Source organism: Sphaerodactylus townsendi, linkage group LG14 (assembly GCF_021028975.2).
Source record: "Sphaerodactylus townsendi isolate TG3544 linkage group LG14, MPM_Stown_v2.3, whole genome shotgun sequence".
Classification (NCBI taxonomy): domain Eukaryota; kingdom Metazoa; phylum Chordata; class Lepidosauria; order Squamata; family Sphaerodactylidae; genus Sphaerodactylus; species Sphaerodactylus townsendi.
In genome coordinates, this window is record NC_059438.1 from 9,161,110 (window position 1) to 9,390,402 (window position 229,293).

The 229,293-nt window shown below is 45.7% G+C and overlaps 1 protein-coding gene across 2 annotated transcripts; it reads left to right on the forward strand.

Moving 5' to 3' along the window:
* Positions 1–51,473: 51,473 nt before the first annotated feature.
* On the forward strand, positions 51,474–222,326 carry SMPD3 (sphingomyelin phosphodiesterase 3). 2 transcript variants are annotated; one of them, XM_048515448.1, is made up of 9 exons: positions 51,474–51,599; positions 111,474–111,561; positions 167,503–169,102; positions 187,009–187,084; positions 207,502–207,657; positions 209,943–210,032; positions 214,868–214,931; positions 220,200–220,362; positions 221,830–222,326. In XM_048515448.1, the coding sequence occupies exons 3-9, from the start codon at positions 167,762–167,764 to the stop codon at positions 221,929–221,931; spliced, it is 1,992 nt and encodes a 663-aa protein (XP_048371405.1). In that variant the 5' UTR covers positions 51,474–51,599; positions 111,474–111,561; positions 167,503–167,761; the 3' UTR covers positions 221,932–222,326. The 2 variants fall into 2 exon arrangements, with proteins under 2 accessions (XP_048371405.1, XP_048371406.1); XM_048515449.1 differs by having other exon boundaries at positions 111,474–111,536.
* Positions 222,327–229,293: the final 6,967 nt, after the last annotated feature.

Below are 229,293 nucleotides of genomic sequence, written 5' to 3' on the forward strand. Positions count from 1 at the left end.
CTGGACCATTGAAAGGTCTGAGCTGTATGGCATCAATTCATTATGGTCAAATCCATAACTGAAATTCATGTAGTATAAACTTTCTGATGATACGGCCATCTGATGATTCTTTGGAGACTTGGACTCTGCCTTTGAAATAAATAGAGAGAACGCAACAGAAAACACAGGAACCTGCAAACTAGTCCTAATGTTCTCCTTTGCCATCCAATTAAATCTGACATATGATTCACCGTCTCTCTAAATATACATTGAGCTAAAGGCTAATCATACTGGTATGGCTTGGGTTTCATGTTTCAGAGGCAGAGGCAGATCTCGACAAAGCTGGCCTGAGAAAGGGGATGGGTTCCAGGCAACCTTAATGGGAATCGCTTCAGTTTACAGTTAGGTTGGGTACATTGGAAAATAAGCCCAGTGAGTGAGGAATGAATGGAAATCAACAGATATCCAAAAGATAGCCCTTGATATCTTTTGTTACCATCTCAGTGGCACTAGTTGATTCTCTGTTTTGTCTCATTTTAAGGAGATACCACAAGAAAAGCTAACAGAATCCTGGGATCTCTAATATGGTTAAGACCTGAGACCTGTCAAAGATCCTTGCCCAGCCCCTTGAGAACTTTAATTTCCCAGTTTCCTCAGGGAAAGAGGCTACAGTCCATTTGTATCAGGAGGCCACTAACCAATTGTGCATCCTTCCAAAATGTAGAGTTGCCATGTTGACTGAAAGGCTCTGTGCACAGATATAAGAGCTCTTAAAAATCAGTGTTTTCTGTAGCAAGTACAGAGGCTGTTTGCAAATACCAAACCTACATGTTTTATCTTTCAGGTAATATGGTGACCAAGCAAGAAGAAGAAGAAGAGTTTGGGTTTATGTCCCACCTTTCTCTCCTGTAAGGAGACTCAAGGTGGCTTACAAGCTCCTTACCCTTCCTCTCCCCACAACAGACACCTTGTGAGGTAGGTGGGGCTGAGAGAGTTCCAAAAGCCCAATTTGCCCAAGGTCACTCAGCAGGAATGTAGGAGTGCGGAAACACATCTGGTTCACTAGATAAGCCTCTACCACTCAGGTGGAGGAGTGGGGAATCAAACCCAGTTCTCCAGATTAGAATCTACCTGCTCTTAACCACTGCATCACGCCGGCAAGTATACACACTCCCAACATGGATGACTGCAGACTTCTGATGCTTGTGATTATAATGCCTAAAAAGGGCTAATGATTATTTAATCAACTCTGTAGTATGGATTAGCTCAATTTTTGTGTTGTTACAGATACAGGACCTCCATCCAGAAGACGCTGCTGCAGTATTTCCTTACCGTTAAGTTAACGGGCCTGGATGTTGTAGGAAATATCTGGCTGTTCAGCCCTCTGGCATGCATTTGGTACAATAAGATGTCTACCACTTTCTTATTCTGTTCTCACTCCTGCCTGCCAGTCATTAAGTTGTTGACTTTGAGTAAATGTACCAGGTTGACACACTGAAACTGGCACTCGAAAGAAACGCTAATCTCCATTACACTTCCTAACGCCTTTAGCGACATCAACCTTTCAAGTTCTCAGGAAAAATGTCATCTTGCAATGTGCTAGAACCAATGGCTTTTTGAACATGTGTCTTCGAGAGATGGGGTGGGCTGCACAAATGAGATCTCCATTTCTGCTACTCTTGAAGACATGGTCTTTAGATCGTCTGTTCAAAGAACTTGGGAGCTGCAGGCATGAGTGTTCGTTGCTTTCTAGTTTAGCCAGCGCCAGGCTTCACATACACTCAAATTACTCCCACAGTTTCTTATCTTAAACTGTGAAAAAAATTTTTTTACTGGATTCTCATTTTCTGTCATGACAAATGTCTTCTTTCAGAGTTCCCAAGTGAAACTGATGTTCTAGGGATCTGAACTTTAGGTAGGCATCATGCTGCACTGGTTCCCAGCGGCTGTTGGTCTCTTTGTTCCGGTCAGGACTATAGCAGCACCAGTGTTGAAGGACATCTCTCAAGCAGTGCAGGGAAAATTATTTGTGGGGCAAGGGGAGGACTCCTTCTCTACCCTACAGCTGAGCTGAGGCCAAGGCAATCAGCTGTTGGACAACAAAAACCCTTTCTGACACCCTACAGTGGATTGCTGGCTGCTGTGTTGAAGCAGCCGCACCCAATGGATCTGAGGCCCTATCCGTCACATTTTCCCAAGACCCCAGAATCATAGGCTGATTCTACATAGACAACACTAATGGGTTAAATGAACCTGTTTTGCCGACTGCTGCCATTTGTACGGCGGGTGCACGGACCAGCCAGGATAGCTGGGATCCTGGTGGCAGGATCAGGCACGGTTTGTACAGGAAATGCTGTGTTTCCCTGCAAACTGTGCTGCAAGAATTCCCTCACCCAAGAATCACCCCACCGGAGAATCTCCTACCCACTTACCGGCACTGCATAGCGGCTGCCTATTAGAAAATCCACTCTAATGGCAGCTGCCTGGGGAATCCACCATAATGGTGGATGGAAGGGGGTGGGAGTAAAATGCTCCCTCTTGTCACAGGAAGAGTCTGCAACCCAGGTTGAAGAAAAAAAGTCGCTGATTTAGTGACTTTCATTTAACCCGGGTTTAGGCAAATATAATGAGTGAGAAGCATTTGGGGAGGGGCGAGTTCTGTGGGAACTTCTCCCCATAATGCTTTTAAAAAGGGCCTGGACCCATTATATTGGGCCTGGTGCAGAATCACCCAAAGACTTCCCCATATAATTGATTCTCTTACCCAGCAATTCCTGGCAGAGTCATGTTTCTTGTTAATCAATAGCAATGAAAGTGATTCGGGAACATTTGCAGAAAAATTGTTAATTAAAAATGTGGGCAAAAAAATAAATAAAAACAAGAGTCTGGAAGCGGGGGGGGGGGAGGGGGAGGAAAGACTGGCTAAATGTCAGTAAAGCCTAGCAGCAGAGCCACATTCAAAACTGGCGTTGAAAATAATGCTGTTTGCTGCATTTAATTCAAGATGGCATGAAATGGGAGATTTCAATACGAACCAGCCGTCTGGAATTATGAATTCGGGAAGGAAAGTCTTGGCGCCCGAGTGTCAGGGGTAGCCCAGGGAGTTGGCAGCTTCCGAATAATTAATACGTCTGTCCAGATAGACAAGGCATTGAGGCCACAAGAACATAAAGCGTAGCAACCTTCATCTTGACCAGAATCAATCAACAGGAGTCTGTGGATCTGCAGATCTTGCTCCTGACCATAGTCATCCGTCTGCCGGTCCAGCGGCCAGGTCCCACATCTCAATCTGCAGCTGCAAATCAAGTTGGTATAATTACCACCATTCAGCGCAAGGGAGTCATATTTATGCAAACCGATGTCTCTCCAGATAAGTAGCCATTGTGCTTGCCGTCATGGTAACGAGCGCAGGATGGCTTGATCAAAGAAGGGAGGTGGTGCAGCTGTTGGAGCGCATTAATGTACAGGTTAGATGTACGTTACAAAGCATCTAGGAGAGAGATTTGGAGCGGGTTTTGGGTGGCAGTCGCTTTCCTTTGAAGACACCCTTTCAAAACGGCTATTGGAGTTGGAAGAAAACCCCAAATCCTAGCTGTGCCTATTTAGAATGGAAAAAAAAAATCCCAGGGAAGCATAAACATGTCTTGCTTTTGTAAATCAGATTAGAAGCAATATAAAGGATTTCGCTGACATCTCGTTCTGTGGATGGCAAGGCCTGGCTCAAACATGCATGTGTTTCTCAATAGTTCATTCCTTGTGCCCCGACGAATGAGTCAAAGGAGCAGCAGTGGCATGGTGGTTAAGAGCAGGTGTACTCTATTGTGAAAAATCACCATACCTGCAAAATATTGGCTTTCTTGAGGAAAGTGGGTGATGGGTGATCTCTGAATCTCCCTGTGCCAAAACAAAAGGGAGAAAAAATCTTCACACGGAATATTTTTCAAAAGAATCTTCTTGAAAACCCACCATTCCATTCTGTTACTACTGTTTGGCTGAGAATGAAGACCCCCTTACAAAATGTTTGCAGCAAGAATGAAAAAGACTTATTTCCATCCTCTATAGTTTTACCATGGAGTTTTCAGGGATTCCTTGAGTGACATTACTTGAAGTGATGTCATGGCGCATGTGACCCCATGCCCTACCCTGTTCCCACCCCCTCCCCCAGTTGCCATGGTCTGGTTGCCATGGCCTACCAACCTTAGCTTGAACTAATTTGAGTGCTTTTGGAATTTACCATAGCTTTAAAATGCAACAAACTGTATTTTAAACAGATAATCTGTTTAAAACTAGTGAGAGTTATCCTGCATGTTTTTTCAGTGGAGTCTATTTACTGTAACTTTTATATCCTATCCTTTATTTATTTATTTATTTATTTATTTATTTATTTATTTATTTATTTATTTATTTATTTATTTCTTAAATTTATATACCGCCCGATCCCCGAAGGGCTCCGGGCGGTGGACAACGATATCCAAACATCAATAGGAGCAATCACAAAAATATAAATACACAGGCTCCATCATAGAATAACTTAAAATTCATAAAAACAGCGAACCCACAATACATAGTAACATGCTACCAGAATAAAAATAAAAGCACAACAAGAGGTGTCCGACCCCAATTTAAAACCTACCCCCATGGGGGGGGGGCGCTGAGGCCCTCAATATGAGGGGACCCTGATGGAACCGCCCCAGGCGCAGAGCAATGAAGGGGGGGCACCAATCAGCAGCTAGACACTCCAAAGGCCTGGTGAAACAACACAGTCTTACAGGCCCTGCGGAACTCACCCAAGTCCCGCAGGGCCCGGACAGATGGAGGAAGGGTGTTCCTTCTGCCAAGGAATTCACAGTAACATCCATTTCCCACTCCCTCTGCAAGGTAGTTTAAGCTGAAAGAGAGGGTTTGGCCCAACTTCTTCGTAGCATCATAATTCGAATCCAAGTCCTCTTCCCACCCCCTGACCATTCTAGCCTGACATTCCAACCACTATATGTAAGGCCTTCATGTGGAGCAAACTGATGACATGTGACACTATTATGTGTCAATGGGTTGATCTTAATAAAAGGTTTTACATGGAGGCTTTACATGGGTTTTGGATTTTTCTTTTACACCCAAACAGCTGTAAATTTCACTTTAATCACTGTACCACACTAACTTAAATCAATGGGACTTTAAAGTACTGAATGTTTGGGTGGATAATGCCTACATTATGGGTTAGATCCAATCAGCTTGTGTGCTGGCGAAAAGGTAAAGAAGGATCCTTTATCACCATCCAAAATGATTATGCTGAGAATGACAGAATCTGCATATGCAGAAACCATGTGAAACGGGGGCTATAGTATAAAGGGGGGAATTGAATGAAAAAGCTGGTCGGATCCAACTGTATATATAGCGGATTTGGATTTCTTTTTTAAAAACTGCAGAACATTTACTTCCCATATTCACTGTTTTTCCTTTCCCATTGAAATCATTTCTTATTTTAGCAGGTGAGGATGTATTCCAGTCTTAAATGGTAGGCAGTAGAAAGATCATGTTTATCGCTACAATAGGATGTCGTTGCATTGTGCTGGTGCAAACAGGATGAGAAACGTGCATGAAGGATGCATCTTCAGCTCACAGATGAATGTTCAATTTGCAGGCCTTTTGTTCACACAGAACAAGAAACCCAGGAAGAACTTCACACATTTGTCTGTTGAAAAGCTTTGCCTTTCTGCTCAGCGGTGTCCCTAAAAGGTACCTTTCTAAGCTATTGAAATGTTTGGAAAAGGAGCAAGACTAGATAAAATTCTGACATTCTAATTAGCCAAAAGAAAAAAGTCTTGTACTTCTGGATATTAAGCTCAACAGGTGGCCTGACTAAAAAAGAGGAAAGAAATAAAAAAGGAAGATTTTCTCCTCTCCCACTGTTGTAGGTAGTTATATCAATCAAAGGTCCCCCAGGTAGGAAACAGATCTTTCTTTCCCCTCAATCACTTTGCATATTCCTAAAATCTCTGCGTAGGCTAATGAAAAATGAAATGTGCCCATTACCTTCCAGGAGGTAATAAAGCCGGCTATTGAAAATGAGTGAAGTTTCCAATTTCGACAGCTTTTAATTTTATTCTTAGCACCAGTTTGGTTACTTTGTTTAATTATTAGGGAACTCTTCCTCTGTCTTGATGGATGGGAAATAAGTTTGATCCCCCTAACAGGAAATATTTAACTGTCGCATCCTTCCAAATGTAGTGTCCATGGTCGGTATGGTGGCCCTCCCTGGAAGCCACTACCTTCTTCCCCAAAGGAAAGACCTTTTCTTCACTTCATTGGATCAGGAATAACTATTTCCCTTTCCCCACTTACCTTAAGCCCCGCACTACTCTCCTCAAGTAGCGCGGGGTCCCCCGGCACTCCCCACTACAGGGGCAGCGACAACGCAGCCGCCCCGACACTGCCGTTCTCACGCCCCCTCAGCACGCAGCATCCCTGGCGCGCCTCGAAACGGCGCCTTTTGATGAGATGCCGCATGCTGAGAGTAGCACGCAGCAAAGGGCAGCAAAGGTAAGTGGGGAAACGCCCTATGAAGAGCACAGGAGTCTTCACCTTTGTTTCCATGGGGGGGATCCATTCAGAAATAGCTGCCTGCATCTTAGGAGGATGCTTTGCTTGGAACCTCCCAATATCCTGTAATTGGCCCCAGATCCCATGGCAGCCATTTTGTGGTGGTACCTTGTTAATGTTATCAAAATCCAAGAATGCCAACACACTCAACACTTCTGATCAAACCCACAGTTTGGATCCAACCCGCTTTAATCATTATACTTTGTTGATCATTGAATATTCATTACACAGGAAGAGATCTAATTTAGAACAAGAATGTACATCCCTGTGGTTTCAGTAATTTCATGTAGGATCATATTTGGTCAGCAGGGATTGGAGGAGATTTAAGAAATCTGTCATCCTGTCCTGCGTGCAAACAAAACGGGTGTGTTGTGTGAAATGCATGAATTAATTATCGAACAGAGATCCATGTAAATGTGTATGGGCTATGGACTGGGGAGTTATTTTAATTAAGATCCGGCATAAAATGTTGTACCTTAGCCAGACAATAGCAATTTTCTCTATGCTCCATGTAAGGGGCAACTCAGTATAAATGATTGTATTGATGGTCTATGACTCTGGCAAGATTAAATAAGATCTTTCTTACTGGCAAATTTAATTGCTGGAAATGTCAAGTAGACCATGGAGATTTCTTTCATAGGTGGTAGAACAGCATCCTAAACTACCTCGAGGGCCTCTTATGGCTAGAAAGGCAGGATGAAAATAATGAAACTTAAATAACACAGTGAATAAATATTCAAAGTTCTTGGAGCTGAGTGATGAAGATTATCTTTCATATGATAGGTATTAGCCTGAAGCTGTTTCTGGTAATTTTAACAATGCAATCCTAAACAGAGTTATCACCTTCCGGATCCACTGAAGTCAATGGGCTTAGAACAGTGTAACTCTATTTAGGAGTACACAGCAAGGGGAAGTCATCCAGTGATTACTGAACAATCTCTTAAATTGCTGCCAGGAATAAGCGCAATATATCTCTTTCTGTGCAATGGATTGATCCAAAACTAATAATCAGAATCCGAATGTACCACAGTTGGTACATAGTTGGTACCTTCGAAATACACTCAACGCTTTCATTTGGACAAGTAACGTTGTCCTCACCCAATGTCTCCCAAGCTCATGCTACCATGACATCAAATTTCTCCTCGGTCTTTCCATAAAGATGCCCAAACCTGTTATCAGCAAACTCCTTTTCATACAAAAGTTGTTTTTATCCTAGTTCGATGAGACTATTGAAATCTAAGATGGCTGGTGACTGGCACATCGTATCTGATCAGTCAACTATCAACGGTGGTTGAATCAGGATAACGGAGGTTGCTCCTGCTGCTTGTGAATATTCAGTGTGCAGCTTTTTGTTCAGGCAGAAAAATCATGCTTTCCCTGGAACTAGAAGCCTTCCCTTTCAGCCCTTCATGTTCTAAAAGTGCATTTCCTAAGCTGCTTAAATGTCTTCAGGTCCCCATCTCCAGTTTTCATCAAAATCTGCTTTCCAGATGGAGCTAAAAGTCACATGCAGTTCTATGATCCCTTTTTTTTTGGGGGGGGGGTACTTTAATGTAATCTAGCGCCCCAAGTGCGATTTGAAGGAGACATCTGGTGCCACAAGAAGGCTTGGGGGTGTTTTTCTGCCTCAAATTGCCCCCCACCCCACCAAACTCATTGCTTTTGTGGATATCTGCATATTTGCCCTTGTGGGAATAATTTATTTATTTACTTAGCATCCCAGATCCGGTGTGACCGGGCTATACTAAAGGGTCAGCTTTGCTTGTTAATATTCTTTCCCAGCAAGAGGAAATGTGTAATCAATTAAAAGTGGCAATTTTAAATTCAGACCTTGTGACTGAAAAAAAAATCAAATATTGCTGCTGTAAAGTATTGGGAGGGTACGCTTTTTTAAAAATGCCTTTTTAATGCCCCCATAATATTGCTCATAAAAATCCAAGACAGCATGCTGATTTATATATTTAGTTACTCCAGTTCTGATATTTAAGCTTTTTCAGACTATTTTGGCTGAGAGCTGGGTGGAGGAGACGTATCATGGTAGCAGCCCCCTCACTTTTCAAGTTTTTGCTTTTCAGGTAAATAAAGTTGCCACTTCCTTTATGTCCCCACCTCTCTTCCCAATGGAGACCCAAAGTGGCTACTCTGACACTGTAACCACTAAGCACACTATACCGTCCTCTAAACTGACTCTTTGCAAATGATCTAGGTAGTCGAAGCTTGATTGAAGACTTAATCAAATCTGAACATGACTATTGATTTTACAGTCCATTGTAATCATCTCTCTTCTCTGGACCATAATTCATTGCAGCTGCTGAAAATTGTCATGGTTTCATATTTCTATACTTGAATGCTATGGATTTTTCTTTGTGCCTAAGCTCTGGGCTCCCCTGATGATTAACGGCCCTATCGTTTTGGTACATACCGGGGTTTCCCAGCCTACAGCTTTTCTAAATTATTCCATCTTCAGGGTGGTAAGGAGGAAATGGGGTGCATTGGTGATGAAGGACTTCTGTCCAATTTGAGCGAAAACAGCTTCAATGAAGCTTTTAGAAAAATATCCACATATTTAATAACAAATTTTAAGGGTGCCTTGCCTGACACAAATCTCCAGGTAAATAAGCATATAAAAGAATGCTGTTCTTGGCATTAATTTTAAGCTTCTTAAAAGGATAATCAATTCACAAAGCATATGCTCAGGTTCCACTTGATCCTCACTAAACACTGTTAAAACTGTTTTTTTCCTGTTAAGGTCTGAATTTCTAGTGTTCCTTTTTCATGATTTCAAAACATATTATAGTTTTGTACCTGCCAGATTCATGATACTTAACAACATTTATTTTAGGCATTTGTATCTCATCTCTCAACCTGAAAACTGATGCCCAGAGTGCTCATTGACATGTTAAAACGTATTTGTGAAAATTGCAATTGTTTAGAAGAAAAGAGCTGGACAAAGCAAACTAATAAAATCACCACCAACAAAGAATAATTAAAACCAGTCTAACCTATTCCACAGGGTTGTTGTGAGGGTCAGATAGAAGAGGGCAGAGCTCTGCCAATTGTGATTGATAGTTTATACCATGAGAACTTTGATAAACAATTTTAGCCTGTTACTCCTGGTTGGTTCTAACTGTTTCGATAAGGTTTATTTTATTAATTTAGAAGCCACCTTGAAAGTTCAGTTTGGGCCTGCGAGCACCTATTGGTTTTATAATAATGAAAATGTGATAACAATCATAACGATGGTGATATTTTAAATATATACATAAATGTCAAAGGAAACACTGGGGGATCCATTCATAGATCTGTCTGGTAAGTCTGGCCCTGGGATAAGAATGTAACTTGGGGCTTCCTGATTCCCTCCTTGCCACTCTTCAGTGCTAGGCAAGATTGGTGCGTCCAAATAACCCCATTTTGAGGTTCTTGCACCTCCTGCTTGTTTTTTCTCAGCGTCTGGCTCAAAGGGTTTTGGCAGGGACAGAGACCCGCATACATAAAGGAACCATCTATCCCCATATACACCTGTCTGGCAGTTATCTTCATCTCAGCAAAGTGTGTTGATGATGCAGTCTTATACAGTGTTTCCCAGCTTAGTCACACCCCTTTCTGTGATCATTTGGGCACTGTGGAATAGTATACTGGGATTCATGTAGAAATCGCTTTCTCTTCTGATATTCAGGAAGCAGTTGTTCCCTGCCCCCCTGCCCACACACACATCCCATACCTGTACCATTTCAGTCCAGGAAAACTGTGCCAGAAGAAAGACTGAAGTCTCTTCTCCCTGCATGCTGCAGCCACAGTCCACATCAGGCATGTGTATTTTTTATTTATTTATTTTATTTGATTTGATTTTTATACCGCCCCATCCCCGAAGGGCTCTGGGCAGTGCACAACAATTAAAACACAATATAAATAAACAAACATTTAAAAGCAGCGATAAAATTCCCAATGCATTTACCGAGTATAAAACTCAGGTTTAAATTTAGAGTTAAAATCAGGATATAGGTGGCGTCCAGCGTTCCAATAATATAAAATCCCTCCCTCCCCACGGTAGAGGGAGGCGTGGCGAGTCTCATTAGATGTTTGGTGGCCCAGATGTTAAGGGCCAGGGGAGGGGCACTATTGGCGGCTGGTTCCTCCAAAGGCCGCCAATATGCAGGAATGTGCAACTTGCACATAACTAGGGATGCCGGATGGGACCCTCATCTAACCACTGTACTCCATAGGGAAGTATCTGTTATCTCAGACACTTGCAGGATGTGGCAGGCATCCTAATGTTTGTACAAAGTACATTGTTTATTTATGGCGAATTTACTATTTTAAGGCACATTTTAAAAAAGAAATATTGTGCCCTTGAGGTCCTTCTTTGAAGGAGAAAGGTGGAGTAAGAGCATTCTAAACGAACCGATGAGTCACTGCTTCATGGGTTTTGATTGGGATGATTTAGACCAGCAAAAGAATATTGTTTCGCCATGTCCACTTAGAGATGATGTGGAACCCTCGTACGCGGATGCGTCAGACCTGTAATAACTGCATCTACCGACTGGACAGCCATGAAACAAGTCATATTTTAGTTTGATGCCTTTTAGATATTTATATGCTGTCTTTCTTCCCAATGGAAGCTCAAAGCAGCTGGCAGCACAGTTTATGTCTGGGACTGTCAACTCCCAGGTTGTGGTTGCAGATCTCCCAGAATTAGATCTGGTTTCCTTGTGGATTTTCCACAAGGGGCCAAAAATCAATTTCACTGAACCGTTTTATTTTGTGGAAATGGTGCGTGGAACTAGGTCAAACCCATCCCGTGCTCAGTGAACTTGATGTGAATCAGGTTCTCCCCTGACTTCTATTTTCAAAAAAGAAAAGAAAGGAAAGGAAAGAAGAAATATGATGGATGCCCAGCATAGCTTAAAGTACAGGGATCAAACAACAATGTGATTCTGTCCAAAGAAGCTTAATGAACTATGTTGGCACTTATTACAGCTGCAAGAGTAATAGTTGCATCCCACTGGAAAACTGAAAGAGATCTTAACATAGAATTCTGGGAAGTTAGAGAATATGTTACAATGGCCCAATTAACAAATTTATTTATTTATTTATTTATTTATTTATTTATTTATTTATTTATTTATTGTTTAAACTTTTATACCGCCCCATCCCCTAGGGGCTCTGGGCGGTGTACAACATAAAACATAATAAAATAAATTACTAAAATCTTTAAAACAGCGGTAGCATAACACTGATAATAATAATAATGGGAATGGGAAGGCGTCTTGTAAATCTTGTAAATAGGAAGGCGTCTTGTAAATCTTGTAAATAGATGGTCAAAACGGGAGTTTGATAAGAAATAGGAACTGTATTTCTTATATGAGGCTGAATTGATTACGTAAGAACTATAACAATAGTGAGATTATTAATTTGTTATTGATTAAGATATGAAAACTGTTTATTAGATGCTTGTTGTTGTGTTGGAACTAAAGGATAGAAGGTAACAGATTTTAAAACCATGTGATGTTCTTTCTAAATGATATCAGTGTTGAAATTCTAAGGTCCAATGTGTTAGAGCTAATATGTATAAATAGTTTAAGGGTAACTATTTTCTTTTTCCTCTTTCTAAATTTTCTTACCTATTTTTAAACTATATTTGAGAAAATTAGTTAAAATATTATTAAACTGTGATTCTGGTTTAATCAATGGATTGTCTTCTAATGTGTGAAATATATCCTTAGAAATATATATATTCTTAAAAATTAATATGAATCAAGCTGTGGTGCCAAGGAAAGGTGACTAGTTCTTCTCCTGTGCTGTTTCTCTAATTGAAAAGGAGCCTTCTTTCCCAGATGCTTTTAGCATCATTATCAAAGAAACGGAGGAATAAGACTAATCTCTGCATCCGGGAGTCTTAAAAGAGACTATGATGATTGAAGATGAGATCAAGCTTGGGAGAGTCACGCACATCTCACCACAACCCCGGGTTCTTTCCCCTCCAATGACTCCAGGCCAGCTGAGTTCTCAAAGATTTATTGAAAAACAGAAATCAAAGAAATAAAACATAAATGCAGTTAACAGAGATTTCTCAGCTAAATACATTCTTATGGTTCTGTTGGGACCTCCAGCCAAGAGGCACTTTTCTTAGCTTAGCCCATGATAGAGTGACGCGGGTCTTTGTCCTTTACTATCCAAGAAAACTTCCCTTCCTGCTATGTGGTCCCCCAAAGTCTTTGAAGCTCCCTTTTGGCTAGCTTCCTGCCCTGGGTGAGTTTCCATGGCCCATGCAGTTTCTCCATCCGGTGATCAAAGACCCCTCCAATATGTAGGTGTGATGCTGCAAGATTCACAGGACAATTCCATCACAGAGACTTATTAGAAAAATGATGTACGTGGGGGAGAGTTAAACCCTTTTCATAGTGACAGCGTCCCAAGTCAAATTCTGCATCATGGATTTCGTCCAGTGGATCTGATTCACTAGAAGGGCCATTAGCTGGAAGTAGCCTTCCACAACACAGGATACTTAAGGGGAAGAGGCTCAACTCTGAATGGAAATATTGGTTGATTTGTAGGTCAAATTATACATGAGGAGAGACAACATAACATATAAGAAGAGCTTTTTAAGTGGAGGGCTTAGATTCTGCATTTTCCATGCTACCCTTGAAGTATTTTCAATTTCAAATAATTATTTTGTATAGATAATGCTCCCACAGTTAGGCCTTTCCTCCATGAGTTGTCTACAACGTATCTTGCCACCAAATGCAACATTTTTTTCAATTCCCTGTGTTTCCTCCCCCCCTTCATTTGGTTCCAGAAAGTTTTCCCTTCATTTTTCCTTCAATGTTTTCCTGAGTACCGTGATTTTTTTTCAATCCATTTCTGAGCCAGCTTCCTGTGAGCATGGAACCATGTTGAAATGCTGCAGCTGCACCAAAACCTGGCTCTTATCCACACCTCCATGTAGTTGCCCAACCTCCCTTTCAGCCATTTCCTCCTCCCTCTTGCCCTCTGTTTTGAAAGGATTTTTAATGTGTTTCTCTTTGTCATATCACATTAGCAATGTAATGTTAGAACACAGACACAGTTATGTAATGTAATGTTAGAACACAGACACAGTGCAGCTCAGTTATATCAGCTTTTGTCAGTTTCATCATAAGGCAAACACACATACCGTGTTTCCCCGAATATAAGACAGTGTCTTATATTAATTTTTGCTCCCAAAGATGCGCTATGTCTTATTTTCAGGAGATGTCTTATTTTTCTGTGTTCTGTTTGTCGGGCATTCTTCCAAACAAAAAACTTTGCTACGTCTTACTTTCGGGGGATGCCTTATATTTCGCACTTCAGCAAAACCTCTACTATGTCTTATTTTTCGGGGATGTCTTATATTAGGGGAAACAGGGTAGTGTCAGCAGTTAGGAATGGGTGAAATTGACAAGGAAAGTTGCTTTGCAGGATGAAATTGACAAGAGACTGCTGCAGTAAGGATCATGTGCTACTGCAGCTTTAATTTGACCTCAAAAGTGGTTCTTTGTGTGGGCGGGGATGGGCTACTTGTTTCTGTTTCTTTAAGAAATGGCACTTGCTCCAGGAGCTGTTTTGGCTTCTGATTTGGGTTGATAGTTCTCAATTGAATAAATGGAGGCTGAGACATTTTTGAGCTGTCACATCAACATGTAACTGTGCAGTAACACTAGAGCGCCTGCACAAAAGAAAGGGGGAGGGTTGTTCTGTGTCATGGATGACATCCCCCCATCAGGAATAATACATTTTCAGCAGCGGTGTGTGGAATAAATGTAACTGAAGAGACAAGGGGAACAATGGGGGGGGGGATGGAGGTGTGTGAAATGATTTCACAGAAAACATCTCCAAGACAAAAGGTATGACTACTGGGAAAATCTGTGCTAAGCGGTGCATGCAGAAAAGGCCTTAGAAAGACTGAAATGTTGCCTGGGATTGGGGTATTTTCTCAGAAAATATTGTTTAGCTGCTGTCTGGAAAATGACATTGTGTGTAGTTAGATGTCAAGGTATAAACGGTACCAAAATGAAAAAAAAACACACGCAAACATTTTAATTAAAACACCTGGTGTATAGAAAAAGAATTGCAGAAATCCCACGCACTGGGAAAGTAGCTAGACAAAGTAATCTTTGAGCATCAAGGTTTACATTTTTGTAAGTAACAACAAAGAAGGAGAAATTGGAGGATCACAACAGGGCATCCTGATTGGACTCTTCCAAATTTCAAAAGATGATATGTAGCATTTCTTCATACAGGTTGTGTGTTACTCTACTAAAATTGAGACAGCATCATGGAGCTACATCAAGGATTATGGAGGCACATCAGAATTTCCCCCATTTCATCTCAGATTGAAAATGCTCCCAAATAAAGCATGATATTGCTGAAATGCCAGGATTACCAAAATTTATCTCCCCAAACATTTGAATTGTTTTGGATTATTTCAGCACTGTTTTCTATGAGTGGTGGATCCAACTGAAAACAGACAGCAGACCAGTATGGGCAGCAGAACTGGCATGTGGTGGAGACCAGGTCTACCCTTGTTGTTTCCAGTCAGGAACATCTTCTCTCATTGGCCCCTTCCGCACATGCAGAATAATGCACTTTCAATCCACTTTCAGTGCACTTTGCAGCTGGATTTTACTGTGCGGAGTAGTTATCCTCCCTTTCCTGCAATAAGCTCAGGGTGGTACATAGGTGGCTCTCCTACCGCCTTTGTTTTGTCAGGGAAGGAGCATAGCTTAATGGTTAAGCATCCGCTTTGCACACAGATGGTCCCAGGCTCAGGGCACTTTCGCACATGCAGAATAATGCACTTTCAATCCACGTTCAATGCACTTTGCAGCTGGATTTTACTGTGCTAAATAGCAAAATCCACTTGCAAACAATTGTGAAATTGAATTGGAAGTGCATTATTCTCCATGTGCGAAAGTGCCCTAAATCCTAGCATCTCCAGCTGATCAAGTGAAAGACCTCCACCCAGGACCCTGGAGAGCCACTGCAAATCAGAGTAGACAATGCTGACCTTAATTCTGTTCAAAGCAGTAATATCTCTGAAGGGGAAGGTAAAAAATCTTACTGTGTAACTTACTGTGTAACTAACAATGGCTCATTCCGCACATGCAGAATAATGCACTTTCAAACTGCTTTCAGTGCTCTTTGAAGCTGTGCGGAATGGCAAAATCCACTTGCAAACAGTTGTGAAAGTGGTTTGAAAACGCATTATTTTGCGTGTGTGGAAGGGGCCTATGTATCTTTTATTCTCATTAAGAGGAACATTTCCTGGTGTATTGTTGAGACTATGTCAATGGAACCCTTGCTTGCATTTTCCCTACATTTTCAGAAAAATAAAGAGGTGCCACCATCAATAAAAAGGCAGCTGGCACTTCAGTGAGAACATGTTCAGCAGGCTGATTGCTACTGTGTCATTTAATATACTTGGCCAAAGATTTGAATCAAAGCTACTCTGCTAATACCAGTGTGTGTGCCCTTAGTTTGCCAAGTAAAGGCTTTGACATTTCAGAATTCAAAGGGCTTTTCTAAACTTCCAGTAGAAGTCCAATCACATCCAATAGAACAATTCTATGTAATCCAAGGATTAAAGGAAATATTTTCTCAGATCTCTTCCAGCTAGAAGAGTACAAGGGAAAATTTGGGAGGGGGGGAAGCATGTCTTTTTTTCCAGATAACCATCAGAAAAGAGCGAGCAAATGACTTTTTCTAGAGCACTTGCATAGTTAATCACCACCAAAGTTGACATCCAGACACCTCCCAAAGAGAGATAAGCAACAACAACATCAACAGACGATGATCTTGAATGTTTTCTTTCCAAGAGGTTGGACCCAACAAGCTGTCCTCCCAAGTTGTGATGATACCACTTCCAGCTACTCTCTCCATTTTTCTCCAGCTGCCCCTGTGAGGGGTTTTTTGGGTGTCTTTGGCTGAAGCAGGAAACCTGGCAATGTGAAACACACTGTATCCTTTTCTTCTTAAGCCAAACCCTAGACTACCATCTCCATTGACTCCTGCTCTTCCACCAGTCTAGTGTGCCTTCATGATCTTTACAGACTATATTGGGTGGGAGGGGCGTATTTATCAGACTGTACATATCTTTATCAGATCATTCCTCTGCAATGACGTTTCAGTCTGAAGCCTTTACAGTAAAGATGTGTAAAGTGAAAGCTAGCTCGTTATCCATCTGCATCGGAGTTCAGCACCTTCAAGTTTCAAGAGAAACCTTTGATCCCATTCAGGTAAAGAGATGTTAACATCCCCTGCATTTAAATTCCTGCATAGATGGGGCTGCATTTCTAATGATGCTTCCCCAACAAGGATCGCCATGGGGACCAGCAGCATGATAGAAAACGACCCGTCACCAAGACAACCTTATTAAATGGTCCCTGCTGGGAAAGCGAGGCAACTGATACCTGTTTCTTTTTTTAACGAGGGATGTGTGAGGGTTTTGCCTGCAATCTTTCCTGGGACTCAACATTGAAGTCCTGATTTGGCCATTGTCATACTGATCTTTGCTGGGAAGCACCTAACCCAATCATCCTGCAGCAGTCAAGGCTTGGCAGAATCCACGCAGGAAATCCAAGAAGACTGTTTGGAAGAGGCCCCTTCTGCACGTGAAGAATAATGCACTTTCAATCCACTTTGAATGCACTTTGCAGCTGGGTTTTACTGTGTGGAATAGCAAATAGTTGTGAAAATGGATTGAAAGTGCATTATTCTCCATGTGCGAAAGGGGCCAGAGGAGGACAAGTTGCCAATGTCAACTATTCTTAAAGCAGAAAAGGCTTCACTGCCAAATGTAACAGTAACCTCCTTCTGCTCTTCTGCTTCCAACTTGAAAACTAAATTGGATTACAAATTCAATTTATTATGAGGAGGAGGGTTTTTTATTTTGCTGGAGGTGGGAAGTCATCGCTAGATTGGTGATGACAACTGCTTGATAACATTTCCTGACTGTAAGAGCCTCTGGTGGCTGATGGCATAACTTGAAGGAAAACAAGAGCTTATCTGGAGGCAAATCGTTTATATATTTCCCCTCAAGTCTATCTGCCTTTTCTTCTCCTGGAGCTTCTTGAGAAGAATCACTATTATTCTTGTGTCAAGCGTTATGCGTTCGTTCCCCCTGGCTGTGCCTAAATAGGTTTGAGGCCTTTTCCATTGCTACAATCAACAATGCATAAGCACAGGTTGTGCCTTGCAAGATCCTGTTAATTTGTGTAGGTGCCATTTTGTGTGAATAGAGCAGTGGTGGGATTCACAATAATTTAACAACTGGTTCCAAATGGACTCAGTGGTGGGATTACAACCAGTTCTCAGAACTAGACAAAAAATTTAGCTACCGGTTGTACTGAACTTGTGTGAATAGGCTGAATTCCATCACTGGAATAGAGCAAGCAGCATATGTTCCAGCTTTGGTACGTGAAACTGGGTACCTTAAAAAATTCTGGGATTTTGGATCACATGTATTGAAGCAGGAAAATACGTGCATTGCCCTATTTGCACTAAATGGTGATGGCACATAGTAAAAGGATTGCACTACATGCACACTTTCCTGTTAGGCATGGTGGAGCATGATGATTAAGAAGGACTTTTATCCTTGGAGTTGTTATGACCATAAAGGGAATCTAGGAAGCAAGGAGGAAGAGATACTGATGATTGACAATCATGTCTTGTTTATTCTCTCCCCACCTGTACACACATTCCACACACACTGGCAAAGGAATAGACTGCAGTTGTCAAGCAGATAGCCTATCTTGTGCTAGAACTTGGAACCTGAGCAAAATGTTGGTTTACAAGCGAGCATTTCCAGCCCATTTGCTGACCAATTGCTTGATGCAATCTACCTTAATTTCAGCCACTTGAGATGGCTTCTTCTAGGGGATTCAGGCAGGAGGTACTTAGAGGTGCCTCAGAAAAGGATGAGGCCAATTATTGGTACTCAAGAAAGTGAGCCAGAAAGAAGCTTAGACATATGCTTTGAGGCACCAGAGAAGAAAAGCGGAGACAAATCAAAACATACCATCTGCTATCAGTGAAAGAAGATTCTAGGAAGCATCTTTTCCCATTGCAGCTGTCATTCAAATCCTATCTTCGATTGACTGGGACAATGGACTGCATCCTAGGCTGCAGAGTTCTAGCATCTCTAACTCTCAAGATCTCTAAAAAATAAATTTGGAGAAGGAAATGGGTCAGTCACTCCTGACCAAGATAGCTGTTCCCAAGTTCAATACAGAATTAATGGTTTAAATTTGGTTAAAGTAGCAGTCAATTTCAATTCAATTCAATACCTTTATTGGCATAAACAAGAGGTTAATAAAAGTATAAATAAATATATTAAAAGAAGAAAATAGATTAAGATAAATAAAAGCAAGGCAGTCAATAAAAGGGTAGTTAAACAATATAACTGAAGTGGGTCTGCTGAGCCAAACCCAAAAATTTTGCCACATCCACAGTCCTCTGTGGACACTGATCACACAGCAAAAAATAAATCTTCGCCTTATCAGAGAATAAGTGGCAATTTTGGATGTGAGGTTCGATGAAGAGCCTTCTAAGTGAGGCCCCTTCCGCACACGCAAAATAATGCATTTTTAAACTACTTTCACAACTGTTTGCAAGTGGATTTTGCTATTCCGCACAGCTTCAAAGAGCACTGAAAGCAGTTTGAAAGTGCATTATTCTGCATGTGTGGAATGAGCCTGAGATATACATTTCACAGACTAGTAAGCAGTTCTAATAGCCGCAGTGGCATAGTGGTTAAGAGCAGGTGTACTCTAACCTGGAGAACTGGGTTTGATTCCCCACTCTGCTGCCTGAGCTGTGGAGGCTTTTCTGGGGAATTCAAATTAGCCTGTACACTCCAGCACACGCCAGCTGGGTGACCTTGGGCTAGTCATAGCTCTACGGAGCTCTTTCAGCCCCACCTACCTCACAGGGTGTTTGTTATGGGGGGAAAGGAAAGGAGTTTGTAAGCCCCTTTGAGTGTCCTACAGGAGAGAAAGAGGGGATATAAATCCTCCTCCTCCTCCTCCTCCTCCTCCTTTCTTCTTTCTTCTTCTTCTGCTAATATCCCAGACTCACCTGATCTTGTTAGAGCTTGGAAGTTAAGCAGGTTGGTATTTTGGTGGGAGACCAACAAGGAAGACTGGGGCTGCTATGCTGAGGGAAAGGCAATGGCAAACCACTTCTGCTCGACTCTTGCCTTGAAAACCCCTTGAGGTGGAATTTCATGGGGTTGCCTGTCAGTTGCACTTGACCTTTTAATCTAGCTAATAGGGGGATCCTTCCTTTCCAAAGCATGCTTAACTGTCCATCTGCACACTTCAGAGTCCAATATACTGAGGAACAACATGAGGATTTAGCATCATGCCTCCTAGACACACACTTTTCTGTTCATGACCATGTTTTTGTGTCCTCAAATAAACACATGGAACTGCTACAGACTCAACTGTAAAAATCACATTACTTACATGGTTAGACAATAATGCCCTTTCAATCCACTTTCAATGTATTTTGCAGCTGGATTTCACTGTGTGGAATAGCAAAATCCACTTGCAAACAATTGTGAAAATGGATTGAAAGTGCATTATTCTTCATGCGTGGAAAGGACCTTAGTTCCACAACAGAGGCAACAGTGGCTCTGTGAGGTAGTTTGAGAATGTGAAAACAGTGGCCAGGGGCTGCGCGGGGGTGGGGTGGGGAGTCGCTATTAGAGGCAGGCACTTTTTGCTGTACTTGGAATTCAACTAAGAAGTAAATAGAATCCTCGATTAGCATTCCAGCTAAGAATCTGAATGCACGTTTGTGTCAGGACTCCATTTCCCAGAACCCCCCGGTTCCTGCCGAGCCTATGGCGGTGGGAAAAAAGGACCAATTGCAGCCACGAACCGCCCCTTTGAAATCTCCACATATACTTGGGACTGAAGGCACGAACCCTCAGTTCCAGCACCCTGTAGCTAGGGTGACACAATTCAATAAAGTTTGTTTCTTTTGTTTAAAGTCGACTTCGTCTGAGTGTGTTCAGCCTTACAATCTGCAGTTGTAAATCAGTGCATTTGAGATCTGAGTGGTTATGAACCACTGTGAAGCTGCCTTATCAGACAATTTGTCCCATTGAGGTCCGGTATGGTTCTCTCAGACCCGCATTGGGACACCAGGGTTTCTTTCATATCATCTTCTACCTGGTCCTTTTAAAATGGAGATGCCTGGGATTGAACCTGGGACCCTCTGTATGCCAAGCATAGGCTCTACCCATGACCACAGCCCCTTCCCATCATCTGTTCCAACTCTGGTTGAATTGTTTGACTTGATCATCTCATCTTACCTTTTGCAATATAACATTACAGAGCTCTATCTTGGAATATCGGACCCTCTGGCTTCCCAGTATGGCCTTCCTTGTGTTTGTACAGTTGTGGGAGGAAAGAAACTTAGAATATACCCTATTGTGAGTTGAAAAATACTGTTGCAGTGAACACAAAACCTCTCTCTCCCTCCTGATAACGGTGGCCTGAATTTCTCCAACAGATCCAGCTCACAGATGCGTGACATTCTCGCCGGTGACCTTTGCGATAGAAAGCCTTTTCTCCCCCCACCCCGGCCCCCCAATCCCATCAGTATGAAGCCTTTGCTAGCCTCGCTCTCTAAAAGCCAATAACCAACATTCCCTTTTTATTTTATTTTCTTTATTGCCTTTCCATTTCGATTCATGTGTTTTGAAGGAACAATCCATCCCATTACTGAGTCCCAAATACCTTACACCACACATACACCCCACTGGGAACACATTGTTCTCTTTACTGAGCGTTAAAATAATCCCTGGTTCCCCACTCGCAGACCTGGCAAAAAAACCTCAGGCTGCATTTGTTAACGATGTTGATACGGAGACAAGACTTGCTCCTCTTCCTGGGGGCTACCAGCCTTTTCAGAAGTTATAATTATGTCTTAGGTGAGGCGACCAACTGTCTAAAAAGAGAACTACTACCTGTGACCCTCCTGATAACATCCTGTGCCCATGCTGCATGAACAGGGGCAATGAAGAAGAAGAAGAGTTGGATTTATATCCCCCCTTTCCCTTCTATAAGGAGACTCAAAGGGCTTACAATCTTCTTTCCTTTCCCTGTTCCCCACAACAAACACCTGTGAGGTGAGTGGGGCTGAAAGAGCTCCAAAGAACTGTGAACCCAAGGTCACCCAGCTGGCATGTGCTGGAGTGCACTAGCTAATCTAGTTCACCAGATAAGCCTCCACAGCTCAAGTGGCAGAGCGGGGAATCCCACCCGGTTCTCCAGATTAGTGTGCACCTGCTCTTAACCACTACACCACACTGGCTCTCAATGCATGCATTTACCTTGGATGTACAGCATTAGTATGCGAGAACTGATTACAGGATTTTTCAGGGTTTGAATGCCCTCCATGGCAGCCTTCAAGCAGCAGTTGGACAATTATTTGTCAGGGATGTTTTTGGCTGATCTTGCATGGAGCAGGGGGTTAAACTAGATGGTCTTATGTCATCTTCCAACTCTATGATCCTTGAGGCTATATGCTTACGGTAAATAGGGGATTCCCCTTGATATGGCAATCACACCTCTCAGGAAAATTGTGAGTAGCCTGCCTAGTTTGCAGGCTCTGGGCATGGGTCAGTAGAACTTTCACAAGGGCTTTTAGCTACTGAAAGTCCCACCTGCCATTACCTGCATAATGCTAGCCCAGAGTAGGCAGCAAGCTGGACAGGAAAGAAGAGTCCCCATGAAATGACGTGAATAAAAATAAATAATGAGTTAAAAACCTTACTGAAATCCCGATATAGTTCTGCTGGAAGTCATGGGATTGATTGCGAACTTTCTGTCAGTGGGGGTGGGGGTGGGGGAAACAAAGTCAGTAAAAAAAATGCATGGCCTTCTTCAGTGGAAAACATTTGAAGTATTTCACACAGGGATTATAAAGCCTTAACGTGATTAGAACTTTTAAGAGTATCCACTGTATTAGAGTCTTGAATTTGGGAGATTAGCAGCGCAGTCCTAAACAGATTTACAGCCTTTTAAACTTATGGCAGTTAGTAAATTTGCAATGGTGTAACTCTGCTTAGGGCTGCACTGTTCAAGTTCCAGAGGGCCATTTGGCACAAGCCGTTTAACGGTCAAGCTGGAATTTCTCAAATGAAAAGCAGGGGGTCATTTTGGGCAGGATTGGCACACTGCATTAACTCCTGGGCACTAAAGGGTCAGGCATCTGTTCCTACTGGTTTGTAGTTTCTGTGCTTCACCTGTGGCATTTCTGCCTGTGGTCTGGAGTTGGGCAGTGCTCTGCAGGAATAGCCCTTTCAGAATCGTGATGGAAGATGTGGCCCCTGCGTGAGCTTCTGCTCTCCTCTGAACATTTCACATATCATATCCTGGATGGAACATCGCAAGCCAGCTTTCAGCTGCTGGGTTATGAAGAACTATATTTCCCCTGGGCAGGTTTTTAATTTATATCGGCCCTCCTGCAGAAGAGCCCTTTCAGTCAGCTGCACACCAAACATTGTGCAGCCAAGAAGGTGATCCTCAATGTCTTCTGTCTGATTGCGAGGTCTTGGCTCAGTTCAGCGGCACACAGCAACAATCCACAGGCTGGACTGCAGAGAATATCCCAGCCTGCACCACTGGAAGCTATCAATAAGGCAGTGATGTCCACACTGATGACCCCTGGGAGGGTGCCATGGAACAGCTACCTACTCAACCCAGAGCTAGTGCAACCCACAGCCGCAAGAGATGCTATCGTGCCACACTTTGGCTGGCGTCCACTAGCAGTTCAGTCAATGCATGCTTGCATGATGTTCCAACTGTATACGCAACAGCTGCCTCTTGATGCCCACTAGGAATATAGGACTTTGGGGAAGGGAATTACAGTGGAACCTCGGTTTTCATTGCCTTTGGTTTTCATTGGTTTCGGTTTTCATCTATTTGCCTCGGTTTTCATCGATTTGCAGTAAAGTGTAGGGGTTTGTGGAGAAAAATCACCTGGACAAAGCTGTTGCAGGCTGTGTCTGCAACTTGTTTAATGACAGTGTCTTGCCCCATTTCAGACAAATCTTAAAGAGGGGTCAGAAACAGACCTCTTTGGACAGCTTTCTGGTACGACATTGGTCCACTGGCTCTGAAGCTGGTCCTAGTGTTATTGTTTGTTACTGTTTTCAGCATTAAACACTATGTTTATTCACCAAAAAATGTGTTTTTGGTATGTTTTTTTGGAGTGCCTAGAACGGATTAATTGGATTTACATTGATTCCTATGGAAAAGTTTGCCTCGGTTTTCATCGGTTTCAGTTTTCATTGATTCTTTTTGGATGGATTACCAATGAAAACCGTGGTTCCACTGTACTCATCTCTGGTCTCCATTTCTTGCCCTCAAGGAATTGAGGAATGGGAGAAACATCCTCCACATGTTGATGCTTTAGGAATCCCCCCTAGCCTCTGTGATAAAGGTCTTAGATACAAAGGGAATTAGCTTGGACTGCCACCCAGAAGTCACATTTTACCTAAGCTTTGCCCTCCAGTCCAAGCAACGCCACCCAAATCTCCCAGCACTTGCAGAGCCAGAGTCTGGAACATATGGTTAGGGGTGCTGCATTCTTCTTCAGTGGGGGAGTGGGAGGTGAAATATTCACTATGACAAACCCCATGATGGTAGCAATACTAGGATTTGGCAGCACTGAGGGGAAGCACACACATAAAACAACAAACCTTTCCCTTTTATTAGGCAGCAGCAGCAGCTGTCCTGTAGCCTGACCTGATAGGCTCCCAAGACCCAGTCAGGTCTGCATACTGTATTGCTAAGAACTGTCTGAATTGAATCAGTCCATTAAGCCTATCTGCTGCTCTGAGTCTTAATTCATTTATCAAGCTTCTTAATATATTGAATGATGTAAGTCTGAACTCTGGAAACACACCGCACTTGTTCAGTTTTTCTATCTGAAGTGTGGTAAAAGGAAGGGGCAGTTGATGTAGTGGTTAAGAGCAAGTGGATTCTAATTTGGAGAACCGGGTTTGATTCCCCACATCTCCATCTGAGTGACGGAGGCTTATCTGGTGAACCAGATGAGTTTCCGCACTCTTACATACCTGCTGGGAAAGGCCTATGAAACTGTCAAGAATATTATACACCTTGGCCAGAGGTCCCCTAAATATTGAGGCCTTAGGCCAAGGTGTATAAGTGCCTGCCAAATCTATAGGTAAATCTAGCACTGTAAGAGTCCCATGCATAATGGACCAAAGTGTGCATCTTCTCTGACGGGGTACCTGTTCTTTGGATTCCCACTTTGGTCCCATTTTGAAGTCATGGTTTTGTTCCAGGTGTCCAGACTCCATTTCCCAGAACCCCCCGGTTCCCACTGAGCCTATGTCAAAAGGCTAAGATGTTTCATGGCTGTTTTCTGACTTGTTTCTGTATTGATAAGGTTTTAATATGTTTGTGTAGTCTGGTCCACATTTATTATGAGAAGCCCTCTTGAGCCTCCATTTGATGAGAGGAAAGGCCCATGGTGGACATGGAAAAGAGACTTCAAATGCACCCCTCCTCCACCCTCCATCCCCCACACACATTCGTTTCTGGACCTGAAATAGGTTTGGAGCTGCTATTTGATCTATTCGGAAAATTCATTGCACAACGGAGATGAGTTGTCTCTTCCAGTCCTTTAGTCACAGGGGACAATTTAGACCTTGTTTGCATCTGATCTAGGACATTTCTACCCTTCAGATTTAAATGGTTTTCACAGCCTTTCCCTCATCTTAGGTGAGAGCAGATGTCTCACCCCACACCAGACTCTAATTCTTCCAAGGAAGCTGTGAGCATTAAATTGGTTTAAACTGAAATCAATGTAAGTTTGTAGTGCAGATAGATCTGTGTAATAGATGAGAAGATACAAATGTAAAAAAAAGATCGATCCAGTCTGCACTATTGTTGTCAATAACATTCCACAAATATGTCTGTTTTTCAGGTTCTCAGTCTTGAATTGCTTCAGTTGCATAGGCAGGGTAAGATATCTAAGCCTCAGGCATTGGGGTTGGGAGAAGTGGCTATACTGTACTGGAACCCACAATTCCAGGGGGCCTGGCCCCGGCCGAAAGTCCATGATATGGTCTACTTAAGGCATTTTAGAAATGGAATACGACTTTTGCTTCTGTGTGATATATGACATTAGTAATGCAATTCTAGAGTGAGTCACACCATTCTAAAGTTGCACTAGATTTAGAAGGGTGTAACTCTGTTTGGGACTGTGCTGTTTCTGTAGGGGATAAAGGAAGGTAGTCCATATTCCAGTTCTGTTCCTGGCCCAGAGATGTGATGATTGAGCCATTGAGCTATTAAAAGGCTGAGGCAAGTACATAATTTGGGATCACAAATGCCATTCACAACAGAGCGTTCTGTTTACTTACTTCATAGCTTGCTTTTTCTCCCCAGTGGAGACCCAAATTGAGATAAAACATTCCATTTTATTGTAAATTGGCTTATCTGCCCTTGGGAACATGGATAAAGACAAGGCTCTCTCTTTCAATAGCCATTTATTCAAAACATTTATACCCTTCCTTGTATGCTGGTATTAACACTATCATAAGCCACTATAAAGAATTACATTTCTTTTTCAAAGAACAAGGCTGTAATGACCCTAAGCTCCTCCTCGACTATTGAAAGAAATGCAGCAGGAGAAAACTAAACTGGGAACTACACTCCCTGGTCTCCAGATGGTTCTCCTGTTATCACAGTTATCTCCTCTTTTGGTGGAGAGAGCCCTTCTTGCAAAGGTAGTAACCACTGTGACATCAGCAGCTTGTAGATTCATCTTCTCCTGACACCATTGTGATGTCAGCAGGCAGCAGAACAATCTTCTCTCTCTTTTTTGTGTGAAGTCAGCAGTAGATTACTCTTGTCTCACCACCACTGTGACATCAGCAGCCAGTGGACCAATCTTCTCCCTCTGCCATTGGTGACACCATTAGCCTGTAGACTAGTCATCTTCCTCTGCTGCTGTATCACGAGCACTCAGAAGACCAGCATTCTCCCTCTGACTTCTCTCCTATTGGCAACACATGCCTGAAAATTCTGGTCTCTTAAATGTTCCAGATTATAAAGATTCCCACCATTTGGTCGAGCACCTTGCTAATATACATACATGGAGGGATGGACAGAGGTTGCTCTGTCCATCCCTCCATGTATGTATATTAGACTATTCTGCCTGTGATGTTTATTATGGCAGATGAGGAAAGATGTCAGCATTTGAAAACTTCAGAATAGATTATTTGCACTGCCAGCAACAGCTGCCTTACTGTGGGTCATCACCCGGGATTAGTGAAGGAGTTACATTCTTAGTACGTTCACAGATTAATGTTTAAACAGCAACAAAAGCTCCTTAGTTACAATTAAAGGCAATAAGGTTATGCTGGGGCAATGGCAGCATTTTCCAGAGTTTTTAACAGCAGAGGTGGGGGACAGTCAAGAATTTATACTCGTTGCAGCCTAGGTGGGAAAAAATCCTCCTGGTAAAAGTGCCCGTGAATTTGAAGGCTGACTGTTTGAGCAAAGCGTGGCTGATATGGTCCATCTGCTACCGGTCTAAGGCACAGATGGACAAGGAGAATTTTTTTGCCTTTGGTTCTAAATAAATGTCGTGCCCTTGTCAATCACAGGGCCTTTTATTACTTGCACAGCTTTGGAAGCCGAAAACCTCGTGTGGCTGGCTGATCTATGTTTATCAGCTGCATCCGGTCACAATTCAAAGGGCTTCTTGCCTCTTAAAGCCTTAACTAGCCTAGCCTTAAAGAAACTGCTTCTCCCAAAATCAGGCTGCCTATCAGCTGATAGCTTCTGAGTCCTTATGCCCTGAGTTGTGCTTTCTGTCTGAAGGGAAGCGGGTGGTACCTACAGTAGCCAGTCTCCAGGCAATCTCCTGGGATTACAACTGATCTCCAGGTTACAGAGATCCATTATGTGTCACGTGTCTCCCTTCCTGCATTATACCCTACTGAAGTCTTTCCCCTCCCCAAATTCTGCCCTCATCAAGCTTCTCTCTCTCACACACCAAATCTCCAAGAATTTCTCAACCCAGCACTAGCAACCCTAGGTACCCAGACAGAGTCTTCTCTGTGATAGTACCTCAGCTCAGATATTCGCCCAGCTCCTCTTCTAACTTGGTTGTTTTTTCAGCCATTTTGTTAATTACAAAAATGTTTTGTCTAGACTGTCCCTTTCTACGGCCTGTTGGTATTGGGATAATCTCAGTGGTAGCCAAGTAAATTGTTTTTCAAAGAAGCTTTTTTGTTGTTGTTCTTCCTCCTATTTTATTTTGAATATTCCTATCCCTCCTTATCCTCTTAGACCCCCTAGGCAGCTAAGAAAGATACAATAAGTTGCAAAACACATGCAGAACAATATAACTGTCCAACAACAAGGTGACTGTCCAACAACAGGATGGAAAAAGCATCCAGAGCTGCCAGAACAGTGTGCCCCCCCCAACACCAAATGGATCAGGTAGCAATAGATGTGAAAAACCTTGGTTATATGCCACTAAAGGTTACATTGAATTGAATTGAAAAACCTTGGCAGCTGTCAGTCAGAGAAGGCAACAGTCATCTCGATCGATCAGTAGTCTGATTCGTGGAAGGGCGCTGGGTGACCTTAGACCAGTCTCAGCCTAATCTATCTCACTGGATTGTTGGAAGGGTAAAATGGAAGAGAAATAGGGATACCTCCAGGTATCCAGTCTTGTGGCTCATCTGTGTCTTGGGCACCAGTGGAAGGAAATGAGAGGAAAGGATTGGGTGCTGCTGTTGTGCTGGCATGCTGGTGTCTTTTCTGGTAAAATCCTGCCTGCCACTTGACTTCTGGAAAGCCTCCGGCATCCTGACAACCCTAAGAAGGAGAAACTGCTTTGGACTCTCATTGGGGAGAAAAGTGGGGTATAAATAAAATAAAATAAAAATATATTATAACATCTTTCACTGTTGTGAACACAGCTGCCTATTGTATACTCTGCCAGGATTGGAGACTATCTCTGGTTTTTTAAAGTCTGTTTCTTTGTTGTTGGGCATTGGTCGATTTGGGCTAATTTGAAAGGATCTGGGATTCTCTCCATCACATTTGTCTCTCCAGCCCTCTTCCAGTTTTGTTATGAGAGCCAAATTGCAGCGCAGTGATCAACGTTGATTCAACCGTCATGTTCTAAGCACTGAACTACACACTAGGAGTGTTCCTCTAGGCTGTGTAATCCTTTGAAGTATGGAGGGATCCTATGCAATTGTGGTGTTACATCTTGATTGGTAAAGACATGAAACAAAAGCACTTTCAAGGAAGATGATTTAACCACATGGAGTGAGATCTTTCCCCTGCTTCATCTCAAGCATCCATGGAGTTTCTCCATCTCTAGCACTAATCCCTGGTTTTTCAAGGGAGCTGCAGTTCGCACACTGGATGGGATCATTCAAAAATAATGTATCCTGCCTAGCATTTCTCTACTCCCTTCTGGTTCCAAAAGCTTCCTGTGTGAAGGCATTCATACTTGCAAGAGAAAGAGGAGCAAATCATTTCCATTCTGAATTAGCTCATGTTTGTACATTTGTGAAAAGAACACCGGGCATTCTTCCTACAACTGGAATCATATTTGGGTCATTGGTTAGGATTGGCAACTAAGAATGCTTAAAAAGGAATTGCTCCCCACCTCCACAAGAGTTCAGGAGTGTTGCAGATTTTGCAGTATACGTGTTTGTCCGTCGAACGTACCATATTTGAATTGTAATAATTAGCCTTTAACTGATCTCCAGATTTGTTCTGAGTGAATAGCTGTTGACCTGCACATCCATGAATACACTGCTAATCCAAACAGGTTGTCAGCCATTAAAGTTAAAGACTAATCAAACACCAAGCCAGGAGGGTTTTTTTTTACAAAATATATTTATGAGGGATTGATCTGATCTGTGACTAATTTAACTCTTTAACAACTACCTGCTAAGGAGAATGGTGGAGCAGCAAGGATGAGCAGACAGCAAAATTCCACCGTAGGACTATCTGTCAAAAAATAGAAAAAGAAAATAGCAGCTTCCCACTTGCCAAGGGAGAATAGAATGCAAACTGAACAGGTGGGTTTCACACATCCCTGCAGGAGTTCCAAATCAACTCGCAAACTGTTGGTGTTTTGAGCATCCCTGCAGGGTTTTCAAATTAGCTCACACATTGAATATTATATGTGCAAAAATGGAAAACTTCATCTATACCTACAGTGGAAGATCAGCTTGTGAAGCTGTTGAAACTGGAGGAGATGGCAAAACTTACTTCTTTAATTAGAGAAAGGAATCGATCAAAATTCATTTATAATTTTCATTGATAATAGAAAACCTTTGATGAACTTTTTGTGTAAAACGGGGGAAAAATGAACTAATGATTTGTAGTTTTGAACTTTAATAGAGAAAGGCATGAATTTTATTTTTAGGGGGTAACGCTAATCCATCCGGCAGGGGCCATAGCTGAAAAAGTTGTGGTCCTAGTTGAGGACAGCTGGTTGGTCTTTGGGCCAGCATAACCAGGGAGTGTCAGAAGAAGACCACAACGCTCTTTGAGAGTTGTAACAGAAGAGGTGGTCCTGCAAACACAAAGGTATCAGACTGTTTAGGGTTTTAAAGGTAAACACCATCTTGAACTTGATCTGGAAGTTGATCCAAAGCCAATGCAGCTCACGGAGCACAGGTTGAGTATGTGTCCTCCAGGGAGATCACTGTGATTCTGGATCACTTGTAATTTCCAGAGCAGTTTCAAGAGCAGCCCTGTGTAGAGCAAAATACAGTAGTCTAATCTTGAAGTGACCTTTGCATGGATCATTGTGGCTAGGTCAGAGCAAGGCAGATAGGGCTTAGATGAGAAGGCAGGATGAATGTGTGTTCACTGTAACCTCTGAACAGGGCAATTTTAAAATGTCTGGACTAATCTGATTGTGTGAGAATGTAAAGTTCCACAAATTGCAGCTGACTTATGGCAACTTAGTAAGGTTTTCAAGGCAAGACACTGAGGTGGTTTGCCACTGCCTTCCTTTGCATAGCAATCCTGACACTCTTCAGTGGTCTCCCCTCCAAATATGGACCAGGGCCAACCATGCTTAGCTTCTGAGATCTGACAGGATCATTTTAATGGGAATTTGGTTTGGGGGGAGGTTCAGATGTCCTTCCCACCAGTGGTTTTTAATTTTGTGTCTTTTAAACTGTCCTCCTCCTCTGTCCAAATGTGAACTGAAAATATGGTTTCCCACTCTGCTGAGATCTGGAATCAGAGCTGGCATTGTTTTGTTCCCATTTTACCACCTGTCATTTGCCCATCGAGCTCAATTGCGCTGCACCCACCAGAACTGCTTTGCTAGCAGTAACCTCTGGCAGCTTGCAAATTCGACATTGACAAAAATATCAGCTTCAGAAATGATTTCAGAGACTCAAGCAAAACTCTTAGACAACTCACCCGTTTTCAAAAGCATTGCCTCAGTGTGAATTTAATTTACAAGTAGCCTCGCTCTAGCTTTTTTTCAACTAGAAGCTCTACATTCTTGCTCTGGTGCTAGCAAAAAAAACACGGGACTGTTGAAATGCATTCACAAAGCATAACCTGAAAAAAGGGACCTAATTAAATGGGGGTCGTGGCAATAAGACAAATAAAATAGGAGGGGCTGGGTGACCTTAACAGTTGTCTCAGAACTCTCTCAGTTCTGCTACCTACCTGACAAGGGCTTCTTGTCCACATGCAGAGTAATTCACTTTCAATCCACTTTCAGTGCACTTTGAAGCTGGATTTTACTGTGCGGAATAGCAAAATCCACTTGCAAACAATTGTAAAAGTGGATTGAAAGTGCATTATTCTGAATGTGCAGGAGGGGCCAACGTGTCTGTTGTGGAAAGGGAAAGAGAAGGGGATTGTAAGCCGCTTTGAGAGTTCCTAAAGTTAGAGAAAAAGTGGGGTATAAGAACTCTTCTTTTCAAGCAGCCACGAATGTGACCCAGATCTGCCTAGAAGGACCAGAGTTGCTTTTTTCACAAATGCTTGAGAAGTCTCCCTATTTGCTCTCTACAGCAGTTTACCATTTCTGCAGTGAGACAAGACTGAAACAGAACAGGCCAAATGGAGGGGTGGGGGTGGGGGGAATGAAAGCCAATGATATTTTGTAAAAAGCTTTCGAGAAAAATATTTTGAATTAAACATGGCCTGCCAATTACTTTGCTTTGAGAGCAGCTTCAGGAAAACGAGAGTGCCTTTGCTTAATGAACTTTCTAAAAGAAATGTTGGGTCCTCCTGCAGCAGTTTTTGTGTTTGTCTCAAAGGGCTGCTTCGTTCCTTTGAAGATTATCTTTAGACACCACACACAGGCCAGGAAGAAACTGGGAAATAGCTCCAGAGAAAAGAGAGGGGACAGTGAGAGATAATGGGAATATTAAATTGGTCTGGTCTAGGCCTTGGATGCAATTTCCAAAGTTGGTTTCCAAAACAGATCTGGGATTCACACCCACCCAACACCCCAAACGCTGCCAAGTGTTGCCTCTTCCCACAACATCACAATGTACACTGTGACATTTGCTTATTTTTACTATGACAGAGATTTATTGGCTACTGCTTCATTACAAAATACTCGACGTGGAACATAGACTTACAAACAAAATATCTAGAACTAAGACATAAACCAGTATAAACAATGATAAGAGTGATAGAGTAAAAACAGTGCTAGAAACTATTTAAAATCAGTAGGAAAAACACTATGTATCCAACCATTCAAAGATTTGAGCACAGGGTCTCCTAATTCTGCTGGGAAGTTTAGTGGGGTGAGACATGTTACTAAAGGCCATGCGGATGCCACGATGTCACTTCTGTCACAAACCCAGAAGTGACCTTATCCTCAAACTCTACGGTTTTTAAATTTTATTTTATTATTTTACAAAATGTATACCCCTCCTTTCTGCCCTCATAAGGGTCACCAAGTCAGTGAACAAATTAAAACATACATAATAAAAATCACATGTTAAAAAACAACAAAATTCTCACAAAAACAATTTAACCCAGAACTAAAATACATAACAAAAGCATGAAAACAACAATTAAAGCACTGGCCAAGAAGGAGAAATCACAGATGCACCAACACCCAAAACAAGAAAGTATTTGCCCGCCAGCTGGAAGACGGCTCAGAGGAGGACTAGACAGGTCTCCCTAGAAAGTTCCAGTGTTTTGGTCACTGCCAAGAAGACCTCTCAAGTTGCCCCCTATCTAGTGGGGGAAATTGGGGCAACAGCACATGGAAGTAGCTTCTTGTTTCAAAACAGTAACTGACATCACAACAGTCTAGGAATTTCAAAAATCTCCATTGTTTTACTACAGAGATTTTTAAAATTTCTATAGCATCATGATGTTTCAAAATAGGAAGTGACTTCCAAAAAGTCTCAACCCCCCCCCCCCCAGTACTTTTGTGGATTGCCAGCCAAGGGCTGGCATTCCTACTGCTCAGCCAAGTGTGGAGCCCAGCCAAAGGCACCTTCCTTGGACAAAACAGGTTCAAAAGAAGGACGAAGCTCTCTTTCAACTGATGGAAGACTTCTCACTTGGCTGAGCAGAATGGTCGATTACTAGGAAGCCCATAGATTCTGGTCTTCAGGGGTACTTCAGCTATTTTTCAGGTGAAGACTTAAGACTCCCTTCCAATTAAGTCAGACGGGATGACTCTCTTTTGCTAAGATTTTCTTCAAAAGAGGAAAGGCTTAGTGCAACTGAGAATTACTTTTTCTGAGGGAGATACAGGTGCCAACACTGGGTTGGGAAACTGCAGAAAATTTGGGGACAATGCCTGGGGAGGAGAAGGCATTCAGTGGGTATGACATAATTGGTCGTTTCCCCACTTACCATGACCACCCTTTGCTGCGCGCGCGTCATTTCTGGCGTGCTCCCAGGCTTCCCCACGACCCCGCACTCTGCATGGGGTCATCAAAAGGTGCCGTTTGAGGAGCGCTAGAAATGATGCACGCTGAGGGGGTGCGAGAGTGGCAGCGTCGGGGCAGCTGCGTTGTCGCCACCCCTGTTGTGGGGAGTGCCGGGGGACCCTGCGCTACTTGGCGACAGTAGCGGGCAGCAGATGGTAAGTGGGAAAATGACCATAGACTCCACCTGCTGAAGCTTCATCTTTGTAGTCTGGAGACGAACTATAATCCTGGGCGGTCTTCAGGTCACACCAGGAGTTTGGCAACTCTGGGAGGTTCAGAAAATGAACAAAATTCTGTGCCGTTATTACGTGTGCAATCCTAAACAGACTCACACCCCTCCTAAGTCTGTTGACTTTAAAGGATTTAGAAGGGTGTAACTCTGTTTAGAATTACACTGTACCAGTTCACATCTGATCTCTGCAGTGACACTCACTTGGTAGCATTTTTCCATCTGTTTCCAGCCTGGGAATAATAACACTGGCCTGCCTTCAAGGGCTGTTGTAAGGAGTGCAAGGAGTAACTACTTTCAACCCTAAAAGCAGATTCAAGGCCTATTTTCTTGCTTCTGCCCAGAACAAATCAGTATTTGCTTCTCTTTCCTCTACTTAATTACATTGCAAGGCGGCAGAGAGGCCCCTGTTGACTTTTTTAAAAAAATATCGTGCCTAGTACATAATGGGACCTTTTAGAAATAACAGTGGATGACACTGATAAATCAGTATTAGCCAGCTGATTTTATTGTATTTGGTGCTGGAGTGAACACGTTTAACATGAAGCCAATTGCCAATTTGTATAAAGAAATCTCCCCTCCCCATTTTAAACGATGGTCCGAAACATCTTTCATCAATACCATTTTCTTTTGGCAGTTAAAAAAATAGATTTAATCAGACAGTGTCTTCATGGCTGGCGGGCTCCTTCGTTTGCAAAGGAGAAGGCGGGGCGGGGGTGGGAATCGAGCATCTCTTTGCAGTGTTTTAAGGCACAGCGGGAGTTATGCAAAGCTCCCTCCAGTTCAACACAAGCAATTACCTTCTAATCATGCTTTTATATTCGACATCATGGCTTTGGGTTGCACAAAATGATATTTTGGTTGAACACAACATTACTGCAAAATACAGTAAAATTAAAGCGTGCTTTTTGGATCTTGAAAAGATGGTTTCCTGCTGAACATGCTGTGAAGTAGAAACTCAGCTACAGCGTTCCTTTCCTTCTGGTTTATTCTCAGTTTCAGCCCAGTTAAGAATCTATTCTCAGGGGGGCTGTGTGGTTTCCGGGCTGTATGGCCGCGTTCTAGTAGCATTTTCTCCTGACGTTTCGCCTGCATCTGTGGCTGGCATCTTCAGAGGATGCCAGCCACAGATGCAGGCAAAACATCAGGAGAAAATGCTACTAGAACACGGCCATACAGCCCGGAAACCACACCACACTCCAGTGATTCCGGTCGTGAAAGCCTTCGACAATACAATCTATTCTCAGTCGCTTTCACAAGAGTTGCACAAGTTTCTTGTTTTAATTTTCAGTACCGCAGCAATGACATCCCACATTTATCTAGGTAATACTTAACATTTATCTGTTACTTTCAGTGTTCAAATTGCTTCACATAAGTTACCTCACAACAGCATTGCAAATTTGTCAGTGTTGTTCAATTATAGGTGTGGAAACTGAGGCTGAGCTGAGAGAAGATGTGGTCATTTAAAAGTACACTTTTTCATTCAAACCTTTGATAACAAAGTCGGAAGCTCAGTTTTGAATCATGAAAATGAGTAAGACGAGTTAAACTTGCCTTTCCCTGCATGACCCCGAGGCACACTGAGGCTGTGCAGTCGGCACTTTGAAACTATGCATATGATCTCTTTTGTTAGAACCCCGAGGGGCAGTGGTCATTCTGCACAGCTCCCTGAAAAGGTTTACGCAACGTTTGCAAAATATTTTCTATGCCTTCAATTTGTCCACACTGACCCCCTTGAAACGATTCCTAGCTACCGTTTTGTGATCATTCCGGGTTGTTTTTACAGATCTGTAGTTCCAATATTATGCAGCTTCAAAGCCTTACGCTGCAATTCTGTGGGGGTTATATATTCAAAGCTACATAGACAAGACACCCCCAACCCCGAAAGACATCCAGGAATTTAGATGACTTCAGAAGAGTTTGAATTTGGATTTATACCCTGTACTTTATCTCCTGTAAGGAGCCTCAAAGTGGCCTACAAACTCCTTTCCCTTCCTCCCCCCACAACAGACACCTTGTGGGCAGAGGTGGGATCCAGCAGGTTTTCACAGGTTCCCAAGAGTAGGTTACTAATTATTTGTGTGTGCCAAGAGGGGGTTACTGATTGGTGATTTTGCCACGTGATTTTTGCCTTAGTTACGCCCCTCCTCTCAGCTGTAGTGCGCAGAACTTGAAGCAGTCTAGCCTGCGCCTGCGTGCATTCGTTTCCCACCCAAGGACCGGCGCAGTGGCTGCGTCCTTGCCACAACCCCGCCCAAGAATGCCCCGCTCCCGGAATGCCCGGCCACACCCCCGTCGTGCCCCACCTAGCCCCATTGGCACTATGCCACAGTTTGAATCCCACCACCATGGGAACCTGTTACTAAAAGTTTTAGATCCCACCACTGCTTGTGGGGTGGGTGGGACTGAGAGAGTTCTGAGAGAACTGTGACTAGTCCAAGGTCAGCAGGCAGGCTTTGTGTGTAGGAGTGGAGAAACAAATCTAGTTCATCAGGTGGAGGAGTGGGGAATCAACCCCGGTTCTTGAGATTAGAGTCCACCTGCTCTTGACCACTTCACCAAGGTGGCTCTCCGAGAAGATGTGAAGAGTGAAGAGGAAGTGAAGGAGTTTGTAGGCCTCTTTGAGCCTCTTTATGGCTGAGAAAAGTGGGTTATAAATCCAAACTCTTCTTATTCAATGCATATGTAGCAAAATATATGATATAAACCTCACATTCATCCAGGTATTTGTCCCTGGTTTCAATTGTACAATGAACATGTGTTCACAGAGTGTACATGCACTCACTGTAACATGCATAAAGCTACAGACTGTGGTAGAACATGACTGTCAGACAGTGGGTAGTTCCCTATGATAGGTATCATATGGATTCACACATCTCAGTCGTAAGGAGTTGCACATTGTACAATGTGCACATTGTACATTGTACAATTGTACAATGTACAATGACAGCTGCTATAAAACAAATACTTTTGGGAGTGTTCACGGACTCACAGCTCTGCTGTTTCCAAAGAGAGGAGACAGTGAGAACCAGAGAGCGTTGTATTTTCCCACCTTCCCGTAAACACTCATCCAGTAATTTAGTGAGATTTTTTTTTCACTCGTCACGTGCATTTCCTCTGAGGGTCTTGAGGTGCTCATAAGGCGAATAATAATCTTGAGAAGATTTGCAGGCTTCATATCGAAACACAACTTTTGCCAGCCTAGAAGTCATATGATGTCCCATCAGATCAGTGGGATTATTCGCATGGGTAGCATTATCCTCTGTTCACACAGTACTGGTCACATAGGCCTCCAATGGTGTGCAATAACAATAAATACCACTGGGAAGGGTTGCCAACTCCTTGCAAAATTCCTGGAGATTTGGGTGGCAATACCCCTTAAGAATGGAGTGTACACAAAGGAGGAACCTCAGTAAGGATGAGCGTGAGCAGCAGTGGCGCAGTGATTAAGAGCAGGTGCACCCTAATCTGGAGGAACCGGGTTTGATTCCCCACTCTGCCACTTGAGCTGTGGAGGCTTATCTGGGGAATTCAGATGAGCCTGTGCGCTCCAACACACGTCAGCTGGGTGACCTAGGGCTAGTCACAGTTCTTCTGAGCTCTTTCAGCCCCACCCACCTCACAGGGTGTTTGCTGTGATGGAGAAAGGGAAAGGAGTTTGTAAGCCTCTTTGAGCAAAACCATAGCTGGGCCAGAGTGCGCCCGGTGCGCACTCTGGTTCCCCCCCTCACCGCAGCGTCCCCGCCCCACACTTACTTTAGCAAACCGAGCAGGCTGGAGAACAGTGTGGGAACTACATTTTCCTTTCTCCTTCCTGCTCGTAAGTGTGTGGGGGGGGAGCGTGAGGGGGACGGGGAATTTTCCACCCTTCATGTGACCCAAAGCCATGCGCCCGTTGCATGGAGCACCCCCCTGTCCTTTGGTGGCTTCGCCATTGCTTTTTAGTCTCCTACAGGAGAGAAAGGGGGGATAGAAATCCAACTCTTCTTCTTCTGAATCTGCCATTTGCTCCACAAGAAGTGTGATCTCTCTGGTTTGGAGATGAACTGTAATTCTCGGAGTATTCTGGCCCCACCTGGAAAAAATGTCAGCAAATGGGGAGGGGGGATGCCAGCAGCATCCCAACACACTTACTTCATTCCCTGCGCTCATGGAAGTGACATCAGTGAATGATTGTACAGTGGCTGGCATCATCAGGGGGCAGGGTGGGCCACAAGCCGAGATGCGCTCTGCAGTGAAATCATTGTTTGTTTTCCCCACACTGTGAACTTCACCCCACAGTAAAGCAGAGAATGACAACTTTATTACATTATAGTAATTGGTGCTAAGCTCTCACTGAAGCCAAGAGACGGTTTGCTCACTCCAATATTTGCGGCCAATGCCAGGATAAGCGTGCCAAAGGAGTGCGCACCATTGTTCCAGAAAAAAAAATCTTCAGGCTTTCTTTGTCCCCTGCTTTCCTCACAACTGGAATCTTGTGTTGGTACATGCAGAAGACAGTTCTGGTGAGGCAAAAGATCTTTGTACTAATTCACCCTATCCTTTTTTCCCCTTGAGTAACAAAATGATAGGGAGTGACTGTGGTTTTCGGGTTAAATCACAGAGTTTTGCCCAAATGCCAGAGCATCATTAGCATTCCCTGATAAAGTGCTGATGTCACTTCCAGGTGCACAGGAAGTTAAAACTCTTTTCTGAAGACATTATTACAGCACTGGTGAGCACCGCCAACTCTCAGAAGTCCCCCTTCCTGCCATCCCTAGATAGTAACCCTATCAGCAATCCACATGGTGGCTTCAAGGTGCAGATGAGCATGAAGCACTGGGAGAATTTCCTATGAAGGGCCAGTAAAACAAAAGCTTACAGACATTACTGAGATCCAGAGGTGTAGCAAGGAGGAAAAGCACCCAGTACACCAGTGCGTCCTCCGCCCCCGCCCCGCCCCACCATGCCCCCACAGGGGCGCGCGCCTGGTACACTGCCTCCCCCTGTTGGAGCTATGCCTCTGCTGAGATCATAGACTGGGGACTGGTTTCTACTGTTCCTCTCAACCAGGTTTGGAGGTTCCCTGAGGTTTAAGGAACCTTTGCCAGATGAAAAAGGTTCTGGAGATTCTTCAATTGAAGGAAAACTTCTTAGGTTGCAGAAGGGATTGAACATTGCCCAAGCAGCATTGTAGGAATACTGCATTGTAGGAAACAGGCACAGAACATATATTTTTTAGAGAATTTATCATCTATTTGAGAAACTAGCCCTGAACATTTGCTTTCAAAATAATTGAGGCAAAAGGTGAAATTTTATTAATTTCTTTCTTGTTTATTGTTTGCAGTCTGCTCTGGCATCCTTTACTTTCCCCTTGTGATCCCAAGCAATCTGGGATGAAGTAATAAGATGACATCAGAACACTAGGTAGCCAATTGGATTCAGCTACATAGCATCATCACAGAGGCCGTACAAAACTCTATAGCCATCAAGGGAGGCGTGGAGGGCAGGAAAGAATTTATGCATCTGTTGCTATGGCAACTAGCAGACATTCCATGCATTGCTGTGTTACGTTGAGGCCAGGGCAAGGAAACCACAGAGGGAATGGGAATGTAATATCGCCAGGTTGCCTTAGCAACATGGGAACAAGTTTCTTTCCATTCACCATGGCACAACTGGAGACTGTTTTCACTGTTATTCTCTTGTAGTGTTGCCAAATATGGCAGTCCCTTTCCACAGGTGGAAAACATGTTCTCGGCAACAGTCCCCTGTTTTGGCTCAAATTAAAAGAAAGTACCCTCTGCATGCTTTTCAGTCTGATTTGGATTTTATTTCAAGACGGCCCTGACTACAAGAAAAGAGTACGAACATAATCTCTCTATTAAAAGCAATGAGGGGGAAGAAAACACAATTACTGGGACTTTGGTCTTGGAAGATTTAAAAAGAAATCTAGGCTGTGGGGTTCCAAAGCTGGTTTTCGTTTAATCTAGCTTTAAAAGCAGACATTCCTGATTGTTGCTGTGAGAGTTCAAGAAATTGTAATAAAATATAAACATTTTGGTCACCTTACATAGGCAGCTCTTTAGGGTATACAGGAAACAGAATCTGTGCATCTCACGCATATGTACGCTGGGGTTAAAAGATGAATGTATGGTGTATAATTTTTAAATGTTTGTCCTAGCAAACATTAATTTATACTAGGGTTGCTGACATCCAGTGGGGCTGAAGATGCATGAATGGATAATTTGTTGTAACATTTATTCTTCCACACTATTAAATTTTTTGGCACTTTGTAATATCGAGGTTTGCTAAGCGGGGTGTAATATTTATTTCTGTTCAGATCCTCCACTGCCACTAGCACAATGGCCAAATTCCCACTGAAAATTTAATCTAGATACAACCAAGTTTCAAAAGAATCGGCTCCTTTTCATCCAGGTTCCAACAGCATATTTCTAGTGAAGACTTCTAGGCCTGCCCCTTGTGTGTGTGTGTGGGGGGGGGAGGGTGCCTGCTGTCAGGGGTGCAATTGTTAAGCTAGCAGCACCAAAATTTCAGAGTATCTTTAGGTGACCCTCCTGATGATGCCACTCAGGTTTGGTGAAGTTTGGTTCATGGGGGCCAAAGTTATGGAACCTCAAATGTGTATACCCCATTGGAAACAATGGGAGCACTCCCTTTGGGAGTCCGTAGCTTTGGACCCCCTAGACTAAACTTCACAAAACCTGGGTGGTATCAGTAGGAGGCTCTCCAGATGATGCCACCGAGGTTTGGTGAAGTTTGGTTCATGGGGGCCAAAGTTGTGGACCCTCAAATGTGTAGCCCCCATCTGCTATTAGCTCCCATTGGAGTGTTTTTTTCCAAAAAGGTGCATATACAAGCAGGTCCAGGAAAATCCCATGATAAGTGTGGGGAGGAGCACCAGAAATGGGACTGATCTGTGTTCCGCGGTTTGGCAGTCAGGAGATTGCGAGGAAACCAGGATATTTCGGGTGACTATACCAGGATTAATTGCCAGTGGGAAATCGCCCTCTGGGTGGCCTGGAGATATCCCAGAATGACAATGACTCACCAGAGAACGGTTCACCTTCAGAAAATGGCTGGGTTAGATGGCAAACTCTATGGCATTGTACCCTCTGAGGTCCTTCCCCTCCCCAAACCTCCTCCTTCCCAAGCTCCTCCCCCAAACTCTCCAGGAATTTCCCAGTCAAGATTTAGCAAGTGTATTTATATACACACTGAAATCAATCTGGATTTCCCTACATTAGTCTAACTTCTAACTTCTCTTTAATAGAATCTACCTTCTTAAGGCAAACATGGGTTTGGTTGTTCGTTCTTTCTTGAATTTATGCATTTGATGTGTGAACAGTTAGCCAGTATGGTGTAATGGTGTTGGGAGAAGGACTTGTGAAACCCAGCCTGTTACTCAGCCACTAGAGGGTTGCTTGGAAAGCAGACACAGCGGGTTCTTTTTGGTGGTGGCACTGAGATGCTGAAATTCCCTCCCATGTTATGTCCATGTGCCTCCATTCCTTTGTTGTACATTTGGGCTGGTTCAATAGTCAGTCAGTCACAAGCCTTTATTGGCATAAAATAAACATACAAAATCAGCATACAAAATTTGCCCATTATTGCTCACAATTATAGACACTGGTACTAAAATACTAAATACTAAAATATATACATGGTCCTTCTGTAACTATAGGACATTCCTTCAGCTAAGTTAACTCACTTAAACGTCATCGGATACTGACAGAAGCTAGAAAAATTACTGCTGGCTATATGTGGTCATAATACATAGACATTGGTTGGTATTCATCTAGACTTACGTCTATTATTGTTAGCAGAAATTTTGCTACATTCTCACACACTGTGGGATCCATGTTGTTCAAAAGCATAGGTATCTTAAGAGCATCAGTTAGATTGTTATACAGAAATGGGATAAGTGCAGATTGTGACATTCTGATTTTTTGCAAACCTTACACAATGAAAGAGGGTATGATCGAGTGTCTCCACCTGACCCATATTGCATGGACATAGCCTCCTCTGTTTATCAATTTGTTGATATCTGCCATAGAGCAGCATAGATGGCATTAGATTGAATCTGGCCAGTGTTAAAGCTCTTCTTAATTTATGGTTGGTGATCCACTGCAAATAATTGGCCATGTGTCCTTGTTCAATTGGAATACGCAGCGTCAGGAGGTAACACGTTTTCGTCGCAGCTGTTATCATATCCCGATACTCTTGTTCTAATAGCTTAGTTTTCAAGCAGCTATATGCTTCTGATAGGGAAAGAGGGACTAACGACTCTAATGAAAAGCCAAGAGTGTTGATTTTTTCCCTCAACTAGTTTCAGCCACCTAGAATTTGCATAGTCGGAAAGCATGAGGTGCTTAACAAACTGGAGTGATCCTGCAAATATGAGTGGATACGTGAGCCAGTATCTGACAGTTCTCAGCCAGGAGCCATCGTGGCATATGATATTTGCCCGAGTTCTAAACATAGGGCTGCATATGAAGCACAATTTGGTAAGCCCATAATTTTGTGGAAGAAGCGGGACTGGGCTGTGTTTATATTTTTGTTTATAAGCTCCGATCCAAATAGGTGCTCCATAGAGGATCTGAGAGAAGCATTTAGCATCGAACACATTCAAGGCGGATGGTATATAATGGTGGCCCACAGTGAACAAGACACGCTGAATTGCTGGGGCACTGTTGTTAGCTGCAGCGAGTGCTAATTTCCTATGTACTGCCCAATTAAGGTTGCTAGTAAAGAGTTATGCCCAAATATTTGAACTGGTTAACTTGTTCTATGGGTCTGTTATTGATGGTCCATGTATGACTAGGGTCTTCTAGCGAAGACCAATATTTTGGTTTTTTCATAGTTAATTACCAGTTCGTTCCTCTTACAATATTCAGCACAGCAATTTAAGAGCCGAGTGAGACCAACTTTAGTGTGCGAAAGAAGAACAGTTAATAGATCAGCATACAGTACTTAGCGAAGGCACGTGTTTAGTGCTTAGTTGGGAACATGCCCATTGGCCTTCTGGAGGGTTGGCACTAGATCACTAAGGAATATATTGAACAAAGTGGGGGCCAATGTACAGCCTTGTTTGACCCCTCTGGTTGTGATGATGATATTTTCTGTGAGCGGTCCTTTTGTTGCGGCTCTTATTCTGCAGCTAGTGCAAGTGTGTAGCTGTTTTATAAGAAACAGTAGTCTGGGGTCCATGTGTAACGCCGTCAATTTTCTCCACAGTAGGGCTCTAGATATGGAGTCAAATGCCCCTTTTAAATCCAGGAAGGCTGCAAACAGTTTCACGGTTATTATGAGTTATACTTTTGTTAGCTAAGTGTGCTAAAACTGTTACATGATCCAGTGTTGATTTATTTTTAGTGAATCCAATTTGCTCCGGTCCTATTACTTCTGCTTGCTTGACCCAATCTTCCACTCTCCTAAGGAGTAGTTTTGCATATAGTTTGCCAATTACAGATAATAGGCTTATAGAGGCTGATAGTTTGAAGGATTAGTAAAATCACCCTTTTTGTAGATTGGGGACAACTATAGACGCCAGCCACATCTTTGGGATGCGGCCCGTGTTATTTACATGGGTAAATAAGGAAGCCAGAGTTGTAGCCCACCACTCGGGTGAGGATTTAAGTATTTCTGGTATTATTGCATCAGGACCTGGGGCCTTACCGCTTTTCAAACCACTGATTAGTTTACTCACTTCTTGAGGATTAACCTCAGGCCAATCTGGTAGCTCCTCTGGTATTGAAGTGGAATCAGGGTATTCAGTTAGGCTAGCATTGAACAGATTAGAAAAATAACTGAACCATCGGTCTAGTGAAATATGGGGCAACTGGATACTGCACGTTTGGGCCCTTCTATTTATGATCTGCCAGAATTGCTTAATGTTATTTGTTAAAGTGGCTTGATATAGTTGTTCCCACTGCTGTTCGAATTTTTTTTCGTTTCCATTGTACCATAATTTGAAAATCCTTTTCAGTTGGGTTATATTGCTGAGTAGCTTTTCCTCACCTGTGCTGCGGTAACTTCTATATAGTGATCGTATTAAGTTGTTAAATTCAATACAGTAGCGATCAAACCATTCTCTATGACCGTTTACAGCCTTAGATTTGGTCGAGGAGGCGGCTTGAAGTTCCCCTGCTAAATTTGAAACTAGTTGTTCAAAGTGATGTATTCCACGTTCTGGTGTGTCAGCCTGTAATATATTCTCTTTTAATTTATTAAATGTAAAAGAGCTAAGTAGTGTTTCTGTAGCAGCTGCCACCTGAGGTGACCATGTTATTTTCTGATGCCTAAAGTTGGTGGGGTCCTCTGTATTAGTCTTTACCTCAAATGAAAAAGTTACATTGAGTGGAAGATGATCACTTAGCAATAAGTCCCCAACGCTAAAAGATGTGACACACTGGTGTAGATAGGGGATATTAAGATGTAATCGATCACGCTAGCACCGAGCGAGTTTACCAAGGTAAAGCTATCTGCATTCCTATAGCACTTGAGGCCGTTTAACCATAATTTGTTAAATTTGATGGCAAATTTGATTAACTGAATTCCTGCCGCATTCACGAGAGAGTCCTTTGAGGAGCGAAGAGCTGGGGTTAGAAGAAGCTGACACGAGATGCGTCCTCCTGATTCAAATGGGCCAAAGTGGTAGAAAGGTCCAGTACCCACTCTGGCGTTAAAATGCTTCTACCAGGATCACCTCCGTAGATGGTTGTTTATTTTCTAAATTTTCTACAAATGATGATATCCTACTCCATGTGTTGATTAAGGAGTCTCGTGTCAATCCAGCAGGTATATACAAGTTCACTATAATCATGTGAAGAGCTTCCCCCTCTACCAAAACAGCCTGTGCAAGAGGGGGACATGAGTCGAGAGGAGTTGCTTTGATGCTGTTGGCTACAAATAGTGAAAGTCCTCCAGAATAACGACCAAACTTGGATACTCTTGTAGCAGGAAGAGAGTATTGTTGGTAGCCATTTAAGGCAAGCTCTGAATTGGACCAAGTTTCTTGTAAGGCTATAAACGTAAATTTTTGTAGATAAGTGAGGAAATCACGATTATCGCATTTCTTGATCCATCCGGCTATATTCCACGAGATGAGGGAAATCACATCTCTTCTCTGACTTGGATTTGGAGATACTTCCCCCCATGCTGTGTTGGTCCCAGATTGGAGCTGGAGGATATGTTTCCTAGCCCTGCAGAAGAAGTTTCTGCAACAAGCCCATCTCCAACTGGTTTAGGAAAACAGGATGCTTTAATTCCAAGTTTTCAAAAGCCTCCAAATAAGAATAAAGAACTAACAACACATGACAATTTATACATTCGACAGGAACTTTTCTCTAATGAGTTGATTTTAATTTCAAAAACTCTTGACCTACTTTTAACAAATTTTACCACCCTGGGGGCTAAGTTAGACTTGATCTCCCATCAAATTTTAAAGACACAAGCTTCAGGAAATGGATCTGACGTGGTAGCTCCCTTTTATTCAGACACTGCCCATTGGCCTTCAAGGCCTACACCCACCCGGCAGCTAAAGCTAGTTAATATGAATTCGTTAATTTTGCAAAAAGAGCGAGTGGTGTTGTATATTGGACATTCCAAGCTAAACCAAAATAGGTGGTCAAATTATAGTGCAATTAGGTTCTCTTTGAGCCAGTTGTTAGAGTGTGCTCCATACAAGATTCAGTTGACTTCATATGAATACTTGCCCCCTGTGGATTACTATAAAAGAATTGCCCTAACTTTTAGCACATCTAAAATGCCTTCACTATTGTTGAAACATCGCCACTTTTTTTCCAGAAGGTATGATATTAAAATTATGCATCTCTTTAGGAATACTACTATCCACAGACTCATTGAGGACACCCATGCTACACCTGACAAGAGAAATGCAAATTCAAAGGAGTTCAACAAAGCGACTGCTGTTGGAAACCCTAACAAAACTGGACACTCTTCAGAAGCTTTTACCAAAGGAATCAAAGAACTAGCGGTTGAGTGGAAGCAACTTGAGATGTCCCTGAATGAAATCCACTCTTCCCACCAACATATCCTTGGGGGATGTATTATGCTCTGGAAATTCCCCTTCTTGCCCAACCTTACTTGCCTATAATCCTGCAATTCAAAGATACTGTTCTCCAGATAACTCTCCTAATGAAGCAAATTGTGTGCCCATAAGTAAAGGGGGGACTGCCAGTCAGGCTAAAGGCAACCCTTATTCAACCAGCCCTACTACAAAGGCCTTGAGGCTGCACCTCGCCAAGATCACAAACCACCCTATTACAATGCCAGAGCCTGTGTCAAAGCCACCCACAGCAGCTCACGGTGAAACACACTGTTCCCCAACAAATACTGATCTTACTCCAACACCTATCCAGGCGGCTACCTCTCTAGCACTTGAGAATGTATATCATCAAACCTCCCCCTTACATTGGGAGGTAGACCTCAGGTCCACAAATGTACTGGATAAAGATACTCTCCTAAAAACTCCAAAGAAATCTTGGTTCGAGGAACTGAAAGAGCTGAGGATGACCCCACTTCAATCAACAGAAGCCCACCCAAACATCAGCATCCCTCTGTCAAAGGAGGTTACTACGTCTCAGAAGACAGATCAGGTTATAGATAATAACAGATCATCTGGGATTTCCATTCAAGTACCGATTGAAATACATGCATTTAAGAGCTTCTTGGATAATACAACTCAGCCAAGCCCCACCAAAGAGATTATAATTGACTATTCTTCCACGGCTTCAGATACACATACCTCCATGCCAGACCCGATTAGGCTACAAGGTAATGGTTGTGTGGTCCAAAATGACCACGAAATTACAACCATAGACCAATCTCAGTGACGCCAACCCTTATCAAAATCTCTTGGCTGGTTCAATAGCAGTGACTCATCTGTGCTTTTTAGTCTCAGTTTTAATATGCTGACTTTTGATTCTTGTTTCTGATTGGCTCTGTTTTACAGATGTCTGTTCCTTTGTAGCTGTACATATTATTTATTTGTTTGTTTGTTTGTTTATAGCCCATCTTTTCTACAGGGACTCAAAGCAGCTTACACATAATGCAGTCAATGCAGTCAACGAAGTGGAACATTCAGCAAACAATGCATTAGGATTGTAGAAGTCTTTAACCAACCAGAAATAACTGATGCTCAACATAAGTATTAATGTGACACATCAAGCAGTGCAAAAATTACACAAATAGTATACTAGTTATAGTAAACTATACATAGCAGCATAGACAACAATCAGTCATCACTGATCCAAGTAAGTTTGAGAATTATTTTGTATAGTGCAACCAGAGGTGTGATCCAGCAAGTTCTCACAGGTTCCCGAGAGTAGGTTACTAATTATTTGTGTGTGCCGAGAGGGGGTTACTAATTGGTGATTTTGCCACGTGATTTTTGCCTTAGTTACGCCCCTCCTCTCAGCAGTAGCGCGCAGAACTTGAAGCAGTCTAGCAGGAGGTGCACCGGCGTGCGTGGCAGCCTGCGCCTGCGTGCATTCGTTTCCCGCCCAAGGACCGGCGCAGCGGCTGCATCCTTGCCACAACCCCGCCCAGGAAAGCCCTGCCCCCGGAATGCCTGGCCACGCCCCCACCGTGTCCCGCCCAGACCCATTGGCACTACGCCACAGTTTGAATCCCACCACCATGGGAACCTGTTACTAAAATTTTTGGATCCCACCACTGAGTGCAACCGTATTACTTGTACAGAAAAGTCTTCCCGACTAATTCAGCTTTGCATATTTTGCAGAAAGTCAGGAGAGTGGGAACCTTCCTGACCTCCTCCAGCAAACGATCTCATAAGGTGGGAGACCAGCATGGAAAGACTGTGTACAGGCAGTTGTTGACCTTGCCCATTTGCAGTTTGGCATCTGAAGAAGACCCTGCTAATAATAGTGAAGATGACATGGTGGAGAATAGGGGAGAGGAGGTCCTGCAGATAAAAGGAACCCAGGCTATGAAAGGCTCTGTACTTGGAAGAAATTAAGATGAAAAGGTTAAAATAGATATGTAAGAGACTATGTGCAATCTATGGTCTATAATTATTTTTCAGTAGGATCTCTGAGAAAGAAAGAAAAAGATCTCAGTTAGATTATTTACACATTATTTTGGATATGAATACCAGGGGCACAGGAGAGAAATCTGCTGCTACTTCAGAGAAGGAAAACAATTATAACAGATATTTTAAAAATAAAAAACACAGAGGCCCCTTCCGCACATGCAAAATAATGCGTTTTCAAACCACTTTCACAACTGTTTGCAAGTGGATTTTGCTATTCCGCACAGCTTCAAAGAGCACTGAAAGCAGTTTGAAAGTGCATTATTCTGCATGTGCGGAATGAGCCTAAAAGAAGGGCAAGAGAGCATGTTTCCCTTACCATGGTCTGCAATGAGGCAGGAAGAGGATCTGGTGGTCAACTAAACTTCTTAAATGCGATCACCTTTAGAACATTATTTTAAAAACCTGGATCTAAATTTTGTACCTACACCTAATTATAAGCCCTTTCAGACTCATATAGTTATTTCACCTTATTAGACAATTAAAACTTGGGGGGGGGGGGGCGGGGAGGTTGATCCCAAAATATATGCAATAAATTCTGTCCAAAGTCTACTTTCATTCCTATATCCAATGAACCATTTATACAAGTCTTTGAAATAGTTAATTTTGCATTATTCAGTTAAGCTTGAAAGTGCTCCTAAACATGCATGTCATAATTTGACTTAAGAGAAATGTACAGTTGGCAAGAATTTGATAAAGTGTTCATTCTACCCACAGGAAGGAAAACTATCAAGACAATAAATCAAGCAAAGCAGTTAGCTGAACATTTAACAGGACAGGAAGTTTTTTAAGACCCAAGGAGTGGTGTGGATAAAGAGCATCTCACAAACCCAAAAGAAAGCTCTCCTAAAGCTAAGAAAGAGAATAAGCTCAGACCTTTGAAAGATGAAGGGGGAGATAAACTGGACCAAGCAGCAGCTATTTAAATAGGCTAATCAAATGAAGATTTTATATATCAATGTTAATGGCCTAAATTCTCCTTCCAAAAGTATGAAGATATTCAATTGGCTCCAAAAGCAAGAAGCAGATTATATATACACAAGAAACCTGTATAAAATCAAGACATAAACATTTATTTAATAATAAAAAATTAGATAAAGTGATTGCGGCATCAACAAATACCAAAAAAGAATGTGATTATCTATATAAAAAAAATCAAAATATAAGTATCCTTGAAAAATTCAAAGGTCCTGATGAAAGATATATTTTATTGAAGGTTAACTTACCAGATTGTAAGATATATACATTGACAACCATAAATGCTCCAAATAATGCCACAGAGATTTTTTATTTTTTTTCCAATTTATTTTGGATTCTCAAGAACATGATGTAACGATACTTGGTGATATGAATGGTGTGATATACCCTAACAAAGATGAATCTAAAAAAGTTAAAATGTAGAAAAGATACACTTCAAAAATGTTCTTATGTACATAGAAATATTGATTTTAATGGATTCTGGGTGAATTAAAAACAAGGCACTTCAGATGAATCAGCCATAAAATACTATATTATGTATACACCTTTTGAAACATTTACAGTGGATAACAGATAATTTTTAAATCAAAATATTACCATTCAAAAACTATCTCAAGCCAGAAAGGTGTTGGAAAAAGAGCAGATGGTCTGACAGCAAAATACTACAAGTGTTTAGAAGCTAATTTTACCTCCATAAGAAGTGATGATCAAAATAAGTAAAGTAAAAGAATTGCTGCCAACATGGCACATTACTTGATTCACAAAGAAGGGAATGTCCCAGAATTTCCACAGTCATATGGACCTAAATCACTGCTGAATGTGGACTACAAATTGTTTATGACGATTACAGCAACCAGATTAAGAAGATGTATAAATAAGCTAATTCATGAAGACCACAGAGGATTTGTACCAAAAAGATACATGAAGGATAATTAATGCCATGAAATTCATTACAACAATAAATGAATGAATGAATGGAATAAGAAAAGAAAACAATTTTTATATTTTTATTAACAGAAAAAGCATTTGATAATGTTTCCTGAACTTCTATATTAAAAACACTGGAAAGCTTAAAATGTGGCTCAAGATTTTTTAACTGGATAGATACAAAGTTTATTACCAAGCAGTGTGCAAGGTTTTTTTTCTTTTTAAATAAATGGTGTCCTTACAAATGAATTACAAACTGGAAAAGGAATACATCATTATCTCCAATGCTGTTTGTTCTTGGATTAGAAGTTTTGGTAGCAAAGACCAGAAAAGGTCAAAGGTTTAAGTGTCAATGCAGAAGAATATATGATGAAAAGCTATGCAGATGATGTAATAATAACCATCACTAGGCCACCACCATCCATCAAATATTTGATTAGTTTTGAGTAATACATTCTTAGCATTGTGTTGTATATAATTACTCATGATATATATAGTTTTTAGGTGCTCTTGGCTGTTATAAAATCTTCACAAGTAGTTAAGACTGATGGAATTCTCTTCTTACATCTTAAGATATTTCTTCCAGTGGGGCTTTTTATATGTTTTGGTTTGGGGGAGATAAGCATTAGCTATCTGGTTCCATTCACCTGTGACATAACCTATTAAATTTGCTGTAATGTATTGCAGTATATAAAAATAATACATCTGGATTTCTGCACCTATTACTGCAAAGCATTTTGTCTTACTATTGTAAGCATTGTTTATAATATTTTGAGTATTTACTATTTGGTCATATTTTGTAATTCTTATAGACATCTTTTTGTTACTTGGTCAGCCTTCAGCATAATGAATAATTAGGGATTTTTTAATCACACCATACTGTGTTTCTGAATGGGAGTCATATGCATGCTTTGCCTAGATTCCGATAATAGTTTCTGAACTGATTTTGAGGGGAGACCAATGTACAATGTATTGTAGTAGTCTAGTCTTGATGTTATTGTGGAGTGGATCCAGATGGCCAGATCAATCGGAGCAAGGTTAGGGGCCAACCTTTGGGCTAGGGCTGAATCTGCAGAAAAAGAGTTATTGCAGCTGCATCAGCTTTCTTCTCCAGTAATAAAGTTGAATCCAGTTTAACTGAGTCAGAAGGGCATGTTCTTTGTCCTTACACCAAATTTGTTTAATGCAGAGAACCAATTAAACATGGGGAGCAATGACACACATATACAAAATCCAGCTGGAGCCTAAAGAAAGCTGGGAAGTTGGCATTGTGCAGTGGTGTAGTGGTTAGAGAGTTGGACTAGAATACCCAGGTTTGAATCCTCACTTTTATTATTTTGGATCCATCTTTCCGTAAGGCACTTGCCTTGACCCTTGAAGAAGAGAGAGACAGCAACAGAGACCAGCTCAGTTTCAGAACTACGACTCCCGGGACGCCCCGCGATAGAACGTTGGCCGAAGGTGTTCCTGGGAAATGTAGTCCTAGTCTCCTGGGAGCTCGCTTGGCCTCGGTTCTCCCTTGGCTGAGCTGAGCGTCACTTTTGCGGAGAGGAGGCGGTGGAGTAAGGAAGGCGTGGAGGGGGGGGCGGGAGTCGATGTAAGATTTTGGAGGGGTGGCAGCAGCAATAGCAGCATCCCTCGGCGGAGCCAATAGCAGCAGCCGGGGGCGGAGCCGGAGGACGGAGCCCGCGGCCAGCGCTGCAAGAGGAGCGGCGCATGGCCAGGCTGCGCGCGTCCCGACCGCGGCTCCAGTGCGGGGAGCTGTTCAGCACCCAGGTGCTGAGTCCCTCGCATGCTGCTGGAAGCATGGAGCTGGCAGGCAGCTTCCTCCACGGCCAGGCACGGTAAGTGGATGCAGAGCCAGAGGTTTAATTTTATTGGGGGGGGGGGAGAGGATTAATCCTCCCCCACCCTTTTTACGGCTGCTGGATACCTTCTTTGCTCCAGGAGAGAAAAGGGCGTGATGCCCGACTCCTTCTCTCCTGCTTTGCTCTCTTTCCTCTTCCCAGAGGTGGGCGTGAAGTTCCAGCCGGCCGGAGAGGAGTCATTCTTTGTAGTTTGGAGAAGGGGGAGGGCATTGTGCTGACCCCCCTCCCCCTTTCCCCTGCTTTCGGATCTGCTCGTTCATCTTTGATTTTGTTTGGCTCAAGGCTGCAGTTGTAGGGGAAACTCCTGCCAGGCAAGCTGCAGAATATGCTGCCAGGACTTCAGGGCTCCTGGTTGAACGGAGGCTTCTCTGGGGTGGGTGCTGCTGAACACGCCCCTCCTAAACTTGAGATGCGCTAAGACACTCTGGTCCTCCAACGTGCCCTCTGCTCGGAACCCGAGTACACCAGGGGTAGGAAGCGGGATGAGAATCTAGTAGTGCGGTTTAGGTGCAAGGAAGCTGTTGAGATTTTTAAAAATGGTTTCCTTGGATGGGGAAGCTCCTACTTCTCCACCTTTCTTCCTCCAGCTTATGGGGTGGGGTTGGCATGATATAATTTCTGTAGATAGGCAAGGATCTGGCAGCTAGCTGGGGCTGGGTAGCTCAGCAATTGCTAGAGCCAAGGGTGAAAAGGCAGGAGGGCTTTCCTGCTGTCCAAATGCCCAGCCTTCATCTCAGTGACTGGACTTGACCACTGCCCATTGTGCCGTCTGCTGTAGATGGAGGCAGATGGAGCATGGGGGCATGCATGCCTGTGCAATAAAACAGCCAGGAACACCTCCCTCCCCCCCCACCCTGTGGGCCTGTCTTTGTGGTCTGTGGTCTCTTTCCCGAAGCCATTGAATCAGATCAGCTTTCCTGCTTTGTCCCGCATCAGGTGTATCAGACAGAGGGAGGCGGGGCTGCTGTGTGTGCCGAGTGGCCAGGGAGGTGGGGGGCGCGCGGATTATTGTTGCTTTACGATTTCTCAGCTGGTGATGAGTGAAAAGAGGTCAGCTGCTCAGTAGAGGCAAGTCAGCGAAGCGCTTCTTTTGGGCGTGGATAATGCTAGTCTGAAGTTGAGCCAAGGCGCATGGCTGCCACATGAGAAAACAGCCATGCCAGCAGCACCTCCCAGGGCTCCTCGAGTGGTGGGGCTGGGGAGATGGCCACTGTAAGGAACGGCGGGATTAATACAGGAGCAAACCAATTAGCTCACAGCCATCTGGCTTTGTCTGGACAGTGGCGTGGAAACGGGCTGTGATAAATCCAGGGTCCAAGTCTGGCAGTGCGGGGCATATGGAGGATTTTGAATCTGACAGCTATGGAAGATCTAAAGAAAAAATTAAAACGCATGCCAGTCAAGATCATGCACAAGGGTGGATCAGCTCTTTGTGTGTGTGTGTGTGTGTGTTTTAAATAATGTCAGCCATTTTTTTGGTGCATGAATGGTTCCGTTTCTCGTGCACATTTCCCACTACACTGATATTGTAGGCATGTTTGAAGGGCTAGTGGCGCTTCAGGACAACGTGAAGCCGCAGAAGTGTGAGTGCCCTGTTTCTTTTGAGTGTCTGGCAGCAGCGGATAATAGGATTTCGGTCTCGGTCGGTCATTTTATAGCAGGCTGCTGATCCATTAATGTGCCGATTCAAAAGCCTCTTGGCTGAGAGGAGCTGGCAGATCAGGGAATAAGACAGGTTTGAACAGAAAGGAAAACAGGATGGGTCCGAGCAGGAGCCCCATCTTTGCCCATCCAAATGTTCTGGCAGGTCTAGAGATGAAGTTCCAGAGAAATTGCTGTGAATCTCCTAAAGCGTTTCCGCTAGCTTTGTTTCACATGCTGTTCATTTGGGAAGGGGGCGGATCCTCTTTTACGGCATGCTTTTTGGTGGAGATGCCAATGAGTTGCTATCAGGGCTTCACAGGGACTTTAAAAACAGCCCCTAAGCAAGTCCAAGCCAAGTGCTCTTGAACTCAGTGCTCAGGGGCCACTTGACTTGGACAGGGACCACAACACCCGTGGCCACTGCAGTATTCCCATGGCCTGGGTTGGTTGTATGATTCATTTGTTCCTTCCTGGTAGATGCACAGTGGAAACTTTCCCTATAAATTAAGGGCTCAATTCATCCTTGGGTGTCACTTTTTTTTGGCTAAAGTAGGATAGGTAGTACAGTGTGGAGTAGTGGTTAGAGTATTAGGCTAAGATCTGGAAGGCTAAGGTTCAAATCCCTGCTCTGCCTTGGAGGCTTTCTATGTGACCTTGGGCCAGCTGCACACTCTGAGCCTCACATACCTCCTAGCATTGTTTTGGGGATACACTGGCAGAGGGGAGAATGATGTAAGGGACTTTGGATCCCCATTGGGGAGAAAGGGGAAGGAAGGGAGGGAGGGATAGAGAGAGAAAGAAGGACGGGAGGGAGGGAGGGAGGGAGAGAGAGAGAAGGGAGGGGGAGAGAGAGAGAGAGAGAAGAAGGAAGGAAGGAAGGAAGGAAGGAAGGAAGGAAGGAAGGAAGGAAGGAAGGAAGGAAGGAAGGAAGGAAGGAAGGAAGGAAGGAAGGAAGGAAGGAAGGAAGGAAGGAAGGAAGGAAGGAAGGAAGGAAGGACGGACGGACGGACGGACGGACGGACGGACGGACTATTCCAGATAAAATAATTCAAAATCAGGGGTTACATTCTTGGCTGTGTGATATAGGTTGATGGATATTTGTTCTGGGCAGAGACCATGGCTCAGCTGCAGAGCATTTGCATGCAGAAGGACTGAGGATCAATCCCCAGCCTCTCTAGTTCAAAGAGCCAGGCAACAGATGATGTGGAGGACCTCTGTCTGAGACCCTGGAGAGCAGTTGCTAATCTAAGTAGTCAGTACTGACCTGGAAGGACCAATGGTCTGATTCAGTGTAAGGCAGCTTCGTGTGTGTTCATACGTGTGCTGTTTCATGCCTAGTCAAGCACCAGTTGCTTCATAGGAGCCAAGTGCAGAGGAGCATCTGCACATTGGCTGGTCTCTGCCCGTCTTTAGCAGGAGGAACAGCAGAGGGGTACCACTCAGGGGGACATATGGGGTCAAATGTCCCCAGACTGCGGCCATTTAGTCACGTAGGGGGGCAGAAAAGTGCCTCCACACCCCTCCTCTTTCCCCCTGGATTCATACACTGACTTCAACACCTGGTGCAAAAAAAATTGTTTGGTCAAGGTGGGGGAGGGCAGCCACGCATACCAGGGGAGGGGGGGCATGGTGGTGTGGTGGTGAAAAACTCAGATTTTGCACCGGGCTTCGTTTTCCCTAGATACGCCACTGAGGAACAGTTTGATCTCTCTCACCATGGCTGCTCTTTAAAGGCGGCTGTTAATCAATGGATGATCATTTTCTGCTGAGCTGCTCTCTGTTCCTCAGGGGGGTTCATTAAAAGGTGTAGGTTGGGAAGTCAGTGCCAGGTCGACCTTAAAGATGAGAAAAGGAGATCAGTGGGAGGGAGGAAAAGCCCAGTTGGTCAGCAGAAACAGGAAGCACACCTAAGCAGGTCTGCATCGAAGGGGGTCCCATTTTACCTGCTCCCAGGAAAGTGTTTTGATGAGTGTAGCCTCAGTTACCCCTTCCAGCGCCATTCTAAGTGGAGTTACTCTTCTCTGAGCCCACCTAGAAGGGTGCCACTCTACTCAGGGTGGCACTGTTTGTCACTGACTTGGCAAGCAAAATTGTACTAGGCTGCTTTACAGTTAGCAGAGTTGGTGCAGAGCTGAAACACAGGGGAAGAAGCCTCATGGGGACGCTTCGGTTCCTGGAACTCAGCGTTTCAGACAGCAGCTGAAGGAATCAGAGGTCTGACTGATTAAAATGTTAGATTGCTCACCCCCACAAGTGCGTGGATGCTCCCTGCGCATATGAAACCAATGGAGTTGTGGAAGGTGTTCTGTGAGAAGGTGTTTCCAGCTCATAGATTCTTGGTGCCTGGCATGGTCCAGCCCATCAACATTTGGGATTCCATACATCTGGTTTTAGGTGGTCACACGGCTCTCGGGTGGTGCGATTGGTAGCTTTTGCTTGTCTTGCCATTGAGTTGCAAGTGACCCATGGAACCCCCTTCATGGGGTTTTCAAGGCAAGAGATGTTCAGAGGCTGTTTATCATTGCCTTCCTGTGCATAGCAACCCTGGATTTCCTTGGTGGTCTCCCATCCAAGTAGTAACCAGGGCCGACCCTGCTTAGCTTCCAAGATCTGATGAGTTCCAGCTAGCCCAGGCTAGAAAGATTGGGGTGGCTGGCAGCTTTAGGCATGGATAAGATGTTTCTCCATGGGGTGTGTTCACAATACAAGGTAATGACCAATAAATAGCTTAAAACACTGCTAGAAACATTTAAAATTCAACATGCAGTATAACAATTTACATGACAGCAGTCTAAAACTCATGTTGGTGGTACCCGGTCTTAAGGCTGGGAGGGGCTGGCAGTGCCCAAAGATGTCACATGAAAGAGACATCCACCCCAAGGGAGGTGTGATGACCCAATTCCCACTGACTGGGAGGAAAAAAAAAAGCGGGGGTATAAATATTTTAAATAAATTAAATTTAAAAATTTTTCTTCTTCAAGAGAAACCAGATGAGTGGAAGCTTTCACATATTCATTCTTCTTCTGTATTTATTTATGTGTTGCGGTCTAATTCCGTTGTCCCTACAAGGAGCTCAGGGTCTCTCCTTCTTCCTTTTACCTTCACAAACAACCCCATAAAGCAGGTTAAGCTGAGGGAGAAGATCTGGCCTGTGGTCATGTGGTGAGTGGGGATTTGAGAGACAAAACAAGAGGATGAAGAAAAACTCATAACCTTGTCTGATGCCCAATATATTTAAAAAGCCACAAAGGCTAACCGGTTTGAAATGCCCATATATTAAATGTGGAATAGTATAGGCCAATCTCACCAGATCTTGGAAGCTAAGATGGAATGAAATTGGGAAGGGAAACCTCCAAGGACGGCTCTGCAGAGGAGGGCAGTGGCAAACCACCTCTGTGTCTCACTTGGCTTGAAAATCCCTTGTTGGGATCATCCTAAGTCAACTGCAAGTAGACATATTTATTTTGACGAGATTGTTTTGCATTTTTGTTTCAAAGCAGGTGGCTCTTGGTTACCTTTTTTCTTATCTTAGTGTTTTAGATAATTTTATTATGTTTCTCCTCAGCCTTTTTTCCCTTCTCTCTCTCTTTTTCCTCTGCTTTTTGGATTGGTTGCATGGTTTGGGTTCCCTTTTTAATGTTGTTTGAGTGGAGATTTGAACCCACGTCTCTGAGTGCTATGGTTCAGGACTGCTTTGCTTGCTTGAATCCAACATCTCCTCCACTTAAGAGGATCAGGTAGTAATAGATGTGAAATATATCTACCTGAGACCCAGAGGGACTGTTGCCAGTCAAATGTAGACAGGAGGGCCCTTGATAGACCAAGGATCTGAGTCAGTATAAGGCAGGGGTGTCCAACTGTGCCGCTTCAGATGTTCATGGACTACAATTCCCATCAGCCCCTGCTGGCATGGACAATTAGTCCATGCACATCTGAAGCACCACAGTTGGACACTCCTGGTATAAGATGACTTCATCTATTCAACTATGGGCCAGGGGACTGTTGAAGTATGGGACAAACATCAGTGACTCACTGAATGTCATTTGATTTGTCCATGATGGCAACTTCTCCTCCTGCTTCTTTCATCATGTCTGGATTGTTTTTGAGGTTGTTCGTTGCATTTCTTTCAGCATGAGTGAGGTTGTTTGCTGAGAGGTGACGATCCTTGAGCATATCAGTTTAGGTTTGTTATCCAAAGCATTCCACGTAGAGGTCTGGAGTGAGGGGATATCCAATGAAAGGAGTTCTTAAATGCTTATACCCTGGAAATCAGATTGTTCTTTCAGGTGCTACTGGACTTGAATTTTGTTCTTTTACTGCAGGATCAGCACAGCTTCCCACCTGAAGCACTAGCATAGATTCCTTACCTGATTATTCTAGACTGTACAAACCCAAATTTTCAAATGTAACAGGTAGAAACTGGCAAGTGTCTGCCAGTTTGAAAACAGAACCCTGACCTTGATTGGCTAATGGCCTTGTTCAGTATAAGGCAGCTTCTTCGAGTGTTCGTATTATTTTCCCTGACTCAAATTTAGTAGCTCAAATCTCATAATTTTGTTCTCCTAACTGAGAATCCACTCCTCTTAGCCAAAGGGATAGTGTTGACTTCAGATGATTAAGTGTGATCATCTGAAAATAAATCAGCACGACTTCCAATTCAAACACTTAAAAATAATCTTTTGAAGTCTTTTCAACGTTTGAAAGTAAGAAATGGGCAAGCCGATGACTGTGTCCTGGGTCAGGGGTCCCCAAACTTTTTGAGCCCAAGGACACCTTTGGAATGGTGAGTACCACCACAAAATGGCTGCTACAAAATGGCTGCTGCAGGAGGTAGAGCTAGTGCAAAATGGTTGCTGAAGCTGACCTTCAGTCACACTGTGACAATCGTCGTGCTATGATGGCAGCTGCTGACACAGCAGTTTTTACAAATCTGTACAGCTAATTGAATCTGCAATGGCAAAAGCCACACCTAGCAACACCCACTTTCTAAAAACATATGGCAGGCACGAGGAATGATGTCAGTGGGCACCATGACACACACGGACACACTGTTGGGAACTCTTGGTGTAGTATGCTAATACAACCCCAGCTTAGATGGGGGGTGGGAAAGAGAGACAGAGTCAGCTGTCTTTGTCTATCCAGGGTAGAGAACCATTTGCATGTTATCTGAAGCAATCTCTTTTGTCTACGCCAGAGGTGTCCAACTCTGGTGCTTCAGATGTTCATGGACCAAAATTCCCATCAGCCCCTGCTGGCAATTGGTAGTCCATGAACATCTGAAGCGCCAGAGTTGGACACCCCTGGTCTGCACTGAGAAGAGTAACCACAGGACAAGTTGTGAGTCAGTGAGATTGCATGCCACACCCAACTTCATAACCACTAGCTGACACTGAACATCACTTTGCTGATTCTAATTTGTGGCAACAAGCAGTCAAATAACAAGCCTGGTGGGAAGAGAAGTTACCTTTCCTCTTGTCGGGGACCATCACAGGTAGACTCCTTTTTGTCCTCTGACCTTTCAAGTGTGCAGGAGGAATTCAAGTGTGCAGGAAGGATGCTGAGCAGGACCTGGACCCCTGGCATTGTTCACTTCTGTAAATATTTTATTGTGCCACTTCCCGTGCCCCAGGGGCTTTCGAAACAGATTGATCTCAGGGAAACTTGCCCCAGAGGCCCTGGCATACTTAGGGTGGGGCAAGCCAGGGCATGGGCCTCAGATGTTCCTTGTTTAGGGGTGCCCAGGCGTCCCCTTTGCAAAGCAGGAAGCCAAGATCAGGAAGACCTTTCAGATTGAGGGAAGAGGTGCAATTTCAGTCCTTGACCTGGTCATCGTCTTCTGCAGCTACACCCCTGTTCAGAGGGAACCTCTGATCCTGGTTTCTGCTGCAGTTGATGACAACCTGCAAAACCACTTCTGAGAAGACAGTAATTCCTTTCTCCAGCTGTTCCTTTCCATGTCTTGGCTATACTCCTCTCCCCTGATGCTGCCCCCTGCCTGCCCCAGGAGATCCAGAGAGATGAGATCGGCTTTTTTGCTGCTCAAGGAATCTTCTGCAGTCCTTGCCTCACTGTACAAAGTGATTTTTTTTTTGTGAGAGACACCAGCTCAGCATGAATGGTCTGTGGTGGTGCTCCTGCTTTCTAAAAAAAGGCTTCTCATCATTTTTTAAAAATGAAAACTATCTACTTTTAAACCCATTTGTATAATGCGGTCAATAAAAATGGTGTGTCACAAATAGAAATGATGGGTCACCTCATGGATAGGGTTGCCAACTGCAGCATGGAAAATATCAGGAGATTTGGGGCTGGTGCCTGGGGACAATGGAGAGTGGGTAGGGCAGAGAGTTCAGTTGGGATCTGATGCCACACTAGGATTTCCATTTCAGCCAGGCTCTATGGGAATGGTGGCGAACCTATGGCACTCCAGTTGTTCATGGACTGGCAGGGGCTGCTGGGAATTGTAGTCCATGAACATCTGGAGTGCCATAGGTTCTCCACCACTGCTCTATGATATACCATAGAGTCCAAAGCTCCCATTTCCTCTGATGCTGGCAGAGGATGACGGGAACTGTAGTCCATAACATCTGGAGGGCCGCAAGTTTGACACCTATGCTCCAGAGAAACTGATCCTTGTGGTCTGAAGACCAGTTATAATTGCAGAAGAACTCCAGATCCCACCTTGAAGTTGGTAACCTTGCCCATAGAGCCTAACATCCATATTTCAACAAAGGTGCGAGGGAAGGCTAGTTAGTTATCAGGATCTGTTCAAGGTATTTTGTTGCCCCTGAGAAAGGGACGTGTCACCTCCAATTCCCTGCAATGCCTGCACTTTTCTGGGATTCAGCTAGGAGTGCCAGGTGTCAGAAAGGATTCCAGTGATCCCCTATGTCACTGATAGCTGGGAGTGAGATCAGCCCCTGTCACACTTTGGCACCCTGCTCATTATGACACCCCGGCAGACACCTGGGTGGTTTGGCTGGAGAACCGACCTTGTAGTGGATGAATGTGAATCAGTGCAGTAACACACGCTCGAGCTTCAAAAGTGGTATCATCTGTTAAAACTGTTGTTGGTGAGGTGGTGCTCGTCTTATTCAAATGAGCTTTGCATAGAAATGACAGAAATTTCACCTGCATTTCAAGGCTGTTTTTCATTAGGTTATTTTGCTCCATCTTCCTTACACCTGGATCATCAAGATCTAATAGCCAAGGTTTGACTCCTGGGCAGATCAAAGAATCTGCACCATACAGAGTTCTTTACACCTGGAGGAACGCTGGCTGTGCATAAGAACCTGATTTGTTGTTGTTTTTTTAAAAGCAAAACAAGGGTAAAAGCTTCTTTCTGTGCATATACCGAAGAAGGAAAAAAGTTCTGAAACATGGGAGACTTTGGGGAATGCTGAAGAGAACGTTCCAGTTTGGGTGAAAAGGCTTCCTGGATATGTGTAGACTAGATTTGAATTGGGATCGTGGCACGTGGGAAGAGGAGGCGCAGGCCTTCCCCTGGATCGTTTTTTGTCCTAAAATGGTGGAGGTGGTGGCAGTGGTCCTATTTTCCCCCACTGAGGAAACCTGTAGCTCATCAATACAAAAGCCCCCTCTCTGTGTACCCTATGGGCTCTATGGTCGAATCCCCACTACCGTCTTAGCCAGGTTTCAGAACACAAACTAACTGCAGGCTTTGAAGGTGCAAGTTTTGCATGTTCCTGCGAAACTCCTGGCTAAACGACGGCTCAGAGTGGGGATTCGGACTGGAACATCCCTCAAACCTGGGGTTGGTTGTCCGTGTTACCTTGGAAACCTGGCTAAGACAATAGTGGGGATTCGACCTGTCTGAATAGGCAACTTCAGAAAACTTAACGTAAAGCGAGGAACTCAGATTTTACAGATGAGGTTTCGTTAAAGGTTTCACACCACAGTCAGGCTTTCGAGGCAGCTGCGAGTCTAATAGTTCCTTTCTTTGTAATTCTCTCCTGGGCCGCTGTCTCAGTTTGGTTCAGGTTTTCCTTAGCTTGCTCTGTCAGGTTTGCAAGGGAAAGCATTTTCGGGTGAAATTTCCTTGCCATGCAGTTGTGTTGCTTTTAAATGCTCGGCCGTAAACACTGGAAGAAAGTACTTGTTCAAACAAAAGCTATTTCTAGCAGGCTGCTGAAGTCATGGAAATATTGTAGTCAAGTGTCCAAGCCGCACAGCTCGAGATAAGATTGGAGACAGTCAAGCGGACCAAATGAAGGGGGAAACGGCTGTGCCGAGCAGTGCCTCACGAGGGGTGTTTGTGAGCGGCGCATCTGGAATCTGGAGCTAAAAAACCCAGACACGACTCTGTAACGCTAGCAGAATTTTAGCCAAGCAAATGGGCAGAGGTTTTGCTTCATTGCTTCCCTGTGTTCAGAATGTGTTTATTAGATTTTTATTGTCAGAAGCACATGCATTATAGGCTGCCAATTCTTGTTCCTAGTCAATTGCAGAAGCACAGTATCAGACTAGAATCAAAGAGGCTTGGGTTCGAGTTCCTTCACAGCCTGCCCTGCCCTGCCCTCAACTTGGGAGGAAGTCTCTTTGGAGGAAGGGGAAGACTGCTCAAAATCTAACAAGTCCCCCTCCGGGGTCAGTGCTGTACCTGAGACTCCCAGCATCCCAGAGCCTTTAGGGCACAGGTGTCAAACTCGCGGCCCTCCAGATGTTCATGAACTACAATTCCCATCAGCCCTTTCCAGTATAGCCAATGCTCATGTTGGGAGGGATTGATGGGAATTGTAGTTCATGAACATCTGTAGGGCCACGAGTTTGACACCCCTGCTTTAGAGCATGCCCTTCTGCCTTCTCCATCCCTGAAGGCTCTTTGTTGTAAGGTGACTTTGTATCCACAGGGCAAAAAGCCTGCAGCCCTGCCCTTAGAGGGAATTTCCCTTGTGTCACCCAAGCACTTAAACGTGACCCTATCTGTGTTGCAGTTGAGTTTCTCTGAGCAACCTCTCATTCAGTTGGGATAATGTTGAAACAATTCGGTCACAATCCACCAGACTCAGAATTGTATTTTCAGTGGACCAAAGAGAGCCAACTTCATGGAAATAACCTACTGGGTTAGCCCCTTCCTATATGGTTGACTCTCTGAAATGGGACAAAATCAGTTGCCCCATGGCTTAGCGTAGCATGCAATGGGCTTCTGAGTGATCTGATGATTGTGGGGGGCTTTCATGTTTTTCATGGGCTGGTAACTCACTATCGAATGCTTCTTCTCCTTGAACCCCAGCAGAAGAGACCCAACACAAGTTCTCCCAATTGGCATTCCTCTGTTCTGAGTATCTGTTGTCAGAAGACATTCGTTCTTATGCGTTAGTCTCCCCTCTCCCCACACACGCTACAACAATTCGTATGCTGCTTGAGATATACATTTGTCAAAAACACATATTGTTGAGGTATCAGATGCCTCTGGAATTTTAAGAACACATTCAAGGAACAAACGAAATGACTCAAACACTACTCTGGTAAGAGCAGAGGAAAAGAAATGGGAAGTCTGACATGATAAGAAGAGATATGAAACCAACATGACATCTCTATCCATTGGCTTCTCTGCCTGGTTCATACATTCACTGTGGAAGAAATTGTCTCAGTAGACAATCCTGATGTTGATGGACCCATGGTCAGGTTTGGTCAAAAGCAGCTTCATATGTTCATATTCCTCCCACCAAAGTATGGGCTAAGGCAGGGGTCTGCAACCTGTGGCTCTCCAGATGGTTATGGACTACAGTTCCCATCAGCCCCCACCAGCATGGCCAATTGGCCATGCTGGCAGGGGCTGATGGGAATTGTAGTCCATGAACATCTGGAGAGCTGCAGGTTGCAGACCACTAAGCAAATGGAGTACTTCCTGGATGCTGTGCACTCAGTACCAATCCTTAACCATGGTTTACACCAGGGGTGTCAAACTCACAGCTCTCCAGACGTTCATGAACTACAATTCCCATCAGTCCCTCCCAACATGAGCATTGGCTATACTGGCAAGGGCTGATGGGAATTGTAGTTCATGAACATCTGGAGGGCTGCGAGTTTGACACCTGTGGCTTACATGGTCTTCCTCCCTTCCAGCTTTGGAGGGAGGAATCCTTACACCAATCTCATAAGGTAGGTTATGATCATTGTCCCATACTGCAGATTGGAAAGACTGAGGCTGAGTGGCTTGTGGACGTCAGTTCAGGGCAGAGTCAACTTACGCATTGGGAGCTTTCCAATTCATGCAGTGCTGTCCCGGCAACTCTCAGATGTGAGGAATGTAGGATCTGAAAGCCTGATTTGACAGGCAAAAAGTGTGACTGTCTCTCACTTCAGTTCTTCTGCACAGGAGGGGAATGGGCAACAGTTTGCAAAATCCCTCTGTTTGCATGACAATTAGTTCATCTGGCAGGCAGCCAGACAGACTTCATGCTGAATGTCATTTTATAGATTCCCCTCATCTGTCCATCAACTCTCTCTAATGGTGGTTAGCAGATTTCTCATCTTCAGTTTACACAGCAAATCACTTTTGCAAACTTTCCATTCCACATTGGTTTTTCGGGACCACAGCTTGGATGTGTGTGTGTGTGCGTGCAGTAGTGGGATTCAGCAGGTTCGCACCACTTTGGCAGAACCGGTTGTTAAAATGGTGCTCATAAACAACCAGTTGTTAAATTATTTGGATCCCGCCACCAGAACCGGTTGTTAAATTATTTCAATCCCACCACTCTGTGTGTGCGTGTGCGTGTGCGCGCGCGTGGAACAAATATATTATAAAGTATGAATTTGTTTTTCTGGGACAATGACACTGAACTGTGAAGGCTGTTAATGCATTCTCATTGATTTGTCTTTCAAGCAAGTTGATTAATGAATTTATCCAGTGGACTGGGCCCTGTAGAGCTGGCAGAAGCTTTCCCTCCAGTGGAAGGAGGGTATTCTTTGATGCAAGAACCTCAAACGATCTTAGCTAGCAGAATAGATCTCTGGGGGCTAACCTAGTGATTAAGCCCTGCATTTGGAGAATAAGCATATTAGAGGGAAGGAGTTAGACCAGAGAAATCCTGCAGCTGATCACAACATTTTAATGCGCAGTCGTCACCCGTTTACAGTCTGAAGTGGTACAATCCAAGGACAGCTCTTTATGGACTCTGTCAATATTGACTGTGCTTTGGAACATGTAGGAAAGATTGGTAGTCAGGTTTGTTTTGTGACAAAAACTCATTTATTCACCTGGCCAACAAGCCTGCTAGTTATTTATTTGGATGCTTATGTTTGGCAAAACTGCCAAAGAAGCTTATAATTTGACCAGAAGTTAAAATCACAGAATAAATGTGAAAAGCCATCAGAGCAACCAGCAGAGAAAACAAATAGAAAAATTGGCAGGATAGAGTTACCATGCATGGCCTATCTATCAACCAGTGAGAATCAGGGGAGGGACCAGAGACATAAGATATCCGCAACAGAATGATGTCACTTCTGGGAAGCCTCGGAAGTGATGTCACACCTCTCTAGCAGCTATTCCAGGTCCTACTTGGAGGGTAGCAATACTATGCATAGAACCTTTCTAGGAAAGGCACAAGGAATCTTTTTATGTATTCGTTTGTTTCTGTTTTGATTAAAAATGAATAGAAGAATGAAAAATGAATGAAAAAGAAGAAAATAAATTAAAAACCCATTTCCAAGCAACTATTGCAATTGCATTCTAAGATCTAGAATGCAATTGCAATTGTGTGTGTGTGTGTGTGTGTGTGTGTGTGTGTGTGTGTGTGTATGAGTATATATAATTTATTTCATCACAGGCTCATAATTTATTTCCAACATTTTTAGATAAAACAATCAGTTTAAAACAGCATTTAAACCCTTTTCAACCACTGATGGCAGCAGTTCATTAAAATACAATTTTAAATCCACTGAAGGAAAGAGGTTGGGAAAGGATGGAAGATGGAAAAGAGGGAGGCTGAGATGGAAAAACAACCCCTGTAGCTGCCTCAACCAAATGCCTGATGGAACAACTCTTGTCTTGCTGTCCCTGCAGAACTGCACCAGGTCCTGCAGGGCCTGGGTCTCACTGGACAGAGTGTTCCACCAGGTTGGGGCCTGCTTTCCTTCACTGAGCCAGATAGGTACACTGTAGCTACCTGTAGGTACGCTGTCCCCAGACCATTTAGGCTTTATAGGTAAGGACCAAAACCTTCAACCTGATCCAGTACTCCACTCTGAACCAATGCAGGTGGCAGAGCACGTTGAATATAAGTTCCCTGTAAAGAGGCTTATGGCTGCATCTACACCAGCTTCAGTTTTTGAAGCAGGTCCAAGGGTAGCCCTGAGAACAGTGAGCTACAGTAGTCCAGTCCAGAGGTGACTGTTGCGTGGATCTCTGTGGCTAGGTGGATCTGGGACACATAGGATGCCAATTGTAAGCAGTGAACTATAAACGATAACCGTTACGAACAATAAATGAGCACTGAATAGAGATTATCACAATAATCTTAACAGAAATCATACAATACCCTATGCAATACTTAATAAACCCAATCCTAATGTGAAACAATCAAGTAATTTCCAGAAATATGTCCCAAATATCCCCAAGTCTCTCTAATGCATGCATTCACCTTCGGAGTGTGTTTACTCGTCGGAAGGTCTGTTGTCCGTTGCATTGAGCTACAGAGCTTATTCTGTCAAGAAGTTGCACAGATTTTTGTGCAGAGAGGAAAAATGTCTTGACACTGGAAACTAAGTTCTGGTGCAGCTGGGCATGTGAGAATTAAGATGGAGCTTGGCTGTTTCTGAAAACCAGAATAAAAAAAGGAAATAGAAGAGGAAGATCAGTTGCATCTTGTCCCTTTTATCCGTCTTTCTCCTTGTTCTTCTTTATTCTTTAGGACAAGATCCAGTGTGTGTGCCGGGTGCTTTACAGGCACCTAAAATTATATGTTCTGTGATAGGAATGCCTTCCAATAAACTGTCCAATTTGCACCAGCTTGCATGTGCTTGCAGCATGGCTGGGATGGAACCACATGCACTTTTGTATCATAGGGAAATATTTTGCCATCAAGCTGCGACCGACTTATAGCAACCCCAAAGGATTTTCAAGGCAAGAGATGTTCAGAGGTGGTTTGCCATTTCCTGCCTCTGCTTAGCAAATAGCGACCCTTGGTGGTCTGCCATCCAACTACTAGCCAGGGCTGACCCTACTTAGCTTCCAGAATTGGATGAAATTGGGCTATCCAGACAGTTCCTCCCATTCTCCCCAGGCTTCACCCCAACATCTCTAGTAATTCCCAACCTGGAGTTGGCAACTCTAAGTGTTGTGCTTGCAGCCCATTTCAGTAGGCTGGAATGACAGTAGCGGCCTTGTATAATCTTGAGGGTGGGGGTTGGCTGTGAAATTCTTGAGTTAGAATTCTGTCCCTGGAAGAATGAAGTGATGAGTCTTCAGCCTCGGCTGGTAGACGAGTTAGGCTTGTTCAGAAATCCTTTCTTCAAAAATGAACTGGAATTCGACGTCATCAACATAATGTTCAGACTTCTACTTGCTCCCTAAGAGGTTTATTAACCTGACATCTAAATGCTAGCAATGTTGTACAAGACTTGTAACTATGCACCAAGCTTTAAATTCAGGTTAACTCTTCCAAAATGAAATTGCTGGAGTTATTATTAACTTGGTATCTGCCAGAAAAGTAATTTTGAAGTAGTTCGGTGCAACTGTATTTTGTCTGTGTGTGTGTGTGTGTGTGTGTGTGTGTGTGTGTGTGTGTGTGTGTGTGCGTGTGTGTGTGTGTGTGTGAAACAATAATTTCTAGCGTATTTCTCATTTGGAGTGTGACCAAGAGCAATTCCTCAGCCTTATCTTTTATCACGCCCCCTCCGCTTTCATTGATTTTTTCTTTGATCTTCTCCTAGAACAAATTTACTATATCTTGTCCTGAAGGTACCTCTAGGAACGCGCAGCCCTGTCTTGTCCTCTTTGCCGATTAAAAAAGTTAAATTGCCCATACGGTCCAAACTTTTCCACCACTGTCGAAGGCTTTCATGGCCGGATTCAGCGGGTTCTGGTGGGTTTCCTGGGCTGTATGGCTGTGGTCTGGTGGATCTTGTTCCTAACGTTTTGCCTGCATCTGTGGCTGGCATCTTCAGAGGTGTATCACAGAGGGAAGCCTCTGAAGATGCCGGCCACAGATACAGGCGAAACATTAGGAACAAGATCCGCCAGACCACGGCCACACAGTTTGGGAAACCCACCAGAACCAGTTTTCCACCACTGCTTATGTACTTGCCTTCTTCACTGTTCCAATGCTGTCCTGTTTCCTCTCCCTTCTCTGATGTTCACTTTAGTCAGCGTATGCCACTTCCTGTGTGTTGCTCTCTCTTCTGTTAGATTTTGACTGCATAGATTCAGCCTCTGATTTTGCCCATGTAGGTCCTTCTAGATATAGCACGGCGTCTAAGCCTTTTTGGATGTTATGATCACTTGCACTTTCAAAACATGCATTGCCCATAATCCCCCTAAGATTCTTGTTCACCTGAAAGGGGCAGCGTATGGATTTTGCACATATAGTTATCACTTCCACATTGCAGTGGTTAGCAGGCATGGTGCCGCCTCGAAATCTGGAAATCCAAATAAAAATCTTTTGGCCTTACCTTTGTGCTAGACAAGAAGTCTGAATTTTTGTCTTTTTCTTTTATTTTAACTTGTAAAAAGAAGTTGTGTATATGTATGGTATTAAAAGATAAAATATGCTGATATTATATAACATTATACATCTGTTTTATGCATTTCTGAGCATCTAAACTTTTTTGTGTTGTCTGCTGGCCTGCACATGTCATCTGTGGCTTCCGCAAACTGCCCCCCCCCCCCCATTAATTTCTTATGCCAGCCTGTGAGATATCAAAACTGTGACAGGAAAAGTTACAATGTGGAAGGGATAACTGTGCATACAATAAGCTACATAAACCTTGGTTTCTCAGAGTTGGAGCTGTTATGTTCCCCCTTTCCCAATAAAACCTTTCAGAGGCAAAGGAGCTTTTATTCTGTGTTTGCAAATAAAGGGTAACCTCACCCAGCACAATTTTGGGAGGGTTTCGAAGTAACAATAACATTCGCTTCCCTTTCCCTTTAACATTCCCTTTGCCCTGCTGCTTAATCCTTCTCTCTTCCCTCATAGGCTAAAGGTACTTGAGAGGTACAGACTTCCAATCTGCCTCATTGTAAACACTCCTTAATATGTTCTCCCTCCCAACCATGCACCTATGCTCATTATTGATGCCCCTTATTGATGTAGGGGCGGAGAAGTTAGTATTAATGGACTCACTGCGCAGCCGCTTTAACGGGCTGAGTTCAAAAGTTTAAGCTGACTAAGCATGTTAATAACTGAAGCCAGCCGAAGCAGGCGTGAAAGGGTTCCAACTATGACAGTCAAAGTCCTTCCCTTTGTGTACCGCCGACTCCTTATATGGATAAGACCAAATTCCATCCTAGAAAACACCCATTTAACCCTTACAGAGTTTACGTGTACTGAAGCTGAATGTTCATGTGTTGCTTCTTGTGTTGGGAGGATCTTTGGCCTCCTGGTACACATGTACCATAAGACAGTGGTAGGATTCAAATAATTTAACAGCCAGTTGTTTTACAAGCACCATTTTAACAACCGGCTCTGCTGAAGTGGTGCGAACCTACTGAATCCCACCACTGCCATAAGACCTGTAAAAGGAGACAGTCACAATTTCATCTGCTTCTCCTGGTTTCCAGTGACATCCAAAGCCATCCTCATTATGTTCCAAAATCTGTGTCACTTTCGTTCCAGTTTAATTTCCATGGATGCTCTTGCTGAGAGCACCATTTGGTAAGTATTCTGAGATTTTCCCTGTTGGAATTTCCATCTCAGAACCGCTGGTCTGTGTTGGAACTTGAAAATGTGCCCTAGCTGATATCAAAGTGAGGATTTAGCATGTGCAGCCCCATCTGGCTCTGATCCGAAGGGGGAATTATTTTATTATTATTATTATTATTATTAATTTAATTTGTATACCGCCCGATCCCCGAAGGGTGAGAATGTTAGCAAGCCTTCTTGCTGCAGAACAGGTCAGGGGAGCCTCCCTGAAGCTTCTCGCTAGGCAAGTAAGAGGCCTGTTTCTTGATGTCTTTGCCTTGGTTCAGTGGATCCTCCGCTCCACTCTTCCTATCACAGGAGCTATGTCTGGCATGAAGGTGTAGCTGGTGCTTCAACGGAAGACCTACAGCTTCCTGGTTATTTTTTTTTTAATGCTAGTGTCATGATGTCACTTCCAGCTAATACCTGAAATGACATCACAGCGTGATAATGAGGCAAATCTATAGGAGCTGGGGAAATCTTTATGATTTTACCTTCCTGCTTTTGTTTTGGAAGTCGGCTTGTGTGGGAACTTCCAGCAGGCCTGCATAAGGTGGACCTGCTGCTCCTAGTATTCCATCAGTGCCATTCTAAGCAGAGTTAAGCCCATTGATTTCATTGACCCATTGAAAGTATAACTCTCCTTAGGACAGCAGTGTTGATCTTGTCATGTATGTACATAAGGAAGTATGAGTGTGTTTGCACATGCCTAATTCTGTGACTGTTCGATTGCCTACAGGAGACTTTAAGTCTGTGGGTTGACTTGCTTTCTTAAGCTATTAATTTATCATTTGTTCCTTTCTGATATTTTCACTATTGGAGTATGGATTATCTGCTAGTTCTGATATCATGTAGAACAGTGTGCTTAGTGGCAGGAGACTGGTAAGGTCATGCGGAACCGTTACACTTAAACAAACACAGCTTTTATACTGGGCTGCATCACTGGAATCACCAAAAAAATGCAGCATTCTACCACTAGACCTGACCCCCTCACTAGAATGTTTGATTTTGTCACAAGCCTAAGTGTGAAGCAAGGAATTGCACTTCATCCCTGGGTACTGGAAACACCCAGTTCAGCCCTATTGGGTGACATAGTTTTACTCATTGTCTCTGCAATGACAGTTTATTTAGATATTCATGTCCTGCTTTTCTCCCCAACAAGGACCCAAAGCAGCTTCTGCAATTTTTCTCCTCTTATCCATTTTACCCTCCCAACCACCACTCTGTGAGGTAGGTTAGCCTGTGGGGGTGCTCAGCCCAAAGTACATCCAGCAAACCTCCCTGACAGGGAGGGGATTCGAATCCAGGTCTCCCAGATCTTAGTCTGTCACTCTAACCAATACGCTAACCATTGGCAGACGGCACCATCTATAAGATGCTAGCCCGGAACTTCAAAAAATACAATTAAAATAAAAGTACGCCTGCATTGCAGTTATCTCTGTTCACAAAATGGCTTTGTGAGCCTCAGTTGAATACCTGCTCCTCTCTGAGCACCTTCTGTTCAGGGATCATAAAGGTCTTTGAAAAACCGACACCTTGGTGTTTTGCACTCAACTTGTTTTGTGGAGTGAAAATGAGGTACGAAATGCAAATGGTTGTCTTGCAGCGGAACGCCTTTCTCTCTGGCCCCAGTCAGAGCTTTCAATGGAATGGCTCTCCTCTCTTCTTTCTTTGCCAACCTTTGCGCAGAATATGATTGCTGAGCCTTGAACAAAGGGCAGAGGCTGCCATTTAATGAGAAGAATTGAGTCCCAAAAGGTTTCCGACTGATGGAATATTCATTAGATGAGCTGCCGGATACGAGAGTCCCCTGATGGTTGCTGGCGCCCACTAAATTTGGCTGCATAGAGAAGAAGAATTCTTAGCGCAAACGGTGACAGGGGTCTCTTTCCCACTAAAAGCCGAGGTGCGGTAGGATACTTCTGCTGAGGCTTGAGAGCGTGATGGAGAGATTTAAATAAGGGCTTGGACACACGAATGAGAACACAGGAACATAACAAAAGTTAGTGCAGTTCTGCTTGTGCAAACCTTATGCAACCTCTAGGGGTTTTCTTCCTATATATATTATAGGAAGCAGGGGCTGACTTGGGGTGGGGTGGGAGTGGAGACAGGCCTGGAAAAGTGCCCCACCTATGGTTGCCAACTTCCAGGTGGTCCACCATTTTTATAAAATCAAAGGGAGGTGCAACCAAAGATGCACGTAAAAACCACTGTTCACCAATCCTGCTCAACAGTGTGCAACTAATGTATTTTTTTGCAAATTAGATTCAACAATTTTGACAACAAACTTGATTATGCTTCCTTTGTTCAACATGTATTTTTCATATCATCTACATCTTGAAATCTTAGGACAGAGTTTAACCAGTTCCTTCCTTGTCCACTATAGCCCTAAAAAGATATTAGTGAACTCTTAAGGCAATTGTTACCCGGGCCGGTGGAAGGATATAATACGGTGAAGAATCAGGGATGTGTAACTGGAAGCTGTGATCGCCTCGCTGCATTTACATCATTTAGCGAGGAAGTCATTATGTTGGATGCATTGTTGAAGGCTTTCACGGCAAAACGTTAGGAACAAGATCTACCAGACCATGGCTACACAGCCCGGAAAACCCACCACAACCATTTATGTTGAATTGTTATAAGAATGTATAACATAGATGATACAAAAACACATGTTTAACAAAGGAAGATGTTGATGCAAATATTTGGATGCATATGCATATATCAAATGATACTTTGTAGAAATTATAGTTGCTTATGTAAAGCATAATCAAGTTTGTTGTCAAAATGGTTGAATCCAATGCATAAAAATACAGTAGTTGCATACGGTTGAGCCGGATTGTTGCAAAGTGGTTTTTGTGTGAACCTCCAGGTGGTGGCTAGAGATCTCCTGCTAATTCAGCTGAGCTCCAGGTGACAGAGATCAAATCCTGGGGAAAAATGGCTGCTTTGGAAGGTGGGCTCTGTGGCATTTAACTGTATTGTGGCATTTGTGGCATCTGTGGCATTTAACTATATTGAAGTCCTTCCCTCCCCAAACCCTGCCTTCCTCAGGCTGTGCTCCCAAAATCTCCAGGTGTTTCCCAACCTGTAGCTGGCAACCATAGCAACACCCTGAGTCTGCCTTGGGAGGGAGGAAGAGCCTGCCTGGCCAAGAAAGGTGTCGGTGGGTGTTGTGGTGCCTATGGGCACAGAGGACGGCAACAGAGGAATGACAAGAAGAAGTTCTTTTAGAGCAAGGGTCTGTAACCTGCGGCTCTCCAGATGTTCATGGACTACAATTCCCATCAGCCCCTGCCAGCATGGCCAATTGGAATTGGTGTGATTGGGGTTTGGAATATGCCCCCACAGGAGGTGGTGATGGCCACTAACTTGGATAGCTTTAAAAAGGGCTTGGACAGATTTATGGAGGAGAAGTCGATCTATGGCTACCAATCTTGATCCTCCTTGATCTCAGATTGCAAATGCCTTAGCAGACCAGGTGCTCAAGAGCAGCAGCAGCAGAAGGCCATTGCTTTCACCTCCTGCACGGGAGCTCCCAAAGGCACCTGGTGGGCCACTGCGAGTAGCAGAGAGCTGGACTAGATGGGCTCTGGTCTGATCCAGCTGGTTTGTTCTTATGTTCTTATGTGCTTATGTAGTCCATGAACATCTGGAGAGCCACAGGTTGCAGACCCCTGTTTTAGAGAAATGGCCACAGTGTTTTGCAAAAGGTAAAATGCGCCTTGTCAAATGCATCGAAGGCCTGAGGTTCCTCTCTTTAACTTCCCCTTTCTGGGCTACATTCATTATTTAGTGAAACTCTTTGTAGAAGGATGGCACCCATCTGTCCAGCGATACTTCTATGCTGTGAACACATCAGCTGCCTTATTCTTCTGGTCTATCAAGGTCTATGTGTCTGCTCTGACTGGCAGCCGCTCTCAAGAAGCCCAGGTAGAGGACTTTCACATCACCTCCCGCCTGATCCTTTTTAACTGTAGAAGCTGGGGAGTGAATCAGACACCTTCTGCATGGGAAGCGAATGCTTTCCTACTGAGCCCCAGCCTGCTTCTCAGATGTAGAGGTGATTAAAGCACACAGTGATGCAAGTTCCTTCACTACTGGTCGACCTGGGATGGCTCCTTCCATTCATAGACCATCCCTTGGTGTCACGGTGCTCAAGTGACAAGCCAAGCCATGTGGTAACCAGCCCGACTTCAGTCGAACAGCAAATTGGTTGATTGCCGTTTTTACCATTTATGTTACCCAACATTGTGCTGAAATGAGATCTTGGCAGATAATTGCTGCAACGCCCCATTGTTCCGCTGCTTGGGAACAAAAGGTTTTTAAGCAAGAGTTGGTGCAAACAATATACTAATTTGCGCTGCACCTTCTGAATCAACAGCCTACTTGAGCAGGGCGGAAGAATGCTGTGTAATTACCCAAAGGGAAAAAAGAACAACCACAGGGAGAGAAAGTGCAGATATTTTTCTTTGCGGGAAGGTTGAACAATTGGTATAGAATGACTTATCCTGCCCGAGGATGTAAAGAAAGATTCAGAAGACTCTTGTGTGTAATCTGTCCAATGGTCCATTGAACATGGGAAGTATCTACAGGGGTGTACTGCCCAGGGGGACACATGGGGTCAAATGTCCCTGGGCTGCAGCCATTCAGTCATGTGGGGTGTGTGTGGAAAATCATCCCACACCCCTCCTTTTTCCCCCCACTTTGAGATGACCTGGGGCCAAAGTTGTTTTAAAGAGGGCGTTTACCTATACCGGGCTGGGCAGAAAATCCAGATTCTAAAATTCAGGCAACATTTTCCCTAGATACGCCTCTAGACATAACTAGACATAATAACAACTAGACATAAGAACAGTTTTTTCCCGAATGCCATCACTCTGTTAAACAAATAATTCCCTCGATAATGTTAAACTATTTATTATATACTTATTATATAATTACTGCACTACTTTTTTCATCATTCCTATTACCCATCTCCTCCCACTTGCGACTGTATGACTATAGCCCGTGCTGACATTTTATTTTATTTCCATTTTATTTTATTTTATGATCTTTACATTTTATGTTTCTATTACTACTGATTTCGTTTCCTGATTGTTTAATAGACCTAAGGGCGATAACCATCATTAAGCGCTGTACCTTATGATTTTGGATAAAATGTATTTTTCTTTTATGTACACTGAGAGCATATGCACCGGAGACAAATTCCTTGTGTGTCCAATCACACTTGGCCAATAAAGATTCTATTCTATTCTATTCTATTCTATTCTATTCTATTCTATTCTCTGGTACATGAGTAGGATTGCTAATCTCCAGGTGGTGACTGGAAAGCTGGTATTACAACTGATCTCTAGGTGGAAAAGATCCATTCCCCTGGAGAAACTAGCTGCTTTGGCAGTAGTCCCTATGGCAGTGATGGCGAACCTTTTTGAGACCGAGTGCCCAAACTGCAACCCAAAACCCACTTATTTATCGCAAAGTGCCAACACGGCAATTTAACTTGAATACTGAGGTTTTAGTATAGAAAAAACGGTTGGCTCAAAGGCACACACTCAGGAGTAAGCTCGGTGGTAGTCGGTGGCTTTGCTTTGAAGCAACTGTGCAACGCTTCAAACGGGTGAATCATGACCCTAGGAGGGTTTACTCAGAAGCAAATCCCATTGCCAGCAACTGAGTTTACTCTCAGGTAAAGGATCACACTTTCGTTCTTCCCATGAAAATCAGTAGGGTTTAACAGTGCTTAACAGGGTTACCTACGCTGCTTCCCCAAAACTAGGTCTTAGGTTTAATGCTAATAATCTCCTGAAATAATTACACTATTATCACATGACGAACTCTGTGCACACGTGCCCACAAAGAGGGCTTTGAGTGCCACCTCTGGCACCCGTGCCATAGGTTCGCCATCACTGCCCTATGGCATTATATCCTCTGGAGTGCCATCCTCTCCACAAACCCTAACTTTCCCAGCCCCCTCCCCCCTAAACTCCAGATGTTTCTCAACCCAGAACTGGCAACCCTTCCCTGCTTCACATTCTCCAAACTGGGAACATTCGATTGCCTGAGAGACCTTTCCAGTCTAGTCCGGTTTTCAGCACAGATCGTTTTGGCACAGCAAAGACAAGTTTCTGGGGAAAGTAAATGCTTCCTTTCAGTCTTTTGTAGCCTGGCAGGTTTCCTCCCTCCCTTGGCCTTCAGACAGGCTGCGTTTTTTAAAAAATGTTCCTATTCAGCTTTCATTTGAGGAGAGGGAGGCTAAAAGCTCCCTTGCTCTCCAGCGGCTCCTTGCTTTGTGTTGCGCTCTGTGTTTAAATTATTCAACATCATGTTACATTTAAAGCAATAAAAAAAAAGTCTGGTGGCACCTTAAAAGCTAGTAGATTTACCATGGCATAAATATTTGTGAAGCTGAGTCTATTTCGTCAGTTGCAGCTTTAGTTGGCAGAGGGCTACATGCACATTGGTAGAGGAGAGGGCGGGTTAGGTAAACTGTGAAGACAAAAGATGACAAATTTCAACTGGCCGTGGCATTTCAGCACAGAGCCCAGGGGTATCCATGACAGAAATGGAGCCACCTTTCTCCACAATGTTGGGCCCCTGGCGATCGCTGTATGCTTTTTTCACGAAAACTGACGACTTTGAATGTATGGGGAGGCGGCGGTGGCGAAGTGATGGATTAAAAAGAGAAGGCGCACTCTAATCTGGAAAACTGGGTTTGATTCCCCACTCTGCCACTTGAGCTGTGGAGGCTTATCTGGGGAACTAGATTAGCCTGTGCACTCCAACACACGCCAGGTGTGTGACCTTGGGCTAGTCACAGCTTTTCAGAGCTCTCTCAGCCCCACCCACATCACAGTGTGTTTGTTGTGGGGGATGGGGAAGGGAAAGAAGATTGTAAGCCCCTTTGAGTCTCCTTATAGGAGAGAAAGGGGGTATAAATCCAAACTCTTCTTCTTCTTAATTTCCACTGGTAAGGGAATTCATAATGCCAATTAAATCCAACCCACAGAATAAAACTGGTGGATCTGTTCTAATTCAGATTTTGCACCTGGTGGATCTGGTGGATCTGTTCTAATTCAGATTTATATTTAAACATTACATGGCAACACCAAACTACATGCGAAGTTGAATTTTATTAACTGGAACTCCAGATGGGTTAACTTGGCTTTAAAAATCTGCTGTATGCCCCCCTGATATGGGTGCATGCTTTCGAATGGGGAAAGGTACTCTTCTGTGCTCAAAACCATAGATTTTGGGGTTAACCCTATTTCGCCCCAAAATTCAATGGCATCACTTCCAGTTATGTAGGCAGGAGTGGTGTCACAGTGTCAGAAAACTACAGTTTTGTACCCCCGTTCTTCCCCCACCACCCCATTGAGTGCGAGAAGGGTATAGACTAGAGCCATGGTGGCGAACCTATGGCACTCCAGATATTCATGGACTACAATTCCCATCAGCCCCTGCCAGCATGGCCAATTGGGAGCTGCTGGGAATTGGAGTCCATGAACATCTGGAGTGCCATAGGTTCGCCACCACTGGACTAGAGAAACTGCGGCAGAGGCTTCTTTTCTGGCAGTAGGCAAATGGCCACCTTACTGCCTAATCCAAAATGGCCCATTGGGGTTGAGGAGGAAGGACAAGAACCTATATCGTGCCTCTCCCTGTTGGGGTTTAATATAAACTGTGGGGGGGGGGCACTATTTTTGAATGGAAAGATAGAATGTGGGGGGACAGCAACACCCTCACTTCTTCAGCACTATAGCCCTAATAGGGTTACCAACCTGAAGACATGGCCTCGAGTTCTACTGAAGAAGAGTTTAAATTTATATCCCACTTTTCTCAACCATAAGGAGCCACAAAACGGCTTACAAACACTTTCCCTTCCTCTCCCCACAACAGACACTTTGTGAGGTAGGTGGGGCTGAGGGAGCTCTGAAGAGCTGTGACTGGCCCAGGCTTCATGTGTAGGAGCAGAGAAACAAACCTGGTTCCCCAGATGAGAGTCCACCCTCTCCTAAACCTCTACACCGGGTTGGAATCACAACTGACCTCCAGACTACAAAGATCAGTTCCCCTGGAGAAATGGCAACTTCAGAGGGTGGACTGTATAGCATCACAACCCTGCTGAGCTTTCTGCTCTCTCCAAACTCCACCCTCTCCAGGCAACACCCCTAATTCTCCAGGAATTTTCCAAGATACAATTAGCAACCATAAATCCTAATGGATATGGCCCCTCCCAAAGGCGTATCTAGGGAAAATGGAGCCCAGGGCAAACCCTGAGTTTTCTGCCCCCCCCCCCGGCTCCATTTTCCCTAGATATGCCTCTGGCTCTGGCTCATAGTCCTGAACCACGCCACTCCCTGGCCAGACATCGGAAAGCTGCAGTGACGCAAGCCAGCCCAGCCCTCTTTCCTCTGGTCCCCAAGACCAGCTGACTGTCAGCAAATAATAGGGCCTTGAGAGAAGATGAGTGGGCCACGCTGGAGCACAAGCCTTTGAAATATGCAAGGCCCTCCTGGGTGCAGGGGGTGAGGCATCTCCACTGTGCAGGCTGCGCTCCGGAGCGTGCCTTTTGGCTGGCCGGCCATCCTGCCCACCGGGTGTCACTTACCTGCGGCGGCTGCTGATGGAGGCCTCCTTGCCACCCTCATCGGACCTCAACTGGCAGGTGCAGCCCTGAGCCTAAGCTAGTGTGGAGGGCAATTTTCCACCACGTGACCAAACGGGGGCTGCCTGGGGACATATGACCCTACATGTCCCCGTGGGTGGTAGCCCCTGGCCCCTCCCATTGCTTTTTAGGGTGAAATAACTGATCTGAAAATTCAGCATTGGAACTCTAACATCACACGTTGCTTTGTTGAAGGATTGGAGCACCTTCCTTATGAGGAGAGGCTGCAACGTTTGGGACTCTTTAGTCTGGAGAGGAGACGTCTGAGGGGGGATATGATTGAAGTCTATAAAATTATGCATGGGGTAGAAAATGTTGACAGAGAGAAATTTTTCTCTCTTTCTCACAATACTAGAACCAGGGGGCATTCATTGAAAATGCTGGGGGGAAGAATTAGGACTAATAAAAGGAAACACTTATTCACGCAACGTGTGATTGGTGTTTGGAATATGCTGCCACAGGAGGTGGTGATGGCCACTAACCTGGATAGCTTTAAAAGGGGCTTGGACAGATTTATGGAGGCGAAGTCAATCTATGGCTACCAATCTTGATCCTCCTTGATCTCAGATTGCAAATGCCTTAGCAGACCAGGTGCTCGGGAGCAGCAGCAGCAGCAGAAGGCCATTGCTTTCACCTCCTGCATGTGAGCTCCCAAAGGCACCTGGTGGGCCACTGCGAGTAGCAGAATGCTGGACTAGATGGACTCTGGTCTGATCCAGCAGGCTAGTTCTTATGTTCTTATGTTCTTATGTTCTTTGTTCTAAAGAATACTGTCCTCCTCCGACGACACCTTACCTATAAAATTTTTATTTATCTGCACAGAATGTTAGCAAATGTTTAGCAAGGCGTTTGCTTGGCTACGGTGGCTGATAAGTGGGCTTGAGTGGGAAGCCTGCAGCTGAGTTACCACCTGGCCAGTTTTAATTTGGCCTTCACATTTCTATTCCCCACCCAGCTGGGGTTTTTCTTTTGCTCAGCCCAGTGCTAAGCAACAGGCAGTTTTAAATTTGCATGCATTAAAGCGAGGAGCATCTGGGAGGATCCCTTCAGGAAAACCAAATTGTATTTAAAACACATACACACACTTGATTAGGCTACTGCCTTTTCATCCCCTTCACTCTAAGTGGGAGCACCGATTTATTACATGTCACAAGCGAAATACTTGGGAGGTGTGGCTTTTCGGTTGTGTGATGTTTACCGGAGTGCGTACATGGCTGATATAAAGGCTTGCTACCTATTTGAATGTGGAAGGGCTAATCGCCAGCCAGGATCTCAGAGCACATTTCTTCTTATTTTTTTTATTTATTTCATCTAGTTTCTATCCTGCTCTATCCCCGCAGGGCTCCAGGCGGGTTACAACATAAAACTTAAAAAACAATCCATTGAACTTTAAAATGCAACATTCCAATATAAATTGTTAAAACCAGTTAAATAACACAACTGAGGCCCCAACACTAATAGATTAAAAATAATGGCAATAAGTGAACCTTTCCCCCTTTCCCCCTTTCCTCTCCTCCCCCCTTCTGAGGGTGTGTGTGTTAATTTATATTGCAGTCAAATCCATCCAACCATTTTTCTACTGGTTAAAAAGGAAGGTGGGGTCTCATAGAAAGAGCATGTTGAGGATTACAGGATGAATATACAAAAGCCGTGTGAGCTGCAGGAAGACGGGGAATTGTGTGAGATTCAACGAGAAAGGTTCCTGGATCCAACCTGTTCTATTTTACTTTGTATCACTTCAAGGACAAAAAATGGAATAAAAATATTTAAATAAATTCAGATGAAGATGAGTCATGATTAGAGCAGAACTGATCATGTGGGTTGGTGGTAGATATCTGTTAATAGTCCTCCTTACAAACAGTTTTTTTCTCTGTTGTCCAGAGATCAATCGTAATTCTGGCAGATCTCCAGCCCTCCCCTGGATGCTGGCAAGCCTGCAGCACACAGAAGATTCCCATAATTAGGGGTTTGCAACCTGTGGCTCTCCAGATGTTCATGATTACAATTCCCATCAGCCCGGCCACTTGGGCATGTAGAGGAGTGCCTGAACCCAGTTCTCCAGATTAGAGTCCCGTGGGAGCCTGTAGCATAAATTGTAAAGGAGCCCCTGTTGCAGGTTCACTCTGCACTGGCTTAACTGAACATGCTGCAGTGGCCTGGGAGTTTGGGAGGTAGCACACAGGACACTATGCCTGTGCACTTGACACAGCAAGGAACCAACACACAACCGTACATGTGGAGAACCCACAACCTGTACCATTCACCATGCCCTGTCATGTAACCCACAGCACTGCCAGACTGTAAAAATATGACGAGATGCACATTTCACTGGACAGCTGCAAACTGTTAGTGCAGGGCCCTTGAATATGCAGAGACAGTAGCATTTGCTACTTTTGGTATTAGGTTACTCTGGCACTGACTACAAGGAACAGAGAACAGAAGGTAATTTCCCCTACATTAGAGGTTTAGGAAGTGTAGGGGGGGGGGGGGGAATCTCATGCGTCTGAGAAGCAATGCCCTAAAAATGGAATCAGGGTCATGAATTATTTTTATTGATACAACAACAAGCCCAAAATAGCCCCTGGGGGCTGCTTTGTAAGAACCATCAGAGGCTGATGACAATGATCTTTCAGTGGAGCGTGAGATTTTGTCTCTGTCCTCAAGGATGGAGCTATTTCATTAGCATTCCTGGCTGTATCCGAAGGAGTCTCAGTGCCTTCCTTGTAGACTAAGAGGCAGAACAAGGCCTTCGTGGCCTGCTTCCGGGGGCCGGTATAATTGCATCGTTTGTAATCTCCAGAAGCTACGAGGGCATCCCGCAAGTGACCTGTGTGGAGAGAGAGAGGGGGGGGGGGAGGCAGCGCCTGGAGTCTCTCCCGGTCCCAGGCACGATGTTTGCTAATTAAGAGAACCGCTGGCTGATACAGGATCCGTTGGAGGCACCAACCTCATCGTGCGTTCTTGAGATTGACGGAATTATTTAGTCAATTTACATCCTCCGCCTTTTGTTCAGGGAAAAAGAAAACCAAGGCAACTAACAAGAAACATTAGACATGGAATCAGGCAATTGCAAAAACCCAAATCAACCCTCCCCCCGCCACAAACCAAATAAAACAGCACTAAAATAGCTCCCTTTCGCCTGCACACGAGCCAGTGACTATTTTCAAAGACTAACTGGAATAGGGGGCCCAGAGGGTTTGTCAGACTGATGCAAATTGTATCTCCTCTGGAGATGGGGAAGGAGAGAGGCTCTTCCATAGTTTAGGGGAGGCAGATGACAGAGATCGGTGTCCCTGGAAAAAATGGCTGCTTTGGAGAGTGGACTCAATGGCATTATCACCTGTTGAGGTCCCTCTCGCCCATCATTCTCCTCAGACTTCACTCCCAAGAATCTCCCAAGAATTTTACAACCTGGAATGGGTAACCCTATTTCCTTCCAATGAGCTCAGGGTGACATGTAACCCCTTCCCCAATGGGGAGAAAAGTGGGTTAAAAATACTTAAATCTTTAGCTGCCCAACCTCCCAATGAGATATTGACAGATAACCACAATCATATTAAGCATCGTGAAGAGCAAAGATTGGAACCCGGCCTTTGGGGGAGATAGTCAAAGTCCAACGCTTCACCACTTAATATCAGCATTTTCCAAAATGGTAGTAACCACTGCATGTTTGCAAGTATTTGCTTTTAAATTATTTGGAGGAACTCTGCCCTGTCATTAATGGGGGGGGGGGCATGTTTTTAGAAGAGCCAAAGTTTTCCAGCTGATCAAATATTGCAGCTGTCACTCATACCCATCTAACTTCCTGGAGATGATCATTGTGAGGTTACATTCAAAATGCTGGTGGGCTCTGCCAAATCATGATGCGAATAGTTTAGTTTCAAAGAGCTCGCTAGTGTTCACATCTTCATTATCTTGAAAACAAAACACAAAAGCAGGGGCTACTTCCAAGCCCGACGGCAGTGAACATTCCTCTGGAAGCAGATGGTGCCCCATATGGAATGTGAGCAAACAGTGGCAGCCAACCGTGTTCCTTGCAAAAAAGGCAAGAAATGTTGGAACGAATGGCTTCTTAATCTCGAGCTTGTCAGAGTATTTTTTCCCCAAAGCAGAAAGTAAACAAAGGAAATGGTTGTAGCTCATTGAAGCTGGCGTATAAAGCTTTCGCTTTGTGGTATACTAGCCAAGCCAGATAATCCTGACAGATGCAATTTTCATGGAAAAAGCCAGTGACGCACGTCTTTCAAAGAGTCAGATGCCCAACTAATATGTCAGGCAGAGATAAGTCCATTTTTTGAAAAAAAAATGCAGTGAATGAGATGTTTTTTAAGGCAGGCGACGGTGATCAAGGGATCACAGGGAGGATTTGGGCAGGAATGCAAGACAGCTATGTTTTTGCTTGCGGGTCTGCCCAGTATATTGACCCAAGTAGGGTTGTCAGTTCTGGGCTGATAAATAGATAGATATTTTGGGGACGGAGCCTGAGGAGGACAGGATTTGTGAAGGGAAGGATCTCAGCAAGGTACGGTGTCATAGAGAACCCCTCTCCCCCGCCAAGCAGCCATTTCCCCCCCAGGGAAACTGATCTGGAGAACTTTGTCATCTGGAGATCAACTGTAATAGTGAGAGATCCCCAGGTACTCCCTGGAGGTTGGCAACCCTAAAACCAAGTGAGATCCTAATCTTGCAGCATCCCAAGGGGATACCCTCAGAACTAGAGGCCTGACTCCATTTCTTTACTTGTAATATTTCCATACCTCTTTTACTCCAGACTCTCACTACATAAGCATTTATTGTCATTGTGCACGCACAACGAAATTTACATTTTGCCGCTGAAAATTAATTTCTTAAAAAAAACAGCATTGCTTTAAAACACTAAAAAGTAAGCTGAAACATCTTCCATGCTAACGCTGCTTTCTATAGAACATTGAATCAGTGCAGAAAATGAAGCCAGCAATATTTGTTTATAAACATTTGATGTTGATTAATAAATAGGATATGCAGAATCTCAGAAAGAACAGAATGAGAAGTTGGATCACTCTGTTTTTCCATACCAATGAGATAAGGCCCTAAATGTGGTACCTGTTGTTTCTATAGATCTCAGGCTGTGATGTCTTCAACAACAACAACAAAACCTGTGTTTAGAATATGCTGGAACAACACAGCATCTTTTTAGTAAAGGACTAAATAAAGTTTCTTACCGTTGGCACTGTAACTTACAGGAGGCACCTCTTAAACATGCTCTGAGCATTCCCAGCTAGTTGGTCTTTTGGGGAAGAAGCAATTACTCATATCAGTTTTGTAGTAGAATAGCAGAATATCGTTGATCTTTGAGGATACTTATGTACTTTTCAACTATTTGCCTGGGTTTTCTGGAGACCAGCCGATGGTCAACAGAAATGAACACTCTGTTTCCTTGCTATTTGTAAAAGACTTATAACACTGGAGAGGTGAATACCCACCTCCAATAAACCAATGCGTTGAGGTACTTACAACCTTACCAACATTTGAATGTATGGCATATGGATGACAATTGACAATTCCTCCCCCCCCCCCCCCCCCCCCCGCTCTCCGTACTTTTCAAAGCACTCCCCTGGACGCTGCTGATGCTCTCCCCAGACTCTGCAGGGAGCCTGGGCGGCCACTGGGGGGGGGGGAACCCAGAGAAGGATTTGTTTCCAGGCACCATTTTCCCCCCGTACGCCTCTGACAATTGCATATATTTTTTGATATTTGGAAACCTTTTGTAGATGCTTATCTGTTGACCATTGTTGTTACGTTTCGTCACATTTTTTAATTTACGTTTGAAGTAAAGTGAATTTTAAAAAGAAAAAGAGAGAGCACTTCCCTGGCATTAAGCTCCAATAAATAAAACGGGATTTACTTCCAAGCAGACATATTTAGGATTGCTCAGGAATACATGTATCATTCAAATAATGACAGCAAATGTCAAAATGAGATTAAAATCAAATTAAGCAGGCTCTCAATTTATAAAAACCAATTAATGCCAGTGAAAACTAGACAGGGCGGAGTAGCTGAATCATGGCTACTTAGCAGGTTGCACCCCCCCCCCCCCATGCACAGCTATTATGATATCTGAAAAAGCAACCAGGCATCCTACATGTGCATGATCGTGGATCCTGTCCTTTGCAGCGTTCCCAGTAACACAGAGATCATAACACTTTGCAAGGCGCATGTATTATATTAGCAATCCAAAATGGTTAGGAGGATAAAAAGCAGGCATGAGTAGATTCCTACCCCTACAAGTTCCACTTGAATTGTCTTCTGTTATTGTGATTGTCCACGTGTTCTTTTAAACTTGCCAATCTTTAGTTGGGGCCTGGAGATCCCAACAGTCAAATCTCTAGGAATTCCCCAACCCAGAGTTGGCAACCTTAGCTCCCTCACTTCAGCACACTTGTCAGCTTAAGCGAATGTCGTGTTGTTTGTTTAGAAATGAGTTCATGATTCAATTACTATTTCAGTTTTCATTACAGTTACTCATTGTGATTTCTAGGAACACAGTGAGGGCACTAGAGGGCTCGTTTTGTGGGGGCGCTGTTTCATCATGCAGTACCCCTCGGGATTGAGGGCAATATTTATTAATTTAATTAACTGGAATTTCTAAGTGGGAGACTGTGGATACCAGGGGGAACCTGGGGGAAGGAATTCTCCGTTCCATGCCCACTGCCAGAAACTGCAACAGAGCAAAAATCACTATTCATTTCACAATCTTACATATCTTTGATATCCACAAACCATGGAGAAAATACTGGGGTGGCGTGTGTGTGTGTGAGTAGAGATTTGACTGATGCCCAAACCTGAAATAGGATTTCCCTGTTCCCTGCCAAGGTGGGAAATGCCCTGTCTTTTCCACAGAGTGACATTACTTCCAGGGACAACCTGGAAATGATGTCACTCCCCTTGCAGATTTGCTGGGAATTCTATGGTTTAATCATGAAGTTTCCAGAAATTCCTAGACAGCTGTCAGTTCCAGGTTTTCCATAGAAATGACATCACACTGTTGCCGATGGCACCACCCATGTATTTCCCTGACACTTGCCGATTGCTAAACTAAATCTGGCAACTCCATCAGTTCTGCACCTTAGGAAACCTTGGTTCGACCATTTTATTAATTAATGGAATAACTAACTTTGAAACCGTTCCTCTGTGTCCATTGAGATTTTATAATTAAAGCTCTTAGGAACCTCAGCAGAACAGTGGCACTTTATTTCTTTAATTGCAATAACACTGTAACCTTGATATACCCCTGCGGATACTTGGGAAGCAATTGGGAATAAGTAGACAATGTATATTCTACTGAAGGCTTTGTTGAATTAAGTTACTGGCCTAGGAAAATGTCTTTGCCCAGTCTCTGAAAGAAGGACAATGCAGAAGAGAGGCAAATCTCCGTGGCAAGTACACTCCGTAATATCACATGGGGCAATTACTGAAAAGTCCCTCCTCATGGTAAATTTATGGAACCCTGGTTTCAGTTCTATCATTAGCAAATCACAACTAGTAGGGTGACATTCTATGTGAATATGTGTTCCCAGAGGTTCTTTGAGTGCAGATATTAATTGGTAAGTATATCTTTCTATTAGTTATCCAGTATGGTGTATTAATCAGATTGTCTAACTGGAAGACTCAGGTTCAAATCCCCCTTCTACCATGGAGCTTTGCTGGTGACCTTAGGCCAGTCATACACTCTCAGTCTAACCTACCTTACAGGCTTGTTGTGGAAATGAAATAGGGTTGCCAGGACCCCCAGGTCCTGGGGCTCTTGCCAGTTACCCCCCAATGATGCTGGTGATGTGCTAACATCTCTTCTTAGGTGCACCAGTAATGATGTTTAACCATAGAGTTTTGCTCATGTGGCAGAGCATCCCAGTGGCGACACCCTGATGTCACTTCTGGGCCACAGGGAGTAATGTGAGCACATCGGGACTCTGCTGACTCCTCCCATTTCAGCACCATTTTTTCTTCCTTTGGCCAGCTGAGCAACAGCAGGGAGTCCCTACTGGGGGCAAGGGTAGTGGTGGGATCCAAAAATTTTAGTAACAGGTTCCCATGGTGGTGGGATTCAAACTATGGCGTAGCACCAATGTGGCTGGGTGGGGCACGATGGGGGCGTGGCCAGGCATTCTGGGGGTGGGGCATTCCTGGGCGGGGCTGTGGCAAGGACACAGCCACTGCGCCGGTCTTTGGGCGGGAAACGAATGCATGCATGCACAGGCTTCCACGCACGCCGGTACACCTCCTGCTAGACTGCTTCAAGTTCTGCGCGCTACTGCTGAGAGGAGGGGCGTAACTAAGGCAAAAATCACGTGGCAAAATCACCAATTAGTAACCCCCTCTCGGCACACACAAATAATTAGTAACCTACTCTCAGGAACCTGTGAGAACCTGCTGGATCCCACCTCTGGGGTCCTCTTCTTCCAGTGGGAGCCTAGCAACCCTGGGATAAAACAAAGAGAATTATGTGAGTCCCTTAGTGGCCGCACTGGGGAGAAAAACTGTGTATATAAAGTAAAGTAAATAAGCAGAATTGGTGGTGCATTGAAGAATTCCAGGCCCCACCTGAAGGTTGGCAACTCAGGAACAAACATGGAGCTGTGTTCTTTGCATGCATGCACACACATACCCTTGGCTCTTAACATCAAAATAAGCACCCTAACTGTGCCCAGAAATATGCAGGCAGCTAATGCAGTTATAGGAGCATCCGTGTAAAGTACTTCCATCGGCTCACTTCTGTCAGTAAGTAGTAGCAGTCTTTTAAACATGCTGCACAGGGGAAAGTCTTCAAGGACAGGTTCGTGTAACCTGCATCACAACAATCTTGCTCCCCCCCTTTTGTGTGTGTTTTTCACCCCGTCCTTCTTCCAAGGAGTCAAGGTGGTATACATCAAGTCCTCCCCTCCCCCACTACTGTTCTGTATTTGCAACAACTGCCCTGCAAGGTATGTTAAGCAAATGAGTGGCCCAAGTTGACCTAGTAGTTTTAAGGCTGAGCAGAATCTGAACTCTGGTCTCTCTGGTCAAGCCATTATGGCACACTGACTTTCACTCTGGGTGTCACCAAGGCAGGAATGATATCTTCTAGTAGCTTGGAGAGATGAAACTTAAAACAATATATTTTGATTACATTTCTTTTCTGGCGCTGATGTGCTCCATAGGGTTATAGGGAGAGAATGGGACATGGAGACCTATACTCTAGATTTATCTTATCCATGTGTCATGCGCATTGGTAGCAATGATAAGCTATGGAGACTGGCCTTGGACCAATAATCACCTCTCAGACCTAGCCTGCTTCACTGGGCTACTATGGTACTAAAATGGGATTAACCCCCCATGCTTACTCGGAGGAAGTATGGGATTAAAATACAAAACTAAAAAAGTAGAATCATATAATCCCTTGTACTTGTATATTAAATCTGTGTATCTAATGGTGGAACCCTAAAACACAATTATACCCTTTGAAGCTTGGACATAAGAGAGTGTATCTCTGTTTAGGACTGCAGGGCTACTGTCCCAATTTGGGAATAAAGGAGCAGATGGGGGCCAGGCCGAAAGGAGAAGATCAATGCCCCTCCCTGTGGGTAGGAGACAATTTCTGGCCCTGGTTTCTTTGCCATTTTTTTTATTTCATTCGCCTTTTAAACTTATTCTGTTTATTTTTGGATGACTCCATTTCCCAGCTCTTGCTTATCTTTCATCTGTGATTTCTGTATAATCACCTTTTGTATTCCTCTGGTTCTCTGTTACTGCCTATTAAACTGAGATTGTCTCCCCTCTCTTTCACACGATCCTACTTTGTCTCATATCGCTCCTTTATTTATGGGATTCGTTCCTGGCTAAAAACCGTGTCGCCTGTGATCAATAGATTTCTGCTAGCTTACAGCAAAGTTACCATGCTGTGAATTGGGGCAGCTGAGAGAAGTCAATGCCACAGTTCAGATCTCCCCATTGTAATAACAGGTAGATTTAGGCAATCTACTATTCTGTTTGTAATCTGTATCTAATAAAAATGCTGGCCTGCCTTGGTGTGTGTGTGTGTGTTGTATCATCTATTTATTTATTTAGGACACTCACATGCTGTTTCTCCAGAGACCTGCTCGAGACAGCTTATAAAGCTAAAAACAGTAACAGCCATATAAGCATTATCAATATTAAAATATTAAAAAGAAACCATTAAAAACAAGTCGGAAGCCCAAACACAGCATAAAACAACTTTCACCCACCTGGAATGACATTTGAAACATAGTCCCCAGGCTGATGCAGACCATAAAAACAGCTGGAAAAGATGGAGCCCTTCAGTTTAAAAGGGTCAAACTAATTGTTTTCACCTAGCATCTATAGGGGTGGAAGGTAAGTACCAGGCAAGCTTCAGGGGGGTACATACCAGTGGCTTGGTGCCACCACCCAAAAAGTCCTGTCTATAGAACCATGGGTATGGATCTGGTGGGTTTTCCGGGCTGTGTGGCCGTGGTCTGGTGGATCTTGTTCCTAACATTTCGCCTGCATCTGTGGCTGGCATCTTCAGAGGTATATCACAGAGGGAAGTTCGTTTCACCTGCATCTGTGGCTGGCCTCTTCAGAGGTGTATCACAGAGGGAAATCTGTTACACAGAGACTTCACTCTGTGATACACCTCTGAAGAGGCCAGCTACAGATGCAGGCAAAATGTTAGGAACAAGATCCACCAGACCATGGCCACAGAGCCCGGAAAACCCACCAGAACCAGTTGAATCCGGCTGTGAAAGCCTTTGACAATACATGGGTATGGAGTTGCTTTGGACAATGAAAGAGCTACATAAATATGAAGTAGTACAGGTTTGGTGGTGGAAGTCCTCCTGCTGCTTATACTAAATTGGCATCACCTATTCTCTAGGAGTATGAACTTGTAGCCTTTTAGATGCTTGGCTGTTTATGGTAGCGGTGGTTGCTTTTAGTGATGGGTGACTAGAGTTGCCAGCCTCCAGGTGGTCACGGGAGATCTCCTGCTACTACAACTGATCTCCAGGCAGAAAAGATCAGTTCATATGGAGAAAATGGGTGCTTTGGAAGGTGAGCTCTATGGCATCATACCCCACTGAAGTTCCTCCCCTCCCCAAACGACAACCTCTTCAGGCTCCACCCCCAAAACCTCCAATTATTTCCCAACTCAGAGCTGGCAGCCCCATGGATGACAGAGGCTTGAGTCAGAACTTAAAGCAGGGGAGACATTCCAATTGTGAAGCCTATGCGCCAGCGTTAACAGCAGGTACACTCTAATCTGGAGAACCAGGTTTGATTCCCCTTTCTGCCACTGGAGCTGTGGAGGCTTATCTGGTGAACCAGATTAGTGTGTGCACTCCAACACATGCTAGCTGGGTGCCTTGGGCTAGTCACAGTTCTTTGGAGCTCTCTTAGCCCCACCTACCTCACAAGGTGTTTGTTGTGGAAGAGTGGAAGGGAAAGGAGATTGTAAGCCCTTTTGACTCTCCTTACAGGGGAGAATGGGGGGATATAAATTCAAACTCTTCTTCTTCTTCTTCTTCTTCTTCTTCTTCTTCTTCTTCTTCATTGCTAACAAACTTGGAGAAATCTCAGAAAAAAGCCTTGCTCCTGTGATCCCTCCTCGGGAATCGCCAACCACTCCCTTCCACCCAGTGCCCCTACTCTTCGGCCACCGACCACAGCCCCACACCTCCTAGTCACTGTAAATCTACTGCTACTGTTGGACAGGAGTGTAGAAAGATATTCTCACTTGCCAGAACCTTGGGCCCTTTGCTGACGGCACTATCTCCAGGCAACATGGTTTTTTTAAAAAGTTTTTTTTTAAATCTATTCATTAATTCCTTCTGAGTTTCCCCCCAGCACCTAATTGCAGGAGAGAATTTTAAAGACTCAATCATCTCAGAGAAGAATATGACCTCCTCTCCCGGAGGCATTCAATGAAAACCAAACCACATCATTCCCTGGGCTTTACAATCTCAGCATGACAGCCCCTAAAGAATTTGCTACAATTGGTATTGTTTGCTGGGCTTCTGTCCTGTCAACGATGAATTATGGCATAGTTGCAGAGAAGGGTAAGAAAGGTTTAATAGGAACGGCTAAACTCCTCAAATGAACCCTTATCAACAGTGTTTTGACAGCTTCTAATGCAATGCTAAGTCCTTCCATTGTTGCTGAAGTCTCCATAGAGTTACCAACTCCAGCTTCAAAAATTCCTGGAGATTTGAATGGGGTGTGTGTCTGAGGAAGATGGAGGTTGGAAAGGGGAGGGTGAAGCAAAGATACAATGCCACAGAAGTCTGCCCTCCAAAGGTGCCATTTCCTCCAGGGGAACTGATCTCATAGTCTGGAGATCAGTTGTATGTCCCAGAGATCTCCTGGTTCTATCAGGGAAGGGATACCAGCTGCCAGTGTGCTGTAGTGGTTAAGATCAGGTGGATTCTAATCTGGAGAACTGGGTTTGATTCCCCACTCCTCCACCTGAGTGGCAGAGGCTTATCTGGTGAACCAGATGTGTTTCCGCACTCCTACATTCCTGCTGGGAGTCCTTGGGCTAGTCACAGTTCTTCGGGGCTCTCTCAGCCCCACCTACCTCACAAGGGGTCCGTTGTGGGGAGAGGAAGGGAAAGGAGTTTGTAAGCCACCTTGAGTGTCCTTACAGGAGAGAAAGGTGAGGTATAAATCCAAACTCTTCTTCTGCCATGTGAGAGCTGGAGATGCCCTGAAATTACTGCTCATCTCTAGACTACAGGTATCAGTTTCCCTAGAGAAAATGGATCCTTTGGAAGATAGACTCTGTGCCTTTCTACCCCACTGAGGTTTCAGTCCACACCAGACTGCACCTCCAAATCTCTAGAGTTTCAGAACCTGTCGGTCAGTCAATTTTTATTTCATTCATAGACCTGGATTTGGCAACCCTACCTCCCCTCACTCCAGTGGTCAAGAGGGCCCTGACAATCCTACATCAGGATGTTGGTGACCTGGTCTACACCATAAGAGGAATTCCAATGGATCAGAGAAACAATCCAGAAATGGACCTTTGTGTGCCTGTACTTGTAGCAGTCACACAATCTCAACCTAACTTACCTCATAGGACTGTTGTGAGGATAAAATGGAGGAGAGAAGAATGCAGTAAGCTGTGGTGGTTTCCCACTAGGGAGAAAGGCAGGGTATAGGACGGTGAAGTAAATAAATAAAAATTGTAGTTTAGCTTCTTGATACTCCTGTGCTATCACTTCAAAGGAGGAGCTGCATGGCGTAGTGGTTAAGTGCTTGCACTGCCACTCACACGGTCAGGAGTTTGAGCCCCCTGTGGGTCAGATATCCTGGCAGTTGGCTCATGGTCAACTCAGCCATCCATCCATTTCTTGGTTGGTAAATGAGTACCTATCTCATAGCTAGAGGATAAAGAATAGCCGGGGAAAGCAATGGCAAACTACCCCACAAAAATGGCTTGCCTATGAAATCACTGCTTGCAGTGGTACCCCAGGGTCGGACACTACTGAAGGGGAAACTTTACCTTTATCACTTCAAAGGAAAGGGGTGTTGCTCAGTGGTATAGCCCCAGCCTGGCATGTAGTGGTATAGCCCCAGCTTGGCATGCAGAAGGTCTTGGGTTCAATCCCTGACATATGCGGTTGAAAGGATCAGGCAGTACATGATGTGAACAACTCCACTTTTGATTCTGGAGATCTGCTGGAGAGCCCTCTGGGGGTTGGGTGGTCTATTAAGTCTAATAAATAAATAAATTAAAAATTAGGGTAAACAGTGTTGATTGATCAAAGGGCTGACTCAGTATAAATCAGCTTCATCAGGATATACATCTATCCCTTTCACATCATGACCTCCCCAATTTTGATATATTGCAAGTTGGCATAAAAAATTAAATGGATTTTTTGTGGGGGAGTTTTGTGGAAGCCGCAGCCAACATGCAAAGGCCAGCAGACGACACAGGAAAAGTTTAGAAACTCAGAAATGCATAACATATAGGCATAGTATTGCATAACATCAACATATTGCATCTTTCAGTATCATAAATATACACAATTTCTTTTTTAAAGCTAAAAAAAGAAAAAGAAGAACTTCAAACTTATTGTCTTGTATGAAGGGAGGGCCAAATAATTTTGCGCGGATTTCCAGGTAGTGTGGTGTGGAAGAGATACCTGTACTGCTAAACCGTACACTGTTGCTCTTTACCTGAACATACTGCCATTTTGTCTTGTTTTTGTCTTCCATTGCTGATGAATTCCTGTGAATTCTTGAGTATTGGAAAGCATTGCGGGGTGTGTGTGTGTGGAGTTCTGCCTTTGTAAGGGTGGCTAGTGATAAAATGCCAACAAAGTTGTCTTTCTGCCCACTATTTCACGTAGCTAATAGCTTTACTGTTAATCTAAAGAGAGCGGTACTTGATTCTTCTCCACAAAACATTTCCATTTTATTTTTTAATGAAGGAGGTGAGGGCAAATTGGAACTTCTTGTCTCTTTGAGCAATGTTTCCTCTTCAACACCTTCTTTCACTTAACAATATTATTTAAAAAGCTTTTTGCCTTGCCAGTGGAGGGACAAAGCCAGGGGAAAGGGAGGGAGGAGATTGTTTGAGGCTCGAAAATGAGAATCTAAATATAGCACACTAAATGGGAGTGTTGCTGATTCTCCGCCACCCTTTTTGTTTCTAGAAGCTGACTTTGCCGGTGATGATGCTCGTAGGCAATCGTTTTCTGGTTGTTAAGATTGGTAGTGGAAGGAGCTGATTTCCCCCCAAGAAAGCCATCATGGAATGGGGGGGGGGGAGGGTTTGATGGAAGGGCTTCTTTTTAAACAGTAACCCCCCAACCAGACAGTCTTGATCGAGCTGTTTTGCCTCAGTGGACAGCTGCCCCACATGAAACCAAAGCCACACCTCAGCATCCAGATGAAAATTCGTGAAACTATGTTATCCTGAGTCAAACCATTGGTCTGTCTCAGTTCATTCTGATCTCCGTAGCTTCCAGAAGGATGTACGCATCACCTCCTACCTGATGCTTTTCATTGCAGTTGCCAAGGATCGAACCTTAAGCCTTCTGCGTGCCAAGCAAATGCTCTACCGCTGAGCCACGCCCCCACCCTGATGGGTACCTCTAGGATTGCTTGAGGTTTGCATGGTGCTCTGAAATGTATTGGCCACCATCAATATGTTGATTGATTGTGATGCTGGGCATTACTTGTGGGGGTGGCAGACTCAGCAGAGAATGAAGATGAGGAAGAGTTGGTTTTTATACCCCGCTTTCCTCTATCTTCGTGGAGTCTCAAAGCAGCTTACAAACTCCTTTCCTTCCTCTTTACCCAACAGACACTTTGTGAGGTTGGTGGGGCTGAGAGAGTTCTGAGAACTGTGACAGAACCAAGCTCACCTAGCTGGGTTCATGTGGAGGGGCAGGGAATTGAGCCTTGTTCACCAGATTAGAGTCTGCCACCAGAGGCGTAGCTGGGCCAAACTGCCTGGTGCGCAGTCTATATTTTCTGCCCCCCATGACCCCCCCATGGTGCCCCCCCCCATGGTGCCCAAGGTCTCCTACGGAACTGTAGTTCCTCAGGCCGTTTTTAGCCTGTACTGTGAACAGGCCTTTTTTTCAGCCTGAAAAAGTTCTAGGAAAAGGAAAGGCACTAAGGTAAGTGTGGGAAGGGGGGGCCACAAGGGGGTGCAGCGGGGGGGGAGGGGGAGGGGGCTGGGAGCGATTTTCTGCTCCAGGCGTGTGCCCGGTGCACGGTGCCCCCTGTTCCCCTTGTAGCTCCGCCACTGTCTGCCACTCATGTGGAGGAGTGCAGAATCTAACTCAGTTCTCCAGATTAGAGTCTGCCCCTCATAACCACTATGCCAGGATCAATGACTCTGGGTTCCAACTTGGGTCTCAGAGAGAGGTGGGGAAGTGCCTATGTCTAGCCAGACTTGCTTTCCCTCTCTGGCCTGGTGATTTGTAACCTTTTCTGGGGTGCTTCAAGAACACCAGCAATAACTCTGGCCTTCCCTGCCAGCAGGCTGCTTTCACTTGGCGATGATTCTCCACGTACATCTCATTGCACAGGTGTTTGCAGGGGCAGTGGAGCATCCCCAGAGCAGTTTCCCCTGTTCTTTACTTGCCCTGGTCCCACCCATTCTTGATCTTCCACCACATAGGACTCGGGGCGGGGGCTTTAAAATATCAGTAATTGACATATCACTGTGGCATAACAGGGGTGGTTGACATATGGATGTAGCCCAATGTTGTAGTAATATGTCAATTACCATTTTTGTGAAGGAAATGCCTGAAAAGGGCCTCTGTGGCACAGAGGTGGGGAATAGTGTCTGTGGGGGGCTAAAACATGGGAAATGGGGCTGATATAGGTAGAGCCTTGAAAAATGCACACCTCCCCCTCCCACTGATGTGCAAGGGTGCTTTGAGTATGGTATTTCCCAATGGATCATATCAAACTAGGTTTGGGAAAGGTCACAGCAATGTGGGAGGCATGGAATGTGAACAATTAGGGGAGAACATCCTATATTCTAACCCCCCTCCACACACACACAGACTTTACCATGTTCCAGTTTGAATGCCCAACTAAAACACATGGAGATAAAGGACTTGGTAAATAGGTAGAAGGAACCAATGTATAGATTTCAGGGACTTCTTTTGAGTTGCGAGCGTATATATCCTAAGACGAGTGCTCATGGGAAGGATAAGTGTGTTTGCTTTGTTCCAGAGGAAACGTCAACTCGAATTAATGACACCAAATGTTGCCGTGAGGTAATCTAGCCTTTCTTTCACAGCTGTCAAAAGGCATTGTTCGTGTGCGAGCAACATCAGGAGACGCACATGTCTCCGGTATGTCACGGGGTCAACTTTGGACCGTGACATTACATGTGTGTTAACAGCTCCAGCGAAGCTGATGCAGTTTCCACAACTTTGTTTAATGCTTTGCGTTTGGGATCAGAAATAACTCTTAATGCAGGCCAAGCTTCTCCCCACCCCCTGCCAATTGCTGCATCTCTGGACACCCTGTATTTTCCGACAGTGAGTAGGCCAGTGTTTCTATTGTGCATCACACTTCCACTTCAGTTGTACATTTTTTTTAGTGCAGTGGTTTTGCTAAAAGGACACTGCATATCCAAGACAGTGGGGCTTAACAAGGAAATCCTATATAGTAACTCCAGTTTAAAGCCACTGATCTTGATACCTAGAATTGTGCTGAAAATTATTCTACAAACACATTACTTAAACATGGGCTCATAGACTGTAGATTCTCCAGATAGCCTGAATTCTATCAGTTCACCAGCATGGCCAATTGGCCATGCTGACAGAGGCTGATGGGAATTGTAGTTCCTGAACATCTGGAGAGCCGCAGGTTCCCTACCCCTGGTCTAGACTTACACATAAAATGAATGACTGCATAATGTTATTCTGGATAATCTCTCTGTTTACTGTTGGAGGAGGCTGGACCTTTAAAAATGGCTGTGGAAAGGCCTTCTATTAAGACTACGTACAAAAAGTGGAGAATTGTGCTGTGAAGTTGCAACTGATACCCTCTTTGGGGTGTTCCAGGCAAGAAGCAAGCAGGGGTGCTCTGTCATTTCCTTCCTAAGTGCAGCAACCCCAGTCTTGATTTCCCACCCAATTGTTGACCATGGCCAACTCTATTTAGTTTTCAAGTCCTGACAAGGTTGAGCTACACTGGGCTATTCAGGCTGTCACTGTAGGTTAAGATAAGGATTATTGACCATTCAATTCCTAATTGCTGCAAGTTTGTGTTTAAAAACTGCATGAAGGTAGCAGCGTTTGAGAGAAGAGAGTGGTTAGCCATTGAAGGGCCGAACCTCTAGGACTATGCAGTTATCATCAACTTTACAAGCACATCCATGGAACTTTTTGTTGCTGACAGATGTTTTTTCATTATGTCAATCATCAGGTGGCTGTTTTTGCCTTATCTTTTAAAATCAGGAAAAAACCTCTACTCACTAACCTTGATAGATACTTGGTTCTCCTCTAGTTTTAGATTCTTTTCTGAATGTAACCATTTGGGGCATTTTGTATTTTATGTTTACACTTTTGTTTTTGTTTTTATTCTTATAACCTATGTGGTTACAATAGTAAACTTAAAGAATAAAAGATAGATCTGGAAAACTGAAGAATGGGGCCAAATGAACTTCAAGGGAAGGTCACTTACAGGAGAAACATTCTACATGTTTTTGTGTGATACCTAGACCAGTGATTCACTAGTCCAACTTCCTGTCTCACACAATGGCCATCTAGATGCCCTTGAAGGACAGCCAAGAAGGTATAGGTGGTGTTGCTTATATATATAATAGTATAGTTGATAGGCATGAGATTATTAACAGCAAACGTTACCAACAACAGGGATAAGAGGCCATGAAATGCAGGAAGTAAAAGATGAGATGTAATTAGATAAAGTTGGAGTGTAATGAAGAAAACCAGAGAAGCCAGACTTCATGGCAGTAATTAGCAAAACTCGGAACATCACATCAGTGCAAATCTAGTTAACACCTGTGATGGATGTGGAATCCCAAGGTCTTGTTGAATCCTCAGAGACAGTATCAAACCTTGTGATGAATTCTAATCCTGCAATTTCACACCAGAATCTCCCTTTGAAGTTCTGTCAATGCAAAATGTTGATGTTTTAGATTAGTAGGAGGTTGCCCTTCGAGAGATGTCTTCCCATTGGTTTATATATATTGCCATTGTGAATGGCATATTTGTGTCCATTTATTCTTTTGGACAGGCAATCACCTGTTTTGTTTGATCTGTGTGGAGGACAGAAAGGCGCCGTTGACATGTGGTAGCATAGATCACATTGGAGAGATGAACAAGTGGAGCAGCCCGAGATGTTTTCAAGGATGTTATCAGCGCTTGAAATGTTACTGCTTGAGTGGATATGGGGACAAGGCTTAGGGCTGACAACCTGCTAGTGGAGCTTGGAGATATCTCAGAGTTACACCTGATCTTCAGATTACAAGTATCATTTCCCCTGAAGCCGGTGACAGATTCATGGGTTGGAATCTGATGAAGCTCTGATGAAGGTCCTCCCCATAGCAAACCCTGCCCTCCAACATCCACCCCCAGATTTCAAGGAATTTCACAGCCTCGGGTTGGCAACTCTAAAAGGTCTGCTTTCTGAATTTATTCCAGATTTCCTGTTACCATCATTGTTAGTAAGAAGTTTTTTTGGATTGGAGGTGCTGCCTGTTTAGTGAGGAAAGGCCTGCTACTTCAGGCCTTTGAGCAAAAAAAAATCATTATCCAGGATAAGCTGTAGACCTCTGGTGATGCTTTGTACTGATTTGACCTGAGAGCTGTAGTCTCCTACCAGCAGTGTCTGAAACAAAGGAGAATCTGGATAGTAACATCACAACTGGAAGAGCCAGATCATTTTCTTGCAGTGCAACTGTTCTTCCATACCATTTCTCATTGGGTAGCCAACCCTGACTTGAAAAATTCCTGGAGATTTTGCATCAGTGCCTAGGGGATGATGGCCCTCAGCAGGGATGATGGGATTCCTGCCTCCAAAACTGCTATTTCCTCCTGTGGGAACTGGTTATTGTAGTCTCAAGATTGGTTGTAATGGGAGAGCAATAGGCCCCGCCTGCAGTTTGGCAACCCAGGGAACCCAAGTATTACTGATTCATTGAATAATTAACAGAAGACTCCAGTAACATTAAAAACAATTACATAACATTGTCAGTATTCTTGTTCTCAAAGGCATGTTCTGCAACCATGGGATTTGGGCTGTTTCATGAAGCTCAAGATGGGGGTTTGCTACCCTTCCAGCTTTTCAAGCCGATTGCAAAATAGAATTATCCTGGACAGTTCTGAGGGCAGCTTGCTTGAGTCTGGGAAAAGGAGGAATATCCTGCTAGTGAGGCACACAATGTTTCTAGATTTGTTTTTGATGGTTGTATGTAATGAGATATATCTAACATTTAACGACATATGTCTGACATTTAAATGTTTACTGTTTTTATCCCATTGCCCTATACTGTTTTAGAATGTTGCTGGTTCCTGAGATTCTCAGGGGAAAAGCGGGTATATAAATCTTTAAACATAAATAAAATTAAAGCTGGGACCAATATCAAATAAATCTCAATTACTTTAAAAGCCAGATTTATGCGGAGCCCCATTTTTAGATACGTGACAGCAAAATCAATTTTTAGTCATACAAAACACAAAATGATAAGCACGCAAAAAGACCTCTGCTGGATTGGACCAAAGATCCATCTGGCCATCTTTCTGTTTCCCACAGTGGCCAGTTGGATGCTTTTGAGAAGTTTGCGAGGAAATCCTGAAAACAGCAGATATTCGTTACTTGTTTCCTACATCTTATCTTTGGAGGTACAGGGAGGTTCCTTCCAGCTGTTATGGCAATTAGTTGTTGACTGACCTGCCTCCATAAATTTTATAGTTTGTCTTTGAAACCATAGTTATAATTGTGAAGCAGTACATTTCCTTCAGTGGACATTCCTCTTCAACAATTCCATTCAGCAATCCTGAATTTCATCCACCTGAGAGCAGGTTTTTATCTGTCTGTATCCTCTGCATTATTCCTCAATTTCTAAATCTTTGCCATGTCCCTCTTACCAGTCATTTCCCCCAAAAATGCTTAACACTCACTGATCAAATATTAATTAATATTTAATTGAATACATAGACCCTCAAGAGGTCCAGCCAGGCTTTACAGGACTGAAAAGTTACTTATTCCGAATGCCATTTTCATTCTCTGTGCAGGAGCAATTCTTTAGGAAGGCGTTACTGCCCCTCTGAGGAAACTGTTTATGATAGCTAATTTGCATAAGATAATTTATTTTCAGCCTATGCAGATTTGAAATAGTTGTTGCCTAGCATGCAAGATGAGGTTTTTTTTAAAAAAAAAATCTAAAAACACCAGGACTGTCAAACTGGGTTAAAACTTCGGGTGCCGCAGATGTAAGATTCTAGGGGAAGGAAGGGAAGGAGGAGGAGGAGTTAAGGCAAAGATGTTTCTAAGGCCACTTTTCTGCTGAAAGATGGGATATAGTTTTATGAATGAGTTTGGCTTCTGATCAGCTTCCCCATGCTCACTGCCCAGGATCGGCTGCTCATGTTGAGTGAAAGAAGAACGAGAAATATGCGTGTCACCCTTATAAGAACAGCAGGGTGAAAATGTAATGGATAGACAGCGAACTACTCCTCACACATTAGGGAATTCACACAAGGTGTCCCCATTCCACATCAGACGTCAAGAGGGTTTTATCTCTGTTGCGCTTTTGCCGCAGCTCGGCTTCTTTGCCACGTTGGTTTTCTTTCTCCCTTGCACAAAATATTGTTTGCCAGATGTTGCTCTCCCAGGTGCTCCAATACAGCCATTTTCTCCAGGGAAACTGATCTCTGTTGCTGGAAATCAGTTGTAGTTACAGGAGATCCCCAAACCCCACCTGCAGGTACACCACTCCATTCTGGGAAGGCATTATTGGGCTTTTGGGGAAAACACATGTTCTCCCTGGTCAGCACTCCCCTTGGACTGTTTCTAGTTGGGAAGATGACTGGGGGGGGGGGACTAAAACCGCTCCCCAGGATCCTGGGGGGGGGGAACAGCACAGGGGGGAAGGTCTAAGTTCCCTTTGCCCAGATGCTGTGTTATCCACCTTCTCCAGACCTGCATGCCCATGGGGAGCATGGCACTTCCAGAATGCATCTGTGTCCCAGGTTGCAGACCTAGCCCAGAAAAAACGTAACATCTAGTTTAGCTGTAAAAGTGGAACAAAAAGGAGGAAGAGATACATTTTCTGCCCAACTGGTTCCTTCCTGCTGAAGTCAGAACAGAGAAGCAGCAGTTGAAGAGGAGGAAAAGGAGGTGGGAGGAGGAGAATTCTCCTCTGAAGTACCATCTGAGCCAGAGGAAATTTCGAGGAAGCTTTGTCACCTCGAATTGCGGGCAAGTGTTACCAGCAGCTGAAGATCAGACTGCAAGCACATGGAAAGCAAACCTCGGTTTTCCTACTTCAATGAAGTCCACAAATTGGCCAGGTCAGATTGAACCGTTAGAAGTTTGGCCCTTTGTCCTATCCTGGTCAACAGTGTTGCCTCCTTCTACCTTCTCTCCAAATTCCTGTTGCTCCATAAAGCCTCTGCATCCCATGGATCTGAACTTTTAATCTGCTACTGCCTGCCCAGCAAATATGCAATGTTATAATTTCTTCCAGGCCACAAGGTAAAAACTTAGTACCTAAAACACCACTTCAGGCCTGGTGGCAATTTTATTTATGTTCAGCTATGACAGGGGTCTGCAACCTGCGGCTCTCCAGATGTTCATGGACTACAAATCCCATCAGCCCCTGCCAGCATGGCCAATTGGCTGATGGGAATTGTAGTCCATGAACATCTGGAGAGCCGCAGGTTGCAGACCCCTGAGCTATGATGAACATGCCCTGACATGGATGGCCCAGGTGACCCAATCTCATCAGATCCTGGAAGCTCCATAGTTTGGATGGGAGACCACCATAGTACTTGGATGGGAGACCACCAAGGAAGTCCACGGTTGCAATGGCAAACCACCTCTGGATTTTTTTTGCCCTGAAAACCCTGCTGGGTTGAAATAAGTCAACGGTAGCATGATGACACTTTTCACTACCATGATACATGCATATGATACATAGATCTTGATCATCCATTCAAAGATACCATTGGATCTGATGGCCAAACTCACTTTCATTCCTGTTTACTGTGTGCCAATTTTTTTAAATACCTGGGGAAAGAATCTAGGATTTGGGATGTTATCTTCAAAGCAGGGTGAACAGTGTCAAGCCACTCCCCTTCACTGTCTGTCAAGAACCATCACAACACTGATGGAGTTATTCCTAACCTTGTCTGGCACATTCACACATGCAACTGGAGACTGGACTTACAAACATGCATGTCTGAAACAACCCATTGTTGATGGGTGTCAATTATTTTGTGTTACTTTTAGAATGTGTTTCCATTTCAGCCAAATGATATGGATGTGCCTAAATGTATTTTAACAAATGGACTTGGACTTGTGCATGAAGGTAAATAGCTCATTGAAATACACTACAAGAAGGAAAGTATGAATAAATTCGCCCATGCAGATCTTGCTATTTTTAATCTAAAGGTGGAAAAAAATGATATAATTTTCCAGCAAATGAACACTTGCCTAAGATATAAACAGCGCAAGATCTGATTTCTTTCCCTCTCTCGTTTTTAATCATTAGGAACCTGGCCAAGCAATACAGCAGAAGAAAACTTAATTTCTTCCTCTAATTTCATTTGTATAGAGAACACTACTGGGAACGTATAAGAACCATCTCTCTCTCTCTCTCTCTCTCTCTCTCTCTCTCTCTCTCTCTCTCTCTCTCTTTTTCATTCTGTACTAAGGATGTTCTCCCAGATTCTACCAAGAAAAATGTCCTAATTGATGGTGATCTCCAGTTAACATCTAACAGCGGTACATGTTAAATGCAAAACTGCTTAATAGGCTCTGTAGTTCTAAAATTAGTAGTACCCAGTCTATCGTTTGCAGGGAGCCACATTTGCAGTTATCAGAAACCAAAAGAGGCATGTGATCACTACATGCCCATTGCACCACACTATTCAACAGACACTTACAATAATATAAGATAAAACATTTAAATATTTAACTAGAAGAAGAAGAAGAAGAAGAGTTTGGATTTATATCTCCCCCTTCTCTTCTGTAAGGAGACTCAAGGTGGCTGACAAGCTCCTTTCCCTTCCTCTCCCCACAACAGACACCTTGTGAGGTAGGTGGGGCTGAGAGAGTTCTTGAGAGAACTGCGACTAGCCCAAGGTGACCCAGCTGGCATATGTCGTAGTGCACAAGCTAATCTAGTTCACCAGATAAGCCTCCACAGCTCAAGTGGCAGAGCAGGGAATCAAACCCAGTTCCCCAAATTAGAGTAGAGGAGTAGCAAGGAGGAAAAGCGCCTGGTGCACCGGTGCGTCCTCCACCCCCGTTCGGCCCCAGAACGCCCCTGCCAGGCCCCAGGAATGCCCCCAAATGCCCCCGAACGCCCCCATCAAACCCTCACAGGGGCACCTCTGTGCGTCCCAGTGCATCACGCAGCTCCCCCCGGTCCCTTGGAGCTACACCTCTGGATTAGAGTGCACCTGCTCTTAACCACTACACCACACTGGCTCTATAACTATAACCATGGATCCAGCCACCTGATTTTCTGGTCTCTTTATATCTATCCCTGGAGTGGAGTTGAAAGCTCATCAACCCTCCAGTCCCTCAGGCAGTGCATGTTTCATGGTGATAACCACCTGTGAGTAGCCAGCCTCATTGGGAAGGGCCTTGCTGTAGGATTGCCATTTACTGGTTTTCAGATGGTGAACCCTCATCTCCTGCCTTCCCTCAATGGAACAACAGGGGAAATGGCATTGAGCATTGCCAGGATGTCTCTTCCTGTTTTGGAACAGAAAATGATGTCATGACGGTGTATGAATTTTAAAAAAATATCCTAGAACGTCATGATGTCACTTCCTGTGCCAGAAATTTTGCCTCCTGTGCTCTCTGTCTTGCCCATTGAGGTTGGTTCTCAGAAAAGCTGCAGTGGGCTCCCCCAAACCGTTGAGCAAGCATTGCTGCCTTAAATAGTCTCTTGCAAGTATTTTTAGGGTGGTTTTTTTTTTCAGGAATCCAAAATCTTCTTGGGACTCTGGTGTGGGAAGAGTTGTTTTTTAATGTAGAGAGATCATATTTCCAGCATAGATTCTGGTGATCCTTCTTAGAAGAAGCCCCAAGTTTAGTAAAGACTGGGTAAGGAGGTCCAGTTTTACTGGCCCACAAATAGGGAGTCCCCCTATTTCCAGTGGAGGAAAAATGAGAGGCCATAAAATTGGACCCCCTTGCCCAATCTTTACCAAACTTGGCTCTTCTTCTAAGGAGAGTACCCAGCAGCTATGTTGAAAATTTGGTGCCTCTTCCGTAAAAAAAAAAAACACCCTCCCCAAGTGCCAGAAATGTTCTGCATAGGCTATAATGGAGCAAAAGGGAGGGGTGACTTTAAATGTGGAGTTTGGTACAGGAGGGGCCAAAATGGTCCGGTGCCTCACTGTTGGCCTTCATGCAAGGAGCTGCCCATCTCTGGTTCTCTGGTTCATTGTGTTGACTGATTGCAATTCTAATATGTGTAGAAATTCGCCTCCTAAAAAATGGCTCACCCCCCCCCCTTTTTCTACAGTGTTATTTTTGCATAAGTTAATGATTTATTTAGCTAGCCGAGGACATCTATTGTGGCTTACTGAGAGGTTCTCTTGCAGAACTTGTTCCTTTCAACGCTTCATTCGGGGTGGGTTTTTTTTTTAAAAAAAATGCATTATTCTTCTGTTCCATTATTTTGCTCTTCCAGGGGAACAAACCACTCTACTTAACAATTCTATTGATATAGAATGGAAGCTTTCCCTCCCCGTTTGCAAATGAATGGGGGGGGTACCAATTTGAAGACTGTTTCCAGCGTATAACTTGGTTAATAGCAGTCACAGAAAATGCCGCTCACCTAGGAAGGGCAATCTGTTCCTGAGGTGGAGCGCAGGAGAGAGGTTTTGAGTGAATTGCACTATTGACATTATTGTAGGCTAAAAGGAAGCAGAGCTTTATTTCAGGCCCGGTAAAGTGTCACAGCAATTTTTTGCGTGCTGATTTACGATTGTCTTTCAAAGTGCGTATGACTCAAGCGCTGAAGCACTGTACCGTAATTATGTCAGGGAGCTTTGATTTGCTGCCAAATTTCTGCCCTGAATATATGCTGCTTTGGCCTGAAGAGTACCAAGAAGAAGAAGAAAACCCACCAGGGAACATTAAAAAAAATCCTCTCCTGCATGTTTAAATGATTGCACAAAATCGGAACATCTTTGATGAGAAGTCTTGGCAGGCAGCTGATTACTAAAAATGTGGGTTCCAACATTTCAGAAGCCAAGAGGTGAATTTGCCTCCTCCTCCTCCTCCTGTTGACCTCGAAACCCTGACCTAAAACCAATACATAAGCCCAATGTTATTCGTATAGATTTTGAAGGGAGGGTTCAGAGGGGGTGAACCCCATGAATGTTAATGCGGTACAAAAGAGGAGAGCTAATTATTTTAGTCCTTTCCTTTAAATATTTAAACAGCCATACGCAAGCACTAAAAATAATGAATAAAATTCCAGTTATTTCTCAGTGACGAGAAAATGAGACATACAAAGAAAGGAAGAAAAATTGGGAGACGGGTCTTATTTAAGTACATTATTCAGCTGTTCCAAAGTAGGGAAGCCAGATCTCCTATTTCAGCTGGGCAGTGGGGGAAAACTCTCTCTGTGTGTGTGTGAGAGAGAGAGAGAGGGGAGGGGGAAATTACTAACACTGGCCCTTTCTGTACAAATCATCACTTTGCGCAACGCTCAAATCTCTATGATTAAATCATAGAGTTTTGAGCAAATGCTAGAGTGTCTCTAGTAACGTAATTACATCCCTTCTGGGTCGTTCTGGAAATGGCACCACCACATCACTGGGCGTCCCCCCCCCCGGGGGAGGTTGGCAAACCTAATTACCAAATAAAGCAAGTGTTTAGCTGGCATTTTGCAGAGACCGTCTCACATTTCCTAAAGCATGGAAATTCTGTAGCCAACATTCATGTCTGCTTTATTTAATAAATGCATTGACTGCCTTTTTGACCATAATCGGTTCACAACGATTTAAACTGGCAGGAAGATGAGAAACCAATGCACGAAGCTGCCTTATCCCGAGTCAGCCCCATTGATCTCTCAAGATCAGTTCTATCTTCTCTGGCAGCGGCCGTCTGAGGCGTGAAAAGAAGGGAAAATGGAAGCAGATAAGCAGCTCTAAACCGTGCTTTGCATGTTGTATGTTTGGCAGTGGAAACCAAGGTGCGGGGGCTTGGGGCTGTCCATGATGATTAGCCCAAGCCACTGTTCAGTGTGATGTCTGAATTAAGCCAGCTGTTCTGGATGTCAGAAAATGGGATTTCTGAGCAAGCGTAAGCCCTCCCTTTTTCTAAAAAGATTTCATGCTAGCCAGATGTGCGTGAAGAACACCTTGAAATAGCAAAGGGCTTCTGTTCAGTGTGTAACATGGGCAGGGCCCTCGTTTCTTCAGGCTGTGCACACACTGCTGTCTTTTGGTGTTTTCTCCATCTGCCTACTTGTCCATCTTGGTTGCTAAATTTAGGAGCTGGGAAACATGCTATAATGTAAATATTGGGTGACTACTGGCTTTTGGGGTGTATATTTTAGGATTTAAAAAAACAGCTGGGATACTGTAAAAATATATGAAGGGGGTAAATTCTTTCGCTGTGTCTGGCCTTCTGTGACTTGTTGACTAATGTTAACTGTGTATATAGTAGACCTCAGAGAAAAGTCCGAAAATGATGGAGTCTGATTCTTTGAGTCTGAATTCACACATGTAGCTCTGCCCACTTTCTAAAAACACTTGGTGGGTTCCAGGAAAACTGTTGGCAAGTAGCACTGTGCCTACCTTAGGGACCCCTAGTTCGACTCAACAGAACTTAGCTTCAGTATATTCAGTTCTATATGCCCAAGAAGCGCCGTTCTGTGTGTTTCTTGAGCAGATGCCCTCATAAACTTTGAGGCAAGTCACATTTGGACTTGAGCAGAATTTCCAAAGCCATTTGGAACAGGGAATGGACCTCTGCTGTTAAAATCCAACTAGGCATATACAATGCTCCGGGCATGTTTAAAGTAGTGTTTTGGATTTTGGCCTGCCTTCATACTAATCTGGAAGTAAATTTCTTTCTGTGTGGCCCAGGAAAAACACGATTGACTTGGGATGCCAGGCAGACACATCAACACTTTCCCTCTTGGGATACCAAATGGTGCAAATTTGATTTTGTAAGTTTATTATTTTAAGTGTTTTTTTAAAAAAAGTGGAAGGACTTGGCCATGTTTTGGCTGATGCACTGGCCAATTAACACTGTTGTTCACAGCCTGTTGCTCGATATTTTCTTTTAAAGGATTTAATGTTAGAAAAGGAAATTACAGAATCAGTTTGGACATACTAGCCCTTCCCACACATTGTTTCCTGGAGATGAAATGTATGCTAGACTTACCAGGTTGCCCACCATAGTGAGCAGCCCCCTGCCCCAATGCTCTGCCCCCACCATCAATAGAACAGTGGAAGAAAATCTGGGCTGTGGGGGGAAGGCAATGTTGCTTTTCCTAGTCTCTGCCTCCAAACGCTCCAGAATTCTGAATTCTCACAGCTAGCAAGTCTTGTGTATTTGTGTGGAATTGTAGCAGCGATGTCTGTCCTCAGCGTATGTGCGTTCTTTTGTAGGTGTGCAAAAATCTCATGATCTTAGAGCGTTTCACCTTTAAAAATAAGCAGAAATTTTGTAACATTTTGTTCCAACTTAAACTTTGATGAGAGAAAGCACTGAATGGGAGAGAATCAATGTTCTTAGTGGATAGTGTGTTGGACAGTACAGTTAAGGTGTTGGACTTGTTGTCTGAGTGATACAGATCCAGATGTCTGAGTGATACAGCTACGAAGCTCCGCAGTGATTTTGGGCCACTCATTTTCTCTTTGCATGCCTTACCTCACAAGGCTTTTGTAAAAAGAAGAGTTCGGATTTATACCCCACTTTTCTTCACTGTATGGAGTCTCAAAGCGGCTTAGAAACTCCTTTCCCTTCGGCCCCTTCTGCACACGCAAAATAATGCATTTTCAAACCACTTTCACAACTGTTTGCAAGTGGATTTTGCCATTCCGCACAGCTTCAAAGAGCACTGAAAGCAGTTTGAAAGTGCATTATTCTGCATGTGCAGAATGAGCCCTCCTCTCCCCATCTTGTGAGATAGGTGGGTCTGAGAGAGTTCAGAGAGAACTGTGACCAACCCAAGGTCAGCCAACGGGCTTCATTTATAGGAGTGAGGAATCAAACCCAGTTCTCCAGATTAGATTCCACAGTCCCCCGGCAGGAAAGACAGAATAGATTAGTAAAATAAGCTGGAGTTTTCTGCTCATGCAAGTTCAAGAGAATTTCTCCTGAAGGAAAAAAAATCACATCCTCTACCCTATCACCATTTGTTCTGTGACCCCAAGTATTCTTTGTGCCAAAGTCCCGCTAAGTTTCATGGGGCATACTTCTAGGTGAGAGTGCACAGCATTAGGGTTGCGATGGTTGTAACCTTGTTTGCGATAGAAGAATTATTTCTTGCGCTGTCTCCAGAACTCAGCCGGTGGAAATCTGGTATGTGTTTCACTTACAAGATGGGTCAGGAGTTCTGAAAGTTCAAGGGGGTGTATCTCGAGAAATCAATTCCCCTTCTGAATCTTCCAGTACTTTGTGTACCAATTTCTGTGCCTTTGAATTTGTGTCCGTGAGATACGTCAGAGTTTCTCTTGGAAGAACAAAGTGTGTTTGGATACTTTCTGGCTAATGTCTCACAAAAGAACCTGGACAGCCAGCCCCCCTACTTGGTCGCCTGCTGTTTCATAAAATCCTTTGATTACTGCTAGAGCTGAGCTGCCACTTTGGCCTTTCCTGCATGCACAGCTTAGCACAGATTTTCCCAGAGGTCAAATCTTGTGTCTTGGAAATATTTTCTGTGAAATTATTCTACCCACCTCCATTCCCTGTCGTTTTCCCCCTTGTCTTTTCAGTTGCATTTATAATCCTCCACTTTTTTTTTCTGTTGTGCAGTTGCTCTAGAATTACTGCACAATTCGAAGGAAGAAGCAATTCAAAAATGTCTCGGCTTCCACTGCTACCATTGTAAGCCACCATACAAAATGGAGGCAAGCAAGCAAACAAATCAAAACTTGAGCAGGTGCCATTACCTGAAAGAGCAGAAATGCTTAGCCCTGCCCCCAAACCCCTCCCCTGCCCACATTTTTGGTCAAATCAGAGTTGCCATCAGGCACAATCGTTTACTGCAGCAGTCCCATGTCAATTTCCTCCTGCAAAAGCAACTTCCCTTGTCAATTTCATTGGCTCCCAACTGTGCATGCAAAGTGTATCTTTGCCTTAACAATACTCTGTATCAAAAAAAGATGTTAGTAGATTGTATATTCCTCCGCAGCCGAACTCAACATTCCAGATCTTCTTTGTTGTAGAATGCTCCACCGGGGTCCTAGTGCCTACCTACGCCAGCTCCCCCGATCCGTTTGAAAGTTTGATGGCAACCATTCAATGAACTATAAATGCTCTTGTATCAAAACACCATGTTCAACAATGCACAAAATAACGGTTTTGACAAAGACAGGATGTAAAAATGAGTGATAATTCTTATATTTATTTGGGACTATATTCTAATGTGGAAGCATATAATTTTCTCAATCGCTGCACCTCAACTTACCGTAGGAACATCTTCATCTGAGACAGAGCACAGTTCTGTCTTTTTCTTGATGGTGCATATGGAAAAAGTTCTGAGTCCCAGCCATATTCTCCAGAGGAACTAACAAGCAGCAGAAGGCCATTGCTTTCACATCCTGCATGGGAGCTCCCAAAGGCACCTGGTGGGCCACTGCGAGTAGCAGAGTGCTGGACTAGATGGACTCTGGTCTGATCCAGCAGGCTAGTTCTTATGTTCTTATGTTCTTATCTATTGTCTGGAGATCAGTTGCAGTTCCAGGAGATCTCTAGGCCTAACCTGGAGATAGGTAGCCGTCCCTAAATTAAGATTTGTTTCATGTGCCTTCTTTCATTTTTACTTGCCAAGAAACTCCAGGCGTTGTCTTGCTTATATGCTAGAAGTAGGGTTGCCAGCTCTGCCTGGGAAATACCTGGAGATTTTGGGAGCGGAGCTGGAGGAGGGCAGGCTTTGGGGAAGGGAAGGATTTCAGTGGGGGATAATGTCGTCATAGATTCCACCTTCCAAAGCGGCCATTCTCTCCAGGTGAACTGATTTCTGTCACATGGAGATCAGTTGCTATAGTGTTACCTGGAGGTTGGCATCCCTGCTTCCCAGTCGTAGGTTGTTACTCATGCAAAGGGCTTTGACATTTATTCATCTGTTGCCTTTTGATCTTGCTTTGAAGCTATTTTAAAAGGTACAAAGCTGATTACAGAATAAATAATATCAAAAAGTTGCTGGGAGATGAAGTACTTAAGCCATTATGGCCTTATGCCATACTCAGTGTGCGGTATAGTGGCTGTTGTTTCAGACTAGTGTTTGGGGAGGTTTGATTCCCCACTCTGCCCTGGAAGCTTCCTGAGTGACTATGGGGCCAGTCACTTTCCCCCTTAGCCTTAATCTACTTCACAGGGTTGTGGTTGGAAGGCTAGAATAGAGGAGAAAGAGATCTTCACTGGCAGCAAAAAAGCAGAGTACAACATCTAAAAGGCAAGTTTCTCTCAATCGGTGTGAGGATATGTGGCTCAAAGTGCAATTTTCTGGACCTTTTTATGCACAATGTCAATAAAGGTTGATGATGATGAATATCTAAAAGGCTGTCTGCCGCCCCTTCTCCCTGTAACTTGGCTGATGGGCTTCTCAGCTGCTCTGCTGAGTCCAGGCATGACAGACAGGTGACTGACAGCTGTCCCTTTCCATTTCTTGCCTGTCTTCAATCCTTGAGGAAGAGAGCAGGTAGGAGCAAGTTGAGGAGGTTATAGTTTTTTCAGTTTTGATCCTTGCATTATACCAAGACCCTCTGCTGTTGATTGCTCCTGCCTGTCTATCCCATCTCAAGGTGTCAATTTGCAAATACGGATTTCATCTCTGAAGCCTGGAAAACGGGCTTCTACAATTAGGAACTGATGGATCATTTATAGATAAGCCAAGCCAAGCTAGAGTTGCTTGGTCCCCCTGGCCATCAACAGGAGATGGAGGGATGGGTAGGGCTGCCCGATCCAGGTTGGGGGTGGAGCCTGGGGAGAACAGGAGCCTCAGTGGGGTACAATGCCACAGAGCCCATCCTCCAAAGTCAGCGTGGTGTAGTGGTTAAGAGCAGGTGGATTCTAATCCAGAGAAACCGGGGTTGATTCCCCACTCCTCCACCTGAGTGGCAGAGGCTTATCTGGTCAACCAGATGTGTTTCTGCACTCCTACATGCCTGTTGGGTGACCTTGGGCCAGTCACAGTTCTTTGGAACTCTCTCAGCTCCACCTATCTTGCAAGGGGTCTGTTGTGGGTAGAGGAAGGGAAAGGAGCTTGTAAGCCACCTTGAGTCTTCCTACAGGACAGTAAAGTGGAGTATAAATCCAAACTCTTCATCATCATCATCCTTTTTCTCCAGGGGAACTGATCTTTGTAGTCCGGAGATTCTGTGGGATCCCTAGGTCCCATCTGGAGGCTGGCATCTCTAAGCAGAGCATTGTCACTAACATCAACATAGTTTTGCTGTTAAAATAAAATCAATAACCGTTCTTGCAGCTGGGCAAACAGGGGGATGTTTGTTTATAGTCAATCAATCCTGGATTTGATTTCCTCCAGGTTGGCAGGGCTGCTGAGACCTCTGTACTTCTGGAGATAGTCTTCGTGACTCGGTCTGGCCCATAAATGAAGGCAGGGGTCTGGATTGAAGAAGTGAGTTCCGACCAGATCTAAGGCAAGGAACTGTGAACTTCCATGGGGAAATGATTCACAGTTTGTGAAGCAATGGTTTATAACAGTCCTCATTTAGTTTTTAAAAATGCCTTGTTTATTTTAAAGACCAAAGTTGGAACAAATGGTGTGAAACTGGAAGGGGCAAGGGGCAATTACATAGCTAAAAACCTGTCCCCACTTCAGCACAAAAATGACTGTGCTATTGTAAAATGAAATGACTATTCTATTGTAAACACAGTCAGATTCTTCTAAAGTCATTTGACTTCAGTGGACACAGAAATGCAGGAGTGTACTGCCCACAGAGACAGGGGGTCAAATGACCCCAGGTGCAATGGCAGGGGGGGCAAAATTGCCCCCACCCCCCTCCTCCCCCGTGCTGACCCAGGGGAGGCCAGGAGGTGACCTGCAGGGAGTCAGGGTCCGGTTCGGATGGGTGTTGCGGCAACAGGCCAACCCAGGAGCTGTCCTGCCGCTGTGGTGCCCGTTCGAGCCACCCCCACTCTCACCCCAAGCCCCGCCCCTGAGCGTGGGGGGCGCCCAGAGGAAGCGTTGTCCCCAGGTGCCATTTTTCCCCCCAGTACACCTATGCAGAAAGGTGTAACTGCCTGGGATTGAACTCTCTGAGTGGGCTCCAGACATGTAAACTGAATCCTGCTTCCTTCAAGATGCTTCCAACTCCAAAGTGACTTGCAGAGTCAAATGAGGGAGCTTATTGGTCGATCAAAGAGGGTAGCCAGCTCTGGGTTTGGAAATATTTGATGGTTTGACCTGGGATTTGATGGTGGAACCTGGGAGAATTGAGTTTAGGGAGGCAAGGGACCTTGATAGGGTATGCAATCCACCTTCCAAATCAGCTGTTTTCTACAGAAGAAGTGAAATAAATCTTTTAAATGAATGAATGAATGAATGAATGAATGAATGAATGAATGAATGAATGAATGAATGAATGAATGAATGAATACAATCATCCTTGCATGGGGTCTCTTTAAAAATAGTGATACTTAACTATTGGTAAAAAAAAATTAAAATTAGGACATAATCCAGGATGATTTTAGTGAGAGAGGGAAGGGGGAAAGCTTGCTTGTTCATTTTGAAACACTTGCAAATAATACTAAAAAAAAGGTACATTTTAATTTCAGGAAAGGAGCCCTACAATAACAAGCTGGTGGTGGAGAAAGAGCTGCTGGAAGAGAGCTGAAAAGGTAGAAACTGAAGTATTTCTTCCAGGTGGGTGACTTCTGTTCCAATAGCTGCACTTTGGCATACCAGGATTTCAGGAGGCAGCCCTGGAGATGACCTACATCCACCTAGTTAAAAAGAGAGCCTGCAGCATTGTTTTCATTTTCCTGTCTGTGTTTCATTCCAAATCTTCGTTTCTTTGAAGATATTTTGTTTCTTTGTGTCTTTTCAGATGCATTATCAGATATTTGTGTTTCAATTTCCATTCTAGTAAAATGAAAATCAGCAGGTAGCTACGTTGGACCCTAGCAATATATATATACAAAAATTTTAGTAACAGGTTCCCATGGTGGTGGGATTCAAACTGTGGTGTAGCGCCAATGGGGCTGGGTGGGGCGCGATGGGGGCGTGGCCGGGCATTCTGGGGCGGGGCATTCCTGGGCGGGGCTGTGGCAAGGACGCAGCTGCTGCGCCGATCCTTGGGTGGGAAACGATTGCACACAGGCGCAGGCTGCCACGCACGCCAGTGCATCTCCTGCTAGACTGCCTCAAGATCTGCACGCTATTGCTGAGAGGAGGGGCGTAACTAAAGCAAAAATCACGAGGCAAAATCACCAATTAGTAACCCCCTCTCGGCACACACAAATAATTAGTAACCTACTCTCGGGAACCTGTGAGAACCTGCTGGATCCCACTTCTGGTCCTATGTTGCAGAGAAGTGGCCTTCTTTCTCTCCCTTTTAAAACTTTAATGGTTGTTATGTACTTGAATCAGCTATGGCTAGACATGACCCAAATTCTTCCTGGGTAGCAATTCTCTTCCAACATATAATGTTCCAATTGGAGCTCTGTACATCATGGTATGAACATTTATCTCTGTGTTCTTATTGTTGATTGTCTGTTAGTATGTTCTAGGTATTGAGTTTGGGGGGCATCTGCTAGATACCTGACTTATGGTGACCCCTGGTGGGGTTTTCAAGACATTCAGGCCCCTTCCGCACATGCAGAATAATGCATTTTCAATCCACTTTCAATGCACTTTGCAGCTGGGTGGAATAACAAAATCCACTTGCAAACAATTGTGAAAGTGGATTGAAAGTGCATTATGCTGCATGCGCAGAAGAGGCCTCAGAGGTGGTTTGCCATTGTCTGCCTCTGTGTTGTGACTAGGCTTGGTCAATACCCTAGGAATTTGCTAAAATTCGAATTCGGATTTATTCAGGCATAAAATTATCTGTATGCCCAAATAAGACAAATAACATATTTGGATGTACCCGAATATTCAAGTATACCTGAAAAATTCGGGTCAGTCTGATCTATTTTGTATTTCTTTTGCATTTTGGTCTGCAGGGGGTGCATTTTTAAAGCTAGTGGCACCAAAATTTCAGAGTATCATCTGGAGACTGTCCTGATGATACCAACTGAGTTTGGTGAAACTTGGTTCGGGGGTTCAAAGTTATGGATCCCCAAAGGGGTAGCCCCCTTCCCCCATTGTTTCAAATGGAAGCTTTTTTAGCTGAAGCCCCAGCCTTATGGAATTTCTTACTAAAAGAGATTTCCATAGGTGTCACTTACAAGATACGATGAGTGAAATTAGATATATTTTTTCCTCTATTTTCCCACTTAACTTGTAAAGTGAGGGATAAAGGGGCCTTATTTTTTTAACAGAAAACAATGTATGGGAGAAGGGAGCTAAGCCGTGTGACTCCCCCCCTCCCCCCGCCTCGCTTCCGTCAAGCTCTTTTATTTGTTCAGGCTGCTAAGCATATTTTATTTGATATTACAGAATTTTATCTCCCGGAGTTTGCCGGTTGTAATTTTGCATATGTGTTTTTCATTAGCCCATCTAAACCCACAGGGGAGAATTGTAGCATTTGATTTGTCTTGCAGCTCTGGCTGTGGAATAGCCTTCCATGCCACAAGATTGTTGTTTCAAAAATGAGAGCGTCAGCTCTCAGATTTCTACATCCAGCCTCATCTTTTTCCCCTGCAGAACAAGCAGGTTGTGATTTCCCGTGAGTCAGTGAAGGAAACCAGGCTCTGTGTGAAAAGACAAATCTCCCTGTAGCTCGGTGCATCTGACCTTTTCAGAAACTGATTTCCTCAATTTCCTGATCCCGGCACTTCCCAATAGAACAAACCTCCACAATGGCAAAAACTGGTTCATTAATAATTCAAATTGCCTGAATTAAGGCAGCCAGCCCATTCGTTGTGCCATTTCCCAATTAGTATAATCTTATTTCCTTTCTTTCCTGTACGGGTTTTTTTACATCCTATTTTGCCACTGTACAGGTCTTAAGCACATCACCTCCACCCCCAAGTCCCCTGGTCTCTTTTTCTATCTTTGAGAGGCAGACGGACGCCCCTGTTGGGTGGTTATGTTTTTGGACTCTGCTGCCTTGTGTACTGGGAAAGCACACTATGGGCTTTTATGCACATGTGGGCTCCTTTGCATTCAGCATACATTCCCTTTGGGTTTGATTCTCAGTTAGGCACACATTTTCCCCTCGTGGGCAGTCACCCCGCTCTCAGATCAGAGAATCCCTGTGGTTTCCAAAACCTGTTTATGGCTCATTCCGCACATGCAGAATAATGCACTTTCGAACTGCTTTCAGTGCTCTTGGAAGCTGTGCGGAATAGCAAAATCCACTTTCAAACAGTTGTAAAAGTGGTTTGAAAACGCATTATTTTGCATGTGCGGAAGGGGCCTAAGTGTGGCTTTCTCTCCTTTCGGAGGGAAAGCAAAGGAGATCAGCATGTGTTTAGCGCTCTTCGGGTTTTCCCACTCATCCCTGCCTTCCCCCACCCACACTTTAGCAGTTATTTTCACGCTGTGGCCCACCATTTCAGAATGATCAGGAGGGCTTAAAAATTATGCTGAAATGGACATGATGTAGTGAAGTGATGCTAGATCAATGGCAGCACATACACGCACAAAAAGGAGGAAAGAATGAAACTCCTTTGCTGGAGGAAAGTGGCTGAGCCAGCAGAACAGATGCACTAGATCTTTCCCTTCGTATAGTTCTGGTCAAGGTAGAGCTGATTATTTCTCTTCGGATCACTACTGTGTTTTCTTTGCTTGTATTGTGATGACAGAGACCTTTTTTTGGATTGTCATTTTATTTTTTTTATTCTAGAGTTGGCTTGTTCCTATCTTTCTTTATTGTATTGTGTGGATTTGGTTTATTACATTTGCAGTCTGCTTTCATTTTTCTTGGGCACGGCTATGTCACTTTTTTTCATTAAGATGTGCAGTCGTAAGTTTATTAAATAAATGAATAACCTTCACTCCTATTATCCAAATACCAATCTTGCAGATGATTCAGTTTTTGTTGCCTGGTCGGGATTCTAGAATTACCGCACTGGTGGCCAAATTCCTAGCGATGATATTGAAAAATCAAAATGTAGTAACTTAAGAAGAAGAAGAGCTACAATTTTATCTTCCGAACCACCCTGATGTGAACTACAATCGGTTAATTTTTATTACAGCCATAGATCAGCGTATCTGTGAGGTGCATTTGCTGAAAAATGGCTGGTTGAAGGTTACCCAGCGAGTTTTCTTTTTATTTATTGATTTACTTCACTTTTTCTCCCAAATGGGGGCCCAAGGTTTCTTATAATGTTACTCCCCCTCCACTTTCTCCTCACAACAACCTTTTGAGATATATTAGACTGAGGGAATGACTTGCCCAAGGTCATCCAGCAAGTGCACGTGTGGACCCAGAAGACACCTGAACAACACACTAAGCCAAAATGGCAGAGCTTGCAAGATAGGCCTTGCTGCCACAAGAGGTGGTGATGGCCACTAACCTGGATAGCTTTAAAAAGGGCTTGGACAGATTTATGGAGGAGAAGTCAATCTATGGCTACCAATCTTGATCCTCCTTGATCTCAGATTGCAAATGCCTTAGCAGACCAGGTGCTCAGGAGCAGCAGCAGCAGAAGGCCATTGCTTTCACATCCTGCATGTGAGCTCCCAAAGGCACCTGGTGGGCCATTGCGAGTAGCAGAATGCTGGACTAGATGGACTCTGGTCTGATCCAGCAGGCTAGTTCTTATGTTCTTATGTCTGTTGATAAAATACCCTAGAATCCTGGGCCCTTACAGACTAGAGTTGATGATTCTGGGCTACATCCTAAGAATATGTTCCTGGGAGTGAGACCCACTGGACAAAATGAATTTGTGTTTGAAGAAGACACGTTCAGTGTTGCTCCTAACTATATCTATGAGATATGCATTTATCCCACTTGATAGCTCAGGATGTGAGTGTCCCTTTCCCATTTTAGACTGAGAGAGAATTATTGGTCCACGATAACTATGATCTTTCTTCATCACTGAGTGGAGCTCAAACCTGAGTCTCCCAGCTCCCAGTCTGACCAGGACACCATAGAAGCACTGAACCAGCAGCCAATCTCGGGGATACTTGATAGCATCATGCGTTTTTTGCCCAATCACGTTAACAAATGCAACCATTTGTTTGACAGAGCTGATATCCCAAAGAGCCTGTGAACATGTTGTGCATATCAGCAAGGGTGCATATAGCATTGCCTTAAGACCACCAGGGGTTGTATAGCCAGAAAAAATGAATAACGCATGCTAAGACAACTAGATTCCATTGTTTTAGAGCAGTGGTTCTCAACCTGTCGGTTCGGACCCCTTTGGGGGTCGAACGACCCTTTCACAGGGATCGCCCAAGACTTTCTGCATCAGTGTTCTCCATCTATAAAATGGATAAATGTTAGGGTTGGGGGTCACCACAACATGAGGAACTGTATTAAAGGGTAGCTGCATTAGGAAGGTTGAGAACCACTGTTTTGGAGAACCAACTAAAGCCTGCATTGAATGGTTGATGAGAGCAAATTTTTAAATGGCAGCACGTGAGTTAGTGTTTGTTTCCTTAAATTATTTTTCTCCTTTGAGGCTCTTTGATACCTGGTGTGTTACTGTTATGGGGAACAAAATAAATGCTTTGATAAGGGTTTTTTCTTTGGTCAATGGATTTTAATTAGGTTAAACCCTGAGATTGTGGGGTTTCAGGCAACCACCTCTGAACATCTTTTGCCTTGAAAACCCTACAGGTTGTCATAAGTTGGCTGTAACTTGACAGTCAAAAATAAAATTAAAATGCTATTTTTCCTTACCTCGAAAACCCTATGATGAGGCATTGATTCATAGGGTCAGCTTGTGTTGGAAACTACTTAGTGGTCCTTAACACACACGCCAAGACGCGACGACAAAGACGCGATCTACCATCTATACTTACTTTTGCCTAATAATAATAACAATAACACAGAGCTACACTTTTAAAAAATATTAAAATGAACACCACCCCCAAATCCTCAAGGTAGGTTATTAACTTACCCTTTTCTTTTATGTTTACATTTTCAAAAGGTCAGGGCAGTGAATAGTGCTTTTCTTCACTCTCTGCCATACCTGCTATTAGGTTAACTGCGGCTTGGCTTTTTTTTCCTGCCAATATTGAGTTGCTTTCATTACTCAGACCTTAATTACATTGATCTCGTTTTCACATACTTGTCATTCAAAGTGCTTAGCAATTAGACAAGTGGTGACTAAGGCAGGTAATCATTGCTGTACAGCCATTAGGAAGGAAGGAAAGTAGAAACTGTCTCCGAGGATGAACATAGAATTTTACGGAAGAGGTACAGATAAGAACATAAACAGAGCCTTGCTGGGTCAGATCAGGGGGCTTGTAATTGGGTGGTCTTCAGGCCAGGGTTAAGGAACCTAGGTGTGATGCTAGACCCTGCCTTCTGGATCACAAGTCCCTATACAGGTGTCTTTTTGGGTCACCTTCTGGAAGCACTTGTTGCTAATGTGCGTATGTGCAGTTCCTCCTGACTCAGTTTGTATGTGTACTGAGAGGTATGGTAAGATGGTGTGGTCAGGTCACTCTGTGGTGAAGAGGATTCCTTTTGAATTCAGGCAGATCTGAGGACTCAGGCTCCTCCTCTTCCTGTTGTGCGACTGCTGTCATGTGACTTCACATTATGTGCTGAGGGGAATTCATGCTACAGCCTGAAGACTGAAGTTGAGTTGAAAGGTTGAAGACAGCTGGTCTCGTCCAATGTCCTGTTTTCAATCATGGCTAACCCAAAGCATTTGGGAAAGTCCATGAAAAACAGAGGCATATCTAGGGAAAATGTAGCCCAGTCCAAAATCTGAGTTTTCTTCCCGCCCTCCCCCACCACAACCAAACAACGTTTTCTTGCAACAAGCCACCTCAAAGTCACCATTACCGGGGTGAAGAATGAGGGGGTTGGGGGTGATTTTTCACCCCCCATGTGACTAAAAGGCCACAGCCTGGGGACATTTGATCCCATATTTTCCCCTAGGCCAGGGGTCTGCAACCTGCGGCTCTCCAGATGTTCATGGACTACAATTCCCATCAGCCCCTGCCAGCATGCACAATTGGCCATGCTGGCAGGGGCTGATGGGAAATGTAGTCCATGAACATCTGGAGAGCCGCAGGTTGCAGACCCCTGCCCTAGGCGGTATGCTCCTGATGAAAACTATTTTAAGTTAGTCAGTATTTTTATGCTCTGCTGGGTTTTTAATGCTGAGTTTTAATAAATATCTTACGATGCTCCGTGTTTTTATTGTGGCTTATTTTGCAAGACCCCTTTGGACAGGTTCCTGTGAGAGGTGGCATAGAAATTTGCTAAAAGAACAAATGCAAAAGACTTACTGCACTGTTTGCCTGTGGACAGCAGGAATCTAGTGACTCATCTCTTCCATGACCTCACTTTGTGACATTTGGCAAGCCGTTTGCTCTCAGTCTTAGTTCTCTTCCCCAGCAAGATGGAGACCACGGTATGACTGTGTCCTAATTCTACCATAGCAACACTTTCCGCAGCCTCTGAAACCAGAGTGGCAACTTGTGTAGTTTAGATTGCTCAGTCCAGTTGCCCAATAGTGCGTGCATGAACCATAAGCTGTGTGATTCTCATATTGAAAAAGAAGAAGAGGAAGAAGAGTTTGGATTTACATCCCCCTTTCTCTCCTGTAAGGAGACTCAAAGGGGCTGACAATCTCCTCTCCCTCCCCCCACAACAAACACCCTGGGAGATGGGTGGGGCTGAGAGAGCTCTGAAGAGCTGTGACTAGCCCAAGGTCACTCAGCTGGCATGTGTTGGAGTACACAAGCTAATCTGGTTCACCAGATAAGCCTCCACAGCTCAAGTGGCAGAGCGGGGAATCAAATCGGGTTCTCCAGATTAGACCGTACCTGCTCTTAACCACGCTGGCTCTCATATTACCCCATGGAGCAGTCATATTTGGGCTTAGGTAGCAGGATTTTCTGTTTTCTCATAAAGAGGAACACATCTGCCCAAGGGATATGGCCATTTTGCAGTGAATATATTTGACTGTCAAACTTACTGTGTTCAAAGGTGGTGTGAGCAGATATGAAGCAGTCGCTTGGTCTGTTTAACTCACGTTGAACAGCCTAAGGCATACAAGTCAAACTTACACCCCTCCAGATGATGCTGGCAGGGGATGATGGGAACTGTAGTCCATGACATCTGGAGGGCCGCAAGTTTGACACCTATGGCTAAGGTCTGCTGAACTGGTTTCCCCAAAACTGCGTGTGTGCAAAAAGCTGCCGATGCTCCCTTTATGGGGAGGAGCCGTGACTCAGAGGTAGAGAATCTACTTGACATTAAGAAGGTCCTAGGTTGAATCCCCTGCATTTCCAGCTGAAGGATCTAGCAGTAGGTGACGTTAAAGACTTCATCCAGAGACCTCGGAGAGCTCATGCCAATCTGAGTCGACAGTACTGCTCTTGACGGACGTTTGGCCTGATTTTGTATAAGGCAACTTCATGTGTTTGTGATTCAAAGCAATCAGGGGGGCCATCCACATCAAAAGTGTGCTGAGATGAACACAAAATGTTAGGATGTTATGATAACACTGCGTTCACTGATGACTAATCAATTATCTATTTAAATAACTGCCTGCTGAGCCCAGCAGTTGTGCGGAGAGGAGGTGAGGTAGAAAAACTCAACTTGGGGCCTTTCCCCACTTCCCTTAAGCCCCGCGCTACTCGAGGAGAGTAGCGCGGGGTCCCTTGGCACTCCCCACTGAGAGGGGCGGCGACAGCGCAGCCGCCCCGAAGCTGCTGCTGTCGCGCCCCTCAGCGCGCAGCATCCCAGGCGCTCTTCTCAACGGTGCCTTTTGATGGCCCCACGCAGAGTGCGGGGTCGTGGGGATGGCTGGGCGCGCGCCTGGGATGCTGCGCGCTGAGAGCAGCGCGCGGCATAGAGGGGAAGGACGAAAGTGGGGAAAGGCCCCAATTGGCTTCAAGGAAATGTGCATGCCCAAAAACCATTTGTGCTGCCCTGCATGGTTAGTACGGAACACAGCCTGTCAAAACGCTGAAAAACAGATCGATGGATTAGCAAACCGATCGTTGCAGAACCAGGTCTCTGTTCACAACTGGCAAGCAGGACACGGAATGAACCGGCCGGCGTTTGAGCACCCTTAGTCTGCATGGGCGGAAGGGAAAAGAGCATTCCAACGAGTATGTCCAGTTTGATCTCAGTTTTGTTTGAATTGCTGTCCAGCCTCCCGCTAATGGTGTTCCTGGCAGAACCGCTTTGTAAGCCTCCCCCACCTGCTTTCCAAATTCTCCTAATTCTCCCCAAGCCCTGGACTGCAAACAAACACTATGGATTTGAAGGTACCTGATTGTGGAGCACATGGGAGAGAATCGGATGATTTGCTTTAAAGGGGGGGGGGGAGAGGAAAGCTAGCCATTCACAGAGACAGCAGTTACCATGCCAACCCTGTTCCCTGGGGTACATCAAAGGAGAGACAAATGCCCTGAAATTAAAAACCAAGTGAGCTCAGGATGGGAAGGCTTTTCAGTAAGGGGGTGTGTACTCTACGCGACACCCCACGTTGATTTCTGTAACCCTGGGATTTGCATATTAGTGTTCAAAAGTAATCGTTTTCTTAGCATTTCCACCTTTACCGCCCCATAATCCTTCAGATTTTTTATACGATATGAGAGTGTGCAATGACTGTCAAGTAGCAGGGCAAATAATCCTCTTTCAGTGCCAAGATACTAAAGGACAGCTGTCTAAAATGGCCCAGCTCCCGCTGTCTGGACTGTATCGCTTCAGACAGCGTTTAGGGTTGCCTAGTCTAGTTTCGGATATTATTGGAGATCTCGAGGTGGTGCCTGGGAAGGCCAGAGTTTGGGGGAGGGGGGGGAACTTAGTGGCAATGTGATGCTGTAGAGTCGACCCTGCAAAGCTGCCATTTCCTCCTGGGCATCAGTTGTCATTCCAGCAGAATTTTGTCAAGCCATGGAGCCACGTGGGGTGTACCTCCCCAGAGGTATAAATCCAAGGGGAGGGGGGTGCATGATGCACCGGGTGCATGCCCCTGTGGGGATGTGGCGAGGGTGTTCCGGGGTGGGACAGGGGCGTTCTGGGATAAGGTGGGGGCGGAGGACGCACTGGTGTGCCGGGCGCTTTCCCCCCTTGCTACGCCTCTGCATCTCCCCAGGGTCCAAGGAGCCCTTCCTCCAGCCTTATACACATGTACGGGGCTTTTGGAAGCTGTTGCACTATCCAGTCCCTTTCCTGTGGCTAGCAGGTCCTGTTTTGAGCTGTAGCTGAACGAGAGCCTCCTCCCCAGCCATTCAGGTTCTCACCCTTTTTTATTATCTCTCAACAATCAGAAGCCCACCCCGATCCCACCCCCTGCCTACAATCCAGCAACAACCAGAAGTCCACCCCAGTCCCTCCCCCTGCCTACAGTCCAGCCCTTTCTCCTCCCTTCTGGCCACAAGGGGCTTTTCTCCCTTGTTTGCCCCCCCCGGGGGGGGGGCCTCTTCCATTACTGCGTGGCCTCCCCTCAGATGTTTAACTTGATTTACACTGAAGATCCGTCATGAAGTTAACATGTGTTAGATGTTAAAACGCTCCCTTTCTAGACTTTTCAGATCATTGAGTGTTTTACATTATATACATGTCAAATTTTAGCTTTCTACCTAATGTAGGAGTAACTTAACTCTTTTCCATGTACAAATCTCCCCCTTTCAGGGTTTTCTCATAATTGGGAAATCTGAGATTTATGTAGATTCCAAATTTCAGTTTTCTCGATTGTGAGGGGAAGTTCTAACAATGTTTGGGGTATCTGTTAAATCCCCTCCTCTGAGGGAGAGATTAACAAAATATCCAATTGTTAAAATTCCCCCTCCCCAATTATTAATGGCTTTTACACAACACATGTAGCAGATTTCAGCTGTACAGGTAATGTGGTGCGCTCCTCCCTCACTTTATTTTATATTAATGACATACAACATTTACAAATGTTCACTAACTGTAGAGGAATAGCCTTATACACATTTCAAAAAGCAAGGAAATGCCAGTTGTGATACAGAAGAGGAAAAGATCAGAAAAGTGCCTTTTTCTGACACTGAAGTCCACTTTCTGCGAAGTTCCATTCCTTTTTCATTTATTTTACTGACATCCAAATGGAAATGGTATTTGTCAAGTGAGCCGTTACAGATAACAGCCAACTTTATTAGATGCCCAGTGTCTTGGCCCACAGTGTTGTTTTCTGATATGGAGATTAATAAAAATGCCCGCTCAGCCAACCTAAAATTATATTTTATCAGTTTTGTGCTGAGTAGTCTTTCTTGCAGATATTTGCTATGGAAACAGCACATTTGATGCAGCCGGTTTATCTGAACTCCCTTGGAGATTGGAAGAGGGATTTGTGTTACACAAGGCAAACTTTTTGAGATTCCCTAATGCTTTTTTTTCTCTACATCGTAAAGCTGGATTTGCGAAGCTTCCACCAAGATTGAAAACTATATAAAGCCTATGCAGATGGAAAACTTAGTTGTTCTCTATTTTTGTCATTTAACTAAAGTCAAACAGGGTTCCCTTTCTAACGGCTCATGTACAATTTCTACTAAGCAGTGTATCTCAGTTTAGGCATCTGGGATGTATACCCACACACACGTACCCCCCCCACACACCTTCTGTATTTCTTTAGCCAGGGAAACCACTTACTCAGGTTTTTCCTACCTTTTTCCCTCCAGGGACTGTGGAGTGCCCCTAATAATGGCAGCATAAGGTAGAAAGCACTGCCCCCCAAGCCCTGTTCACACCCAGAAGGTGAAGGATGTCCGTTGACTTTTATTTCTCTTTTCCACAGGCACTTCCCTCACATAGGTACAAATAAAATAAATACTTCAGGCAGATATAAACTTAAACAGAATAACAGATTTATTTAACAGTCAGGAGCTGGGAAAGAGAAAACAACAACTTGGAGATGGATGTGGATGAGGTAAACTAGGCAGGAGACAAGAGGAATATGTACACACTAATGGCGAGAGAGCTTAGCACAGAGACTTATAGTTTTTGGTTTCTTCAGCATGGCATTTAAGATTAGTTAGTTCAGTTTAGCTTAGATGTTAGTTTCATAGGCAAATGCACTTTCAATCCACCTTCCGCACATGCAGAATAATGCACTTTCAATCCACTTTCAGTGCACTTTGCAGCTGTGCAGAATAGCAAAATCCACTTGCAAACAATTGGGTTGAAAGTGCATTATTCTGCATGTGCGGAAAGGGCCATAGATGTTTCTCAGTTTGTACAGTTCCTTTGCTTTGATGTTCTGGCTTATGACTATTCATATACAGGGTCCTAAAACAAGCTTGGTACTTTTCCAGTGTCCCCTTACACCACCCTCACAGTTAGATAAAGCCCTTAAAAATAAAACATAAACTCTTTACTGTGGTAAACTTAAAACAAACCCCTACACTCCAGACCCACTGGTACACTAGAACTCTCCTCTCTTTAGAAGCAGTTCTCATCCTAGTTTAGGTAGCGTTCAACTTGACTCTCCCATAAACATAACCCCACTGGTATACAGTGTCTGTGTATGATTGCTTTCACACAGCATTCAGGCTGATAACCAGTAGAATCAGTCACTCTCTTGGGCTGATCTACTTCTCTCAGAGTTTAGTCTTTCACACAGTTAAGGCAGGCAGCACTTCATGTCCGAAATGTTTCTGACAAAAAGCCTCTTCAGAATGTTGTGATAAGGAGTTTAACCTCCTCCCTCTCTGCACCATACAGTTACTTACCCTGTTCCTAGGCCTTTCTGTGCCTCATTCTGAAGGTAAACAATATTTTACTTTGACAAAACTGCTCTTTAAAATTGACCTTTCTTTGCAGTCAGTCGCAGCATCACCTGAAATCATAGTTGATTTTAACTATGATTAGTCTGGGAAGCATAAGAGAAAAGAACATGCTCAGACCCAGAGTTGCCAACCAGTGGCTGGCACATGGCAGGAGGTGGAGGGGTGGAGACATGAGAGGCACCATCAGCATGAGGATATGATTTCTCTTCTGGGGGAAACCTAGAAAGACATCATTCTAGGAACTGCTGGAAACTATTATGTGATAGAGTTTTCAGTGATTCCTAGAGCACTGTGATGTCACTTCTGGGTTTTCCTTGGAAGTGGTTCATGCTGTCACATTGACAGCGATTAATTTATTTTGGAGTGGTCAGCAGAATGGCGAGAGGAAGTGGGGTTGCTGGCAGGCGGTGTCCAGCCCGCAACCAGACTAGTGGCCCATCTAATCCAGCATTCTTTTCCCTGAACAGCTAACCAGTTTTTCTAGAGGACTGAAAAAAGGGGCACAGAGACCAAGGCCTTCCACTAATGCTACCTGTTGCACTGGTATTCAGTTCTCATCCTGGTTTGCTCCCTTTAGTCTTCACTGATGACTTCTGCTCCATGGATCGATTTCCTTCTTAAAGCCATCTATGCTTGTGGCTGTCGCTACAGTCAATTTCACAATTTAATGATTGAATGAGTAAAGGAGTGTTTCCTTTTCGCTGCCTTGAACCTGTTTCCCATAAATTTATTGGGTGCCCCTGAGTTTCAGCATTATGGGACAGGGGGAAAAAACTCTCATGGCCCATTTTGTCCACCCCAAGCATCATTTCATCAGCCTCTATGATGTCCCTCCTTAGTTGTCAGCATTCGTCTTGCAGACAGTCGTTGGACTCCACTTTGCATCAATGAGGATTTTGCCAGACTCTTTGCTTTAAAAATGTCTCAGGTCTGCTTTAGTTGGGATTCCAGTTCAGAACCGAGTCAGGTAATAGCAGACTCTGAACACCATCTGGTCCTTTCTCTGCAGATGGTTTCAGCATGGGGTCCCTGATTGATGTTAACCAAATATTGGGCAACTGTGACAGCTACCACCTGTAATCTTGATCTGCGCTCCTCTTGGTTTTTAAAATTTAGCCGGCTCCACTACATACCTCATTGCAGTCATTGAGTGATCAATGTGTGAACCTGTACAGACATTTCCAGACAAAAAAGGGCTATTGTGTTGGCGCTGATATCTTAAGGACGTCCAAGCTCGCAAATAATGGAGATGGCACATATCGGCATGAGGTGTCCGGGATTTTAGTTGACAGGGGTCACATGCAGTGGTTAAATCCTGAGCCTTTTAAAAAATTGTCTTTCCCCAACAAGTAATAAGCATGCTTACAGATCACACAAAGCTTTTAATCCTGATCTGAAGCAAACCACCCCAACAATAAAGCTTTAATCTGCCACCACTCTTTGTTAAGGGAGGCTGGTGGACAAAAGGAGATAGGAATTGAAGCCTTCTTTCTCTGGGCTGCATCTTGCTAAATAAAAAATGGGCTTGATATCCCTGGCGCTCAAGGAGAACTGTGTAACTGAATTAACACTGTCAAATTGCCTGAAAGCGGAAATTAACCACCTGATTGAAAGTGCAGCTTATAAATATCAAATCGGACTGCTTTCTAAATATAGGAAGCACATTAAAACATCTAGCTAATAAGCAGATGGCCTCTCCTCCTCCCATTTGCCATCCATGTCAGTTCTAGCCCTCTGCTGAGATCTGAGGAACGCAACTCAGCACTTGACCATCTTCCTGCTTCTCCAATGGATCATTTGTAGCAGAAGAATGAGAAAGCACGGCATCCTGTGTTTGCAGTTGGCACTGCCTCCCATGCGAGTTTGTGGCTTAATCTAACTGCAGCAAGATGCTTTCGGGTGTGCGAAGTCTTACTATTTATACTACGTAAATGTGCAACAAGGGCCCTTTCCCCACTTACCTTAAGCCCCGCGCTGCTCTCCTCAAGTAGCACAGGGTCCCCCGGCACTCCCCACTACAGGGGCGGCGACAACGCAGCCGCCCCGACGCTGCTGCTCTCGCGCCCCCTCAGCGCGCGGCATCCCTGGCGCTCCTCGAAATGGCGCCTTTTGATGACCCCGCGCAGAGTCATGGGGACGCCCAGGCACGCACCAGAGGTGCTGCGCGCAGCAAAGGGCAGCAAAGGTAAGTGGGGAAACGCCCAAGGTATCTTATTGCACATAAATACACTTTCCTTCTTTGTGTATGTGTTTCTGTTTTAAGCCATTGGGCATAGTGTAAATCACAGGTGTCAAACTCCCGGCCCTCCAGATGTTATGGACTACAGTTCCCAACTGTAGTCCATAACATCTGGAGGGCCGCGAGTTTGACACCTATGGTGTAAATAGTAGATTTTTTTATACAATGATCACATTGGCCAGATTATATTGTAAATTGTCTGCAAAGTCTTAAACATGTGCTTAGATGGAGTCTAAAGATTCCTGAAGAAGCTTGGATTGGTAGAAAGGTGAAGCTAAAGGGGTGGGGGGTGGGGGGAGAGCCTTGCTGAAATCCCAGAAGAGAGCTGGCACGACTCAGCTAGAAGCACCACAAACAGTTCAGAGACAAATCACAGGAACAGACGAGGCGGGAAGGCAGGGAAATAAGGTTCTCATCTTCATAGGCTGACCTTATTGACTATTCAGTGTGATTAATAAATGTAATCTTTAAACACATTTTTTAAAGCACATCTAGACATGTGGTAGCAAATTTCTTTTTTTACGCTTCCTGAGGTTGTCTCACTGTCAGAAAGCACTGCCAGCTGCTAGAAGTTATGCTATATTTATAAATCTGGCTACACACGTCACTACAGCCCAGGATCTCCCAAATATTTGTTTTATTTGAGACCTGCATATGTCACCTCCTAGCACCAAAGTGCTCTCAGGGTGGCATCTGTACAAAAGTTAATAAGTAATATCATAACTATACCACAGATCCATACTAAAACCAGCAAATCTAGACATTTCTAAAAACAGTTATTTAAAGGCCCTTCATGGCTCAATAAACAAGTCACAGAAACCAGATTAATTGCAGTGGGGAATAATGTGGACCAAACAGTGTAAACAGGGAGGGAAGGGAGAAGAGACTGTTACCACAAATAGCCAGTAACAATAAGTGATTTCAGCTCAGCAACTTAATGAGGCGCAGGGAGCAGGGGTTTCTTCAAAGCAGGAAGGATTTTATTGCAAGTGATTTCTTGGCACAGCTCAGCAAAAGGACCCCCACATGGCTGCGTATCAGCCCCTTTTATACCTTTCCCAGTAACCCAGAAAAGGGGTGTAGGGTAGTCCCACACCCATAGTGCAAAACCCAGGAAGGGGGCGGTCTCCTTCCATCTAATACAGAGAAAATATCCTAGAACACAAAAGGGAGAAAACAATCCCTTTGCACATGCTGATGAAATCAAATCCCAGAAGCAAAGCCTGCACCTCCTTGCCTGAGGTGGTTCCTTGGGAGTGTTAGACAAAGACAACTTTAAATGATCCAATGAATTCTTGGATCCTGAAAGTAAGGATGTGAACAGTCCAATGAGCTTCTGGATCCTGAGAGTAAAACTTCAAACAGTCCAATAGCAAAACAGGGTGACATCTTCCAGGGCTGAATGACCCTTGAGTGCTGGCAACAGATTCGATTAGCAAGTCCAAAGAGGGTCGTTGTTCTTGTCAAAGGGTCGGCTGGGCATTGGTCTAAGCAGCATTCCAGAGTCAACTTCCTTGTTACTTAATATCAGACCTTAACTGGCTATTGCTTCTATTCTCAGACACAAATTTCAAAAATAACATTTCTAACTTAAACATTAGGAAAACCTTAAAGGATAAACACACATACTTATACTTATAGGCAGGACTGTACATCTACCTACTGGCAGGGCTCGCTTAAAACTAATAGAACCTTAACCTAACAGAAGAACCTTATTAAACTAAAATCCTAAACTGCAGGCATAAACTTAACTAAGAGGAGCTTTTACTACATCCTAGAATGACACAAACACAATGGAAATCATATAGCATTGGCACAATCATGCATATACATTCTTTGTGAACCTTATGAAGGCTTCTGAACCACACAAGTCTCTGCGTCCGGGCATGGAGCCAGTGTAGCCAGGCAACCTGACTTCAGGAAAATATTTTGTTTATTTTCCCATCGGTAACAAGACCAATACAAACTGAATGACAAACCTAGGAGGAAATATATCTTGTTTCCACATGCAGTTTTAACTCAGGAGACTGTGTGCTTGGCTAACTGACATGCAGAAAGAACTTTATAATCTAGCCTTATGGCCTTCAGCCCTTCCAGACCAAGTATGTGACTGGAAGTTTCACGATATCAATCACGTGACAGGAAGAGGTGTCCTAACCGTGCTGAAAAGGAATCTTCCCCACCACTGAATGATTTCATCTCACTGACCTGCTGCTCCTCTAAGGCCCCTTCCACACATGCAGAATAATGCACTTCCAATCTGCTTTCGATGCACTTTGCAGCTGGATTTTACTGTGTGGAACAGCAAAATCCACTTTCAAACAATTGTGAAAGTGAATCGAAAGTGAATTATACTGCATGTGCAGAAGGGGCCTTAGAATTCTCTTGCTTTCTACCGTGGCTACCAAGTTTCAGGAGAAGCCTGGAGTTCTCTCAGAATTACAACTGATCTCCAAATAGAGTGAATTTGGCAACTTCAATGGGTGGAAATTGAAATCCCTTCCCGGACCCCAAATCTCCAGGAATTTTCCAACACAGAATTGTCAACCCTACTCAGTACACTAGCACACTAGCAGTGGCTGATCCTTCCAAAAAAGTTTTCAAAATAGCCGTGGTGGACCTCCAAGCGGAACACATCTCACCAGCTGCATACTACATGCTTCCAATTGCATGGCACCCTCCTGTTTTATTACGTCCCAAGCAACAGAAACAAGAAATGACTCGCAAGTTGTGTGGGTTTATGTTTGAGAATTAAGAGAGAGTTGTATTGTCAAAGGCTTTCACAGCTGGATTCAACTGGTTCTGGTGGGTTTTCCGGGCTGTGTGGCCGTGGTCTGGTGGATCTTGTTCCTAATGTTTGCATAACAAGTTCCACCCAAACACATACTGATTGGTTCCCCACCCTGGGACATGGACAATATATACCCCAAACATTCCCTTCAGTCTGGACACAGTGTGTAACATACTTCCCTCTGTGATACACCTCTGATGATGGCAGCCACAGATGCAGGTGAAGTGTTAGGAACAAGATCCACCAGACCACGGCCACACTGCCCGGAAAACCCACCAGAACCAATTTCCATGCTGCAAATAATGCTTATTGTTTTGCTTCTGTTGAGGCTGTCCCAAAGCCAGCTTGCTTTCCAGTCATGCGCTTCAGTGCATTATACTTGTCAAGATCCCCCCCCCCCCCCCCCGATCTCTCTGTTGGATGCTGAAAGCTTTTGATCAATATAGCAGAGAAATTCTTCTGGCTGACTCCCTGCCAAAAGTGGTTCACGGTGGGTACCGATGACTGCAATATTTAACAGTTGAATCTTATCTATAAATCACTTTGAAAAGGTGGTGAAGAGATATATAAATGTTTAACGATCACTGGTGAGCTGATGAGCTGGAATTCAACCTAGAGTCGCTCAGAAGGTTGGCTACTGCCAATGCTAAGTCGTCAGCCCCTATGGAAATGATGCACTTTCTTTTGTGTGAGCTGGCAGCTAGCAGTCTGAATGGCAGGCAGTAATAGGATGGTGCTGCATGGAGAGAATGAAATCTGATGCTAGATTCGTGAGAGATCCTTAAGCCAGCCTGCGGTAAGCTGGTTCGTCAGCTGGTGCAGGGGTCTCTGATCAGCATGGTGTAGAAGAAGAAGAAGAAGAAGAAGAAGAAGAAGAAGAAGAAGAAGAAGAAGAAGAAGAAGAAGAAGAAGAAGAAGAAGAAGAAGAAGAAGAAGAAGAAGAAGAAGAAGAAGAAGAAGAAGAAGAAGAAGAAGAAGAAGAAGAAGAAGAAGAAGAAGAAGAAGAAGAAGAAGAAGAAGAAGAAGAAGAAGAAGAAGAAGAAGAAGAAGAAGAAGAAGAAGAAGAAGAAGAAGAAGAAGAAGAAGAAGAAGAAGAAGGGGCTTACCATCTCCTTTCCCTTCCTCTCCCCACAGCAGAAACCTTGTGAGGTAGGTGGGGCTGAGAGAGTTCCAGTGACTAGCCCAAGGTCACCCAGCAGGAATGTAGGAGTGCAGAGACACATCTGGTTAACCAGAGAAGCCTCTGCCACTTAGGTGGAGGAGTGGGGAATCAAGCCCAGTTCTCCAATTAGAATCCACCTGGTCTTAACCACTAGATTTGAGGAGTGGTACCTAGGGAGGGTGAAATTTGGGAAAGGGAGGCACCTTAGCCTGGTATAATACCATACAGTCCACCCTGCAAAACAGCCATTTTCCCCAAGGGAACTGATCTTTGTCATCGAGAGGAAACATTACGTACCTCCAGCTCTTCCAAGTTTTCAGTAGTGTAGTGACAGCCCAACTGCTCTTCGGGATACCACTATGGATTGAGGCATTTAACAATAATATCAAAAGTGTGCAGTCATCCTTTTGGAGAAAAATTATGGGGATTCCTACATGCATAGGGTATGCCCTGTTGTGTGTGGAAACAGGCCAACATCTGTTGGAGACCAAAGCATGGATGCAAACTGTCAAATACTGGCTGCGTCTTCACTATTGATCCAATTCATCCAGCTTACCCCCCCCCCCTTTTTACTCCAAGATATCATTAAATTCCAATGGGCCAAGTTGATGGTTAGGAAGATAAAGCCCATTGGTACTTATACTTAATTGCTGTATATGTTGGAGGAAAATGAAGCCTATAGCATGGTCAAAAGATGATTGCTGGATTTAGAATTACAAAAGCTAGAACCCCTTGCACCAGGAGTATGCTCCCCTCAGTCGCTGGGCATTTTGCTATCTTAAGGATCAGTAACCCTTTACCTCAATAATGTAATTTTCTCACAACAGTGACATTCCTTTTCATTAGCCAGACTGAACATGTTGCCTTCTGCTCTCCTCCGGGGGAGATTTAAGGAAATCCCATTTAAAGACAGACTCTTCCCTTGTTCCTTGAAGGAGATAGGGCCTTTCCCCACTTCCCTTAAGGTCCCTCGGCACTCCCCACTGAGAGGGGCGGCGACAGCGCAGCCGCCCCGAAGCTGCTGCTGTCGCGCCCCTCAGTGCGCAGCATCCCAGGCACTCTTCTCAACGGCGCCTTTTGATGGCCGTGGGGACGGCCGGGCGCGCGCCTGGGATGCTGCGCGCTGAGAGCAGCGCGCGGCATAGAGGGGAAGGACGAAAGTGGGGAAAGGCCCATAGAAACTGTTCAGCGTGTGCTTTTGCACTGTTGTTTTTATGCAGATATGCAGAAAAACTTTAATTCATCCCTGATAAATTCATATGGCACCTCATCTGATGAGAGAATTGCAATCTATTTATTGCCTGATTATAACTACATTACTCATACAGTAGCTAAATTTCTTGCCTTAGCTATAAGATAAAGAGAACAGCAGTGTTAGTTAAGCTGATTTTAAAGTTTTGGATTTTACTCTTTTATGCCTGTGAAGGTGATGATGATGATGATGATGATGATAATGATCTAGAGAGATGCTCTAATTCCATGATACCTCCAGGCCCTGCCTAGAGGTTGGCAACCCAAGGAACTACTAGGAAATTTTTATGTGCCATTACTGTTGAAGCTCCAGGTGGGAGAAATCTTGTGCCAAAAGGAAAATATATTTCCAAGTAAAAATTTATTACTCAAAGTCACTTGAAGCACGCTGTTTTTTTTCTTATTTACACACTGATATTTTAAAATAGCATGGTTGCAAAAAAGCACAGCCAGCAATACCTTGGTCTTTTGTTGGTGCTGTTGTTTAGAAACCCTGTATAGCTAAGCTTTTGTCAACAGCTTGCTCATGTAAAGGTGTAAAAAAAACCTCTAGAAATTGCCTCAGCTTGAAGGTTCATTTTGCTGAGAATGGATTTCTGTATGTTGGTTCTGTATTCAGTGTTCCAGTAGCCCTGGAGAACCAAACAGGGAGGATCCTGTCTTGAATTTTGTACAAGACCCAGCACCACAAATCCCTTAACACCTGTGGCTCCAAATACCAACAGGGTTCATTTTTTTTACAAACTTCCAAACTCCTTGCCAATGCTGCCTAAGTATTATTAATCAGTGTAGGGCTTGGCACTCACACCCTTTGCAATAATAAAGACATTTATGAAGAAAAATAGAACAGCGTGTGTTGCTAATATTAAATAGGCTGAGGAATGTTGATCTTGAATTTATCCCTAGTAAGTATATGTTGCTTACTAGGGGCAGGAGCATTTGCAAGAACCCGCTCCCCACAAAAAAAAAAAATCCCCCATCATTAACAAGTCAAAATAGATTCCTCTTTTTAAAAACCAACAAGGCAAGAGGAGGTGAGATTGACCTTACAGAGTCTAGGTTAGGGAATCCGCGGGCTTTCCCGATACCAGGAACTACAATTCCCATCAGTTTCGTCAAGATGGCCACTGGCTATGCTGGTAGGGGCTGATGGGAACGAAGTTCCTGAACATCTGGAGAGCCGCAGGTTCCTACCCTGCATCTAGGCGCAGGGGTAGGGAACCTGCGGCTCTCAGATGTTCAGGAACTACAATTCCATCAGCCTCTGTCAGCATGGCCAATTGGCCATGCTGGTAGAGCTGATGGGAATTAGCAGTTCCTGGTATCTGGAAAACTTGCAAATTCTGATCGCGTTAGTGTTTACATGCCTGGGGCAGAGATTTGCCTGCCTTCAGTTCTGTCCCCGAGGAGGTAAAAGAAATAGCCCGCTCTGCGCAGCAAATATATAGTGGGTTGAAGTCGGGATAAAGCAACCCGTGTTCCTGTTTTCGCGTTTGAATGCATCCGTGCAGGCTGCAGTTGGAGCCCACAGAAACAATGCGGGTTTCTGTTGCGCCTTTGAACATAAGAACAAGCCTGCTGGATCAGACCAGAGTCCATCTAGTCCTGCACTCTGCTACTCGCAGTGGCCCTGCTACTTTGCACGGAGGCACGTCTATTTTTAAAAAATTTACTTCCCACTGATGCATAGTTATGCAGGCAAGCACAAATAAACCCCCACCGCCATGCTGACATCACACAATGCAACCATCTGCACCTGTGTGGCTTCAGAGATGTAAGCTGCAAAAAATTTTTTAAAGGAAAATGGAGGCGATTAACACGCCCCTTGCCCGGCCATTCGCTCTCAAGCAGCTGCAACCTGGGATTTTTGAAAAGTCTCACAAATAGCGCGATTCTCAAAAAACCTTAGATACGCCTCTGCCCTCACCCCAACTTTAAAAAGCATGGAGGCATTATTCTTTGGTTCAAGATTAAAAAACCTTTGGTTAAAGTTAAAGAAAAAATTCTCTCCAAGTTAAGTTAGAAACAGTTCAAAACGCACTCCAGAACCTGAAGCATCTGGCGTGGCAGGCTGCGCATGACATGTCACCGTAGGGTTTGTGTGCATGTAGGCCAGAAACAAGACGTGCCCTTTCCCCACTTGACGTCCCCTCCACAGCTTACTAGGAGGGCCAACATAGGAATACCCTGTGCCATTCGTGTCTCAGGAGAGGAAGTAACTCTTTTTTTTAAAGGCCAAGTCATTAGCTTAGTGAAAGAATCCATGCTTTGGCTGCTGAACGTCCTAAGTTCAGTCCCCGGCATGCCCACGTAATGGACCTCATGAGAGAGACTTAAGCTGCTACACTAGGTATTAATGAGGTTGTGCAAAAATTGGCTTGCATTTCAACAGCCAGTCATTATTCATTAAAGCAGTATTTATCCATAAAGTTTCCAAAGTAAATAACATACTTTTTACACTACTGTCAGAGTAAACATAAGTCGGAACACAAATGTGACTAGGCTGTGTGTTGCCTCTTTAAATTCTGTTTCTTTCTGCTTATTTTCTGTCACTGGCATGGCACATACTTTTGAGTGCACCTCTTTCCATTTTTCCTTAGGATTTAGTACTAAGACAACATCGTGTGTTCAGCATTAAGAAAGCTTGGGGAGGGAGGAGAACTTGGAAGGAGGAGAATACCAAACCTCCGAATTGTAACAAGTTATCCTGCAAAGACCTAAGCAGGGGTAGATACTAGTGAATCATGAGAGCTGGAATGTGTGCGTCCATTTGAATGCAGAGTTAGACCATGTTAGGCCAGCCATAGTTCTAGACCAGGGGCAGGGAACCTGCGGCTCTCCAGATGTTCAGGAACTACAATTCCCATCAGCCTCTGTCAGCATGGCCAATTGGCCATGCTGACTGGGGCTGATGGGAATTGTAGTTCCTGAACATCTGGAGAGCCGCAGGTTCCCTACCCCTGTTCTAGACCTAATGTCTGTGAGCTGGAGCAGAATCGAAAGTGCAAGAGGTACAAGAGGAAGAGTTGGAAGAGACCACAAGGGCCATCAAGTCCATTCCATGATCCAGGGAAGGTCAGCTTCTACTGATACCAGCCCTGAACAAGGAGTTGGACTTGATGGCCCTTATGGTCTCTTCCAACTCTATGATTCTATTCTATGATGCTAAGAGTCCATTTTATGATCCAGGGAAGGCCAACTTCTATTGATACCATCCCTGAAGAGTGATATTGAACCCTGGACAATGATGTTGACAATTTATCTGCCCCTCTAGCATCCTGAAGAGGGATCTGAGACCTGAAAACATGAAGATGACTTATTTTGAGAGACTACAAATTTGGCCAGGTCAGTCTTGTCTACTCTCCGTGGCTCTAGGTGGAATCTTATCCACCCTCTAGGATCCTAGGTGGAATTCTTTCACATTACCTCCTACAGGGTATGTTAAACTGGAAATGCTAGAGATTGAACCTGGGATCCTTCCGTATGTTAAGTTGATGCTCTTCCACTGAGTTCCATTCCCAAAGCATTTGTACACATTGTCTTCCACCCAGTTGGTCAATTTGGGGCAGCACTGTCCAATCCGATGTGCAGTGGCTGTGCGATGTCTTAGATGGAGTTCTTTCACATCCCACACTAGCTGATCCTTTTTATCTGGAAATGTGGTGGTTTGAACCTGGAACCTAGAACCACATGCAAATCAAATGCAGGGGGTTGCCAAGGCAAGTGAGAAACAGAGGTGGTTTGCCATGGTCCTCTTCAGAGTCTTCCTCAATCTCTTCCAAATAGTGACCCTGCTGCTTCTGAGATCTGACGAGTTCAGGCTATACTTGTACATCACCTGTTACCTGCTCCGTTTAGCTGATGTGTGTAAAACAGTTGTCCAGCCACTGAACTATGGTCCCTGTCTTGTGTGCTTACAATCTAATATCAGCACTTTAATTTTTCATTTCAAAGCAAAGGGCCCCAGTGCATGTTTTAAACCAACACCCTGGATTGTGGGGAGAAACAAATAATTTCTACAAGTAGTTATGCTTGGGCAGCCACAGTCTCAGACCTGTTGTGCTGGCACGCTGGACTGGAACATCTATTAAGCAGATGGCAGATGTATTTTGAAAACCATACAAGACCATTTTTTCCGGGCACATCCAGTTCCGCTCTCTCTTCCACAGGGGATAGTCAGCCATGCTTCCAGAGGATGTCTCAGCAAGAGGCAGTGATGCTCTCCACTGTAAACTTTGCCTTCAGTGACTCCACTTGAACCTAACAAGGCCAAACCAATGCTTCCTTTGTAACAGAAAAGAATGTATACAGGCTTCCTTTTCAGGTTGGATAAAGACAAATGTACCAGCAGCCACTGATGAAGTACAGGGTACACCTTTCCCTCTGCCTCAGAGATTTATTTATTTATACCCTGCATTCCTTCACCACAGGGGACTTGGGATGGCTTACAACATTTGAAATGTGATTAATATAAATACAATACAAATCAGTACAATAAGTATAAAACAATAAGTATATAAGTTTTTGCCCAAATATCAGAGCATCCCTACGTCACTGGCACTACGTCCTGATATTGTCTCTTCCAGTAAATGTTGGTGATGCAGGCCTAGGCCTAGGCCTAGTTTTCCTGCAGGTAACCCCCCTGCTGGTCAGTTGATGGGTGCCAGTAGATGGACTCTGGAGTGTGGGATCTCCTGCCCCTGGCAACCCTACAATGTACAGTAGTGGAAATGAGGAATGGGAGAAAGAAGAAGGACCATATGTACGATGGGATTAACAAGCATTTGAAAGCATTTTGACTGCTACTTGATTATGCTAAAACAAACTAGCATGGCTGAACCTCTGACATGATTGGCAGAAGCTCTCTTGGGCCTCAGACAGATGGAGATTGGTCCCTGAGTCTACTACCTGCAATCTGTTTACTGACGATGCTGATGGTTGAACTTGGGAACTATCTCCACATGAATCTTGTGCTCTGCCATTGAGCTATGGTCCTTCCCCAGTCTCCTTACCCAAGAATTCTTCCCCTTACTCCAGCGAGCAGCTTCTTATACTACAACAGTGATGGCGAACCTTTTCGAGGCCGAGTGCCCAAATTGCAACCCAAAACTCACTTATTTATCGCAAAGTGTCAACACGGCAATTTAACCTGAATACCTCAGGTTTTAGTTTAGAAAAAAAGGTTGGCTCCGAGGCATGCGTTTCTCGGGAGTAAGCTTGGTGGTAGTTGGTGACTTTGCTTTGATGCAACCATTCAACTCTTCCAATGGGTGAATCACGACCCTAGGAGGGTTTACTCAGAAGCAAGCCCTATTGCCAGCAACCAAGCTTACTCCCACCTCAGTTCTTCGCATGAAAATCAGTGGGGTTTAACAGCGCTTAACAGGGTTACCTACACTGCTTCCCCAAAATTAGGTCTTAGGTTTAATGCTAATAATCAAGCCCAGCAGCCCAAGCCAGCCTAGATGTGTGGGGGCACTATGTTTGCAAGTGCCCAAATGGAGGGCTCTGAGTGCCACCTCTGGCACCTGTGCCATAGGTTCGCCATCACTGTACTACAACAAGACATCCTTACAGCTGTCAGGCCCTGTTTTTATGCTCAACTGAAGTCCACAGTTTGGTTCTTTCAGCCTAGAGGGTGGAAAAGTCTTGATTCCACAACCTCGAATGACCCTGTGTGGGCCCTGAGGAGAGTCCTGCTGGCAGCTGAACAGCTTTTTTGGTCAAACTGCTCAGGCTTGCCAAGGTGCAAACAAGAGGCCTGTACAAGGCTGATCTTTGCCTCTCACATGGGCTGTTGACAGAAGTTGCTTCCTTGCTTATAACATGCTTCTGTTGCTTCCTTGCTTATAACATGGTTCAACAGCATCAGCTTGTGGGTGATAATTGTCCACGTGGTTTCCAAATCTGTCTGTGGTATATTCTGAGCGGTTTTGTTCAGAACAAGTTCTGAGCAAAAATTTATGATGGAAGACGTTAAGTCCAAGAAAAGTATGATTCTTATTTGTATAACCAGAACATCTGAATATTTTTAAGGTATGATTTCCAAACTTCCTAAACTGAGAGGCAGCTCATGCAATATGTCTCCTGCATTCTTCTGCATTCCCAAGGGAAGCCTGCCTCATCCTATCTTTGCCATTAGCGAAAGAGAGCCCCATTGAGCAGCACTTATGCAGGTTTTAGTGTTGGTTCATGGCTTTTATAGATTTTAATGACAATAGTTAAAATGGAAGCTGTTTTTATTGTAATCTGCTTAATTTGTAACCAGAATCTGCTGCCTGCATGGAAGGGTAGGATTTTTAAAAATTGCAATTGAGTAATAATAATTATTCGGCAAACTGTATATTCTTTCTCCAGTAAGTCCAGTTCAGCTTCAGTCTTCTGCCTTGGGACATATAGCCCATGTTTGCATTCAGTACTTACCCCATGTTCTATGCTTCGCAGTGGGATTTTCCTGCTGTTTTATTTGCACAGGGATTCTCCTCCTGCGAAGTGTTCCTAGCTGATCCAATCCACTCTTTTGCCCACCTGCCACTTCTTTGTCGTTTCCATGCAACCTCCATTTGGGGAGGTTGCCTGCCACCTTTTCCCCCACTGAGTCTTTGGTCTAGTGTTGCTTCACCAGACCTGGTCAATTTCATGTCAATTTCACTAAGTCTATCACTACAGCAATAGATCTTCAAACTTTTCTGCACAAAATACTTAGAATGTTTTCAGGATGATAATAAAATATTTCCTTTAAGGGGTTCTGCACAAGTTTTCCCCCTTTTGGTCCCAAATACTTTTCCAAGCAGCTTTTTCTCTATGGTTTCCAAAAATACTTTTATAACAATGTATTCAGAGGAAACGTTTCTATGTCATTTTGGTGTCATATTTGAGACATTTTATCTTTTCTGCTGTCTTTTTCCATGCCTCTGTGCTGTTGCCCAACCTTCCCTTCAGTGCCATTTTATCATTTCCCTGACTTTACTCCTTTTGCCCTCGCTTTTTTATTTTTGTCATTTTGTGTGTATGGGTTTGTTGTTGTTGTTTGGTTGAATCAGTGAAGCATTGATTTAAACGGAGTTACAGAGAATCAGAGAATCAAAGCAAAGAATCAATGAAGCATTGTTTCAATGAATAAGCAAAGATTTTTTTAAAAAACCCCTCACAGCAGCCATGAAATATTTGGAGGAGGTGAATGCAGAAAAACATTGTGGTAAAGATGGGACTGAAAACGTTCTGGAAATGTTCTAGGGGACTTGTAAAGAAAGAGCTTGAAGAGAAAGTTCAAGCACACATTTCCCACCACTTCTGCCAATTAGGGTAAGGTCTTTACCCTGTTTCCCTGGCCCCTTCCGCACACACAAAATAATGCGTTTCCAAACCACTTTCACAACTGTTTGCAAGTGGATTTTGCTATTCCGCGCAGCTTTAAAGAGAACTGAAAGCAGTTTGAAAGTGCATTATTCTGCATGTGCGGAATGAGCCCCTGAAAATAAGACCTACCCCGAAAATAAGACCTAGCGTGATTTTTCAGGATTTTTGGAGGATGCTTGAAATATAAGCCCTGCTCCGAAAATAAACCCTACAGATTCCCCGGCACAGCTGATCTGGTCACGCGGAGGGCGCAAAATCATGGGGAAAAAATAAGGCATCCCCTGAAAATAAGCCCTAAAGCATCTTTTGGAGCAAAAATTAATATAAGACCCTGTCTTATTTTCAGGGAAACACGGTAAATGTCTCAACAGTGGCTAGTGGGTTATTGCTGCTAATTGAACAGGTATCGATACAGTTTGAAAATATGTTTCCCATTTTGAACTGCAAACAATTCATAAATTTGCACAAATGGGTACACTAGACTGAACAGTCTGACATTTTGAACTGTGCAGGTTTGGTTTATGAGCTCCTTATTTGTGTGGATGTCACATCATTAGTTTTATTGCATGCTCTTCATCTATCTCTTCATTGGGTTTTGTACCTAAATGTTCCTTTTCAAACACTGGTTTTTTCTTCACTTTTGTTTACGGCAATCAGGGGTTTTGATATCAGCCATAAATCTGTTTCACAAAAGCCCCGTCCATCCAGCAGTCAGCCAAAAGAGTGCAGAATTACGTTCTCTCTTAGCCTTTTGTTCTGCCATAGTGCATGGATTTAAAGCCACTTACTACTGAGCATTTATATCAAATGGACAGAGTAACATGACCCGTTTTCCAGTTAAGAGAAACCCATAAATGTTTTAGTGATTGGCCGGGGCTATTTTCCCTACGAGAATTTATATGAAGTCAATAAAACAAGACAGTCATCTATTCAGAATAAATGAGCAAGTTGTTAGTCACCCATTTGTTAGATCAATACTTTTTGTATAATTATGCACCTTGCTTTGACAATTATGCATCTACAAAGTGTGAGTTTCAGGAACATTAAGGAGGGTGAAGGTGATCACACAGCATAAATACAAGGAACTGCTCTCTACTGAGTCAGAAGTCTAGTCTGTAAAGTCAATATTGTCTGGGCTGAAAGGCAACAGCACTCCAGGTTTCCAGGTAGAGGTATTCCGTATCATCATCTGCTGCTTCTTCCTTTTAGCTGGAGATGCAGAGCCTTGAATCTGGGAACTTCTGCATTCAAAGCAGATACTCCACTGCTGAGCCATAGGGTGATTTCCCACTGGCAATTAATCCTGGGATAGTCACCTGAAATATCCAGGTTTCTTTGCGATCTCCCCACTGCCGAACCGCAGAACACAGATCACTCCCCCCACCCTTATCACAGGATTTTCCTGGACCTGCTTGTATATGCACCTTTTTTTGAAAAAAACACACACACTCCAATGGGAGCTAACAGGAGATGGGGGCTCCACATTTGAGGGTCCATAACTTTGGTCCCCATGAACCAAACTTCACCAAACTTCACCAAACCTAGCTTAACAATTGCACCCTTGACAGCAGCCCCGCCCCCCCCAAGGGGCAGGCCTAGATGTCTTCACTAGAAATATGCTGCAGTGAGGATGTTGGAACCTGGATGAAAAGGTGCTGATTCTTTTGAAGCTTGGTTATATGTAGATTAAATTTTCAGTGGGAATTCGGCCATAGACTCTCTCCCCTGCCCTTGTCCAAAATGCATACATTCAAAATATATTAGCCTTTTCTTCCTTTTGCAACAATGGCAGCCTAATGGCAAACTAAAGGTAGTTCTTCACACATTAGGTACAGAAATTGAATCTTGCATCTTTCCAGCGCCCTTCCTTCCCCTGCAGCATCATCGCAAGCCAACTGGGTTCTCCTTTATTTTTAATGATCATGTGGTAGAGTCTCCTTCTTTGGAGGTTTTTAAACAGAGGCTAAATGGCCATCTGTCAGGAGTGCTTTGATTATGTGTTCCTGCATTGGTGAAGGTTGAACTTGATGGCCTCTTCCAACTCTATGATTCTATGCTTTCTCACAGCTGCTATGTGGCAGCAGGGAAACAGAGTTGAGTCTGGGTAACTAGGACCCAATTCTTTTAAAACAGCACATCTGCTTTGGCCCTGAGTATTTTTTTTATTTAAAAGATTTCTACCTTCTTCCTACCATGCTTGAAATGCATTGCAAAATCAATGAAATGAGATTATTATCAGGGACCTGCTACCTGTGGCTAGCCTTGATAGCAACCTTTTGTTGGGAAAGGTGGTCCCCTGAGAAAACACCAGATCAATACTCACCTATGGGGTGATGTCATATCAGGACATTTAGTAGGCAGAATATGTTTATGGGGTAGTTTGCCATAGCTTTCCTCAGTCATCTACACTTTACCCCCAGCAAGCTGGGTACTCATTTTACCAACCTTGGAAAGATGGAAGTCTCAGGGGTAGGGAACCCTTAACACTCAAAGAGCCATTTGGACCCGTTTTCCATGGGAAAAGAAAACACTTGGAGCCGCAAATAATTTTTGACATTTAAAATAAAGATAACACTGTATATATTGGGGTTTTTTACCTTTTACTCTGCTCACTTTGAGAAGCGCATGGATGCGTCCGCCCGGCTGCCTGTAGGGTGGGCAAGGATGGGGCCAGCGGCTCGGCCTCGCCGGCCGCTGGGAAAGCGCCCACACCGCTCCAACGGGGCAGGCGAGAGGGGAAGCCCACGGCCCAGCCGGCCGTGAGCAGTTGGTGCGCCCGCCCCGCTACCTGCAGGGCGGGCAAGGATGGGGCCAGCAGCTCAGCTCGTGGAGCCACAGTGCAAGGGCAGAAGAGCCGCATGCGGCTCTCGAGCCGCAGGTTCCCTAACCCTCATCTAAGTCAACCATGAGCCAGCTACCTGAAACCGACTGTCACTGGGATCAAACTCTGGTTGTGAGCACAGCTTGGACTGCAGTACTGCCTCACAGGGATCACCAGCTGCAAAATCCAATCCCACCAATTCCTAGACCAACTGGATTTTATACTGACTGTTAATCAAAGGAAAACAATACTTTAAATCAGAATTAAATTAGAATTAGCCTCTCTCATTTTCCATACTTGCTACCTTCAATCTTATCTAAATTGATGAACATATAAAATGGTTTTGGCTTGTTAGCTGTGATTGGTTTTGTAATTGGTTTGGCCTTTCGAAAAAATTCCTTGTCAGCCAATATCTAATTTTAACCAAGCTCAACACTGTACATCATGTACACTTTGCTGGTGAAGGGAATTGCTTACACAAAAAAGTGAAGTCATTCGGCCCACTCTTTAGGATAGCCAGCCTCAAGGTGACAACTGATATCCAGACTGTGGAGATCAGTTCCCCTGAAGGAAATGATGGCTTTGGAGGGCAAACTCTATGATGTACCATAGAGTCCAGGAGAAAGTAAGGTCCTGGAGTGATATCATAAGAACATAAGAACAAGCCAGCTGGATCAGGCCAAAGTCCATCTAGTCCAGCTCTCTGCTACTCGCAGTGGCCCACCAGATATCACATCCTTGCTGAAATGCCTCCCCTTCCACAATCTGGCCTCTCCAAATGCTAAAATGGAGAAATTCCACTTAACACATGCAAAGTACGCTTGCTAACTGCACCGTTAACACTTTTAACAATTGCAAATGGTTCTTTCTCCCACCCTGGGTATTTCACAGGTATAAACTCCACTTGCTTTACTGCCAACAGATCCTCTGACGATGCCAGTCACAGATGCAGGCGAAGCATCAGGAGAAAATACTACTAAAACACGGCCACACAACCTGGAAAACCCACAACATCCTAGTGATTCCAGCCGTGAAAGCCTTCAACAATACATTGAGAAAACAGCTCCCAAAAAGCAGTGGTGATGTTATACAAATAGATGTTCCCCATGCCCTGCCTCCTTTGCCTTGCTCACAAGTAGGATATTACTCTCCTTGGCTTGCAAGCAGGCTATTGCTCATGTGGAGGCTGCCAATACTCTATTCTCAGCTGAAACTAGGATCCAACTCTTCACCACATCAGCAACATGGCTGCCGCTCTCAGCTCCCCTTCCTGCTGTACCTTCCGACCACCTCTTTCCTAGTTTCCAGGGACTGGCAAGGGGAGGCTACCCTTAAAGCGTCTTAAATGTATGGTGCAGTAATATATAAACTAGCTGATACTAAGTTATTTGTGAAAGAGATAGCCTATGTTGCCAGGGCCATCACAGTTGGCCTATTTGTAGAGCTAGCATGGTGTAGTGGTTAAGAGCAGCTGGATTCTAATCTGGAGAACTGGGTTTGATTCCTCACTCCTCCACCTGAGTGGCAGAAGCTTATCTAGTGAACCAGATGTGTTTCCGCTCTCCTACATTCCTGCAGGGTGACCTCGGACTAGTCACAGTTCATTCAGAACTCTCTCAGCCCCACCTACCTCACAAGGTGTCTGTTGTGGGGAGATGAAGGGAAAGGAGCTTGTAAGCCACCTTGAGTCTCCTGACAGGAGAGAAAGGGGGGATATAAATCCAAAATTATTCTTCTATTCATGTGCCAGGAAACCAACTCTGAAAAGCAGATGGCTGGGCTGTCTCCTGAGCACCAACTGAGCCAAGTATTGTGACTGAAAGTGGGCTTTTCATTCTTATAGGAGCTTTGGAGAGCCCATGGTTCTTCATTTGTCTTCCTGCTTAAAAAATATGACTGTAAATTATACCTGGAAGGCTTAAACCACAGATGAGTAAATGAAGGAGCGGAAAAATACGATGGAAATATTTATTTCTGAAGCACATGCGGTTGTTTTTGGAAGCCAGTCAGTTGCCTTGAGGGGCTTGACTCAGCGAGTGAGACCGTACTTCTACCCCCTTCGAAATATTTGATTGTCGAAGAACACACGGAGCATACGCACATCAGCGGCTACTGTGCTATTGTTGCTTTAGAGTAGATCCCTGGCCTTTTTGAGTCTGCTGGCACCTTTGCAGTTCTAACCACAACCACAAAAAGGCTGCTGCAGGAGCCTGAACCAACCACAAAATGTCAGGGAGGAAGGCTATGCATAGCTCTAAATAACTCTTCACTGTTTCAGGCAGACGTTCTGTTTAACGTTGTGCTTTTTAAATGGAGCATTTTTTCCCCAGATATTTTCTTCCATGCACACACAGTAACACTTTCTAAAAACGGTGAGCATTAGGAGAGGTATTGATGGGTGCTTTGGTGCCTACCATACATACTGGTTTGACTGGGACAGTCCCAGTTTGAAAGAAGAAGAAGAAGGAGGAGGAGGAGGAGGAGGAGGAGGAGGAGGAGGAGGAGGAGGAGTTTGGATTTATATCCCCCCTTTCTCTCCTGTAAGGAGACTCAAAGGGGTTTAAAATCTCCTTTCCCTTCCTCCTCCCACAACAAACACCCTGTGAGGTAGGTGGGGCTCAGAACTGTGACTAGCCCAAGGTCACCCAGCTGGCGCATGTTGGAGTGCACAGGTTAATCTGTTTCTCCAGATAAGCCTCTACAGCTCAAGTGGCAGAGCGGGGAATCAAACCCGGTTCTCCAGATTAGAGTGCACCTGCTCTTAACCACTAAACCACACTGGTCTGTCATGGCATTCCATCCAGTTATTAATCTGTCCCAGCTGATCATGCCAGGCACCATGGCACCCGGCAGCTCTGCCCCACCAACGAGCGAGTAGGAGCGCACAGCAGTGGCAGAGGGTCTGCCTCCTATGGGATTCTTCTTTCCCGCACATGCATCTTTCCCCCAAGCCAGTGAAGATCAGTGGCTCTGTGGTCACTTGTGTGTGATTGGACTGCCCCAATCCTCATGTGGCCCAGGGGCTTCCAACAACTGGTCTCTTCTTGACACCTTTCTCAGGCCAACAAGGTTTCCCCTTTCTGTTGGCACCTCCCCCTCTTGTTTAACCCTCCCATGAAAATAATGGCTATGCTGAATATCTTTTTTTGTAAAGTGAGAGGGGGGATTAAAATGAACCTTTGTGGTCACAAGTACACAACGCATAACTTTAAAAGAAGTGGGGGAGAGAGAAACCCACACTTCTTAAAAAGAAAGTTTCTTTCCACCCTTTCTCTTCCCTCCACAGCTTTGGAGTAGAGGAGCAGCAGAGACAGGAGAGAAAGAAGGCAGCCAATCTAGAAGGGGGGAGAGAAAGAAACATGCACTTCTTTTTTTAAAAAAAAAAAGTTTCTTTCCACTCCTCTAGTTTCTCTTCCCTCCTCTCTCTGGATCAGAGGATCAGCCTCAGCAGGAGAGAACGATTAAAAATTAGAAAGGGGAAGGGGGAAGCCACTCAGTCCTAGTAGTATGAACAGTGCGCAAAAAAGGAGAAAGGTAATATTTTAGTAAATATCACTTTATTAGCAGTAATAACAGCAGTAGTATTAGTATTATGGGAAATAAATCTACCAATGCATCTGGGGTGAATGCCCCTTTCCCACAATTTTCATTTGGCACATAAACTTGAGTTCCTGTGGTAGTCACAGAGAATAATACCATGGCCAGTAGAGTTTACTGTACGTCTCTTCTAGGAACTGTAGCTCTGTGGGGCATTTCAGAGACCCTTAGAAGGTTCAAGGCCAAACTGCAGTCCCCAAGATTCTTTGGAGGAAACAAAGAGAAAGTGGAATAACACCAAATAAAAGTTTCTAGTGCGGCCATTTGCTGTTTTCCTTATCTGTTCATCTCTACGCCATTCTGTCTGCTCCTTTCTTCTACTGCTCTATCTGCCCAATTGTCCTCTCCCCTGCCATAGTTCCTGTCCTCCCCTTCCTGTCTGCTTCAAGCAAATTATTCCCCTCATCTCTCACACACAGCGAGGACTGTAGATGCCAGTGAGCTGATGGAGGAGAATTGTCCACAAAAGCACCAACAACATTTCCCTGTTTGGAGGGGAAACTCTCCTTTTTAATAAAGCTTTTTGTAATTTTTGCAGATCTGTTGGGAGGGCAAGTTTGCAGAAATATCTCCTGTCATTCCTCATGGCCCTGAACCATAGATTTAAGTATCCGCAGATGGGACCATGTTGAGAAACAGATATATTTCTAGCAACCCATGCGCAGACAAGACAATCCAGCTGTGGATGACTGCTAGAGCACAAGGATATCTAACATTCCACGATGTGTGAAAGAGAGAGAATCTATCTGCATTCACCCTCTCATGAACAATTTTATAAACCAGATGGTTGCTTGCAATCACACATGTTTGCCTATACAAAAAGGAGGCCTACAGCACATACGTGGGTGATTCCCTAGCAACCATGTCCCATGATTCGTCTCATTTCCTTATTTTATGAACAACTGTGCCATCCAAAGTAGAGCTATTTTAGCCTATCACAGAATATGCAATACAGGTTCTTTCATTGGTAAGACTGATGGGGAGGGAGGGACACTGTTTCCTCACCTAGTCTCAGCGGTCACCAGAAGGAATTCCGAGAAAGGATCTTATACCATTACAAAGCCTCACTTGCAATGGCACTAGGCCCAGCTGTGTGTCTGAGCAAGGAACTTCACATACTTTTACGTACACAGAACGTCTATGTCGATCTTGAGTAACTGCAATTCACACTTCCCAGTCTGAACAGATCAAATCGGGATTAGGAAGGGTGGCACGAATCTGCTGTGGAAGTTAGACTTGTAGTGAGATTCCCTCCAGACCAGCGCACATCTGAGGCCCTTGCTATCACAAAGTCAAATGTCCATTTTGCTCTGAATTAGCTCAGGGGGGCATCTATAGAAAATGGAACCCAAAGGCAAGAACTGATTTTGCAGGAGCCCCTCATCCTCAGGCATCCAGTCAAGCAGAAGGCTTTGTGCTAAAGAAGCTCCCCCCCCAAAAAAAAACCCTACAGAAGCTTGCCAGGCAACCTTGGGCCTGGTCTACCTCACAGAGGTGTTGTGACATTAAAGTGAAGGAGGAGAGATTGTTATTGCAACTTCACTTTGGAGAAGGCCAGCTTTGCATGCAAAAAAACCTCCTCCCCCCCGCCCCAGTCCCATGTAGTTTCCAAGGAGTTTCCGTTCTCCAAGCAGCGTCCATGATGGTGTTTGCATCTGGAAAAGCTCCCCAGCCTCCTCAAGAGAAGGAAATGCTTAAAATCTACCAGCAATCTTCTGTGTGCTTGCACTGTAAAGCCACTTCCAAAATTTCTGTTTGTTGTCTTGGGTTTTTTTTTATGTTTTTAACAATAGAGACAAAATAGCTCTATCTCCTGACTCCACCATGCACTCCAGGGTTCTACTGTTCATTTCACTCCCCTCCAACTTTCCTCCCTCCGCAATAAGGAGCTGCAAGGGAAATCCTTATGCAGAGACAGTGATAAATGGATGCAGAAATATTGTAGTGGTTCCCCCTCCACCAACAGTCCAGGAATCCAGGGCTTCGGGTAGAGAGGTACTGAACACAGTTACCAAGGAAACAGATGACATCTAAAATGGCACTGAATTGGGGGGAAACGAGCAATCCTTTTGTGTTTGTTGTGAGGGGGGAAGGAAAAGGAGTTTGTAAGCCCCTTTGAGTCTCCTATAGGAGAGAAAGGGGGATATAAATTCAACTCTTCTTCTTCTTCTTCTTCTTCTTCTTCTTCTTCTTCTTCTTCTTCTTCTTCTTCTTCTTCTTCTTCTTCTTCTTCTTCCTTTCACTCGACTTCTCCCCCCCTCCTCTTCCCCTTTCCCCTTTCCCCAAGAGTTAGTTTGGACTTTGGAAACAGCTGTTGTGCAAATGTAGGGCGCAATGTGGCACATTCGAGCCTGGAAAGATTCCCCAGGCCAGTTCCATCTGCTCCTCTGTCCACTACATAAAACCCAAATTTGCTGATGGCTTCAGAGTCTATGAACTACCTTTCCCTGCTATTACTTGCAAGAAGGCTGACTTTCTGGGGAGTTTTTTGGGGGAACTCACAATGTGTCTGCTTTCCCCCATGGGCCAAAATGCATCAGCCACCTATGCAAGTGCGTTGCTGGGCATTTTGCATGCTCAGTTGGGAGGGGTAGAAATTGTGGGCCTTTTCTGAGGGGGGGGGCAATTAAAAAGAAAAAGAAAAGGGTTCCCCCCCCCAAAGGCTGGCAGGCAGGACCAAACACAGCCCAGAGCAGAGTGTGTGCCTACCAAACTTGAAGCCTCACATGACTGGCTCCTGTCTTGACTGGGTGGCTGTCAGCTGAAACTCTTTATTTTTCTGTGCTATACGAACAAAAGACAACAAAACATTTTAACTGCTTTGTGTGGAAAAATCCAAAAATGGGCAGGCTTATTTGGCCACAAAATCGATATCTGCTTAAGAGGCCACAGGATTCCTTGCTGTTTAGGGTTGGTATTCATCTACTTCTGAAATACCTCTGGTGGTGATCAAGGAAGCAAAATATAACAGGTTAGGTGGTGTGAAAAAAGCATTATGGGGGAGAAGTTCCTACAGAACTTGTCCCCCAAACTCCTCTAACTTGTTTTATTTTGCTGAACCCAGGTTAAATGAAAATCACTAAATTAGTTATTTCCCTCCCTTAATCCCCCACCCAACAATCCCCCCACCTGATAATTCCCCACACAAATATATCGAATACAAATATACATGAATCCCCCTTGAAAATCACTAAATTAGTGATTTTTCCTCCTTAACCCAGTTTTACATGCTTCCTTCTTGTCTGTGCAAATTGTGGCAAGCAGGAAGCATTCTGCTTCCCCGACTTCTGTCCACTATTATGGTGGATTCTATAAGCAGGCACCATTAAAGTTGATTCTCTAAGTGGCCACCATTTTGTGCTGGTATATTTGGAGGGGGAATTGTCAGGTGGGAGGATTGTTGGTGGGGGATTCTCAGGTTGGGAGATTCTCGGTTGTGGGGATTCTCATATGTGTGTTTCACAGGGAAACTAAGGCTCATTCCGCACATGCAGAATAATGCACTTTCAAACTGCTTTCAGTGCTCTTTGAAGCTGTGCAGAATGGCAAAATCCACTTGCAAACAGTTTTGAAAGTGGTTTGAAAACGCATTATTTTGCATGTGCGGAAGGGGCCAAAGTGTTTCCTGTGGAAAAGATCCCACATCCTGTCGCCGGGCTCCCAGTGATCCCAGATGGCCCCTGCACCCACCGTGCGAACGGCGAGTCAGACAACACAAGTTTATTTCCTCATTTGTGTAGCCTGTGCAGAAGGGACTAAGGTGGCACTTTGCGTTCCAGAAGGGGCAGTATATTAATCTCCGTGTTGGACTTGCTTTAGTGCCTCAGAAGTAGTGATTATGAAAGGGCAGCAAGCATTTCTGCTGAAGGACCTTTAATTTACAATTCTAGGTGAAGGTCATCAGATTTCTAACCAGTTTCTTGGAAGCAATCACTGATGAAATGCATGTATACGTCTCCACCCCCTCACCACCCCCATTCCCAATCATTTTCATGCTTTCTGAGTGCCACTTTTGAGAATGTGGTAATTCACAATACAAGGCAGCGATTCAGCTACAAAATAACCTTGTAAATCATACATTGCTGATAAAATATCTCTCATCGTTCCAAACTCAGTTCCAGTTCTTGAGCTGTCAGAAGCATCCTCTTGTCCGTTTTCGTACGGTTACTTCTAGACTGATCTGATCAGTGGGTACGGAAAGGAATGCAGATTATGAGTGGCTTTAATCACACGCATTAATCTCACACCCAGCACAGCCTCGATGGCTCAGACAAATGCCCCCACGACTCACCATAGATTATTCAAACTTGCAAACCAGCAAGCAGACACGGTTGGATTCACAAGGCTGTTCTTCCTACCACCAGCAGCTCATAACCCTATAGCCCTATCCTTGGTGGTGGAAAGTGTTGTCAAGTTGAAGCCAACATAAAGCAACCCCATTGAGACCAGAGATGGTTTGCCATTGTCTTCATCTATGTAGTAACCCAGAACAGCCCTTATAGTCTGACCCTGCTTAGCTTCTGAGAGCTGATGAGATCAGGCTATCCTAAACCATCTATGTCAAGACCCACAACTTTTAGTGAGGCCTAAAGGTGGTGGAAGGGTTTTTGCTGTTCTGTTGATTTTAGTTCAACTATACAAGTCTCCTCCAATCCTACCTTCTGGAAGTAGTCAGCTAGGAATGACTGGACCAGCTGGAGTATGGGGCCCTCCAATACTCATCCCGAACAGCTGCTCCAGAGGAGTACGTGGTTGATGATACTGAAGGCTGCTGTTTGGTCAAAAGCAGGCAACAGGGACACTGTCCCCCACTGTCACATTCCTTGTGAGGGTCACCATTTGCCGGGGTGACCCACAGTGCTATCTTTTAAGCAGACTTACACCCTTCCAAATCCATTGATTTTGCTGCGCTTGGAAGGGGGTAATTTTATTAGGTTTGTGATGCCAGACCATTCCCAACCCAACTGCAAATCTCTGTTCCAAATGAATCTGACTACAATGAATCTAGATTTCTTGATATATAAAGAAATGAAATAATATATTCAGTCCGTACATTTGTATGTCTTCACTCCATTACAATGATGAAGACTGTAGTGGAAAAACACTACAAGGTCGCTCCATACAGATAGCCTCCATTGTCCGCTGAGTTTCTCCCTGTGTATTTGGGCTCAGTTGCAGAACATTGCTTTTACATGCTGAAGATCCCAGGTTCAGTCCTCACCATCTCCAGTTAAAAGCATCAAGAAGGCGAGTGTCCGGAGAGACACAGCCTGTCAGAGTGGACAACGCTTGCCTCAATAGACCAGAGATTAGTCTCAGTAGAAGGCAACTATGTTCACCACACAGAAGCTCTGATGGATGACTATGAAGCTATCTTTGATTTGCTGCATCTTCTGGGTACAGTTCTAGGAGCACAAAACCGAGGAAGCGTTATGAGGACTCCGTGCCTCTTGAGAATTCTTGGTAAAAAGAAAAAAGAAACACTCCCCCTCCCCCCCAGAAAGGTTTCTCTGAAAGAAATGAGACACCTGCCTCTTATTTGTTTTTTGGTTTTTTTTGCAGAAATGGTTTATTGGAAATTCAGGGCTGCCTCTCAAATCCCCATTCTTCATTCAAGCCCTTCCTTTTCTTTGTGATAAGAGCTGGTTCTCTCATTATATTGCATTTTGTGCTGTAGGTATTTGGGTGGCCGGCGGGGGAAATTGTTTCTGGTGCTCTGCAATAAATGGAGGAGTGTCTGTTGTGCGGCTGGCCTTGTTAAAACCTCAGACTTACCACCTCTAATGAAAGGCTGCTTGCCTGCATTTCCTTCTGTCTGTCCCTCATTTTATGAAGTCAGGCTGTGTTATGAGCCTCGGGGGGTGGAATGTAAGTACATGAATGGGTAAGAGGACAGAACACAATTGATTTTCCTTCCCCCACACCCCACAGAAACCCCATCAACTTCTCTGTGGGTTTCCACATCGCAAATTAGCCGCTGAGAGCAATTTGTTGAAGCAGGACTTTATTCTGAATTCCATCGAGTGAAATAATCAGGAGCAAAGAGTCCTGCAAGAGAAATATTACGATGGATGCTTTCTCCTTCCCCGTGTAAACATTTGCCTCTGGGTGTTTTAGTACATCCAGCTCATGCCAGATTGGGGTGGTGCAGAATTCTTCAGTGGGCTGTGTGATTTAATTGAAAAGGGTGTTTGAGTGCTGTTATATTGTTGGTTGCTAACCTTTTCTGGGCAAATGGTTCCCCGATTCCCTACTCTCCCCAACCATTGTGGCATAATCAGACTAGTATTTGTGACTGAATGGGCACGGATCCAGGCTCACCATTCTCCAACCCATATGCCACAGTTGCATTTATTTCCAGTCATCAGAATAGTCTGTTCAGTAAGCCTTTAACACATGACAAATATAAGACCTGGTTCACCCATGTAGAAGAATGAGATGGTAGAATCATTCTAAGCTAATCAAGTGGACTAGACTTCTTTTAAGCTGCAGGCAGTAGATCCCTGCTTTAAATGTCCCTTCAAATTTAAAATAAAACACTCTCCATGCCAGTAGAAATCTGGCCCCTGAGAAGGAATGGTTCTTCCCCCACTCTCTTCTTGCTGTGTTGACTTTTAACTTGCCAGGAGTTTTTGACATGGCAAAACATTCCAAACTATGATATTCCACCTGCAGTCTGAAATGATGCAGTCTACCCCCTCAAGTTCCTATCAACTCATTCTCCGGCATGTGTGAACTGTGACACTTTCTTTGGGATGGGGAGAAGTTTTTGTGGCAAATCATTGTGAGGTGTTGCCTAGCAACTGATATGTAGAAGACCTGGGCCTCCTCTGGGGTGAAGTGGGGAGAGAATGGGAGAACTGAAATAGTGAGACTCGAGGCAGCTAAAAGTTTCCCTCTAAGGCAACCTCTGTTAAAAGTCCACCTTTCAATCAAAGGCCGTTTCCGCACAGAGGCGGAAGCGGCTGGGTCGGCGCATTTTGCGCTGACCCAACGACGCTGGGACCGTCCACATGGACGGTCCCAGAAAGAGCTGGGACGACGGCGCCGCAGAGCACCGTTGCCCGGCCGACCCGTCATGTCCCCGGGCCTCCGGCACGTCGCCGAGGCCTGAGGACACGCTCCCCTGGCCCTGCGCGCCTGCTTCAGCATCGCAGGGCAGGGGGGCGTGCCCCCAGGCCTCGGCGATGCGTCGGAGGCCCGGGGACAAGGTAAGTGAAGGGAGGGAGTGGGGGGGAGGCACCTTGAAGCCGCTGCCGTTCGCACGGCAGCGGCTTCAAGCCGGCGTTCCCGGGAAAGTGCGCTTCCCAGCACACTCTGGAAACACCGGCTTGGTGTCGGTCGGGCGGCGCGAGGGCGAATGGTGGCCTGGGGACGGAGTTTTTGCCATCCCCAGGCCGCCATATTCCGCCCGTGCGGAAACGGCCAAAGTTATATCTGTTTGTGGAGAAGCTGTGGGTTGGATCCAGGTGAATTTTTCCATTGATGGAAGGTCTTTCCATCAGCAGAATTGAACTTTCCTGCCACCCATCCCACACACATCCCTGCCCCATTGAAGTGCAGCCCACTTATCTCTATTAAAGGCGACTCTTGGAAGATAAGGGACCCTTAAGAATGACAAGAGGGCAGGGGCGTACCGCCCAGGGGACATGTGGGGTCAAATGTCCCGGACTGCTGCCATTTAGTCATGGGGGGAGAATTGCCCCCACACCCCTCCTCCCCCCCCCCTGGTCCATGCACTGCCTTTGAGATGACCTGGTGCAAAAAAAGTTGTTTGGTCACAATGCAGGAGGGCGGCCACCCATATGGGGACGGGGTGGTGATGGTGGCAGAAAACTCAGATTTTGCACTGGGCTACATTTTCCCTAGATACAAGAGGAGTACGTCAATATCCTACTGAAGGAAAGAGGAATTAATGGAAATTATACTTTCTGTTCTGTCAATGGAAAATTTAGTCTATCCCTGTTCTATGGAGAATTTGTGAGTGGAAGACTTCCCTGCATTCTGACATGGTCCTTCTTTCCCAGCCTGTCACTAAAAGCACCACTGCTGGGAAATATTTTTGTTTTCTGTTTCCAATACTACCTCAGCAAACACCATAAAATTCTGGAGACAGGGCCCGGGCAGGACAGAGTTTTGGGAGGATGTGATGTCACTTTTAGGTGATACTCTAGGCTGCCTCCTCTAGTCTATATGGTCCTTACCACAGAGACTCAGAGAAAGCCCTAGAGCCATGGTGGCGAACCTTTGGCACTCCAGATGTTATGGACTACAATTCCCATCAGCCCATCAATTGGCCATGCTGGCAGTGGCTGATGGGAATTGTAGTCCATACCATCTGGAGTGCCAAAGGTTTGCCACCACTGCCCTAGAGTATCGATATGTGGAGCCATTGATTTCTCCTGCTTCTCCATTCCTTGGGGGTTAGGAAATTGGGGCTGGGAGTGGGTAACTAGGAAGCTTATGGATTTGTATAAGCTTATGGATATACATATACATATGTAGTTAAGTGGGTTATTTCAACTTCGTGTTAGAGATAGAGATGCAATAAATGTTGCCACAGTGTTTTCAGCAGTCAAGCTTACCAGGTTTACTTTTGATGATCAGATCAAGACCACCTGCCTGTTCGGTTTGCAACAATTGATTCAAATGCCTGCCGAACAGGTTTGCTTTGCCTTCTTCCCCAGTACTTTATTTTTGTTTATGAACGATTTACATCATTTGTGACTAAATAACTTCCTGACAGCTGGTGTAGTGGCACATTGAGAGAGGTAAGTGAACTCAGTTGGGCTGTTTGAGAATGAAGATCCGCTGTATCACAGTACTAGGAAGAACAGGGTGAAGCAACTTGCCGAACAGCCACGAACAGGTCAATGAGTACTCCCTCGAAAAATCAGCTCTGTTCGTAGCTGATGAATAGGACATGAACGAAACTGATGCTTGTTCAAGCGGTCCCTCCTTAAATGACCTTTCGATTGAAAAGTGGGAAATAAATTTAATAAAGAACAGAGCCTACTCTTTTGCTTGAACATGATGGATGTCCTTAGCTCATGATATAATAGAATATGTACAAAAGGGGAGCTTTCACAAGAAATGTTTACCATAAAAAAGAACAATATGGAAAAGTCAGGTCCCTCTGACCTCTAGTGGTAGAAAGGTTCCATCTGAAAATTCAAAATATTGTTGAGTATCACAGCACAACATATTGCATGCTTTTATTCAATGATAGCTGGGTTGAATTAGAGCTGTTCTCAATTTGGCTCCAGGGTAAAATCTCTTGGTGGTAGCAACCTTACAATTTCCTGCTTTTTCTACCTCACGGTCCCATGGGCCCATTGGGTGCACTCAGAATTCCAGCTCATTATCCCAGGTAGAAATCTCCTTGAGTACTGGAACCTATTGATAACAAAGCTCATTAGTCCTCCTCATTATACTGATTACCCTTTTCAACACTTCATTAAACATTTTCAAAGCTAAGCATCCGGGGACTGCAACATTCTGCTGATCAGGGTGGAATTATTTAAGGTGCTTCTAATGCTGCATTAACTTTTCCCTTAAAAAAAAAAATCCCACCCTGCTTGACTTGTATAACAATCAGTGTTCTATAAATGGCAAGGTATTCTGTGTTTCAAAGCTGTGGTGGTTGTTCAGTGTGTACTAATTCAATTGGCTTTTGAGAACATCTCCGCTATGGTCTCCAGGGGTGGCAGAGGCCCAACCAGTAAACTATCAATTCATCTTATGCACTGCATGAATGTACCTGTGATCCGCTGTAGTACTTAATGTAAGCATATGGAATCCTCAGTTCCGTATCCACTTAAGGTAGAATGGGGAGCAAGGATTTTCAATAAGTCACTGCCTGAATCTTTGGCCAGCATAACATGAACCAAGTCAAAAGTATGAGATGATGCCACTCTTCCACACATGCAGAATAATGCACTTTCAATCCACTTTCACAATGATTTGCAAGTGTATTTTGCTATTCCGCACAGTGAAATCCAGCTGCAAAGTGCATTGAAAGTGGATTGAAAGAGCATTATTCAGCATGTGCAGAAGGGGCCTAGGACTTTCAGTTTTGGGGCACTAACAACATGTAATATGAATGTACATATCTTGATACCTTGTTTCCCCAAAATAAGCCCTAGCATGATTTTTTCAGGATTTTGAGAGGATGCTTGAAATATAAGCCCTACTCCAAAAATAAGCCTTAGTTACAAATTCCCCGGCGCAGCTGATCTGGTCATTCTTTGAAAATCAGCCCTAATGCATCTTTTGGAGCAAAAATTAATATAAGACCCTATCTTATTTTCGGGGAAACAGGGTATGCACAGGTCCCCATTTAGCACAAATAGGGCAACGTGCGTGTCTTCCAACTTTAGTACACAAGAATGCCACTCCTAGGTGGAAAATATGTGCATCACACTATTTACACAAAATAGTGACCGAACTTATCAGGATGGTTGTGGGTGATGCATTTCCCATCGTGTCTGGTTTGTGCACCAATACTGAATGTTGGAAAAGGGATGATGTGAACAGATGAAACTACCTTGCACTGAGTTAGGCCATTAATCCATCTAGCCTAGCATTGTCTATTCTGCTTTGATAAGCAGCAGATCTCCAACAGTGTACTACTTGAGATTATTATGGTGGCAATTGCATCAAAATCCTTCCACATACAAAGCCTGCATTCCCCTTTTGGACTACGACCACTCCCCTAGGCCCCCAGTGGTGTCATCATGTCTCAGGAGCTTTAAGCCAAGCATGGGAAGAAGCTATTGAAACAGCCACTTCTAAATTGGCTTTGTTATTAGAACGTGTGTCTGCGACCTATGGATCTAGTGCCAAGTGCGGCTCAGTATGTAACAAACAGAGTTTCTTTAAACAGAAACGAAGTGCCATCAAGGGACAACTGACTTATGGCTACCTGTCAATGAGCTTTCATGACAAGAGATGAGTTGAAATGTTTGCCATTGCCTTCCAATGTGTACCTGTCTCAATCTTCCTTGCTGGTTGGCTTTTAAAGGACTAGCTGTGGTTGACCTTGCTTAGCTTCCAAGCTCTGATGAGATTAGTCTAAGGTTTATTGGAAGGGTTGGTGGGTAACCAGAACTTTCAGGATGTGAAAGTAATCACTGGCAAAGATTTGCATGGGTGTCTTAGAGATGTTTTATAGGGATAGAGATGAACAATTACCTGTAATCCCAGTGCAAACCATACACAGATTTCTGCCAGTGCACCAAAACAATTGCCAAGAGTGTACCTGCATGTTTTTATTAGTTATTTATTAGTTTATTAGTATTTATTAGTTATTGTGAGAGTAATAAAAGACTCTCAGCAATGACAGTTTGGGCTTCAGGAACTTAATGGATTATCAATCGATGAGTCAATGTTTTTAGTTATGTTAGGCTGTATATTTTCAGTTGTGCAAATGGACTTCCTTATCCTGACATTTTTCGTTGACCTCTTGCTCTGAATTTTAAAATTATTTGGCTCTTAATAATAAAAGGTTGCTGACTCCTGCATTAGAATCCCTGCCATTCATTTTATACATCAGTTCATTGTAAGGATAAAGGGCTGTCACATTTCTGTGCCTTGCTAAAAATCAACACATAGTTGCTGCTCAAAATCATTGCCTAAGATGGAAATATTTGACCTCTGGGCCACCCTTGACTTGAGCCATACAACAAGAAGACTGTACCCCAGAAACAAAGTCCAGTGGTCAACTTATTCCCTCTGTGATCAGTCCCCTTGTAGATCGTGGCAATAAGCTCTAATTGTGTAAGGCCTTGGGCCCCATTTTAGAACCGGCTTCCAATGTTTAGAACATGCAGGCTTTTTGTCCAGACCAAGAACCCTCTTGGTATTCGCAGATTTATGGGTCGCTTTATGTTGGGTCAATAGACAGCCTTTCTTCTTTGCCCTCACTCTGTCCCACTTTCTCTTTGTTGCTGCTGTTTTCAAAGGCAAGCAAGGCAAACACCCCTCTACCTTAAAAGAGCTTTGTTAAACAAGCTTTCTGCAAAGATGAGATTTATTTTGATATAAACTGAGTTATGACAGCTCCTAGGAAGCAGGACGCTTAAGCTGTACCGAAAGGTGTTTTGCAAACATAACCCTTTCCATTTCTCCTGTGTAAACACAGCTCAGTGTCACAGATTCATGGGCTATTGCTACTATTGCTCTGTACCCAAATAAGGATTTGGAGCCAAGACATCTTTGCTTTTGAAATTAATGAGGCCGGTTTAGTGGGTGGGCAAGGATTATTTCCCCAGGGCTGGCCAATAGCCAACCAGTTGGTGGTTATATAAACTTTGAGCTGTTGGTCAAGTGCTGTTGAACAGAACTTACGTGTTGGCAGAGAGCTTGCAGGTCTTTTCATGCCCGATGCCGTCGCGTAGCCAGTCTGAGTCTTGCCACTGAAAAGTCATGTCTCAAGGAGCCATGAGCAATTCTGAGATTTAAATGAGTGTAGGCATGGATTCTCACATGCCCAAACTCATCACTCTCCATCTGCAAGAGGAAATGATGCACAGGCAGAATTGTCCTGCTGTCTCGGCTTTCATGATGTTTATTTTACATATTCAGCTGCAGGAAAATGGAACATGTGTATGAACCAGATTCTACTGTGCATCTTTGCAAAATCCCAACTCAACCAGCCCTTGTTCATGATTTAATTTTCAAGTCCAAACAATGGGGGCAGGGCTGGGTCTTTATTAGCATTCAAGAAGAAGAAGAGTAGGAGAGTCTGGATTTATACCCCACATTTCTCTCCTGTAAGGAGGCTCAGAGGGGCTTACAAACTCCTTTCCCTTCCTCTCCCCTCCCCCTCAACAGACACCTTGTAAAGTAGGTGGGACTGAGAGAGTTCTGAGCTAACCGTGACAAGCCACGGTCACCCAGCAGGAATGTAGGAACGGAATCAGATCCAAGTTGTGAGTTCTCTTCATTTCTCACACTTGCAGTGCCCAGTTCAAAACAGGGACTGTGGCAGGTTCAGAGAAGGATTTTCTGCCTGCACCATTTTCTCAACCTGAAACAGTTGCAAGGTGAGTTATTTGATTCACTGGACAAACCCTGTGGGAGACTGCAAACATGGGAACTGAGGACAACCCCCAACATACTTGGCAGTTACATAGGATGGGGACCTCAGATACAACTTGTGCACTCCATAATGTGGAAATCAGCCTGAAGATGGAATTGTTTAGACAGGATTTGGGTGGAAACAGGGGTTACATTTGCTGCTGGGTCTTAACTTTGTGATGGATTATTGTATCCTCTATTATTTGCCTGGACTTCATTAGACTGTGAACCACCTAGAGTCTCATAATGACATATGTACATATTTTAATGAAATGAGATAAATGCAGTATTTTAAATTGTATACCTTAAAAACTAGCATGTGAATTAACTGTATATATAACAGGTATCTGGATAAATATGCTGATTTTAACTGTTGGGTTAACTCAGCCCTTTCGCTATGCACTTGAGGCAAACCTCCTGTCTTATCTAACCTTTGGATATATCTCCTAGAGACCAACTAAAAGATTATTCCAATGCTACTTATTTCCCCAGACATGCATCTGCCTGTGAGATGCCAGCCACAGAAACAAAAACTACCAGACCACGGCCACACAGCACAGAAACCCCACAACAGCCAGTTGATTCTAGCTGTGAAACCCTTAGAATATGGAGTTCCCTCAGAATCAGATTTCTCAGAAGGTCTTGACATTTATTTCCCAAGGCCTCCATGCTTCTTGCTTCTTGCTTGCCTGGTTGTTTTCTTTAAAAGGGGATGGTTGTCTTTCCATTGAGACAGTTGAACACACAAGAAAGATGGAATATAAACAAGTGACACCAAATAAACCTTTCATTTTGCCCCAGCAAAATATCACAAACACTCATGACCTGACATCCGTGATGAAGCGTAAGCCTTTACGAGCTCCCTGATATTATCACTGGCAAAGAAGGTCCAGATGTTACTGGCGGTGATCTTGGCATCACATTTAAGGCCTTGCCCTCCCTGTGATTTGCAGAAGAAAAGCAGATTTTGCAAAATAAGTGACTGCATGCTGCATAATTTATGTGAGCGGCCCAGTGCCAGAGCTGTCCACAACATGTTCCGTTCAAACAGACCCAGTGAGCTGGAGCAATTAGCATACCAGACATGCGTTCAAATCTCTACTCAGCTAGAAAGCTGTCTGAGTGACCTTGAGCCAGGCACGTTCTCTTAGATTCACCTACTTCCCATGAAAGTTGCGAATAAATAATGCAGAGAAGAATCCACAGTCATAAGAACATAAGAACAAGCCTGCTGGATCAGACCAGAGTCCATCTAGTCCAGCACTCTGCTACTCGCAGTAGCCCACCAGGTGCCTTTGGGAGTTCACCTGCAGAAGGTGAAAGCAATGGCCTTCTGCTGCTGCTGTTCCCGAGCACCTGGTCTGCTCAGGCCTTTGCAACCTCAGATCATCTTTGAAGCTCCTTGGGGGACCTTGGCCCAGTCACACACTCCAGCATTGGGGAAATCCCTAGAGCATCGTGTGATGCTGTGCTGTCCCTTTTTCCCTGGAAGGGACCTTGTGTGGTGTCGTTTTCCTCCCCAGTTTTGTTTCTTCTCCGTGGACTGAGTGGAGGGGCTGGAGCAGGCAGGAGGCTGCCAGGATGAACAACCAGGCAAGTCTAGTTTATGGACCCCATTACGTAAGCCACTCTGGGACTTCGGTGTAGAGCGGGGTATAAATGGAATAAATCAATTAATAAAATATGAAGTTCAGCAAGCAATTTGCCTGCTTTTTACAGTGGGGATGCTATGGTGCAAGTGTACCATTGTATCATGTGTACCATGATTCAAGGCCATTGCTTTCACCTCCTGCATGTGAGCACCCAAAGGCACCTGGTGGGCCACTGCGAGTAGCAGAGTGCTGGACTAGATGGACTCTGGTCTGATCCAGCGGGCTCTTTCGTATGTTCTTATGTTCTTCTTAACCATATCCAGCAGCACGATCACTGGTGAGTCAAGCCGAATGTTCCCGCCTCATTACTTTTTGGTTCAGTCCGTTGATTAACAGCTTTGCAGCTGCGCCCTAGCTGTTGTCTTTCCATTTGACATTCGGCCTTGAAAACCACTTTTTGCATCTTCACAGTAGGCAAAATCAATTCTCCTCCAGGGACATGGATAGTTGGGTTAAGACGAGGGGCAAGCACGACAACTCCCCTAAGCTGTGCAAACATGTGCTTGCAGAAATAACCTTGATAATAACATGACTTGAGTGACTTTTTATTTTTGAAGTTTTTTTTAAAGTCACTTTTAAAAAATGGAACAATGCGTTGACTCCTTATACAAACAAAAAGCAGTGAGAACAGGTCTCTTGGCGGGGCGGGGAAACCAGGACTATTTCACACGTGTGAAATAAACACTGGGTGGTACTGCCCTGATGGAATAGGAAAGAAGTATTCTGATGAACAGGTTTGAGTTGACCACAAATAGCTGAACAGCCTGCTGGAAAATTATCTCGCCACCAGCAAGGAGAACTGGCAGGTGTTTCAGCATCCCTCCTTTTCAGCAGGATGAAGGTGTTCGTTGCATCTTGGGAAAATCAAAGGAGGAGAAGAAGAGTTGGTTTTTAAACCTCACTTTTTCCTCTACCTGTAAGGAGTCTTAATTTTCTTTCCCTCCCCACAACAAATGTCTTGTGAGGCAAGTGGGGCTGAGAGAGTTCTGAGAGAACTGTGACTAGCCTAGGGTCAACATAGCACACATTCTCTTGAAAGAAACACTGTCCCCCTTGCAAAAGAAGGTTATCCCAAAAGATTTTGTATCAGGGTGAGGTGGTGCCCTCTCTACAGTGTCTGTTCTGCTGACCATGACTGAGTCAAAGAGGCCCAACACAAGCATTGCAAAGTGATAGCTGCTGGGTTGGCTCTGCACCAGCCACGTATGGAGTGGGTACTACCATACTGCAAGGTATGTGTTGCTCACCTCTGCTGCTGTCAATTGGTATATGTCTTGCATATGATCACTAGCCTATTTGAAGAGGGCAGAGTTTGGGGAGGGGAGGAATATCAACAGGGATACAATGCCGTATAGTTCACCCTTCAGAAAACTATTATTTTCTTCAGGGCAACTGGTCTCTTGCAATCTGGAGATCAGTTGTAATTTTAAGAGAGCTCCAGGTCCTACCTTGAGGTTTTCACCCTAGCCACCCTCATGGCAAATATTGTGAAGAAGCTTTCATGCAGATCTGACTGGTTTCCTTTCCTGATGTCCTCCTTCAGCTACAGCAGCAATTCTCAGCAGCTCTGGAGCCAGATTTGGCCCTTTGACACACCACCTGTGACTCTTCTCGGCATTTTTCCTAACCTACCCAATGTGGCACCTGCCCCATGTTTCAGGAAAGCAGGCAACACTTTGGCCTGTTGAGACTTCTGGTTGGCAGGTAGTTTCCATGTTGAAACAGCTGTTGCCAGAGGAACAGATGAACTATAAGCCTCCATGAGGTACAGGCCTCACCTTTTTTTGGGTTGATGATAATGGCAAAAGTGACTCTCTGTAAGCCACAAAGTGAGTACCACTAGCCTACAGGTTGGTCTGAATTCCCCTCCGCAGACATCTTCCAACGTCAGGGTTTGAGCTGCGACAGGAAAGTTACTGCGTTTGAAGTCGCCCTGAGAGACAGCCACTTGCTCGAGGCCATCTGATGCTTTAAGCAGCCAAAACAGGGATTAGTCTAAGAAGCTGAAATCTAATGGTCACACCAGCCCAGAAAAGCCATATGGGTCTTTCTGCTCACATCCCCACTGCTTGAGTAACAAATGCTTGCCTGCCTTTAAAATCTCCCTGGTGAATATATGGAGAGGTGCAGAGCACAGTGCTCAGAATTTGTTGAATGTTTTGCATGCCCCGATGTCTTCCTGGCTGTGTTTTGTTAAACAAAGAATGATGTAAGTACTTGAGGATTTTCTTGCAGAGAGGAACCTGACAGCAGCTGCTGTCCCTGGCCAAGTGTATTGAGTAACATACGAGTGCACGTTGACGATACATTTGTACAGCCTAGGCCAGTTAAGTTGACAGCTGGTTTATAGCAGATGCTTGCCTGTAGCTGCCTACGGACACCAGAGCGGTATATTTGGAGAAAATGAAAAACTGCTTGACTTTGGTCTTCTGGGCTGAAAATAAAGGCACCAAGAAGAATTTCCAAGGGTGAGGAAATGGTGTTTGGGCATGGACAACATCAAACGTTCAACCACACCAAACAGCCTTAAAAAAAATTCACAGCTATTTTAGTATGGGGTGGCTCCAGAAATCAAAGACTGTTGTGCCAGTGTAGTCGGGAGTGGCGATTTGACAAGAGTGACATTTGTCTGCTTCTTGACTACTTGAAAGCACTGCAGAGACAATGTGTTGCAGTCCAAACTATGACAGATGAGACCTGAAATCAATTATCCGATCAGCTTTAATGCTCAAATAGCTAAGTTTAATTGTGTGTATTTATTTCATTTATGGTGAGAATCGCCTGCATTCCCCGTCACAGCAAGCATGCCTTCCCTTCACCAGTAGTCTTTCCATTATGCATTCATTTTGACCTCTACAAAAGCATGGGGCAGGTGAAATGGCGACTAGGCTCAGGGAAAACAGTGGGGCACCCCCTTGTGTGTAAATGAGGAAACACAGGGAGACCCCACACAGCACTGTGAGCTGTAAATGCACAAAGGGGCATAATTAAAAATGCAACAGAGACGGCATAATACCTGAAATGTTCACAAATGTTACAACTAAAAATTAAAAGTGCTCCCTTACGGACTCTTAAACAATTGTGTCATTCTCTCTTAGTTCTTCCTACCTCTTGTCACAGGAAGTCGGAGGAAAAAGGGCTTCCCTGATGATTCTCTTAGAATTTCCTCACATGGATTAGGAGGAATTGCTACAGTTTCTCCTGGAAGTGACATCACATACTCCCCAAACTGTGCATTTCCCAGACACTGTCCCCAACATTTTCCGGCATTTGCCTAGGCGGTGTTCCTCCTATTAGGATCCTATTACTCTTGGGGGGACTGAGCGCAATGAGGTCATAATTTTGGATGTGTCTCAAAAGAATTGTTTTCTCGATGTGGGCTGGGGCAATGATTTATTAGACGTGCTGATTTCTACTTGAGTTAGCTCCCCCTACCGTGCTAAATTCTTTAAAAGGTACTTCTTTTGGGAGAATCAGTTAAAAATGGGATAATGCCATGTCACCCAATGTTGTACCAATCCACCCATGATAGAAACCGCCATCACAAGACCTTGTGGGGTCAAAGTGTCCTATGCTGCAAATTTTACTGAAATGATATTTAAGGATATTTTAAGGAAGAAATTACCCAGGGATTTGGTTACTGAGTTGTTTTGATGTGGCCACTTCTAAAGGGATAAAAATAAGGGGAAGAACCTGACTCTTAAATGCAAATTGACCCTCTTCCAAGCAAATGCTACTGTTCCCACCAAAAATGCATGCTATCTTTTTTTGTAGCAGAACATAATGAGTCCCTTAGCCACTTGGTGTTTCCACGCCCTGAATAACTGTATGTTATTTACCCCAGAGACAAGAGTAGATTAGAACTCTGTAGTCTACTGGGTAATTACACAATTAGGTAGGGATGGGGTTTTTTTTTAAGCATTTGAAGCACCCTGTGGATTGCCAAAAGGCCTTCAGGGTCCTTCCACGGACCTGGGGAGGACTTCCCTTAGTGTAATTTATTGTGTCATATTACACATTTTAAAAAAAATGAAAATTAAAGAGATTAAAGAGAGAAGATCAAAGAACTTTCCAGATCCACCAGCAGCATTTTGTAGGCAAGATTGGTGTATCGGCTACATTTCCCCCTTTGTAGAGTGCTATGCATCACCCATCCATTCTTCCTTTTTTTAGCTCCACAACAAGATTATGAGGTAGCATAGGCTAAGTCAGCGATTTGTGCTGTGGTGTCAGTTCTTTAATTCTTGTCAGAATGCTTCATTTAGTAATCCTTAAGTTTACTTCCTTTAAAACCTTCAAAATCCCCTCTCCCCCACAGTATTTGGGGTGGATTCAGTCATAAAAACTAGCCAATAGGTCGTGTAAACACTGGAAAATGCAATCTGCCAAGCCTATTAAAACGTCAACCTCCTTAAAAGACGCCTAAAACGCCAGCACCTCTTGCAGCCCTCATGAAATCAATGATGCAAACTGACAGACGTTCAGACATTGGGCTGGATCCAAGCAGTTTTTTTGCTTGGGAAAAAGGAAAGAGGAGCCTGCCGGGACCACCTAAAAATACTGTGCTGGTGATCGGGAGACTTTCATGTGCAGGAGCTGTGGGGGCCATGGGGGGCAGTAGAAAGGAGAACTGGGCAAGACTCAGTGAAACAGCTGGCTGGATCAGTCTTGGTGGCTGCAGTAAATACAGAGAACGAGTATAAAATAAATCACTCATATTTTTTTTTCAAGTAGAGCAAACACATCTCTATAATGTAAGTAGGTCAGCTGGTTTGACTCTTCCGTTGATTGACTGGTAGTGGTCAGCTTTCATCCACTAGATAACCTGGAATAGTTTCCAGTCTACAAGTCTGGCCATGAAGGCCCTGTCTATGCAGCTGATTCAGACCCAAGTGGCTCCGAGGGTCTCAAATGAGGGGTCCTAACAGGTGATAGGCGTCTTGTGCTCTCCACCAGCTTGTCAGAGGCATGAGATTTCTACCTCTGCTGCAACGTCCTTGCTACAAAAGACTGCGCTCTCAGTCTTCCTTGTTTCATGGTGGATAAGGGAGGGATTGCCCTTTTGGATGACCCAAGCTAGTGTGCTGCCATCACAGCTCAGAAGCTGAGCCGGGTTTGTCCTGGTTAGTATTTGGATGGGAGACCGCCAATGCAGTGCAAAGTTGCTATGCAAAGGTTGACAACAGCAAACCATCTGTTTTGAGTTCTTGTCTTTGTAAACTCTATGGGGTTGCCTTAAGTGGGCTGAGACACCTGATGACACTTTCTGCGCAAAGAATGAATTGAATTGTAGCTTCCAACTTTACATAAGTAGCTGGTAATGCTCAGAAAGGGTCATTTTTCTTCTGAACTTGTTAACAGAGCATAGGTGTTTGATTGTATGAAGGTAGCCTCGAAACATTCTCTGCCAATGCAACTGGATCAGTTTTCTAGGATGGCTCCCCTTCTGTTTGATTTTATTTTCTCATTCTCCTTTCGGGCATTCTAATGGTCAGCCGTTTTAGAATACGTCATACACCCTTTTGTGCACTCTGATCTGGAGGAACCGGGTTTGATTCCCAGCTCTGCCACTTGAGTTGTGGAGGCTTATCTGGGGAATTCAGATTAGCCTGTACACTCCCACACACGCCAGCTGGGTGACCTTGGGCTAGTCACAGCTTCTCAGAGCTCTCTCAGCCCCACCCACCTCACAGGGTGTTTGTTGTGAGGGGGGAAGGGCAAGGAGATTGTAAGCCCCTTTGAGTCTCCTGCAGGAGAGAAAGGGGGGATATAAATCCAAACTCTTCTTCTTCTTCTTGTTTTCAAAATCACTTCCCTTTTCTTGCAGGCCACAGTGTAGTTCTGCCTTGAATTAATATCCTTCAGTTCTTTTCTTTTTTTGTTTGTAGATTTCAATGTTATTTCCGGGCAGATTCATTTCAATGACAAGATCCCACGCGGAATATTGTCTAGAAATTACCTCCCAACGACTGGCAAGCTGTGTTTGCTAAGAGGTAGACAGAGCTGAGATCAACAAGAGTGGAGTCTCAAGTTGTGGAAGATGATAAAATCTCCTCAGAAGTGTCAATGCAGTCCTGTCATCCAGCTTTTAAATTTACAGTCAGGTGTGCTTTTTAAGAACTCCTGATCCAATTCGGCACTCAGCAAGGGCTCTGATGCATACATCAATCCCTGACTGCTTCTACACAGGGGCGGGAAAAGGCACCCGACACCTGCTTCCAAAGAAGTAGCAAGAAGCATGGAAATAGGTGGCAATAACGTCCACACTCCTTGTCTTCAAATCACTTGCTGCTGAGGTCACCTTGCACCGTGCCCTCCCCATTCTGTTTGTCATTCACCAATGGCCACCAATGGCCACCCAGGCCAGCAATCTGCCTTTCCCTTTCTTTTTGCCCTTTTCTGCAGTCTAAGCTAAACCTCTACTCAGCTGTGGTCGCACAGCACAAACAAGACATCCTGAGAACAGGAAAAAAAAGGTGTCTTGGGGAGGCACTCCGCACAACTTTCCCCCCAAAACATCCTCAAGATGCCTTATTTCAGCTCGAGCCCTTATATTTTGAGGACGTTCAACTACCGACTTCCCCCCCCCCCCCAAGTCGTCTGCAAGTCATCTCTTCTTGCTGATTGGAGGAGCTGAGGAGATGTGTTGTTCTTCCCGCCCAACTGTTAAAGCTCTCTTGTCAGTTTCCTTGCATCTGTTCGCATCTGATATTTTATGGTGCTGCAGAGATTCTCTGTCCCTTCAGCTATTTGCTGAAGGTGTCCCTGGGACATTTACTCTGCAGGCTCTGCTCCTGGGCAGCCTTGCAGCCCAAACCGTACATGGCTGTACTCAGTTCGTTCTGCCGATTCTGGCACTACATAGTTTCCTTTTGAAATTTTCAATGAGTTGTCTTCGAAGACATGCAGACACAATATGAAAATCAGCATGGATTCTGGAAACGTGTCTGCGTGTCTCATCAAAAATTTTTAAAATGGAAAACTATTTATTGCTGGAATCGGCAGGACACGTTGAGTACAACCATGTACATTTCAGGCTAAAAAGGCACCCAACGGTGGAAGCTGCAGAGCAAATGTCCTGGGGAAACCTTCAGCAAATAGCTGCAGGCATGGAGAATCACTGCAGCACCATAAAATGTCAGGCGCAAAAGCTTTAAACTCGGGTAGGAGGAAATGGCAGGCAAGGGGGGGAAATGTCTCTTTTTTCTCTGACACCATTTTTGTCTGTGCTGTCTGGACAAAAAATGTGGAGGAGGCTTTTTTAACGACTTCCCGGGGGCGTCTTATTTGTGCTGTGCATAATCTACCGGTGAAACAAACAATTGGTCCTTTAGGGGGTAAAGAAGGGGGATATGTGGAGCTGAGCTCAGCTATAAAAATATACTAAATAAACAATCTTTGGTTAGATCCAGTGGAAAAATTCAACAGAAGGGACTTCCACAAGCCAAGTGCCGCTTCCTCTCCTTCCCTGTTTGGATAAATATCCCATTGAAAGCCAGGGCAAATGTTTAGATGTGCATCTGTTGAAAGTACAGCTCTCTGAGATGTTCCGTGATGTTTTCATGGGTATGTGAAACTACAGGTTGGAAAAGTAGAACGCTCTGCAGAAATAAATAAATGGATGGTGTACAACTTTACCCACTTTATTTTTATTTTGGTAACAAGCCAATTCTCTGCCTGGGGCAGGCATTGCAAGAAATTGATTTTTGGTGGGGTGGGGAGAAGCTGATGATAGTCATACGTTCGGGAGGCGAAGAGCTGGACCAGACAGAAGTTGTTGTCTTAGAGCTCTTGGGCTTTGCTGTCTCCTCTCTTAAATCACTGACCAAGGGTGGCATCTTTTTGTCTTTGCAGGTGATCTCGCGTAGCGGTCTGGAACGGCTTGTTGCCATGAGTGATGAATCATTCTGAAGCAAGCAGATGCCAAGATCTGAAGGACCCGTCGCCTCCCTTCTTACCATAACGAAATGAAATGGTGCGCCTAAGGTGATAATTGCTGACCGCAGCCTGACCCGGAGGCCCCTCCCTTGTCTGCTAACAAATGCCCTGATGGATGGCTGACGGCAGTGACACCATGTAGAAAGTCCTGAAAGGGAGTCCTAACGAAGTTGCAATGGTTTTATACACTTCCCCATTTCCCAACGGCTTTCTATCAGCACTGCATTCTTTCTCCTGGGGCTTAATCTTCCCATGCTATTGGCTTGGAGACCGGCTTGTGGCCTCTTTCGTGCCTACCACCTACGAGAAGCGCCAGCGGGCAGATGACCCATGTTACTTCCATGCTCTCTGTGTCTTCATAACCACTCCCATCTACCTGGCACTGCTTGTGGTCTCCCTTCCGTTTGCTCTGATTGGTTTCCTGTTATGGTCCCCACTCCAGTCCGCCCGAAGGCCGTATGTTTATTCCAGGCTCCAGGACAAAGGCCAAATCAGTGGGAGTACACTGCTCACCGAGTGGAAGGCCGCCAGCAATGGGAAAAGCTTTTGCTTTGGCAGCGCCAACGTCTGCCTTCTTCCGGACTCTTTGGCAAGGTTCAACAATGTGTTCAACACGCAAGCGCGGGCTAAGGAAGTCGGGCGGAGGATCCGGAACGGGGCGAGCAGGCCTCAGATCAAAATCTACATCGATTCCCCCACAAACACGTCCATCAGCGCAGCCAGCTTCAGCAGCCTGGTGTCTCCCCAAAGCGGCGATAGCAATAACCGAGCGGTCAGCGCAGGCATCAAAAGGACAACATCCATGGAGTACAAAGGGGATAACTCGGGCTCAAACAGTGAAGACAGCAAAGATGCCAAAGCCAGAGGGGAAACCAACGAGGGAGAAGATAGCAACACGTGCATTGTAAAGATTGGTGGAGATGATAACGGACACATTTCAGACCCAGAAGCTGATGGCACAGGGGGGCAGATGAACAGCAAGGGGCCAGCAGACCGTTCACCAGAATCTGAAGCTGAGAGCCTAAAAGGACAGACCCCAAATCATAAGCAGAAAGAAGGGGATTCTGGGAGTCTGGATAGCTACACTGCCTCCCGGGAGTCCCTAGTGAAGGCACGGGCTGGAGACGGCCCAGTAGACCAAAGTACCGTCAACAGCAAGCTTCTTTACAAAGCCTCACTCATGAAGAAGACCTCTGTGCGAAAGAAGAAAAACATGGACGAGGCCTTTGACCATGAGATCTCCGCTTTCTTCCCTGCCAACTTGGACTTCCTGTGCGTGCAGGAAGTGTTTGACAAAAGGGCAGCGGAGAAGTTGAAAGAACAGCTCCATCATTATTTTGAATATGTTCTATATGATGTTGGGGTCTACAGTTGCCATGGCTGCTGTACCTTTAAGTTTGTGAACAGTGGCCTGCTTTTTGCCAGTCGCTATCCAGTCATGGATGCTGCCTATCACTGTTATCCCAATGGAAAAGGAACAGACTCCTTGGCTTCAAAGGGGGCCCTATTTCTCAAGGTAGGACTTACCCACGTGCTATTCTTCTTGAGGGGGTGGCCATGGCTCGTTGCATGCCAAAAATCCCAACTTCAATCCCCAGCATCTTCAGTTACTTAGCAGGTGATAAAAAATACCTCTACTTGAGACCAGCCAGGTGCAAAGGTACAAATATTGTCCGAATTCCCACTGAAAATTTAATCTAGATACAACCAAATTTCAAAAGAATCGGCACCTTTTCATCCAGGTTCCAACATCCTCACTTCAGCATGTTTCTAGTGAAGACGTCTAGGCCTGCCCTGGGGTGGGGGGCGGGGGGTACCTGCTGTCAGGGGTGTGATTGTTAAGCTAGCAGCACCAACATTTCAGAGTATCTTTAGGAGACCCTCCTGATGATGCCACCCAGGTTTGGTGAAGTTTGGCTCATGGGGGCCAGTTATGGACCCTCAAATGTGTAGCCCCCATCTATTAGCTCCCATTGGAAACAATGGGGGATGGGGCACCCACTTTTGGAGTCCATAGCTTTGGGCCCCCTGGACCAAACTTCACAAAACCTGGGTGGTGTCAGTAGGAGACTCTATTAGCTCCTATTGGAGTGTTTTTTTCCAAAAGGTGTATATACAAGCAGGTCCAGGAAAATCCCATGATAAGGGTGGGGGAGTGCCAGAAATGGGACTGATCTGTGTTCCATGGTTCGGCAGTGGGGAGATCGCGAGGAAACCTGGATATTTCGGGTTACTATCCCAGGATTAATCACCAGTGGGAAACCGCCTATTGATAGACATATGGTCTGACTCAGAATAAGGCATCTTCCTGTGTCTATTCATCCTTTTGATCAGCATCTGATGAGCAGGATGTGTGCCACTTGTGGGTCTAGCGAGCTGGACAGGCATGAAAGGTATCAGAGCTCAACCCAAGCTATCTTGGGTTGCATTAGGTACTTGCTGTTGGCAAAAAAACACTTACAATTTTGGATGACCCGGGCAAACGTGATGGGATTTTCACTGGTCTAAAATCTCTGGGGCTTTCTTGGGCTCCACGTAATAGCTCAGAGGGTTCACAGCTCCCTTGAGCTTTGAACACCTGGCTTTCACACTGCCGTGCTAGCTGTGCGTGCTCATTCTCTAGAATTTGGGTGAGAAACAGGTAAAACTTCTATGTTCCTCCACAACTTGCAAAAGCAGTTTGACAATAAGAGTCTTTCTTACTGACCATACACAGTCCTTCCTGATCCCGAAGAATCTGATTCTGCTCTAAGACTCCAGACATTCTTCGCTTTCACTTTCTTTACGAGGAAGTTCCTCAGCCTCGTGGGATCAAATACAACCCCCGTGCTTCCTCTCTTTTGCAGCCTCCCTTCCCTAGGGCTCTGTGTATGTGTGTCTGTGTCTGTGTCTGTGTCTGTGTGTCTGTGTGCAGTGCAATTTATTTGAAAACCTGAAACATAAAAGGGGAATAAAATATGAAAAGTCAACATTCAACACAACACAAGCCTTTATTGGCATATAAAAAAGGACAAAATTTTAAAACAAAACAAGGTTAATAAATACAGTTAAAATTGCTAAAATTACTAATTTCCAGTATAAAATTTGCAACAGTTTCACAAAAGAGCACTTCAGAGCTGTTCAGGAGATTGGGTATCTTATAACACCATTAGTGGCGAACCTTTGGCACTCCAGATGTTATGGACTACAATTCCCATCAGCCCCTGCCAGCATGGTCGATTGGCCATGCTGGCAGGGGCTGATGGGAATTGTAGTCTCCTAACTTTGGAGAACCAAAGGATTAACTCCACTGTATAACTACTCAATGCTACTGAGAACATTGCAAGAAAAGTGGAATTTATGTATTTCATGCATTATCTTATTGTATTTAGGGCATAGGAAACAAAGAATGGTCAGATGTTTCAAATCCGCTAGTCCTATCACATGAACAAGGCGCTCTTTTAGGGCGTTCCATATTCTTCAATCTTTCCCTTCCAGCAGAGCTGATGGCACATTACATCTTGCAGTAGCAAGAGGCTCTCCTCTGGGTGGGATTAATCAGCAGACGAAGATATGCTGCCATAATTCCACGCTCGCATGGGATTAATAATGTAGTCGGAGAAAAATATGAAAAGTAAAGGTTTATGTAACTCAATCTTCTCCACCCAGGCAGAAGGTCCTATTTGAACTAAAACCTGCCATTTGTGCACCTGGACAAGAATGAGTCATTTTTACAGAAGATGTACTGATAGGCCATTACCCTAAAAGTAAAGGTGGAATGTGCCGTCAAGTGCCAGCAGGGTTTTCAAGGCAGCAGATATTTAGAGGTGGTTTGTCATTGCCTGCCTCTGTACAGCGACCCTGATGGTTCTTGGTGGTCTCCCATCCAAGTTCTAACCAGGGCTGACTCTGCATAGCTTCTGAGGTCTGACGAGATCAGGTTCGGCTGGGCCACAGAGCTTGACAATACAGTCACTGCCAATTAAATACATTCAGTGTTCTGAGCCAGAAGTGTGTGTTTTGTATTTGTGTTTGTGTGTTTGTGGGTGGGTGGCCAGAGCCAGAGATTAAAGAGAGGATAAGCCGTGTGCGAAGTGGATTGCTATTCTTGAAATAGTTTGTAACTTTGAATTTTAAAGATTTACTTATTTATTTCAATGATTACAGCCCATTTTTCTCCCTAATGGGAATCCAATGGCTTGGACAGTTCCTCTCTCCTCCGTTTTATCTTCAAAACAATCCTGTGAGATAGACTAAGCTGAGAATATATGACTGGCCCAAAGTCACCTAGCAATTTTTCATGGCCGAGGGGAGATTTGAGCCTGATCTTAGTCTTGTGACATTCTAACCACTACACATGCTGACTTCCTATCTCTTATGATTCCATCCCCAGCTACTCTTATGAGCTGATGTTCTAAGAATACCTTTCAATTATGTTTTCAGATATAGCTTTAATAGACAGAAGGTGTTTTGGGGGAGGTCAACTCACATTGCTTTCCTCCTAAGCCAACCTGAATAAAGAGTTGGGATTTCTTAGGGGCAAACTAGACGACACACTGCAGTTTTCTATGTTAAGTTTCCACTGGTGAACTCTTCTAACTGTGCTGTGTGAGCCTTAATCTGGTTGGGACTACTGCAGCATGGGGTGATGTTACCCAGTGCTACAGGTCAGGTTAGCTACAGTGATGAGAGACTTCTGCCTTCCCTTCATGCCATTTTTCTGACCTAAAGTAATGCCAGGGAGTGTGTCAGCAAATAATGTCCCTTGGCACCAGTTAGGGCAGAAAAAACCATAGGGGGAGAAAGGAACCTCTCCTCCCCTTCCTGCACCAGTATCAAGTCCCCATTCCATAGTGGGAACTTACTCTAGAAAATGGCAGCATATCCTTGGGAACACCATCTCAACTAGTTTGGCGCTTACTCCGTACAGGTACCAACTATCTTTTAGAACCCTTGGATTCATCCCCCATTTCAGGCATGAATTATATCAGCAGAGCCTAACTAGTAAAAGTTCTTCACACTCTTATTGATGCTTAATTAGGAGCATCTCATTAATTAGCCAGAATGGGAGCTGGGGTGGCACAATGGCTGAGGGCTGAAATTAGAAACAAGGATGGATAAGCCATTAAGGCCGCCAGAGAAAACCCGAGGGGCCAGTAGCCTGAGGCATACACCTGCTGCATAGGGGTGGCAGCTGCAGGTCTCTGGTGCCTACCCTGCACAGGTGGAGAGGTACAAAATGGAGAGAAGCCATCACAGCCAAGCAATTCTGGCCCCCACCCAATGCAGGTGGGGACAAGTCAATTGAAAGCCATGTTAAGCCTCCTGCTCCTTTGCTTCTCCCTTTCATTGGGAGAGGGGCAGAATTAAAGGGACCAAGAAGTGGAGCTCTTCCCGGGGGCCTCCTCGCCCACCACTCTGTCCTTTTCAGGAGGCTGCCTGTTTAAATATCAGAGTCAGCCTCACTTGTCAGGTTTCTCTTTGCCTCAGTTCCTCTCTCCCTTGGCAATGAAGGGAGAAGAAAACTGTCCCTTGAAAGGGTGAATCTAAGCAATCTAAGCAAAATATGTTGGTCCCTAGAAGTATGTTGGCCACCGGAAGTGCTACATAAATGCTAAGCATTATTAACTGAACCAATTCTACCTCAAGACCCAACTTTTAATGTGTTCTGCTTCTTTCAATAGCTCTTTAGTTTAAAAAAGCCCTTTGGAGAATTAGAGGTCGCTGCTTAATTTGCAAATGGGAACCGGTTGCTTGGAATCTTGCAAGATTTATAGCGTTCCATTTCCAAAGACTTCTCTATATGTATGTGAGCCACTCATTGCACTGCTGATTAAGAACAGACTGAAAGTACAGCCAAATGTTTGAGGGAAAAATGTGGAACAGTTGGAGCGCCAGAACAGCCTCTGCTTTGATAGCCAAGGTGCCGATCTTCCTTGCCCAGCTAGAGGCACAGCCAACCCTCATGCTAAGAGCCAAAAAATCAGACTGGTCCTCTCAGATGTCTGATTCTGTGGGAACAGAGGGAAAGATGCTCATCTCAGCTTTCAGCAAGGGTCTCAGTGAGGTTCTAGTCCTTATAGTTGGGAAGAGATGCTTGAAACATCCAAACCATGTCTGCTGGAATCTCAGAAACCAGAGAGGTGGGATTTTCTGTGGCCAGAGGGCACAGCTCCTTGCTTCTCCTGAGATAGGGCCAGCATTGTTGTTCTCCCAAAAGCAGAATGTTACTTGTAGGGTTCTCAAATGCCAGTGGTTTCCGCTTACATCCCTGTTTGCAAATTCCACAAAACTTCATCCTGCTCCAGACCTGGTCTCGAAAGTCCTGCCTTGGATGGCCCAAGGGGCTAAGACCAGTCTCAATCAAGATCTCAGAAGTTAACCTGTGGGTCAAAGCCCTGGTTGGTAAATTCTTGCATAGAAAGACCACTTAAAGGAAGTTCAGGGTTTGCTTCACCCAGGAGGTATGGCAAGCCCATCTCTCTGTTCATTTGTTTTTACCTTGGGAAACCCCCCATGGGAAGCTGACTTGGCTGCACTTCTGTACAGGCTCACCATTCATCAAGGCCATCAAACAATTCATGGCTTTTTCTGAATTTATACCCCATCTTTCTCTCCTTGTAAGGAGACTCAAGCTCCTTTCCCTTCCTTGTAAGGAGACTTACAAGCTCCTTTCCCTTCCTCTCCCCACAACAGACACCTTGTGAGGTAGGCGTGGCTGAGAGAGTTCTGAGAGAACTGTGACTAGCACAAGGTCACCCAGCAGGAATGTAAGAGTGCGGAAACACATCTAGTTCACCAGATAAGCCTCTGCCAGTCAGGTGGAGGAGTGGGGAATCAAACCCGGTTCTCCAGATTAGAATCCACCTGCTCTCAACCACCTGGCTCTCTTGGCAGGTTGGTTCACTGTATTCCTTTCCTAGCAGTACAGCACAATTGGCTTTCCAAGCATGCACACTCTCTCATAGGCTGATTTAATCCTACTTGCCCTCTCCATCCTTGCTGCTCTGCTCTTCTGCTCAACAGGCAATTGTTTATATTGACAGTTCATTCAGTCACAAAACAGATAAATCAGTCATAAACCAACACTGTGGCTTTTGAAAAAAAAAATAACCCACCATTTGCTGTTCATCTAGGTAGTCTAAGTAGTCCTTAGCAACATTAATGGCAGTCAATCCATTTGGATCGGCAGTGTTTTTCATACACGCGAAAGCATTGTTTTGAAAGAAAAAAGCCAATACTACAACAGGCATTTGAGTTATTTGGTGCTGAGCCATATTGACCTGGTAATTGGCTCACATCTGACTATCATAGTTGAACAAGGTAAGTTTAACCATGGAGCACTCTTGTAAAATATATGAGCCTCTGGTTGCTTCCATGTTGAACACCTGACCAGGCCGATCAATTTGTGGAGCCAGCAAATTGCCTGCAGCAGTGTGTCTCGACAGGGGCCAATAACATAATAGCCTTGTGCCTGCACTTCACTGTGTTCAACATTGCATCTGATCTTCCTTCCATCCTCATGCAGCCATTGTTATGCTTCTCAGTAAGCACAGGCACAGTCCCATTCTTCATTCCACAGTTACCAGTCAGCAATAATGGTTCCACCACCATTTCACGCATCATTCTTGAGTGAGAATGATCCTTTCTTTCCACTGGTCAAATAAAGTGTACCACCATAGTGGTGACTGTGCCCATTGCCTCTGCTCAGTCCAGTGGGCGAGGTCATGACAATGTGAACACACCAGAAAGGACCGTATGACACACCAAGTAAGACCATTGGCCCATCTAGCACAGTTTTGGCTACTCTGATTGTCAGTGGTGTGGATCTCTGGCCTTTTGCCGAACAGAATTCTCCTGAAACAAGCCAAAACATCTCCAGAATTTGGACATTGTTAATGTCACACACACTTCATTTTGCAAGAGCATCTATTAAAGAGTAGGGGATTAGAAATCAGCCTGCTTCTAGGGCCCAAAGTGGAGTCACTAATTTATTACCCATCTGGGCAAGCTGACAGACAGGAGGGGGATTTTTTTCCACCCACCTTTATCCTGAGCAGAACTCTTCCTGGGTTCTCATAATCTAGTGGGCACTGCCAATATCATGTAGAGATTTCTACTAGATATGGGCTTGTGCCACTGGGCAGTCCCAACGGAAATTTAAAAAACAAGAGTCTGGAATTAGTTCCCATTAACATTTTATACTTACATTTAATTCTGTTAGCATGTTTCAATAATGTATTAACTTTGCGTAGCTAATTTAGCTGCTTTATAAAAGTACAAAAAAAAAAAATCTTTGCAGGCAACAAGACCAAGTCCATAAAAAACGGATTTCTACAAATCTTGTACTGCCCCAGTAAGAAGCCAAATATACAGCAGGAGCAGCAGTGGCGTTGGAGGTTAAGAGCTTGTGTATCTAATCTGGAGGAACCGGGTTTGATTCCCAGCTCTGCCGCCTGAGCTGTGGAGGCTTATCTGGGGAATTCAGATTAGCCTGTACACTCCCACACACGCCAGCTGGGTTTACTCGGAATAGGCTAGTCAGGGGAGGAACCTGCTGCTCTCAGATGTTCAGGAACTACGAATTCCCATCAGCCCCCCCCCCCTACCAGCATGGCCAATTGGCCATGCTGACAGAAACTGATAGGAATTGAATTATGAATTCCTGAGAACATCTGGAACATTTGGAGAGCCGCAGGTTCCTGCACTCTGGCTGCGCAGTCCCAAACTAGTCTAACTTCTCGGAGCTCTCTCAGCTCCCACCCACCTCACAGGGTGTTTGTTGTGAGGGGAAGAGGCAAAGGGAGATTGTAAGCCTTTTAGGAGTCTCCTTCCTGCAGGAGAGAGAAAGGGGGGATATAAATCAAACTCTTCTTTCTTCTTTCCTTTCCTCTTCTTCTTCTTCTTCTTCTTCTTCTTCTTCTTCTTCTTCTTCTTCTTCTTCTTCTTCTTCTTCTTCTTCTTCTTCTTCTTCTTCTTCTTCTTCTTCTTCTTCTTCCTCTTCCTCTTCCTCTTCCTCTTCCTCTTCCTCTTCCTCTTCCTCTTCCTCTTCTTCTTCTTCTTCTTCTTCTTCTTCTTCTTCTTCTTCTTCTTCTCTTGGCTTACAAGACCAATTCAAAAATAAGTTTCCAAAGCTTCAAGGAGCGTGTGGCTTTTCTCGTGCCCTCACAGCAATCACACATCTTTTAGGGCACAGGTGTCAAACTTGTGGCCCTCCAGATGTTATGGACTACAGTTCCCATCATCCCGCTGGCAGGAGATTATGGGAACTGTAGTCCATAACATCTGGAGGGCCACAAGTTTGACACCTATGCTCTAGGGGAGAGGCTTCCATTTCCCTTTGTGGCACCTGCATTTAGACTACAATGGCTGCCACATAAGTTGAGATTTTTGCTGGAGAACTTTGAGTATTTAACCATCATATGACGAACGACTGATTATCATCCAACTCTGCTGGCCAAGATGAGAGGAAAACCCTTCTCTTCCCATATTTCAGACCATCCTTTTTAGACCTTTAACCTTAGTCAGCCTGTTGAGACCCATTTCTACGTTTTAGATCTATTTTCGCTGAGAATTAAGATAAACAAAGGCCAAGGAGGTCATATCTCTGTGCCGTAACAATTGCACCAAAGCAGGAATTTGAGCTGGTATAATTTTTCATTTCAGAAAGGGGAGGGAGTTACAGGCTACTGGAATTCACACACATCTACCAAGGACAGAGGAACATTTCTACTTTCATATCTGCAGAAGTGTGGCAAAGGGGAAAAGCACCCAGTGCATCAATGCATCCTCCACCCCCTGTCCCGCCCGGGAACACCCCGCCATGCCCCCGGAATTCCCTCACCACACTCCCACAGGGGCACGTGCCCGGTGCGTCGCGCATCCCCCCACCGTCCCCTTGGAGCTACGCCTCTGCATATCTGGTCACCGTCTCTCCAGTGTCCTCTCTGCTGCCTTTCTTTACAAAAAAATTGCAAAAGAGAGTTATGATGACAAGACTAGCAAGCCTCTCCTAACACTGTAGTGCAGAGCTCTCCAGGCTATGGCCCACCAGGAGTTCATGGACTATGATCCCATCAGCCCCTGCCAGCATAGTCAATTGGCAGAGCTGATGGGAACTGAAGTCCCTCTGGAGGGCCATAGGCTGGAGATCCCTGCTATCGTGGTTCCATTGTTTAAAGACCAACGTTTGAAACGGTAGCTCAGTTCAGACATCTCATGGACTCGTGATTTCTTTCTTTATTTCATTTGTAACCAACCTTTATCCTAAATGGGGACCCAGTGCTATTTAGAAGAAGAGTTTGGATTTATATTCCCCCTTTCTCTCCTGTAAGGAGTCTCAAAATAGCTTACAGTCTGCTTTCCCTTCCCTCCCCCCCACCCCCAACAACAAACACCCCGTGAGGTGGGTGGGGCTGAGAGACCTCCAAAGAACTGTGACTAGCCCAAGGTCACCCAACTGGCATGTGTTGGAGTGCACACGCTAATCTAGTTCACCAGATAAGCCTCCACAGCTCAAGTGGCAGAGCAGGGAATCACACCCAGTTCTCCAGATTAGAGTGCACCTGCTCTTAACCACTGTTCCATTGCTGCAATGTGGGAGGTGCTGCAAACCTCAATCTCTCACCCCTTTTTCCTGAGTCCTGTGAAAACTGTCATTGAGCAAGGTAGCCACACCAGCTGTAGAAGGTGCTGACACTCCTAGTTATTTTTGTGGGGGAGGGGTTGAAATTTTATTCCTTTTTGGTGATTTTATTCTTGAATATAAACAAAAATCCACCCTTCAAACCTGGTCGTAAATCTTTCTTCCCCACCACCCCATATACATATAACCTTTCTCACACACCATACCGAAGCCTGAAGTTACCAGTATAACATTAAGTAACACATTGTTTTCCGTAAACCTCCTTAGAGAAAAAACTAATGGTTTGCTACCTTTCTGAATGTGTTTGCTCCAGGCAAATCTGCTCTTGCATTCTGTCTATAGTCTTGTCTTTTGGCAGTGGGACTCAAGAGCAGAGAAACGCTTGCACTATCTAATTCCAGCTACGCTGGGAAATCTTGAGCACAAAATTGCCTCGGTGGAACGGCATTATCAGGCTGTGTCTACTGGCCAGAGTTAGTTTCAAGCAATTGCTTCTCTTGATGCCTTGCCAAAGTGCTGAGGGGAAAAAAAATCTAAGTGTATGTAAGGAAGAGAAGATAATATTTCTGAGCAGCCAGGTAAATAAGAGGAACAGGCTCCTCTGGGAAATATCGGGGATGCTGCCGCCAAACGTGCTCTTGAGATGTAGGCGTGTGGAAAGAATTTGCAATCTTTGTATAAACTAATAGATGGCAACCAGGATAGCTCGGTCTCATCAGGTTTCAGAAACTAAGCAAAGTTGGTCATGGTTAGAATTTGGATGAGAGATGACTAGGAATCCCAGGGTTGTTGCACATAGGAAGACCACCTCTGTTCACCTCTAGTCTTGAAAGCACTATGGCCGTGGTGGTGAACCTTTGGCACTTCAGATGTTATGGACTACAATTCCCATCAGCCAATTGGCCATGCTGGCAGGGGCTGATGGGAATTGTAGTCCATAACATCTGGAGTGCCAAAGGTTCGCCACCACTGCACTGTGGGGTCACCATAAGCTGTGACTTAATGGCAAAAACAAGTTTGCCAGAGGTCTATTGGAAAAGTAAGGATGCTTCTGAAATTATTCTGCAGACTTTGGCCCTTTATGCATGCAGTGCTTACCCCGCGGCCATCAGCTTCCCAGTGGGTTCCCCTCTTTTGTTTGTTTGTTTAAACAGGATTCTTTTGCTGCCAAGCGTCCCCAGCCAAGCTGATCTGCCATTTGCCCTACCTGTTCTCTCTGTGCAGCTTCCAACTGGAGAGGCTGCTCTCTGTTGCCTTTTCGTGCATGTTTTTCTAAGTTTGGGTCTAGCGTTATTTGGCTAGACCATGTAAATTTCATGTAGATTTCACCACTTTACCACTTCATCAATAGACCAGCAGCTTTTAAAAAAATAAAAAGCTCTTCCGATTGCTCTGAATTGCTGCCCGAAAGAGTGGGAGGAAATGCTGTCAGGTGGGCAGGGTAAAGTTGGGAGGAACAAGAAACCCAGTGCAAACCAAATACATTCAAAGTGAGAGGAAAAGTCGTGCTTTCAGATGTTTTGGAAGCTGCAGAGATTCTCTGATCTGAAATGCAGTGAGTCTGGGAGAGGGAGAAACGTGCCTATCTGAGAACCCAACCCAAATGGAATGTGCGCTCAATGCAGAACAGACCTCAAGTGCATAAATAGCCAAAGGAGTTTGGACTGCTGAATTTTCCAGGTTTTGTTTCGGAAGCAGAATGGATGGTCCATCGTTCCATTTTTGATTTCTGAATTTTGTACTCGCTCCATTCCCTTCTGCTTGACCAATATGCACATATGCATTGATAAATCACTGCCAGGGTAGCCAACCTCCAGGTGGGGCCTGGAGATCTCCTCAAATTTCAACTAAGATTACATTTCCTAACCTGGAGGTTCCAGTGCAAGAGGGATCTTTGCACGGGGGAAGATTCCTCACACTGAAGGAAAGGGCTGGTATTGCTTGCAGAATGAATACATGGGACCCAACTCATGGAGAAAGACATGGAGATGAACAGAAGAAACAGAAAAGCATGGCAATCTGCATCTGTGCAAATTCCCAAACTGATTTTAAAATTCTTTGTGTTCAACCAGAATTAAGGAGCAGGAAAATTCTGGAACAACAAAGGAATTGAAATTTTGCTCTATTAGAATTGATTAAGAGCCAGTGTGATGCAGTGGTTAAGAGTATTAGACCAGAGTTTGAGAGACCCAGGTTGGAATCCCCACAGATGGCATGGAAACTTACTGGGTGACCTTAGGCCAGTCAGACGGTCTTCCTAAACTACCTCACTGGGTTGTTGTGAGGGAGAAAAGGAGGAGATGAGAATGATATAAGTGGCTTTGGCCCCCCACTGGGGAGAAGGCAAGGTGTAGATGAAATAAATAAACAGATGGGACGTTGTGTGGTTTCCAGGCTTATGACCATGTTCCAGTAGCATTTTCTCTTTGCTTTTCACCTGCATCTGTGTCTGGGATCTTCAGAGGACAATACACTAAATAAATACATATTCATCACCAAATTTTACACTAGGCAAAAAGTTAGTGAGAATTCAGCAGATTTGGCCAATGCAGAGAAGTTTTAAAGTTCTTTCCAGCTCCTCTTTCAGTCTCAGCAGTGCCCAGAGGAAGAGCTGCTTAATTCATAATGCAAACGGCGCCTTCTCACAGCATTTGCCCACAGCTCCTTCGGAAAGCTTAATGGTGTGTGTGGGGGGGGGGGGGGGGGGCTTGCTCAAAACTGAGCCAGGATGCTGGAGCAGAGTCAGTGGCAGAGAAGCACAGGGACCATAACTGCTAGAATTGTGAAAAATGCGCAATTCAATAAACCCCCTGTAAACAGAATGAAAAGCCCACAAACGTATCTGTGAAATATACAGTCATGTTTAAATGTATGGCAGTATTAACTTCATACCAACTTAAATATATTGTAGTATTATCTTCATACCGCCAGACCATAAGAGCACAAGCATAATCTAATACCGAAGGAAATATAAAGTCCAGATTTAAATCAGATAAAGCCTAAGTCCAAATCCTAACAGAATGCACAGTTATATCCAGTTTTGAATATATTTCTTCTTCAGGGAAGGTCATCCAAGTCAAGGGGTACATTCATCATCTCTTTCATAACAAAAAATCTTCACAATACATGCTTCACAAGCAAATGCTGCTCAGAGGTTGCATCCACCATCTCATAGTTTAATCGGGGATGCTGTAATTTAGATGTATTTCATGTCTCTCATATGGGGATATGCTGCCTGTAGTGACATAAAAGTCCTTAAATGGCCATGTACATCCCCGATACTACAATACCTTTAAATGTTCTTGGATATTTCACACATACGTTTTGTGGACTTTTCAATGTCTTTATAGGTGCTTTGTACAATTGTACATTTTTCTTGTGGGTACACACCCTTCACTTCTGCTGGTTGCTGCACTGTATTTGTATTTGGTATCCACCTTTTGGAAGCAGAGTCAGAGGCATTTCTCCCCAGCCCTTCAGTGACTCATCTGCAGGTGTGTCTGGAGCATCCTTTGCAGATGGAATAGGAAAGTGTTGCAGGGTAATCAGAAAAGACATTGCAGGGCTCCTATTATATAGACAAGGTATGGACTGAATTCCTCTCAGGGGAGCAAGGACCTGTCTTCCCTCCCTCTTTCCCTACCCATCCACTTGTAGGAGTAATCTTTCAGTACACACAGGCTCCAGTTGCAAAACTGATTTTTGTTTGGAATAAGAGTTGCATGTTCAAGCTGATGTGCACTGGATTTGATTCACATATACCCTATTGAAACATTGTGCTCACACATGCTTTGGATGCATGGCAGGTGAACCCAGTAGATGAGGAGAGATGGTGCACTCGTAGAAGAGAAGAGTTTGGATTTATATCCCCCCTTTCCCTCCTGTAGGAGACTCAAAAGGGCTTACAATCTCCTTGCCCTTCTCCCCCTCACAACAAACACCCTGTGAGGTGGGTGGGGCTGAGAGAGCTCTGAAAAGCTGTGACTAGCCCAAGGTCACCCAGCTGGCATGTGTGGGAGTGCAAAGGCTAATCTGAATTCCCCAGATAAGCCTCCACAGCTCAGGTGGCAGAACGGGGAATCAAACCCAGTTCCTCCAGATTAGAATGCACCTGCTCTTAACCACTATGACACTGCTGCTCGTACCCTCATAAAAATGAGGCAGGACTATTGTCTAAACTAAGATGTAATCCAGATGTTGATATGTGCATTATTGCGCTGTGATAACAACAGACGTAATTTGCAGTATCTCTGTGTAATTTCTCCCAATATATGTAGATTTCCCTGGGAGCGAAAGGAACCTTTCAGAATCACTGAAATGCTCCACAGATGCTCACTGGGCAGGGGAGGGGATCAGTTCTTGCCCCAGGCTCCATTTTCTGTAGATAAGTCACTAGAGAGCGTGGCCCAAGGTCACCTGAGAAATTTCCATGACAGATTGGGGATTTGAACCTGTGTATCCCAAATCCTAGTCAGATGTTTTAACCACTATATACGCTGGTTCTCCCTCTTGTATATGCAACTGCATTAGTTCATAGTCATCCTTCTTTACTCCTATCTTTTCCCCCCTGCTATTGTCTCCCAAGTCATTAAATTTAGTACACTTCTCAGAAGGAAGGACTTGTCCTTTTTGTCCTGTGTAAAGCTGTCCCACATGAATAATATGGGCAAACCGATCATCCATTGTGAAGAAAATATTCCTGTACTCTGTTCATTGTGGAGGAAGGAATAACAGTGCTATTTCCCTTCCTACCCACTAGACACTGTTGTCCCAAGACCACTCAGACATCCGTAGTCAGACATGACCTCTTAACCCAAGCAGGCTCGGTGAACATGTGTCACTCAGTACCCCCTGAGCTGGACTGATACGAATTGTGCTTCGAGTAACTGGGGTCAGGTTAAGGGCACTTTTCAGTATGTTGGCAAAGAAAATATTGACCGGATGATCTGGGGTTTTAATTGTGCAATGCCCATGTCTAATTTTTCTTTTAAATGACATAATTTGACTGGAGCCTCTGGCAAGCATGAGGTAAATGTCAAAAGGAATGGATGTGCCTTCTCCATGGGGTATAAAAACCTATTTGCAGCCGAGTTCATCAACGATCCAGAATGAAGGATAGCCTGTTGGACTCCTGCACGGAAATGAGACTACTCTTTTTAGATATAGATGTCCCTGCCACTACAAAGGAAAGACCTCTTTAAAATTATACGAATATAAGTCAGCAGGAGGTGGGGGGAGCATATACCTCAGCACAGCAGCAGCCCCTGGGTCACAGAGATGCCTTTTGGTGATTGTCCATATCACTCTTTGGCAATGTAAAAGGAATTGGTGTTAGGCAGTGTCTTCCAGGAATTCCTCTGAGCTTTCCTGGGGCTGCAAATGCCCCAAGAGCTTTTGTGAAGCATCCGTATGAAACACTAACAATATGCTGCCTAAGAGTTTAAGAGTCTACAGCAAAAACAGTGGGCAAAGTTTTAATATAATTTGAGCCACTGCTTTGGAGGCATCCCTGGAACAGTTGCCATCTGGTGGCTTTGCTCAGGTTTGAAGTCTGGACTGTCTTGCATCCACACGACGTGGTTCCCCATTTGTCCACTGTACATGTTTCCTCTCACTTGATCAGGGCACTTTTACACACTGAATAGCGCACTTTCAATTTACCTCCAATGCCCCTTACAACTGGATTTTTACTATGCATAATGGGAAAATCCACTTGCCAACAATTGCTAAAGTGCATTGAAAGTGCATTCATTGTAAAGTGCATCTGTTGTCATTCTGGAAGATCTCTAGGGCCCACCTGAAGGATGGCAAATGTTCTTATAACGGGATGGGGTACTTAAAATATAAGTAATTGACATTTGTCTATCCCATATCAATATGCAAATTACAGTTCTTAATTATCTTAATGATGATCATCAAACATATTTCACATATTGCTGTGGCTTAAAATCAGTTATTGTCACACCATTATAGTTTAGTGGGAAAATGGTGGTTGTGGAAAGGCTGGGGCAAAGAAAATGCTGGAGAAACTGCCATATGGATGCTCAATTGCCTATGCAAATGCCTATATATTCACAGCAGCAGAAGAAGAATCACAGGAAATCATCACTATGTAGGTCCAGCAGATTATTTTTGACTTTTCGCAATTTGCTAGAACTATGTTGCATGTTTTCCCCAAAAGCAAGTCATGGAACTGTGTTGACTTTCTTTATTCAGTCGTTTGCCTTCATCTTATGGGCCTGGGCATTTTTTTGGCTGAAGCCAAGATTTGTAGTGTGTCTAGAGTCCTGCTGGAACTTCAAAACAGCACTAAGCATCTGGCACTATCTGTGATCAACCCTGTGTCATATCCCTGAATCCCAATTTGTTGCTCCTCAGTTAGAAGGCCAAACATTCCAAAGAGATAGGATGTCACTTGCAAGTCACTTCTGGGTCTGAGAAGGCTTTTTTTTTTTTGCAGCTGTGCCCAGAAAGACCAGTAAACTGCAAAATCAGGACAAAGTCTGAAAGTCTGCAGGTTTGTCCAGGAGCAAACAACTTATGTTCCTAAATGAAGCCATGCACAGACCACTGCATGTGTATCTTTGAATGAGTGCTGCAGGAATGAGCAGCAGAGCTCATATCTGACCTTGTCATGCATGGACTTGGGTTGATGGTCCAGCTTTGATTGGGCATGAATACACAGAGCTAGAGTTCAGGGACTGTGTTCATCATCTGAGGTCATTAAACCAAGACCCAACAAAAGAGTTTTTTTTTCTATTACTGCATCTCGGCCCCTTCTCTTGTGTCCATCAACCACCCACCAGCATGTCAACATGGTGTAGTGGTTAAGAGCAGGTGGATTCTAATCTGGAGAACTGCGTTTGATTCCCCACTCCTCCACCTGAGTGGCAGAGGCTTATCTGGTGAACCAGATGTGTTTCTGCACTCCTACATTCCTGCTGGGTGACCTTGGGCTGGTCACAGTTATTCGGAACTCCCTCCGCCCCACCTACCTCACAAGGTGTCTGTTATGGGGACAGGAAGGGAAAGGAGCTTGAGTCTCCTTGCAGGAGAGAAAGGTAGGGGTATAAATCCAAACTCTTCCTCCTCCTCCACCACCACCACCATCATCGTTCTGACCACTATCTATCATCGTGATGAATTTTTTAAAATCCCTCTCTGAGCTTCCTGGCTGCTCCCAGATCTAGCCAACTTTCTTGCCCCCAAAGCTCTCTGTGTCCTTCCCCCACCTCCATCTCTCTGCTCTCTTATCCCAGTGCACCACTGCTAGCAGCTTTGGCAATCCCATCTCTGCTATCTGTTATCTCATGCACTTTAATCCCACACTCACTCCAAAGAACTCAAGGCAGCATAAACCCCCATTTTGGACTTGCAGCCATCCTGCAAGATGAGCAAGGGGGGAAGAATGTGACTGGACCAAGATCATCCAGTGCTCTTCAGGTCAAAGTGGGGGTCTCAACCGCAGTCCGACACCCTACATCATGCCCAATCTGTGGGTCGGCTATCTGAAAGTCTCTTGCCCCTTGAATGATTCTAACCCTTCTCCTGGAGTCCCAAGTGCCCCCCTTCTCAAACATCTGCACGTGGCCTCTTTTACCCTTTGAAACTGACTTCTCAAACTCTCCTTTGATATGAAATGTTTAACATAACCCTCCCCCGCTACTTCTCAGGTGCTTGTCCACAAATTCCTTATGTTTGCTGGTGCACAACATGTGGACTTTGAATCAGCCCTGCAATGGGGTTTTGGTGCCTCCAAGATGCATGCCAGCCCCTTTCTGTTCACCCCTGTGGCATGTAGGGAGAAGCAACTTCATCCCCCCACCGCACTATATTCTTTCACATTGAGCCTCTATTAACTATTGCAAAAATTCTATTTAGTCACTTAAATAAGTTATCGAAACCTTTGAATTTTAAATCTCTTCGCAAAACACACTTTGTTGGCACACCTGAACTTCAATATGCTGCAGTAATTTAATATCTGACTGAACCAACACTTAAGGAGTTCTCCCAAGATCTGTTTGGGCATGGGTGTCAGTGGGGGAGTTAGCAGAATTTGACATCTTGCTCCTCTACAGTGCCTTTCCGTGCAGAGGACACCCCGTAAGAATGGCCGCACTGAAACCCATTCAGTGGGCTCTTTTCTAGGGCTCTCTGTCTTTCTGTTTTCTTGGGTGCATGCAACACTGTGCTGGAAAGCTTTCATACCACGAAGAAGAAGTGGCAACTCTGCAGTAAGCCATCAGCAAGATGGATAAGCGAACGGGAGGGCGAGCGAGCTTGCTGTGCAATTGAGAAATAATGAAAATGATCCACGCACAAGCCAACGCAAATGATTCAAACCACGCTTCCTGCAAAACCCAATCTTCAGTTATGAACTAAATGCAGGGAGGGAGAAGAAGCGACCAAGTGATGAATTTGGCAATCAATACACAAAGTCTTGAGGAAGCTGCATGCCAGTGCTCTAGCTCTGAGCCATGGCCCATTCCCAAAGGGGAGACAGAAAATTTGGCAGCAGTGACAAAATTATTAAGGCTTTAGTGACAGTTTCCATTAGCTTCAACTAGGGCAGAAGAATGTCTTGATGGGCTGCACCCACCATATATATACCAAGAGACATTCTGTCTGAGCCCTGAAAGCAACACAGTCTCTTGTCTTCTGTGTGGCTCATACTTGGAGAAATAAAATCATTGCTGCATAATAGATCTAATGTTTTGAATTGGATAGTGGGCCTTTGATCCTAGAAACTGTTCTGGTGTCCATTAATAATTCTGTTTCTTTCTCGCTTCTTTCCCCAGGTGCAAGTGGGAAGTACACCTCAGGACCAAAGAATTGTGGGATACATTTCCTGCACTCACTTGCAAGCTCTGGCAGGTACTGTACCGTATGGAACTGTTTGGATCTGCAGGGCGCAGTGTTACATATGAATCAACCTAGGCCATTGTGATCCACAGGAGGCAACAACTGGTGGGACATGAATCAGAATGCAAACTGTGGTGCATTTTTGAAGTGATGTGCATTATGAAAACTGGCCACTTTTTGTTCGGTATGGATTGAGGGGAAACAGGAGTGTGGGTAGCTTGGTGAGGTGGTCAAGAGGAAGTGGATTCTAATCTGGAGAACCGGGTTTGATTCCCCACTCCTCCACCTGAGAGGCAGAGGCTTGTCTGGTGAACCAGATGTGTTTCCGCACTCCTACATTCCTGCTGGGTGACTTTGGGCTAGTCACAGTTCTTTGGAACTCTCTCAGCCCCACCTACCTCACAAGGTGTCTGTTGTGGGGAGAGGAAGGGAAAGGAGCTTGTAAGTCACCTTGAGTCTCCTTACAGGAGAGAAAGGTGGGGCATAAATCCAAACCACTCCTCCTCCTCCTTCTTCTCTCTTCTTCTTCTCCTCCTCGATTACTCAGCAGGCTATGTTTATGGGGTGGATTGCTATTGCCTTCCCCAGTCATCTACACTTTACCCCCAGCAAGCTGGGTACTGACTTGAGCATTTATGTTCCCCTGCTTGTGCTTGTGGTTTGCCAAGCATCTTACTCATCGTCAGTGATGTTGATGAGCGGGTTCTTTAACTTATGATCGACATCAAGGACTCAGTAGTGTGAGCCATACTTGGGGTGAGCACCGATAATTTTCATTGGTAAATTTCAAGTTTGGGTTCTAAAACCTGGAAATTTTTGGTAAAGCCAAATAAAGCCAATACCCGTAGGCTTTCTTCGGCTTTTTACCAAACATTGTTGGGTTTAAAAAAAACCGAAGTCGAAAGATGTCAGTTTTACCCACCATGACTTCAGCGGGGAGAACTGCAACAGGATTCAGGTCTCAGCCGTGCTGAGCACTGGTGGACTTGCCTAGGGACAAGGGGTACCCCTTGTCCCCGGGCGCATCCATTGCAGTCACGTGGGATGCCAAAACATCCCCTTCTCACTTGAGACTGGGATTTTGGAAGCCCAAGCAAGTCTGCATTCAGGAAGCGGCTGCTGAAAAAAAATTAAGAAGTTTCGATATAGCTTCCCCCCCCCACTTTTCATCCACGGGTGGCCCTGAGTGTCCAGAGGGCGGGGAGAAATACTCATTGTGCCTCCAGGGAGGGGAGGACTGGAGAGCCCGCCTCCCACTCACTCTGTGGAGTGCAGTGCCCATTCCTCCAGTACAAGTCCCTTGATGTTACTTCCAAGCCTTCTCCCAGCAGGAGGGCTCCAGCCAGCAGGAGAAGTCCATGGAGGTCAATTAGAAGGTGATCCCTGCCCCACAAGGTGTTTGTTGTGTGGGGAGAGGGAAGGAGGGCGCTTGGTGAACCACTGTTTGGAGACTCCTTAAAAGGTAATGTGTGCAAATCCAAACTGCACTTCTATCCATAAAAATCTTGTTTGTACTCAGAAATGGCCTTGGATTGGGTGTGTGTATGGGGGAGCTTGGCTTCTTAACTTTTGCTGTGGGGCTGAGATGTAATCTGCAGAGCTGAGTTTGATTCCCACTCTTCTCTGCCCCCCACAAGGTGTTTGCTGTGGGGAGAGGGAAAGGGAGGGGGGTGTTTGTTAGCTGCTCTGGAGACTCCTTATAGGCAAATGTATGAGATCCAAACTGTTCTTCTCTATTCCCTAAAAATTCTTGCTTGCAACTGTGAATAGCCCATTATTGGCTGGGGGATGGGAGCCTATTTCTTAACTTTGCTGTGGGGCTGGACTGGAATCTGTAGAGTGAGTTTGATGCCCCACTTTCTCTGCCCCACAAGGTGCTTGCTACTGGGGGAGAGGGAAAGGGGGGGTGTTTGTTAGCTGTTTGGGAGACGCTCTTATAGGTAAATGTATGGAATCCAAATTGTTCTTCTATTCCCAAGAATTTTGTTTTGCAATTGTGAGATAGCCTTAATATTGGGAGTGTGGGGGGATGGAGGCTCTGAAAGTTTCTTTAACTTTTGCAATGTGGGTTGGCTGTAATCCGTGAGTGAGTTTGATGCTCCACTTTGTCTGCCCCACAAGGGAGGGAGAGGAAAGGGGGGTGTTTGTTAGCTGTTTGGAGACTCCTTATAGGCAATGTATGAATCCAAATTGTTCTTCTATTCCTAAAATTTTGTTTGCTATTGTGAATAGCCTTAATATGGGGGGGGGGGGGGGGGTGGAGCGCATTTCTTAACTTTTGCTGTGGGGAGGCTGGGCTGTAATCTGCAGAGGGAGTTTGATGTGCCCCACTTTGTTCAAGTTCCCACCCAAGCAATTCCTACAAGGGCAGGAAAGAGGGAGAGGAAAGAGAAAGTGGGAGAGGAAAGGAAAGGCATTTGTTAGCTTGCAAACTCCTTTTCCTTTTCCCACAACAGACACCTTGTAAAGAAGGTGTGGCTGAGAGAGTTCAAAGAGAACTAGTTCAAGGTCACCAATCAGGCTTCATGTGTAGGAGGGGGAAACAAAATCCAGTTCATCAGGATAAAGGTCCACCCACTCATGTGGAGGGAGTAAGGAATCAAACCCAGTTTCCATATATTAGATGCCACCAGGCTGAAAAAGGGCACATTCATTCATGCTCTTGCCGCATTACATTCTAGCACTAAAATTACCTATGGCCATCAATTATGAGGGTCTCTTACATTCTTTGAAATGTTTGTTTTAGACAGATTGCTGCCACATGGGTGTTGGGAGCAGGTCCCTCTCCATAGCAGTGGCTGGTTGCTTCAATTTGGAGAGGGTTGCAGGTTGGTCAATAAAAGCAAATAATAGCTCTGATAGAAAGTCAATTTGTAGTGCAAAAAATATTTAGGGGTTCTGGTCAAACATCCATTTGTTTTCCCTTCCTCCAGCTGCTTTGGCTTTTGACAAAGCATGAGGGTAACCTGCATCTTCTGCACTGTGGTGGTACTCCACTCTTTCTGGCCTTCTGGCAGGGGACCTATCTCCATCTAGTCCAGCACTAGTTTCCCAGTATTAGCCAGCTGAAATACATCTGACCAACTCCTGAGCAGACCTTTGTGAGTTACAGCAGTCCCTATTCTCAGCATACTGTCAAGGGGAAAACCTAGAGGGCAGTCTGAGTAGAAAATGATGCCCAGGGCGGATAAGCAGCTTTCACCCCTGCCCCACCCCCCCCCCGCCCCATGCCCAGCTAGCACTGGGGGCAGGACCTGGTTTTTTCCACCCCCCATCAAGAGCCCCACTTATATGGTTTCCCTGTCAGTCGGCTGGGGGGGCCATCCATGCTCTCTAGAAGCCATGGCTCCCAACTCAGACTCTAGAGGGCTTTGGGGGGGGGGGGGGTCAGGCCATGGATCCCCATGCTTAACTCAGAAGGCCCTGCGTCTTTGCCAAGTCGTCTCCACCTGGGCATGTTGTGGGGAGTTTGCCGGAAGGATAAACACTGTTTCTAAAAAAATACCCCCCCCCTTCTACTACAGGTTTGTCTGGTAACAAGAATACTGGAACCTTGACACTTGTTTTAATATGAGTGTGAGTATAGGTAGAGGCACCTACTGTAAGGTGTGCAGATTTACCCCACATCAGATCCCACAAGAGATAAACGGGAAAGCCTGCTATCCACAGGCACTTCTCAGCCAACCTCACAGTTGTCTCTCTGATTTGCCTCTTTCTTTGTTCAAACTGCCTTTGTGAAGGTTCCAACTTCCTGATGGGAAGGGTTGTGATTTGTGAGAGATTTACATGCTTAAAAAAGTTAATCTCCCACTTGCACTGGCTTGGAGTTGTTTCTGGAGGCTAACAACCCACCCTATAGGGTTGGTGTGGAGACAAAATTAGGAAAGAGAGCTATGGGGAGAGCCATGTATGTTTTGCTGGTGGTGGGAGGTGTTTTGTGAGCTGGTACAAAAAATCATTGTTTGGTCGTTGTGGGGGAGGGTGGTCGTCCATACCAAACTCAGATTTTGTCCCCGGGCTCCAGTTTGCCTAGATTCGCCCCTGGTGCTGAGCATAGCATTTAGTTCTCTCCCTCCTCCCCCCCCCCCCCACTGTTTCCAAAGCCCCAGAGGACTTGGGAAGCAGCGGTGACAGGAAGAACTGAATACCGCACTTGGCTGCACCGAGCATAGCATTCACTTTTCTCCCCCTTTCTCACACCCTGCTCCAAAAGCTGATAAAGCCTAATCATGTTTGGCTTTATCAACTCTGAGGCTATTCGGCTCTGCTATTCGGCTGGGCTATTCAGTAAAGAATAAAGAAAGATCCAATGAGGTTTTTTTTTCCAGGGTTTTGGGGTGATTCAGATTTACTGAATCACCACCCCTAATCAATACATGATTTCAGCATCCAGGAGGGACAAGAAAACAGGAGTAAAAGTGGCGACCTTGACAAATCCTTAGATCCTGAGTACATACATCACAGCAACTGGGTCAAATTGAACCATGAACAGACTAGAATGATGCACTAGACATTTCTTCTCTCTGAACTATATTACAACTGACATCCAAATCAGAATGTAGTTGAGAGGTAGTATCAGGAACAAACTTTGCAAAAAGAGTTGCATTGCAACTAATCATCAGTTTCTGAGAATTTAAACTTTGGAGTCAAGAAGTGTTGAAATCCCTTAAACAGTTAAGCTGGTCTTAGCTGAAGAGTAGCAGAGAACCAACATTCCTTTGCTGCTGTCGCCATGATCTCATAGGTCTTCTGATGAGCTCTATAGCACACTCAGTCAGATTCACTTCATAGTTTTACTGAAATTACTGTAACCTTTCTACAGATTGCTGCCTTTATCATGGGGGATATTTTATTGATGTTATTTGCTGCATAACTGTAGTGTTTATTCTGCTGCCAATTGCAGGTTTTAGGTTTAAACTTCTAACAGCCAAACCCAAGCAGTGAGGCGGGTGGCCGCAACACTGTGACTGTGCTGTTCCGTGGCTTCCAGAGGGGCTTCCTGGCAGCCCAGAGAGGCTTGCAAAGCAGAACAGTCTTGCTACCACCAAGAAGCCACCATAGGGCTGAATAGGGTTGCACTGACTCGGAGTGTGGTGGAGTCTCCTTCTTTGGAGGTTTCTAAAAAGAGGCTGGATGGCCATCTGACAGGACTGCTTTGATTGTGTGATCCTGCATTGCGGGGGGGGTTGGACCTGATGGCCCTTGGGGTCTCTTCCAACTCTATGATTCTAGAAGTCCAAATTCCCTGCCGCTGGCATAAACCAACAAATGGCTGGGAGGAAGGCAACTAATATTGGCTCCTCCCCCAGCCACGTCCCTAGACCTCCCCCATTGGTAAGTGCCCTGGGGAGGGCAAACGCACTGGCATGAGGGCATGTCTCTCCCACAGGCTCTTTTGCCCCCCTCTTTGGATGGGGCTCTCAATATAATAATTTTATGCTATTTTAACATTTTGGCTCGACTCGTGTGATATTTTAATGACAAAAAGGTGCAGCATAGATCTTTGGAATAAATAAAGGAGCATCCTTTGTTTTGATAGACATCAGCTGTATGTTTCCTCCAAAATTGTCTTCCTGTCAGCTTTATTTTTCAGTTTGCTCTAAAATTGCCCTGCCTTCCTTAAGATTTCCTTCAGACTCCAAAGGTCAGTATCTTTCATATTGGGCACTGGCTAGATCCCCCAGAAAAAGTCCTAGGTAAATGCCATCTCCCATTTGGCCTCTTGTCCCAGGATATATAGACACCACCTAAGCCTGTTTCAGTTGTTATAGTTTTGACAGACTATGTAATGGGTGATTTCACCACCTGCACTCCTCTCAATATGTACAGTTGCCATTTTATATATGTGCATATTTTCCAGCATTAGTACCACCAATTGGAAATCCAGATTTTTTTTAATGGGTTCAGGCATACTGCGAAATAAAAAATACGTTTTTTAGACAAAAATGTAGCCATATGTTATCAGGAGGCTCAAAGACAGTAACGTCCCCCCTCACAAATAGTTTGAGTTCAAAAATCATAATGGTTGAAAAGTGCTTTGCAGCCTCATCCAAAGTTAGAGGTAGTGGGGCACTGTGCCAATCCAGTGCCAACCTACCACCCCCAAGAGGCTTTTCTGGTGGTGCAGGAACAAGAAACAACTCCAAAACCCTGCCACCAGTGAAAAGCTCCATAGGGCTAACAGGACTCATGCCAACGAAAGGGTTTTGTTGGCTGCGCCCAAGCTGCCCCCTCCCTCGACACTGACATGCGATCAAGCTGCAGCCACACTGCAGCTTGGAATTTGGGCTTTATGATATAGGTCTGAAGGATGGGCAGCCACCTGAACATCTGCCCCCTTTGCTGGGGAAACTCCCCCGAGAGGGCAAATGCACCGGACTAAGGCCATTCCGCTCCCCAATGCCATTTCATGCCTTCCCCCATTCAATGCAGCTAATATACATTCATCTCAACTGCAAGAATTCTGCAGTAAGTTACTTAATAGTGATGCTCCCACCATGTTCAATCAACATGAAAATGTCTAGAAAGAGTCCAAAGTGATGCTGTTTCTTTATGAAGCCAACTTCAGCAAACAGGACTGTTTTCTCTCACCCAATCTGCGTAACAGTTGATAATCCAAATATTATTTAAATCTTATCTCAAGATAAACATCGTGTCATCTGGTAAAGCTCTGAGATTAGATTATAAATTTAAAAGGGGTAAATGATGGGGAAAAATCACTCTACACAGCCGCTCTTGGTATCAGATAAATTCACAGCCTTGGCCTTTCTAGTTCCAACATAAACTGTTAGCAAAAGTCTAATTCTCTGTGCACAAATATTTTTCAAATAACACTTCTGCTTCTGTGTAAACTACTTTATACAAAAGTGCAGTAAAAATCAGAGCTGTCCTAGTCGAACGAGATACTTATGATGCACACAATTCGTGAATTCATGAAAGCAGACTGTGACAAGATCACACAACTCATTCTGTTCTTAAAATTTAAATTGCAAGCTTGGGCAACCCCAATTTGTCTTTCTTCATGCAGAGAAGAGACAACTGGTTTAGTCTTTCAACTTCCACTCAGTTTCACCAATCAAAGCAGGATTCTTGCTCCATTGTTAGCATTTTGGGGATGGGTTTTTAAAGGACACATCTTTTCCTCCTTTAAAATACTTACAATGGATTGGGGGCTTCTCATTTGCAGCTGCAAGATCAGGGGTGTCCAATTCTGGTGCTTCAGATGTTCATGGACTACAATTCCCAATTGGCCATGCCAGCAGGGGCTGATGGAAATTGTAGTCCATGAACTTCTGAAGTGCCAGAATTGGACACCTCTGTTCTAGATGGTCAGAGATGCATATTTAGCAGAGGCGTAGCTCCAAGGGGCCCGGGGGTGCGTGATGCACCGGGCAGGTTCCCTGTGGGGGTGTAGCGAGGGTGTTCCGGGGGCATGGCAGGGGTGTTCTGGGGCGGGGGCATTGCGGGGCAGGATGGGGGCGGAGGACGCACCAGTGCACCGAGCGCTTTTCCCCCTTGCTACGCCTTTGATATTTAGTCATTGTCTTCCTATCTTGTTCAAAGTAGCAGTCTGTGTTTAATAGGAAACTGAGCATGAAAGTGAAAGTCAACCAAATCCCAACTCCTCCCCTGCCTTCAGCTATTCATGTGAATATTTTAATCCACACTCTCAACTAAAACTATGTGAGCTGAGACCACAGTGATGAGGATGAAGTCCTTTAACACCCCCCCGCCCACCCGCACGCCCGCCCGCACGCACACACACATTTTCCCAGCCATTCCCCAGTTACTTTTTACCCTACTGGAGGGCGAGAGCCATTTTTTCTGCTTGTGCTAAAAGCTGGTGGCACTAAGCTTCAAAGTGGAGATGGTACAGGGTGGAAAGAGTTAAAATGGCCTCAATGCGTCCTCCATAAAGTTGAATTACACCTGCAATCACAGATGCCCCAGGTCTTCTGTAGCTTAAACATGGTCGATCTGGTTCCAGATAGCCACCTCCAGGATTCTTCAATCCAAATCTGCTCTTAGCTGTACATGGTTTTATCCACGTCATAGATTTGGCTGTGGTTCTGCAGTATTGCAAGCACATCTCCTTGAGAGTTGCAACTGACACATTGGTGACTTCACCCTTTCTCCCATGCTTGCGCGGTTCCTTTATATCATCCTCCTCCTTATCGAGGCTTTGCCAAATCCATTTTCAGATCTGAACAACAGCAAAAATGAATCTCCTCTTGCCCACCAGAATGTCTCCCTTTAAGGCCATAGGGTTGCTCTGTATTTCCAGCCTTATCTGTCACGCTACGTTCAAATGCAAGAGCTTACATTTAAAAGCTTAGATGTCCCACAATAAATCTCTGCTCGTTTATGGAACAAAACAGAAAAACCTGAAGGTTCCCAACAGCCATGTTTCCTGGGCTCTGTTAAATTATCGGGTCCAAAACATTTCTGATGTTTAAAAAGAGAGACGTAGAGTGATGGCAGAAAAAGGGAAAGTTCAGGCACATGAAAGGTACAAAGAGGGTCTGGGATCTGTTTTTCAAAGAAAGCGTATCTGAAATTGTTTTGGAAAGAGCAGATTGTTTATGGCTCAGGGGAAGTCCGGCTCGGATCCGAGAACAAAAACATGTTAGTACAAAAAGTTCTTGGATATAATATTGTGCCACCAACTCCAACCACCTGAAAACTTTTTGCTGTTAGCTACATAATGAGACAAAACGAGTCAGTGAACTCTGGGAGCAGATTGGAGGTAACAGCAATATTTACCTTCTCTATGACTGTTTCACCCTTAAATCTACTGGCCTCAATTGCCTCAGCTCTTTACTCCCCACCCCTGCAAGGAACCAGAGAAACTAACACATTTTGGCTATTGCAAACATCTTGAACCATAGCATAGTGTAATACACATGTGGACTGAGGTTTCCCAAATTCTCATGAGACTACAATTCCCATGTGGTTTGGGGGTCAATTATGTTCATTAAAATGGTATGAAAACAATGTAGTTAGATCTAGTCTCTAGGTTGTGGGACCAGGAATTCCTTTTGACAAGTGCATGAGCAGCATTTTCTCAAGGCCTGTTGGCTTCTTCAACTTCTCCAGGGTGGTCCTAGCACCAAATATGATGGGTGTTAAGTGGGTTTGGACAAGTTCATGGAAAGATGTGTTACGAGAACACAAGAAGAGCCCTGCTGATTCAGACTAGTAGTTTATCTAGTTCAGTATCCAGTTTCACTCAGTGGATCATCAGCAGTGCTGTAGGACCATCAAACGGGATATGGGGGCCAAGGCCTTCCCCTTATATTGCCTCTAACTATGAACGTTCATGTATTCACCACAGCAAGAAGCTCTTGATGAACCTGTTAGCCATGAATTTGTCCAGACCCCTTTTAAAGCCATCTTGTGATCATCACTATGTTCACAATTTGATTACTCTGTGTTAAAAAAACTTCCTAGCATCTCGCCCATTGACCTCATGAAGTGTGTGTGTGTGTGTGGGGGGGGTTATTTTATTCTTTTATTACTTATTGAGCTTGCATGCAGTCCTTCCCCTGGTGGGCTCAGGTCATTTTCCAACATAAAGCAGATGCGATAAATACAATAAAACCATACATTAAGATCAACTAAATTTACCAACAGTTGGTGGCTAAAACATTCCAGAACTCCATACAAAAATGTAAATCCTCAGTACAAAAATTTTAAGGCAACAGTGCCAAAAAGGAGGGGAAATGGTAGACTCAAAAAGATGGAACAGATGGAAAGAACAGGGAGGCCATTGACATGTAAACTGTAACTGCCTCAGTCATGAGCCTGGTGGAATGGTTCTGTCTTATGGGCCTTGCAGGCTTGTAATAGATACCACAGGGCCTGGGTCTCACTGGACAATTTGTTTCACCAGGCTAGGGCCAGGGCTGAGAATACTTTGGCCTTGGTCAAGGCAAGCTGGACCTCTTTTGGCTCTCTATGGCCCCTTCCGCACGACATTACGTAGAATATCGTGCACTTTCAATCCACTTTCCCCCCCCCCCCACCCCCCCCCCCCCCCCCCCCCCCCCCCCCCCCCCCCCCCCCCCCCCCCCCCCCCCCCCCCCCTCCCCCACCCCCCCCCACCCCCCCCCCCCCCCAGCCCCACACCCCCCCACCCCCCCACCCCCCCCCCCCCGCCCCCCCCCCACCCCCCCCCCCCCCCACCCCCCCCCCCCCCCCCCCCCCCCCCCCCCCACCCCCCCCCCCCCCCACCCCCCCCCCCCCCCACCCCCCCCCCCCCCCACCCCCCCCCCCCCCCACCCCCCCCCCCCCCCACCCCCCCCCCCCCCCACCCCCCCCCCCCCCCACCCCCCCCCCCCCCCACCCCCCCCCCCCCCCACCCCCCCCCCCCCCCACCCCCCCCCCCCCCCACCCCCCCCCCCCCCCACCCCCCCCCCCCCCCACCCCCCCCCCCCCCCACCCCCCCCCCCCCCCACCCCCCCCCCCCCCCACCCCCCCCCCCCCCCACCCCCCCCCCCCCCCACCCCCCCCCCCCCCCACCCCCCCCCCCCCCCACCCCCCCCCCCCCCCACCCCCCCCCCCCCCCACCCCCCCCCCCCCCCACCCCCCCCCCCCCCCACCCCCCCCCCCCCCCACCCCCCCCCCCCCCCACCCCCCCCCCCCCCCACCCCCCCCCCCCCCCACCCCCCCCCCCCCCCACCCCCCCCCCCCCCCACCCCCCCCCCCCCCCACCCCCCCCCCCCCCCACCCCCCCCCCCCCCCACCCCCCCCCCCCCCCACCCCCCCCCCCCCCCACCCCCCCCCCCCCCCACCCCCCCCCCCCCCCACCCCCCCCCCCCCCCACCCCCCCCCCCCCCCACCCCCCCCCCCCCCCACCCCCCCCCCCCCCCACCCCCCCCCCCCCCCACCCCCCCCCCCCCCCACCCCCCCCCCCCCCCACCCCCCCCCCCCCCCACCCCCCCCCCCCCCCACCCCCCCCCCCCCCCACCCCCCCCCCCCCCCACCCCCCCCCCCCCCCACCCCCCCCCCCCCCCACCCCCCCCCCCCCCCACCCCCCCCCCCCCCCACCCCCCCCCCCCCCCACCCCCCCCCCCCCCCACCCCCCCCCCCCCCCACCCCCCCCCCCCCCCACCCCCCCCCCCCCCCACCCCCCCCCCCCCCCACCCCCCCCCCCCCCCACCCCCCCCCCCCCCCACCCCCCCCCCCCCCCACCCCCCCCCCCCCCCACCCCCCCCCCCCCCCACCCCCCCCCCCCCCCACCCCCCCCCCCCCCCACCCCCCCCCCCCCCCACCCCCCCCCCCCCCCACCCCCCCCCCCCCCCACCCCCCCCCCCCCCCACCCCCCCCCCCCCCCACCCCCCCCCCCCCCCACCCCCCCCCCCCCCCACCCCCCCCCCCCCCCACCCCCCCCCCCCCCCACCCCCCCCCCCCCCCACCCCCCCCCCCCCCCACCCCCCCCCCCCCCCACCCCCCCCCCCCCCCACCCCCCCCCCCCCCCACCCCCCCCCCCCCCCACCCCCCCCCCCCCCCACCCCCCCCCCCCCCCACCCCCCCCCCCCCCCACCCCCCCCCCCCCCCACCCCCCCCCCCCCCCACCCCCCCCCCCCCCCACCCCCCCCCCCCCCCACCCCCCCCCCCCCCCACCCCCCCCCCCCCCCACCCCCCCCCCCCCCCACCCCCCCCCCCCCCCACCCCCCCCCCCCCCCACCCCCCCCCCCCCCCACCCCCCCCCCCCCCCACCCCCCCCCCCCCCCACCCCCCCCCCCCCCCACCCCCCCCCCCCCCCACCCCCCCCCCCCCCCACCCCCCCCCCCCCCCACCCCCCCCCCCCCCCACCCCCCCCCCCCCCCACCCCCCCCCCCCCCCACCCCCCCCCCCCCCCACCCCCCCCCCCCCCCACCCCCCCCCCCCCCCACCCCCCCCCCCCCCCACCCCCCCCCCCCCCCACCCCCCCCCCCCCCCACCCCCCCCCCCCCCCACCCCCCCCCCCCCCCACCCCCCCCCCCCCCCACCCCCCCCCCCCCCCACCCCCCCCCCCCCCCACCCCCCCCCCCCCCCACCCCCCCCCCCCCCCACCCCCCCCCCCCCCCACCCCCCCCCCCCCCCACCCCCCCCCCCCCCCACCCCCCCCCCCCCCCACCCCCCCCCCCCCCCACCCCCCCCCCCCCCCACCCCCCCCCCCCCCCACCCCCCCCCCCCCCCACCCCCCCCCCCCCCCACCCCCCCCCCCCCCCACCCCCCCCCCCCCCCACCCCCCCCCCCCCCCACCCCCCCCCCCCCCCACCCCCCCCCCCCCCCACCCCCCCCCCCCCCCACCCCCCCCCCCCCCCACCCCCCCCCCCCCCCACCCCCCCCCCCCCCCACCCCCCCCCCCCCCCACCCCCCCCCCCCCCCACCCCCCCCCCCCCCCACCCCCCCCCCCCCCCACCCCCCCCCCCCCCCACCCCCCCCCCCCCCCACCCCCCCCCCCCCCCACCCCCCCCCCCCCCCACCCCCCCCCCCCCCCACCCCCCCCCCCCCCCACCCCCCCCCCCCCCCACCCCCCCCCCCCCCCACCCCCCCCCCCCCCCACCCCCCCCCCCCCCCACCCCCCCCCCCCCCCACCCCCCCCCCCCCCCACCCCCCCCCCCCCCCACCCCCCCCCCCCCCCACCCCCCCCCCCCCCCACCCCCCCCCCCCCCCACCCCCCCCCCCCCCCACCCCCCCCCCCCCCCACCCCCCCCCCCCCCCACCCCCCCCCCCCCCCACCCCCCCCCCCCCCCACCCCCCCCCCCCCCCACCCCCCCCCCCCCCCACCCCCCCCCCCCCCCACCCCCCCCCCCCCCCACCCCCCCCCCCCCCCACCCCCCCCCCCCCCCACCCCCCCCCCCCCCCACCCCCCCCCCCCCCCACCCCCCCCCCCCCCCACCCCCCCCCCCCCCCACCCCCCCCCCCCCCCACCCCCCCCCCCCCCCACCCCCCCCCCCCCCCACCCCCCCCCCCCCCCACCCCCCCCCCCCCCCACCCCCCCCCCCCCCCACCCCCCCCCCCCCCCACCCCCCCCCCCCCCCACCCCCCCCCCCCCCCACCCCCCCCCCCCCCCACCCCCCCCCCCCCCCACCCCCCCCCCCCCCCACCCCCCCCCCCCCCCACCCCCCCCCCCCCCCACCCCCCCCCCCCCCCACCCCCCCCCCCCCCCACCCCCCCCCCCCCCCACCCCCCCCCCCCCCCACCCCCCCCCCCCCCCACCCCCCCCCCCCCCCACCCCCCCCCCCCCCCACCCCCCCCCCCCCCCACCCCCCCCCCCCCCCACCCCCCCCCCCCCCCACCCCCCCCCCCCCCCACCCCCCCCCCCCCCCACCCCCCCCCCCCCCCACCCCCCCCCCCCCCCACCCCCCCCCCCCCCCACCCCCCCCCCCCCCCACCCCCCCCCCCCCCCACCCCCCCCCCCCCCCACCCCCCCCCCCCCCCACCCCCCCCCCCCCCCACCCCCCCCCCCCCCCACCCCCCCCCCCCCCCACCCCCCCCCCCCCCCACCCCCCCCCCCCCCCACCCCCCCCCCCCCCCACCCCCCCCCCCCCCCACCCCCCCCCCCCCCCACCCCCCCCCCCCCCCACCCCCCCCCCCCCCCACCCCCCCCCCCCCCCACCCCCCCCCCCCCCCACCCCCCCCCCCCCCCACCCCCCCCCCCCCCCACCCCCCCCCCCCCCCACCCCCCCCCCCCCCCACCCCCCCCCCCCCCCACCCCCCCCCCCCCCCACCCCCCCCCCCCCCCACCCCCCCCCCCCCCCACCCCCCCCCCCCCCCACCCCCCCCCCCCCCCACCCCCCCCCCCCCCCACCCCCCCCCCCCCCCACCCCCCCCCCCCCCCACCCCCCCCCCCCCCCACCCCCCCCCCCCCCCACCCCCCCCCCCCCCCACCCCCCCCCCCCCCCACCCCCCCCCCCCCCCACCCCCCCCCCCCCCCACCCCCCCCCCCCCCCACCCCCCCCCCCCCCCACCCCCCCCCCCCCCCACCCCCCCCCCCCCCCACCCCCCCCCCCCCCCACCCCCCCCCCCCCCCACCCCCCCCCCCCCCCACCCCCCCCCCCCCCCACCCCCCCCCCCCCCCACCCCCCCCCCCCCCCACCCCCCCCCCCCCCCACCCCCCCCCCCCCCCACCCCCCCCCCCCCCCACCCCCCCCCCCCCCCACCCCCCCCCCCCCCCACCCCCCCCCCCCCCCACCCCCCCCCCCCCCCACCCCCCCCCCCCCCCACCCCCCCCCCCCCCCACCCCCCCCCCCCCCCACCCCCCCCCCCCCCCACCCCCCCCCCCCCCCACCCCCCCCCCCCCCCACCCCCCCCCCCCCCCACCCCCCCCCCCCCCCACCCCCCCCCCCCCCCACCCCCCCCCCCCCCCACCCCCCCCCCCCCCCACCCCCCCCCCCCCCCACCCCCCCCCCCCCCCACCCCCCCCCCCCCCCACCCCCCCCCCCCCCCACCCCCCCCCCCCCCCACCCCCCCCCCCCCCCACCCCCCCCCCCCCCCACCCCCCCCCCCCCCCACCCCCCCCCCCCCCCACCCCCCCCCCCCCCCACCCCCCCCCCCCCCCACCCCCCCCCCCCCCCACCCCCCCCCCCCCCCACCCCCCCCCCCCCCCACCCCCCCCCCCCCCCACCCCCCCCCCCCCCCACCCCCCCCCCCCCCCACCCCCCCCCCCCCCCACCCCCCCCCCCCCCCACCCCCCCCCCCCCCCACCCCCCCCCCCCCCCACCCCCCCCCCCCCCCACCCCCCCCCCCCCCCACCCCCCCCCCCCCCCACCCCCCCCCCCCCCCACCCCCCCCCCCCCCCACCCCCCCCCCCCCCCACCCCCCCCCCCCCCCACCCCCCCCCCCCCCCACCCCCCCCCCCCCCCACCCCCCCCCCCCCCCCCCCCCCCACCCCCCCACTCCCCCCCCCCTCCACCCCCCCCCCCTCCACCTCCCCCCCCCCCCCCCCCCCCCCCCCCTCCCCCCCCCCCCCCCCCCCCCCCCTCCCCCCCCCCCCCCCCCCCCCCGCCCCCCCCCCCCATCTAGCTCAGGGGTAGGGAACCTGCGGCTCAAGAGCCGCATGCGGCTCTTCTGCCCTTGCACTGCAGCTCCACGAGCCGAGCCGCCAGCCCCATCCTTGCCTGCCCTGTAGGCAGCAGGGCAAGCGCACCAATTGCCCACGGCCGGCTGGGCTGCGTCGTGGGCTTCCCCTCTCTCCCGACCCGTTCGAGTAGGGTGGGTGCTTTCCCGGCGGCCAGCAAGGCCGAGCCGCTAGCTTCATCCTTGCCTGCCCTGGAGGCAGCAGGGTGGGCCACCAATTGCCCGGCTTCCCCTCTCGCCTGCCCCGTTGGAGCGGCGAGGCCGAGCAGCTGGCCCCATCCTTGCTCGCCCTGCACACAGCAGGGTGGACGCATCCATGCGCTTCTCAGAATGAGCGGAGTAAAAGATTAAAAAACCCAATATATACAGTGTTATCTTTATTTTAAATGTCAAAAATTATTTGCGGCTCCAAGTGTTTTCTTTTCCCATGGAAAACGGGCCCAAAAGGCTCTTTGAGTGTTAAAGGTTCCCTACCCCTGATCTAGCTGTTTATCACAGAGCCCAGAGCAGGCACTGCAAAAGCAGACTGTTTCCCAATTGGAACAGCCAACCCAGAATTGAGGTGAAACCCCATTGGCCCCCTCCTGTCACCTGACAATTACTAAGTGAGCTTTTCCTGGCCATTGACATGAGTGGCTCTCAAGTGCCAGTAGAATTTCTGATGGCCTGGAGGTTGCTTGGAATTACAACTAATCTACAGGCTACAAAGATAAGTTCCCCCTGCAAAAAATGGCTGCTTTGGAGGTATACTGTACGACATTATACCCTTCTTAGCTCTCGCCCCTTCCCAAACACTGCCTTCTTTCTGTTCTGCCTCCATAATCTCCAGGAAGTTTCCAGCCAAGAGTTGGCAACCCAATGCTACCACTGGTGTTGGTCATGCTGGCTATGCTTAAGTTTCCCCAAACAGGGTGGGGATACAGAAGTCCACTTCGAGTCGGGAAAAATTGCATGGTGAGCAAATCCTTCTCTTTGCGTGCCATGGGTCCAGTCCAAATCAGGCCCCGCCAGCCCAGGAATAGACAGCTACAAACCGCCGAATGACTCAACAGCAGACAGAAGGCAGTTCAGGAGGAGTTAATGAAAATATACGTGGACCCTGTTATTGCCGATTGGAAGGGAAGATTTCCAATCAGCCCCAAATTATCCTTGAAGCTAGACAACTGGATAGGGTGAATGATGATCTGAGAAAGGAAGGCTTGGATATTTACAGCCTGTGCTGCAGACGGTTATACCAGGCAATAAATCAAACTCTGCAAGTGAGGGACAGTCTCCCTGATGAGGCAAGCCAGGCTAAGCTCACAGGCCCTGGTGGGTGCTGCTGAGCCCGTCTTGACAGGCAAATCTGTCCAATGAATTGTTCATTTTCTTCTTCTGGAAAAAAGAAGAAGAGTTTGGATTCATACCAGTCTTACTCTCCCGTAAGGAAGCTCAAGGCAGCTTGCAAACTCCTTTCCCTTCCTCTCTCCACAGCAGACACCTTGTGAGGTAGGCAGAGGTGTAGCAAGGGGGGAAGCGCCCAGTGCATTGGTGCGTCCTATGCCTCTGTCCCGCCCAAGAACGCCCCCACCACACCCCCGCCACACCCCCACAGGGGCACATGCTCAGTGCGCCACCCCCCCCCGCCCCCTTGGAGTTATGCCTCTGGAGGTAGGTGGGCCTGAGAGAGTTCCGAAGAGCTGTGACAACCCAAGGTCAAGCGGCAGCGTCATGCGTAGGAGCGGGGAAACAAATCCAGTTCCCCAGATAAGAGTCTGTCTCCCACATGGAAAAGTGGGGGATCAAACTCAGTTCTCCAGATTAGAGTCCACCAGTCTTAACCATGACAGCCCACTGTATCAAGAACTGGTACTTGATTTGCATTCAGAGCTCAATTAAAATAACTGAAAGATCTCACTCCCCTTCCCCCACTTCGCTCCCTGCGCCGTTCCGTCTTTTACTTTTTTCCTTTCAAATATTTATACCACACTTTTCTCTCAATCAATAGGATTTAAAGTGCCTTACATAAAAAAACAAATACAGATACCAGAGCCCTTCGGGGATAGGGCGGTATATAAAACTAAACAATAAATAAATAAATATAAATAAATAAATCTTACCGACAAAAAAAGATGCAAGAAAGCAAGCCACCATCTTCACTTGTGGGCTACCAAACACAAAGCTAAAGAGCTCTGCTTTACAGAACCTCTGGATCGCAGGCAGTGTCTGTACCTGCCTCATATACTTGGGAAATAGGCTTGCTATACTTCTGGGGGTGGCAGGCAGGCTCCAACGGCTGGGCTGTAGGCCTAGCCAGACCATGGCTACTAATTTCCAGGTGGTAGCTGGAGATCTCCCACTATTACAACTGACCTCCAAGTGACAGGGGTCAGTTTCCCTAGAGAAAATGGCTGCAGTGGAAGATGGACTCAGTGAATTACTCCTCTCCCCAACCCCCACATTCCTCAGGCTAGCCTTCCCTAAAATCTCCAGGTAATTCCAAACCTGGAGGTGGCAACTCTTAGCCAGGTCTTTTTATTCCATCAGAAGCAAGGAGAAGGGTGTGACAGTGTGATGGTACATTTGGGTTGTACCCAGAGGGGAAAAATAGATACGAGTGAACACACTGGAGCGTCATGACATCACTGCTGGGTACAAACCCAAACGCCCCTTGCTGCCACATTGGGGGCAACTGTTTTAGCTGCTGTTTTCAGCACTCATTGTAGCGTACACCCACTTCATACTGCACAAAATCAGGGGGAATGAGAATTCTAGACAGGCCACTGACTCCCTTCTTCGTAGTCCTTGACTGATGCAATGCAGATCTTCTCTGACATCGTCTTCATCCCTGGACAATTGCATTGCCAAATTTGAGAATCTGACCCAGTCATGGGTTAGGGCCCTTGCAACCCCAATCAAAGCTTATGCTTCCTCTAAGGTAACGTCAGCTCTTAACTGTAGCTTAGCAGTTGCCTTCAAGGACAGCCTAACAAGGCTGTTGCCTTCAAGAACAAGTTGAAACAGTCCAGTCTCAAGGTTAGCATAGAATGGATTAGAATGGCTGAATCCAAAAAAAGGGGACAATATTTATACCATTCTGAATGCCACATGAAGGTGGTCAAAGGCCCCTTTTTGTTTGCTGGCTTGCCTGGTTTGCCAGCAAAAGAGCTGGATCCAACAGCTCCCCAAGCTTGTAACCTTGTTAGGTGCATTGCTCAACTCCCTCCAGAATCTCAGGTTTCCTAGACATCTTCTGTCATCATCAAGATTAATGTTTGCAAGCTGAGCACTTTGATTCTTTTGCTCAAGTGTTCTTCCTTACCTTGAGCCGACGGCCAATTTCAGCCTTCATGCATAATAACATTATCATCTGTATGTATTTGCATCTAGACTGGCTCCAGCTCTCATTCCTTGACAGATACCATAAATATTCTGATGAGTTTAGGGCTTTTTTTAAGTTTAGAAAAAGGACACACACAGGGGGATAGGGCAGAGGTCTGTAAACCTGTGGTTAACATGGAGAAAGTGCATGGAGAGAGAAAAATGTCTTCCTCTTTCCTAATAATCAAAATCAGGGGCACTCTGTGAAATAGCAGTAGACTTCAGGAGAGACAAAAGGAAAGAATTGACTTCACACAACCCACTGTTAATTTTGTGGAAGCCACCCTGTCTCTACATGTGGTGGTCCTGCCCATCTAGGGAGCTTCATTACCAAGTGGAACCTCAACCAGGGTCTCCTTCCATATCTTAGCCACTGCATCACAATGGCTCACCAAAGTGGATTCTTGGTAGTTATGTTCAAGCTAGTGTGGCATTCCTGCTTATGGCAAACCCATGTTTGGCCCTCATCTACTGAACCGGTGCGAAACAGCTGAATCCCACCACTGCATAGAACAAAGAAACTTGAATACCCGATTACTTAGGCCTTACCTGTTTCTTACACTAAGCCCTAGAAACCTGAGACATTTTGATTCCTCAGTAGCCAGAAAGACGTAGTTAGGTTCAGTTGGAGGTCAGGATAGTACTACACCCTCCCTGCTCACCTGAATCCACACCTTGACCTTGTTAGAGGAGGGATGGAAAGGCATATCTTCACAGTGGAAGTGGTTACAGATCAGGAAATCATTCTCTAAATGGGAAAGCCAGGAATTCAGAGAACCTGTTACACATTGCATTAGTGTTATAGCAATGCAACTATATTTCATGGCCTGTTGTTTAAAAAAAATTGAAAAGGCGTTGGTGGCCCATGAAACCAGGGATGACTGGATCTGGGGTACCAGGGTTTGGACATTCTTGGGAAACCTGCCATGGGGAAGCCCTATTGCTGGTGTTATGGAAATGATTCTAAATATTCCCAATTAATACTCACAAATCCGACAGTAGCAGTGAAACAGTTTATTCAGGAACACGTCTATATAGAGGTGGAGATTGACCCTTGGTAGTAGTCAATCTGAAGTCTGAGGTGCAACTCGGCTCATTTTTATACATCTCCTAGCTAGCCCTGGCAGCCAATCAGGAAGTTCCACATGGTCCTCCAGACTGACCCCCAGTCGTACAATCTAACTATAAGGCATTAGCATATCTCATATGGGGTGAATGTAACTCTAGAAATTCCCTTGTAGCTTGTTTCCTTTTGTAGTCATTTTCACCGATAACAGCTTCTGCATTTTAGTTCTTATAAAACATATAATATAAAGCAAAACATTTATCTTACAGTAAAACCTCATTCATTGTTTTAAAGCCCGTTACTCAACTTCCTCTTTCCTATATTTTAAGCGCTCAGCTTTCTTCTTGTCTGGTAAACAGGTTGTTTCATGCAAGCTATTACAAATCTTTCTGTTAAACAAGTTCCCTTTTCCCTTTATCATTGTACACATTGTTTATGAATCTCTCACAACTCACAATTTTCTCATATCACTGGTGTGCTGTATCAACTGCCTCACCAGCAGTGAGGAAACACACAAGCCTCTCCCCACAAGTCTCTCCCCCACTCCCCAGTGAGGAAACACACAAGGCTCTCCCCCCATGGAAGGCTGGGTCCTGGGACCTGCCTGATCATTAAATGTTAACAGCCCTGATATTCCATTCAACTTAACTGTTCCTCCCCCACCCTCTTTTTTGTTGTTCTGTGGTTTTGGTTATGAACATTGGTGTGACATTTCCATTTCATAGCGTCTGAAGAAGGGAGGTCTGACTCACAAAAGGTGATGCTGGGAGTAAACTCAGTTAGTCTTAAAGGTCCTGCTTGATTTATGTTTTACTCTACTTTTATTTTTAAGATTGGGCTAAGATTTGATCATTCCAACTATTATGAAACTTGAAATGTTTCAGCTTGGTTCTCCCACCCATCCCCTGCCCACTTTGTTTGTTACTGCCTACAGGAGACACTACTGTTCGGTGTGAACAACTGGATCTGCTTCAGGATTGGCTGTCTGATTTCAGAAAATCTACCTCCTCCTCCAGCACAGCCAATCCAGAGGAGCTGGTGGCATTTGATGTACTCTGCGGGGATCTGAACTTCGACAATTGCTCATCAGGTGAGATGAGGTCCTTCCCTTTCTACTTCCCCTCCCCCCCCCGAAATATATATTTTTAACCTGATATCATCAGATTGCAATACTTTTTCAGCAGAGGTGTAATTAACGGGGGTGTAAGGGGAGCGACTGCTCCCCTTGAGCACATTTTTGAAAAGTAGTGCCTTTTCAAAATCCCTCCCAGCCCAAGCTCCACCTCCCTGACCAGGCTCTTCCTCCCCATGCTGTGGCCCACACTGCTACTCGGTTCGTGTCTTGGTATGAAGTTGTGTTATGTGCTCGCTCCCCCTAACTTTAGAACCTGTCTACACCCCTGATTTTTAGGATTACTAATCCCAGTTTGGCAATTTCCTGGAGATTTATGGGTGGTGCCTGGGAGGGTGGAGTTTGGGGAGAGGGAGGAGCCTAGCATGAATGAGATGCCACAGAGTCCATTCTCTGGGGCTTCCTTTTCCTCCAATGTAACAGTGGTGTGGAGATCAGCTGTAATGTTGGCCTGCACCTAGAAGTTGGCAACCCTACTTTCCTTTTTGTTTTCCTAGCCTCTCAGGAGGTGGTGGGACATGCTATCAAGTCACGGTGACTTACGGTGACCCTGTAGGGTTTTTTAAACCAGAGATGTACAGTGGTGGTTTGCCATTGTGGCTGAGAGAGTTCTGAGAGAACTGTGACTGCCCCAAGGTCACCCAGCAGGCTTCATGAGGAGGAGCAGAGAATCAAACCTGATTATTTAGTTAGAATCCCGCACTCTTAATCACTACACTGCTCTGGCTCCATAGCCTCTTAGATGATCAGCATTAAACATGCATGATCCTTCTTGTTAGCAACATGGGTGACAACATTCTGTTTTTTCTCCCATGTCTTTGAATGTCTGATTTTATTGTTCTTTCATTATTATACTGCAGGTTTTACTCAGCAGTATTATCTATAGTTAGATTGGATTAGATCTTAACCGCCCACATTATTGCATTTCTGTTTTGTGACTGTTAGGTGGCTTCGATGTTTGTTTGGGTAAGGTAGGGATGTATATTTCTTAAATCAATATTTCAGTAACTATCTGAACACAAATGTAGGCACCATGTTACACAGAAGTAGGGTCTAGAGAGGTGATTGAATTAGTCACCTTCACTCTTTTTTAAATTGCAGAACAGTTGGGGTTGTTCTCTTTTCTTTTCTTTTTTTTAAGAGACATAAATACCTTTGTTGCTGTGACAGTTGACAGTGACAAACGATATCATTAGTAACCGTACCCACTCCTGGGATTCCCCAGGGAGAACTGAAAAGGAAACTCTGACGTTTCCTCTGGCAAGAGGTGGAGTTATAATGGAGGGATGGTTTTGGCTTTTGGTGTTTACGTATTATTATCTTCATAGCAGATGATAGTAGACAGCTTGGGCAAGCAACGGGTTGATCCCAGCCAGTTTTTCGATGATGAGATAGTAAACCCCGAATCTCTCCTCCTGCCCCCCCATTAAAAAATTGCCTGTTACCCTCTCAAAATCCCTGACAGACAGTCCTTTCAGTACAGTTGTCCCTTCCATAGCATGACTTTCCACATTGTGGTTTTAGTTTATTGCAGGTTGGCACCAGACCCAACCCCACAAAACAAGCACCCCTGCCAAAGCGAGCCCCAGTACCATAAGGGGGGCTGCCGATAAAAAGGGGCTTCTTTCAAGGGGCTGCTGCCGCTTTCAAGGACTGCTGCTGCCAATGCCGCCGTCTGCCGCCTCTGGGGCAGACCCAGAGAAGCCGAATAGCTGCCGCCGCAGGCAGGCTGCTGGAACAATGTGCAGCCCCACTGCCTGCTTCCACCTGGAGGCAGCCTCCTTGTCAAAAAAAATTAGGCGGTTTTCTGGATCATGGGGGTGCAGCGGCCTTAATCCCAGTGATGTGGAAGGAAGAACGGTACCTCTTGAACATCTCCAAGGAGGGAGCCCTCTCTCCTCTCCATGGAGCCCATTCCAGAGAGCCAAAGCCATGATAGAACAGGCCCAGGCTCTGGTCAGTGGGATAGTCAACAAATGGTTGCCTGGGGACTGTCGTCTGCTCACAGGGACATGTGGAAAGAGCTGGTCCTTCTCAAATAAAAGGAAGAGAACACATCTCTGAGAAGAAATAGGTGGCCATTTTGAAACATCTGGTTATACTCATCCCCTGGAGCTGGTTCTTTTGCACGGCCTCTTCATGCCTTTTGTTCCCTTGAGTTGAGCCTTGTGCGATGCGCCTCTCTTCCTTTCTTCACCTCCAGTTGTTTTGCCTCGCCTTTGACTGATATCTTCTCCCCGTAGATGACAAGCTGGAGCAGCAGCACTCCTTGTTTACACGCTACAAGGACCCCTGCCGCCTTGGTCCTGGGGAGGACAAATCGTGGGCAATTGGTAAGGTGTGGGGCAGCCTTGGGGTTGCGAATAGGTTGGCAACTCTGCTTTGGCAAATGCTGAAGAGGTTGAGGGGAAGGTAGAATTCGGGAGAATGTGACATCACATCTGGGTGGCAAAGACCATAGAGTCATGATGAAATTCCTAAAGCATCCCTAGGGAGATCATTTTCCAGCCATTTTTTTCCTCCCACTCCTCATTTTCTCAAGACAGAGGGATTGGGGCCAAGGCCAGGGGCTGGCTGGCCGGCCATAGCCAGGCAAATACCCATTCTAGCTTTGAAGAAGGCCAGAAGGAGACTGCAGTTCAAGAAGCCCAGAGTGCAGACCAGCAGTTCTTGTGGCGCGAGACACAAATTTGCTGAGTTAGCTGCAGGCAGAGGCGTAGCTCCAAGGGGGTCAGGGGGTGTGGTGAGGGCATTCTGGGGGCAGGGCGGGGCAGGGTGGGGCAGAGGGCATACCGGTGCACTGGGTGCTTTCCCCCCTTGCAACACCTCTGGCTGCAGGTCACCCACGCAGAGCACCTTCTCATTCTTTGTGTAGAATGTGTCAAGAAAGAAACCCTAAAGCAGAAGCATCTTTCTGTGGGGCCAGAGCCGCTTCTCTGGTCCTACACAGCAAGATTAGTTTTAAGAAAAACTAAGTTAAAAATAAAAGCAAGGCATCTGACATTAGAAAAACAAACAGACAGTTTACTTGGCAGAATATAGCAAGTTACAGAATGTGAACTCTCCCCAGTGCCCTCAAGTGATAGACACTGAATTCAGAATGTTACAGAATACAGATAAGTTACAGAAGGTGACCTCTCCCTAAGGAGAGGCCTTGGTGCTCTCAAGCGAGAGACACGGCCAGTAGAGGAAGACCTTAGTTTTTTTGTAGATGCCAAGACGTCACACAGTCCATCCCCTTACTCTACGTATTATGATCCATATACCTTAAAAATCTAATTGGTCAGAACTGGTCACATGAAGACAGCCTATATTTCTACGTCACACGCTGCATGCTGTTAGCTTATGCCCTCTACGCATATACAAAGGACAGTCATAAAGGACTAGCTCACTGTCTTACTCGTTTGCTTAGTCTGGCTCTCAGAGAGAGATGCCTTAGGCAATGCAGGCTTAAGCTATGCAGCATTCTGACATTCTTCTGGATCATAAAACTTCTCTTCAATTCCCCAGCATGAAATGATAAAACATGATTCTAACAATTATACAATGATTCTAAGACAATAGAATTATAGTGAAATACAAATACATGTGAATATGAATCACTTATTTATCATTTCTCTGTGCTCATTTAACTATATAGAAAAACCACTTTGTAATTTAACTAATCACATTGGTTTCTAACCCAGAAACCTAACCAAGAAAACAAGGTAATAAAATTGCACATTTCTGCTGTCACGTAGCAGCCTGTAGTTACAAGATCTCAAAAGATGTTATCTTGCTTGCCAGCATAGTGGTAACATTCCTTTGACCTATTGCTAAAATGCAAGCTTTTGCTGGTCACTTACACAGAGAAACCATTTTGATTCATTGCAATCTCTGGTTCATTTGGATTCATCTTCCTTGATTAAACAATTTTATACACATTCTGGCCCGTTCCCACATTTGATTCTACCTCATGTGTTGGGTTCAGAATAGGATGTAGAAGAGGGTCATTTTTAGACTGAAGGGAGGAAGAGTCACCTAAGATCATGATGTATGGCCACAGGTAATGTGGACATCTCCCCTTTTTGGATAAGATTGGGGCCAATCTTTTGCTGGATTAATTTGTGTGACAAACACATGTTGGTGTTCTTAATAAACTTGTCAAGTGATAAATACTCATTGTATCACAGCACAGTAGATTATTGTGCCATACATTTATTGCATATATCGGTTTATTGGCTGTTTATTATATTATCATTATTAAAGTGTGCTTTTATGTTGGTTTCTCTGCTGACATATTTTTTGAGCTACTCACTCAACTTTTTGGTGACTGAATTTGTTTCTTTGGGTTGAGTTTTATTGTTGCCCCCTTCCCCTTTGGTGGTACAATCCAGTACCATCTGCTCAAGATGTGCTGTCACTTCACTCCCACCTGATCTGCTGCTTGAATGTCCCAGGCCTCTTGAAGGATAGTGTGGTGTTTAGCTCAGAACCATACAAGCCACTCCAACAATGTTGGCTGAGGTTTTATTTGCCACCTTAGGTTTTATTTGCCACCGTATTATGATGTAGTTTTTATCAGCAGAGTTTAAAGCGGAGTCACTCTGGTAAGATGAGAAGGCGTATAGTCTTCTTGCATTCACTGCAACCTCCTACCGCACTTGGAAAAGAATACTCTCCACACAAGATATTATTTCCATAGGAAGGTTTTACTTTAGCAGTTGCAAGGTTACACAAGTCTATGCTGTACAAGACTATAAAGCTATACAGAACTCTTCAGCAAGAACAAAGTTGAACACACACTCTCTGAACTTAAACTCACTCACAGAACTTAGACTCAGTCACTGAACTCTGCATATACAATGCATTGCCTCTTATACATCCAACAAGGATACTTTTCCACCGCCCCGGCAACAGCCTGTCATTGGTCTAGAGTCGCAGGTGAACTCACCAATCATGTTAAAGATCAACTGTTGCTACTTCGCCCTAGATTTACTGTCTCTGGCCTTGCTGTTGGCAAACTTCTGCTGATTAGAAGATGAACCTTTTGTGAACCTTTCTTTTTATATATATCATGCCAGTTTTTTGGGCTTGGGCCTTTGGATCTGAAAGTAAACATGCAAGTAGGGTTGCCAGCTCTGGGTTGGGAAATACACGGAGACTTTAGGGGAAGAACCTGGGAGGGCCGAGTTTCAGATGGGATGGACCTCAGTGAGGTAAAATGTCAAAAAGTCCACCTTCCAAAGCAGCCATTTTTATCCTGGGGAACTGAACTCTATAACCTGGAGACTGGTTGGAATTCTGGGAGATCTCCAGCCTCCACCAGGGGCCTGGCAACCTTACACACAAGCCTTCTGAGGTGTGAAAGAAAGATCTAAGCCCACTGAGCTAACGTGAGGAAGAAAGGACGATTCCCTCCCCACAGATTTCTCTGGCTTGCCTTCTGATTTTCTGTCAGAACAGAGCAGCTCACCACAACTGTAAAGCACCGAACGGTTCTCTGCAGGAAGTGTGCGCTGGAACAGGAAGGGCTGTTTCAGCAGCCCATAATGGAGATTAAATAGACTCAAGCTGTGATTTTCAAGGACCATTATCAGCATGTTACACATTTCTGAAGAAGTCAGAAGTGCCCAACTGAAGCTGTGCACAGCTATCGCATCTCCTGCGCACACTACCACACAGACGCCCCCTCTTGATAGATGAGATAGGATGGCGATTGAGCCATCTAAAAATGCAGCTCGAAGAAGAAGCTCTCTGCAAAACTCCCTTTGAATTGTACAATCATTGATCCCAGATGTAACAGCCATGTCTATAACTGTGTGCGTGAAATGATTTGGCTTCATAAACCCAACTTGATGGCAAGCCAATAAGGTGGAAGATACAACCAGAAAAATAAACATGCCTCATGAAAGAAATGCTAGGAACAAGAAGTCTGAGGTTCAAGGGAATCAGGAATATCTGCACTATTTAGCTGTCATTTCTTCCCAGGATTCTTTGAGGAAGCCATGACACTAGGAGCAAACCCCTATAAAACCGTAGTTTGTAATACACCTTGAGCAGTGATTGCTGGATCCAGGAACATTTCTACATTAATGGTCCCACAATCCAGTTTCAGAGCAAGGGAGGGAGAGTCTGTAGTTTCCAGGCAGCTAACTTTAAACTATTTGAACCCAAAGTGGATTTCGCACAGCGTATTTATAACGAGTTGCAGTCATTATCAATGAACTCGTTTTCCCTTTATGGCTAAAAAAGAAAGTCCACTGTGCAGATGGATGGTACTATAGTATCTGTTACATCAAGCTACACAACAGCTACACCCATTTTAGGACCTTCCTTTGTTTTGCGTGCTATGGTAACTTCTAACCTGGTTACTGCAATGTTCTTCAGAAAGGGCTGCCCTTGAAGACTGCTTGAAACTTTCAGCTAGCCTCGAATAAAGTTAGATTGTTGTCTGCAGCTAATCCTTTAGAACATAGTTCCCTAATTCTGAAAAACTAGCAGCCAATTAAGTTTTATTTCTGGACACAGTTTAATGTGCCAGCGTTGTGCTGTAAGTTGCAGCTAACTTACGGTGAACACATAGGGTTTTCAAGGCAAGAGGTGGTTTGCCATTGTGGTTCCCTATTTCCTGTCTTCATGGCATTTCCTTCCCATCCAAATATTAACCAAATACTAAGCTTCCAAGATCTGATGAGATCAGGCTGGCCTGGGCCAGCGAGGCATTTGACCAATCCTAGATCATCTTGGCCCAAGGTATCTCAAGGAAGGCATCTGCCCATCCATTAAGATCTTTTTCAGAAGCGAAATGGGTGGCCACATCAAACAGGCTCTTTTCCGCAATGCCACCCTTGTGTTGGAAGTCCTTTCCCATTCAAATTCACAGGAAAGATTGTGCTGACATTTTAAAAAAATATGCAAACAAGCATTAAATTAGTGTGTTGTGGTACTAGATTTCCCCTCCCCCATCATTATGATTTAGAAGCAGGTTATTGGACAGGACTGAAACTACTCGAAGCAATGAGTGAACTTACCTCAAAATGTCCAGTTACTAAATGACATGGTAGTCGAGCACACCCAGCTCATATTCTCATGCAAAACAACAACAAACCATGCAATACAGAATCAGGCATATAATACAGGTTGAAAGAGACCGACTATAGAATCACATGTCCCTTTCTGTTCACAGGAACCTTGTTAGATCCAGAAAGACTGTATGATGAAGAAATCTGCACCCCAGATAATCTACAGAAGTATGTATAGCTTTTTCTCCTGCTTATAAATGTGACTACTTTGAATTCTGTATAATTAACACCACCAAGGAAACATGTTTCCTGCCCCACAAGACTACAGTTTAAGTCAGATGTCAAGAGGACATTAAAACATTAACACTGTCTTGCTGGATGTCCATCATGGATTCCCACCATGGCTGGCTTGTAGCTATCTCATGGCTGCTCTGATGCCTGTAAAGTTCATACATGACATGCTTTTGTGGTAGAGGAATAATGCAAGCAGGACACATGGGAATGGAATGCCCAAAGGTTAGAATAGATACATTTCTTGAATGGAGCAGGAATGCATGAGAACATAAGAAGAGCTTGCTGGATCTGACCAGTGCTCCATCTAATCCAGTATCCTGTTTCACTCACAGTTGCCACCCAGTTGCCCTGAGAACCAACAAACAGGACGTAGAGTCCAAGACCTTCCCCTGTGGCCTCCTAGCACTGGTATTCAGTGGTTACTGCCTCTGAGTATGAAGATTCTCATTTATGTCAATCCAAAACTCATTTCTGCATAGCACTACATCAAGGGTCTCAAACAGGCAGGACAAAGATCACACATTATGTTCTGTTTGCAAATAGCAGGCACTCGAGGCTCTGCAGAGAAAGAAGAGAGGCTTTAAATGCTCACCCTTGACATGTGAATTAAACGTTGGGCTTTGGGCTTTCTTACTTGCATTTTAAGGTGGGGGGTGGGGAGTGTGTTTGCAATGTGCATTTTATGGACCAGGAGAATCGTAAGATCCTTGTTCTTTGCTTCTTTGATCTGTTTTACCAGCTTTAGGAATGTGGCTTACATTTCGGGCACCTGTGCAAAACTCCCGTGGATTTAAGGAACAATCCCTAAGCAAGGTCTTTTTTTCTCGGTAGTGAGTCCTTACATGTTATCTTTCCAAGGTAGGAGGGCTTACTCCTGGGGAAGTATTCTGAGGCTTGAAGACTTCCAGTCCAATCCAGAGAGGGCTGTGGGCTGGGATGGCGCCACTCCGACAGGTCTTTCACGTGGTGCAGGAAGCCTGAAAAAGAGAGAGAGAGAGAGAGAGAGAAGGAACGAAGGAAACATAGCAGAGAGCCCCTCATAGGGGAGAATAGAGATACTCCACGAAAATTGTGGCGTATCTCTACTGGCAGCTGTGCTAGTGCATAGGGGCTGGCTGGGCACTGGAGGCCGTCAATGGTGTCAGGCAGGGTCTGGTTCATGGGGGTTGGGTGGTTGTTGTGGCTTTCTGCTGCAATGCTGTGTTTCCTGCAGGTGTCTTATCTTGGTCAGCCCTGACCTATGCGGCTGAGAGAAATAGTCAAGTGAAAGCTGTACTAAGTTCACATGGTGGTGGTGGGGGGGGGCAAACCTTTGCAACCTATTATCAAGTGTTCTGAGCTAAGAGCTCAGAACAGACTTCTGCTTTCTACCTGTCTTAAGCAATAAAGCCTTTGTACTTGCAAGTGTTTCATTGTCTATTCAGGGGAGTTCTGACAGTAGGTTAGCCTTGCTCCCCAGCCCGCCCCTGGAATGCTCCCAGCCACACTGGCACAGTGTTTTGCACCAGCAGGCCTGGGCAACGGAGGCAGCTTCCAGGTCAGAAAGTACCTGTCTGGATTGGGCTGCCCATTTCTCAAAGGCTGGTATGCTGCTGAATCATTCCAACGGCATGACGGTAACATCCTAAACCTTGGGTAGCTGCAGAATATTAACAAAGAAGCTCATCTGAGATTTCAAAGTGTAGCATCTAGGAGCAATTCCAGACACCAAGAGCCCCTTTGCCTTGAAAGGCCATTCACAAATGATAAATGGTCTAGCAGCTCTGAAAGGGTATTGTCTGTAAAAGGAACAGAGGAGGAGTTTGCAAACACCTATTTGAAATTCCTCATGTCACGGCTCAACAAGATTAGACTTAAAATAAACCCTTCCGGGAACCCTTTGATAATAAAAAATTTGTCTAAAATCTGAAAACTAATTTATCACCCTGTTTACAATGGCATTGATAGTTCTGAAAAGAGCCCAGTGAATTAGACTAGCATTAGGCTTCCATCTCCAATCTCTAGAAACCGATTAATGAGGTTAAGGAGATCACAGTGTTAAATACATCCATGAGAGTGACTACGTGGGCCCGTTTCCCTATTAAACCAATCAATAAATGCTATTGCTACTGGGTTACAAAGGTTCCTCTGCCGCCTGCTTGATTAATGGGGCAGTGTTTGGGAGGCACTTTGGAAGAGGCTGTTTAATTAAAATAGTCACAGACTTAAATCAGCTGTTGGTCTCCCGTCCGTGTGCAAAGAGGGGAATCTACAGGTTCATGTGTTAAGCCCATGAACTGCCCCATTGATGCAGTTCAACAACCTACCAAAGTACAACTGGTTCAACAGATGCAGTTCAACAACCTACCAGTTGTACTTCACAGAAGCTTGACAATCTTTTGTTATTTTGCCCAGGTACGTTTGGAAATTCTTTGTCCCTCTCGGGACGAGAAAGGGTCGTGGGTTTGCCCTTCCTCTTCCAGATCTTGCTGTTTACCTCCTGAGATATGGGGAGGAAAGTGTCGTTTCCTTTCTAGTGCCACAGGCACGAGATTCAATTGTGGGATTTAACATCCCACTGCATGCCCTGTAATGTGACCCAGAATCCTTGGCAATACATAGACATTCCCTGGCTGAAAACGCAGGACCACTTCATCCATAAAGTGAGATATGGCTGTCACCTGAGGTGATGGATTTAGGAGGGAGGCAGTCTCCTCCCTCACAGCTACATTTCCCTGTGTCTGGTATCCATAGGGATTGATACTTCATCTCGGCAGCCCAAATGGTGACTGAACTCCGACTAGAATTCAGGAAGTCCTTGAAGACACTTGTCGCTTGCCATGTTGATTTCAGAGAGGCTTGAGGGAGTGAAGGGCCAAGAAGTCACTGACCTGACCCCCTGAGGGGGGGGGGCAGGATAGGTGCAGAGAGATGAGAGAAGGATTAACTAGCAAAATCCCTTGAACTGCCATTGAGAAAAGCCGGTTCAGAAAGGGTTTTCTGAAGTGGCTGTTGTGGGTTTTCCGGGCTGTGTGGCCATGGTCTGGTGGATCTTGTTCCTAACGTTTCGCTTGCATCTGTGGCTGGCATCTTCAGAGGTGCATCACAGAGATCTACCAGAGCACGGCCACACAGCCTGGAAGACCCACAACAACCAGTCGAATCCAGCCGTGAAAGCCTTCAACGACATGTTGGTTTTCTAAAGGCTCGACCTTTGGAGCGTTGAATTCCACTGCCTTTTTTGAGTTTACACAGAGCCAAAAACACTGCGAAACACATTGAGCACGCCTCAACACTTCAGTCTGCTTTTTAAATTTAATTTGCTGTTATGAAGTGGAGATAATCCGCGGGTGTTTCAGGGGGAGTCAATTTCATCCTGAGCTGAAGCTCTATGTTGCATTTCATTTAGGGGTGGGAGAGGAGGGGGGAATGAAGATTTCATGAGGTTTCTTGAGCAGGCTGAAGAATAGCCTGCCAAGGGTGCAGTTGAAGCCTATTAATTATAAAAAAAAGCCCAGAGCTGAACCATCCTTTGAACAAAAAGGAAAAACGTCCCAACCCTGACATTCTGAGTTAATTAAAAGTGCCCCTCTGGAGGGGGGTATTGATAATTATTGATTCCCTGATATTGAAATGAATCAGAAGCAGCCAACAGACAATGGCATCAATTGATTAGGTCTCCAGAGATAACACTGCCATACATGTTAAAAACAGGATATTACATTTGAAAGGTTGATAAATTGCCTGCCTTGTAGTGAGAATCAATTGTAGCAATTATTTTCATGTATTGTTGATTCTCTTGCGAATGAGCCACGGGGCTTCAAACGTTATGGGTTGGATTCTGTAGCTCCCTTCGACCAAATTTGCCTCCCACATAGACAGGCTTCCTCCAACAGAAAATTTCTCCATCCAAAACAAAACAAAACAAAACCCCACCTTCCATTGGAGGAAGTCTACCTCCAGCGTGGTGTGGTGGTCAGGAACAGCGGAGTCTAATGTGGTGAACTGGATTTATTTCCCTGCTCCTCCACGTGAAGCCTGCTGGGTGACCTTGGCCTAGTCACAGTTCTCTCAGAACTCTCTGAGTCCCATTTAACTCACAAGGTGTCTGTTGTGGGGAGGGGAAGGGAAAGCGATTGTAAGCCACTTCAAGATTCTTTAAAGGTAAAGAAAAGTGGGGTGTAATAAACAATTATTCTACAAACATGCATCTCACCCAGTAATTCTTCAGAGTTTTTTTACTTATTTATCTGTTTACTTCATCAATATCCACCTTTCTCCTTAGTGGGGGACCCAAGCAACTTGCATTGTTCTTCTTCCATTTTATCCTCACAACAATGAATTGAAGTAGGTTAGGCTGAGAGCACGTGTGACTGGTCCAAGGACACTGATCAAGCTTCCATGGCAGAGTGGGATTTGAACCTAAGTCTCCCAGATCCTTGTCCAGACTCTAACCACTTCATAACACTGCCTGTCAGTGTTTGTTGTGGGCCATGGTAGAGCACAAGCTCTGTATATGAACAGTCCAGTCTTTGGCATGTCCAGCTAAAGAGTCTGAAAGTGTCAGATGTTTACAGAGATCTCTGGAGACCTCCCCCCAGGCAGAGGAGACATTACTAACCACACTAGATCAACCAGCTGGTTCAGCATAAGGCATCTACAAGAAGGACCCTGTTTTAGCAGCAGACCTTCTGCTTTGTCCAAAGATAGTTTTGAATTCAATCCCTGGCATTTCCAGATAAAGGATCTCAAAACACCAGACGTTCACAAAGATTTTTGGAGTGAACAATGCAGAACTTTATAATCTGACTGGACGCAAGTCCATTTCATATGCTAGCCTGGGAGAAAATAGTATTTGTAAAATGAAAATTTAGAAAAAAAAAGAGAATGGGACATTTCTTTCCATAGCACATCATTAATGATGGGTTTGAAGGGGATTAGACAAAATTCGAGGAGGAGCTGTCAACCTTGAGGTCTAAGTGGGACCTCCCAGGACCATGGACAGCGGTTTGGATGAGTAAAGAGTAGGGGTAGGTCTTGTCCAGTTCTTTTGAGAAAGAGAACGGTTGTAGGCAGAATTTTGGCCAGGTCCAGTAGGCTCTGCTTGTGTTCTGTACTTCTGTAGCAAGGGGAACCACTTAAGACAATTAAAAAAATAATAAGTCAGTCAATGAGGTGCTGAATTGACATAGCAATAAACAGCTGTGTATGTTTGTGAACCAGGACGATGGAAAGTGAAGACGGCCGCAGAAGGTACCTTGTCTTTCCCACCAGCAAGACCCACGGCTCGAGTCAGAAGGGGAGGAAAGCAGCACTGAAAGGCAATGGGAGGCGGATTGACTATATGCTTTTCACGGAAGAAGGGCTGTACCTAGAGTGGAAAGTGGTAAGTGGAAATCAGAGAGGAGATCGGCCATTTAATTCACAGAGAAAGTTCCCAGAGGCCCACTGACTTAGAAGGCTGTTCTCAGCTGCCAGAAACAAGCAGGGTCAAACCCCCAGCAATTTTGCCCTGTCATTCAGCAAGGAACAAATCCTCGACTGCCTCCAATTGTTCCAGCCAATGTAGGGCAGCCGTGATTGACACGCTTGCCAACGTGGTTTTTGGTGACTTGCTGTTTTCCAAGAAGGAGCCAGTCATGGTGGAGAACGTGTCATTGGGCGAAAAATATTCCCTTTGATCTTTTGCTGTTTTGTTATGATAGTTGTGAGGAGGAGAAACAAAGAAACTGGGAAACAATGCCACACCACAATTGTGCTTGTGGTTGCATCCTCGCTGCAATGTTGCATTCACTCCATGGTACATTCAGAGCTATGCAGAATGCGACAGAGCCTCTGCAGAGGAATTTTCTGCATGCTTTCCTCTACTTGCTGCTATGTTCCCTGCATCCTCCCCTGACTGTACCACTGGAGGGCTATTTGAGGACTTTATTTGGAAAACTGGTACTTGCTGCAGCCTCGACCTGTGAGGAAAGGCAGGATGAAAATATTTTAATTAACAGTTCTAGTGCTGTAGCAACTACCAAGGGTTTTTTTAAGCCCTCCCAAAGCCTTGTGGTAGCTTTGGTGGTGGGAAGTGCTAGCTAGGAGGGAAAGGAGGAAATGGTGTCAACATGGGTGGGATAGGGTTGCCAACGTCCTGGTGGGATCTGGAGATCTCTGGACAACAAAGACCTGTTCTGTTTTGGAAAATGTCTGCTGGAATCCGCTGTGGGCTGGCTGTGGGCTGGCTGGAATCAAATCCGTGTTGAACTCCATCCCCCTAAAACAGTGGTGGCAAACCTTTGGCACTCCAGATGTTGTGGACTACAATTCCCATCAGCCCCTACAATTGGCCATGCTGGCAGAGGCTGATGGGAATTGTAGTCCATAACATCTGGAGTCCCAAAGGTTGGCCACCACGGCCCTAAAATCTACCTCCCTCAGGCTCCACCTTTTATATCTCCAGGAATTTCTCAATCCAGAATTGACAACACCGCTCTCGTCCATCTGTAAATTTCCCCTTCCCAGCCAGTGGCTGCCACTTTTATGGAAGTGGTGTGCAAACCATACAACGCAGAGACAACGGCATGCCACCAAATCACAGGGTAGATGTCATGGACTATCTTTGATAGAAGACTGCCTGTAATTTATATTCCTGACCTCACATTTTTATTTTGGCTGAAGTAGTAACGGAGATGGCATTCTTCGTTCCTGACTAGGAATCTGCCCTCAGAAAACATCAAAGTGGGTTTCTTAACATCTGCTTTGCTTCTGCCCTTGCAAAGAGTAGGCTGAAATCAGAAAGTGGGCAAATGGCCCCACATACCTCAGCCTCTACCAGACCTAAAAAGCCTGTGTTGTTTCTTTGCAGGAAGTGGAAGAATTCAGCTTTATTACCCAGTTAGCTGGGCTGACAGATCACCTGCCTGTTGCCATGCGCCTGATGGTCTCCACAGGAGAGGAGGATCCTTAAAGAAGGACCGTTTCCAAGAATTTAGAAGAGGGAACTTCCAAACTTGTGACCAAGATGCAGGTCAAAGAGTGACATTTTCTGACCCCCCCTCTTCCCTACCAGACAGACCAGGACTGACTCAGGCTCCCCTGCAGCCATTGATTTCACCTGCTTTTGACATTCCTCGCCATTCAAAACCAAGACAGGAGGATGTTAAAAGGGGAAGGCAAGAACGGAGGGGAGGAGCGTTTGGGGAAGTGAGGGGGCCAAGCCACAGACAAGCATCGCGCAAGTTGCCCAGGCCACCGGGCGGGCCTGTATTTCTATCCTTTCACTGTGGACTCAAGGAACCAAGCTAGAAGTCCCGATTCCTTCTGAACCAGTGCCATTCTTACTAAACTCTTCTTTTTTATATACTTATATATAGCACAAATTTAGTTTGTAACCTGTCTCTGTGTTAGTGCAGCTCCAGAAGTGAGCTTTGGCATCATTCCTTTATATATCTTTAACGAGCTAAATGCTTAATTTCTCTTTTTAATTTTGTAGCCTGTTAATGTCGTAGTCGCATGCCTGCATCAGAAGCATGCATCTGCATTGCATGCCACTCCCTGCGGAGACGGAACGGTCAGGAAGAGACCGCCAGAGGGGAGGGGAGGGGGGAAATACAAGGACCGCCAGGAGAATTCAGAATCCAGGCTGCTCGAATGACAGCGTTCTGGAACTTAGAATCCGACTTCCATTATCTCAGTTTCTCTTCTTGGCTTTTTTTCTGGAAGAACAAATCTTGTCCCAAATTTGGTAAAAATTGAAGCAGAGCGGTTTCCTGGTGGGCTCCCTCAACTTGAAACTTCGGAAAGTTGAAACCTAGTACATTTTTAATCCAGTCAGGGCCGGTATCCACATATTGTGAAGTGTGCCAAATGCAGGGGCCCAGGGTTTCCGACAGAGCCCTCTGTTGTAGTCGCCACCCATTCACTTGGGAGCACTTCACCACCCAGGCTGGCAGCTGCATGCCGTGTTCAACACCACCAGGGAAATAGAGTAGGGTCATACGTTACAGTAACCTGGTAGGATTTTGACTGAAGGGAATGAATGACTACAGCAGATACATGGCTAATATAGGCCGATTACCCACTGCAGCCGCTCCCCTGCCCTCGCCCTGCTGTGGCGTGAAAAGCCACGCCAGAAGTACTCTCGTTTTTCCTGGAGAAAGCGAGAAACACGCAGGGGGGGAAAGGAAGCACATCAGGCCCTCCCCTCCTCTCTTTTTTGGCGGCAAGCAGCGGGTAAAAGAGGAAGCGCGCTGGGACAAGATTTTTTGCCCCAACGCCTCTCCTCGGTCCCACCACGTGACCCAGCGCCAGTGGGTAATCGTCCATAGCATACTATCATGTAACGGGTGTTTTTTAAGGTGCTGCAGGCAGCTGTGAGGATAGCTACTGGGAGGGCTCTCAAGTGGGCTGGGGAAGGATCCACTGGTAGGCAGGAGACATGTGGGGGGGGGGCGCAAGATGGGAGCCTGGTGGTGGGCAGAGCAAGGGAGGGGGTGCCCTGGAAACTCTCTGTCCAAGGCCTCCTGGGACCTTGAAGCAGCCCTGCATGCAGTGTAAACCCAACTGTTGCAAAAGAAAGAACCAAGGCCCAGAGGCCATGCAAGTAGCAGAGCTTTTCCCGCACTTCCCGTACAATGTATGCTGAAGATTTAGGGTGGGGAGGATCTCCAAAGCTGCCTTCTCTCTTGGACATTTGGCCTGCCAAGACCAACACTGTCTACCATGACTGGCAAATGGGTGCCTGGATCCCACCTGGGGGGTGGGGGTGAGCAGGCGGGGGAGGTCACAATCCAGCTATTTGCAGTCCTTATTTATAGATGGTGCAAAGGCTTGAGCGTAGGATGTTGTCTGTGCATGCAAATATACACTACCACCACTCCATGAGTGGATTTTCCCCAGGGAGAAATCACATGTCAAGAAAGGGGCAAACCTAATTCCCTCCTTGCAGCCGAATATTCTGCATATAGTACATAAAGATGCTGGGAGGAGTATCAAACTGTACAAACCCCACCAAGACAACCACTTTCATCCTGAAGTGTACAGCCCAGGCAAATCCCGGATAGCTGTTACCTTGTGTAAACTGGCCTTAGACCTACTAAATTATTGCTGAGAAAGGAGCAATGTTGCTGATGCCCTGGGGCTGAATCCCTTGTGGGTCCAGTAACATCCAGCTGAAGGAATCTCAGAGGAGCAGATGACTAGGTGGCCAGCAGTGACCACCATCAGCCGAGCAGCCTCTTCTGCCTGGCTCTGAGGACTGTCCCCCATTGCTAGAGTCCCCACCACTATAGGTTGGTCCATACCTAACTGCAGGAATATGCGACCTTATTGTTATTGTAGTGCTCTGGTCGCAGTCAGACACCAGAACCGTGAGACTGGGCATCATTTGCATGGGGAGGAACCATGTCATTGGTCCTCATCACATGGTTGCTGCACTCACCGGATAGGAGGATGGCAGCATAGGAGAAAGGAGGCAACACAATTGGCTGTGTGGGATACAGCGTACGATATGGATGCTGTGGAAGGCAGGCCTGCTACTCTAAGAGCAGAAAGACCTTATGCTTATCATTGGACGTTTATTTGCTGGGAAACTCTTGCCCAGGGCCATGATTAGAAGATTTACATGCACCTTTGTACCAGAAACGGAGTTCTGCCTCTTCTGGAAACAATGGAAAGGCGGGGGAAAGAGTTAAAACAACGGCACATGGACAGAAACTGATTGGTAGAAAAACAAAGATTTCTGGAAAAATAAAACACAGTGGGAGTGTAACTAAATGGATTGAGAAAGGCGTGCCAGGAAGGATAGTTGTAAAGGGGCTCTGTCTGCACTCTGGAAGTGCTTTAGTGGTGTGACTTTGGAAGTGGGATGGGATTGGATTAGAGAATTAAGAAACGAGAATGGCTGTTAAGCCGGGCAATCAGTGTGTACCATGGTTCCCAATCCAAATTGAGCCCATGCATGCCTGTGAAACATCAGAACTTCAAAACAAGCCTTTCCATCCAGATGAGAGACATCTCTGAGGAAACGAAAAGTGTAGTTAAGATATGCCACCACTTTGTTTCAGTAATATTTGGTATGAGAGCCAGTCACCAAAACCAGCTAAATAAAGAGGAAATCTTGCCTCAGACTGAGGGCGAAGAGGGCAAACTAGAAGTGGAAGGGAGAGTGGGACCCTGAAACCTGCACCATACATCCCCCCACCCAGAGGTGGGATCCAACCAGTTCTCTAGAAGTGGTTACTAATTTTTTCTGAGTGCTGAGAAAGGGTTACTAAAGCAACCTCCCTGCCCAATAGGGACTGGAGGTGCGTGTGTGCTGTGGCGCTACTGTTTGAATCCCACCACCGTCGGAACCTGTTATTAAAATTTTTGGATCCCACCACTGCTCCCACCCAGTTGTTTTTGCAGCCTCTCATGGCAAAAACACATCTAGTAACTGGGCTGAGAAACATGGCTCTGGAGGAACTTTAGGGGAGGGGAGTTTTGAGTTCCTGATCCTTCCCAACTTTCAGCTCCAGTCTGGTTTGCAGCTTCTTAAGCAAGATGTATTTAACCTGGGGATGGCTTTTCTCAACTGTAAGAAGTCTCAGAGTCGCTTACAAACTCCTTTCCCCTCCCGTCCCCTCAACAGACACCCTGGGAGGTGGGTGGGGGTGAGAGAATTCTGAGAAAAAGTGACTAGCCCAAGGTCAGCCAGCAACCTTCACATGGAGGAGAGGGGAATCAAACCCAGTCCTCTGGATTAGAGTCCATTTCTCTCAACCACCACGTCAGAAGAGTGTCATAGCATTCCATGAAGCAGAAAGGGAGTCGTAGGATCCATCCTATCATGCAACTTTATTTCCACTAACTTTCTCTACCTGTGTGTGAAGCAAAGCATTTACTCGCTTATAAACCCAGCTAAATCTGAGATTTTTAAAATATTCTGAAGCATTGCTTCTGTTTACTATCTTGCTTGTATTTTATTTCCATTTTTATAAAAGCAGTATGAATTACAATGGGTCCGTAGCCCAACATCTCTGCCTAGAATATCTGCCATTCGCAGTAATATTATTAATTCAAGGTGCAGCATTTTATTAGCTTTCCTAACAGTTAATAGCTTTCCTGACAGATAACTCACTTCATTCTCCAAGATCCCCAGTAGCTCCAGTAGACATACTGTGTGGCATAGAAGTAAAACTGTACAAATTGCTACCAAACAGTACAATATATCATTTACAGTAAAAACAAGCAACTAATGGGTTTTGTTCAACTTTCTGTGAATTCTTGCTATTTAAAATGAGAACCAAGTTTATTACACTCAATTTTAGATGCATTGAGACTTTTTGGGGGGTGGGATCAGTTCTGCAGTGAATTTCCTGAGTTTATTGTTCTTAGAGATGCTCCATTTTTAACAGTAGAAAAAAAATCCTTGTTTAAAAAAAATAGAGTGGACTGCTTTTGGATTAAACATATCGGATGTTGTCTGTTACCACTGAAATGTCTTGTAGACAAACCTTGGGAGAGGTAGTTAGGAGGGGTAATTGTATTCCTTACCTGCTTTTAGTGCATTGACTTTGTGCCTTCTGATATCTGGATCTGCATTGCAAAGTTGGAATACCATTAGAATGCCCATGGTTTAAAAAATGGCTTCTTTGCTCCAGAGAACGGGGTAACATCAGGGTAGAGCTAATCATTAAATATATTGAAATCTTTATTAAAATCAAACTTTTAATATATTAATGTCTATTTTTAAAAAGTCAAACAAGGAAAATTCTAATGCCACCACGATCCAATTGTTTGCCATTATTGCTTATTGTTACTAAGGGATGTGCGAGACTGAGAATCACAGACTCAACTAATGGTGACATCCTAAACAAGAGTCACACTTTTCAATGCCCATTGACTTCAATGGGATTTTAGTGCATTGGCTCGAAAAGAATGGCATAATTCAGTTTAGGATTGTGCTGTGTCTTTGAGCGCAGTTTTATTTTCAGTGACATGAACGAGACCCAAAGTCAGACGGCGCCACATTCCTGGAGCATACCTATATAGCCTACCCATGATCTGAATCCACTGTGTCACAAGTTTCGTTCCGAGCGCTTCTTTCCATCTTTAACCCAAACACTAATCTCTAGAAATGGAGCTGAGTGCTTGGCAGGCCATGGATTTTCCAGCTTGTGTAAACAGAGGTGCTCTTTGAGAGGTATGTTGATGGTGCTCTTGGCCAGGAAGAATCAGACCTCTTTGACTTAAAGGCTCCGAACTCAAAAGCCAATTTTGAAACCACCAAATATATGCACAGAGTGTTCTTTATGATGGGCAGGAATAAGTATAAAGCGGAGTTTTCCCTTCAAAACATTCAAAACAAAAAAACTGGGCATACCTTCTCTGCTTGCCACATTTACATAAATTACAGAGGCATGACCGAAACTGAGTTCACTTGTCTGTATTTGTGTTCAAAACTGGTTCCCAAGATTGTGACCCCTGTGAGTTGGGTCTTCTGTAAAAGCCTGTGTTCTCCCCGCAAAAGGGTTCTCTAAGTACACAGGAATACTAAAGGTTTGAAGATGTTTCATGTGTGTGAAATAATCACGCTAATTGCGGGAATGCAAAAGGATTCCAGTTGGTGCCTTTGTTGCATACTCAGAGGGTTGGATCCAACTAATTTTTCTGCTGGTGGAAAAGGAAAAAGAGACTCCTCCTCTTCCAACCTAAATGGCTATGCTGGAGATCAGGGAACCCGCATGGGCAAAAGCCATGTGAGTTGGGGGGGGAGGGGGGCTGTACTAAGGAGGAGGAAACCGGATACGATTTGAGTGAAAAAGCTACTTGGATCCAGTCCAAAATTTTGTTATGCTTCAGCCCTACTGTGATTTTTAAAACTATAAAAATCAGATACAGAAGAACAGAAAGTCATTTGTATCTCCTCAAAGCCACCCAGAGTCGATGATAGTCTTGCTTTCAGGGACCATGGGTCAGATTCAACCAATTTTTCTACTAGTGAAGTACAGAGACGATATCCCTTTGACCATCTACCAAAAAAAAAAAAACCTATGCTGGGGATGATGGCCCCTTCCACACTGATGCACTTGGAAACCACTTTCACAATTGCTTGCAAGTGGATTTTTCTATTCAGCACAGTAAATCCAGCTTCAAAGTGCATTGAAAGTGGATTGAAAGTGCATTATTCTGCATGCCCGGAAGGGCCCTATGTATGGGGGAAAAGGCATATGGGATAGGAGCTGTAGAGAGGAAGGAAATCAGGTGAGATGGAATGAAAAAGTTGACTAGATCCAACCCCATGAGTCCAAGGCCATGTCATATAAGTCGGAATGGCAGAGGACCGATACAGCTGTCCCGCCACCTATACAACACTGAGAAAGGGCACAGCTATAGAGCACCAGAGCAGCCATCTTGGATGAATGTATCTGCATAAGCGCCATGCACTTTAAATATTTTGCAGCATCCATAGGCCCTGTGGTGGTGGGCAATGCTGTGAAGTTGCAGCCGTCTTTGGGCAATCCCTTAGGGATCTTGAGGCCAAAGGTGAACAGAAGTGGTTTGCTATGCCCTGCCTCTATGTAGCAAATCTGATCTTCCTTGGTAATCTCCCAGGCTAGGCTGGGACATCGAGGTCAAGGTGTAGGCCCCACAGGTGTGCATTCGGTTTGCAGATCCTGTATCTCAGATTACCTGAAGGCAAGCCGCTTTGAGAAAAAACATTCTCTGCCTTCCTCAAGGGCCTTGACTAAAAAGCTTTGCTTTGCCTTGGGCTCATGATTGCCATATCTTAAATCGGTGCATGTAGTAGGCTACCTGTGTGGAACAGGGAAGGGTGGGGTACGAAGTGGAGGATCCAGATAACTTGATCTAGGAGCACCAAATCTGAATATTAGAAGACAGACAGTTCCTAAAGTCTAATTCTACCCCACATGGTGGGTTGAAAGAGTGATTCCCTTGTTTAAAAAGAATCTCGGGGAGCATCATGTAGCAACTATTGGTAGCCACAACAACTGAACAAGCCAAGGAAGGGCTCTTGCTTGTACACTCCCTCCCTGCTCTCCCAAGGCCAGCTGGAAACAACCAGAGGTTCTTTTGCTAGTAAAAGGCAGGTGGCCCTTGCAAACCCAACAACACACTATCCTGGGGATCATGGAACCTGCATGAATAAAAGCCACGGGGAACTACAGCTGCAGTAAGGAAGAGGCAATGGACAAATCTAACTGAAAAAGCTGGCTGGAGCCAACCCAGAATGCTGGACATTTGATCTAATGCAACAAGGCAGTTCTTTCATATAGATTTTTCTTCTGAATTTGCATGACTAGAGATGTCAAGTCTCAAAAGAGAT

Coding starts and splice junctions, on each gene's coding strand:
- SMPD3 (XM_048515448.1), top strand. CDS start 167,762: ATGGTTTTATACACTTCCCCATTTCCCAACGGCTTTCTATCAGCACTG. Junction 169,103..187,008: donor AGGGGGCCCTATTTCTCAAG/GTAGGACTTACC, acceptor TTCTTTCCCCAG/GTGCAAGTGGGAAGTACACC. Junction 210,033..214,867: donor GGACAAATCGTGGGCAATTG/GTAAGGTGTGGG, acceptor TTCTGTTCACAG/GAACCTTGTTAGATCCAGAA.